This window comes from Trichosurus vulpecula, chromosome 5 (assembly GCF_011100635.1).
Source record: "Trichosurus vulpecula isolate mTriVul1 chromosome 5, mTriVul1.pri, whole genome shotgun sequence".
Classification (NCBI taxonomy): domain Eukaryota; kingdom Metazoa; phylum Chordata; class Mammalia; order Diprotodontia; family Phalangeridae; genus Trichosurus; species Trichosurus vulpecula.
The window spans coordinates 201,494,165-201,769,987 of record NC_050577.1 but is presented as its reverse complement, the minus strand read 5'-3'; the positions used below and the strand labels follow the sequence as shown (position 1 = coordinate 201,769,987).

Below are 275,823 nucleotides of genomic sequence, written 5' to 3'. Positions count from 1 at the left end.
CAAAGGCTTGATCAGTCATATATTGTATCTGTTTCACCCACACTTGTGTACTGATTTTTGCTACGTATGTATCTTTGCTCGTATGTATCTTTGCTCCTGCTCATTCAGTCCCAACCCACACAGAGACTTGGGACCTGGGACTGGAAGACAAAGTGAAGTGAAAGAAAGCTGGTGGTTGGTTGAGTCTGATGGGTGTAGGTTTTAGAAGGGTAAATAGTAGGGTAGTGATAGAGGCTCCTCTTTAGTCTAGGGATATCCCCCAGGAACATTCATTTATTTAAAAATTTTTATCTAATGTTTATCATGTACAGCACTAGAGGACATTCAAAGTTTAGATAACACTGCTCTCTCATGTAAAGGACTTGATGGAGCTTATGTTTTGGTAGGAGGCTGAGACCAACTTCTGCAATGCCCAGTATTACATGGTAATTTCCTTAGAGAGTTGCAAAATGCTTCTTGGACAAATATCAAATATCTTGCTCAAGGTCACAGTTCAATGACGTAGTTAAGGCTTGATCCCAGATCTTATATTTGTTCAGAAACTTTATAAGGTTGTCGTGAAAGTGCTTTGTAAACTGCAAAACACCACATGAATGATTTTTTTCTATAAGCAAGTGAGGTCTAAGGGGAAGGTTCCTACCTACCAGGGACTCAGGGAAAGTAAATGACAGGACACAAACCATGAAAGGTGTAGTGGAATCAGAATGTGGGAGGCTTTAAATGCCAGGCTAAGGAGTTGGTACTTTAGGCAGTGGGGAGCCACTGAAGTCCAGACAAGTCACCCTACCTTCTTCCCTGTTTCATTTTTCCTACCAGTTAAGAAATAGGTCAATTTATTTTTCACAAAGCTGTTTGTTTTTACAATGTTGTTATATTATCAACTGCTTTGGTTTTGCTCACTCTGCTCTGCATAATTTTATACAAATCTTAGCAGGTTTCTCTGAAACCAGCTCTTTATTTCTTATAGTACAATGGTGTTGAATTTATTTTATTTTAAGGGGCGTGGGAGGATAATTGATGGAATACCCTGAGGTATTTGGATGTCAAACTGTCCTCTTAGGAAATGAAAACCAGGTGAAAGTCCCTCCCTCGATTCCAACTCAAAGCCTCAAAAACTCCCAATTTAGAAACATCTGGGTGGGACAAAGTAGGTGGGGCATATTCCTATGACCATAGAGTACCAGGCAGTTCTGTAAGCTATCAAGACAATGCTATTCCTCTCTCCACCCCAGAAGGTACAATTTATTCCCATGGACCATAGATCAAAAAATTTTAATGTTTGGGTGCCTCATGGGATTATGGGATATAAAGCTGATGTGAAAGGGACCTTAGATCATCTATTTCAGGGTTTCTTAACTTTTCCTGTATCATAGACCCCTTTAGAAGCCTAGTAAATCCTATGGACTTCTCAGAATGTTTTAAATTCACTAATGTTTTTAAAATACATAGAATTTCAAAGGAAATCAATTATATTTCAATACAGTTATCACAGTATTAAGAAGAAAAATAAGTTCACAGGTTAAGAATCCCTGGAGAGTTTTAATGGGGACTATTTTACAAATAAAGACCTTCAGGTGTCACTGATCAAAATTTATTTGGAGAAAGGTCATTTTCTAGACTGTAAATTCTGTCTGTAAGAGCAAAGTCTACGTCTTATTTTTCTGTATCTTCTAATATCTGGCACTCAGCCCACACCTAATAGGCATTTGATAAATTAATTAGATCTGGTCTCTGCTTTCCCTCAGGGGTGCTGTGGTCATAAGTGGCCCTTTGCTGCCACCTTTTGGGCCTTTGAAATTTTCCTTTCTGTGCGGTGACTTAAATCCAACTCTCCCTGCCCCACTCCCCAGCAAAGCAGGAAATATCTCAAAGGATCATAGGATTTTAGAGTAAGGGACTTAGGGATCATCTGGTCCTTGTTTTACAGAGGAGAAAAACAGACTCCAGGGAGTTCCCATATCTTGCCCAAGGTTCAATGACCTTACTAAGGTGAGATCCCAGATCAGATATTTGTTCAAGTTGTTGTGAAAGTGTTTTATGAAGACTTTACAAAGAAAGTGCTTTGTATGTAGACTGCAAAGCACTGTATAAATGAGTTTTTTTTTTTCTACAAGCAAGGCACTGAGCTTGGTCCTGAGGACACAAAGGTGATATAGAACCTGTCCAGTTCAGTCCTGTGCATCATTCATATAGTCTTAATATTTTAAAAAATATTTTCATAACCATAATTTATTGAGGGAGTTAATGCAATCATTATTCTTGGTTTTGCAGATTAAAAACAGGTTTAAGTACAGGTCAAGTAACCCAAGTAGGTCACTCAGCTGGAGCTAGTAAGTGACAGCTTCAGGACTTGTCTTCTCATTCCATAACCACAAAGAACTTTTCCCACTATATTTATTGATATGCTGTCTCCAGGGATTACTAATAACCATAATCAAATCACATTATCAAGTCCAATGACTCCTCAGACTGCATTCTTCTTGACCTTTCTTCAGTCCTTGACACTATAGACTAATCACTTCCCGGATACTGTCTCCAATTTGGGTTTTCATGACGCTGCTCTCTATTGGTTGTCCTTTTACTGATCTAGCCTCTCCTTAGTTTTTCTTGCTTCATCACCATGCTTGTTCCACCCCTACTCTTCCAAATGTAGGTATACCCTATGGTTATGTCTTTGGTCTGCTTCTCTTTCTAGAATTTTTCAGTGGTCTTAACAACTCTCCCTGGTTCATCTACCTCTACTTCCAGTCTGAGATACAGACTTGTGTCACCAGCTGCCTATTGGACTTCTCATTTGCTATACCAAATGATCAACTATTCAAAACAATTTATTTTCCCCCAAGCTCTTCCCTCTCCCTAACTTTCCTATTTCTCTCACCATTTTTTATAGCCACCCAGTTTTCACTCTTCACCAACTCCAAATGCAATCATTTCCTGAGTCTTATTGGTTTTACTTGACTACGTCTCACAAGTCCATCCCCTTCTCTATGTTCATATGATCACCTCACTACTTCATACCCTAGTCACCTCCCTTCTGTACTACTGTAATAGACTCCTAGTTGGTTTCCTTGCATCTGGTCTCTTCCCTTTCCATTCCATTCTCCACATAGATGTCAAGTGATTTTCCTAAAGCACAATTTTAACTATATCACCACTCAAAAAGCTCCAATGGCTCCCTGACGCCTCTAGGGTAAAACACCATTTTGAGGATTTAAAACACTTCACAGTCTGACTCCAATCTACATATCAAATACCCTCTCTCTTCCACGAGGAAGGTGGGACTTGACCTGGGTTTTTAACGATTTAGATAGAGAGGAGAAGAGAAAGAAGACCAAGCTCCTGTGGGTACCAAATGCTCTACTAGGCTTCCTACAAGATGCAAGGCAATAGGATGTGACAATTTTGAGTGCCTGTATCATGAAAATTGTGAAACTGACAGCAGGGAGAGGTAAAAGTTATTTTTGCATGAACAGCATTTATGAATCACTATCTAAAGCAGCTAGGTATTTACCCATTTGTCTGCACTGGCTACTGTGCCAATAGAGGAGGAACACACATGGTATCTCCCCCTTGAGTTTCTAGTCTAAGGCCATATTTACTTAGATAGAGGTGCCTACATAAAGGACTTGTTAGATGTTTGCACTTATACTAAATATACAAGTAAAGGAAATCACATCTATGTGTTGAAGGTAAGCAAAGAATGTCATATTTTATGATTTATTTCATAGAGATCTGTAATGGACTTTATGCCTATATGATGAGGAAAGTGCTTTGTAAACTGTAAAGAATTATAAAATATAAGTTATTATCATCAAGTCCAACTAAACTTTACAGATAAAATGAAGCTCATAGAGGTTCTGAAGTAATTTGTCCGAGTCATACAGGAAGTTCCTAACAAAACACTTTGAGGGTGCTGGCAGGAGAAAGGGCTGCCCGTAGGCTAGAAAGGAAGGACAACCAGGAAGGTGAAGTAGAAGACCGATTAAAGAAATTGGTGGTGTTTATTTAGCCTGCTGTCCATTGGAGTATACTACATACCAAATGGCCAGAAAAGCTCAAGAGTCAGGTAAACATTATAAGCCTGGTACAGAGGCATTATGTAGTAGTAGTAGTGTTGGGAGGGGATTGTATGGTGCTTCAATTATCTAGCCATCTGTTGGAAGTTTCTGCCAAAATGAAAGAGACTAATAGAGCAGAACAACCAGTAAATTATTTGCTTGCTCTGATGACAAGTTCATCAAAACCTGTTTTTCTTGATCTGATTCTAACCAACAAGGAAGAATTGATTGCTGAAGGAGAAATGATAGGAACCTTGGAAGGGTAGGAGGTGGGTAGGAGTGGAATGACCAATCTATTTTAGAATTCTTTTTTTGGTTTTGTTTCTTTCTCATGGTTCCTTCCATTGGTTATAATTCTTCTTTACAACTTGACTATTGTGAAAATAAGTTTAATGTGAAGGTATATGTAGAACCTATATCAGATTATATTTTAGAATTCTTGATAAAAGAGAAATCTGTACCCTATATTTTTGGAGAGTGGATATTGAAGGTGTCAGAAAGGTTCGATAGGAAGCCATGGCCTAAAATTCTGCAGGAGAAGTTAATCAATAAAAGATTTATCAAATACCTACAAGGTAACAGGCACTCTGTTAGGTATTAAGGATACAGATACAAAGAATTAAACAATTTTTTTTCGTTTTAATTTTTATTTCCAAATTTTTTCTCTCCACTCCTCCCCCACTCATTGAGAAGGCAAAAAATACAATATCCATTTTATATGTGTGTGTATACACATGTACACATAAACATGCAAAACATTTTTATATTAGCTGACATGATAAAAAATAAAGTGAAAATTATGCTTCAGTATGCACCCATAATTCATCAGTTATCTCTGGAGGTAGATAGTATTTTTCATCATGAGTCCTTTAGAATTGTTATGGATCATTGTATTAATCAGAATAGCTAAGTTTTTCACAGCTGATTGTTGTTACAATATTGCTGTGTATGAAACCATCCCCTTCATCATTTCTTACAGCACTAAAGTATTTCATCAAACTCATATGCCTTTGTTCAACCATTCCCCAATTAATGGGCATCCCCTAGGTTTCTAATTCTTCATCACCATACACCAAAAGAAAAAAAAAACAAAAAGCAAAACAAAAAACAAAAACAAAAAACCCTGTTATAAATATTTTTGTACGTAAGGTGCCAGTTCTTTTTCTTTTCTTAAATAGGGTTTTTAAAATTGTTATTTTTAGTTTACAACATTTAGTTCCACAAGCTTTTAAGTTTCAAATTTTCTCCCCCTTCCTTCCCTCCCCCCTTCCCAAGATGGCATGCAATCTGATATAGGCTCTGCATATACATGCATGTTAGACATATTTTCACATTAGTCATGTTGCAAAGAAGAATTATAACCCATGGAATGAACCATGAGAAAGAAGAAACAAAACAAAAAAAAGAGAGAGAGCAAATAGTATGCTTCGATCTCCATTCAGACTCCATAATTCTCTGGATGTGGGCAGCATTTTCCATCATGAGCCTTTTGGAGTTGTCTTAGAACCTTGCATTGCTGAGAAGAGCCAAGTCTATCAAAGTCAGTCATCCCACAATGTTGCCGTTACCGTGTACAATGTTCTCCTGGTTCTGCTCCCCTCACTCAGCGTCAGTTCATACAAGTCTTTCCAGGTTTTTCTGAAGTCTACCTGCCCATCATTTCTTATAACACCATAGTATTCCATTACATTCATATACCACAACTTATTCAGCCATTCCCCAATTGATGGACATCCCCCTGATTTCCAATTCTTGGCCACCACAAAAAGAGCTGCTATAAATATTTTTGCACATATGGGTTCTTTTCCCATTTGTATGATCTCTTTGGGATACAGCCCTAGAAGTGGTATTGCACTTCTAGGTCAAAGGGTATGTGCATTTTTATAGCCCTCAATCCTTTTTCCTTTGATCTCTTTGGGGGCACAGAACTAGTAGCAGTATTACCAGGTCAAAGGATACCATTTTATAGCCATTTGGGCATAGTTGCAAATTGTTCTTCTGTATGGTTGAACCAGTTCACAGCTCCACCAACAAACAGTGCATTAATCTGCCTATTTTTCCATATCCCCTCCAGCATTTTCCATTTTTCTTTTCTGTCATATTCACCAATCTGATGGGTATGAGGTGGATCTCAGAGCTGCTTAATTTGCATTTCTCTGATTACTATTTATATAGAATATTTTTTCATATCTCTATTGATAGTTTTGATTTTTTCTGAAAACTGCCTATTCATATCCTTTGATGATTTATCAGTTGGGAATGGCTCATATTTTTATAAATTTGGCTCAGTTCCTTATATATCTGAGAAATGAGACCTTTATCAGAGAAACTGCTGTAATTCCCCACCCCACCCCCAGTTTGTTTGTACAAAACCTTTTTAATTTAATGTAATCAAAATTACCCATTGTACCTCCCATGATCCTATCTCTCTCTTATTTGGTCATGAACTCTTCTTTTCTCCATAAGTCTGACAGGTAATTTTTTTCATGTTTCCCTAATTTATGATATCATCCTTTATGTTTACATCATGTATGCATTTTGAACTTATCTTGGTATATGGTGTGAGATATTGGTCTATGCTGTCAGATGATGTCATGATAATATATGGTCTATTTCTGACAGACTTTTCCCATTTTCGTAACAGTTTTTATTGAATAATGAGTTCGTGCCCCAATAGATGGAATCTTTGGATTTACCAAACACTAGGTTACTCTGGTCATTGACATCTATATTATTCCGTACCTAATCTATTCCACTGATGATTACTACTTTGTAGTATGGTTTGAGATCTGGTACTGCTAGGCTACCTTCCTTTACTTTTTTCCCCATCAATTCCCTTGATATTCTTGACCTTTTGTTCCTCAAGATGAATTTTGCTAATATTTTTTTCTAGCTCTATGAAGTAGTTCTTTGATAGTTTGTTATGGCACTGAATTAAGTAAATTAATTTAGGCAATAGTGTTGTTTTATTATATTCGCTTAGCCTCCCATTGAATAATTACTATTTCTCCAATTGTTTAACAGACGTCTTTATTTGTGTGAAAAGTGTTTTGTAATTGTGTTCATATGGTTCTTGTGTGTGTCTTAGCAGATAGACTTCTAAGTATTTTATGCTTTTTGCAGTTACTTTAAATGGAATTTTTCTATCTCTTTTTGCCAGGAACAGTTCCTGCCCTCAAAGAGAGGGGAGGACAAAATTATTTGGGGAGACAAAATAAATGCAAAATTAATAAAAAGTAGCAAGTGAAGAACAGCCCTAGCATTTGGAGATGGCAAGAAAGCCTTCATGTAGAAGGTGGTGTTTGAGCAGTATCTTGAAGGAATAGAGGGATTTAACGAAGAAGGAGCACATTCCAAGTATGGAAAATGATCTATAGGAAAGCACAGAGGTGAGAAATGCAGTGCCCTGTATGTGGAACAGAGAGGATGCCATTTTGGCTTTACTGAAGAATGTGGGTGGCAACTAGGGTGAAGTGGATAGAGTGCCTGGAGTCAGAAACATCTGAATTCAATTCTGGCCTCAGACACACACTGGCTATGTGATCTTGGGCAAATCGCTTAACCTCTATTTGTCCTCATCCATTGGAGAAGGAAATGGCAAACCACTCCAGTATCTTTGCCAAGAAAACACCTGACAGGGTCATGAACTGTCTGACATGACTGAATGATGGAACAACAAGAATGTGGGATGGGGAGTAATGTAGAATGAGATTGGAAAGATAAATTAAGGACAGGTTGGGAAGGGTTTTAAAAGACAGAGGAGTTTATATTTTATCCTAGAGTGAAGTCACATCACGAAGGATAAGAAGCTTTCAAAAATGTAATTCCTTAGACGTAAAAACAAATTATTCCATTGAGGGAAGAAAGGGCAGACTTTGTGAAGAAAGTAATATATATATATATTATATATATACATATATATTATAATATATATATATATATCTCATAAACCAAATCAGATTTTTAAAAAGATATAGATAGATAGACACATATATGTTAGAAATGAGGGTAGGTAATTGAAAATAAATGCAAAATCATTAAACCATTCTCCAAAAATATCTGCAATCAAAAGCTTAGGATGAATTGAGGCTTGTAATAAATGTTAAAAACTGAAAGGTGTTTTTTTTTTAAGCTATATCAAGGCAAAGAGGATTAAAGAAGAGATAGGACCAGTCAGGTGAATGGGATGATAATAGATGATCAAGAAGGAAAAATCATTCAGTTTTTATTTTGCATCAGTGGTTCTGAAAGGACAATATAATGATAACATACAGAATTTGAACCCAATTGAGATAAGGAGCCAAGTAAAGTAGGAGCACCTTTCTGCTCTTGAAAAGCTCATTTCACCAGTCTCAAATGAACTGCACCACAGAGTACTTTAGGATGTGATTGACACATATAGAGGCTAGGTGGCATCATCATTCACAGAGCACCAGACCTGGAGTAATCAAGATCTGAGTTCAACTCTGTCCTCAGACAATTACTAGCTATGTGACCCTGGGCAAGTCACTTAACTTCTGTCTGCCTTGGTTTTCTCTACTGTAAAATGAGGATAATAATAATACCCCTTAGTGGGGTTGTTGTGAGCCTCAAATGAGATAATATTTTTTGTTCATCCCTTGTTTTTGAAGAGGACCAATGACATCATGGGGTGATACTTTGATTTATGAAGTGAACCGGCTTTAGGTGAGACAGAACTGCATAAATTCATGAGCTTCCTTCTCTCTTCCAGAGTCATTGGGGTCCAACTGCAAAACAAAAGTCAAGATGACTGGCCTGAAGGGTCAAATTTCATCAATTTAAAATATGTGGCAACTCTCATCACCTGCAGACTAATCCCTTGCCAGGGAACCTTTGTCTTGTGACTCACATGTCTTGACTTGTGGTTAAGGGAGTTTCAGAAGGGGAGGGCCAAAGATGTAATCTCAATTCTGGCTATGTGATTGATTCAGTGGAAGATATACATGTTGCTTGAGATTTTGCTCTGCTGTCTTGCTAATGGTTATAAAAGACCCTGTCAGCCTTCGCACAAGGTCTTTGGTCATCAAGAGAGGCCAATGACCTCATTTATTGATAATTGCTTGCCTTACTAATAAATGGATCATGCTTGGAACTTTATCTGAATTTCTCTTGGGACACTACTATTATACTTCCTTGGGAGATTGATAATTAAACCTCATCAGATTGCAGATCTGCTGGTTGGGCATTTTACATTTCACTTCAGTCCAGCACAACTTCCCATCCATGCTGTCTGCTAAAACGATATAGGTCTGGACCCATCTTTTTTTCCTGCTCTCCTTCACTGGACCACCAATCAGCACTAACCTAAACAACCCCTTCTCAGATTCAAAAAGTTGTTTCTAAGTCTCACCATATCCATTTCAGAATTAATACTCATTCCAGGCCATTTCTTGAGCCAACGATCTCCATAAACTATCATCCTGTATCTTTACTCCCCTTCATGGCTACACTCCTTGAGAAAGATTTCTGTTGTTGGTACTTCTATTCTTCTCCTCCAACTGCCTTCTAAACTCTGCAGTGTGGCTTCTAACCTCATCACTCAACTGAAGCTGTCTTTTCCAAAATAACTAGTGAGCTCTTAATTGCAGAGCCTAACAATTTTTCTCAATTCTGATCTTCTTTGATGTCTCTGCAGCATTTGACACTGAGGATCTTGTCCTTCTAGATATTTTCTCCTCTCTAGGTTTTTATGACATTACTTTTTCCTGGTTCTCCTTTTCTCTCTTACTGCTAGGACAGAGATACTGACCATCTGTCTTGGTTTCCTTTGCTAGTTCTTCATGTCATTCATTGACTGGGAATCTCCCAAGGCTCTGTCCAGGGGTCCTTTCTCTTTTTTGCTCTATACTATCTCACTTGTTGATCTCATTAGCTTCCATTAGTTCAATTATCCTCTCTAAGGAGATGATTCTCAGATTCCTATATCCAGTCCTGGTATCTCTGCTGAGCTCTCACCACACATCTCTAACTGCCTCTTGGGCATCTTGAGCTGAATGTCTTATAAGCATCTCAAAATTAACATATCCAAAATAGACCTTTTTATCTTTCCCTCCAAACCCTTTTACTGTAGAGGAAACCACCATCTTCTCATTCATTTATCATTCATCCCACATATCCATTACATTCTAAATCTTTTTTTACCTTCTCATTTCTCTTCTCTCTTCCATCTCTCTCTCTCTCTCTCTCTCTCTCTCTCTCTCTCTCTCTCTCTCTCTCTCTCTCTCTCTCTCTCTCCTCTCTCTGTCTCTCTGTCTCTCTCTCTCTCTCTCTTCTCTCTCTCTCTCTCTCTCTCTCTCTCTCTCTCTCTCTCTCTCTCTCTCTCTCTCTCTCTCTCTCTCTCTCTCTCTCTCTCTTTCTGTCTCTGTCTTTGTCTCTCCCCCACCCCGCCACACACACACACCATTTTCTCTATATCTTTTATCTGGACTCTGCAATAGACCTCCAACTAGTCTGATCTCCTCCTATTCCAATACATACACTACTCAACTGCCAAAGTGATTTTTCTAAAGTGTAGGTCTGACTCTATCACTACTACCACCCCCACCTTCCCTCACTGCCTGCTGCTTAAAGAACCTCAGAAGTTACCTATTACCATCAGAATCAAATATAAAGTACTCTGGCATTTAAAGCTCTTCATAACCTGGCCCCTTCCTGCCCTTCTAACCTTCTTATACTTTAATCCTTTCCACAGACTCTGTGATCCAGCTAGAGTGACCTATTTACAATTCCTTGAACATGACACTCGATCTTCCGGCTCCCTGCCTTTGCATTGGCTGTCCCCCATTCCTGGAATGCTCTGCCCCTTCGCCTTCCCTGCATTTATCTTATTTGCATGTTATCTCTCCCATCAGAATATATGCTCTTTGGGAGAACTGGGTACATTCTTGGATTCTTATGACAACTCAAACTTCCCTCAAATAAGAATTATGCATGAGAAATAAAGAGATTTCGGCTATCTCCACAGTCTAAGATACCAAGCACCCCAAAGAGGTAGCAACCAATGAACTGACAGCAGAGAAGGCTGATCCCTTCCCATCATTGACCACATGCTGGTAGGATTGCAAAAATCTACCCATGAGCTTACAACAGAACTCAACTCTGCTTCCACTCTCCCAACGCTGTAGTTAATATTGACAGTTCCAATGACAAACAGCAAATTCTGCCTGCAATCTGGAGAAAGGTCTTTAAACATAAAGAAAAGGAAATTTGAATAACACAAGACTATTCTGCAAACACCAGAAATCCCAAGAGGGAATAGAATATTCTGTACAGAATACTAAAGGAGCTCGGGATGAAACCTGCAAAGTGGCATACCCTGAAAACCTAAACCTTACTATTAATGAGGGAAAAAAATGAATCTAAAGATGTAGACATTACAATCTCGCTATCAATGCAAAAAAAATTTCATGACATAGAGATAAACAAGGAAATAACATTATGCTAAAAGGAACCTTAGGCAATATCAATATTAAACTTCTATGCTCCAAATGCCTTGGCATTAAAAAATAACTGAATTACAAGAAGACCTAAATAACAATATGTTAATGGCAGGAGATTTTAATATCCCTCACTCCTCTTGAGGAACAGAAATATAAACAATAGTCAAAATATAGAATCAAAGAAACTGGTAAATTCTTAAAGGGTTATCTGTGAATCTCTAGGGTGCCCAAGACCCTTTTAGAAAGTCTTCAAGGTCAAAACTTTCTATAATATTATAAGACATTATTTTCTAACTACATATCTCTGTGGGGCCAGATTTTTTTTATATAATTCAGCCAAAACAATATAACAAATTGAATGCAGAAGCAGATATGAGAATCCATTTGTCTTCTATTAAAGAGACTTATATAAATGCCACTCTTCTTATGAAATGATTTTTGTTTTGGAAAATATAGTTATGCTCATAAAATATTTATATTAACATTTTATGAGTTTGTTATTGTTATTTTTAAATTAATATTTTTAAAATGTGTCAATTTAAATTTCTAATACAGCAAATATCAGTTGATACAGTCCACTTAAATGAAAGCTCTTTAAGGTCCTCAATAATTTTTTTTCATATTCAGTGATGGTATTTTATTCTTTTCTAATGGTAAAATCCAGTGTTTAGAGAAAGGAGATTACATTGGAAATCACTACTTTCTAGAAGCCCCCCATATACAAGCTCTATCCAGTAATCTGGAATCACATTAGTTTTTCCTGTCTAACTTTACACATCACCTTTAGAAATATAGGTCATCTAAAATAAATCACTCTGCCCAAATGGTCTCTGCAAAATGCACAAAATTGCTTTAAGTGGCAATACTTCTTTTAGGTTAAGGCTTTTCTTGGTTTAGGGCACAGAGTCATAAAGTGTGAGAGTCTGGGTAGAGATGGGCTAAAAGGTAAACCTAAGTCACTGCTTACCTTGCAGTTTTTGCCTTCTCTTTCATTGCTCCTTTTATAGGATCCCAATCATTAAAGTCATTAGACATGAGATGATGCTACTGTAAGAACCTACGTAAAACTACCTAGACTATTATTCTAAGTCAAAGGGAAAAATCTAGAGTCTGGCTTCACAACTATAAAGAGCAAGCCTTCAATACCTTCAAGACAACAAAGCTGGCCCATTTGATTGACTGCTGAGCTTGAAAATTTTCCATCCAAAATTTTTCTGGTATCATAATTGCATTATGCATCCATTAGGCAAAAACAGGCTCACCTTTGAAATGAGGATTATAAACTCAGAAAGAGGTTTAGAAAGCAAATTATCTAACTGCTCTTAGTGAATTCCTAAATTTATCATCATGCTTTGGTTGCTATAGAGTTTTTAAAATAATAGAACTCTGAAGCATATTTTGGAGAGACCAGAGACCATTGTACTTAAAGGTGTTTTGGGTGACGAGTATGCCTCATTATACCAAATTGGGACAAATGAGACTGAATATTAAGAAATAATACAAGCCTAGAAGCTGCATAATTGGCCAGAGTTCTCAGTGTCTGCCGTTGCAAACTGGCATGAATCCCAATCTCAACAATCACTGATTATTTCATTTAATAGAATAGTGTTACAATGGCCTTTGTCTTTAGACACTAGAACCTGAGAGTTTAATTTCAAGAGATCACAGATCACTATGATGATAGGATAAGAAATGACAGAAGAACGTGCATATTAAATCTTTCCTCAGATAAGTTGAGCAATACAAAGAATGATTAATTCAAAAAAGGATAGGCCCAAATGCTTGTAATTTCAACCTCCATATATATATCTATTTCCAATTGGTGAGTGTGAGAAAGCATTCATCCCCAAATGCCCCCTTCTACCGAACAAAACATGGACTGGGGGTGAGCTGTACAAAATAGATGAGTCTTCTATGACATTTGTTTTCAGGGAAATAATGTGACAAATAACATGACAAATACTTCCCCAAGATGGTGATTTTGGAAACCCAATCTAAGAGAAAGTAGAGCCAACCTTCATGCGGAGCCAAGACATATCCTTCTGGTATAAGCATTTCCTCATTCTTAAAGTTGCATACTTCCTGTTTCCAAATTTCACTGTTATACACGGGATCATTTTGCACCAATAAAAAATGAAACAGGTTCTCAACTCTACAAAGTTAATGTTATTCACGTAGGTTTTTGGTGGGTTCTTTGGTATGTGAAACATATCTGAAAATCAAAATATCTCAGTCTAAAAATTTGCCAAGTCCATTTTCTTTATTCACATGAATTCATTTCACTCATTGCCACTCTGATTTGAAGACATATTCTCAGACTTCTTTAGTGAAGAATAATTCATAAGTTCATCTATTTCCTTCTTCATTTTCTCTTTCTCTGTCCTCTTCATATCTTGGATCTGGACTTTCTTCTCATTCCTTTCTTCTCAGTCTTGGTATTTCTTTTTTGCTGCTAGGTCTGCAAATTACTCCATTGTGATCATTTTTAAGTGGTTCAGAGTCTCATTTACTTTCTTCTCTACTGTTAAAATTTCACATCTTTTTGCCTGTGAAATCTTATCTGTTTCACATCTATGTCTGCTGTTTTCTTTAGGCCAGACCACAGTGCATATGCCACATTAACATTGTGCATCTTGCAACCTTGAATACCATTGGCCTTCACAGGGTGTGCACAGTTCATCAGCACTTTCTTTGGAATGTTTTCTACCCTCCCCCTTGTGTAGCCAAAGGTTCATGTGAATTGAAGAGAGTTTGTTCACATGATACCAAATATCTACTGGCCAGCCATACTTTATTAGATCTTCATTTTCATGTTTATCTTTTCCCATATAAATGGTATAAACAGATGAATCAGCATGATTGGTAAAGTAGAACATTGAGCTGGCAGTGGTTCTTAGGTCAAGCTTGGCTCTAAGACAGGGGCTCAGAGTGGTGCTCAGGAAGCAGAACCAAGTTTGTCCATCAGTCAATCTGTCGATACTGGTTTTCGATAATTTTTAAGAATGTAAAGGGGGTACTGAGACCAAAAAGTCTGAAAACTGCTATGTTAGAGAAAGTAGAGCTAAAAGACTTGTGGCATCTTCTCATTGGGACTATTAAAGAATTTGCATATTTCTCAACACCACATGGAACTTTTACTAAAAATTGATCATGTATTAGGGAACAGAGATATTGTAAAGAAATTGCAAATATATCCTTTGTAGACTACAACACAATAGAATTAGCAATCAGTTCAGGGTACATGAACAAAAGAGGCAAATATATATATGGAGACAACAATAAAATACTAAATAAGGAGAACATTATATAAACAATCAAAAATTATGTGAAAGAAAACAATAATGATGAAACAAAACATCAAAATTTCTAGGATGCAGCTAAAATAGTCCCCAGGGGAAAAATTATGTCCTTAAAAACATATATTAACAAAATAAAAAAGGAGAGGATTAATGAACTAAATATTTATTTTAAAAATTATAAAGTCAACTAGCAAACCTAACATAAACACAAAGGAGGAAATATTAAAAAGTAAATGAAAAATAGATATATTGCAAACAAAAAGCTTCATAAAATGATAATTAAAATTAAAAGAGAACTAGACAAACCAGAAAGAAAAAAATCACTATAGAAATGATTAACAAAACTAAAAGCTGGTTCTTTGAAAAAAGTAATAAAATTGATAAAATTTTATCCTGTCTCAAAAAGAAGAGGACAGAAAATCAAATCAACAAAGTAGCAAACAAATAAGGTAAAATGACAACAAAACAAGAAGAAAGAAAAACAATCATTGAGATCTACACTATTGTTACATGCTGGCCAAACTGAGAAGAAAAAAGAAGAATACTTTGAAAAATATAAAATACTTAAACTAATAGAAGACCAAAGAGAGATCTTAAGTAATCAAATGTCAGAAAAAAAAGAAATAGAACTAGCTGTATTGGAAACAACAACTCCTGGTTCTGATAAATTCCCTGAATTCCATCAAACTCTTTAAGAAAAATTAGTAGCAGTACTATGCAAATTATTCTCAAAAATTGAGAAAGAAAAGCATGCTTTTGTAAGACAAGCATGCTACTAATATTGAAACCATGGAAGGACAAAGCACAGAAGGAGAACTATAGACCAATATCATCAAGCATCAATTGCAATGGGGATATAAAGTTTTCCCAGTAAATATAGGAGTAAAGGAAGCATGACCACTCTCCTCAGTATTAATTTATAAAGTTCTGGAAGCAGTAGCAGTAGCAATAAGAAAGAAAGAAATTAAGAGTATAAAGATAAAGAGGAGATAAAACTAGTTCTATTTGCTGATGACATGATTATTTGCTTAGAAAATCCTAGAGAATCAACAAATGCTGATTGAGATAATTAATAGCTTCAGCAAAACTGCAGACTACAAAATAAGCCCACAAAAGTCAATAGCAATAGGATGCAGTGATAGACAGGTAATCCCATTCCAAATAACTACAAAATGCATAAATATACCAAGGCACACAAAATACTTGCATAGATTCAATCAACCAATCGATCAATAAACATTTATTAAGCTCCTCTGTTGTGCCAGGCATTGTTCTGAGCTCTGCAGATAAAAAACAAGTCAAAAGACAGTCTCTGCCCTCAACAAGCTTACAATCAAATGGGGGAGACAACACGCAAACAAATATATATAAAGCAAGCTATGTACAGGATAAATAGGAAATAATTAAGAGAGGGAAACACTAGAATTAAGAGGGGCTAGGGAAGGGTTCCTATAAAAGAAAGGATTTTAGTTGGGACTCGAAGCCAGGGAAGTCAGTAGATGGAGTTGAGGAGGAAAAACATTTCAGCCATGGGGCACAGCACAGAAAGTGCTGGGAGTCAAGAGATGGAGTGTCTTGTTTGTGGAACAGCCAGGAGGCCAGTGTCACTGATCTAAAGCATAGTTGTGAGCCTGAGGGATTAGGAGGATAGTGTTGACCCCTGTGGAAAGATTGTAGGTAAGGAGTGAGAATGGTTTAGGGGGAAAGATAATGAGATCTGTCTAAACATGCGCAATTTCAGATGTCTATTGGATATACAGTTTGAGACATCTGAAAGGATGTTGGAAATGTGAGATTAGAGGTCAGCAGAGAGGTTGGGGCAGCATAAATAGTAGGTTTGAGGCTCATCAGCATAGAGATGGTACTTGAATCCATGGGATCACCAAGTGAAGTAGTATAAAAGGAGAGGAGAAGAGGGCCAGGACAGAATCCTGAGGGCCCCCTATGTTAAGAAAGCATGATCTGGAGGAGGATCCAGCAAAGGAAACTAAAAAGGACATAGGAGGAGAACCAGAAGAGGGTGGTGTCCTGAAAACCTAGAGAGAAGAGAGTATCAAGGAAGAGAGGGTGATCAACAGCACCAAAGGCTGTAGAAGTGAAGGAGAATGAGGACTGAGAAAGGGCCATTGAGTTTGGCTACAAAGTGCTCCTTAAAGAAGTAAAGAACTAAATAGCTGGAAGAATATTTAGTGCTCACGGCTGGACCATGCCAATGTAAGGAAGGTGACGATACCGCCAAAGTTAATGTAAAGTTTTCATGGGATACTAATCAAATTATCAAAGGGATACTTTACATAGTTCAATAAAATAATTAGAAATTCATTTAGAAAAATAAAAGCTATAGGATATCAAGGGAAATAATGAAGTGAGGTAAGGAAGAAGGAGGATTAGCACTTGTAGACATCATAAACTTTTGCAGTGTATTGATGAGTTTTACTGATTTTTTTGTTTTGTTTTGTTTTTTGCAAGGCAATCAGGGTTAAGTGGCTCCAGGGTCACACAGCTAGTAAGTGTCAAGTGTCTGAATCCAGAGTTACACTCAAGTTCTCCTGACTCCAGGGCCAGTGTTCTATATTTGCTGATTTTTCCTCTTATTTTTATTTTTTTATCTTCAAGAATTTTATTATTATTATTATTTGAGGTGGTGAAAGAGGGAAAGATGATAGGGGAAATTTTGGTGATATGAAAAGAAAACAAAATATATAATTTTTTTTTTTAAAAAGCAACATATGCTGCTTCAGGATAGGGACCATGTTTTTGCCTTTCTTTTTATCCCCAGAACCTAGCACAGTGCCTGGGACATAGTAAGCATTTAAGGAATGTTTGTTGATTAACTGGCATTTAGGTTAGGGCAAGGCCCAGGCTCGCCTAGTCAAGATTTGTATTTTCTATGCCATGTGCTCAAGTCTACATGGCACTTGGGTTGGGGCATAAGGCAAACTGTCCCTTCCCATCCCTTAGGGGAAATGACTCAAAATAGTCCTGAATACTCTATACCAAGAAAAGTTCCAAATGGATACAAGACATAGATATTAAAGGCCATATCATAAACAAATTAGAGGAGCAATCTGTGGACTTATTGCTCAGTCATGTCCAACTCTCCATGACTCCATGGACAGTGGTGCACGAGGTTTTCTTGACAGAGGTACTGGAGAAGTTTGCCTTTTCCTTCTCCAGTGGATTAAGGCAAATGGAAGTTAAGTGACTTGCTCAGGATAACAAAACTAGTAAGTTTCTGAGACCAGATTTGAAATCAGGTCTTCTTGATTCCAGGCCCAATGCTCTATCCACTGAGCCATCTAAATGCCCTTTAATCTGTAGATATGAATATGTGACAAGAGATGGAAAGTTTCACAGAAGATAAAATAAAGAGTTTTAATTGCATAAAATTTTAAAAAATTTTTGCACAAATATAACTAACCAATGCAACCAAGATTAGAAGTAAATTTTAAAAGCGACTTTTTCAGGAGACCTTGACTATATTTCTTACAGAACTTTTTTTTTATTTTTCATTTTGGAGAGGTGGCAGGAAGAGAAAATCAATGCTTGTTAATTTTTTTTTAAAAGAAAGAATTTTTTTAAAGGAAAAGAAAACAATCCAGAAGCCAAAAAGGAAGATTACCCTAAGGGTGGGACACTCCCTTCTCAGGCTCAATTGCTTATAAATCATCTCTAAGCCAAGCCCTTTAGAGCTGAGTCATTCATGAGGGAAAGCAGGCCCTGAAGCTCCCTTATGCTTGAAGGGAAGCAGGAAGAGCAACTGTTCCATGGGATGGTGCTTGTGGACCAGTTCAACCCCCTCTACACTCTAATAATCCTTCTAAATGGTCTACCTTTCTACAGCAGTTTTCCTCTTCCCACAATCACCAAAATGATTTTCCTCAACTTTCCCTTGTGGGAAAAGCCTTCAGTGAGTCCCCATTTCCTTTAATAAAGTGCAAACTCTTTAGTCCGGCATTTAAAACACCTCACAATCTGGCTTCAATGTCTCATTCCTGCCATGTTTCATGTTACTCCTCTTTCCATATTCTGTGAGCCAGCAGCTAACCTGTAGTGCTAGTCCCTGGACTTGACATGTTGCCTCTTGCCACTCTGCATTCCCCACGAGTTGCCCCCCACACCTGGAATGTATTCCTGTACCTCACCCTTTCGGAATCTTAATCTTCCTTCCAGGTTCAGCTCAGGTATTTCCTCCTCTGTGTAGCATTCATATTCCTAGATCATTTTGTTTGGATCTATTTTGCCCTAGAGATTTTCTACCTTGTGTTATCCGGGTAAATGGTGAATTTATTCCTATTTTGCCAAATAGAATGTAAGCAACTTGAAGGCAACAGTTATTTAATTTTTTAAATCTTGGTATCCATTGGGCCTACTATTAGCCCCTACTGTTAGACAGGCACTGTGAAAATCTCTGGGATTTTCTCCCAGAAAATCTCCCATCTCATGGGCTAGAAACAAGTAAACAAATATGTACAAAAAACTATGTTCAGGATAAATAAGAAATAATTAAGAGAGGGATGACACTAGAATTAAGGAACATCTTCCAGTAAAAGGTGGGATTTCAGTTAGGGCTAGAAGGGAGCCAGGAGACAGATGGGGCCAGAGAACATTCCAGGCATGGGGGACAACCAAGAAAATGCCTGGAGCTGAGAGATGGAGTGTCTTGTTTGTGGAACAGCCAGGAGGCGGGTGTCACTGGATAGAAGTGCATATGTCAGGGAATAAGGTATAAAAAGACTGGAAAGGGGTGGAGTGTGCCAGGTTATCACAGTAGTTCACACGTGGTAGGTATTTTGCTTAATATATCAAACAAGTTAACATATAAAACAAAAGCTTTACAAATCTTTCTAGCTAGATAAAGCCTAGGTACTGTTACATACTTCTGTTGAATTAGGTTGATAATCATAGCTAGCCTTTTTATAGTGTTTTAATATTTGCAAAGCGCTTTACAAATATCATCTCATTTTACCCTCACAACAACTCTGGGAGGGAGGTGCTATTAATGTTTCCATTTTACACTTGAGGAAACTGTGGAAAACAGAGATTAAGTGACTTGCCCAGAGTCAACTGGTCAACTAGCAAATGTCCGAAGCAGAGTTAGAGACCTTTGAAATCACAGGAGTGAAATCTTCCTGATCTAGCAATCTGTCTACTGAGCCACCTAACTAATCATTCACTGCCCCTCTCATCTTAAAACTGTTGATTACTTGGAAGTATATGACTTTATATTTATCTCCAATGCATGTTTAAAATTTTATTTTATTAGCATTTTTACAATTAATAAGCATTTATTTTTTCTCTCCCCTCTTTCCTTCCCTCAAAGAACAATTTTAAGAAGGAAAATACCTTTATAACAAATATATGTAGTCAAACAAAACAAATTTCCCACATGGGTCATTTCCAAAAATGTGTATCTCATGCTGCATTTTGAGCCCATCACTTCTCTGCTGGAGTTGAAAGCAGCAACGAAACCCCTGCTATTGATAAGGATCAGGCTAGTGAAGCAGCTTTCTTGTCCCCTCATTGAAGGAGTCAAAGTATCCTCCCAAAAACGTGGTCACCCCTGACATCCACACAAGCAGCCCTTCCCCTCTTCAAAAATCTGGAAAGATCAGATTCCTTAATAAAGGAAGAGAAACACTTGGAGACTCCAAACCTCAAAATCCCAAATTCTAACTACAACTCTGCAGCAGGCTATAAATTCTTTGAAGTACCATGGCACACCAATCGACCCCCTCTGGGTCTTGGTCATCCGGTGTCAAGTACAAGTAGCATTTCCATATTACAGCTAAAAAAACCGTCCCCCATCTCATTCCAACCCAGTTCACTCATGACCTAGCTAAACTGATCCTAGGTCATTGATCCATGATCCACAATAACCTTTGGAACCCCCACTATACTCTCAACAGACTTCCCCCTACATGACTGAACTTTTAGACCTACATGCCTTCAGCATTCTTACTCTTACCAAATCCTAGGATCTGTACCTATTCAATTCAATCCAATTAAACTGAAATGAAAGTAAACTCTGAAATTATAAAGCCATTAACTTTCAGTGTGATTTTGAACAAGTCACTTTACCTCTAAGGATCAGTTTTTTCATCTGTAAAATTAAGGAGTTGAATGAAGATCCCTTCTAGCCCTATGTCCTATGTCCTGTACAATGGATTTGATTAACAGAGAAGCTGACTCTGTAATAAATGGTTAAAATACCATGTTTTGTTTTTTTTTTTTGTTTTTGGTAAGCCACATGTAGAAGACATATCAGCACTAGCATCCTAATTGGGAAAAAATGAATATGAGTCATGGTGGAAAGGGAACAGAGGATCTGTACCTTGAATACTTGAATTTGAATCTCAGATCTATATTCACTGACAGGGTAGCCTTGGTCAATAAATTTTCCCTTTCTGGGCCTCAATCTCTTCATTTATAAAACGAGGCGATAGAACAGGTAAAATATGGTCAGAGGTTCTTTCCATTTGTAAAATCGTATTATCTTTTTCAGGAATTTACTTTTTTTTCTGTGATACTTAAAAATATTCATTCAGGTGATTCACTGGAATGTCAAATGATGAGGCTGAAGCTTAAATACTTAGCTAAGTAATAAAAAGACAGGACTCATTGGAAAAGACCCTGATGTTGAGAAAGATTGAATGCAAAAGGAAAAGGGGGTGGCAGAGGATGAGTTGGATAGATAGTGTCGTGGAAACAGTGAACGTGAACTTGAACGGAAATATTGGAGGGTAAAAGGGCTTGGCGTGCTATGGTCCATGGGGTCACAAAGAGTCCGACACGACTGAATGGCTGAACGACAAAATGAAGCACACTCAGGCCTCAACCTCCTGCACTTTGTGCACTGGCCACTAGGTGGTACAATTCTGTAGGTGATTCAGCACCCCATGATGTTTCCAGAGTTCATCCCAGAGGGTGGTTGAAACTGCTGAGAACACTAAATTTTGCTCATCGCTTTGCTTGCCACGTTGGATTGTATTTAGTGATAGTGAAGGGAGAATTTGGCTGTTTTATTGCTAACTTGAACTGCTGGAGAATTAAACAACACTGACAGATTCACAGAAACCAAAACTGGGAGATTTCGGGACCTGTCTCCAGAAAGTACTATGTTCTATCCAGATAGATGGATATCTAAACCAGTCTTTAAAATGCCCTAGATGGAGATTATATAATACTTCCAATACTGCGAGCAGACGTACCTCATGCTATCAGTAATCTTAGTCTTGTGTCCAAAGTAAGTACCATTATCTTCAACGTAAGTAATTTCCACTGGGTTTATGGGGTGTTTAAGGAGGACTAACACCTCTGGTGTGTGCGCTTGCTGAGACCTTTTCAGGGCTGCTCACGTAACTTTGGTGTCCATCTACCACTCAGCTTTCACCTATGGCTCCAAGAAATTGTACCATGTCAGTGGCCATACTCTAGTAAAACCCTCTAAGCAGACGGCTAAACTAAACTGGGTTGAGGGTATTCAACAAGCCTCAAGTCTGTCAGTGATTTAGGGGGATGTCCACTCCAAGCATGTGAAGACTTCTCCCAGTGGAATGAGCAGATGAGAACAATTTGTTCAAACAGCTGAAGCAGGCACTGTGGTGTGCTTAGAATTTGGTTAGGCATTGAAGACGTCAAAGTCATCCACTGTACCCTGGGCCATTGTCAGTGGTCTTGATTTTTGTCTTGTCATTGGACTTCGATGACTCTGGAAGAGAGAGTGAGGCTAATGACTTTGTGCAACTCTGCCTCACTTAGATCTAATTCACACATAAGTCAAGACATCATCCCATATTGTCATCAGTCCTCTTTAAAAAAAGGACAATTTTAAAAACAAATGTTGAAAATTGCTTTTTATATGTAATTGGAGAAAAATAACATACTAGATATACACCCCCCCCCCGCCACACACAAACAAAAACCCCAACAAAGGATGAACAAAAAGTAGTTTATAAGAGCTTTAATGGAGGTAGTCAGAACCCTAAAATAGACAGTAAAACTATACTAGTGAGGGACTTCAACTTTCCCCTCTTAGAACTGGATAAATCTAACCAAAAAATAAACAAGAAAGAAGTTAAGGAGATGAATAATTAAAAAAAAATGTGAAGGAAGGTAGCCTAACAGTACCAGATATCAAACTGTACTACAAAGCAGCAGTCATCAGAACAATCTGACACTGGCTATGAAATAGAGTTGTTGTCCAGTAGAAGAGATTAGGTACACAATACACAGTAGTAAATGCCCATAGTAATCTAGTTTTTGATAAGTGGGACAAGTACTCACTCTTGAAAAAATTGCTGGGGAAACTGGAAAGCAGTTTGGCAGAACCTAAGTATAGACCAACATCTCACACTATATGCTAAGACAAAGTCAAATGGGTATATGATTTAGACATAAAGGTTGATATCACAAGCAAATTTGGGGAGCATGGAATATATTAACCTATCAGATCTGTGGATAAGGGAAGAATCTGTGACAAAATAAGAGATAGAGAGCATTATAGGAAGTAAAATGGATAATTTTAATTACATGAAATTAAAAAGTTTTTGCACAAACAAATCCAATGCAGCCAAAATTAGAAGGAAAGCAGAAAATTGGAGGAAATTATTACAGCAAGTTTCACTGGTAAAGGCCTCATTTCTTAAATATATATACAGTGAACTGAGTCAAGTCTATAAGAAAAGGGGTCATTCTCCAATTAACAAAAGGTCAAAGGATATGAATAGGCAGTTTTCAGAAGAAGAAATCAAAGCTATCTATAGTCATATGAAAAAATGCTCTAAATCACTATTTTCCCCTTTTTAGTTTAATATTTTATTTTCCCCCATTACATGTAAAAACAATTTTTAACATTTTTAAAAATTTTGAGTACCAAATTCTCTCCTTCCCTTTCTCCCTTGCCTCTCCCTGAGATGGTAAGCAATTTGATATAGGTTATACATGTGAATCATGCAAAACATCTCCATATTAGTCATGTTATAAAAGAAAACACTGATGAGAAAAAACCCAAAGGAAAATAAAGTTTAAAAAAGTATGCTTCAATCTACATTCAGACTCCCTCAGTTCTTCCTATAGAGGTGGATAGCACTTTTCATAAGCCCTTCAGAATTGTCTTAGATCATTGTATTGCTGAGAATATCTGAGTCATTCATAGTTGATCATTGTTGTTACTGTGTACAATGTTCTCCTAGTCCTACTCATTTCACTTTGCATCAGTTCATGTAAGTCTTTCCAGGTTTTTCTGAGAGAATCATTTCTTATAGTACAATAGTATTCTATCACTATCATACACCACAGCTTGTTCAGCCATTCCCTAATTGATGGACAATTTCCAATTCTTTTCCACCACAAAAAAAGCTGTGATTTTTTTTGTACATATATGTCCTTTTACTTTTTGTTTTTTCTCTCTTTGGGATACAGACTTAGTAGTGGTATTTCTGGTTCAAAGGGTATGCACAATTTTATAGCCCTTTGGGTATAGTGCTAAATTGCTCTCCACAATAGTTGAAGGATCAATTCACAACTTCACCAACATTATGTCTCAATTTTCCCACAACCCTAATAACATTTGTAATTTTTCTTTTCTGTCATATTAGCCAATCTGATAAGTGTGAGGTGGTACCTCAGAGTTGTCTCAATTTGCATTTATCTAATCAATAGTGATTTAGAGCATTTTTTCATATGACTATAGATAGCTTTGATTTTTTCTTCTGGAAATTGCCTGTTTATATTCTTTGACCATTTATCAATTGGGGAATGACTTCTTATAAATTTGACTCAATTCTCTATATATTTGAGAAATGAGGTCTTTATCAGAGATATTTGCTGTGAAAATTTTCCCCCGTTTTCCTGCTTTCCTTCTAATATTGGTTGCATTGGTTTTGTTTGTGCAAACGCTTTTTAATTTAATATAACCAAAGTCATCCATTTTACATTTTGTAATGCTCTTTGTCTTTTGTTTGGTTATACATTCTTCCCTTAGACCTGACAGGTAAACTATTCCATGCTCTTTGAATTTGCTTATGGCATCACCCTTTATGTCTAAATCAGGGCTGTCCAAAATGAGGCCTGCAGACTGCATGTGGCCTGCAGTGCGATTTATGTAGCTTGCCTACAAGCACAGAAATTTACATAAATGCTTTAGAAAACGAAGCTGAGCTACTGCAGAGCTCTCACTAAAATGGCAAATCGAAATATATTGTCTATCGTTTCAATAAAAACCTAAGGTTGGACAACCCTGGTCTAAATCATGTACCCATTTTGATCATATCTTGGAATACAGTGTGAGATGTTGGTTTATACCTAGTTTCTGCCAAACTTTTCCAGTTTTCCCAGAAGTTTTTGTCAAATTGTGAATTCTTGTCCCAAAAACTTTAATCTTTGCATTTATCAAACACTAGATCACTATGATCTTTTACCACTGTGCATTGTGTACCTAATCTATTCCACTGATCCACCACTATTTCTTAGCCAGTAGTAGATTGTTTTGATGACTACTGCTTTGTAATACAGTTTGAGATCTGGTACTGCTAAGCCACCTTTCTTCACATTAAAAAAATTCCTTTGATATTCTTTGCATCTTGTTCTTCCAGATAAATTTTATTATTATTTTGTCTAAAAAAACCAACTTTTGATAGTTTGATTGGTGTGACACTGATTATATATACAACTTATATCTATCCTATGTACAAATAAGGTATATACTAAACCTGTATCTATATTGTACAAACAAGACATAGTTGTTTGCATGTTGTCTTCTCCATTAGACTGTGAGCTGCTTGAGAGCAGGGACTGTTTTTTGCCTTTCTTAGTATTCCCAAAGCTTAGCACAGTGCCATGTACATCATAGGCATTTAAAAAATGCTTGCTGATCGATTGACTGAATTGAAGGGGGTACTAGAAAGGATGGCCTACTAGACATTGGAACTAGCATAAACAAAAGGTCAATGAAGTATAGTGGCAAGTTTTGAGGAGAGCAGATTGGCAAGTGTTAAACTGAATGAGAGGATTCTTTTCTATCATCCACACTCACTTCTCCCTGTCTACTGGCTGCTTCCCTACTGCTTACAAATATATGCCCATGTCTCCTCCACCCTCAAAAAACCCTCTCTTGATCCATCCATCCCTGCTACATCCCTAGTTATCATCTCATATCTCACTTGACTTTTGTAGTTAAACTACTTGAAAAAGTTGTCTATAATAGGTACCTCCTCTTCTTTTCTTTTTAACTCTCTACAATCTGGCTTCCAACCTGAAATCAGGCTGGAAAACTTCTCTCTCTAAATTTACTAACAATTTCTTAATTGCCAAATCTTTTTTTCTACCGGTTTTAAAATTTATTTTTAATTTTCAACATTGATTTCTACAAGATTTTTGAGTTTCAAATTTTCTTCCCATCTCTACCCTCCTCCCCCCCCCAAGATGGCATATATTCTGATCCCCCCTTTCCCCAGTCTGCCCTCCCTTCTATCACTCCACTCTCCCACCCTTATCCCCTTTCCCCTTACTTTCTTGTAGGGCAAGATAGATTTCTATACCCCATTGCCCGTACATCTTATTTCCTAGTTGCATGTAAAATTTTTTTTAACATTTGTTTTAAGAACTTTGAGTTTCAAATTCTCACCTTTCTTCCCTCCCCACCCACCCTCCTTGAGCAGGCAAGAAATTCAACATAGGTTATGCATGTATCGCTATGCAAAACACTTCCATAATAGTCATTTTGTGAAAGCCTAACTATGTTTCCCTCTATCCTATCCTGTCCCCCTTTATTCAGTTTTCTCCTTTGACCCTGTCCCTTTCAAAAAGTGTTTGCTTTTGACTACCCCCTCCCCAATCTGCCCTGCCTTCTATCATCCCTCCCCCTTCCCCCTTTTCCCTTTCCTGTAGGGTAAGATACCCAATTGAGTGTGTGTGTTATTCCCTCCTTCAGTCAAATCAGATGAGAGTAAGGTTCACTCATTCCCTTTCACCTACCTCCTCTTCCCTTATAACAGCTTTTTCTTGCCACTTTTAGATGCAATAATTTACTCCATTCTATCTCTCCCTTTCTCCTTCTCTCAATATATTCTTCTCTCACCCCTTAGTTTTATTTTTTTAGATATCATCCCTTCATAGTCAACTCACCCTGTGTCCTCTGTCTATATATATATATTCCTTTCAACTGCCCTAATACTGAGAAAGGTCTCATGAGTTACAAATATCATCTTTCCACGCAGGAATGTAAATAGTTCAACTTTAGTAAGTCCCTTATTATTTCTCTTTCCTGTTTACCTTTTCATGCTTCTCTTGATTCTTGTATTTGAAAGTTAAATTTTCTATTCAGCTCTGGTCTTTTCATCGAGAATGCTTAAAAGTCCTCTATTTCATTGAAAGCCTATATTTTGCCCTGAAGTATTATACTCAGTTTTGCTGGGTAGATGATTCTTGGTTTTAATCCTAGCTCCTTTGACCTTCAGAATATCATATTCCAAGCCCTTCTATCCCTTAATGTAGAAGCTGCTAGGTCTTGGGTTATCCTGATTGTGTTTCCACAATACTGGAATTGTTTCTCTCAGGCTGCTTGCAATATTTTCTCCTTGAACTGGGAACTATGGAATTTTGCTACAATATTCCTATGAATTTTCCTTTTGGGATCTTTTTCAAGAGGTGATCAGTAGATTCTTTCAATTTCTATTTTACCCTCTGGTTCTAGAATATCAGGGCAATTTTCCTTGATAATTTCTTGAAAGATGATGTCTAGACTCTTTTTTTGATCATGGGTTTCAGGTAGTCCAATAATTTTAAAATTATCTCTCTTGGGTCTATTTTCCAGGCCAGTGTTTTTTCCAATGAGATATTTCACATTGTCTTCTATTTTTTCATCCTTTTGCTTCTGTTTTATAATTTCTTGATTTCTCATAAAGTCATTAGTTTTCATTTGCTCCATTCTAATTTTTAAGTAATTACTTTCTTCAGTGAGCTTTTGGACCTCCTTTTCCATTTGGCTAATTCTGCCTTTCAAGGCATTCTTCTCCTCATTGGCTTTTTGGACCTCTTTTGCCATTTGGGTCAGTCTATTTTTTAAGGTGTTATTTTCTTCAGTATTTTTTGGATCTCCTTTAGCAAGCTGTTGATTCGTTTTTCATTATTTCCTTGCATCACTCTCATTTCTCTTTCCAATTTTTCCTCTACTTCTCTTATTTGATTTTCCAAATCCTTTTTGAGCTCTTCCATGGCCTGAGACCAATTCATATTTTTCTTGGAGGCTCTTGATGTAGGATCTTTGACTTTGTTGACTCCTTATGGCTATATGTTTTGATCTTCTTTGTCTGAGTCCTTTTATGTGGTCTGCTTATTTCCCCAGCCAATTACTTGACTTTTGAACTCTTTGTCAGGGTATACCAGCTAATGGCCTTTTCTCAATCCTCATTTTCTGTGTCTCTGCCTTCATGACATTGTCAATCACCCTCTTTTCCTTGATATTCTCTTCCAAGTTTTTGTGTTATCACTCCTAATTCTTCTTTGACATATCTGACTGTTCCTGAGTCTCCTTTGCTTGATCTTTATTCACATTATGCCCACCAACTGGAGGTGTCCCACCAGGATCTGTCCTGGGCCCTCTTCACTTTTCCCTTTATATTATTTTACCTGGTGATCTCATCAGCTCTCATGGATTCAATTATCATCACTCTGCTGCCGATACTCACTACTTATCCAGTTCTAGCCTCTCTGTTGACCTTTAGACTAGACTCTCCAAATTAGATATTTTGAACTGGATATCCTACAGACGTCTTAAGTTCAGCGTGTCCAAAATGGAACTCTATCTTTTCCCCTTTCCAAACTTTCTTATTATCATCCTTACATTCCCTAGACTTGTAACCTAGTATTATCTTATATTCCCCTCTCTTTCTCTTCCCCATATCCAATCTGTTGATTTAATCTTCATAACATCTTTCACATATGCCCCCTTCTCTTTTCTGACAGTTACAACTCTGGTGCAGCTCTCATTGGTCTATCTGCCAAAATTTTCCCCGCTGCCGTCCACCCTCCACTCAGCTGTCTAAGTGATTTTCCTAAAGCACACATCTGATCACATTACCCTGTCACTCAATAAACTCTAGTAGCTCCCTATCACTTCCAGGGTCAAATATAAAATCCTCTGTTTAGAGTTCAGAGCCCTTCACAAACTGATATACACCCCAGTCTTTCCAGTCTTCTGACACATTAGGCCTAATGTGGCCTCCCTTACTCTTTTCTTCCACTTAGTAGTATTTTATTTTTTTCCAATTACACGTAAAGATAGTTTTCAACATTTACTTTTATAAGATTTTGAATTCCAAATTTTTTTCTCCTTTCCTCTTTCCCCTCCTACCTCTCTAAGATGGCAAGAATCTGATATAGGCTATATATGTACAATCATATTGAACATATCTCCATATTAGTCATGTTGTGAAAGAAGAATAAGAACAAAAGGGAAAAACCTCAAAAAGAAAAAAAAAATAGTATGCTTCAATCTACATTCAGACTCCAAGTTCTTTTTCTGGATTTTGATAGCATTTTCTATCATGAGTCTTTTGGAATTGTCTTAGATTGTTGTATTGCTGAGAAGAGCTGAGTCTATCAAAGTTGATCGTTATACAATGTTGCTCTTACTGTGTACAATGTTCTCCTGGTTCTGCTCCTGTCACTCAGCATCAGTTCATATGCCTTTCCAGGTTTTTCTGAAGTCTGCCTGCTCATCATTTCTTATAGCACAATAGTATTCCATTACATTCATATACCATAACTTGTTCAACCATTCCCCAGTTGATGGGCATTGCCTCAATTTCCAATTCTTTGCCACCACAAAAAGAGCTGCTATAAATATTTTTTTACATGTAAGTCCTTTCCCCTTTTTTATGATCTCTTTGGGATTCAGTAATGATATTGCTCGATCAAAGGGTATGCACATTTTTATAGCACTTTGGGTATAGTTCCAAATTGCTCTCCAGAATGGTTGGATCAGTTCACAACTCCTCCAACAATGCATTAATGTTCCAATTTTCCCACATCTCCAACATTTATCATTTTCCTTTTTTGCCATATTAGCCAGTCTGATTGGTGTGAAGTGGCACCTTTGAGTTGCTGTAATTGGCATTTCTCTAATCAATAGTGATTTAGAGCATTTTTTCCACATGGCTATAGATAGCTTTAATTTCTTCATCTGAAAACTACTAGCCTTCTTACTCTTCCTCCAGAAGATCTTCTATCTCCTGATGCAAGATGTTCACTGGCTGCCCCCATGCATGGAATGTTCTCCATCCTCATATATGCCCCCTGGCTTTCTGGACTTCTTTCAAATCTCAGAAAAGTAAAAATCTCACCTTTTATTGGAAACTTTTCCTGATCGCTCAATTCTATGCTTTCTCTCTGTTAATTATTTCCTATTTTTTTTTCTGTATATAGCTTGTTTGTACATAGTTATTTACATTTGTCTCTACCATTAGATTGTGAGCTCCTTGAGGGAAGGTACTATCTTTTAATTTTCTTTGTATCCCCAGGGCTTAGCATAGTGCCTGGCTGGGAAAAGGTGCTTAATAAATGTTTATTGACTATTGACTTGATAATGGCGCAGAAATATGACCTTTGGGCTCTTTCTCCTAAAGATGTTCAAGTCTCTAGGTGTGAGCCTAGGTCTGGAGTGGGGAAAGTCCTAAAAGGATTTTGCCTGAGGCTTATAAATAACTTCTATAAATCTAATTGCTCTGGGGGCACTTAGCCCATTAGGAGACCTTCAGAGATAGCTTATGACAAATAAAGGCCCCAAAGGAAAACGAATTTGCCCCAAATCACAGAGGCAGTTAGGGGCTGGTTGGTTATTGTCCTTCATTCTCAAAGAGGACCAAAATGACAGCACTACGCTAGAGTCAAGTTACAGTGTGTCTGACTGTGGCTGATCAGACTGACATGAGCTTGAAATGTTCTACTACAGGTCTGGCACAAATAGTTCATGTGAACATTTGAGGTGGCCTCTCTAAATTTATAGTTAGTGGCAGAGCTGACAGGAATATTCAAAATTCCCATCTGGCAATCAACTGACTACTGCTCTCATGCCTAGGAGGTCATACAGGTAACGGAACCTTTTCTGTGTCATGGATCCCTTTTGCCCATCTGGAGAAGCCTTCTGGTGCCTTCTTAGAATGTTTGTTGCCTACATTAATAACTGAAGGAAATTCTAAATTTTAGTTGGAGATTACTGAAAATTAAAATAACATTTTTTTTCCCAATCCTAGTTCACAGACCCCAGGTTATAAGAACCCCTACACTACACCAAATCTGCCTCTTACATAGGACATCACAAGAGGGATGTTAAACTCTGAACTCTCAATGTAAAAACCTGGCGTTCTATCTATATGGAGGGCTGTCTATCATATGTGGCACAGGGGTATCATTAGGTTGCTTGAAGGGAGGTAGAATAGACATCTCTAGCCCCTTCTACCCTCTACCCTTCTTCAAAGGAGACTTTATTTCACACCTGGAGGGATATCAGGATATTGGGATCAGAAACTTGGCCACTCTGCTCCCCTTAGAGAGAGAGGCAGGGTTACTGGACTAGAATTATATCTATCTGCTTCCTTAAATATTATTAGTCTCAAGGATGTGGCTTTCAGGTTCAAACTAACTCTGATTACTGTTTCATTAATGGAGGAAAAGAAGGACCTTGAACTTGATAGTCAAGCCTTGACTCCCTTCTTATGAAATACCAGTTCCACAATGAACACACAAAACAAATGACAAAGAAGCCCATTTATTCAAATCATAGCAAAACATGGAAATCAGAAAAAGTATATATACAAAGAAAGTATATATACAATACAGAGCGAAGGAGTTCTCCCATTGGGGAAGCTCCTCAGAGTCTCTAGTATAGTAAGCTGGGGACAGGGGACGTGAGGAATTCAGCTGACTTCTTCCTAGAGTCTTTTCCTTCAGCAACCTGAAGCGGGATTGGTATCACCCATCTTTTCTCTAGAAGCCAGAAGCAACCTTCAGAAGACTGAAGAAACTAGAATTGAAGGAGGTCCAAAGGCTTGGAGACTCTCCGGCTCGAAGGGAGCAAACCTCTCCTCTCTCTGGCTCTCTGCAACTCTGCCCTACGCCTCACTCAGGCATAGGGCATTGATCCCACCAGAGTCCCATACTAAAGCGCTTTGGGTCTCAGGTTACATATCAACATATCAGGCTTTTATGTCTTCCGATTCAATAGCTGACGACATCACTAAATACACAAAATTGTTGCCAACATGACTTATCAACCGTCCTGAGATTTAAAGAAAAAGTCAATCGCACACCTACCAGACCAGGGAGGCATGGCTAGGAGCAGTTTGAAAAAGAGCTAGGGGTTTTACTGGCCTGTTAACTCAATATGAATCAACAGTACAATATGGCGGCCACAGAGAGTTAATCTGATGTTACCTGTAATGAAAGTGGTAGATTGTCCAGGGAATAGTCTATCTACATTGGTCAGACCATATCTGTGCTGTTCAGTTCTAAATATTGATAAGCTGGGGAGTGTCCAAGGAAGGGCACCTCAACACTGAAGGTCACTGAGATTATTTGAAGACCCTGGGAATGTTTAGTTTAGAAAAGACTTTGGGGAGGAACAGGAGTTATCTTCAGGTATTGGACTGTCACATGGACGAGGGATGCATTAGGCTTGTTCTGCTTAGAGGGTGGAACTAGGAACAATGCATACAGGCAAACAGGCTTAAGGAAGGGAAAACACTGTAACAATTAGATTTCTGCAAAAGTGTTATGGGCTGCCTTGGGATTTAAGCACCCTCCCCTTCACTGAATGACTGGACATGGTTATTTTAGAGAGAAGTGCCACCAATGATCATTTTGTTACCTGGGGAAAACTTCACACGATACTCCTCTTCCCTTTTTCCAAGCAGTGCAAGTCTGCCTTGAAGTCAACTTTTAAAAAAAACAAATTTGCTTGAGGAAATATGAGAGAGATACTTGGGATATAAGGTCTCCTTGGTAGGGAGACAGAGACTCTAGGACTCTGGACACTGTGAGGCTTTGCCAGGGAGGCAAAAGAGGTCAGCAGGGAGGAGCTTACCTGGGGAAGAAACCCCTGCTAGCTTTCTATTTTAACTAATTATTCTGTCTCGCAGGTAGGTGCTGAAACTCGTTGTTTCTAAGCGGATGAAGGAGTGTGTCAAATTTTGGTTCCATGGGACAAAACCTAGTTGATGTGCTCTAGTTCCACTTCAGGTGAGTATTCCTGGAAAAGCTGATGTTTGGGCATAAGCGAGGATAGGTGGGCAGCTGTGGCCACAGAAAAGACCAAGAGACTTAGAGCAGGGAAGCATTTGGGGTGGTCCTTGGGAGTTGAGTCCAGTTGCCCTAGTCCTCCAGCTTGTCACCACTGTACCTTGCTGCCGACATGTGTAATTAAAGGGAGGGGGTTAGGAGTCATAGCACGCTCTGGGCTTTGTTTGGTGAGTCTATCGAGGATTAAATTACCTATAGGCAGTGTTGTTTAGTGGGAGGCTCGCTGGGTTTGGTATCAGAAGACCTGGATTTGATCATGGTTCTGTTAGCACTCAATGTTCCCTTTCCGTGTCTCAAAAATAAAGTTGTTGAGAGGCTGGACTAGGAGATCTCTCTGTGAGTTCCCTTTCCTCTACCAATCATCCTAAGACTGAGTGTGAGGGATGAGAACGAAGTCGGACCGGGGCAGCACAGGGCAGGATGTCCCCGCGCCCCGAAGGTTGCGGTTCTCTGTAGCACCCCCCATTCCCTGTTCATCTCCCCTTCCTCCAGAGGACTAGTCAGTGATCTTCCCCCACTCTGGAAGACCTTCAGCTCCTCCCCCGAATCTGTTCTTTCCTTCTCCTAGAAAGCCCTTCCCCTTCATTTCTCCTCCCTAAGCTCGCCCTCCTCTTCCTTCGGTCTCCCCTCCTCTTTTCTCTCTTCCACTCCCCGCTCTCCAGGGCTCTCCATCCCCCTCCTCGGCGCGGGGTGCAATCTCAGCCCTAGTCCAGCCTTCCAGGGAAGCCACAGCCCCGCCCCCTCCCCCAAAGGAGCCCCCCGCCCCGCCCCCCGTTTCCACTGGCGGTGGCGGCGGCGGCTGGAGCGGGAGTCTGGGCGGCGGCTGGAAGCTTCATTCCAGCCCCCCCAACCCCCACTCCTCCGCCCGCCGGGAGGCCGGGGCCCCGGCTCGGCCAGGGCGGCGGCGGGGCTGGGGCGCTGGCCCCAGGGCCGGCCGAGCGGGCAAAGTTGCGGAGACTCCGGCAGCCCCTGAAGAAGGAGGGGCGGGGAGGGCCGGTGCGGGCCGGCCAGCCCGGACGGAGCCTTCACCCTGCCCGGCCAGCGGGGCCACGACAGGGAGAGGAGGGAGCGGTAGGAGGAGGGCGGGGTGTCCGGGCGTGGGGAGGGGGCGCAGGAGCGGAGAAAGGGGGCACGGGGGTCGGGGGGACTCATGGTGCCAAGAAGGGCTGGGAGAGGGCACCTGGAGGGGAAGCGGGAGGATATTAGGAAAGTTTCTTGGAGAGAATGAGAGGAATGGGATAGAGGAGAGTGTTGAGAAAGTCTGGGTAATGGGGAGGGCCATCCTGGGGGCAGGAGGCAAAATGGGGTGCTGGGACGTGGGAGGGGAGGAGGGGCGTATTGGAGAGCCTGGGGCAGGAAGAGGATGGGGTGGTGGGTTGTGGGGAAAGGGGGGGCATATTAGAGATCCTGGGGCAGGAGGCATGATGGTTTGTACTATGTAGGGTGAGGGAGGGTGGAAGGTGAAGGAGGATAGAGGGTGGATAGGAGAGCCTGGGACAGGAGGCAAGGTGGGGTGGTGGGATGTGGGTTGAAGGTCATTTTTGAAGAGCTTGGGGCAGGAGTAAGGACGGGGTCAAGGAGGGCATTTTTGGAGTGCTGGGGCAGGAGGCAGGACGGGGTGGTACTATGTAGGGTGAGGGAGGAGGGAAGGTGAGGGAAGAAAGAGGGAAGAGTCCTTTAGGAGAGCCTGGGGCAAGAGGCAAGATGGGGTGGTAGGACGTGGAGTGAGGGGATTTGGAGGGAGCCCATTTATCTGGTGGGGACTTCTGGCTGAGTAAGAGGAAAGGGGCAGGTTAGGTAGGGGATTACAGGGGAGCCCTGAGAGAATACTCACAATGACACCATTAATGGTAGTTAGGCTGTAAGGAGGGTGGTAGAAATTTTATTATTCACTTTATACAGATGAGGATACAGTTTCAGAGGGGTTAACTGGCCCCCAAGTTGCAGAGCTAAGTGTCAGATATGGCTTATGAACCTAGGTGTACTGACTGTTTCGATTCCTAGTATAGATCTTTTTTGCTCTGGGGAGGGGGCTCAGAAGGTTGCTGTTGTGTGGTGTCTGCCTTCATTCCCTTTTATACCCCATCAGCATTTAGTTTCAAAGTGGGATCCTAGGCACAGGGAGGACATCCTTCGCAAGAAGTTATTTTGGAGCAGTCCAGAGCCTGGGAGGTAGCCAATCAGCCTGCATGAGTTTGGAGGTTTAAAAAGTTTCCGCATTTTTAAAAAAATTAAAAGTAGGAAGGAGTTTTTTTTGAGAATTTTTTTTTCATAGAATTTGTCCACAGAATGTTAGGATTGGAAAGGACTTGAGAGCTCAAGTCCAACCTCATTTTATAGTTGAAGAAACTGAGACACAGGGAGGTTCTGTTTAATGACTTGCCTATGGTCAGTCAGTCAGTAAATTTCACAGCTGGAACATATTTCCTCTCCGATCTTGTGCTCTGCATTTGTGTATCTTGGAGCTGGAGCTTCTGTATCTCTTCCTTGTTTGAGAAAGATGTAGTTCCCTTCCCTGACCTCTCCCCAAGAATTCTTGCAGTTCTGTAACTGATTAGAGCCTTTAGGAAAATGGGAGAGGCCTCTGGCTGCCATCTTTGTAGGTGGGGAAGCAGGATTATGTCTCCAAATATGACTGAACTTTTAAGCCTTTTTCTTGCCTCTATCACTAATATTAGATAGAGACTTTGGGGGGCCTGCTCATACTTGGGGAGAGGGGAAGAGTCTAAAAGTACACCTTAAAGCCTTTGTTTTATAAGATTCTACTTCTTTCCTTCCTGCTCCCATCCTCCCGTTCTCTGCAGAGCTATGATGGCAGAGATCCCACTTCTTCCAAGAAGCTTTCCTTGACTAGCTCAGAGGAAGCATAGATTTGTGCTCAAATCCATCTTATGCAACAATATTTCTTTCCCTGATAAATACATCCATAGAAACATTCCTGTGTATCACATTATTGAGAAGTACAGTCAACTTTTCATTATCTACACAGGGTTATGAGAGTAGCATTACAGAGAGCTGAGTTATAGATAATAGAAAACAATTTAACCCCCTAGACCATTTATTTATATTTGGCTTAGGAATGCAGTCGGAGAGACAGATATTTATACCCACCCTCTCCCCTCTGGCCCAGCCCTGGTACTGCTGACTCAGCTGGGCCTCCATGAGGAAGGAGTGGGGTCTGGATGATTAAAACCCTCCTGGCTAGTTAAAGATAACTGTAACAGTCTGGGGTTTGTGTTTGCCTCATCTCAGTTAACTTTAAGCTCCTTGTGGCTGTATCTCCCTTCTCAATCAATAAACATATTTATTAAGAGGTATTACCTGTAATATGCCTGAGCCTGTGTTGGACACTGAGGATATAAAGAAATCTTGAGACCCAGTCCTTAATTAGGCTGAAACCTGTTTGGGAAGATACACACACACACACACACACACACATACACACACACACACACACACACGAACACGAACACACACACAGAGAACTGTGTTGAGAATTATGTGTTAAATGCCAAACGAGTAATCTTTATCACTCAGCAGCATTTATAGAATATCTGCAGTGTGCCTAGCACCAGGTTAGGTGGAGTGGGGGAATGCAGAGCCATACAATAAGGTCTTTGCCATTCAAGACCTTGCAGTCTAATTGCGAAACAAGATTTTCAAACATGAAATGAAAGAATGCAGTAATTTCTTCCACTACTACCAGCACCACTTTTGGCTACCCTAAGGCCCAGGCGGGGTATGCCTGCATGTCCTTGGTGAGCGTGTTGGCCTTAGCCTGGCTTTCCTTTGGCCCCAGACTACTTTTTTAGCCTTAGGTACTAGTATCTACCTGTATGAGTCTTCTCCAGGTTAATTGCTAATTTATTGTCTCCTGAAGATGCCTTGCTTAGTTCTACTTCCTTACCTTTGCTCATGCTATTTTCCCCAACTAGAATGCCCTTCCCTGACCTTCTCAGCAGCGCATATGTGAATACCACCTACTCTTCCAGGCTAGCCCTCTTTGATTTCCCTCTCCTAACTCTTGTGGCCCAGCACTCATTTGGCACTTCATCATTCATTATTATTTAACGGTTTCGTATATATATGTTGTCTCCCTAGGTAGACTGAAGGCTTCTTCAGGCAGGAACCATATCACATGCTATTTCTGTCTTGTAATACCTAGCACAGTGTTGGACATATTTAAGGTGCTCAGTGAATTTGTATCAAATTAATGGATTAATGATGAGTGACCCCTGGCTCCAAAGGAAGAGGATTAGTGCCAGCTTCTCTAGAATGCCTCTCATGGATGCCTCTTTTTCCACAGGAAGACACCCAGATTGCCTATTGTCTGTAAGCAGCCAAGAAGTTTGCAGGAGGACAAGAGAAGACAGGTCAGTAGGAATTTTGAGGAAGTCTAATGGCTTGCTTACTTCTTGATTGGGTGGTAGGGGATGGAATGACTGGGTTTTGGGGACTTACAGGGAGAAAGAATTACATACCCTCATTATTTCTAATTTGGAGCTAACACCATTGTTAACTTGTACAGTCATTTCAGCCTTTGCTGACTGTTCCAACATTATGGAAGGAGCTGAGGGAAGCAGGAGAGGCCTGTTAACTTCCTGCTTCCTGCCCTTGAAAACCCTGGGGGAGTAAGGGTGGAACAACTGAATGGAATGCCCAGGATGCCTGGCCACTGGGTAGAGTTTTCAGGGAGTCAGGCTATTCCTTCTCTTCTTCCTTCTCCCCCATCCCCTCCAATACTGGCTCCTTCATAGGCCACTGAGTAAACTTCATGCACACCTCACGATGTTCTTCCCCCCCTGCTGGGGAACCAACACATTTTTTGCTCCTTGGTGGCTCCTTGCCAGGAAATTTGCTTCCTTGAGAGTCCCAGCAGGGTGGCCTCAGAGGGGAGCAGGGAATAGCTTAGTCTTGTGTTGATCCTGAGTTGTAGTAGTTTTGCACATTGCCTGCAGGTCTGGTACCTACAATACTACCTTTGTTGTCCCTGTAGAAATGTTGGGCAGGTCTCCTCCTGGGCTGCTCCCTGGGACTGACCCAGGGGAGCTTTGGTTTCATATACTTGCATGCCACTCTGGAAAGGAGTAGGAATGTGTGAGTTCCCGTTTTAAGAAACTCTCCCTCCTCATCAGTGGTCCTGATGGCTATCAGTTTTCATCTATGCTGCTCTGGGATTTGGGGTGCTGCCTGTGTTTGGGTAGTCAAATGCAGCCGTGCAACCTGGCATAGATCTGAAAGAAATCAGGCCAAGCTGGAAATGAGGATGTGGATAGAGAAGAACTTGAATATGAAAGGAAAATTATACTCACGATGCTGGTACTAGCTTTCTTCAGATTTTTCAAGCTTCTTGCCCTTGGGGAAGAGCGGCAACATTCTTAATTTGTGGAAGAGTTTGGAGTGGGTGCAGAAACTTGAATCATCCGGTTTCTGATGGAACCGTCTTAGACAAAGCTCAGAGGAGAACTCGAGGGGTCTTTACCACCCTGCAAAAACAGACAGCACCTGAAACCATTATTTCTTTTCCTGCCCCTCTCCCTCCTCCCCTTCCCTTTAAAGAAGTATGGCCTTCCCTGAGTGTTTTGTTTTCCAGATCCTTGTGCCTGAAAAAAGCCTCTGGTCTTTTGTTTCTTGTCCTTTGCTGTTGAGTATGAGGGTTTGAAAGGCACAAGGTTAATAAGTAATCTCAAAAAAAAACTGCTTTCAGTTGAAAGCTGGGGGATGGGGGGAAAGAGGTTGTTTACAGAGATGGTATGGGTCGCCTGGCTAGTAATCAGGTCTTTGTGTTTCGATTGTAACCAGTGCTGGGCATGTTTTGATTATAAATCAGTACTTAAATTTTAACTGGATTCGGAGGTGTCCGCGTTTTCATCTTAGATGGACCCTGGCCTTTCAAGTGAGTAAATTTAGCATCATCTATGGTCATACGTTGATTATTTACTCCGGTTTTCCCTCTTCCCTAACCCCCAGGCATAAAAGTGTACCTGGGTACCTGTTTGTAGGGTAGAACTGGAAAAGAATTGGGGACCAGAAGTGTGAGTGCAAGTGTGAGTGTATGTGTATGTGAGTGTTGTGTTTGTGTATGTGGCTGCCTTCTGGCACATATATTGTTTTGAATGACTTGGAGCCAAGAAGACCTGAATTCAGATCCCACTTACGACACTTGATAGTTGTGTGCCACACACGGCTGTGGACAAGTCATGTAACCTCAACTTTTTAAATCTGTAAAATGGGGAAAATTACACCTGAAATAACTACCTCGGGAGGGTTGTGAGGTGCTAATGAACTATGTGTGTGAACTGTTTTTCAAACTCTAAAGCATTATGCTTTTATTAATCATCCACCTACCTCATTTAGTGGAACGAGGGCTAGATTTGGAGTCCAAGGACTTTGGTTAGAATCCTAGTTCTGCTACTTACTATACTGAGTGTTTCTGATTTCTCTGAGCCTCTGTTTCCTCACCTATAAAATGAAGGAGTTGAGTTAGATTATTTCCAGCATCTCTTTAGGGCTAAATTTCTGATCCTTTTACTCTGTTCCCTTTTTCTACCCCATTAGTATGGACATTCTATGATTTTTTTTTTAAATTTATTTTTTTCAATTAAAACATTTCTTCCCACCCCCTCTCCCCCCGCCATTGTCTTAACCTAATTAATCCACACAAAAAAAGACAAAATCAAATCCTTGTAACCAATATACATAGTTAAATAAAGCAAATTTCCTCATTGGCCACATCCAAAAATGTATATCTTAAATTTCATTTTGAGTCACTTTCAGAAAATTGGCATTTCCAAAATTCTACAAAGCCAAAGCTGTGTTGAGAGCTGTTTTCAGGGAACAGGAAAAGGAAAAATAGTAGAGGAGAAAGGGACAGGAAATACTTGGGTAGGGTGAAGGGAGGGAGGGGCAGGAGCTATATTAATTTCCAATGGTAATGTGACCATTTTAAGAGAAGGATACACAGATCCTTCCTTGCCAAATAGGGCCGCTGTGCACATTTCTCCCTTACTGTGAAATTTGTGCTAGAAGCTAGTGGCCTCTGCTACTAGGATAATAATCACCAGCATTTGCATAATGCTTTAAAGTTTGTAAAGTACTTCACAATTATCATCTCATTTGATCCTCACGACAACCCCAGGGAGGTGGGGGTGGGGGTGGATGGGTGCTATTATCACCCACATTTTACAGATGAGGAAAATGAGGCCAACAGAGGTGAAGTGATTATAGCTAAATATCTGAGGTTGGATTTGAACTCAAGCCTTCCTGACTTCAAGTTCAGTAGTCTATCCACTGTGATGTCTCAGAGATGATCTTATGTGCATACCTGTGACTATTGAATCACCAGGAGGAGGGAACTCACTACCTCTTAAAACAATTCCACTTTTGGGCAGCCCTGATTGTTAGAATATTTTTCTTATATTGGGCAGTTTTCATGCATTGCTTCTAGTTCTACCCTCTGGTGCCAAGCAGAATAAGGTTCACTCGCCTTCTACATGTAACTCTTCACATACGTGAAGACTCTTGATATTTTCCTCTTAAATGTTGTCATCTTAAGACTAAATAACCTTAGTTCCATTGACTGATCATTGTATAGCATGGTCTCCGTTTCTCTGCCCATCCTGGTCTACTTGGACAGGTTCTAGTTTGAACAAGCACTTATTAAGTACCTCCTGTGGGTGCGTTGGATCATACATTATACTAAGACAAAAATGAAACAGTCCCTGCCCTCAAGGAGTTTATATTCTTCTTAATGTGAACCTTAAAATACTATATATGTTAGCTTTATTATTATTTTACTGAGGGAAACAGCAAGTATGCAAATAAATAAATGCAAGGAGAATAATTTCAGGGCTGGTGGACATCATTAACCCATGGTGGTAGGGGATGGCTAAAGAAAGACTTTTTGTAAGAAGTCATACTTGAGCTGAGTGAGGGAATTAAAGAGGTGGAAGTGAGGCGGGGCAGGCACAAGGGACAAAAAGCCCATACAGATCATGGAAGTAGGAGATGCAATGTTCCCCCTTCCCCGAATCTTTATTTACTCTTAAAAGTTATTTATTTATATTTATAATTTTTTAAAAATAAATTTTGAGTTCCAAATTCTCTCCTTCCCCCACCCACTGAGGAGACAAACAATATGATCTCAATTATACATGTGAAATCATGCAAAACATATTCCCATATTAGCCATGTTGTGAAAGAAAAAGCAAGAAAATGAAAGAAAGTGAAAAAGTTACACTTCAGTTTGTACTCAGAAGTTCATCAGTTCTACCTCAGAAGGTGGATAGCATTTTTCATTATGAATTGTCTTCAGAATTGGCTAGGATCATTGTATTGATCAGTCACATCTTTTACAGTTGATCATCATTACTATAGTGCATTACAGTATGCAATGATCTCCTAGTTCTGCTCACTTCACTTTGGATCAGTTCATATAGGTCTTCCCATGTATTTTTTGAAACCATCCCTCATCACTTCTCCATCACAATTATATACCATAACCTGTTCAGCCATTGCTCAGTTAATAGGCATCTCCTCAATTTCTAATTCTTTGCTACCACAAAAAGGGTACTATAAATATTTTTGTACATAGAGATTCTTCTTTTTCTTCGATCTCTTTTGGATAGGCCTTAGTAGAGCTATTGCTGGGTCAGAGGGTATGCAGTGTTTTGTAGCCCTTTGGGCATAGTTTCAAACTATTTTCCAGAATGGTTGGACCAGTTCACAACTTCACCAACAGTGCATTAGTATACCTGTTTCCCAGCATTTGTCATTTCTAATAGGTATGAAGTGGTACCTCACTGTTGTTTTAATTTTTATTTCTCTAATGAAGAGCATTTTTCATATAACCATAGATAGCTTTGATTTCTTCTTCTGAAAACTGCCTGTTCATATACTTTGAACATTTATTAATTGGGGAATGGCTCTTAATTTTATAAATTTGGCTGAGTTGCTGCTATATTTCTCTTTGTCAGAGAAACTTGCTGTAAAAGTTTTTATATTATTTTATTGATTATGATACCTTTTAGCAAAATGTTTCCCTGATTATCTCTTTTAATTAGGTCTATTTTTGCTTTTGCATTGTCTGAGGTCATGATTGCTACCCTTGCCTTTTTTTTTAATTACAGCTGAAGCACGATAGATTCTCCTCTAGCTCCCTATTCTAACTCTGTGTGTGTCTTTGTGTTTTAAATATATTTCTTGTAAACAGCATATTGTTGGATTCTGGTTTCTAATCCATTCTGCTATCTGCTTCCATTTTTTGGGGTGAGTTCATCCCATTTACAGTTATGATTACTAACTATATATTTCCCTCTTTCCTATTTCTTCTGCTTTTCCTTCTCTGTTTACTCTGTTCATCCTCAAAAGTCTGTTTTGCCTCTGACCACTACCTCCCTTAATCTTCCTTCCCTTTTATCACCTCCTCCTCCAGCTTTCTTTTATTCCCTTCTCCTCCTACTTCCTTGTTGGATAAGATAGTTTTCTATAGATGAATATGGGAATGTTTTGCATGATTGAACATGTATAAGTGATAGCAAATTGCTTGCCCTCTCAGAGGCGGGTGGAGTGGGAAAGGGGGAGAATTTGGAACTCAGATTTTAAAAAATGAATGTTAAAAATTGTTTTACATGTAATTGGGAAAAAATTAAATTATTAAAAAAATCTGGGTTGCAGGGCTAAATCAGTGTAGGATATGGCATAGAAGGTGATGGATTAAATTTGTAATATATGATTTCTTACAAAAAGATAAATTTATATACCAAACTGAGTATGTACATTTGTTCTTCCTTCTTTGAACTAGTTCAATGAAAATGAGATTTAAATGTTGTCTGCCACCCCTCCCTCATTCTACCCTCCACTGTAAAATCTCTTCCTTACATACCTTTTTTTGCATGAGATAATTTTCCCCATTCTTCCTCGCCTTTTCCCCTTTTTCTAGTACATCTATCTTTCTTACCGCTTCATATTTTTTTGAGATCATCCCAACATAAATCAACTCATACCCATGCCCTCTGTCTACATAGACTTCTTCTGGTTGCCCCAATAATGATAAAGTTCTTTAGCAGTTACCTGTATCATCTTCTCATATAAGAATGTAAATAATTTAACCTTATTGAGTCCCTTATGATTTCTCTTTCTTGTTTGCCTTTTTATATTTCTCTTGAATCTTGTATTTGAATGTCAAAGACTTTGGCCTTTGCATCAGGAATGCTTGAAAGTCCTTTATTTCATTAAATAGCCATTTTTACTCTGAAGGATTGTACTCAGTTTTGCTGGGTAGGTTGTTCTTGGTTTTAATCCTAGGTCCTTTGCCTTCTGGAATATCATATTCCAAGCCCTCCACTGCTTTAACATGGAAGCTGCTAAGTCTTGTGTGATCCTGATTGGGGCTCCATGATATTTCAATTCATTTTTTCTGGCTGCTTGCAATATTTTCTCTTTGACCTAGAAGCACTAGGATTTGGCTGTAATATTTCCAGGAGTTTTCATATTTTAATTTCTTTCAGGAGGTGATTGGTGGATTCTTTCAATTTTGATTTTACCCTCTGAATCTAAGATATCAGGGCTGTTTTCCATTATAATTTCTTGAAATTTGATGCCTAGGAAATTTGATGCCTTTTTCTTTATTATTATCATGGCTTTCAGATAGTCCAGTATTATTAATTATCTCTCCTTGATCTATTTTCCTGATCAGTTGTTTTTCCAATGAGATATTTCACATTTTCTAATGTTTTTTCATTTTTTGACTTTTTAAATTGTTTTTTTGGTGAATCATGGAGTGAATGATGCAGCTTCCATTTGCCCAATTCTAATTTTTAAGGAATTATTTTCTTCAATGAGCTTTTGTACCTCCTTTTCCATTTGTCTAATTATACTTTCTAAGTTCTTCTCTTTAGTTGAGTTTTGTGCCTTTTACCATTTGGCCAGTTCTGTTTTTTAAGGTATTATTGTCTTTGGTATTTTTTGTGTGTGCCTCTTTTACTGAGCTGTTAATTCTCTTTTCATAATTTTCTTGCATCACTAATTTCTTTTCTCAATTTTTCCTCTACCACTCTTATCTCTTTCTTTAACTCTTCTAGGAATTCTTATTGAGTTTGTGTTCAATGAGCACTTTTTTTTGAGGCTTTGCTTGTAGATGTTTTTGACATCATTGTTGTCTTCTAAGTTTGTGTCTTGGTTTTCCGTGCCACTGTAGTAGCTTTTTATGATCAAGTTCTTGTGTGTGTGTGTGTGTGTGTATGTGTGTGTGTGTGTTTGCTCCTCATTTTCCCAGCCTGTTTCCTCACTTTGAACTTTATTTTAAAGTTGGGTTTGCTCTCCTTGGGGTGGGGAGGCACTCTCCCAAGTTTTAGGTTTTATCATGCTGCAATTTTCAGGGCTAGTTTTGGGGATCTGCGAGTTTTCAGTGTTTGCAAGGTGGTATGATTTGGGGAGAGGTGTGGTCATTGTTCTCTTGGCCTGTGCTCTGGTTTTTACCCAGGAAAAGCCCCTGCTCCCCTGCAGCCTCAAGTGCTAGTGCTCCTTTTGACCTTGGAACTGTGACTGGGTCACCTGCCCTCCTGCTACAGCAAGTGCTAGTGTTTCCTGCTGCCTTGGAACTCTGACCTGGGTCGTTACTCCATTGTGACCAACTGTGACCCAGAATTACATATGGGCAGTAGAGTTACCAAGCAGTGCCATGTTCTGCACCCAGTACCAGCAAAGGGTCCCTTGTAATCTCTTTCTGACCATTTGTCTGACCCCCTCCTCATATCTGGGCTGAGAGATCCTGGAGCTGTTGCTGCTGCTGTTGCAGCCACCTCCAAGGCCCACCCCTGGTGTTGCTGCCGTGTGCACTGCAAGCCAGCCCCCACCCCGGTGTCCCAGATCTCTCCTGATGACCTCTCAAGTTGCTTTAGCCTAGAAAAAAGTCTCACTCTGACATTTTGTTGGCTCTGCTGCTGCAGAATTTGATGTGAGGCTTTCTTTTAAAGTTGTTTGGAGGAGAATGTTGGGAGAGTTCGGCTGGGTTGCTGTCTCTACCCTGCCATCTTGGCTCTCTCTCTCTCTCCCCACCCTCTAATCGAAATGTTATTCTGCTGGGAATGGCAAGTAGGCAAGCTTGGCTGGACCATAGGAATGTGTGGGATAGTAATGTGAAATTAATTTGGAAAGATAGATTAGAGCCAGTTTGTGAAGGGCTTCAAATGTCAAATAAAAGTTTTTTTTTTTTCCCCTAGAAGCAGTAGGGAGGCATGGAAGCTTTTAGTATGAAGGATTGAACTGTGCTTCAGGAATATCCTTTGGCCTCTTGTGTGGAGGATGGAGCAGAGAAGGGAGAGCTAGTATGTAGAATGACCAATTAGGAGGCCAATGTAATAGTCTGAGCTTGAGGTATGAGGGCTTGAGCTTGGGTGACGTGGTGGGTTTGAGACTGTCTTGTAGGAGTCGATGGAGAGTGAGCTGAGAATGACTCAGGTTATGAACCTGGGTGACCAGATGAATGGTGGTACCCTTGGGAAAAAAATAGGGAAGTTAGGAGAAGAGGGGTAGATTTAGAGGAAAAGATTACTCAGTTTGATTTTGGACATTTTGAGTTCAAGATGGCTAGTAGGATAATCAGGTGGAGATACATAATAGGTAGCTGGTGATATGAGACTGCCACTCTGGAGAGAGATGCGGGTTGGAGATCTCTCTCTTCCTGTGTATGTGTGTGTGTGTATGTATGTATGTATGTATGTGTATGTACGTATGTACACATGTATGTATGTGTATATAGGCATATGTGTATATGTGTACATGTGTGTATATATCTATGTGTATATATGCATGTGTGTATATATGAATGTGTTTGTGTATGTATGTGTCGTTGTGTGTATATATATGCATATGATATATGAATGTGTATATTTATGTGTGTGTATATGTATGTATGTGTTTGTGTGTGTTTGAGGTAGTTGGGAGTCAGTGAGATCAATGAGATAGGTTAGAGCCAGAGAAGGTACAGAGAAAAGAAGAGGGCCCAGGACAGAGCCCTGGGTTATATTTAGGTAGCAGGACATAGATGATGTTTCTGCAAAGAAGAATGAGAAAGAGCTGTGAGGTCTATGAGGTAGTTAGGAAGAGAACTAGGAAAAGGAAAGGCCAAGAAAACCCAGAGAGGAGAGAGTATTTAGGAAGAGAGGGTAGTCAACAGTATCAAATGCTGTAAAGAGGTCAAGAAGGTTGAGGCCTGAGAAAGAGCTTTTGGATTTAATAAGAGATCATTGGTAACCTTGGTGAGAACAGTTTTTGTTAGTGTAGAGAAATGATTGGGAGGTGAGGAAGTGGAGAAAAGAATGGACATCTTTTCTATTAGTTTGAAAGGAGAGAGCATTATAGGAAAATAGCCTAAGGGGGTGGCAGGGTCAAGTGTAAGGGTTTTTTAAGGATAAGGAAGAAAGGACATGTTTGTAGGCAGCAGATATAGATACACACATATACTTAGCTAGAGGGGTTGATGGTGGAAGAGATAAACTCTGGAGGAGATTGGAAGATATGGGAGGGATATCAAAGTTGGTCAAGTCTAAGTTGAATTATATCCATTGTAAATCAACTATATTTTTCAACAAACATTTATTAAACTATTCTGAACAAGGTAGTGTGCTAGGTACCGTGGGAGATACAAAGATGGATAAGAAATTATCCCTATCCTCATGGAGTCTACAAGTTTTGTAGGGAAAAAAAAGGATTCTAACTCAAGTCTTCTTGACTCTAGGCCTGGCTTTCTCTATGAGACCACCTACACAGCTTTTGGGAATGGATATTGAAGGTGATGAGGTTTTTTTAAAAATCAGCAAGCCAGCAAGTAAATGTTGAACACCGATGGCAAGCATTGGTGGGTGTAAAACATGGCACCCATTCTCACTAGGGAGGCAGGATCTATATCTTTGTTGATATTGATAAATAGATAAATACACACACACACACACATATGTGTGTGTGTGTGTAAAACATGGTAACCATTCTTGTGAGGGAGGCAAGATAGATAAACAGATGGAGATACATAGATACACACATATACATGGAGTAATAAAAGGCAGTTTACACAAATGCTAAATTGAGTTGTATAGATGAAAAATACTGTTGGGGTTCAGAGGAGAAAGACATTAGAGTGGGCTCTAGTATTGAGGGAGGACTTTGTGGAGGAGATGAGCTATGAGCTAGGCCTTGAAGGCTAGAAGTAGAATTTGAATAGGTAGAAAAGAAGTGAGGCTGAGGATGGGAAGGTGGTGTTCTCAGGGGATAGAATGGCATGTGTGAAGGAATGGAATCAAGAACCTATTGGGACAGTGAGGAGATTGGACTGGAGTGGAGAGACTGAGAGCAGAGGGAGATTGAGGTAGGATGAATTGGGACCAAAGTGCTAGAGGTTCTTGAACGTCAAATAGAGGAATCTAGACTTTGTTGAGTAGGTAGTAGGATGTCGTAAATTGTCTTACCTGAAAGACGTAAAACAGGTTATCTAAAACACTGTATAGGCGGGAACCTCTGTTAGACATTTTTTCACTTACTACCCTCTCTCCCCAGCCATGACCTTATGTATGAGGGTTGTGTTTGTGGAATGTCTTGGACTGATATTAGAGTCTAGAGTTAGAAGATACTTTAGAGTTTATTGAGTCCAATTTCATCATTTTCATAGAATCACAGATCTCACAGTTGGAAAGGACCTCAGAGGCCGACTAGCTTAAACTGCACCCAAACAAGAGTTATATCTCAACAAGAGGTCATCCAGACTTTGCTCCAAGACCTACAGAGAAGAAGCAGAAGGTGGCGTGTGTGTGTGTGTGTGTGTGTGTGTGTGTGTGTATGTGTATGTGGAGAGAGTAGTGCATTCCTTCCCAAGGCTGTCCATTCCCTTTTGTTCGGAAATTTTTCTTTATCTCAGATTGAAATCTGTCTTGCACATTTTTAGACCTTTGTTGACATCTAGTCTTAGCAGACTAAAATTGGACTTTGGCTTTGACCTCTTATATGAGGTCACTATTTCTGTATTTTCTCTCTCTTTTTTTCTTTTGCTTCTTATTGACCCTTGCTCTTCTACACTAGAAAGCTATAGCTTGTTTAGGAAAGAATGCAATCAAACAGAATTAGGGGAAAGGGGTATGATGAGAAACTAGTGGGCTCATTAATGCTACCCTGGAGCTCAGTTTGGGGAACAATGCCATGAAGTTGCCAGTAGTGGGGATTCTCCCCAGTTCTGACCGTTTATTTCACTCACTTTTCCCTAGAGAGTTCAGACTTGACTTGACAAAATATACTTTTCCAATGATAATTCTCTTTAATCTGTTCCACAGATTATGCATTAATCTAACTTAAACAAAGACGGAGTAGGTTTATAGTCTCCTTACCTTCTCTTAAGACCCCTCTTGAGAGAAATGCTTTATAGTTGAAAACCATTAATTCTCCCCCCACCCAGTTCTTTGACTTCTCTCTCTCTATTTCCCTTCCTCCCTGCCCCCCCCATTTCCCCAGTGTCCACATTCTTCTATAATCTGTGGTATGGGAGAACTGATGCAACTCAGTGAAATAATTGGCAATGGAAGTGACACGGTAGGGACCTCAGCATGTTCAGGCAGTTAGAGTAACCCAGCTGAGCTCAGGAGGCCCTGTGTATCTGTGTGTCTTGCCTAACAAAGGGTTAATGCCATTTAACCAGCTTGTGGCATGATTTATTCATTTATTTTATATTTATAAGCACAGTGTACTAGATTCTAAGGAGAGATTACAAAGACAGATCATAAACCAACAAGAAGTCCACTTTTCTATGCAGTGTCAGGAATTGGAATGAAACTCTGAAAAAAAGACCTAGTCTTGACCAGCAGCCACGCTCCTCCCTCTTGGCCCCTGCCAAGACTTAGGATTGTTAGCAGGGCTGTAATTTTTTTTTAATTTAATTTTATTATTTATTTAATATTTTTAGTTTTCAGCAGTAATTTCCACAAGATTTTGAATTACAGATTTTCTCCTCATTTCTACCCTCCCCTCCACTTCCAGATGGCATATATTCTGATTGCCCTGTTCCCCAGTCAGCCCTCCCTTCTGTCACCCCACTCCCCCCCATCCCCTTTTCCCTTACTTTCTTGTAGGGCAAGATAAATTTCTATGGTATATCTTATCTCCCAGTTACATGCAAAAACAACTTTTTTTTTTGAACATCTACTTTTAAAACTTTGAGTTCCAAATTCTCTCCCCTCTTCCCTCCTCACCCACTCTCCCTAAGAAGGCAAACAGTTCAACACAGGCCACCCATGAATCATTATGCAAAACCCTTCCACAATACTCATGTTGTGAAAGACTATATTTTGCTCCCTCCTATCCTGTGCCTCTTTATTCAGTTTTCTCCCTTGACCCTGTTCCTTTTCGAAAGTGTTTGCTTTTGATTACCTCCTCCCCCTATCTGCCCTCCCTTCTATCATCCCCCCTTTTTTATCCCCTTCCTCCTTCTTTCTTGTGGGTTAAGATACCCAATTGAGTGTGTATGTTATTTCCTCCTCAAGTCAAATCCGATGAGAGCAAGATTCACTCATTCTCCCTCACTTGCCCTCTCTTCCCTTCCAACAAACTTCTTTTTCTTGCCACTTTTATGTGAGATAATTTACCCCATTCTGTCTCTCCCTTTCTTCCTCTCTCAATATGTTCCTCTCTTATCCTTTAATTTAATTTTTTTTTAGATATCATCTTTTCATATTCAACTCACCCTGTGCTCTCTGTCTATATATATGTATATTCCCTTTAGCTACCCTAATACTGAGGTCTCGTGAATTACACACATCATCTTTCCATGTAGGAATGTAAAATAAACAGTTCAACTTTAGTGAGTCCCTTGTGATTTCTCTTTCTTGTTTACCTTTTCATGCTTCTCTTGATTCTTGTGTTTGAAAGTCATATTTTCTATTCAGCTCTGGTCTCTTCACTAAGAAAGCTTGAAAGTCCTCTATTATATTTAAAATCCATATTTTCCCTTGGAGCATGATACTCAGTTTTGCTGGGTAGGTGATTCTTGGTTTTAATCCTATCTCCTTTGACCTCCAGAATATCCTACTCCAACCCCTTCGATTCCTTAATGTAGAAGCTGCTAGATCTTGGGTTATCCTGATTGTGTTTCCACACTTTTCAAATTGTTTCTTTCTGGCTGCTTGCAGTATTTTCTCCTTGATCTGGGAGCTCTGGAATTTGGCAACAATATTCCCAGGAGTTTTCTTTTTGGGATCTTTTTCAGGAGACTGTCCGTGGATTCTTTCATATTCTATTTTACCCTCTGGTTCTAGAATATCAGGGCAGTTCTCCTTGATAATTTTTTGAAAGATGATATGTAGGCTCTTTTTTTGATCATGGCTTTCAGGTAGTCCAATAATTTTTAAATTATCTCTCCTGGATCTGTTTTCCAGGTCAGTGGTTTTTCCAATGAGATATTTCACATTGTCTTCCATTTTTTCATTCCTTTGGTTCTGTTTTATAATCTCTTGATTTCTCATCAAGTCACTAGCTGCCACTTGCTCCAATCTAATTTTTAAAGTAGTATTTTCTTCAGTGGTCTTTTGGACCTCCTTTTCCATTTGGCTAATTCTGCCTTTCAAGGCATTCTTCTCCTCATTGGCTTTTTGGAGCTCTTTTGCCATTTCAGTTAGTCTATTTTTTAAGGTGTTGTTTTCTTCAGTATTTTCTTGGGTCTCCTTTAGCAAGTCATTGACTTGTTTTTCATGGCTTTCTTGCAGCATTTTCATTTCTCTTCCCAATTTTTCCTCTACTTCTCTAACTTGTTTTTCCAAATCCTTTTTGAGCTCTTTCATGGCCTGAGACCAGTTCATGTTTTTCTTGGAGGCTTTTGATGTAGGCTCTTTGACTTTGTTGACTTCTTCTGGCTGTATGTTTTGGTCTTCTTTGTCACCAAAGAAAGATTCCAAAGTCTGAGTCTGAATCTGAGTCTGTTTTTGCTGCCAGTTCATGTTCCCAGCCAACTACTTGACCCTTGAGTTTTTCGTTGGGGTATGACTGCTTGTAGAGTAGAGAGTACTTTGTCCCAAACTTGAGGGGCTGCGCTGCTGTTTTCAGAGCTACTTCTACACAGCCAGCTCTGCCACACCAGCACTCCTTCTCCCCCAAGAACTGCCAATCAGGATTGCGGCCCAGATCCAGGCAGGGCAAAGCAGGCTTTGCACTGCCACTCTAGTCCGCCACTTAATTCCTCCCACCAGGTGGGCCTGGGGCTGGAAGCAACTGCAGCTGTAGCTCTGGAAGCAGCCTCATTGCTGCACTACCTCCGCCGCCCTGGGGTGGTGGCTGACCCCGAACTCCTTTCACTCTGTCCCAGCAGTCTTTCCCACTAACCTTCTCTGTTGTCTTTGCATTTGTGGGTTGAGAAGTCTGGTAACTGCCACCTTTCAATGACTCAGGGCCCTATGGCCTATTCTGCCTGGCTCCCAGTCTGGTTGGTCCTGGCATGGCCCACGCTGGGCTCTGCTCTGCTCTGCTCTACTCGCAGCTCCATGTGATAGACCCTTCCCAGTGACCATGCAGGCTATACTGGGCTGGAGCCCTGCTTCCCTTTGCTATTTCATGGGTTCTACTGCTCTAGAATTTGTTTAGAGCCATTTCTATAGGTGTTTGGAGGGACCTGGGGGAGAGCTTAAGCAAGTCCCTGCTTTCCAGCTGCCATCTTCGCTCCGCCCCCCCAGGGCTTTAATTTCTATAGTGCCAGGGAATTATAACTTTGTTTAATCCATGAATATTTATTGAACATCCTAATTCCTTATGGGATGCAGAAGCTTCTATTACAAAACAGCAACAGGTCCCAAGTGTTTTATGCAGTCAACCAAAAGCAGAAATCTAACTATTCTCTCTGAGGAAGGCCCAGGATCCTTAGCTCCCTTCTTCAGTTTAGCAATTCAGTTCAACAGGCATTTATTAATCACCTACTAAGTGTAAGGGGTGGTTAGGTGGCACAGTGGATAGAATGCTGGGCCTGAAGTCAGGAAGATCTGAGTTCAAATTTGGCCTCAGATGCTAGGTGTGTGACCCTTGGGCAAGCCACTTAACCCTGTTTGCCTCAGTTTCCTCATCTATAAAATGAGCTGAAGAAGGACATGGCATCTTCCATGTATCTTTGCCAAGAAAACCCCAAATGGGGTCACGAAGAGTTGGACATGAATGAAATGATTGAACAACAACAACTAAGTGCAAGATACTTCTGTCAGGCATGTTAACATTTATCTTGATTTTTATCAAGGACCTTAAAGTTTTGATTTGTGTTAGGAACCACAGTATATGGTCCCAACATGAAAATGAATTCCAGAAGAGACCAGACTCATCAGTATCCCCAAGACCACACTTGAAGAATAATTGCTTTTTGAGGCCATTTAGGGATCCCCTGACTTTCTGGTAGGACTACCTTTGATCTGCCCTGACCTAATGGGAATGATAGATCATGATAGAATTTAGAACAGAAAGAGACCTCAAAGATTTGCTAAATGGCCTCATTAATATCACCAGAGCCTAAAAAACTTTAACAGCGATTGTTGGCATGACTGCTATAAGGGACATTCTTGTTGCTCTGTAATCAACCCCAAATAATCATATTCTTGTGGAGATAAGAGCCCCATGTGTGTTATTTTGGTTTGATGGGATGAACACTGATCTCTTTGGAATTTCTGTGTCTGCTTATAGCTGCTGGATTCTCAAAACTGATTTGGAAAGAAAAGAACAATTCTATATAAAAATCAAAGGACACTGGATTAGCTTTAGGATCATTCTCATTATTAACTCTATGGTTAGGTGCCACACAATCTGGGGTTGGCTGTTTTGGGAGCTTGGAAGTGGGTGGGTGAAGAGAATGGTAGCTGCACTATTTAGCTCCAGAATTTTTTTTTCGTATGTGTGTTAGATAAGGGAGAAGAAGAATTTAATACATTTATTAGAACAGAAAGAGACTTTAAAGATCATCTGGGCTTGTCCACCAATCTTGCACATGTAGGGAAACTGAGACTTGTTTGAAGTCACATAGCTATTAAATGTCATTGTTATGATAAAAACTTAAGTCTTCTGAATCTAGGTCCAGGACCCTTTCTACTTACTTATTTTTCTTTTAAAATATTTTCTTGTTGCTCTTTACTTTTTTTAAAAACATCATGGGTACTTCCTAATTACATTTAGATAATTTCTTTCTGTATTGTGACATCTTTCCAAAATTTTTTGAATTCTTTATCATTTCTTAGAAAACAATAATATTCCATTACACTTTGAAGACATTAAGGCTCTGAAGGGACACATTTCTTTCCTTTGTTAGAATCTTAGCAATATATCATCATATGGCACCTTTAAATTGGTCAAATAAATTTACCTTTCCAGGTTTCTCTGAACTCTTGTGTTTGTATTTCAAATTTCCTATTCAGTATTGGGAGAAGGAGAAAGAGAGAGATAGAATGGGGTAAATTATCTCACATAAAAGTGATAAGAAAAAGTTGTTGTAATGGAAGGAAAGAGGGGGTAGGTGAAAGGAAATGAGTGAAACTTGCTCTCTTCGGATTTGGCTTAAGGAGGGAATAACATACACACTCAATTGGGCATCTGACCCTACAGGAAAGTAGGGGGAAGGGCATAAGAAGGGAGGGATGATAGAAGGGAAAGCAGATTTGGGGAGGGAGTGGTCAAAAGCAAACACTTTTGAAAAGGGACAAGGTTAGGGGAAAAAAGTGAATAAAGGTGGACAAGATAGGACGGAGGGAAATATATAGCTAGTCTTTCACAACATGACTATTATGGAAGTGTTTTGCATAATGATACATGTGTGGCCTATGTTGAATTGCTTGCCTTCTCAAGGAGGGTGGGTGGGGAGGGAAGAAGGGAGAGAATTTGGAACTCAAAGTTCTGAAAACAAATGTTCAAAAAAGTTGTTTTTACATGCAACTAGGAAATAAGATATACAGGCAATGGGGTATAGAAATCTATCTTGACCTACAAGAAAGTAAAGGGAAAAGGGATGGGGGGGAGTGGGTAACAGAAGGGAGGGGAGACTGGGGAAAGAGGCAATCAGAATATATGCTATCTTTGGGTGGGGGGAGGGTAGAAATGGGGAGGAAATTTCTAACTCAATCTTGTGGAAATCAATGTTGAAAACTAAAAATATTAAATAATAAGAAATAAAACTAATTTCCTATTCAGCTCTGTTCCCCCTCCCCCCCCATCAAAAATACTTGAAATTTATCTATTCCAATGGGAGCTCTGGATTTTGGCTTTGACATTCCTAGAACTTTTCCTTTTGGGGTTCCTTTCAGCAGGTGATTGGTGAATTCTTTTTATCTTTGCCTTTTGGTTCTAATAGATTTGGGCATTTATTTTATGATTTCTTGAAATATAGCGCTGAGGCTATTTGTCCTTCTGGTTTTTATGGAATCTATTGATTCTTAAATTTTCTCTCCTTGACCTGTTTTTGCATCAGTTGTTTTTTGTATCAGGGATCTGACATTTTCTTCTATTTTTGCCAGTATTTTGATTTTATTCTACTATTTCTTTAAGTCTCATGGAATCATTGATTTTGGTTTGCTTAGTTTTCAAGGATTCCATTTTTTAGGTAAGGTTTAGCATTTTTTCCTCCAAGCTACTTATTTTCCTTCCATTTCTTTCCCTCAAGGCTCTTATTTTACTTTAAAATTTTCTTCATTTTTTCTAGATTTTCATGTGGAAAATCCATTTCATCTTTTGAGTCTATGCGCAGTTGTCAGGGAGTTAAATTTGCAGCAATTTGTGGTTCTGATCTCTAGCTTTAATTCCTGAACTGGGGCTCTGTTGCCAGGGCTGGGTTCCACTTCTTGCTGCACTTTTGGGTGGGATGGTCAACTCTGCTTAGTCTTGTCCTGCGCCTCTGGCTTTCTTGTGCTGATTCTACCCCCTGGCATGAGTCCCCTCCTGGAGGGTTTCTAGTATTGGATCTTCGAGGATCCTTTCTCGTATCTGAGGACAGAATCTTCGGGGCCTCTGAATTTCTGGGCCTGGCCTATCTCAGCCTTACCATGGCTGATTGGCTTCATGTTAGTCACTGACTGTCGTGGTCCCCACACTGGCACTTACTCAGAGGCATTTTAGATTCTTGTGACATCTGGACTCAGAACCTTAGGGGCCTCTTGTGTCTCAGCACTGGAGTTGGCAGAGGTACTCCCTTTGCTTGGAGGACCACCTTCCCTGATACTCTTGGGCTTCTGGTTGAAATTTTGAGTTGGAAGAAGTCATTTGCTTTTTTTCTTATTGGGTTTCTTTACTATTATTAAGTGTTTTTGTTGGAGTTGGTTTAGGGGATCTGGACACTCAGCCTCTTGTTCAGGGTAGCCATTCCCTATAAACTTCCACAGTGGTAAGGAGAAGGGACTCTATTCAGGTAGATGCTGATAGTATTGCTGTTCTGAGTAATATGGCATCAGAGGACCTGGGTTCAAATCCTGGCTCCATCATGTGGTATCTGTGTATCTTTGAGTGTGTCACTGAGCCTCCTTTGACCCCTTCCCTCATCTGTAAAATGATTTCTAAAATCCTTTACAGCCCTAAATCCTGTGAACCAGCAAACTGCCTCCCTTGCAGATTCAGTGTCCTGTTTTTAATCTGTCCACAAAGCCATGTTTACCTTGGCCTCCTGGTAGGATATTGCCAAACTGAATAGCCTTTTCATTTGGGCCTGTCCTGATCCAAGTAAGGATGTTACTCAACCTAAATGGGTCCTTGTCAGGGAACTTGTGAATCTTGGTTGTCTGAATGGAAAATTCCTGGTGCTTCGTGGGCCCCCCATTGCTAGCTGTGTTAGCCAGCTGGACCCAGGAGATGCAATCACAGCTGGACTGGCTCCAAGACCTGTTCTTTGTAGAAAGCAGGCTCTTTGGCCTTGTGCTTATGAGAGGCCGTCTGGCAGTTTACTTGGCTTGGGGTGAGTCATAAAGGTTTCTTTTCCTCCAGGCCCTGGGCTTAAGTCATTAAGGGTGGATTTGATTAAAACCATTTTTTGAGTTGTTTTTATTCTGAACTCACAACACCAAATAAGATGAGATTTACCATATACAAAGCAGAAAGAAAAAAAAAAACAGGATTGTAGCTGGGAAACTGCTTGCTCCTCTTTCCAAGTACACAACAAATTCAGTATATTGTTTTCAAAACTGTTCTCTGTTTCCTATGGATTTTCCTCCTATTCTCTTTTCTACATTTTGTAACTGCTTTAGTGACCCACTTTTCTTACTTTTTTCTTCTTTTTTCATTTTTGCAACCTTTTGGCTAGCTCCTATGGTTGGTTGTTCATTTCACTGATCACAGTTCTTAAGTCTTTCTTTATTTTTTTTTGTTTTTTTTTTTGTTTTTTGGAGGGGGGAAGGGAAGGCAATTGGGGTTGAGTGACTTGCCCAAGGTCACACAGCTAGTAAGTGTGTCAAGTGTCTGAGGCTGAAGTCTCTCTTTATAATGTTGCTTTTATTGTATAAATTGTTCTTCTGAGTTCTGCTTACTTTGTTGGCATCAGTTCATACCAGTCTTTCCAGGATTGTCTGGGACCCTCCCTTTTGTTATTTCTTACAGCATAGTGATAGTCCATCATGTCTATCTGTCTGTCTGTCTATTTATCTATCTGTCTATCCATCTATCACCTATCTGTCAATTTATCTATCTCTATATATATCTTGATAGATATCTATATATGGCTATATATTATTGATATGTTACTATATTAATATTAATATATTGCATATTATTAATATATTTTATTATATGTAGATTATATAATCTATTTATATATGTACACACATTATAATTCATTCTGTTCTTACTCATTTGATGGGTGCCCACTGTATTTCCATTTCCATATCACTACAAAAAAAACTGCTGTAAATATTTTTGTACGAGTCCTTTTCCTTTGTCTTTGATTTCTTTGGTGTATAAGCCTAGTAGTGGTATTGATGGATCAAAGGATATACACAGTTCACTGATTTTTTTTATATCCGGTATATATCTCATTTGCACGTAGTTACTTTCATGTTGTTTCTCCCTCCCCCTATTGATTGTGAGCTTCTTGAGGGCAGGGACTGTTTTGCCCTTCTTTTCATCCTTGTTTATGATAGTTCCTAGCACATAATAGGTTCTTAATAAATGCTTGTTGATTTGGGCATAGTTCCAAATTGCTTTCCAGAATGGCTAGAACAATTGCAGCTTCACCAACAATGTATGTATGTCTATCTTCACACTGCCTCTCAAACAATTGCCATTTTCCTTTTTTTTTAAATATCTGCCAATCTGATGGGTATTAGGTGGAACTTCAGAGTTGCTTTTAAATTACATTTCTCTAGGTTTTTTTTTGTGACTTGGGATATTTTTTCATGTGGTTATTGATAACTTGAATTACTTCCTTTTAAAACTTCCTATTTATATCCTTGAAGTTTGTCAAAATGGAAAATAGCTCTTGCTCTTATATATCTGAATCAGTTCCTTATATATTTTAGATATGAAAACTTTATCAGAGAAATCTTTTACAGAGATTTTCCCTCCTAGTTAACTGTTTTCCTTATAATTTTAACTGCATTGGTTTTACTTGTACAAAACCAACTAATTTTATTATCAGAATTATCCATTTTTATTACTGTGTCCTCTCTATCCCTTGTTTGCTCTGAAGTTTTTCCCTCTCCATAGATACAAAAGAAAATGTTTTCTTTGCTCCACTAATTTGTATATGATGTCACCTTTTATGTCTAAGGCATGATTCCATTTGGAACTAGTTTCTGTATATGGTGTGAGGTATTTGTCTAAAGCTAATTTCTGCCAGAATGGTTTCCAGATTTTGTCAAAGTGTGGGTCCTTACCTTAGCAGTTGGGATTTAAAAAAAATTATTTTATTTTTAGGTTTGAATTCTCTCCTTCCCACCCTTCTCTTCTCCTCAATGAGAAAAAAAAAGAAAAATAAAATCCATTTTAAGTGTGTATAGTTAAGCAAACAAATTCCTGCATTGGTTATTCTCTCCCCCTTTACCCCAAACAGCAACAAGAGCAAAAACACAAGCCTCTGTCAGGACTGAGTCCATCACCTCTTTATCTGGAAGTGGGTAGCATTTTTTATCATGAGTCCTCTGCAATTGTGGTTGGTTCCTAAGTTCCTAAGTCTTTCAAAGTTATTTGACTTTATAATATAGTAATTCTATAAATTGTTCTCTTGATTCTGCTCACTTTAACCACAATTCATATAAGTCTTTCCAGGTTCCTCTGAAACCATCCCTTTCATTTTTTATAGTGCAGTATTCCATAACATTAATGTACCATAGTTTGCTCAGTCAATGCCTAATTGATGGATATTTCCTCAGTTTCCAATTCTGTGCCCCCATGAAACTTGCTGCTGTAAAATTATTTTGAACACATGGGTCCTTTGATTTCTTTGGGGTATAGATGATATTGCTGGGTCAAAGGTTATACACAGTGTATGTAAGGAGGATTTTGTTATCCTTTTTAGAGTTCAGTTTTTCAGGATCCATGGCCATGGCTATGTTTAGTTTCCAGGTGTTAGATAATAACTCCCACAATAACCCCAAGGATCCTAGATAGTAATTCCCAGAATCATAGTGATAGGCAGTCCTACTGAGGCTGCGCCGTGAGATATAAGGGTGACTTAATTGATATTTACTACACTTGTGCAGAATGATGATATTGCTGAAGTTAACCTTTGAGCTTAATGTTGGCGAGATGCCTTTTTTGTCTGTTGCCCTGTAAAGCACATGGGCACTGGTCAGTGAGTGGGCAATCCACGGGGAACCCATTGGGGAATACATGGGGAAAAGCACGGGCAATCTTTGTATGCCTCGACTATTCCCCATCAAGGCTTGAGGGGATATAGGGGAGTGCACAAGCTGTGCCTGTCTCCATCGACCCCTATCTATGTAGGGGTAGTTGCCCCACTTTCTTGCTGGCCCCTGCGAGAAGGGTTGTTAGGGAATGCTGTAGGAGCTGGTTCTCCCATTATCAGCAACCTTCTGAGAAGACTGAACTAGAATAAAGCTGATTATTAACCCCTCCAAAGGTTTCTGCCTGTCTGACCAGATCAAGAGTGAACCTGTTAGAGGCTGGGGTCTGAAAACTACAGTGCCTCCTGTGTGTTATCTGTGAAACACACAGTTTAATAACTTTTGGGGCATTGTTCCAAATTGCTTTCTAAAATGGCCAGGCCATTTTGCAGTTCCACCAACAATGCATTTGTGTACCTTTTTCTCCACAGCCCCTCCAACATTTGTCAAGTTAGCATTTATTAAGCACCTGCTATGTGTCAGCCACTGTGCTAAGTGCTTTTTTTGGTCATCTTTCCTGGTCTGCTGGGTATGAGGTTGTATTCTGGAGTTGTTTTAATTTTCATTTGTCTAATTATTAGTGATTTAGAGCAAGTTTTCATATGACTATTGTTAGCTTGAATTTCTTTTTCTGAAAACCATCTATTCACATCCCTTGATCATTTATAATTTATAATTTATAATATAACCAGCTTATGTTCTTATAATTTGAATTACTTGCCTATATATCTTAGAAATGAGACCTTTATCTGAGAAATTTACTGCAGATTTTTTTTCATTTGAGATCTTTGGATTTATGGGAGTGAAACTGAAATGGGGAGAAATTTGAGGCAGGAAGACCAATTAGAAGGCTGTCTCAGTAATCATGGTGAGAGGTGAAGAATGCATGAAATAAAATGAATGGAGAGGTATCAGATGCAAGAGAAGTGGTAAACCTAGAATATGCAGAATTTTGCAGCTGATTGCATATGTGGGCTGAAGGAGAATGAAGAGTCAAGGATAATGCTGGTATTACTAGGGATAGTGGAAGATGGTGGTGCTTTCAGCAGAGAAAGAGAAGCTTGGAATAGGGCAGGGTTTAGGAGGAAAAGTAATGAGTTCAGTTTTACATATGTTGAGTTTAAGGTGTCAGTGGGACATACAGTTTGAAATGTCCTGTAGGCAATTATCTCCATTAATGTGTAATGCTGGTTCTTTGTTTACCATGTTAATGAAAGGTTTTTATTCCTATTTTGGTATTTTGTTGAAAGCTTTTTAAAAATCTATTGATATAGTAAGTAATTTTTGTTGTTTTTGTTATTAATGTGGTCTTTTATGTTTACAGTTTTCCTAATATTCAGCCAACCCCATGTTCTTGGTAAAAATCTAATGTAGTTATAGGGTATAATTTTTTTTTAAATTTGCAACAATTTTCATTAGGATTTATAGTTTTCTTTTGTTTTGGTTTAGGTATCAAGACTAGATTTGCATCATAGAAGGAAACTGGTAAGACTTTGGCTTTTCCTATTTTTTCCCACAAATAGTATATATATTAGAAGTATTTGTTCTTTGAATACTTGATAGAATTCAATGAAAATCCATCTGGTTCTAGTTTTTTTCCCCCTTGGGTATTCATTTATAGCTTCTTCAATTTCTGAGCATTTTATATTTTCATGAGTATTTATCTATTTCATTGAAGTGATGTGTTTTATTTGCATGTAATTGGGCAAAATAGTTTTTCTTAATAATTTCTTTGTTCATTTTTTTGTGAATTATTTTTATTTTGATATTGCCAATTTTCTTCTTTCTTTTTGTAGAAATTACACCAGATAATGGTTTATTTATTTAATATTTTTATTTCCAAAAAAATCTCTTAGTTTTATTGATAATTCAATTTCTTTTAGGCTTTAAGTTTTATTAATTTCTTCTTTGACTTTCAGAATTTCTATTTTTGTATTTACTTGGGTTTTTTGATTTGTTACTTTCATACCCAATTCTTTGCTCTGTTCTTTTTCTCTTTTGTTGGTAAAAGTGTTTATCATAGATTTAGAGGTTAAAGAGACCCTTAGAGGCCCTTACAAATGAGAAAACTGAAGTAGTTTGTGACATGCTCAGTGTCATATAGCTAGCAAGTGTCTCAGGCAGGATTTGAACTCAGTTCTTTCTGAAGCCAAGTTGAGTCCTGCATACATTATGCCAATTGCCTCCCTATAAATCTTCCCCTAAAGACTGCTTTGTTTGCATTCTAAAAATGTAGTTATATCGTCCCATTGTTTCCATTTTTGGGGCAACAAAGTTATTGGTGATTTTTACTATTCTTTGACTCATAGTTCTTTAGGATTAAATCAATTGCAAATTAATTTTAATGCTTCAGCTTCTTTATTGAATGTAATTGTTATTTCATTGTATTGAATAAAATATGCGTTTAATATTTCTTCTTTTTACATATGTTTATGAGACTTTTATTCCTTAGTGTTCAGTTTTTGTAAATGTTCCATTTGCTGCTTAGCAATAAGTGTATTTCTTTTATAACCATTTAGTAATCATCAGAGAGATCTAGCCAATTTTCCTAAATTCTATTCAGGAATTAATTCATTTATCCATTTTTCCTTCCTTCCTTTCTTTCTTTCTTCCTTCCTTCCTTCTCTACTTCTAAAAAGGGTATATAGAAATCCCTAGTCATTATAGTTTAATTGTTTATTTCTCCTTGTAAATTCTTTAACCTGTTCTTTAAGTATTTAGATGCATTTTAAACTTTAATAGCTATTTTTATTTTATTTTAGTTAATGGGTATTTTAAAGTTATTAAAGCTTAAAATGCGCTGACTTTTGTGATACCCTGTACATTTGGTACTGATTAATTCATTGTCTCTGGTGCCCTTAATTATAATGTAGTTTCTCTTTGCATATCTTATTATAGTTGTCTTATCTGAGATCATGATTCTTAACTATTTTTTGAGTTTCCTTGAGGTATGATAGATTTTCTCCATCTCTGTACCCTAACTTTGTGTGATTCTTTATGTTTCACATATATTTCTTGTATTCAACATATTGTTGGATTCTGATTTCTAATCTTTTGGTTATCTTCTTTTTTTGTTTTTTCTGTTTTTGTGAGAGGCTTTGCTGTGGAGTTTGTCTCTTCTTTTGGGGTTTTCTCCTAGGCATCCCTGCGGACATATTATTTCTTTATTGTAACTATTTTCTGTTGTTTACTCATTTTTTAAACCTTATTACCTAAATTGAAACTTTTTGTTAGTGCCAAGCTCTGCGTGGAAGGAATGTTGGGCCCTTAAGGTTGGCTCAGACCAGCAAGTCATAAACTTTCAGTGCCTTAAGCAGTGCAACCTAGTATGTGTTCTGATCTCAGTACTTCTGATTCAAGCTATGCAGGCTCAAGACCTGGGTTCAGGGTCTCAAAATACAGCTGTTGGTTCACCCCTTCTAATAGATAGCTACTGGACAGAACTGCAGGTCCAACATTGGTCTGTGCTGTCTGCCCACAGTACACAGTCACAGGCCCTAACCCTGTTGGAGATAAAAATTTCTTTCATAGTGACACAGTCACAGTCTTGCTTCTGTCTTTGTTCCAAGCCTAGGTAGGAACACAACAGAAATTGCCAGCATCAGCTCTGGCATTGGAAGGTTTCTTCATGGACCTTCCTAGTTGGGTCCCTTGACCAGTGTCCAAAAGTATCTGCCTTTCTTCTTTCCAGGAAAAGAGAAGATTTAGTGAAGTGATTACAGGATCACAGAATTAACACTGGAAGGACCTTAGAGTTCATATGGTCCAATCCTCTTATTTTATTTAAAATTTTAAAAATATTATATATATGTATATATAGATACATGTTTTTTTAATCATAAAATATGCCTTCTCATTCTTCCACCTCCCCCCAATTGAGAATTAAAGGAAAAACAAATCCTGTTATAAACATATATAGTCAATCAAGACATATTTCTACATTGGCCATGTCAAAAAAATTGTCTCATTTTGGCTTCTGAGTAAGCTTCATCATCATTCCTTTGGAATTGTGGTTGGTCATTCAGTATACTGATAAGAGTTCCTATTTCTTTCAAAGTTGTTTGCTTTACCATATTGCTGTCATTGTGTAAATTATTCTCTTGGTTTTGTTCACTTCACTCTGCATCAGATCATACAAGTCTTCTCAAGTTTCTCTGAAACTATTTCCATTATCATTTCTTATAACACAATAGATCTGATCACATTTCTAAACCATAACTTGTTCATCCATTCTCCCATTTATGGGCATCCCCTCAGATTTCTGTTCTTTGCCATCTCAAAAGACCTATGAGTGTTTTTGTATATTCTTAGAGTTTGTTTTGCTTATGCTTAATCCCTCCCTTAATCCACCCTTCTCTATCTGCCTAATCCCCCTCCTCCCTTTTCTTTCTATTTCCATGTTGAGTGAAATGTATTTTTGTACCCAATTCTCTCTGTGTGTGTATAAGTATGTATATATATATGTGTTTTTTCTTACTTTAACCTGTTTAGATGAGAGTGAGGTTGGCTGTTAACTCACTTCCATTCCCTCCTCCTTGTTTGAATAGAGGTCTACCTATTCATTCTAATTATATGAGATAATTTTTCCTAGCTTTGATTCCTTTCCCCCTCACCAAGTATATTCCTCTTCCTTTCTCTTTACATTCTTATCTTAAGATCATCAAGACAAACAGGACTAAACTAATCCCATGCCTTCTATCTAATTAGACTTCCTTTATGATCCCTGATGATGATTGGGCTCAGGGGGGTCACATGTATCATCTCCCCACATTTGTGTATAAGTAGTTTATACTTTTAAATTCCTTATCATTATTCATTCATGTTTACCTTTTTATGTTTTCCTTAACCCTTGTGTTTGTACTTCAAAGTTTCCCTGCAGCTGTTTCTTTTTATTTTGATTTTTTTGTATCAGGGATGTCTAGAAATTCTCTATTTTTTCATTAAAGGTCCATTTCTTCCCCCCTGTAACATTATACTGAGTTTTGCTTGGTAAATTATTCTTAGTTGTAAATCCATATTCTTTACTTTTTGAAATATTGTATTGTAAGTATTCTTCTCCTTTATATTGGCAGCTACTAGATTGTGAGTGATCCTAACTGTAGCTCCTTGGCACTTAAATTTTTTCCTTCTGGCTGCTTGCAATATTTTTTCCAGAAACTCTAGGTTTTAGCTGTGATGTTCTGGGAATTTCAGTTTTGAGGTTTATTTCATGAGGGGACCAATAGGTTCTTAATTTTTTTCTTTGCCCTGTGGTTTTTAGAGATCTAGGTAGTTGTTTTTTAAAGATTTCTTGAGATATGATGTCTAGGCCCTTTTCCGTCTTGGCATTCAGGTAGTCCAATAATCCTTAAAGGTTTTTTCTCCTCAAACTTTTCCTTAAAAGTCATTTTTGTGACGAGACACCTTACATTTTCTTCTCTCTCTTTTTTTCCAGCCTTTGGGTTATTATTTGTTGTTTTCTCATATGGAGTTATTGGCTTCTGTTTGGTGCTTTCTAATTTTCAAGGACTTTTGTTGCTTGGGCAAGATTTTGTACTTCTTGTGCCAAGCTTTTAATTCCCTTTCCAGTTCTTTCTTTCAAAGCTATCATTCTCTTCCAGTATTTTTCCTCAAGTGTTTTCATTTCATTTACAAAAACATTTTTTTAAACTTTTGCTTCATCTTTTCCAGGAATTCTAGTTGAGTTCATGTGCAGGCTATGTTTTTCTCTGAGGCTTTGCTTGTAGATGTTTTGGAATCATTCTCTTCTGCTTTTATGTTTGGAGTTTTCCTGCTACCATAATAACTCTTTGTGATAGGATTCTTTTTTTTGTTTGCCCATTCTTCCAGCCTACTTCTTCTTGACTTTGAATTTGATGTAAGGGCTAGGTTCTGCTCTACTTCTGGAAGGAAGACCTGGGCTGGTCTTGTTGCAGCTTTCTTATTGAGAATTGTGTTATTTTAGGATCTCAGGGACCTTTCAGATCGGGGACCAGTGCTTTCAGTGCTCTGATCCAGGAAAGAGTCTGATTGCTGCCTCTTTTGTCTAAACTGCAGGTTTTTGACCTGGGTTTTGGTTAGAATGACAATTTTGACTGCGGCTGGATTCAGTCACTGTTAGCTTGCTCCAAAGCTCTGCTGGTTCAGAGTGTAGAATTATAGACTCCTTTGGTCTAGGATTCTTGCCTTGGTTTTTCCTCTGCAGACTGTGCTAGATGCCGGAACTGAGGTCTTGCTTTGCTCTATCTAGGGTTATGAGTCAAATAGCTGTTGCTTGCTTCTGAACTTTGTCCTTTCTTAATATACTGCCTGTGGCCTCCTTACCCAGGAATGCCATCCTTGTGCTCAGATCTCCCTCTCAGTCTGCCCTGGATCTGTGACCCAGACTTATGTAGTAGGTGAAAAAGTTGCCAGTTGATGCCTGTCCCCATCTCAGTGTCCCTGTATGGATCTAGGGGTGAATATAAGTATGGGAACTCCTCTGGTCCTGGGCTCTAGAGTGCTCAAGGTGTGGTATGCTCTTGGCCGAACCCCAGTGTCCACAGACCTCCGTGTCTTTCTCCCTGTGCTGAGCTGGGCTAGAGAAATGACTCACTATGACCTTTTCTGGATTTCTCCATCAGGCTTCAGTCTGGTGCATTTTCTAGTACTGTCTGGGGGAGCTTTGTGAGCAGGAGCTCAGCTACATTGCTTTCTGCTGCTTTGCCATATTCCAGTCACCTCCTTTCACAATTAGCTGTCAAACTGATCTTCCTAAAGCACTAGTCCTACCCGCCTGGGGCCAGGGTTGGAATAAGAAAAAGGAGGTGCTGGTGCAGGGGCCACAGCCCATACTTCCCTGGGTACTCTGGTTGGGGTCAGCTGAGGCTTTGTTTTTTCACATGGTAATGGCAGGTGCAGGGCAGAGTAGGTTCTGCCCTCACATGTGGCAGCCTCCATGGCCCCCACAGGGCACTCCCAAAATATATGTGAGCCCTTCATGTCAGGAAGGATGGTCTGACACAAGGTTTGCACAAGAGAAAAAGCAGCAAAATACTGTCCCCTTATGCCTATTCAGGGCTGGCTTAGTCTAGAGTATTTTTCCCTTTGCCTGCCCTTGATTGGTTCAAGGTTGGCCAGAATTGAAGTTTTGAAGGAGTACCCTGTGCTGGAAAAGTTAGCCTTGGGGGAAAGGAAAGATTGCTCAGATACCAGGAGGTTATCAATAGTGGCAAAGCAAATGAGTCTCTGACTTGGTTTGTATTTCAGAAAGTTCCCTACTGCAAAGTATGAAAAATCTGTTTTCATGGGGATTTGAAAATCCAGTCAGATTTGTGCCTTTGTCCCTTTGCCAACCTTTTTTTATTTCCTCCAAAAGAGGTAGTAGAGGTTTTGGGTTTAGGAAGAGAGAGTTGGGAGGGTAGGGTAGGGTTGGTGGGGGTGGGAAAGAATGTAATCTCTACCTAAATTAGGGTGAAAGTCGTGTGGGGGCCTACCTGTCATCCATTTAGAGCTGTTTCTTTTGACTGGTAAGAACAATGAGTGAAGGTCACTGTGAATTTTAAGGAGGCCCAGGCAAGGCTATAGATAAAAAGGGATGAGAGACTCCAGGAAACTTGGGTTTTCTTCTTATCTAGGTCTCTGACCTGCCAGGTGCTGTGGGGAAAACCACCCACCATGTCTGAGCCTCTTTTTTCTTGTTGAAATAGGAATTGATTTCCATTGCTGCCCTGCCCCCCTAGAATCTTATAATCCTAGAGTGCCATTGGTGGAAGAGACCTTGGCAGTCATCTAGAGGTCACCAGTGGGAAAGAGTGTTGGACTTGAAGTCAGAAAGAAATCTGACTTTGAATCCTGTTTCTGGCACTTACTAGCTGTGTAACCAGGGTTATATGAGTCAACCCTTCTGAACCTCAAAGACTACTAAGTGATGGATAGAACACTGGACATGGAGTCAGGAAGGTTTGTGTTCAAATGTGGCTGCAAGCACTTACTCTTTGACCTCCGAGCAAGTCTTTCAACCTCAGTTTCCTTGTTTGTAAAATTGGGATAATAATAGCACCTACCACCTGGGGTTGTTGTGAGGACAAAATGAGATGATATTTGTAAAGTGCTTTGCAAACCTTAAAGTGCTGTTCAAATGCTAGATATTATTAATATTATTACGACTATCTTTTATTATCTAAGAATACCTACAGTACCTAACTCACATAATGAGGATCAAATGAGATAATGTGCATAAAGCACTTTATAAAATCTTTAAAGTAACATGCAGCTATCCCAAAGCTCTTAATTCAGTTTAATGTTTCTGTAGATTGAAATGGCACTAGGACTTTTGGGACACTCTCCATAAATGTCAGTGATTGTCTTGTCCAGCTTGGTTTCCAGTCTCACAGTGTTCATCCTGCTGGTTAACCTGTCTACAATGTAGAATTGATGGAATCCTAGTGTTGTTGGAAAGGGTGAATTAGAGGTCAGAGTTCAGTTAGTTTAACCCCTCTCCGAAGCCTAAATTCCTTCTCCGTCGGCCCTCCCTTCACTGAGTGGCCTTCACAGGAGGCTGTCTGGGAAGGGCTATGGTCTTCAAAAATGTATGGATCTTGAGGGATTTGGATTTTTTTTTCATAAGCATGTTTTTGTTTTTTAAAAGTATGTTTTATTGATGTCTTTGATATTTACTTCATGGTTGACTTGGAACACCCCTTTTTCCCTGCCCTCCATTGTAACAAAGAAATACAATTAAGAAAAAAATACTTGATACAGTGACAGAATATGATAGTGTATACACACACACACACACACACACACACACAAATACACATACACACACAAACACACACACCTCACTCAGCAGCTAGGTGACACAGTAGATAGAGTGCCAGGCCTAGAGTCAGGAAGACTCATCTTCCTGAGTTCAGATGTGGCCTCAGACACTTACTGGTTGTGTGATTCAAGGCAACTCACTTAATACTGTTTGCCTCAGTTTCCTTATCTGTAAAATGAGCTGGAGAAGGAAATGGCAAACCACTCCAGTATCTTTGCCAAGAAAATCTTTCCCACATGGGGTCATGAAGAGTTGCACATGACTGAAATACAACACACACACACACACACACACACACACACACACACAAACACACGTACCCACATACCCACACTTTAATTCTCATCTTTCTGCCCTCAATTCTGCATCAGTTAGTAGAGAAATCTGCCCATGAATATGTCTTCTGAATTTCTCATATTCATCATTTTGTACTGCCCAATAATATTTAATTACATTCATGGGATGTACATTTTCAAGCAGTCTGTAACAATGGGCACTCACCCTGTTTCCATTCTTGGCTACCCCAAAGAATGGTTCTATGGGTTTTGGGGGGTATGTTTTGGAAATTTTTTCTGCGTTTTTCTACCTTGAGGTAGAAAATGTCTGTCCAAAAATGAGATGCTGGGGCTAAAGGGTATGGACAGTTTATTCACAGATAATTTCAAAATAATATCCAGAATTGTTCGACCAATTTACAGTTCCACCAAAAGTATTTTAGCAGGCAGTTCTTCCCACCCTCCCTTCAACATTGATTATTCACATTTTTTGTCATCTTTGCCAATTTGCAAGGTGAGTGGTGAACTCTCAGAGTTCTTTTAATTTGTATTTCTCTTACATTAGTGATTTGGAGTATGTTTTTAAATGGCCATTTATAGTTTGTTATTCTTCATTCTTCTTTTGAAAATTGTTTATTCAAATCCTGTAATGACTTATTTATTGGTATTATATATTTGTGCCAATTCCTTATAAATCTTGGATATCAGACTTTTTTATGAGAGATTTTTGATGAAAATAAATTTTTTCATCTCTACAGTTTCTCTCTTTATTCTGTCTTCATTGATTTTATTCATGGTTTTTTTATGTCTTCTATCCCTTCTTGGGTTAATAATTCTCCTAGCTAAAGTGCAGTATTGTTTTCAGAGTAGTAAATCTTACACTGTCCCATTGTCAAAGGAGGGTCCAGTATCTCATAGAAGGGAAAAAATAAGTCAAAACAAACCAGCCTGTCAGCCGTCACTTTAATCAGAGCTTCTGAACTTATGAACTTGTTTTGAAAAATATTTGGATAATTTTATTTCCATATAATTGATTTATTTTGTAATTTAATGCATTTAAAAGCACTATTCTGAGAAGGGACCCATAGTCTCTACCACATTGCTAAAGGGGTCCATGACACAAAAAAAAGGTTTAGAATAATAATAATAATGACAACCACATCAGTAGCTAACATTTATAAAGTGCCTACTATGTGCCATACACTATGCTCTTTATAGTTATTACGTCATCTGAGCCTCAGGACAATCCTGGGAGATAAGTGCTGTATTTATCCCCGTTTTACAGATGAGGCAAACTGGGTTAAGTGACTTGCCCAGAGTCACATAGCTAGTAAATGTCTGAGGCTGGAGGTCTTCTGGCTTCAGGCCCTGGGTTTTATCCAGTGCTTCCTGCCCCCAGTTTAATCTTCCAGAGATAGGAGGAGCAATTTATCATAGTAGGCCAGATCAGATTATGACTAGAGATAAGAGGAATTTATTAACAAGTGAAAATTCTCTAAAGTCTGAGGGCTGCTGGAATTAAGATCATGTTGGCCAAAGCTGCATATTTATAGCTTCTGTGTACATAGTTATTTACATGTTGTCTCCTCAGTTAGACTATAAGCTCTTTGAAGGCAAGGACAATTTTTTTTCCTTTTTTTTTTTGCTTTCTTTGAATCCCCATCACTTAACACATTGCCTTGTATACGGTAAGTATTTAATAAATACTGTCACTTCTTGAAGGTAGGTTGTGGCTCAGAGAATTTGCATGTTGCCTCCAAACATACAGTAAATAACAGATAGTAAATAATATTCTATCCCAGGACTGTTGATTCCATGTCTAGTGTCAGACCATGAAGAAACCTACCTCCATACTCCTTTTCCTTATTGCTTCTTTAAGGTAATGGCTTTGAAAGAGTTCACTTTAAGTTAGCTTAATTAAATTTCTTGAATATATTGGAGGAAGGCAGGGGCAGAAATCAAAGGCTCTGACTTCTCTGAGAATTGGAGGGTGGAAAATTTTTGATTAAGGTCAAGTTCAGAGTTCTCAGGGACGTAGAGGCGTGCTCATTAAGTCAATCGGGAGGCATTTATTAAACACCTACTGGGTGCCAGCCACTGTGCTAAGCACTAGGAACACGACTCATATTTTGGAATCTTAATTGGTTATGCAAAAAAGGACAGAACAAGGTTTCTGCACAAGAGACTTTGGCTTAACTCTGGGTCGGAGAAGTTGCCTCAAGAGAGCACCTTTGCTCCTCTCCCTGTGACCTCCCTAAGCCTGTTCTCTATGGCAAAATTAAGGATGCATCTGCTGGCCAGAGTAGCAGAAGCCCAAGGGAAACCTCACAGGACTCGGAAGTTTGCCTGCATCTTTAATTCTTGCTTGCCCTTCATTGCTGTTAGTCTGTCTTTTCTTGAATGTGGCTGGTCTAACCCTCTCAATTATCTGACTTATCAAGACAGACAGAATCCCAGGCGAGCTGAACAATTAGCTTTAGATAGCCATGATCTCACTTGTATGGATATCCCTTCTACTGATGCAAATTATAGTCTCTCCATGCCTTGGTAGAGGTCTTGCCAGCCTTTGGATGATGAGTTTCTCCTTATTTCATTGGTCTGGTCTTTTGACATGCAGCCAATTGGCAGGCCTATATGTGCAACCTCTTCAGAGCTTGCAGCTCTCTGGCCCATCCTGCGAGAATCCAGGACAGCCTCTATGCTGTGACATGTAGTGTATTCAAATATAGTTCTTAAAAATTTAAGGATGGGACTTTTTTTTCCTTCCTCCAGGCACATAGGTTATACGAGTTGGGGATGTCAGATTCAGGTGAAGGGTGAATTTAATGTTGGTTATATGGTCCCTGAGGGACAGACTAGCAGAATGTTGGGGCCTTAGAGACAAGGGATGGAGCCAGTGCCTAGGATAGCCTTGGAGTGCTAAGAGGCTTCCTGAATTTTGGTGTTATCTGACTGGCTGTTTCCTTTTGATAGGGGTGGCTGGGCAATGGTGACTCAGCCCTGGTGACCCAAGAAATACAACAATAGCGGTTTTGTCCTAGGGCAGCAAGGAAGCGTCTGCCTATCAGTCGTGTCCTCCTGAATGCCTGTTGTTTTGATCTGGGAGGGGCTGCAGTGTGTGTGTTTGTGTGTGTGTGTGTGTGTGTGTGTAGGTGAAGATGCATGTATGTGTGTGTGTGGTACATGCATATGTATGGGGTGGAGTGAGGAAGTAAGGCATTTTCTCACAATTCAGCAAATTCTTATTAGGTGTGTACTATATGCAGGTTATTATTTTGGGAACTGATGAGCCACAACAAAACAGCTCCTGTCTTTTAGGAACTTACATTCTGTCAGAAGTAGGGTGGGATGGTGAGAGAGAGGCAACATGTACTTTTTTTTTAATTAAAGAAATTTTTTTGGTTACATTTTAAGTTCCAAACTGTCTCCTTCCTTTCTTCCCCACCCATACTGCCACCATTTCTCTCTCTGTCTCTGTCTGTCTGTCTCTCTCTCTTTCTCTCTCTCTGTCTCTCTGTCTCTCCCGCCCTCCCCTCCCCCTCACACAGACATACAGGCACACACACACACACACACACACCCCCCTAAAACCATACTATGCATACTCCTGTTTATCAGTTCTTTCTTTGTAGGTGGATCGCATCTTCCTTAATAGATCCCTTGTATTTGATTTGAGTATTTATAATATTCGGAATAACTTAATCATTCACAGTTATTCTTCAAACAATATTGATCTTACTGTATACTAGGTTGGTTCTGCTCATTTCACTCTTGATTAATTCATGCAAGTTTTTCTAAAATCAACCTGCTGCAACATGTACTTTCAGTCCTGTCTGACCATTCCTGACCCCAATGGGGATTTTCTTAGCAAAGACACTGGAGGTGTTTGTTATTTCCTTCTCCAGCTCATTTTATAGATGAGAAACGGAGGCAAACAAGATTAAGTGACTCGCTCAGAGTCACACAGCTAGTAAGTGTCTGAGGCCATATTTGAACTCAGGAAAGATGGATCTTCCCCGCTCTAGGCCTGGCACTCTATCCCCTGCGCCACCTAGCTGCCAACATGTACACAGACATATAAATAAAAGATAATTCAAGTGGCTGAAAAAAAGAGTTTTATGTAACTTCAGGCTCAAAGTTGCATTTTAGCCCCGAAGCTAATGTTAGTTATCCTGGGCTGATTATTAGAGTCAGAGTCCAGAATGAGGGAAGAAAAGAGGTAAATAGTTAACTAGAGAATTAACAAATCTTTATTGATCATTTAATGTGTAAGGCAGGACATTTCTTAGGTACCTAAAAAGTGTCCAATTCCAGACCCTAAACTAGTTCTCAAATCCTGGAGCAGCAGGAATGCCCTAAGCCCTGAAACCTAGCTTTCACCTGGCTGGGCAGAGATCGACCTCCTCTGGTCTTGAAAGAGTTACTTTCCTTCCATTGGACTTGCTTATCAGCAGGATCTGCTTGAACATTTGGTAGCATCTTAAAAAGGCCTCTGGGCTCCTCCTGAAGCTTCAACTTAGTGAGAACAGAAATGTCTTTGATTTTAAAATTTGACGAGATTTTTCCAGATATCTACTGGGTCACACTCACATGTCTTAACCGTCTGTCTTGGACATCAGAATTGTGAAGGGAGTGGAGGAAGAAATCTTTTGTTACTTCTGTCTTCTTTCCTCCTCTGGGGAATCAGGCAGGATTTTCAGATATCGAGTCCTTGGGAAGTCTGGCTTCAAGGCTGGCCTGAGTCAAAATTATTGAAGTAGGCAGTTTCTTTTCAGCATTCCCAGCTTGCCTTTTTTTTTTTTATCCAGAGGTGTTGGCAGGGTGGAAAGAATGCTGGAGTTGGAGTCAGATCTTAGTTCCTGTTTTGGCTCTGCTACTCTGTGACTTTGGGAAAGTCATTTCCAATCTCTGGGCCTTGGTTGTCTCATATGTAAAGTGTTGGGTCTGGATCAGGAGATTGCTAAGGTTCTTTTGATGGCCAGCAATTCTGCACGTATATGATCTAATCTTATCCCTTTCTGTGTTTCAGGATCCCAGTGCCCTCCAGTTTCTTCCCCTCTTTTCCCCATGACTTTAGACAAATTCCTTGATTTCTGGGTACCTCAAGGCCTTATAAATAAAATAGAGTTAATAGCTGCCTTGTAGTATTATTCATATACTGGAAATGGTTGGAAGACCCAGTTGGAGTCCTGGCTCTGACATTTTCCAAGTGTGTGACCCTGCTCGAGCCACCTCATTGAGCCTGTTTCTTTCTCTAGAAAATGAGGAGCCTGGATTAGATTATCTCTGAGGGCCCTTGCAACTCTAAATCCTATGAATCACGACCATATTTTTTTCATTACTGTAAGAAAATTTCCTGGAAGAGGTGGGAAGGATGTCAGGAGAGGGAAGAGAAAGGGCTCTTGGAACTGTCATCAATTTCCTAGGAAAACAAAACAAAACAAAACAAAACTGGCAGGCTTTTCTTCGGAGCCTCCTCCTTTGTCTTGACTCTTCCCCTTCTTTGTGTGGCCGTCCCTGGTTTCCTAACTCTTGTATTTCCAGAGTCCTTCCTCCCTTTTATGGGCCTCTCTCTGGTTCAGTGCCTGGCTTATTTTACTGCCACAAGATGGCAGTAGCAAACCTTCTTATGTCTCTCTTGCTGGTTGTTTTCCAAGGTCTAGGCTGCTGCTCCATGATGGAGGAAATCCAATCTCTTCATTTTATCAGCAGTATGGGATAGACAAAAGAGCACTGGATTTGGAGTCAAGAGACCAAATCTGACCTTGCTACCTGGCCTTGAGCGTCGCCTCTAGGCCTCAATTTCTTCTTCTGTAAAGTGAAGTGAGTGAGAGAGATGACCACCAAGATTCCTTTCATCTCTGAATCTCTGATTCTGTTAGATGATAGAGGAACAGATTAAGGCTTAGATAGTTAGAAAGACTTACCTAATGTCTAGCGTTAATAAGTCACAGAGCTAGAATGGGGACCCAGGTTCAGAGTGGGACAGACCCATGAGGGCTAGGCCCCCCCAAATTGCAGATTATTTCCTTAAACTTGAGACCAGGGCTTCCAGGGAGAGCACCAAGTACTAGTTTACTCCTGAGTACCATACCTAGCTCTGCCATGGGGAGTTTCAAAAGGTCATAGCCTTCAAGGGGGCTACTGTCCTCATAGCTCATTTGCATTGTTGAAATAGTCTGAGGTACTCTTGGTAGCCTGAGCTGTTTATTTTTTTTAAATTATTTATTTATTTTTAGTTTTCACCCTTTACTTCCATTAGATTTTGAGTTTTAAATTTTCTTCCCCTCCTTCTCCTTCCCCCTCCCCAAAATGACGTGCAGTCTGATTATAGGCCCTACTTACACAATCATATTAAACATATTTTCACGTTAGTCATGATGTAAAGAAGAATTAGAACTAATGGGAGGAACCACGAGAAAGAAGAAACAAAACAAGAAGACAAAAGAAAAAGAGAGCCAATAGGATGCTTCCATCTGCATTCACACTCCAAAGTTTTTTCTCTAGACTTAGAGAGCAGTTTCCATTGTGAGTCTTTTGGAGTTGTCTTAGATCCTTGCATTGCTGAGAAGAGTCAAGTCTGTCAAAATCAGTCCTCGCACAATATGGCTATTATTCTGTACAACATTCTCCTGGTTCTGCTCCCCTCACTCAGCAACAGTTCATATAAGTCTTTCCAGGTTTTTCTGAAGTTTGCCTGCTCATCGTTTCTTAGAGTACAATAGTATTCCACTTTGTTCACATAACTATAACTTGTTCAACCATTCCCCAGTTGGTGGGCATTGCCTCAATTTCCTATTCTTTGCCACCACAAAAAGAGCTGCTATAAATATTTTTGTACATGTGGGTCCTTTTTCTGTTTTTGTGATCTCTTTGGGGTACAGCCCTAGAAGTGGTATTGCTGGGTCAAAGGGTATGCACAGTTTTATAGCCCTTTGGGCATAGTTCCAAATTTGAACTGTTTCTTATTTTGGGGGATAATAGACTCAGGGGAGATGGGACAAGGTAGGTAGCAAACAACCTAGCTGAAATGAGAAAGTAGCTTAAGGCCAAAGACATTCTAGATCCCTCATAGGCCTCAACATGTCTTTAAACAATTTAAAAGGGAACTTCAGGTAACTTCTGAATGTAATTTTGTTGTCTGGTAACTGAGGAAGGCCAGAATAACCCATTCTCTAGAAAAGTCAAACACAGAATATGCTTTTCTAACTGAAATTAGCTGTAACTCTTTCCTCAGGGAGAGAAATTAATTAGAATAGGTCAAAATATTTTCTGAGCCTCTTATATGCCCAGCACTGTACTGGATAGAAAGTTTGAGTATGAGAGGGTTCCTGCCCTCAAAAGACTTACAATTAAATTGGGAAGATGATTTGTCATCACATTATCACGGTTTATATTTATACAGTATTTATATATGTGTAAATATTATATGTATATATACATAAACACACATACATACATACATATATATGTGTGTATATATATATGTGTATATATATATATATATATAAAATGCCTTCTAAGTGCTATGCATTATGTTAAGCATATAACAAATATTGTCTCATTTGGTCCTCACAGCAATCCTGGGAGGTAGGTGCTACTATTTATTATGTTATTTATTATTTTACAGTTGAGGAAACTGAGGCAAACAAGTGACTTGCCCAAGATTACACAGCTAGTAAGTATTTGGATATTCCCTCTAAGGGTGCAGATTGAAACCAATCAGTACCTTCCCTATCCTTTGTGACTCTTGTTCATCTTCTCCCCCGAGTTTGCCAGAGTGATGTTGTCTTCTTTATAGTTTATATAATGTGATGTTGGTCTTCTGTACCTTTTCTTGACATTGAGAGGATACCAGTAGAGCCCATGGATTGCCTGCCATTTGAACTCAGTTCTCTCTGCCTCCCAGCCCAGTATTCTTCGCAGTAGACTCACATCCCTCCTTGTAGTCAGAAGACTTGGCTTTGGGCCCTGGCTTGAGCGCTCATTATCTGTGTGACTTTGAGGGAATCATTTCACCATTCACAGCTTCGGTCTCCTCACCTGTAAAATGGAGATGATAAAATCTCACAGAGTTGTTCTGAGGAAGTTTTTGCACTTGCTTCATGCTCAGCCCATCCTTTTGGTGGGACGTTTCTTTGATCACACTTTTTATCTGGAGCTTCTTTGTAATTCTTTGTAATAGCCTGCTCAGATACTCCGTTCACCTCTGGGTAGCTCCAAACTTCTCCCTGAAACATAGGCTCATATTTTTAATACTAGTAGTCTACTGGAGTTAGTGAATGGAGTGCTGTATTTAGGCAATTAAGAACTGAAGATGAGAATGTGAGGCGTGACTTAAGATTGCTTCTTCTTCATTCACATATTTGTTAACTGCCTGTGGATGGAGCATTGTGTTAGGTGCCAGAAAGCCTACCAGGTTTAGACAAGACCTGGTCCCTTCTTCATGGATTGTACTGTCTAGTATACTGATTTTAACTTAGCTAGACTTGAACAAGTGATCTTTCTTCAAAGTACTAGAGTCACCTTGGGAAGTTACAAGCGTAATTCAATTTATATATATATATATATATATATGTATGTATGTATGTATATAAATAATACATTTTTTATTGGTGCCTTTTGTCTTTTCATCAGTCCTTTTGGTCCTCCCCCTGCCCCAAAAGACCCTGCTAAGATTAAACCCTCCGTCAGACAAAGAAAAACAGTTAAGCAAAAATATTTCAAGCAATGACCACATCTGACAAAGTGTAGGTTATTAAGTCCTTATAGACTGTTCTCCGGGATCTTTTTTAATTTTTATTTTTAACCAGACCATAGATTTCTTTAGTGAGAAAACACAACCCATGCAGAATTGCACCAGCTCTGCAAATTTTTGTTTCCTGGGTCACTGAGAATTAAGTGACTAGCCCAGGATCACAGCCAGTGTATGTCAGAGACAGGACTCAATCCGGGTCTTTCTGATTCTCATGCCTATTCTCTATTAATGGTGCCATGTTGCTTCTCACTCTTATTGGTTTTTCAGTTACTCAGCAATCTTTTGTTTACATTGTTTTCCTATATAGTTCACTCTGCTCTTAATTCCTATAATGTTTTTCCTGTTTCTCTGAATTCCTCGTAGTCTTCGTTAGTTACTTCATAGTAATAATATTCCATTACTTTTGAATACTGTTATTTTTTTAGCTATTCCCCAAATGATGGGCATCAACTTTATTTCCATTTTTTTTTGCTTCCTGAAATGCTTTATCTAATATTGTTCCCATTGCTCCAAACACGTTTGTGTTCCTCTTTTGAAACTGGCTTTAGGGCCCCATCATGAAAATGAGTCTCATTACACCCAGCGGGATCTTCCAGCATTTAACATTTTATGACTATTCATTAGTCTTGGCTGTTTTTTGGTTCTTTTCATCATTCAAATATACACTCAAAGGACAAAGAATTGCCCCAATTTTTGATTAACAGCAGTAACAACAGTGCCTTACATTTGTGTGCTGCTTTATCATTGACAGAGCTACCTTCATATACATTTTTTCCTTTGATCCTTACAACAGCCCTATTAGGTAGATAGGACAGGTGTTACCCTCAATTTACAGATGAGATAACAGAGACTTAGAGAGGGTAAGTGACTTGGCCAAAGTCTTATAGTTAGTAAGACAAATTCCAAGGCTAAGTAAGGAATTAGCTTAAATATAGATCTAATTCCAAGTTCAGTATCTTTTTTTTAGGCTTTACTTTCTATTCGAAGGAATGTGCCCCTGACACATTCCAAGAAAAAATTCCAGAAATATTTTGAACAGCTTCATTGGGACATGTGTAGTTACTTGGAAGGAGAGAACCCTAATTTTTGCTAAATTCTAAATTAAAATTCTAAATTACTAAATTCTAGTGTGTTTGCTTAAAGAAAAGGTCAGTCTCACCACTTTAACATAGTAGGCAAATAAAAAGGTAAAAATAATATCGGGCAGCACATCCTAAGTGCCATATGAGTGCTACAGTCATTAAGTGTTCTAAGAATTCAATAATGAAGTTGAATTCAATAAACCTTAAATGCCAGCTCTTTGAAAGACATTGTGCTGGCCTTGGAGATACCAAACTGAAATTGAAGGCTTGTACCCTCAAGGAATTTACATTCTAATGAGGGAAGATAGCTATGTATACAAGTAAGTAAATAAGAAAGAAAGAAGAAAGGTAATAAGTATTTATCAAATGCCTTCTGTGTGCCAGCCACAGATATTATACTATATTTTAATATAATTAGTATAATAAAATAATTTACATACATGTTATATATACATATATATATACATATACACATATACACATATATCTCTGTACCTATGCCTGCACACACACACAAACACACACAAAATAATTTCAAGAGGAAGAGACCACTATTGATTGGGGGAATTAGGCCAGACCTTGTGTCACTGGGGGTAGCATCTGATCTGTGCTTTGAGGAAGGCTAGGGATTCTAGGAGAAGAGAGGAGAGGGAGATCATAGTGTATACTGAGTTTTTAGGGAAATCTTCTCAGAGGAGGTGGTATTTGAGTTGAACTTGGGAAGATAGGAATGCTTTTTGTTGAGAATAATGATAAGATTGTACTCCGATTGGTAGTCACCATATAGAAGGGACCCTGGCTATGCCATTAGAGCACAAATGCTGACAGTTCATACCATTCTGGGTGGTGATATAGCACCAAACCAAGGTGATGGACTGTGTGTCCTCCCAGGAACAGCCTAGCCAAGAGTGGACAGGTTGTTTTACTGGATGATTAAATTTTTTGAGTCAAAGGACCATATTTTTTTTTAATTAAGATTTTTTATTTTTAGTTTACAACACTCAGTTCCACATAATTTTGAGTTCTAGATTTTCTTCCTCCCCCGCCCCCACACCAAGACAGCATGGAATCCAATATATCTTTTACATATAACTTCACATTAAACTTATTTACACAATAGTCAAGTTGTAAAGAAAAATTATGGTCAATGGAATGAATCATGAGAAAGAAGAAACAAAACCAAAAAAAAAAAGGAAAAACCAAGGTTAAAAAAAAGGCAAGCATACAGTGTGCCTCAGTCTGCATTCAGACTCCATAGTTCTTTCTCTGGATGTAAATAGCTCTCTCCCTCATTAGTCCTTTGGAGTTGTCTTCGCACCTTGTATTTCTGAGAAGAGTGTGAGGTCTATCAGGGTTAGTCATCACAGAATCCATATATCCGTGGTTGTGTATAATGTTCTCCTGGTTCTGCTCCACTCACTCGGCATTATATCGTGTAGGTTTTTCCAGGTTATTATGAAGTTCGTATCTTCCCCATTTCTTATAGCACAATAGTATTCCATCACCTTCATATACCACAACTTGTTCAGTCATTCTCCAGTTGATGGGGATCCCTTTGATTTCCAATTTTTTGCCACCACAAACAGAGCTGCTATAAATATTTTTGTACATATGGGTCCTTTTCCCACTTGTGTGATCTCTTTGGGATACAGCCCTAGAAGTGGTATTGCTGGGTCAAAGGGTATGCACATTTTTATAGCCCTTTGTGCATAGTTCCAGATTGCTCTCCAGAATGGCTAGATCAGTTCACAACTCCATCAGCAATGTAACAATATTCTAATTTTCCCACATCCTCTTCAGCATTTATCATTTTCCTGTTTTGTCATTTTAGCCAATCTGATAGGAGAGATGTGGTACCTAAGAGTTGTTTTGATTTGCATTTCTCTAATCAGTAGTGATTTAAAGCATTTTTTCTTATGCCTATAGATACCTTTAATTTCTTCCTCTGAAAACTGCCTGTTCATATCCTCTGACCATTTCTCAGTTGGGGAATAATTTATATTCCTATAAATTTGACTCAGTTCCCTGTATATTTTAGAGATGAGGCAAAGGCCATAATTTTAATATTAGTATTCTAGTGGTATTATCATATGGAACACCATACAACCTCTGAAGAACTGAAAATGAGTATTATGAGATGGTTGGTCCACTGGGTAACTGAATAATGACTCATGAAATCGTCTACCAAGCATGGATAAAATAATGGATCTTTTCAAGTACTGAAGTCTCCCACTGGATCTCTATTCCTCTATCTAAGTAATTTTCCTAAAGCAGGGTCTGACCACATGTATCTTTTCTACTCAGTAAATTCCATTGGCTAATTATTACCTCTAGGAGCAAATAAAATCTCTTAAGTTTTATATGTAATGCATTTTATAATGCATTTAGGTGGTGCAGTAGATAGAGTGCTAGGCCTACAGTCAGGAAGATTCCTCTTCCTGAGTTAAAATCTGGCCTCAGACACTTACTAGCCGTGTGGCCCTGGGCAAGTCGTTTTACCCTGCTTGCCTCAGTTTCCTCATCTATCTAGTGACCCGGAGAAGGAAATGGCAAACCACTCTAGTATTTTTGCCAAGAAAACCCCAAATGGGGTCACAGAGTGTCGGACACTACTGAAAACAACTGAACAAGAACAAAGCATTTTATAAGTAGGCCCCAAACATACCTTGCTATCCTTCTTACATATTATTCCCCTTTGTACAGTCATCAGTCCCTGTAAGCATAGTGTAATCATACTAGAGCAGGAGAAAGGGATGGTAGCAGAGGCAAGCAGATGGAAGTGAACCATTCTAAATGGCTAAGGGAATCAAGCCCAAGAGTTGGAGCCCATGAAAGAACTCAGAGCCAGGTGGTCTCAGCTGCCATAGTCTTTCAGCAGGATAATTTCGCTATTAGAGGTAGAAGGGGCTAAGTGTGGGAGGTCTCCTGGGAATAGAGTTGAGGCAGAAAATCTGTGGGCTATTGGAACCTGGAGAAGGGCTAGCTGAAGCATAGGTTGGAACCTGATTCTCACTAGAGCCAGAGCTGTTATCTGTTCTTTACTTGATTCATCTTCTTTTAAAAAAATGTTTTATTGATGTTCTTATCTTTTTCATCTCCATCGCTTCCCTTTGATTCTTTCCACTTCCCGTGCATAAGGCCAATAAAATCCTCCCTTTTAGCCAATAAGTATTGTCAAGGAAAACAAATGAATGAACTGGCCAAATTTGAATATGTATGCCTCATTCCACACCTCTAGTCTACCACCTCTCTGCTTAGAAGGCAGAGGTATGTTTGATTAACTACTGCATAAATCAGAATTCAGATGTCTTTGCAGTGTTGTTTTCCTTTATGTTATTGTGGTCATTATGTAGATTGTTCTGCTTATTTTATTCCGCATCAGTTCATACAAATTTTGATATTTGTAGGTTGTAATGGTGTAAATAATATTCTATTATATAGCTATGCCACAATTTGTCCAGCTGTTTCCCTACTGCTGGACACATTACTTATTTCTATTGTTCTTTGTTACCACAAAAAGTGAGGCTAAAAATTTATATCTATATGGTTTTATTTATATCTACATATTTATTATATATGTAGGACCTCTTCTTCTATCTTTGGCTTTCTTGGGAATACCTAATAGTGGTATTTTTGGATCAAAGGGTACATACATTTTAGCAGAATTTTCCTAATTAACTGCTTTTCTTCTAATTCTAGTTGCATTAATTTTTTTTCATTTAAAAGTTTTTCAATTTTATAATCAAAATTGTTTGTTTTATCTTCAATGATCAACTCTGTCCCTTGTTTAATTAAGAACTGCCCTGTCCACAGTTGTATAAGATCACCTTTTTCATTCTCCTCTAACTTAAAAAAAATATTATGACCTTTTATCTTTAGGTCATGCATCCATTTAGAGCTTATTGTGGTATATGCCATAAGTTACTGGTCTAAACCTAATTTCTGCCAGACTTTTTTTCCAGTTTTCCCAGTAGTTTTTGTTGATTTGTTGAACAGCAGGCAGCTGTGTTCAGATAATTCTGGGTCTTGATTACCAAGTCCACTATTTTTCCCTCCTGATCACTCTTCTCTTAAGAAATTCGCTAGTTCTATCAAATGTACCCCCATCCTTCTAGTCACCCAGGTTCAAAACCTCAATGTCATCCTTGACTCCATATTTTCATTTACTCTACATATCCATTCCACTGCCAAATCCTGTAGTTTCTACCTCCACAAACCCCTAACTTAGTGTCCATACCTTCTATATCTATCTCTTTTCCATAGCTACTTCCAAAGTTCTGACCCTCAGCACCTCTCACCTAAGACTGTTGCAATAACTTCCTAATTAATCCCCCTACCTCAAATTTCTCTTGATTCCAACCCATTTTTCACATATCTGCCAAAGTGATTTTGCTAAAATGGTGGTTTGATGATGTGGATCTTTCTCCCCCTATTCAGGGAACTCCAGTGGATCCCTTTTAGGTCCAGGATTAAATATAAACTCCTCTGTTTGACTTCTAAAGCCTTTCACAACCTGGCTCAAATATGCCTTTCCAACTTTTGTCCATGTAATTATGTACATGTAAATATGCACTCTGCAGTCCTGCTAAATCTGCCTTATTTTTTCTTTGCCTCTTGCTCTAAGAAACCCTAGCCTCCTTCAAGACTCAGCTCAAGTGCCTCTTTCTTCATGAAGTCCTTCATTCCCATAACTGCTAGTTTTTTCACCCAGTAATTGCCTTATATTTATGTCATTTATAAATAATGTAAACTCCTAGAGGACAGGGAGTGTTTAATTTTTGTTTTTGTATCTCTCCTGCATAGCATGGTGCTTGCCAGTTGTCAGTGCTTAATAAATTGTTAATCAGTGGATTATCTGTTTCAGTGATCAATTTTTCTCATTTGAAATTAGCTCCATTTTTTTTTGCAGTTACTGCTTTATAGTATAGATTATGGTCAGGTAATGCTCCCCCCAATTTTCTACTTTTATCTTTAGTTTCCTTGAGATTCTTGACTTTTTATTAATTTAGATTAGAGGTTTTTAATTTTGTATGTTTTGAATCCTTTGGGCATTCTGAATTTAATAAAACATAATTCAGAATAATTTTTAAAAATATATAATTGAAGGAAATGCTAAATTTCATTTAGAGGTTAATGAAAATAATGATATAATTTTTTTCCCATCCTAGTTCATAGACCCCATAAATTCTGACCACAGGTTCCTTAGAGTTCCATGAAACCCCATGTAAGAACTCTGTTCTATCTGAATTTTGTTATTATTTTGTCTAATTCTGTAAAGCAACCACTTGGTAGTTTGGTACGGCAGTGAACATAAATTATTTTAGGAAGTATTGCTATTTTATTATATTGTTTTGGTCCAACTATGGACAGTTAATGTCTTTCCATTTATTTAAATCTTCCCTTATCTCTGTAAATAGTATTTTTGAAATGGTATTCATGTAAGTTCTGGGTGTGTCTTCAGGGATTAATTCACAGATACTTTGAATGATTTTAGTTATTTTGAATGGAATTTATTTTTCTGTCTTTTGCTGTGCATTATTAATAACATACAAAAGGCCATTGATTTTTGTGGCCTTATTTTATATCTGCTATTTTATTGAAATTACTTAATTTTTCTGTTGAATATTAAGAATTCTTTCATTTTCAAACTGAAATAATTTTTGTTTCCTCTATACTTATTCTTTAAATTTCTTTTTTTTCATTCTTAATTTTATAGCTAGCATTTCTAGAACTATATCAAATGATAGCTGTTAGAGTGGATATCCTTGCTTTATCTCACTCTTATTGGAAAGGCTTCTAGTCTTTCTCCATTATAAAAAAGGCTATGTCTTAGTTTTAGATAGGTACAACAGTATCATATTAAAGAAACATCTGTTTATGGTCATACTTTTAAGAGTGTTTTATCATAAATGAACGCTGTATTTTGTCAAAGACTTACTCTACATCTAGTGATTGTACTTAATCTTCTAAACTTTGAGGATGAAAACTGGTATTAGGAGGGGCATCTAGAGGCCATCCATAAAGTAGCCATGGTACGTAGTAGAAAGAGCCTTGGATTTGGAGTCAATAATAGCTCACATTTATAAAATGTTAAGATTTATGAATACTTAGTTTGTACCATCTCTTTGAGGTATAAGTATTATAATCCTTATTTTATAGATTAGAAAATTGAGGCCCACTCTTGCCCTTGGTCTAAGTCTTGGAGCCAGGATTAGAATTTAGGTCTTCTGGTGTCAAGTCCAGTAGTCTTTCCACTATACTGTGAAGAATTAGATTCAAATCCTTATTTTGCTATTTACTTACTAGTGTGATTTTGAAAGGTAAATCATTCCTTGCACTGAGTTTTAGTTTCCCCAAGGCTGCTGTGAAGGTGTTGCTTTAGTTGGTCTCTAAGGTCTCTTTCTGATCTTAATTCTTAAGCTCCAGTGTTTCCTCTGCCTTCAGACTAGACTGTGCTTTAACCAGCTTTATTTGGAGGGGAGGCAGGGCTGGGCAGGATGTATCCATCTCACCCTTTGGTAAGTGACTTTAGGAGTTGTTCTGCTCAAAGGCATGCGACTAGTCTTGCCAAATTTCCAGATGCCTACCTCTTCCTACCAGGCCCAGAGCCATGACCACTTCCTCTTCTATCTCCTTCTTCCCTGGAAGACACAAACATCTGCTTTCAGTACTAACACTTAGTTGGCATTACCATCCTGATGTTCCATAGCACAAGATGGCCTCATCTTTTCTCTCACCCACTTTTGCTGGTACAACTCCAAATGCTAGAGGAACAAATCTAGTAAGCTTGAAGCCAAATGGTTTTGTCAATAGAAACATTCTTCTGTCTGTCCCCCTGATAACCCCCAGTATGGGAACCCCTTAACCAGGTAGCCCTTTGGAGCTGTTCCTTCTTAAGAGGCTAGTGCCAGTGCCCATTTCCTGGAGGAAAAAAAATTCACATGTATATGAAATTTTATTGGATATAAAATTCTTTCCTTCTGACAATTATGGATTTTTGAGTTGGGAGACCTGTGTGACCCTAGGCAAGTATTACTTTCACTGTTTCTGTCACAGGGCTTTTGAGAGGAAAGTGCTTTCTCAGATTTAAAGTACTATTGAAAGAAATTAATTTTCATTAGTAAAAGGTGTTGTTCCCATTTTATTGACAAAGAAATTAAAGATCAGAGAGGTTAAGTAATTTGCATATGGTTTCCTGTAGTGCTAGTAAATGGAGGAGCTGGCCATAGAGCCCATTTCTTTCTTTTTTGGGGGGGTGGGGTTGGAGTAAGTGGGGGTTAAGTGACTTGCCCAGGGTCACACAGCTAGTAAGTTTCTGAGGCCGAATTTGAACTCAAGTCCTCCTGAGTCCAAGGCTGGCGCTCTATCCACTGTGCCCCCTAGCTTCCCCCAAACCCATTTCTTTTGATATCCAAGTTCAGTGCTCTTTCTACTACATCAAATTGTATCTGGCATAGCTAGGGGTTCCCTTTAACTTCTTGCTTTTCTCCCTCCCTCCTTTTCTTTCCTTCCCTCTCTCCTTTCCTTTTCTTTCCTTCCCTCCCTCCTTTCCTTTTCTTTCTTTCCCTCCCTCCTTCCCTTCCTTCCTTCCTTCCTTCCTTCCTTCCTTCCTTCCTTCCTTCCTTCCTTCCTTCCTTCCCTCCCTCCCTCCTCTCTCATACCCCTCCATTGATGGCCCCTGTTTTGTGCTGCTGTCAGTATGTTTGGTTTGGGTCCCTCCTCCCCTTTTCCTTCTTTTCCAATAGGTTGTTGTGTTTATCCTTCATTTTTGAAGAGGAGCATGGCATCAGGGAAATGACGACATGACTTGCAGTTGTCTTTGATTTGAGTGAGGGAGGGCTATGCAAGGTCACCAGCCTCACTTTCTCCTCTAGAGCCATCTGGATCTAGTGACCAGATATTCTTCAGGATGACTGGAGAGGGCCCAGGATGCAATGGGAGACCTTTTAGGCTAAGGCCTTTTCTTGTACTCACTTAGAGTGAGGTAATGCCCATTCAGTGAATAGGCCTCTTTTACAGCTGAATCCCCTAGGTGAAAGGAGGAAGGAGTGTGACTTATTTTTATTAAAAAAAAGTTTTTAGGTGATTGTGATTTTTCCCATGTTTGTCAAATGTGATCTCTCTGCATTCAGCACTTTTGAGGGTTTGGTTTCCTTGAACACAGTTATGGTTTCTCTGCTTACTCCTCCCCCTTCCTGTCCCATTCATTCTGAACAGCTCAGTTCTACCAAACCCTGGCTGCTTCTTGGTCCATGATATGGGAGAGGCAGCTTTTAAAGGACTAGGCTGGGACATGAGAGACTTTGGTCTTAGGCATGTTTTCCACCAACTGGGTATGTGACCATGGCCAAATCACTTTATCTCCCTGGGCCTTAGTTTCTTCATTTGTAAAATGATTAGAATTGAAGCGATTAAACTCCTTTCAGCTTAAGATTCTTTAATATATGAGTAGTATGTGGGAATGGGGTTGCTGCCTCCAAGGTATCAAGGGAGGTGTGTGGTTAGGAAATTTCTTGGGTTGGGAGATGACATTTTGGTTCTTTCTGTGTCTTTTAAATTTTCTGTATTCGAGTCTCTGTGAAGGGCTAGAAGCACTTAGAGGGCAGAGGCCTTGTTTTTCAAACCTTGTCAGTCATTCACCAGGATGCTTATTATTGTTACTCAAGGAGAGACCCCTTTGATAGAGGGGGCCTTTGAAATGTAAGGGATTGCCGAGAATGGCAATTGTTTTCACTTTTTCCCCTTCCCTTATTTCTCTTTCTCCCTTCTTATGTGAATCAGAATTTTAGATCTGGAAAAGATCTTGAAAGGACCTCAATCAACTCCCTTCATTTTACAAATGATAAAACTGAGTTGTAGAGAAGTGAAATGTCTTGGCTGAAATCCCCCAAGCTAATTAGTAGCAGAGGTGGAACATAGACACATGTCTTCTGATGATGAATTCATGTCCTTTTGAACTCTCTACAGCCTGCCTCCTTTCCTCCTTTATCCCATTTCTCCTCTCCCCCCTTTTTTGCTTCCTTCCCTTCCTTTTCATGATCCCCCTGCCCCTCTTCCTGACCTTCCTTTCTGCTTCTGCTTGTTTTAGATTAGATTATAATCTCCTTGAGAGCCAGGTCTATAATGTCACTGTCTTTGGATTTCTTCTGGTTTAGCACAGTACCTTGCACATGGTAGGCACTTAAAAAATGTTTGTTGAGTAAATTAATAAAATTCAGTAGCAGGGAAGTGTGAAGAGGAGCCAGGAGTGGGTCTCAGGAAAGCCAGAGAGCTCCTCTCTGCTTCTTTTTGCTCATCTCCTTTTCTTGGCTGACACCAGGGCACCTAAATCTTACGGAGCACTTTTGTATTCCTCGGCCCCATCAGGTGGCTGAGCCTTCTGAGAAAAGCACATGAGGCACCTCCCCAGCTTTCCCAGGCCCCACTGGGTCAGCATCTGGTGTGAATGCTCAGCTTTCTCCAGCTGTAAATCGCCTCTCACTGCCCCCTGGTATCAGCTCAGGTTTCAGCTTCATGGTGCTTTTTGGGGGAGCCAGTGGAGAAACAGGGATTGTTGCTGTTCCCTTATGTCATCTGGCCAGAGCTCAGAGAAAGAATCCTCTGGCACCATTGTTTTATGACCCTTGTGCTCAAATTCTGAGTGAATATGGTTTTTAGCAGGTGGTCCTGGAGGAATTGGCTTTAATTAGGTTTCTCCTGTTCCCTTCCGTGCACCCTTCCTTTGCCTTCTCCTAACCAGACTCCATCATGTCCTGTACTTCTATTTAAAATCGTTTGGAGTAGATCCGCATTTCCAAAGGGTGGGAGTTGCTCCATTCCGTCTAGCTTTTACAGTGGGACAGCTTTAGGAGGGTATTATGAGACCCTTAAACTTTCCTTGATTATTACTTGTTCTTTTTGACATATGCATTTCAGAGCAACCTTCTTTCCTCCCCACTGTCCTGTGTTACTCAGTATTTCAGGCCCTTTTCCCTTTCAGACCCACAAATAGGTTTCTTTTCCATTGCACAGGGATGGGATAACTTTACAGAGTAGGCCAAGGAGCTAAGGGCTCAGACTTCCACTGCCTCTCTCTCCTCCACTGGAGAATCAAGGAAAGTTTCTGGTTGCCCCCAGTGGCACCTAAACAAATAGCAAATAGCCTGCTGGGGTAGAAAATACTTTAAAACTCTTTCTTAGTTATTCATGCCCATGAAAAGTCTTAACTGGTTGAACTATGCAACCATAACTCAAGGTGCCACCATAGACCTGGTTGCAGCTACTAGAATTTCAGACACTTACCTAGGAGAGAATAATCAGCCTTAAGGAAAGCATTCTATAAACATACCAAATATTCTGTGGTCATATTATTTCTAATCCCCCTTCTCCCTCAGATTTTCCAAGCCTTTGTTCTTTCTGCTCATAAGATTCTCTGCTTAAGTCCTTTGAGGGAACTGCCTCACTGAGACACTTCCTTATTTCTTCTCTTGACCCTCTAGCTGGTCCCAAGAACTCAGTGTGTACTGGAAAAGGACACCTCCAGGGCATTCCAAGGTCTTTACTTGGGATAACTTGGCTAAGAACTTGAGTTCTGTTATCCAGGGTATGGGTCGTGTGAGGAATCTGCTTTTCTTTTTCCTCCTTCCTGCACTCTGCTTTTGGGCCATTTCTTGCATTATTACTCTGTCCTCTCCTAGGTGCTTTGCCCTGGTGAGAAGGGAAACACAACTGTCCATTTCATTATTTTGAGAGCTTTTCACTCAGAAGCTAGATGTGTAGTAAAGTTTTGTATTTCTCATCCTATCAACTTGGGATTAAAAAAAATGAAGGAAGGTGTAGTAAGAGAAATAGACCTGCAGTCAAGAGCAATCTGGGTTTGTATCCCTGAGTTTACTCAGCTTTAAAATGAGGATGCTGTTGTGTTCATGTTGTTGTTTTAAGGAACCAATGAGATTATATAGATAGACTACATTTAAAGTACGTGTTTTTAGCTGCATGGAAAAGCTGATGCTTTTTTTCTCTTTTGGGCTCAAAGGCATCTTTTCTAACCTTCCCTGCTCCTGAGACCCAGAATCACAGTGTTGCATCCTTATTTGTTTATTTATATTTGTACCAAGCCAGAACTGTCTAGTAAAGTGCTTTCTGGGGCTTATTTCCTCTGGGATAGCACCTTGTACAATAGTAGGTATTTGGGATCACTTTGGTTGCTGCTTATGGCTTAGCATGGACCACCCCCCCCCCGACTTGGCAATTCTCTCCCTTCTCCATCTGTGGAACCCATGGTACCTCACCTTACTGTTCTTTCTTGATGCTTCAGTTTCTTCCTCCGTACTTGGAGACTGCAGTTTACCAGTCCCACCCCCTTTTACCCCTTCCTGATGAAACCTGTGCCTGGTAAAGCTGACCTGCCTCCCTTTGGTGTATACTTGGGCCCCTCCACCACTCCTTTACCACTAAATGAGAGCTGCTGTAGTTATTCCCAGATCCCATCCCAGATGCAGGAAAAGCACTGTGGGATGAAAGGTGATATATAAATGTAAGGCGATGATTATTTATTTGACAGGGACAGCTGCCTGTGGCAAAGAATGTAATCTAGTAATCCATTTGTGAAAATTGGATATGCAGCTGAACATTCTGCTTGAAACAGTGAAAAGCTATTTTCCCTCCTTCCTCTGGTCCCCTTCCTCTTGAGGAAACTGCACACATTATAACTACATTTTTGCATATATGTTCCTATACAAATAAGCATGCAGACATAAACATATGATCTTTCATTTGTTCTAAATCTGATGTTTTTTAGGGGGAAATATCATGATTGGTATAGAATGTTAGAGCTGGAAAGGACCTTAGAGAGATCAACAGATAAAAATTGATTTTACCAGTGAGGAAACTGAGACCCAGAGGGTTGAAGTGACTTCGCCAAAATCACCCAGCTAGTTTTGACAGAGCTGGGATTAGAACCCAGATCTCCTGTTTCCCAGCCTAGTGCTCTTTTCACTATAGCACCAGGAACTGTCTTTCTTTTTCGGGGTAATTCAGTTATATCTGTAGGTAGTAGTAGTAATAATAACTACAGAATAATTAATAATAATGGTGGTGGTAGTGGGCATAGTGCCTGCTATGGGCTGGGCACTGTTCTAAGCACTTTACAGATATTATTTCATTTCATCCTCATAACAACCCTGGGAGGTAGGTGCTATTTTTTCCCTATTTTGTAAATGAGGAAAGTCAAGCAAATGGAAGTGAAGTGGTTTGCTCAGGGTCACAGTCGTAAGTGTCTGAGGCCAGATTTGAACCTCAGGTCTTCCTAGGCCTGGCGCTCTATCTGCTACCCAAGCTGGCTGTTGGTGATGTCACCTTGATCTCCGATGTTTTGAGAAATTCCTTATGCTCAGCTTCTGTAATCTTAGATGATTTGACCTCTTGCTGTTGCTTTGTTTCCTGGTTTGAGAAAAGGAGAAGCGGATAATGTTAGTAATTTTGTTGGCCACATTATTTGAACAGTCATGCCCTCCAATGGAGCTTGTGTTTCATGAATTGAGACCAAAGGACCTCAATTATAAATAATTTAAACTAGGGTAGGCAGGGTGGTTTTAAAAGATGATAACAGTTGGACTCAGTAGTCTACAGTTCTTCCAAAGCTATGATTTCTCTCTAAAGGTTTCCCTGGAGAGATAACATGGTAAAGGCTAGATTACTAGACTTAGAATCAGAAGGCTTTTGTTCAGATTCTGCCACATACTTATTAACTGTATCGTAGGCCAGCAACAACGTCTTAAAGCTACTGTCTCTCCATGTGTAAAAAGGATAAAATATTATCTCAAAATTACTTATACTGTCTACCTCACAGGGTCATAATGTGAGGAAAGCACTTTTTTAGAGTGTTATACAATCATGAGTTATTATTGTTAATATTTCTTAGAAGTGCTGCTTCCCAGAATAAATTCCTTCCTTTGCAGAAAGTGTAGAAAGTAATTCAAGATTACTTTTATTCATAATTTGATGTTATCTTTCTAAAAAATTCTTCTTAAAATACATTTTTATTGATGCTTTTGAGGCTATCTCTGTTACTTCCCAATAAATGCCCTGTTCCCATAACCACTCCCCCACCTTGAAATATAAGTAAGCATAGTTAAATCAAGCAAACCAACAAATTGGCCGTGGCTGATAACATTCCCCCATTACATACCTCTGTCTGATGAGAAGAAGTGGGTACCAGTAGTCCTTTGGAATCAAGATTAGTCACTGCATTTGATCAATATTCTGATGCCTTTCATTTTTGTTTTCCTTTGTATTATTGTCTGCTTACTGAAGTGAAGTGCTTCCTCTGTTCATAAAAGTCCTCTTATATTTTTCTGATTTCTTCATATTATTGTTTCTTATGGTAATGTAATTCCATTATATTCATATTCCACAATTTATTCAACTATTCCTCAGCTGATGAACACTCATTTTTTTTTTCAGTTCTTTGCCTCCACAAAAATGCTGCTATAAATTTTTTTTTGGTATATTTGGGACCTTACCCTTTGTCTTTGATCTCTTTGGTTGGGTTGGGTGGAGTATGTATCCAGTAGTAGTGTCACGTGGTCAGACTACCTATTGCAGGGGTGGGGAACCTACATCTTTGAGGCCACATGTGGCCTTCTAGGTCCTCAAGTGCAGCCTTTTGACTGAATCCAAACTTCACAGAACAAATCCCCTTAATAAAAGGATTTGTTTTGTAAAACTTGGACTCAGGCAGAAGACTGCACCCAAGAACCTAGATTAGTTCCAAATGGTTTTCCAGAATGGTTGGACCAGTGCAAAACTCCATCAATGAAACATTAGTGCTTCTGTCTTACCACAGCCTTCCTAACATTGGTCATTTTCAAGATTACTTTGTCTAAGACATTGTCTTTGATTAGCCCTCCTCTTTGTCTTCTTTCTGATTCTCACCTCACCCATTCTTCTTCACCTTCTTGTAAAAACTGCATAGCCCCAAATATATTTTTGTTGTTTATGTATTTATGTTGTTCATCTTATATCTAGTAAACTGTAAACTCTGTCTGTTCATTATTCTCCATCCCCAGGTACCTTATACCATCCTCTCTGCCTGTACAGATCCCAGCCAACTTTCCGAGCCCTGATCAAGTTCCACCTTCTCCATGAAGGCTTCCTTCACTAGCCGAGCCTACCTAATTTCTTTATTCTTTAAACTTCTGAACCTCTTATCACCTCCTTTCACATCTGTTGCCACAGTTGGGGCTAGCTTTCTTACATATACATAGAGGGTACTAATCTTCCCCTTGGACCTCAGAAGTGCCTTTTATCCCTGTAAGCCATTCTCTAGTGTGTGTATCTTCTTCCTCTTCTACCTCAGTGTGGTGTGGAGATGACCCTGGATTTTTGAAGGTCGTGCTAATGGAGCACAAACTCTAAGATTGAACAGCTCTGAGTAAATGTGTCATTCTGGGACCAGGCTAACCAAGTTTGGAGAGGCTGTCAAAATGTTGCCTTGCAAGGCTGTAAATTTTCCTATCATAGCAACTCTTGCAGACTTGATAACAAAGCTAATAGAGGAGTTTCAGACTGCATGGGGTGGGGTGTCAATGTTGATGAAATCATGGATTTTCTGTGTTTATGACTTATCCCCTGCAATGTAACTGCCCATGAAGGGGCAGGGATTGTGGCTTACCTTAAACTGTACACCTCCCTTAGCATGTAACATGTCTGACACATGGTTGATAAGTTGTTGGCTTATTTTTTCTTGTAGCTGTACGTGTACCTTCTTGTAGGATACTTCTCATGTTTTTCTGTATGCCCTGTAGCACATGGTGTGATACATTGCACATGGTAGGTGCTCAGTGTCACAAACTGAATGCACCCTGCTATGTACCTGGGTGCTTATTTAGCTATCTGAGGTCTGAGCAGGGGTCCTAGTATAACGATAGGACAAATGAATTACATGCAAATTGGAAGCAGTCTCCCTCTTACCATCCTCCCCAACCTGAAGGTAACTTTGGCAATGAGGTTAGAAAAGGAGGGAACCTAGGCTTTCCATCTGCTTCCCTAAGACTCTTACTCCTACTGAGAGCATCCATCCCCATTCTTTCCTGCTGGTACCTCTGTACAGATGGCACAGGAGGGCCTAGCTGACTTCAGCCGTTCTGATGTATGGCCACATGGGGCTCAGAGCACAGAGAGCTCAGGCCGTCAGGCTGGGAAATCGGAAATTAAAGGGCCTAATGCTTGTGCTCCACCTTATGCATCGTGTCCAACTTACCTGTGGTGAGTTTTATGAAAATGGACATCAGAGAGGGATAGCTTTTTGGCAAGGCTAAAGAGAGACAGATGGGCCCAAGTCCCTCGGCCCAATCCCTTGGAGAAAGGTGGCACAGCACCAGGGCCACTCCGTGTGTGTTTGTGTGTGTGTGTTCTAGTGATCCAGACCCAGAATTAAATCATGCTGATGATTCTCCATTATGACTCTATGGGACTGGGGCTAAGTTTTTTTTTTATTTAACCTTAATGGGTTTCAGGGCCCTCATATGTCATATTGAGGGGATGGGATTGAATGATCTCTTAGGGCCTTTCCTCCTCTACAACTTAATCCCAATTTTAAATCTTTAACCCAGATTTTTGGTTCCCCATCCATTTAGGCCCTTTGGACCACTTCTCCTTTCAAAATGCTTGTATTTTCCCTCTATGATGCAGGTAGAGCTGGAGTCTTATCTGTGTGAATCAGGTGATAACAGTGGATAGAGCACTAGGCCTTGAGTTGGGAAGACCTGAATTAAAATCTGGCTTCAGATACTTACTGGCCGTGTGACCCTGGGCAAGTCACTTAACCCTGTTTGCCTCAGTTTCCTCATCTGTAAAATGAGCTGGAGCAGGGAATGGCAAACCACCCCTAGTATCTTTGCCAAGAAAACCCTAAATGGGGTTGCAGAGAGTTGGACATGAGTGAAATGACTAAAGAAGAAAGAAGACAATGTCTGTACTTCCTGCTATGCCTTTCTTTAGGCAGTGGGATGTTAAATAGAAAGTAGAAAGAATGTTGAATCTTAAGTCACAGGACCTGAGTTTGAATCATGCTCAGCAGCTTACTCTCTCTGTGACCCCTTAACCTCTTGGCACTTTAGCCTTAACTGTGAAATGAAGGGGTTGGACTAGATGTCTTCTGCGGTCCCTTCTGGCCCTTGGATCCTATGAGGTCATATTAAAAAAGCCCCTTTCCAGGGAGTGGTGAGGATATACCTGCTTGTTTTGTGCTCCTGGAGCCTTGGGGGAGGGTTATATGATGATGACCATTAGATAGGGAAATGCACTGTTTGCAAAGACCTCCAACGGAGAGGCTGCTTACCTTCCTGACACCTAGTTTTGTTCATTATGCCATGATTGAAAGTACACTTAGAGAATGTTAGAGCTGGAAGGGCTGAAGTCTCCTTATTAAAATAGGGGGAATCAGGTCCACAGATGGGAAGTGATTTGTCTAGTGTTACTCAGCTGGTTCGTGGCAAAACCAGGACTAGAAACCAGATGAGCGTCACATTTTGACAAGATGGCAAAAGGGCAACTGTGATGTATAGCGGACCGGAAAGAATACTAGATGAATATGAGCTGAAGGAAATGGGGATATTTAATTTGAAGTTCCTAATAGTCAAAGCTTAGTAGAATGGGCTGCCTCAGGAAGTTAACCTTTTCGGAGAAGACTTATTGTACATTCTTGTTCAGGTAGGTGTTAGATGAGATAGTCTTTTGAGGTCCCTTCCATCTCTGAAATGTCATGATTTTGTGTTTCTTAGCAAGAGTTCTTTCAGATTGGTGTTCTTTCCACTACAGCGTATTACCTCTCAGTTGGAATGGTAGGAGGGTGAGTGTAGAATTCTGGAGATGGACTTGAGTACTAAGAATGTTTAGTATCTGAGGAGGCCCTCTTTCTGGAGTGACAGGCGTTAGTGAGTCCGCAGAATGGGTCCTGACTGTCCATTGGGAAGTTCCCTGGTCAGAGAACAGGAATTTGGAGAGTCCTCTTAGGGGGACTCCAAGGTAAAAGGCAGTGATAAGATATAGCTAACAGAATAGGTATGGGTTTATTACAGGAAGTGGGTGTGAAGGAGGCCAGGAGGCAAAACAATGATAATTAATAACTGATCTATAGCCCTTTAAGGTTTGAGCATGCATTTTATGGCTCTAGAACCAACACTCTTCAGATCTGAGGTCGAGATGAAATGAGGCATTTGCAAGCTGCTGAATATTTTAACAAAGGAGGTTTACTTTGTACTAATACAGCAAGAAGGTGCAATAAGAATGCGGAAACTCTTAGATTCTCTGGATGTCTCCCTCTCCTCTCCATCTGGAAATGTGTCTGGTCAGTAAATTGTCATCGGGGCATGGTAATTGGTATGGTGTTGGGCACCCCACCAAGTCTGAGAGTCCCGAACCACATGTGGCTGGGACTTTTTATGCCCCTGGATGTCCTCCGGGGCAGATTTGTCTTCTTTCTGGTAAAGCCTCCCTGTGTTGTGGGTGGAAGGAAAGAAGTTGTATATTGGTAACTATTTAACAACCAGCTCTCCCCCCCCCAAAAATACATGTGACACATCTTTAAACTTAATATGCGTTATTAAAATTTTCTCCAGTGCTTTTCCCCCCCTAATGCTTTAAGTCCAGACAACCAACAAAACAGTATGTTAGGCCCTGATTTGTAGTGTCCCCAGTTTCTGAGGTGTAAATGCTCACACTGAAAATTTAACAGTTGGGCTCTCTCTGGCTCAAGCACGCCACTGCATGTAACTAACTCATATAAGCTCTGAGAATCCTTATCCCAACAGAAGAATGAGTTTAGTCAGCCAGCCCTAAGTCATTTCTAGAAAGGGGCAAGGTGGTATTGTAAGAGCATTTGATAATGAAACATCCCCTCCAAAAGTCTGTGTTGCTCTCTTACCAGTATATACAGAGTCTAGGAGAAAGTGGGCTCTGGCTTAGAGCTCAGAGGTGGCAAAGGGAAGCTGTGGCTCCTAGTTGCTGGAACTCCTAGTCTCTCATTTGTGCGATGCTTTGGAAGTTCTCCTTAAGCCTGGTGAATCTTTGCTTATCTGTCCTTGGCTCCTGATGCTGATAAGCAGCAAGACCTTCTGAGTTCCCAAGATTTTCTCCACCTAGAATTCAGGAAATTCGAATTCCGAGCTTTAGGTCTCCTTTATGACTTGGCAATACTGAGAGTGCTGCATCCTGCTCTCTCTATAGCCCACTCACCCTTCTGCCCAGGGAGGTCATCAGGGGTGGAACACTACGGCTAACAATGATAACTTGTTTCTTGATAACTCAGGTGCTTCAGAATACTTTCTTGATAACAACCATGTGGGGGGGTCTCTATGTTGCAGACTGGTAAAGCTGAGGGGCAGGGAAAGGAGATAACTTGTCCACTGGGGCTGAGTTTCAAACCTAGTCACCCAACTCCAAATCCAGCACCCTCCCCCTGCTCCTCTAGGGATTTCTCTGTGTATCTGATTGGAAGGAAGAAGTGATACTTTCTCATCTCACCCTTTCTTCACGTGGGACCCCTTGTTTTCAGCAGACTTGTGCAGGTGCTATGGGGGTAGTTGAGGGGCCCAGCAAGGGAAGCAGTGCTTCCTTTCCTGTGAATGAGGTGTAGACCTTGAGCCCCATGGCTTGTGGCCAGAAGAGGCACAGGATATGCTGGGGCTGGTGAGAATGCCAGGAACCTAACGCATCCCAAAAATGGAAGTGCAGCAACAGCTGCCTGCCTGTGTCTTGCTGGGTGGTGGGGCCAACAGAGTTGGGAGGAAGGCATGGAGACCCCCACCATGAAATATCCCCTGAGCTGGGAATATCTGTGGGAATCTCCCTTCTATGCTGGTGGCGTTGTGGCCAGAGTACCATGTCTTCTATGTCTATTGTTTCCCCTCCCCAGGTCCTCTTTCTTGGGCTCTATGTCACCCTCCGATTGAAATTTCAGCTGCTTTAGCTGTTTTCTCACAGGAGCCCTACCATGCCACCCCCTGAAGGCTTGATGGCTATCTGCCCTTCAACTGATTCAAAGTCACTGTTTCCCTCTGATGGCTTTTGTTGCCAAGTGACCTTCTCCATCAGAACTCTCCATTAGAACTAAAAGCACAGAAGCTTGTTCAGTACCCTTCTTATATAGATGAGGAAACTAGTTTCAGAGTGAGAAATGGATTTAACCAAGGTCAGTCATATACCAGTTAGTGACAGAGCCAGCCTTAGAACCCAGGATCTGGAGGTCACCACTCTTTCCACTTTCTCTCAGTTTGGGAGTCGCCGTAGGAGAGCATGGGCAGAGTCTTGAAGCTCAGCCTACTGACTGTTGCTTTGTGTAGGGTCTGAGGTGGACTCCTTTCTGGAGGGCAATCAGTCAATAGATATGGAATAAAGCACTAGAGAATTGTGAGCAGTGAAGGTTTACCAGGGGCTTTCCTCACAGCATCTCATTTTACAAATATGGAAGCTGTAGCTCAGTGGGTTGAAGTGATTTGTTCATTATTATATGAGTATTGAGTCAGTAGCATAGTTGGCTCTAGAATTCAGGTGTTCTTTCTTCCACCTTACAGCCTGGTTTGTCACATTGCTTTGTGTTATCCTTACCTTTCTTTGTCCACCAGGCAAGGCAAAGGGGGCCAGTAAGAGTCTGTCTCATTATTGAACTGGGGAGGGGGAAGAATGAGGGGAGAATGGGGACTGAGGCAGAGCGTGTAGGACCTAAGACTTAAGGGACTTTAGAGATCGTGTTGTTCCAACCTCTCATTTTGTAAATGAGGAAACGGAATACTAGAGAGGTGACTTGACTCATTCAAGGTCATTGAGGTAGCAAGTAGCAGAGTGTGGATTTGAACCCAGCCCTCTTGACTCCAAATCCACTCTTTTCATTATGTCAAGCTCTCTCCAATAATGTTGCTTTTATTAAATAGTGAGTTGAGCTTTGATGCTAGAAAACCTGAACTGGGAACAGATCTGCTGCAAGAACGTCCCCCTTCCCCTATTACTGATCACCCAGCGGAAGCTCTTTATAAACAAAGACTTTGAGCTTTGCTCGACTGAATGTCGGAGTCAGGAGCACAACTAAGTGGATTCTCTGTACTTTGTGGAAGTCATTTCTTGGCCTGCAATTGGTCTTTTCAGACACTTCCACTCACTGGATTACGGTTACTGCTAATGGCGCTATCTTGTAAGGACAGAAGTGTGTGTCTATAATGGCTAGTAGACTGTCTCAGCTAAACGCATGTCAGCAACACTGCACTCCTTCTTTCTGTCAGTCTTAAGACTGCCCCTGTTTAAATAAAACCCTGAATAAACTCTCATCATCCAGAAATCCTAGCCCAACTAACTCCCCTGTTCTGCCTCCCCTCAGTATTTTAAGTACCTAGTTTACACAATCCAAGTATACTCTGTTTTAAGCAAATGCAGCATAATGTGTGAAAATCTGGATTTATGTGGAAGCTAAATCAGGGGCAGCTGTTTGCTTTACAAAAAGAATCCACAAGAAGATTCCTTCATCCAGCAAGCTCCCTGTGTGCTGAAAATATTTACACACACACATTTCAGGAGCGCAAATATTTTTAAAATCAAAGAGTACCTGTGTTCTTATTTATTGAATAATCTTTTTGGTTTTCACCACAAGGGGTTCAATCCAATCTTAATGTGTACAAAGTATTCTGTTGTGCACTGGAGATGCAAAGACAAAAACATCTTTTCTGACCTTAAGAAGCTGAAATTCTAACTTTTGAAAAACATTTAAAAATGTTTGAAAATTTTCTCATTAGGTTACAAGGCTTATTTCCCCTTCCTCCTTCTGTAGCTCCCTATGGTGTCTCGTATAAGGCTCTTTGCACACCCTGCTTGCTTACTATTAACTGAGAATTCCAAGTGTCCTGAGCAGCTCATCTTGCCCCTCTGGGACTTGTCCCTCAAAGAGGCCATGAGCTAATCATAACCCCACAAAGAGTAATATGTAAATGGGGATGGATCATTTAAAAAAATTTTTGTTATACAACTTTTTAAGCATTTAAAAAAATTTTTGAGTTCCAAATTCTCTTCCTCCTTTCATCCTCCCACACCCCATTGAGAAGGCAACTGATATGATAGATGGGTCATTTCTTGACATTTGACTTTTGTGTGGGTTTTGATTTCTTTTTTTCATCTCTTCTCTGGTGAGGCAAGTGCTAGAAAAGAATCGGAGAAGGACTATTGGGTCTTCCCCAGTGAATAAGTTTACCCAGACCAACTTCTGAAAGTTTTAATACATTCCATAGACTTATAGACTCCTAGAACTGGAAGGAATTTTAGGTTATTGATTGTTACCTTGTTTTATACATAAAGGAATTCAGACTCAGAGAAGTTATAGAATTGTAGCACCATTGATTAGAGCCGGAGGAGACCTCAGGGATCATCTATACCAGCTCCCTTACTCTGCAGATAAAATAACTGGGCCTATACAGATGAGAGACTTTGCTCAACTCATTGGATATAGCGAAGTAGCAGAGTTGAGATTCACCCTGGCTTGTCTGATTCCTTTTCCTAGCACTCCTTACTTCACCACCCATCCTGCTTCCAGCTCAACTCCTGAAACCATCGTCCAGGAAAGCAGCTCCTGTGGAGAAAGGGCCAGCCGTCTCTACCAGCTGTCATCTTTGGAGCAGGTAAGCAGCCTTGTTGAGGTAGGGGTGGGGAGGGAAAAGGATGTATGTGCCAGGCAAATCAAGCCACCACTGCTACCACTTCTCCAAGAATCCTGATGAACATAACACTAAGTCTTTGAACCCAAGAGCTTTTAGAATTAGCAGTATCTCCTGACCACTGGCCATTCTTCCAGCCCAAGCCTTGATGTCATCATAGAGGGCAGCAATCACTGTGGAGAAGGAGCCTGCCTTCCTCACTATCAATACCGCCTGCCAACCAACTACCACCAGAGATCTCTGAGGTGGCAGCACCCTTAAGACAACTTATTTTACTTTCAACTCAGCCCCTTCAGGCATCATCCAGGGAAGCAATCCCTATGGAGATGTGACCTGGCAACTACTTCTGTGGGGGCTAGGGCTACAGCTATTGAAGACCCAGAAAAGAAAGTTTTCACCACCAAAATCCTTGTGTTCAGCATCAGAAACCGATATGATTTTATCAGTTTGTCATTTATGGAAATGACATCAAAGAAGAAGCATTGCAATCTGCTTTGCAGCTGTACCCTAAGGTGTCTTACAAGCTAAAACTTTTATATGTATGCTCTCTTCCCATTAGAATGCAAACTACTTCTCTACTTGTATCTCGAGCACTTAGCACAGCACTTTGCACACAGTAAAGGTGTGATACATGCTTTTTCATTCATTTATCCATTCATGTACCACAGTGGGCTCTCTCTTCCCCCAAAAGGGGAAGGCAAATATATTGAGTATTGTCTCCATCTTTACTGGAACAATTTAACTAATGTGGAACAGTTGCTATACCAAGGGGGTCAAAATAGCCCAGAAACCTTCTTAGCCAGTTAACACTTGATCCCTTTGCCAAGTGGAGAGAGATCAGAGTCAAGGGCAACACAGATATAGAATACAGATTTATTTATAAAACTGCAGGAGAACAGTGTTAGCAGTAGTGCCTTATAAAACAAACAAAAAGTCATAAGTGAGTAGTAATCCACACAAAACTTAACACGGGACCCCAGTGAACCAACAGCATCGTACCAATAATGTTTATAGATGAAACTGTCAGAAGAATTTCAAATTGGCATAAGGTAGAACATAGCTGTCGTTGTTTCTGTGACGCGTTTATCATCAGCGACAGAGGAAACTGCACGTTTTTACCCTTCCACCTCAGTCTCTGATGATATGAAGGTGCTTAGGAAGACAAAATTGGCAAGACTGGCTGGACCATATTAAGTATATACCAAAGAAATCTGTGTGAGAGGCAGCACAATCTTGAAAGTAGTAAGAGATTGCTTTATAATATGCCTCAGGAAAGAAAAAATACTAAAGAAGTAAGAAACAAATCATGATATACAATGACTATAAAGTTATAAAGGAACAGAGAATTGTGAAAGATTTAAGAACGATGATCAATGAAGAAACCAATCATGACTCCAGAAGACTGATTATGGTGATGGACTGAAATACAGAATTGAGACCTACATTTTTAGACGTGGCCAGTATGTAGATTTGTGTTGTTTGATTTTGCTTATTTGTTACAAAGGAGAGCTTTTATCTTCTATAAGATGAAGAAGGGAGTGAAATGTGACCTTATTCTTCATCTCACTTTTCCTGTCTACAGAATGGGAACAGTTGATTGTGCATAAGAAAGGCTCTTGAGATCTTTGGAAGAAAGACCCTGGCCTGTGGTCCTTATTTTATCTTTTCAGTTTCATCTGTCCCCTGCATATTACATAATTATATGTTAGTCCAGTGCTTTGTTGTCGTACAAATTGTTCTCCTGATACTGTTCTCTTCATGCAAGTCATGCAAGGCTTCCTAGGATTCTCTGAATCTATTTCTTTCATTATTTCTTGGGGCACATTGATATTCAGTGACATTCATATGTCAAAATTTTTTTAGCCATTCTCTAGTTGATGGGCTTCTACATTTTTTCCAGTTTTTGCTACAGTGAAAAATGTTGCTATAAAAATTTTTGTACATATTTTGTTCTCTCTTTCTTTGACCTCTTTGCAACTCATGCATGATAGTCCTATTGCCAGGTCAAACTATATACATACTTTAGTGACCTTTAGGGTATAGGTCCATATTTCTTTCTAAAGTGGCTTGACCTATTTAACAGCTCTACTAAAAATACGTCTGCATACCTATGCTTCTACAACCTCTACAATTGTTATTTCTTTTTTTGTTATCTTTGCCAATCTTACTGGTGTGAAGTGGAACCTTAAAGTTGTTTAAATTTGCATTTTTCTTATTGTTAGTGATTGGCAGCATTTTTAAAAAATCTTTTTGGAGTGGGGAGGGATTTGGAGTGGAGTGGGGTTAAGTGACTTGCCCAAGGTCACACAGCTAGTAAGTGTGTCAAGTGTCTGAGTCTGGATTTGAACTCAGGTCCTCCTGATTCCAGGGCCGGTGCTCTACTCACTATGCCACCTAGCTGCCTTGATTTGCAACATTTTAGATGGTTATTGAAGCTTGACCTGCTTCCCTTGAGAATTGCTTCTCAAATCCTTTGATCATTTACCCAATGGTAGATGGCTCTTATTCATATGTATTTGTATCAATTTCCTATATACCTTGGATGGCAGATCTTTATCAGGTAAATTTTGCTGCAAAGATTTCCCGCCCCCTGCCCCCCTTAATTGTTTCCCTTCTTCAGTTCTCAGTTTGGAGTTTGTTCCATCTCCTTCTGTGGCCCTAACAACTCCCAATTATAGGTTAGAGATCGTATTGGTCTAAGGGCTTTTGCAAGGCCCCTCAGTGCCTGCTCATGGTCATTGAGCTTGTTGTATTTTGTGCGGCAACCTATCAGGGGTTGGTTCTGGTCTCTGCCATTGTTCCTACTGGCCAGAGCCAAAAATCCTGCTGGCATTAGCCTCTTCTTACCCTTCTCACTCTCCTACCACCCAACACCCCAGTTCAGAGCACCCTCAGGCTCCATGCTTTGTTTACTAGAGGTTAGGCTAGCTTCCTAACAGGGCTCCACTCAGAACAGCTATAGGCTTCTGGCCATATTTACTGGAGTTTGGACTTGTTTCTGACCACCATGGCAAGTCCACCCAGAGCACCTCCAGGTTTATAGAGCTTACTGCTAGCTTCCACCTCCCCTGCCATGTTCTAGCTCTGCCTCCTGCCTTCTGGCCATCTTGTTTAATCCAGCACTGCATGTGGTAGAGCTTGCTGGTATGTCTCTTTGGATCTTTTGATTATTGTTCCATCTGGAACCCATTATACCTTTCCTGGGGGTGTTTGTTGGAGAGTTGGGTTCTGGTACAACTTTTCATGTCATCATCTTAGCCTGAGGTGCCTTTTTTGTTTCTCTTTTGCCCCCATTTTTAAAATTTAATTGCTGCCTGCCAATGAAATTTTCTTCTCCTAATCAACTCCTCCCCCTCTCCTTCTCACTAGCTATCTTTTGCCTGAGAAGCTGATGCTATACTTGGGTATATAATTGGATTGCATTTGAGGTATCACTTCCTCATGAACAGGTCCCCTAAGAACAATAAAAGCCTGGGAGTATTTCATTTCTGTACCCTGGTGTAGCTAGACCTCTCACACACAGGCTTATATATGTGCATGTGTGTGCACCTTTAAGGAAGCCTTGTGTATTGTATTACCTATATAGCTTGTTTCTGGCCACCGGTTCAGATTTCTTTAGTAGGATTTTCTGATTACAGACTTCATTGCTCTCCCTGCCCTTCCTCTCCCCTTCCCCCCAGCCCGGATGGTATGTAATTGGGCACTGAGCTGGCGTGGGGTGGATTTGGTTAATAGCTGGCCCACATTCCTCTCATTCTTTTCTCACAGGAAAAATGCCTGGAAATAACTCTGTGGTGGAGATGGCTTTCAGGGAGAGGGGCCGGCTGCCTGACACCATCTCTCACATTTGGTGCCTGCCTGGCTCCCCTCCAGCCTCTCATCATCCTTTGCTTCATCTCCCCATGGTGACAGATCCTTCCTGGCTGGACAGTCATATGTGAGACCTCTACTGGAGTTTGAGTAAAAAGTTAAAATACAAAATACAACAAATATTTACTACATAGTTTCCTAAGCAATAGGAGAAGTAGACATTGATATAAGCAAGTTCCTTATCCTCGGACAACTTAAAGGCTAGTAGGGGAAAAGACACCAATGGAGATAACTGCAACATAAAGACTCCGACAAATCTTGGATTGGTTTTCTTCTTTCCTGGCTATATTATATTCCCCTTTCCCAGGGACACTATATCTTCCAATAGTTTCCAAATTGGGACTTAAAGGCAGTCATAATAGTTTGTACATTTAATTTTTTTTCTTATTTCGTTTTGCGTAATCAACCTTTGGGCCAAAAAAAAAGCCTTTCCCAACTTCTGGATACCAGAAACATACTAATTTTCATAAACTGCAACACACATGTAGAGATGTAACTTTTGTTGTTGTATCATTTCAGTTGTGTCTGACTGACTCCGTTTGGGGTTTTCTTGGTCAACATACTAGAATGGTTTGCCATTTCCTTCTCTGGCTCAGGAAACTGAGACAAACAGAGTTAAGGGACTTGCCTAGGGTCACTAGTAAGCATGTGAGGTTGGATTTCAATTTAGGTCTTTCTGACTCCAGGATCAGGTTCGGTGCTCAATCCACTGTGCTACCTAGCTACCATATGTCCAGCCCCGAACTGGACTTTCTAGGGGGAAGGGACTTTTGGTTGTCTTATGCAGAGCTTTCTTCCTCTTGTCTTCCCATCCGTGTCTCTTTCAATATCTGGAACTCATCAGGGTCTATTAGTGGGGAATGTGGAGTCTAATTTGGTGGAAGCAAAACACTTTTTTTTTAAAAGGAAGGAAAAGTTCTTCCCCTTTTCTTTGTCTTTTCAAAGCTATAAACTCTTGGGTCTTCCATTAAACAAAAAAGGCATTAGCTGTCCCTTATCCATGTTTGGTAATGCTTATCTCCAGACCTGAGGGTGCTATGGGATCCCCATTTACCCATGTAAAATGAGGTGGGGTGGGATTCCTTCAAGTCCCTCCCAACCCCAGGCTGCTCTCGTGGCTCTAATTCCTGATCTGCCAGGGCTGGGGCCAGAGTGCAATAAATTGACTTTATCCTTTAATAAGCCTGCTAAGACTGTCCTCTCAGTGCTCGTTCTAGTACCATTTTTCTCCTCCCAAAACATTTTCTTTCTCTAAATCCATTTCTTAAACTCCTCATTACTGTCAAGGTAAAAGGTGAGTCGGAAAGAAAACTAATTTTGAGACTGATAGTACCACTAGCCCTTTTCACCAGTGGGGCACTCAGTGCCTTCTTGAGACGTCTTGCTTTGGTGGACAGAATCCAGCTGAGATCATCTCACAGGCTGATTAAGCCTGCTAAAGAGCTGGGTCCTTGCCAGACCTAACGTAGCACACAGAGGAAGAAGCTTTGGTTCTGAGGAGGATGCTGTCTTTGTGCTAACTCCTCAGTTTGGGAGCCCCTTCTGTCGAAATCTTACTCCTTCATTTTACAGAGGTCCAGAGAGGTGACGCAGGAAGGTGTTGGGATCTCCTGCCTGTATTTTCTCCCCTACGTGGGGTATAGAAGGTCTCAGGTGAAGATCTGAGCCCTGGCTGCCCTCTTCTTAGCTATCTGCTCTAGCCTGCTTCCAGAGGAGTGAGCTGGGCTTTTTCATTCCTTTATTGGGGGTGCTTGGCTGAAGTTGTGTGACTCAGAGTAGTGACAATACTTAGCCCTGCTCCTGATCTTGCCCTGTCTTCACACCTTCTTGCCTAGGAACCAGTTTAGGCAGTTGTTGTTCAGTTGTATCTGACTTTTCATGACCCCATTTGGGGTTTTCTTGGCCAAAATACTGGAGTGATTTGCCATTTCCTTCTCCAGACAGATGAGGAAACTGAGGCAAACAGGGTTAAGTGACTTGCCCAGAGTCACACAGTAGTAAATGTCTGAGGCCACATTTGAACTCAGGAAGATGAGTCTTCGTGACTCCAGGATCAGTGTTCTATCCACTGAGCCACCTAACTGCGCTCTGATTTAGCCCAGGGGTGGGGAACCTGTGGCCCCAAGAACACATGTGCCTTTCTAGGTCCTCAGTGCAGCCTTTTAACTGAGTCCAAGTTTTATAGAACAAATTCACATTTGTTTTGTGAATCGTGGGTTCAATCAAAGCACCGCACTTGAGGACCTAGAGGGCCACATGTGGCCTCAAGGCCGCAGGTTCCCCACCCCAGATTTAGGCAGTAGCTTTCTGTTTTTACAGACTATAAGTTCTAGCTTTAATGGGAGTATTAGATCTTGAATGGCAGTGGTTGAGAAGGGAGCCTAATGGTCTCTGTCTGGTACTGATGAAGAAACTGAAATCTAGAGAGAGGAAGGCTAAGGCACTGGTGTGTCCTGGGCAATGTGTAAAAATTGTGTTTTCCAAACATTTGAAAACTGTATCTTTTATTTATTACTGACTGTTGGAGGTTTTGAATAGGGGCATGCTGTTAAATATTTAACGACTGACTCTCTGAAAATGCAGGACACACTTTAAAATTTAATCTGTATAATTAACATTTTCTCCTTTTACTTTCTCCAGTCTAGAAGAGCAGCAAACAATAAATCAAACCCTGATTTGCGGCATTCGCTGATTTCATGAGGTATAAATATTCACACTGATAATTTAATAATCTAGGAGCAGGTGCAGGCTGGCTCCAGCACACTCCTGTTTTGAGTGAAATTACTTACCACAAAAAAAAAATAGTTATAGGATTTAGAGCTGGATAGGGCCCCTTCATTTTACAGATCAGGAAACTGAGGCAGGAAGAACAGAAACATTGCCACTGAATATATTCATTCTTGGAGGATAGTGGTAAGTGACTTTTCCTTGTTTGAGTAAGTAATGGAGATGGAGGAATTATCATCTCATTTCCCAGGTTGTTTGTGAGGTTTCTCAGGGTGGGGGCGGTTTGAATGGTGGAGGGAATGGAGTTAGAGTCAAAGATGGGGAAGACATGTAAGAAATAGGTTGTTTCAGAGAATTGAGTGAGGAGATCAATCAAGCTGGGTTTTGAGTACATTCACTCTTCTCCAGTTTTCCATCATCAAAATGGGGAAATTCTTTTTAACATCTAGTCAGCAGATCTCTATGGGGAGCAGAGTCAAAAGGTCCTCCCTTTCCCTTTCCTCCAAGACCTTTTGGGAATTCAGTTCAATTAAAAAACCCATTATTAGTCATCTATCTGCGTGCAAGAAACATGGTCCTGGGAATACAAAGATGAAAGATGACAGTTGTGACCTCAAGGAGTTTGTAGCCCATTTGGGGGGTGGAGAAAAGGGGATGCAATAAATACAAAAATAAGTATGATATAAGAGTGTGATAAATGAAAAGGAGAATCCTAGAAAAGTGTTATTTGCATAGGGAGTCATCACTAGTTCTTTATCTTCTTAGGAGACAGAAGCTGTAGAAAGAAGAGTTTTGAGGGCATTTGCACAGTACTGTTCAATACAGGTTTTCCCAGACGAGAGCTGCAGTGTACAGACTGATAGCCAGGAAATAGGTCTTAGCAAGGAAATAAGCACCCTTATGTTATTTATTATTTATTTACAAACAAGCTGAGAGGTATAGATCTCTAAACATGTCAGCTTTTATTTTCCTTCGCTAACAACTCAGCCTGTGTCTGAAACATCAAGTTGTTCTCTGGTGTGTGTCTGGCATGAGGTTTATTTGGACAAGAGGAAAAGAAATTAGATTCAAGAAGCAGTGTTGTGCCTGCATCCTTCTGTAATGAAACATGGAAGGGTGAGTGTGGTAGGTAGGGTCTCTTCCCAGTAGAGACAAATCAGCAGTCACTTTACAAACCCTCTAGCATCATACATGTAGAATGGGAAGGGACATTTGAAAGTATCATTTCACAGGTGAAGGAACTGAGTCCCAGAGAGGTGAATGGATCCAATGGCCCTTCTGGCACAGCACTGTTTTGAGCCTTTGGGGTGAAGAACTAGAACCCATGATCTTTAATCTTCCAAGTTAAAGAAGAGAAAGAAGAGGAATCAGGGGAAACAGTTACATTGCTTTTAAGGGGATGAGTAGAGGTGAGAAGTTAGGACAGGTTAGTTTAGGAAGGCTTTTTTAGGGAAGAAGTAATTCTAGAGCAGGGGTGGGGAACCTGCGGCCTCAAGGCTACATGTGACCCTCAAGGTCCTCAAGTGCACCCTTTGATTGAATCCAAACTTCACAGAACAAATCCTTTTATTAAGGGGATTTGTTCCCTCTATAATCCAGAGGGAAAATTCCAGCTGCCTTGGTGCCTCATTCCAAATAAGTTTATATATATATATATATATATATATATATATATAGCAGTGTGCTGCAATGGACAGAGAGCTGGCATCAGAACTAGGCAGACATGGGTCCAAGTTCCACCAGTGACACATCATAGCTCTGCAATCTCAGCAAGTCTCATGAGTTCTCCGTGATCTCTAGGCAACCAAGTATATAGATTGCAGCTGAGGTGCTAACTTGTATTATTAAGAGGGAGTTTGCTCACTTGGGAATTCTCATGCCAGTGGAATCACAGGTCCATTCCCTATCCCTTCTGCTTTTGCAAAGTGATTTCCTCACAACAACCCCGTGAGGTGGGAGAGCCAATATTATTGTCTCTATTTTATAGGCAAAGAAACCTAGGAACAGAGTGAAATGACTAAAAGCTAGTTAGCTGAAGATAGAGGATTAGAATCTAGGTCTTCTGAATCCTAAATCAATCCCCTCCCTTCCCTCCCTGCCCCCCAACCAACCACCACACTGCTTGTGTGTATTACATGACACTGGACTGGTTTTCCTATTCTCTGTAAACCTTAGCTTCATCCCCTTCCTTTTTCACAGACACAGACAAACAGACACACGGAGACACACAGACACACAGAGACACACAGACACACGGAGACACACAGACACATAGACGCGCACGTGCGCGCGCACACTCACACACACACACACACACACACACACACACACACACACACACACACACTCGCCCTGCTCCAGGTATGGCTGTGATGCTGGAGGCCAGAGTACACTTAGCAGCAAACAAATCTTTCTAGATAGATGTATTCAGGCAGCACTATGGCTGCTTGTGGCTTGGACTGTGAGCTCCTGAGAGTCTATCCATACATTAGATATGATTATAGGGTGCTGATGGCTCAGCGCAGCCTGATAAAAATGGATGAGTGAAAATGCATCAGACCTTTTGTTCGTGGTGCAATTCAATTGTCTCTCAGTTCCTCCTCCCTCCATCCCCCTCTTCTTTCCTGTGAAAATGAAGTAGGAAAGATGAAGGTTGATGGTGGCTTTGTAGCTCTTGCAGAGATTTCTCTCCTCCCCCAACTAATTGTAATGAAAATGATTTGAAGTGCTGAAGCAGTCCCCAGGAAACAGGAGGCATGAGGCTGTTATAAACCTATCTTTATAGAACTATAGAAAATTATAGCTGAATTGGACCTTAGAGATCATCTAATTTAACACTCTCATCCATATTCCTGTTACCATTACCTTGATTCAGGCCTTTATGCCACACCTGGACTGTTGGCAGATGCCCTTCTGGGTGGTATCATCACCTTCGACCCAGAGGGATTGATCTACCTGGACAGAACTTTGGTTGTGTCTTTCTCTTGGGCTTTTAGGGGCTTTCTCTTGGGCTCTCTTGGGGAGCTTTTCCCCATTGCTTACTGAATAATGTCCAAGCTTATTAGCCTGGCATTTAGTTTAGTTCAACAGACATTTATTAGGTACTTATTACGTGCAAAACACCGTGCTTGGGAACTAAAGCCGGAAATGAAATAGTCCCTCTCCTCAAGGAGCTTACATTTAACTGGTGGCACAACATATACAAAGTTAAGTAAATACCAAATTTTAGAAATTTCATAAGGAAATACTATCAACTGTGGGAACCAGGAAAGGCCTCTAGTAAGAGGCGGTACTTAAGCTATGGGATTGTAGGAGGTAGAAGTTAATAGAGTGTACGCTCTGGGCCTGGGGCGGTAAGAAATGAAATGTTATATATGGGGAAAGGCTCCGAGGAGAGGCAGTTGGTGGTCCAGTGGACAGAACCCTCTCTGGAATCAGGAAGACCCGAATCCAAATGCAGCCTCAGACACTAGCTGTGTGACGCTGGGCAAGTCACTTATCTTTGTTTGTCTTGGTAAACTTATCTCTGTCTTTGCACTGTAAAACAGGGATAATAATAATTATACGAAATACATCATTATATATCATATTATATAATAATTATAATATGTAATAATAATATAGCACTTACCTCCCAGGGTTGCTGTGAAGATCAAAGGATATAATATTTGTAAAAACACTTAGCACAGTGCCTGGCACATAGTAGGCACTTTATAAGTGCTTTATTCCCTTCCCTTTCCTACTAGGCCAATTTGACTGGAATTTGAAGGAGAATAATATGAAATAAAGCTGAAAACAAGTGAAGGAGCCACTTTATGAAAAAGCTTTCAATCTGAGGGAGATGATTTTGGATTTTATCCTAGAGGCAGTAAGCAGTCACTGAAAATTTTTGAATAGAGGAGTAAAACAATCAGAGTTGTGTGTTAGAGGGATTGTTTTATCAGGGATATGAAGGATGGATTGATTGAAGAGGGAGGAGGGGGGAGGTAGAATGACTGGTTAGGAAGCTATTGCTGCACTCTGCCAGGGTGGGGGAACCTGCAGCCTTGAGGTCACATGTGGCCTTCTAGATCTTTAAGTGCAGCCTTTTGACTGAATCCAAATTTGTTCTTGTAAAATTCAGTCAAAAGGCCACATTGAAGGATCTAGAAGGCCACATCTGGCCCCAAGGCCTCAGCTTCCCCACCCCTGGACTCTAGATGGACAGAAATGAAGGCCTGAACCAGGGTTAGGGTCTGATGGGAGGCAGGGGAATACAGTGGGAAGAAATGGGAACTACATTTAAAGGATTAAAATACCAGGTTTGCTATTTCCTACCTGTATGACCTTGGGCAAATTACTTACCGCTCTGGGCCTTAATTTCCTCATCTGTATGTACAATGTGGAGTTAGACTAGGTATCCACCAAGTTCTTTTTCAGCTCTAAAGCCTATGGAGCGGGAAGGAAGGGGACAGAATTTATTGATATTATGGAGGTAGAATCCATGGGATGTGGCAACTTATTAGATATACAGGGCGAAGGAGAAGGGAGAATTCAGAGGTGCCTCTAAAGTTGCAAAATTGGGTACCTGGGCGGATGGTGCCGTCATCGACAGGATAAAGATATTTTGAGAAGGGCTTATTTTGAGAGGAAGATGATGAGTTCAGTCTCAGACACAGGAAGTTTGAGGTGATGGATAGGTGGAGCTGTTCAGTAGGCAATTGGAAACATTCATCTGCATTCCCTTAATATTTCTGCCCAAATCATCATTTTCTGTTTTAGATTGTGAGTTTGTCAAGGAATAGGAGCAGTTGCCTGCAAATCTGCACACTGAGGTCCTCGCACTGGCTTTGCCACCAGTTAACTGAATGACCTTGAACAGTTACTCCGCCCTTGGGCTTCACCTTCATTGATAGCTGTAAAATGAGAGGGTTGGTCTAGATCAGTTTCCCAACCCAGACTTTTAGGTTAGTAATATATCTAAACTTTCTGCCTCAGACCATTCTGCCCCCTGGTCCTCTATAATTTAGCAGGTGGTGGGTGAGAACCAGAGAAAAGGAAGTGGTAGTTGAGGTGAGAGGAATATAATGAAGTAAAAAAAAAATAAGGAAACAGTAGTCCATCTTTTTAAGTTTATAGGTTTAATGAAGCAGTTACTTATGCTATTAGTATTACTGCTGCTGCTACTAATTATAGATCACATCTGCACAGTTTCTAAAGTACTTGTCTCCTAATCATATTATAAAATAGGCTGCATTCAAGTATTACTCTTCCCGTTTTGTGGATGGGAAGTTGAGGCCCAGAGAGACATCTAATCTGTATCCTTGTTCAAGGTTACAGAATGAATTAAATAAATGATCAAGACTTGAACTCAGGTCTTCTGACCTATCATTCTTTTTCTATAAAAGTTCTGTGGATTTGTAACCTTTGCCATGAACTGGTGGTTAAGAAACACTGGAATAGGTGATTTCTTTTGGTTTTAATGTTTTATAATTCTGTGTTTCTTTAACTTGCTCTGCATTCTTAGTCTTTGTGCTTTGATACTTTATTTTTTGAAGACGGTGATCAGAATAAGAAGCTGGGGCTTCCATCTCAATAAGGGGAGTTCATTAGACAAAAGGATTGCCTGATGACTGGTTTGTGAAATATGGTGCAGTTGGTAACAAGAGAAAGTTAATCCCTTTGGGACCCACATAGATGAGCGTATATGAAATGAGAGGTCTGGAGGCAAGGTAATGATCTAGGTGACCTTTGGAAGCTTCTCCTAACCAAGTCGCCCTGAAAATGCCGGGATATCAAAATCATGGAATAAGATGTGTTTAAGAAGATGGCACTTTGAACTCTGGTTCACTTACTCCAACCCTTCTGCCAGGTATGAGAAAAAATACTTTTGTTTCTTTTTAGCACTTTCTTAGCAGAATTAATTGGTCCCCTGTATAGATCCAAGGGCAATTCATGAGATCTGGTGAGGTAATGGCAATCTGTATATTTGGTGCCACCCCTTACTTTTCTTCCAAACCTATGGAAGGGCCCATTGTAGAATCATGGAATGTTAGAACCAGAAGAGGTTGTAGAGGGCATCTTAATCAAGCCCCCTCATTTTGTAGCTGAGAGCACTGAGGTCTGCTGAGATGGACACTTGTCCAAGATTGCACACCTAGCTCAGGATGCCTGACTCCCAATCCAGCGCTCTATTTATTAAACTTGCCTCATTACAGATATCTACTGGTATCTTCTCTTAAAGATCACTGTGATGAGTTTTATAGGTGTAGCTATCTCTATAGTAGCACATTTTGGAGTTTTGCCAGAATCTGACATCAGACTCATTGGTCTCTAGTTTGAAGGCTTTGGTCTCTTCTCTTTCCTTTTCTGAAAATCAGCATTTTTGCCCTTTTCCAGTCTTGTGATATCCCTCCCATTTTCTATGAGCTTTCAGAGATAGTCCTGACAGTGATTCAGCAATCACATTCCTAAGTTTTTTCACTACCCTGGGATATAATTTGCCTGGGCCTGGTGATTTGAATTCATCAAAAGCAGCTGGGTCTATGACTTCTCTGTTTATCTTGAGTTAAGTGAATGCCTTATTTGCTATTTTTGTTTTGTCCTTTCCAGGCCAGAGATCATTCTTCTTGTTAGAGAAATGAGAAGCAAAATAAAGAGTCGAGTAGCTCTGTCTTCTCTCTGATGTTTGTTATCATTGTCCCAACTGTACTGAACAACTGTCCTATCTATTTTGATCTTCCTTTTGCCCCTAATATAGCCCCAGATACTCCTTTTTTTGTCCTTGAATTTCCTCATCAGGTTTTTCTCATATTGAACTTAGGTACCTTTGACACTATTAGTTCAGGACCGTGCCACAATTATTTGATCAATGCCTTTGTAGGGCTCTTCCTTGTAGGATTTGTCTCTCTCCTCTTTTCATTTCCTCCCTGGTCTATTACATTATCTTATTCTTGTATTGGTCATCTTTTACCTCGTTTTACCAGTTACCTTCTTTAACTTCTTGGTCTTACCTTGTTTTACTCATTTCTTCTTATCTTGATGCCTTCTCATTTAGCTCAAGCCCTTTTCTTCTTGCCCTTACTCCTCCCCCTCATTAGGTCTTTTGCTTTGTGTTCTTCTCCTGGAATCCTCTTTCTTCTTGAATCCTCCTCCAGCTTGATTTCTCCTCCAGCTTTTTTTTTTGTTTGTTTGGTTTTTCTTGGCAGGGCAATTGGGGTTAAGTGACTTGCCCAAGGTCACACAGCTAGCAAGTGTGTCAAGTCTCTGAGGCTGGATTTGAACTCAGGTCATCCTGACTCCAGGGCCAGTGCTCTACTCACTTTGCCACCTAGCTGCCCCCCTCCTCCAGCTTTTCATGCCCTTTAAACCCAATTGAATCTCTAGCTTCCTTCATGATTCCAAAGCTTTCCAAATAACCTTCGTAATTACTTCTTTTCCAGCTCAAGTCTTCTCCTGTTCCTTCTCTCACAGAAGCCAGAAGTCAGATAACATTCTAGAGGCAGGTGGTTCAGTTTGGAGGAATGGATAGAAGTCCATTCCCTGCCTCATTAATGAGAGAAATGATGCCCAGGCCCTGGGAACAAAGATCGAAATCTAAGGAGACCCAGAGAGCAGAGCGACACATCCTACAATGAAGAGCCCAGAGGGGCATTGATTAAAAAATTGTGGCACAGTCCTGAACTCATAGTGTTAGGGGTACCCAAGATAGATAGATAGATAGATAGATAGATAGATAGATAGATAGATAGCATTTATTCAGTGCTTTAAAGTTCGCAAAGCATTTTATAAATATTATCTCATTTTGTGTTCATAGTAATGCTGAGAAGTAGTTGTCATTATTATTCCCACTGTACAGATGAACAAACTGAGGCTGAAAGATTAAATGGCTTGCCTAGGGTCACATAGCCAGTGTCCGTGGCCAGATTTGAACTCCAGGTCCAGTATTCTATCCACTGTGCCGCCCAGCTGACGCACCTCAGAAGGGACAGCTAAGGTCAAAAGAGGCTATTACAGGATATAGAGCTGGAGAGCACCTTTGGGATGTTTATACATGAGGAAACAGCCCTTGTTGGGGGAGGCGCTTTGGCTAAAATCACATGAACAGCAAGTAGCAGAGTCAGGCTTCAAACCCAGCCCTTCTGATGCCCGATTCACTGCTCTCTACCGTACTGCTGCCTCTCTCACACAGCATGGCCAAAATGGCCCAAAGTCCTTAGGTCAGGAGCCAGTGGGGCAGCAGCTAGAGTGCTGAGGGTGGAGTCAAGAAGACCTAAGTTCAAATCCAGCCTCAGATACTTTGGGACCCTTGATCCCTGCATCTCTGCCAGCTTCAGTTTTGTTAACTATAAAATCGAGATAATGATAGTACCTACCTCCCAGGGTTGTCATGAAGAGCAAATGCCTGGCGCAGAATAGGCACCTCATAAATGCTCACCTCCCTCCCTCCTTCCTTCCCCTTATTCAGAGTGCAAGGTGCAGTTACCTAGCTGAGCGAGTGGGGTATTGTCTTTCACTTGGGTGGCTCCAATGGAGATGCTCCTGAATTGTCTACTCAACCTCATTGCCACCGTGGGTGTTTGCGTAGCTCCCACAGGGTGTTCCCATCTCCTGAATAATCATAGATTTGGAGACTTGGAGGAACTCTCGGTAATTATCTAGTTCAACCCTTACAAAAAAGGAATCCCTACGAGAATATAATAAAAAAATGGCTGCCCAGCCTCTGCCTGAACACATCTAAGTAAAGGAAACCCACCACCTCTGGGGGCAGCTTATTCCGCTTTTGGACAACTCAGATTATTATTGGGAGGCTTTTCCCTTTACTCTTGGTTCTCCTGTCTGGGACCAGACAGAATAAGTCCAGTCACCCCTCTGCAAGACAGTTTTTTAAATACACAAAGATGGCTGTCCTGTCCCAGAAGTCTTTTCTTCTCTGAGCTAAACATTCTCAGTCCCTTCAGCCAGTCGTTGAATCCCTTTTGTTCTATAGATTAAAGAATCGGGACCAGCTTTGACAGAGTCCAGTCTAATGGAATCTCTGTCTCAAGATTTTCCAGGGTAACAGGCTAGACACTGTCTAATAGGGGAGGAACAGGGGATGGGGGAAGAATGAGGTAAGGCAAAACATGGCTGTGGGCAGGGGAGTGGAAAGAGTGCTAGATAGGAAGCCAGGAGCCCTGGGTTTGGATCCGCACACTTACTACCGTTGTTATCATTGAGTTGTTCCAGTTGTGTCTGACTCTTTGTGACCCCATTTGGGGTTTTCTTGGCAGAGATACTGGAGTGGTTTGCTATTTCTGTCTCCGGCTTATTTTATAGATGAAAAAACTCAGGCAAACAGGTTTAGTGACTTGCCTAGGTTCACACAGCTAGGAAGTGTCTGAGGCTGGATTTTGAGGCTTGACTACAGGCCTGGTACTCTGTCTATCCACTGTGGCACCCAGCTGCCCCTTGTTACTTGTGTAACCATGGACGAGAGATTTCCCTTTTCCTCACTCATAGTAAGAGGAGGTTGGATGAGATGACTTTTCAGGTCCCTTCCAGCCCTAAAACCATGATTCTGAGTTTCTTGCTGATTGCCAAGTTTAAAACAAGTGGTGTAATTCTAGCTATAATATTGATGGGGCATCACTATAAAGTGTAGCAGTTCCAGGAATTGTAAATTTTTTATTAACTTCATTTTCCTTCTTAGTAACTATATTTTAATTTCTAATATGAGGAATAGTTGAGAGCTGTAAGAATCGAGCATAGGGTCTTGCCCCACAGATAGGGCTTGATGAATGTCGAGAATTGAATGAATAAAACTACGTTTCTTTCTTTATTAAAAAACCTGTGATTTGAACTTTTCCCCTAAATTAGACGGTATTGCAGGATAGCGTAGTGGAGAGACTGGCTCTTCACACAGATCGAGAAATCTTGTTATTCCCAAGGTGGGGGCAAATTTGAGCCCTTTGAGTGCTCAGTCCCCCAATGTCCTTCCCTTCCACTTTCTGGCACGGCCCCTTGAGGACGTTTATTGTGTCATATGCGGAAAGAGCCTGGACTTGGAGGGAGAGAAATTGCCGAGGCTTGGCCACTTGGCAGAGCTGTGCCTGTGGGCCAGTCATTTTTATGTTTCTGAACTGCGATTTCCTCATCTGTAAAATGGGGATAAATAAGACTATTCTGTTTATTGTTGTTGAGTCACATCTGACTCTTTGTGACCCTGAGGACATAGCATGCCAATACCGTCCATGGCATCTTCTTGGCAGAGATACTGCATTTACTTCTTCAGTGAATTGAGGCAGACAGAGGTTAAGTGACTTGCCCAGGGTCACACAGCTAGTAAGTGTCTCAGGCCAGATTTGAACTCAGGTCTCCATGACTCCAGGTCCAGAGCTCTATCCCCTGAGCCACCTAGCTACATCATTTATTCTGTGTACTCTACCCCTTCGTGAAAATCAAATGAGATCATAGAAACATAGGAGTCATATCTGGTGGGAAACTCGGAGAGTCTCTTTATTCTAGATGCTTTCTTTTACAAATAGGTAAACTTATGGAAGGCCCATGGAAGTTAAGTGGTTTGCCTTAGGTCACACATACAACAAGTAGCAGAAACAGGATTTGAACCTTGACGCCAAACCCAGTTATCTTTCCATTTCATCATGCCACTGAAATCATTACATAAGTGCCAGTTATTGCTGCTATTTTTTTCCTAATTAATGAGGTTTTATCGGAAATGAATACTGTGCAGATCACATTCAAAACAACATGCAATAAAAGTTGATTTGTTTTGAATGAATTGTTTATGCATTTTGGATGAAAAGGCTACAGTAGTGAATAGGAAGTAGGAAAGAAAGCCCAGCTTTTCTCTATAGTTCTTGGTTTTGGACCATTTTTCATAGGCTTGGATTTGTTGAGAGTGTGCCCAGTGTAGTCAAAGGGGGATGAGACTATCCTCGAGATTTGAGGCTTTTGAAATATGGTCGAGCATTTATTCTGAGCCCTGGGAGGCAGGAGCAAAGTCCCAATGATAAATCAGGACCCCAGAATGTTCGAACTGAAAGGGGGAATGGGGATCATATAGTCGAATCTCTCATTTTATAGATGGGGAAACTGAGACCCAGAGGTAGGAAGAGATGGCATGAGACCTCAGGTCTTCTGATTTTTGAGTCTACTGTTTCTCTTGCCACTACATTCCAGAATTGGAGATGTGTGTGCGTGCAGTGACTATTAAGGACTGATGGAGAGGACGAGGGGACAAGGACTGAGTTATTCAGTGGGGCTCAGGAACAGAGAATTGCCAGCGGCTCTCTATTATCTCCAGGGTCAAATAGGAAATCTTCTGTTTGGCTTTTAAAGCCCTCAAACCCCAACTGCTTCCTAAATTCCCATGTATCTTACCATTCTCCCCTCCGTGTACTCTGTGATGCAGTGACACTGGCTTCTTGCTCTTCCTCAAATAGTAGGTGATTGAATGGCACAGTTTTGGGAAAATCGGGCCTTGTCTGGCCTTGTCTTGTGCCGGAGAAGTTAAAATTGCCTTGTCCTAGGTCCTAGGTTGTAGAATGAGATCTCAGGAATAATCTAATCCAAGACTGACAGATGCAGAACCTGAGGCGTAGAGGGAGCAAGATTTGTCCAAAGTCATTTAGCTAGTAATTTGGGGAGCTGGGATTTGACCTCATTACTGGCCTAGGGCCACATAATGAAGTAGTGGCTGACTGGGGACTAGAACTGAGATCTCCTGGGGCCCAGTATGCTTTTCATTACTGATCATTACTGACCACTGAGGCTGATCTCATTAGGCTGCTTGCCACCCCTATACCTCTGGTGAGTCTATTCCTCCCATGTAAGTAACAAGCACTTTCTCTTCCCTCCCCCTTACCCAAATCATACCCTTCCTTCAAGACATCACTTAAGTTCCATCACTCCTTCTTCCTTTCTGTTTCTCCAGATTTGCTAACCCACCTTGATTTTTCTCTTCATCGTCCTACTTTGCTCTCAGTACCACATAGCTTAGCTCTTAATTGTTTCCAGTGTGTACATTTTTTTTCCCAAATGGACCATGAGTTTCTTGAAGGTAGGGACAATATATTTCAGACAGTTTATTTATTTGTTTTTGGATCTCCATGGCATACAGGGTTAAGCACAGAGTAGGTGCTCAGTAAATATTTATTGGTTGACATAGGGCTGGGGAGGGAAGAATAGAGAGCATGATCGGGGATGGAGTCAGTTGCTTGCTTGGCCCAGCGGGTAGGGGGAGTGCATCAGGCCTCTGAAATGTGGCCCTGTGCCCAAGCAGCTGTTGCTCAAATGCTTTGAGTAAGACTCTCTGATGGGTTCCCCTCTGAGAGTTTGGGATTATAGGAGGCTGGTAGGTGCTTGGGACGGATGTGGCCGTCATTCTGGAATGCAGGGGCCAGAGCCTGCGTGTCTTCCTTCTATAGTCTTCCATCAGGGCCCTTTCCCCCCTCCTCCCTGTATCTCCCATCCCCCTAGTCAGTGTTACCCTGGGAGATGAGAAAATGTTAGGGCACTTTTAGACTCTTAACACTAACTGATCAGGAGATTAATTGATGAAATTGGGTCAGAAAGGTGTCCCAGGTACAAAGGGGCCATGTGCCCTAAAGGACAGTCACTAGTGCAGCTGGTGAAAGCTGCCTTTCAACTCCTTGTGGAGCAAGAGATATAACTGAATGGGGGGGGGAGGAGGGAGGAGTGATATCTTGTTCTGTTTCTTGAGTGTGGATTGAGACTCCTGGGGCTGTCAAGTCAGTAAAATCAGTTCCTGCCTTCCCTCAGTCATCCCAAGCAGAAAAGGAATTGTTCTTTTCTTAAGATCACCAGCCATTTTCCTTCCACCCCCCACCAGTCCCGACCAGCCGCCTCCCTTACTAGGGTGTCTCAGTGCTTCCTAGACTTTACTTCTGGGAAGTTGCTTACACCTTCCATGCTTCATTGCGTTGCTTTGAGATCTCTGGTGGGAAATACAGGAAAGAAGAAAAGAGGATGTGGAACCCTCTCTTGGTAATTTATACACCCCTCTCCAGAAGACTCATCTTCATGAGTTCAACTCTGACCTCAGACATGGCAAACCACTCTAGTATCTTTGCCAAGAAAACCTCAAATGGGGTCACAAAGAGTCAGACTGAAAGGACTGAACAACGACAAGAAACAACAACAGCTCATGGGGCTGGGTTGAGTCTTTTCTTAAAAGTACCTTCTTTATCTCTTCCCAGAGAAAATATGGTATTGATCTTCTTTCATGTCTTCCGTGGAAAGGTTTCATTTTCCTGGCTCAGTCTTCCTGATGAAGCTTTTACCTGTCTTGGGCTTTCTAAATGAGCTCCAGGGCACTTCAAACACTTGTTCTTTCCTTGTCTCTTTGCATCTCTCTGGTACAGGACCATAGAATTTTACTTGTCTATTTTGTTTATATTTCTTTTCATTTGAGGCTTTCCTTTGACCTTCTTAGGATCGTATATTTTTTTGTATTTTTATTAGTCTATTTATTTTAGTTTTCAACATTCACTTCTGTAAGTTTTACATTTTCTCTCCTTCCCTTCCCAAGACGGCCTGCAATCTGATGTAGGTACTACATTTACATTCCTATTAAACATATTTTCACATTAGTCTTGTTGTATAGAAGAATTATAACAAAGGGAGAAAGCAAAAGAAACAAAATAAAACAAAGCAAAACGAAAAAATAAAATAGCCTGCTTCGCTCTGCATTCAGACTCCATAGTTCTTTCTCTGGATGTGGATGGCATTTTCCATCGTGAGTCCTTTGGAATTGTTTTAGGTCCTTGCATTGCTGAGGAGGGCTAAGTCTATCAAAATTAGTCATTGCACAATGTGGCTGTGACTGTGTACAATGTTCTCCTGGTTCTGCTCCCCTCACTCAGCATTAGTTCATATAAATCTTTCCAGGTTTTTCTGAAGTCCTCCTGCTCATCATTTCTTATAGCACAACAGTATTCCATTACATTCATATACCACAACTTGTTCAGCCATTCCCCAATTGATGGGCATCCCCTCAATTTCGAGTTCTTGGCCACCACAAAGAGAGCTGCTCTAAATATTTTTGTACATGTGGGTCCTTTTCCCTTTTTTATGATCTCTTTGGGATATAGCCCTAGAAGTGGTATTGATGGGTCAAAGGGTATGCACAGTTTTATAGCCCTTTGGGCATAGTGTAGGATCATATATTTAGAGCTGGAATGAACTCTGGAGGCCATTTACCCCTTTAATTTTGCAAATGAAGAAACTGAGGCTGAGAGATGTTAAGCAACATTTTTAAGGTAATGTGTCAGAAGCAGGATTTAAACCTGGGTTCTCTGGTTCCAAGTACTTTAGGCCTATGTCTTCTTTTTCCCTCTTCCCCTCTTGACTCCCTTTTGCTTTTTTCTTCTTCTGTCTGTTTTCTTCTTTACCCCAAGAAATGTTATCAGCAATGTTTTTTACACTGACTCGCAGGCGAGTAGAGTTAGAGGTTATAGAACTTTGGAGTCTGGACGGAAGAGGGTATGGGAATTAGACCTTGGGATCTATTTCTAGTTTACTACTTGAGAAAACTTGACTCCCTCTCCAACTGTGTCTCAAACACTAACGATAAAATGTTGAGAATTGAGTCAGCCTTTCCTCCTGGCAGGGCTGTTGTAAGGATGAATGAGATCAGGTCTAGAAGCAGCTCACTTTAGAGCTGATGCCCCATCTGGACAATAAGGAAATGCAGGGTGGTGGCGGAATAGAATATTAAAAGGGGTTGGGAACAGAAAGCGGAAGGGACGGTGTGGTGGGTTTGGAGTTAGTAGACTTGAGGGGCATATTTATAGTTATAATATGGAGGGGAGATAGGTCCTAGAAGGCAGAAATAGCAGCAAATTATAGGGAATTCAGGCTCAATCTCAGGAAGAGCTTCCTAATAATTAGAGCTATCCCAGAGCAGAATGGGCTAGCTCAAGGGTCATAGATTCTGTCTCACTAGCAGAGACTGGATGGCCGCTTGTTGAGGATGTTAGAGGAGACTCTTGTGCAGGTGCTGCTTGGACTAGGGGAGCCTCAGAGCCTCTTCTCACTCTGAGATCGTGCAGTTCCTTGAGGTCTGGATGTTAGCCATTAGCCGTGTGATGACCTTGGGCAAATCAGATACTCCGTAATTGTGTGATGCTGGGCAAGTCACTTAACCCCTCTGTATCTCAATGGGCACAATGGGATATGAGGATGAGAATAGCACCTATCTAACAGGGTTATTGTCAGAATCCAACGAGTTAGCTTATGTAAAGTTCTTTGCCATTCCTTAAAGTACTATACAAATGCTGTTACCATTAGCATTTTACTGTTCTAGAGTCATCTGTGAAATGAAAGGTCCCTTGCAGTGCCAAGTCCTTTGATCCCACGGTATGTCTTGTTAGGGTGACTTCTCTTTGTTCAGCTTCCCTGACTGTGGCTTGCTTAGACATAGATCTTTAAGGTATCATGCAGTAAATAAGATGAATGATTGAATGCATGAATGGAGTGTGTGGTCAAGGAAGGAGGATGCTGGCTCATGTTTCACCTCTGCCATGAGGTCTTTCCTCAACATCCCATCCTATTTTTATCCCTCCACAACACTCAAGTAAATGGTTCTTGGTTGAATAAAACCTCTGAAGTACTTTTTTTTTAAGAGGGTGGGTAAGACTCTATCCTTGACATAATAGATCAGGTATCTGTAAACTATAGCTAGCTGCCTGTTTTTTGTACAGCCTGTGAGCTAAGAATGGTGTTTACATTTTAAAATAGAGTTTTATTATATTTAAAAAAGTAAAAACTATTCTTAGCTTGCTGGCCCTTTGGTCCTTGCCCACCTCTGCTATAGATAAGAGTGGACCAATCAGTTGGTCTGGTTTCCAGTCACAATTCAAATACTTAATGCATCTGGGCCATATCTAGTCATCCTGGTGAATATCAGGCCACTGGACCGAGATGGCTCTGGAGGAGAAAGTGAGGCCAGTGACCTTGTACAGCCCTCCCTCACTCTAATCAAAGTTAAGTGCAAGTCATGTCATCATTTCCCTGATGTCATGGTTTTCTTCGAGAACAAAGGACAAACACAACAACAACAACCACTTACTGGTTGAGTGGTCACGGGCACATTAGGTAACCTGTTAAAAGCCTTAGATTCCTCATCTTTTAAATGGAAATATTACTTCTACTATCCATGTCATGAGGTTCACAGGATCATCGAAACTCAGGGTTGGAAGGGATTGCCGAGGCCTTCTACTTTTACCCGAACAAGAATCCTCTCCACATCCTACTTGACAATTGATCATCTAGTCTTTGGTTTAAGACCCCCAGTGAGGAAAAAACCCATTATTACTCTATAGGCTGCCCATTTCACTTGGAGACAGCTATAATTGTTAGAAACTTTTTCCTTATGTTGAACCTAAATCTCCCTCTTTGTAACTTCCATCTATTGATGCTGGTTCTACCTTCTGGGGCCATAAGTAACACATTTAATCCCCTCTTGGCTTTACAGCCCTTCATGCACTGAAAGGTGGCTCTCCTTTTCTCCCTGTCTTCTCTTTTCTGGGCTTGACATTCTTAAAATGGACTGAACACAGTATTCCTTGTGTGCTCTAAGGTGAAGTACTGTGGATTACCTTGCTAGCCTCTCTTAATAGCAGTTAGCATTTACATAGTGTTTTGAGATTTGCAAAGTACTTTACAAATATTTCATTCTGTCCTTACCACAACACTGGGAATTGGGTGCATTATTCTTCCTAGTTTACACATGTAGACTGCGCCCAAAAATCTGTGGATGCTACGTTATATTAATGTCAGGAGAGATACTATAAAGCATAAAGGGGGCATTCTCATGTGCAGAACTTAAAAAGGCATAGAGACATTTTAAAAATTGCAAAAGGTTTTGAATAAGGGACTTGCTTCCTGTGGTCTTTTCTACAGAAATTCCAACTGAAATTCTGTGATTCTCAACAAGTTTGGGAGTCACCAAAATAGAGATGATAGCTAATGCCATAGAAGTAAATGATGTTACCATAGAGTCTTGTACGTAATAAGAGTTCAATAAATGTTGATTAAAACACCTTAAAGCTTCAGGGATCTGTGATTTCATCAATGTGGATTCATAGGATCATAGATTTAGAGCTGGGAGGTACCTTACAGGTAATCGAATCAACTCTATCATTGTGAACAGGTGAAGAAAATGAGGCCCAGAGCGGTTAAATAATTTGCCCAGGGCATGGGTGGGGCCTTGAGGCCACATGTGGCTTTCTAGGTCCTTGGGCGTGGCTTTTTGGCTGAGTCCAAGCTTTACAGAACAAATCCTTTTAGTGAGGGGATTTGTTCTGTGGAATTTGGATTCAGTCAAAGGGCTGCACTTGAGGATCTAGAGGGCCACATGCAGCCTCGAGGCTGCAGGTTCCCCACCTCTGGCCCAGAGTCACCCAGCTAGCAAGTGTCTCAGGTAGGCTGGAAGACCTGAGTTTTTATCCTTCCAATCCAGCACATTCTCCACTAACACTGTGCTGCCTCTTTTATCTTCCCTGATGGGATATAAGTTCCCGAAGGGTAGAGATTGCTTGATTTTTTGGGGATCCCTTTTTTGGGGTCCCCAATGCCTAACACAGTGCCTAACATTGCTTACTAAATGCTTTTTGATTTATTGATTGATTATTCCACTGACATAGATTGCAAAACTGCCACAGCTTAATAGAAGGTTTCCCTGGGGTGCTGTGACCGGGAAAACTTTATCACCTGGTGGCCATCCCCATGGTGGTTTGCATCTGAATTTATCAAGGCTAAACCTCAGATGACAGATGCACCAGCCATTACCAGGTCTGCACTCAAATCTTTTCCAGTTTGGTAGGGCCTTCCAGAGATCGTGTTTCTCTGCTTTAGCCTTACCTATGCACCATAATGAGTTTTCAGGATGGGACTTTACTTAGGGATTAAAACACAACCTGAAAATAGAAGATGCTTTGTGAGAAGTACTCCTTTTAGTCACAGCTACTAGTGTGAGAATATTGTAGTGGTTAGCTTGCAGTTTCTCTCCTTCATTGATTAGCAAGTGAATGATCAGGGTCGATTCAGGTTCCAGGGTGCATCCCAGGGATGCTGAGGGTGACTGATTCGGAGGAATGTTTTAGTTGAGTGATAATGTTGAGTAGGTCTCCAGGGAATAGGAAAGTATGTATTTCTTTAAAATTTCCAGGTATGGCAAAAGCCACTCATTTCAGGTTTTAAAATTCGCTTCACAATTCCCTGGTGTCAGGTGGGTAGTTTATGAATCCTGTCTTCATTGTGATAACTCAGGCTAAGCTGGATAATAAACAAAAGTAGGATAGAGCCGTAGGATAAATATTGCTACAGGGCATCTCAAGTAGCACAAATCACTGGAAAAATATCTTTTTGGGCTTTTCATTTTTCCTCTGCTTCTTCATCCCTCTGCCTGCAGCCAGTAGAGTGGCATCGATCCATCATCACCATCCCTGATCTTTTGCCCGAGCTTTTCTGTACTACATCTGGCTGCTGTGAGTGGAACATGTCCTACAGATCACTTCTGGAAAGTCAGTTTTACATGTGACATTTTCATCCCTGCCCTAGGGTTTGGTCCAGAATCTGTTGAGGTTTATGGATTGCTGAAGCGCAAGACATAAATATCCCATTTGTTCATATGCTGGAGATACCTGGCCACCGGGGTGAGAAGTGGTGTGCATAGGAGCCTAGGAATGATGGTGACCGATAAGATGCTATCTCCCTTGTTAGAGAAGCTTTCCCTGTTTTTTTACTTTATTCAGGCCATGACCTCCTACATGGAGAAGCAACAGGGTAACTGCATCTGGAGTCCAAGGACCTGGGTTCAAACACTTGTGCTACTCCTCAACTACTTTTGACTCTTCCTCTATGGAGTGGAGGTGGATGAGATGATTTTTACCTCCACTTACCTTGTATTTAACTGCATATATATACATTTATATAATATAGATTTTCTTTATTTATTCTCTTGTATTTGTTTTATGTGGACTTCCACATGTACTCACGGTATCCCCTATTTGGATGTAAGCTCCTTGCAGCAGGGATCATTTCATTCTTTTTATTTTTGTCCCCAGGGCCTAGCATGGTCCGGGGCACAAATGCGTATTGATGTTTGATCACTATCTGTAGCAGAGAGGAGAGTTGATCAGGGCATTACTGATCAATTGATATCTCCTCCCACCTCCTGCAGCCCAGTTGATTTAATCATAGAATATAATGGACAGGTAAGAGACACACATATAATAACCAGCTGTGGCAGATGCTGGATTTTGAGTCAAAAGATCAGATTCTGGCTTTGCTCTTTACCACTTGTGTAGCCTATGAGGTGGTTGGACATCTAAGGACCCTTTTAGCTCTTCATATCATCCATTTCATTCCAGTTCTTCTTTTACCTCATTTTTCTCCTTAGTGCCTAACACAGGGTAAAGTCTGAAGTAGACACTTATCTTTTTTATACCCTTACCTCCCATCGCCGACTTTTCTCTTTCTAAGGAAGTGGTAGAGGACATTTGAGTCTTTCTTGATATATTGTGTGACCTTGGATAAGTCACTGTGTGCCTCAGTTTCCTCATCTTTCAAATCATGGCTCCACCTCTCAGGGTGGGTGTTGGGAGCAGCACTGCAGTGCTGCAGTGAGAGTTGCTTTATAAATAGAAAGATACTTAACACCAGCCCTGAAATTAAGCACACAAGATGGCTCTAGGCAACAGTTTTAAAAATGAGCATTGATTTCTTGGAATCTGTACATTGCATATTAAGCAGATTGGATGTAATTCCTGGGACACTGCCCCCCCTTCTCCTCTCTTTAGCAGAGATTGGCAGTCTGGGCTCTTGCAGTGGTGAGAGAGTGGGAATGGATGTCCCCTTCCTGTATCTTCGATTCTGAGAAGGTCTGTGCTTGAAAAGCTACTAGCCAATCAGGTGGCATATGCAAATGAAGGCTCCCAGGGTAGCTAATTATGCCCCAGGAAGTAAAGTCAATAATTCTATTAAGCAATACCCTACCAGGTTGGTGCCTTTTTAAAAAAAATGCCACCTCAGTGCTTGCCTCTTCTTCAATGCCCTTTACAGTTAGTCTCTTGCAATTCATATCTATACTGCCATGTATCTCTAACATAGGGCAGCTAGGTGGCACAGTGGGTAGAATGTTGGTCCTGGAGTTTGGAAGGCTCATCTTCCAGAGTTCAAATCCCGCCTCAGACACTTACTAGCTGTGTGACCCTGGGCAAGTCACTGAACCCTGTTTGCCTCAGTTTGATCATCTGTCAAATAAGCTGGAGAAGGAAATGACAAATCAGTCCAGTATCCCTGTCCAGAAAATCCCAGATGGGGTCATGGAGAGTCAGTCAGTACTGAAACGACTTAAAACGACAATTATCTCTAACGGAGATTAGGTGATATGTTCCTAACCTGCCTTTGCTCCAGCTATCCCCCATTCCTGGAATGAACTCCTTCCTTCCACTCTGCTTCATGGAATCCTTCACTTTCTTCTAGTTTCAACTCAAACATCACCTTCCACATAAGCCTTTCCTGAGCCTCCCCTCTTTAAATCACCTTGCCGTCTTCTCTGATACAAAGCCCCGAGAGCAGGGGTGGTTTCATTTTTGTCTCCATATCCCCAGTGCCCTAGCACAATGCCCCGCACATAGTAGGTGCTTAATAAAGGCTTGTTGATTGATTAGAATTCTCTGCAGTAACTAAGCTGTACCAGTGTTCATCAAGTTAAAAGATAATTAAAAAAATTTAATCACAATATAGCACCAGCAGTGTTTATAACATATACCCCCACTAAGATTAGTTTCCAAACCCTCTTTGCCTATAGCCTATTTAAGATGAAACAACCTTGCAATGAATAAATATTTGTTGATTAATTTAAATTATTTTGGCCAATAATTAATTTTGAGTTGGCTAAGAACCAAAACTCCTGTATAAATAGTTGGTGGGCCTGATTCAGGCTGGATTAGGTTCCATATTAGAACAAATGAGCCACTGGTAGATTATTCAATAGTTAGAAAAAGGAGGTTTACTTAGTCATAGCATAGATATGGATACCGTAGCACTTAGCTTGAATAGGTGTGGTACCTGTTGCCTCAGTATAGAAAGCATCTGGTCAACAGGGTCAGAGTGTGGCAACTTACAGGGTTTAGAGACAGTCCACTGAAGGGCCTCTGACTCCCTGTAGGTAGCCATTTTATTGTCCTTAGGTGACCAGGAAGCCACATATGGCCAGAGGTCACCAGGAAGCTGCCCAGTTAGGTTCAGTTTGAACCAGAGTCCTCTGGGCCAATCAAGTCCCAGGAGCAGATTTGTCACCGTTCAAGAAAAAAAAAACTAGCCTAACCCAGGTAGAGAACGATCCTGTTACACACTGCTACCAATATTAAATTCATTTTTCTAGAATTTTAGTTCAAAGAGATCTTAGGATTCATTTAGGCCGACATCTACCAGCAGCATGAATCTTCTTTATGATAATCCTGACTCGTGGCCACCTGGCCTGTACTTGAAAACTTCTAGTGATGCTTTTGAATCATGGTACTGGAGAAGACTTTTGAGAGTCCACTGGACAGCAAGGAGATCAGATCAGTCAGAACTGAAAGGAACTAATTCAGATGTTTCACTGGAAGGTTGAATACTGAAGGTGAAGCTTAAATGCTTTGGCTACATAATGAGAAGAGGGGATTCGTTGGAAAAAACCCTGGTGTTAGGAAAGATGAAGGCAAAAGGAAAAGGTGATGGTAGAAGATGAGATGGATAGATAGTGTCATGGGAGCAATGAACATGACTTAGACTTGGGGAGGATAGAAGGGACTGGCGTAAAATGGTTCATTGGGTCACACATGGACACAGCTGAATGACTGAATAACAGCAAAAGTGATGCTGCCTTTTCTTTTAGGGGCACCTTTATTTATCAGGGAGCTAGTCCTTCTTCGTATTGAGCTGAAATCTTCCTTCCTATAATTTTCAACCGCTTGTCCTAGTTTTGTTCTATGGGGCCAAGCAAAGCAAATCTAATCTTTCTTTATAGCAGCCCTCCGGATACTTGAAGGTGACAATAAGGTCCCTTCTGAATCTTAACTCTTCAAAGGTAAACAGCCCTTGTTTCTTCAACTGATGCTCATATGATAAAGAACTTGGCAAGTGTATAGTTTGCCCTCTGTGTGTTCGATAGACCATGAGTGCCGTAGGTTAGGGAATATCTTTTTTACTCCCAAAGTGCCCTATGGTTCTGCAGTGCAGTGGGTGCCTAGTTCCCAGTTCTTACCAACACTCACCCAGCTTCCCTCATTTTACAGGCAAGCACAAAGTGAGGTGATTTATAAGGTAAAGAATGGTGAAAGAAATCCTCTGCATTGCCAGAAACTACAGAGTTAAAGAAGCTCTGTTCCACTTATGTTGGATTTAGCATTTCAGTTAGTTAATCTCCACATGGGTAATGGAGCTATTTCATCTAACCCTGTGACTTAATATATACTATGAGCCATGAGGAAGTGAAACCTGAGCCTGCCAAGAGAGCTCTGCTAGGAGGCTCTTGCTGGCTCCATGCGGATAATGGAGAGCTGACCTTGTCTCCCCAGCTGGCTTGGAGCTCTTTTAGAACCTATGTCTTAGGCTTTGATACCCACAAGCAGGCACTCAGTAGTTGCATATGACTTATATGGTCAGTCATTCCCCTCATCCAGCTCCCCCTCCGATACTTTCCTTTACGGCTTGAAGGTGACCCTGGGACTTTTGAAATCTGTGCTACAGGAGCACAAACCATGGCAGGTCCAATACTAGTTAAGCCTTCCATAGGGGAGGACATCTAGTATGGGTCCTATGACTGACTGTGTCTTTTGACCAAGCATTTGCTTAACTTATGGGGAGAGGCTTATCCCCTGAAGATGGACTGCCAGGTGATGAATTGTTTTTATTATAGCAGATCACAAGGACTTTCCACAAAGGTGTGGAGAGATTGTAATCTGCAGGAGTGGCATGTATAACAAATGAAAAAAAAAACCAGAAGCATGGAACAGGGACAGGACTAGACCCATGATTTCACTGGTGTAGGGAGCCCTCAGATGAAGAAACTCCCTTTACTAATGTAAGACAGCACCTTCTAGGAAAATTTTAGTCTTGAGAGGTATCTGGGGCACTAAGAGGTTAAGTGGCTTGCATCAGGGTCACTGAGACACTGTGTGTGCATACGTGTGTGTGTGTGTGTGTGTGTGTGTGTGTGTATAAAAGTATGTTTCGGACCCAAGGCTGGATCTCTAGCCACTATAGCATACTGCCTCTCTCATTGATCAATTAAAACATTTAGTAAGAACCTACTATAAACAAAGTACCCTTTTTTTCTTTAGGGTATTTCTTTTAGAGTCTTGAAGTAAATTTAGCCGTGCAGTTAGTAGTCGAGGGTGAAAGACCATTTTGGTTGAGCATGTTAAAGAAAATGCAGTTTCCTTCGTCTTGAGCATGAAAGCGTTTAATAAATATTTGCTGTGTGTTGTGTGATATTGGATTAATTATCTGTTTTTGGAAAATGGATGAGCAAGCAAAAGAAAAAGGATATTTATTTGCAGAACTTATTTGGCTTGAAAGTGACCTGTCCAAAGGCGTAGTCTTTGCTCCCTGGGAAACCTCTCTGGTCCTTTCAGCCACCTTGACACTGGTCCCCAAGGTCAGACTGAGCGTCAGGAGCTTAGATTAAACTAGAGGGAAAGGGCTTGATTTGCAGTAAGAGAATTTGGTCTAGTTAGTAGGAGAGTTTTCTTATTTTCACGGTAGTGAGATGGGGGTCTTTTTGTCAGAATGTTTTCCCTTAATTTAAAAAATAAACAGAAAACCTAAAAACAGTTGTCTGTTCTCTAGAGGAGATAATGTGAATTGACTGTTTCAAGTGTGAGTCTTATCTTTCTGATAACATTGTAAACTCTGTGAGGATCAAGACAATTTCTTATGCATATTTTGTATCAGTTCAAAAGTGCCAATTGTGTGCAGAGTGTTAGGAGGAAATACAAATTTTAGTTTAGTTGAGACTTGGCCCTTGCCCTCAGGGAGCTTCTAGTTTAACAGAGACATATGACACTCATGCAGATAATTTTAATTACAATAATTCACATTTATGTAGTGCTTTAAGGTTTACCATGTGCTTCCTTCATACATCCTGGGAAGTAGGTAGTGAAGGGATTATTCTCATTTTGTAAATTTGGTAATTGAAGCTCAGAGGGGTTAAGTGACTTACTTGGTCAAGATCATACAGTTTTTAAGTGTCAGAGTTGGGATATGAACCTAGATATACTAAATTTTTCCCCTGGCATTTTCCCCCTTTACTGTGGTGCTTCGATATGATATTAATTGGTGAGGTATGGGAGGAAGGTTCATAACAAAGTGACATGGGGCGCTCAAAGTCTGGCATGGATGGTCAATAAATACTTTGAATTAGATGGAACGGTTTGAACCAGGGTCAGGCAATCCCATGCTGCTGAGTAGCACCCACTTGACTCCTCCACAGCAGAAGTTCTTTTTTCTTTCCTCTTTATTCCCACTTCTCTCCTTCTTAATCATTTTTTTTTGGAGGGGGTCCATCCTCCATTGAACCTTATGCTAAGTAGGGTCTCAGTAAATATTTATTGTTTGAGTCACAGATGCTTAGGAGCTATATGTCCTTGGGCAAGTCATTTAATCTCTCTCAAGTTTTAATTTCCTCATTGGCAAATTGGGGATAATAATGCTTGTACTACTACTTACTATTGTAAGGAAAGGGCTTTGTAAACCTTGAAATACTCTAGAGATATGAGCTATTATAAGTGTTCCATATAATCAGTCTTAGAGCTAGAAAGGGATCTTCGATACAACCTTTTATTCATCTGTGAAAGGAGGGAGTTCAATTAGATAATCTCTAAGACTCCTTCCAACTTTTACATCCTGTAATCTTGTCCAATTCTTTGTTTTTACAGAGAGGGAAATTGACACCCAGAGAAGTGAAATAAATTTCCCTAAATATCACAATGGAGCAGAATCAGTACTAAAATTCAGTTTTCCTGCAATCTCTTAAGATCTCATCATCTTCCCAAACTAGCCTGGTAACCTTTCTGCTTATGTGATAGGGCTTCCAGTAAGTCCCTAGGCTCATTGAGAGCTCTCCACTGATATCTTGTTTAAATGTTATCTTGTCTAGGGAAAGCTAGTGGGATGTCTGTTGTGCCCGGGGAGATTCCAGGATGTTATTCTGAATTCTGAGTACTTAGGAAGTAATCTTTCAGAGCAAGGGCACCAGCTGAGCTCCGGTCACTCACATACATCCATGCTGTTATTCTATGTGATTCTCAGATTCAAACGCTGTAATTGAGAGGAAGCCCTGAGAATAGAGGCAGATAGGACTTCTGAACTGAAGTCCCTGAGGGGATTGGCTACAGTCGGGACTTTGTAGCCAGGGTTCTGACAGATGATGGTGGGAGATATCCGGTGCCCCACTCCAGCTGGGGTCTGATTGCTCTCCCTCTGATGTGGTTTCTCTCAGGAGGTTGTGGGAATGAAAGTTATTCAGTAACTTTTGAACAAAAGGAAGATGTGATTTGAGCAATGTTGGCCTTAGGATGCCCCAGATTCCTTGGGAGAGGTTAGCTCCTAGAATAGAATGTCAGAGCTGGAAGAGACTTTAGAGATCATCTCCTCCAATCCCCTCATTTTATTGAGGAGGGAACTGACCTGGAGAGGTGAAATGATTCTCACATGCTGGCATCAGTCAGGAACTGTGAGAAGCTGGAAATAGGCTCTTGAATTAGGAGGGGAGATTGTTTATAGCAACCCTAGTGTCAGCATTGAGTCTCATCCTGGAATCATAGATAACTCAGCCTGGAAGGCACCTCCTAAAGTCATCCAGTCCATTCCCCTGTCTTCAGGTAGGGAAATGGGATAGTCATGGGATTATCATCTTTCTTGCAGTTGCTTCAGTCAACTCATTCTCATATTTAATTGTTCTTTGCATGAGCAACTGATAGTTAGTCTTGAGCTAAAAGCTTCCTGCTATGATTTAACAGCAAATTTATTTTGCTCTATCTTGAGTTCAACCAGAGATGAACTGTCATCCTCTATAGAGATATTTGAGCGAATCTGTAATAATTGTGGTGTACTTGCTTTGGACCTTTGAGGCAGATAGGCAGGGAGCAGGACTTGAGTCAAATGAAGTAACAGTTTTAGTTTTTAGAATATTTTAGTATTTCAGTTTTGTCCTAGTTAAAAAAAAAGAGAGAAACATACAGGTTAAATTCTGAATTAAATTGGCTCATAAAATTCGCTCCCCCCACCACCCCCACCAGACCGTTTTTGGTTTGGTTTGCTGTTTGCTTAAAATAATTGCAGCATTTGGTTTCAGTTGGAAGGGACCTCAAAGGTCATTTATTTCAACTTGTACAGTTCATTCCAAATTTTGTTTGACTCTTGGTTTAGGGATGTATGGATTTCTTGGTTTGAGCAAGTTGCCTTATCCTTCTGAGATTCAGTTTTCTCATCTGTAAAATTGGAGTAATAATATTTGTACTACTTACCTCAGAGGTCTGTTTTGAGGATCAACTGAGAGGCCATGTTTTAAAAACTTTAAATGCTATGTAGATATAAGCTATTGCTATTACATTCTCCCCAGTTTGTGAAAAGAAACCTCTAGGCAGTATCAAAAGAACTGATGGGTCCAGGGTAATTCAGAGGCAGCATGCAGAGCTCAGAAATTGAAATCTAGAGTCCCGATACCTAGAATAGAGCTCAGTCTAATAGATGAATATGACTTCGCAGGACCAAATTGTGTGGCAAGATTTGTCTTGCTTCTCTCCCCATTAACTACATAACTTGCTTTGGTATCCCTTGAGCACATTTCCGTCTTTGAGAGCTAATCCAGCGATTATCCATGCAGCTGGATAAGTCTTGTTGGCCAGATGTGGACTTCTGCAGATGTCAGAGAAACCTTATAAATTACCATTGCTATAATTTCACACCTATAAAAAGTGTATATTACCTTGGGAAGTCATTCCATGTGTTTTAAAGCCCCTGTGAGCTATGTATGTTACGGTTTAATATCCAATGTGAAGTAAAGTATGAAGCAAAACCGATTAACAAATTCATTTGTTTGGATCCTCTTTATATTTCTACTCTTCATTCTAATTATTTGTTTCTATTTAAAAAAGACTTTTGCCATTCCCACAGTGTGGTGAGGTGGGAAGGTCATTAATTTGGAGATTGAGGACTTGGCATCCTGTCCTAGCTCTGTCACTCAACTACCTGCATGACCTCGTGCAGGTCGCCGAAACTTTCTTGGCCTCAGTTTCCTCATCTGTAAAACGAAGGGGTTGAACTAGATGGTCTTTAAAGTTCTGTCCTGTTTTTATGGTACAATAAAACATTTACATTTTCTCCAGTTTGCCTGAATTTCATACATTTCACAGCAGGGATGCAGGATCAGTCACTATTTTTCATTGTTAGCATGCTTAGTTATAGATTCTTTTTTTTCAAACTCAATTTTATTTTGTTTTTCATTATTAAGCATTTCCTTTCCCTCCTCCCAATCACCTCCCACTGTAAAAGGAAAAAGAAAAAAACTCAAAACTTGCAATATTTTCATAGTTAAGCAAAATAAATTCCCATATTGGCCATGTCCAAAAATTAATGTCTCATTCTGCTTCACCTCCAACTCCATTACCTTTCTGTCAGGAAGTGGGTAGCATTCCTCATTGCTCATCCTCTTGATTTTTGGTTGATCATGGTTCTTAAGTTAAAGCATAGATTCTTAAGTAAATAAATTACTGTTCTTCACAGTAAAACCATAAAGAGAATTCTGACTAATAAACTTGCTAATTCATTTGATAATCCATGCTTAATCAAATTTGGAGGTGGTCGCATAGTGCTGACAAGACAGCTACTCTGCTAGATGACAGAATCAGCATTCAAAAAGATCTTTACCAGATAGAAAAAATAAAACTATACAGGAGAGAATAAAATTAGAATAAAACCAATGAGGTGAAATCTAATAAGATGAATATTCTACACATTGGGGGAAAATCGATTGCCCACAGGGTTCCTAAAGCTGCGTGAGTACCCCTAGGACATCCAGACATCAAATACTCAGGGAATATTTTAATCATCCTTGCCCTGGTACACACAGTCTGTTTCTTTCCCCCAGAAACTGGAAGGTTAATGGACTATCAGAAAAAGTGGTTGTTTATCCCTCACTAGAGCAAAGGATGGTGACCATATTGGGGTATGTTGTACAGGGAATTCTTTTTCTGGTATGGACTAGACTAGATGCTTCTGAGATCCTTTCCCATTAAGTGTCTGTGACTCTTGTGCCAGAAAGGTGAAGCTGCTTCCCTAGTAGAATTAGGACTCCCTTAGGAAGACCAGATAGACTGCCCCCTCCCATCCCTTCAGAACTCTTAGCCATTCCATTAAAAGGCAAGACATTCTGTTGGCACAATATACTTGTCTGCAAGAGATCCTGACTGTTGCTTCTGATCTTGGCTTGATTCCTGTTCTACCATCCTGGATTTGCCAATTGCATCCTGGTCTTTTGACCAAACATCCATCTACTCCACCATCAGGTGGATATTCAGTATCTGTTCCTGCCTGCAAGCATTTTTCCTCCCTTGTCCTTTCTCAGTTTTGCTTGGTGAGCTTGGATTTCCTAGAATGAAGCCTCACCTATAGACTCTTGCCCAGCCAGACTGAGTAGCCAGACTCATTGTCTATAGTTCATTCTTTTTTGTTTTTTTTGTTTTTTTTTTTTTGGAGGGGGGAAGGCAGGGCAATTGGGGTTAAGTGACTTGCCCAAGGTCACACAGCTAGTAAGTGTGTCAAGTGTCTGAGGTCGGATTTGAACTCAGGTCCTCCTGACTCCAGGGCCAGTGCTCTACTCACTGTGCCACCTAGCTGCCCCAACTGCAGTTCATTCTTAATACCTTCTGGTTTCACTTGCTTGCACCCATATTAATTCCAGCCAAACTTGGCTCAGCACTATTGTCTTCTTCCCTTCCCTGCTGCTCAACCCTTATACATATATAGAAATACAGGATGGGTGAGACCTGGTTTCTTAATTCATGTGAAAAATAACTGGTGATGCTAGTGGGCTTAATATATGTCACCAGTGTGATATGGTGAACAAAAACCCAAATTCAGTCTTAGGGTATATTAATTGAATTTTAGTCTCTGGAAAAGAGAGATGATATCTCTCTATCCCAGTCAGAGCATGTCTAGAGTATTTTGTACAATTTTGACCACCATATTTGAGAAAGGATATATTATTTTTCCTTAAGTGCAGATCTAATGACTAGCTTACTTCCTTAGTCAAACCGTAGCACTCCCCTCTTGGTACTAGAGTCAAATATGAACTCCTCTGTTTATCTTTTAAATAATTTAGAGTTTTATCCTGTCTCTTATCTCTATTCACAGCCTGACCACAACTTATCTTTCCAAAATCATTGTACCCTATTCTCCTTTCCATACTTTGCAATTCAGCCAAATTTACTTTCTTTCTGTTTCTTGAACATGACACTCTATCTCCCATCTCCAGGTCCTTGCACTGGCTAGCTATTGTGTCTGGAATGCACTTCCTTCTTACCTCTGGCTAATGGGATCTCTGCCTTCCTTCCAGACCCAGCTCAAGTATTATCTTCCCCATGAAGCCCTTATTCCCCTCAATGGCTAGTGCTCCCCCTTTCAAATCACCTTGTATTTAACTACTCTGTATTACTTGTTATACACACACATCCATCCATCCATCCATCCATCCATCCATCATTCATCTATCTGTCTGTCTGTCTATCTTTCTAGAGTGCTCATTGCCAGTAGGGATTGAGGGATTGTCTCATTTTTTTGTGTTTGTATCTGTTCTTGGCACATAGTGGTCTCTTAATAAATACATAACAAGTATATGTTTGCCAATGGTGTTTTCTAGCATCTCAGAGAATATTCCTCAGGATCCAAATTGAAGAGAGGTTTTCCCAGATTTTCTCCTCTCTGCTAGTGACACTGCACTAATTTCAGTGCCTCCACAACATGATCCATGATCACTCAAAAGAGACTGGCCTAACAACTCACAAGAACAAAACAAATGGATGAAAAGTGTATATTGCTTAGATTATGACATGTGTTTAGATAGTTAGTCCAGTGGGATGGTCTATAAGTACGTAGATCTTGGAAAAACATTGCAAATTGGCAGTGGGCTAGGTCAAGGATTGACTAGTAGGAGGAGAGCCGGCTGGACTTGACAGGATTTGAGAAACTGCACAGCATTTTCATTGATTCCCAAACTGAGCCCTGCCACAAAAATCTACTTTTTTTTTACCATCAATTATTTTCTTAGTGAAACTATTTAGCATGAATCATGGAATATCATCCTCTCAACAGATTTAGGATTTCAGGATACCCTGAAATGATGGGTATAAGTAGGGCAGTATCCTGTTATCACAAAGCAATATAGAAGATATCATCATGAGGCTGGTCCTGTACTGAGAGTGAGCAATAGCAGTTAGATAACCCAAAGGCTTCATTGCTAAGCTTCTGTCTATTGGGTAGATTCTCTAAGGACTCTCTGGAGAAGGGCATATATAAGAATCATACAAGATGAGAAGGAATAGATAGTTCTCAATCTGGACTGGAGTACTCTTATCAATGAGATCCCAGATCTTAGGGTTTGCCATTAAAGCATATTTCTTAATCTTTTTTTTCAGTCACTCCTTTAACAGTCTGATGAAGCCTATGGACCTCTTCTCAGGTTTTAAAATATGTAAAGTACATAGGATTACAAAGGAAAACAATTAAACAGGATATTCCAAATGTTAGGACATCTTTACCAGCTTAAAACTCCACTAAGACTTTTGGAACACTCTATATTGAAATAATTACCAAAAAGTTATGAATAAAAGTTCATGATCCCAAGTTAAGAAGTCCTGCATTAAAGGATGAGGAAGAAATTTCTGATAATTATAGCCAAAGCTGGAATAGCCTGCCTTGCAACATCTAACCCCCCCTCCCCTCCCCCTCCCAAGGATTTAAACAGAGGCTATGATTATCTGTCAGGAGTATTGTGGAGCGTTCCTATACTGGGTGAGAGGTTGAACTAGGTGACTTGTAAGGTCCTTTTAAACTCTCAGATTCTGTAATTTTGTGTTTCTGACTATTGTTACCTACTGCAGGACATTGGCTCTTTCTTCTTTGTTAGCTATAATGGATTTGACAAGCTGCTTTTGATACCTCGTGGCCTCCTGAGCAGGAAGTCCAAACTGTAGCCAGAATCTAAGCTGATTGAAAGGTGATGCCATCTTCATGGAGCCTGTTATGAGCATTGTGGGTCATAAAAGGATTTTTTGAAGTCAGTGCAGGCCAGTGTATGTGATAAGCTGGAAATTATGCTTATTTGGGCCAAGGGTAGAAAGGATTAGAGAATGCCTGGGGAGCAGACTGTCCTTTCTCCTTCTTCCTTCCCATTTTCTCCTCTTCCCAGAGAAGAGATGAGTCACCAATTTTCCCCCTCCCCATGAAAGGTGGGGTGTAAGCTAGAAGATTAGGGAAACTAATTATCCAATTAATTCACACATCAGACAGACCTTCTCCTTGGGAGATGTGGGTACTGACTGGAAGAGGAAGCTGTTAATTTGCTAATACCAGCTACTGACAGAGGGTAGGGCAGCTGGGGGTGGGAGAAGATCAGAAAGCTGTTAGCACCCCCTCCTTTACTCATTCTTATTGTTCTGTCTTTCTTTCATGCTCTGTTTATTTCTCCTTTCGGGGGTGGAAGTGGGGGGTGGGGATACTGTCTCTCATCTCTGTTCTCTCTCAGTTTGCCTTTTTATTTCCTTATCTTCCTAGGATGGTGCGCTTGTCTTAGTCACACTGCATTATTTCCTCAACCCTTCAACTCTAGTAGGTTTGGTTTGGATTTCAGGTGTAATTCATCAATCAAACAGTCAGCCTACAAAGATTTATTGAGTATCTACCCATCATTGTACTGGGGACTGAGAGGAACGTTGTAAGAATGTAAGACATTGCCCCAGCTGTGACAAGTTCTGCCTCTCATGGAGTGAATGTTTCTGGGACCTTGGAATCATGAGGTTCATGCAGGAGTGTGGGGATAGATTCATTAATGTTCGCTCCAAGTTTCATCACCTCTACCCCTAACAAAATGGGATTTGCTTTCAATCCTCACAGCCCTATACACAGAGATAAGAGATAGTTGGATACAACCTCTCCTTCCCTCTACCCCTCCTTCCCTCACTTCTATATCAGAAGCCAGAGCTCTGGGAAATAGCAGTACACATACATTCCCAATATTAGGAAGAAAGACCACCAAATGCAAGTCCTTCCCTAGGGAGCTTGAGTATAGTGTCAGCATTGTTAAGTGTGGATGAGAAGGTGGCCAGTGCCAAAATAACCAGCAGGGCTGTGAGCTCTTTTCTTAGTGATAATCGTGTGGCTGGTGGATAGGCAGGGTTGCTATTCTACTGAACTGATAACTCTTTACTACACAGGCTATGAGTTATGTGGTCATAATAACCCCTGGGCTGCATTTCCCTTTGTTCTTATTGTTTCAGAAACACAAGTGACTGTTTGCTGTCACTTGTGCTCAAGGAGCTTATAATCTAATTGGGGAGAAAAAACTTGAAACATTTAAGAGGACAATTATGTGTTAAATTACGTGGTACTGATTAAAAGGTGCAATTAGAATTCAGAGAACAGTTGGTTAGTAGTTTGGAATGATTGGGAAGGTTTCATAGAGGAGATGAGATTTGAGTCAGGCACTGAAGAACAGGTAGAGTCTGGAAACTGAGGGAATAGAGCTGAATGTATCTAGAGATCAGACCAAATTCTTCTTCATTATCATCATCATTCTAAAAATTAAGTGCTTCTTAGGGTACAGAGCTATGTCAAGTGGTGGACACAGTGGGTTTTCTAATATTTATTATTATCTTCAGTTTTTTCATCATTCATGTTTGAATACCCTCCACCCTCTTCAGCAGGGTATTTCTTAATTAAAGAAATTAAAGAAAGAGAAAATTAAAATTAGAGAAAGAGAAAAAAAGATGTTGAATAAAATCAATCACGAAATCACATTGTCCTCCACCTCTGCAAAGATAGTGATATACATTTCTTTCAACTCTTTTCAGGGGCCATGATTCGTCATTACCATATTTTACTGCATAATCATCGTAGATTTTTGGATAAAAAAGTGGGGTGCGACCATTAAGTGAAGTTTTTAAAAGTTGTGCTGGTATTACTTAAAAATCATTTATTACTAAACTGTCTTTGGTGCAAGATTAGAATGTGTGGAATGCTCATGAATAGACATTAAAATTGGGAAGACAGAAGTCTTACTGTGTCACGTGACTTACTCATGGCAGCTTTGCCTGCCTGCCTGCTCCCCTTGTGCCCAGCGCTTTTCATTGGATTGAGTGACAATACCATTAGTACTACAGTGCTCTAAAAAAACACGCAAGTAGGCTTTTGGAAACATACTGACAGTGTGCATGCACTGAGAATTTTAGGCTCGAGGCTCGAAGTGCACAAGAGATTAATGCATATCTGTATGCCACTGGTGAATACGTTGCTGCTCTGTTTACCTTTTAAGTGGCATAATGGACAGAATTATACCATGCAACAATTACATGATGAAAGGTTATAAACCAAATTTTGGCCTGGGGAGAAAACCAAACAAACAAGGTGTCATGATTATGTGGTGGTGATGATTATGCAGTGAAATATGGTATATTGAACATGACATTCAATTTCTTTTTTGTTCTTTCTGTTGTAATTAATTGTGTTTATTGTTTTCATGATTCTTATTTCATTCTGCATCAGTTCATACAACTCTTCCTAAGCTTCTTTGAATTCTTCATATTCCTCCTTTCTTACAGTGCGTTACATTTATGTACCCTAATTTGTTTACTATTCCTCAGGGAACAGTGTTCCAAAAAATAACATCCTTATTTACTAGGAGCTTATAGCCAAGACAGAGCCCGCAGACAGGGACAGACATAAAAGATGGAGAGATAACCAAATATAATGTTTGATAAATTCCCAAGTGGGTTAGTGTGAGGGTTTACCAATGTAACTGTGATTTGATAAACAAGAGTATGGGTATAAATTCGCCTGATGTAGTGGAAAGAGGCCTGGATTTTGGAATCAGAAGATTCGGGTTCAAATCCTGCTTCTATTTTTATTTTACTCATAGCTACTTTACTTCTCTGGGCCTCAGTTTCCTCATCTGTAAAAAGGAGTTAGACTACATGACCTATGTACTGCTGAGTCTTAGTCTGTGACCTGGTTGACCTTAGGAAATCACTTACCTCACTTAACTTCAGTTTTCTTATTTGTCATCACTAAGGTTCCTTCTATCCCTAATTTCTGTTATGCAAATGCTATATATTCAGGCAGTCTTTAGCCTAGAAAAGATTCACAGAGAAGAAGGTGAGATTCAAGTAAGTGTTTGCATGATGGAATGGGAGAACTTCGTCTGGAGTTGAAATCAAATCAACAGTTGTTTATGGAGTTCTGAGAGTACTGCCTGGAGATGACGAGGGAGGGAAGATGTGAAGACTCTTGAAGGTTTCTTCCAGCCCCATTGTTCTGGGCTTATGCTCCAACAGGAAAATCTAATGATACTTTAATCCAGCCAGTCAATACACTTTTCAGTGTGGGCAGCTGGTACGTTTTGGAGTTGGACATTCATCAAGGAGAGAGATCCCAGAGCTTCCTAATTAGAGCACCTACTACTTCTTTTCCAGGTGCTGATGTTGCTTAAATGTAGCAATTAGGACTGCAGTTGCTGGGAGTCCTCGGGCATGCTTGAACTTTCCTTTAGTGGGGATTTTTGTCGGTTCCCAGATTTTGGAATGGAGAACATTCTCACCAGAATCATAGGTTTAGAGGGTAATAAACATCAGAGGCCATTCTAGTGCAACACCTTCATTTTACAAATGATCAAACAGACCCCAAAGAGAGGAAATAATTTGCCCAGGATCACATGAAGTAGTAAGTAGTAGAGCTGTAATTCAGATCTAGAGCATCTATATCCAATGCTCTATCCTTAGTGGGCCTTAAATAACATAGTACCATCCCCCTCCTCTTGGTTTATTGCTAAGAAAACTAGGGCAATGGGGACTCACATCCATTATGGATACTAAGCCCCAGAATCAGACTCCAAGTTGGAAGGAAACAGAGAATATCTAGTCCAACTTGAAGGCGAATTCTCTCCTAAATGTGCCTGGTTGAAAGACTTCTGGGGATGGTGATGGGGAACCTACTACTTCATTCTCCTTGGCAGAGAACATGGAGCAGAATAATAGTAGAACAATTCCCATCCACCCTAAGTAATGGTTCTTACCCCTTTTATGATCCTCCTCTTTTCATCAATATAGCTTTAAAAAACCCACCATTGTTTTATCTTTAGGTTTCCTTGCCATCCTTAGCTCATTCTGACTTTAAGCTCTTATAACCTTGTTTTTATAGGACTATGTCACACTTCATCCTCTGTTACTTGCCCTTGCTTTTATCTTCTCTTTTAAAAATCTAAGTTGGTTGATGAATTCTCTATGTAGCTCAGTCTGTTTAGGTAACTTCCCCCTTTTCTTCTATATTGATATTGTTTTTCTTTATATTGGTTAAAATTTCAGTATTGAAAGTCTTCAGTTCCTCTCTGGCTGACTTTCTTTCCTTTTTTTTTCCTTTTTGGTGGAATTTTAATTCATGAGATTTTACCTAGACTTTTTCTGAACTCTTTGAAACCTGCCCTCCCCAAATCTTGGAAACAAGTTCGGTTATGCCTGTTTTTCCTCTCCTTTGTCACAAATTCCAAGAGAAAGTAGTGCCCTCCTCCTCCTTTCTTCCTCCACCCATCACCATTTCCAAATCAGAAATAATTTTCTTCTTGGTGAGATCTAGTAGAATTTCTTCTTGTTGGTTCCTCGGCCTTTTCAAGGACGAAATTGTCATTAAGTCCATCCAAGAAATAATACTGTGCTCCTGGCAGAGAGAGAGAATGCTCAAGAAAATGGCTGGGATTTAATTAAAGTCTTCTGGCACTATTCCATCTGGAGATACAGCCTGGCATAGTGGATAGTGTGCTGGACATAGAGTTAGGAAGATCTGAGTTTGAATCCTGCCTTTGGACACTTAACAGCTTTGCAACCCTGGGCAATCTCCTTGAGCCTGTTTCCTCATTTGTAAAGTAGAAATAATAGTGGCACCTGTCTCATAAGGTTGTTGTATGGATCAAATGAGATTATGTATTTTTCAAATCTCAAGCCACTATAAATATACATATACATGTCTGTGTGTATAATAGCTATTTACACACATGCATATACACATACTGCATTCCTGACTGGGCAAGCTTTGTAATTCCATCTCAAGATGGCAGAGAATAAAGTATATCCAGAAGATACTGTGAATGTACAGCTATTACTATGTACCCAATCTGAGTTATTGGAAGCACAGAAGATGCAGTACTGTTGGCACCATGAGGCTGGAATCTCTTATCTGTTTAGTATCTCTCATAGATAGTTGTCCACTGTGATTGGGCCCTTTAATTCCTCTAGGTTCTTGAAGTTAGGAATCTCTAATGATTTTGTTTCTTTTAGCATGGGCCCTCTAGAGTCTCTGGTATCCTTAGGATCTCACAGTAAATGCAAAGAGCAGGAAGAATTTTTCAATGACCTGTATTGAGTTGTAGTGTTTGTGATTCTGCCATAGCTAAATGACTGTGGGCTATGCTCAGACTTCATACTGGTCTCCCACCTAGAAGAGAAGGTAGAGAAACTTAAGGAATGCCTTTCTATTCTACAGTTTATTGGGGAGAATCAAGTGTTCCTTAATGAAATAAAGAATGGCTTTGCTGTGATAAGCTGGTGAGTCTCCAGAGGAGGGAAATCTGGACAATGAAGGGCTTTGAGTCCATGGCATGATAATCAGTCATATTAGCTTTCTTGTTGTTCCTCACACACAACACTCCCATGCTCCCATGCATGGAATCACCTTCTTAACCTCTGCCTCTTTTTCAATTCCTATGATTATCTATTTAATTTATTTAATATATTTAGTTTTAAGCCTTGATTTTCACAAGAGTGTGAATTACAAATTTTCTCCCCATTTCTACCCTCCCGCCCACTCCAAGATGGCATATATTGTGGTTGCCCCATTCCCCAGTCAGCCCTCCCTTCTGTCACCCCACTCCCCTCCCATCCCCTTTCCCCTTACTTTCTTGTAGGGCAAGATAAATTTCTATGCCCCATTGCCTGTGTCTCTTATTTCCTAGTTGCATGCAAAACTTTTTTTTTGAACATCTGTTTTTAAAACTTTGAGTTCCAAATTCTCTCCCCTCTTCCCTCCCCACCTACCATCCCTAAGAAGGCAAGCAATTCAACATAGGCCACATGCGTATCATTATGTAAAACCTTCCACAACACTCATGTTGTGAAATACTAACTGTATTTTGCTCCCTCCTAACCTATCCCCCTTTATTGAATTTTCTCCCTTGACCCTGTCCCTTTTTGAAAGTGTTTGTTTTTGATTACCTCCTCCCCCATCTGCCCTCCCTTCTATCGTGCCCCCTTTTTTATCTTCTTCCTTCTTTCCTGTGGGGTAAGATATCCAATTGAGTGTGTATGGTATTCCCTCCTCAAGTCAAATCCAGTGAAAGCAAGATACACTCATTCCCCCTCATCTGCCCCCTCTTTCCTTCCTACAGAACTGCTTTTTCTTGCCACTTCTATGCAAGATAATTTACCCCATTCTGTCTCTCACTTTCTCCCTCTCTCAATATATTCTTCTCTCATCCCTTAATTTGATTTTTTTTAGATATCATCCCTTCATATTCAACTCACCCTGTGCCCTCTGTCTATACACACACACACACACACACACACACACACACACACACACACACACACACACATATATGCATATTCCCTTCAGCTACCCTAATATTGAGGTCTCACGAATCATACACATCATCTTTCCATGTAGGAATGTAAACAAAACAGTTCAACTTTAGTAAGTCCCTTGTGATTTCTCTTTCTTGTTTACCTTTTCATGCTTCTCTTGAGTCTTGTGTTTGAAAGTCAAATTTTCTATTCAGCTCTGGTCTTTTCACTGAGAAAGCTTGAAAGTCCTCTATTTTATTGAAAATCCATATTTTGCCTTGGAGCATGATACTCAGTTTTGCTGGGTAGGTGATTCTTGGTTTTAATCCTAGCTCCATTGACCTCCAGAATATTGTATTCCAAGCCCTTCAATCCCTTAATGTAGAAGCTGCTAGATCTTGTGTTATTCTGATTGTGTTTCCACAATACTCAAATTGTTTCTTTCTGGCTGCTTGCAGTATTTTCTCCTTGATCTGGGAGCTCTGGAATTTGGCAACAATGTTCCTAGGAGTTTTCTTTTTGGGATCTTTTTCAGGAGGTGATCTGTGAATTCTTTCCCTTTCTATTTTACCCTGTGGCTCTAGAATATCAGGGCAGTTCTCCTTGATAATTTTTTGAAAGATGATATCTAGGCTCTTTTTTTGATCATGCCTTTCAGGTAGTCCAATAATTTTTAAATTATCTCTCTTGGATCTATTTTCGAGGTCAGTGGTTTTTTCAATGAGATATTTCACATTGTCTTCCATTTTTTCATTCCTTTGGTTCTGTTTTATAATATCTTGATTTCTCATGAAGTCACTAGCTTCTACTTGCTCCAATATAATTTTTAAGGTAGTATTTTCTTCAGTGGTCTTTTGGACCTCCTTTTCCATTTGGTTAATTCTGCCTTTCAAGGCATTCTTCTCCTCATTGACTTTTTGGAGCTCTTTTGCCATTTCAGTTAGTCTATTTTTTAAGGTGTTGTTTTCCTCAGTATTTTTTTGGTCTCCTTTAGCAAGTCATTGACTTGTTTTTCATGGTTTTCTCGCATCCTTCTCATTTCTTTTCCCAATTTTTCCTCTACTTCTCTAAGTTGCTTTTCCAAATCCTTTTTGAGCTCTTCCATGGCCTGAGACCAGTTCATTTTTTTCTTGGAGGCTTTTTATGTAGGCTCTTTGACTTTGTTGACTTCTTCTGTCTGTATGTCTTGGTCTTCTTTGTCACCAAAGAAAGATTCCAAAGTCTGAGTCTGAATCTGAGTGCATTTTTGCTGCCTGGCCATGTTCCCAGCCAACTGCTTGACCCTTGAGTTTTTTGTTGGGGTATGACTGCTTGTAGAGTAGAGAGTACTTTGTTCCAAGCTTGAGGGGATGTACTGTTGTTTTCAGAGCTATTTCTACACAGCAAGCTCTGCCACACCAGCGCTCCTACTCCCCAAAGAACTGCCAACCCGGACAGACTCAGATCTTAAGCAGGCTCTGCACTCCCGCTCTGATCCGCCCCTTAATTTCTCCCACCAGTTGGGCCTGGGGCCAGAAGCAACTGCAGCTGTAGTTCTGTAGCTGCACCACTCCCGCTGCCCCCCGGGGTGGTGGCTGACCCTGAACTCCTTTCACTCTGACCCCTGCAGCTTTTCCTACTAACCTTCTCTGTTGTCTTTGGTGTTTGTAGGTTGAGAAGTCTGGTAACTGCCACAGCTCACTGATTCAGGATGCTAGGGCCTGTTCCGCTGGGTTGGTCCAGGAGTGGCTCATGCTGGGCTCTGCTCTACTCCGCTCCCAGTTCCGTGTGATAGACCTTACCCAGTGACTCTCCAGGCTGTCCTGGGCTGGAGCCCTGCTTCCCTCTGCTATTTTGTGGGTTCTACAGTTCTAGAATTTTTTCAGAGCCATTTTTCATAGGTTTTTGGAAGGACCTGGGCAGGGAGCTCACACAAGTTCCTGCTTTCTAGCCACCATCTTGGCTCTGCCCCACCTTACTCTGCCTCTTAAGAATCTCTTGTCTTCTTTAAGACTTACCTCAAGTTTTACCCCCAGATGAAATCTTTGCTGGTCCTCCAGATGCTAGTGCTTTATCTGAGAAGGTTGTGTCCACTTTATTGTGTGTTTTGTGCATGTCGTCTCCTTTGTTAGACTGTAAGTTCCTCGAGGGCAGGTGCAGTTTTGCTTTTATATTTGTATTCCCAGTGCCTACCACATAGTGTCTAATAAATTAGTTGACTGAAGTAATTGAGAATGTTTAGACCAAAGAAGAGAAGACTCAGAGGACATGAGAGCAGTGTTCAAGTATTTGAAGGGATGTCATGTGGTCGATAACTTAGACTACTTCTCCTTGGCTTTAGCTAGGCAGCTAGGTGGTACCTGGATAAGTTGCTGGCCGTGGAGTCAGGAAGACCTCGGTTCAAATGTGGCATTAGATCCTTAGCTATGTGACCCATGGCAAGTCACTTAATTTCTATCTGCCTCCATTTCCTCAACTGTAAAATGGGGATAATGATAACTTTCAGGGTTGTTGTGAAGATATTTGTAACGTAACATATAGTAGGCACTATATAAATGCTTGTTGCCTCCCCCTTCCTTTCAGAAGGCATAACTGGGAATAATAGGTAGAAGTTTCAAAGAGGTGAATTTATCCTTGCTGTCATGAAAAAAACCCCAACTTTTTAATAATTTGAACTGTCGCTAAGTGGATACATGCTTAGTCTTACCGTTGGTGGATTTGAATTTGGTCAGCAAGTGAAGGTAGTGTGGAGGCTCGGGATCTGATGGGTAATGTATTTATGGGTCAAAGAGAGGTGGTGGTTCATGTTACTCTATATAACCATAATATGTCTTAGAGCCTAAGACTCTTTAAGGTAGGGATAGTGCTAAGTTATAATACTAATACCCATCCTGCCCTTATGTGGAAGATCAAATGAGCTAATATGGATGAAATTGTGTGTCCTCAGTGTAATGCGAATGATAATTATATTATTTTATTATATAATTTATATATTAAAAACTATATTTATATTGCATATTACCATCATTACAACTCATGACATTTGGTGCCTATAATCATGCCATTGGTGCTAAGCAAGGACTTTTGATGATAAGTCTAAATATGTGGGTGGGGTGGAGGTTGGGAAGTGATTTGCTCATGGTTGCCCACGGAGCCAGATCCAGGAATAGAACCCAGAAGCTCTCCACCTAGTTCTCTACCGACTCTCCTCTAAGTCTGACTTCTTGGTTCCTCTGAGCACCTGGAGGAGATGTTGTGGGGAAGTTGGAAATATGTAGTCTGCCATGTCGATTTAAGTAGTGGGTTGTGAAGGAGGAATGTTTGAGTCTTCCATCTTTGCCCTCCCCTCCTCCATAATGAGATAGCTATATCACACTGTTCCCCGCCTCTGTCCCAGGCCAGCCTGTGGCTACGTGCTACAGCTAGGATCTCAGAGCTTAAAATAGAAGGCTGAGCTGGCAGATTTGTACGAGGGGAGCTTGCCCGGGGTATGATGGTGGCATCTTTCTCCAGAGAGATAGCAGGATGGAGTCGGGCTTGCTTTGCACTTAGCTGGGGGTAGATGGGCCTTATGGGGTCTTTGGGGGCATGAGCCAGTGTTCAGTCCATTTTGTAGGAGAGTATGTATATAACGAAATAGGGTAAGATGGAAGACTTTGGAGTAGGTGGGAAGGATGGAGATTGTTCTTGATGACATTGGCCTTGGTGAGGCCTCCTTTAGGTAGTAGTACCATGAACTTAACCTCAGGGTCTGTCATTCCAAAGAGTACAAAACTTTTAAGATTCCATGTCTGCTTTGGAGCTCTTTCTCACCCTTTGCTTCTTTACCTGGGATTAGAAGCCTGGGGCTCCAAGCGAGGCAGACTGAAGCTAGAGAACTGGGGTAGAGAAAGTAAGAGGTATGGGGTATGATAGATCATTAATGATAAGGCTCAGATGAAGTCAAAGATGTCTTGACTCCTGGTTGGGTATGTGCAGCCTCCTAGACCTTACCTACTAGGGCGAGCCAAGAGTGAAATTTAGGATTGGACCTTATAGGTGTGGATGAATTGTTCTTCTCTTCAGCAGCAGACTTCTGCCTTCTTCATTGCCTCTCTCTTCTCTTCTAGGCTATTTGTGTTTTGGAAGAGGGCAGAGGGTTCCATTAGTAAATACCACATCCTCTTTTTCATTATTTTTTGTCAGTGATATAGTGAATAGAGCACTGAATTAGAAATTGGGAGATCTGGCTTCAAGTCTTGGTTCTACCACTAGCTAGCTATGTCATTTCATCCTTCTAGGCGTCAGTTTGCTTGTCTATAAAATGAGTATTTTGGAGTAGATAATCTCTGAGCTTCCTTTCAACTCTAAATCAAATGAGGTTCTTGCAGCTCTAGCTATCTACTAATCTAGAACCCTATGGAGAAGAATAGTCTCTGTAGAGGCTTGAGGCGGGTGAGGGACTGGCCTCTGGCCCCTGTCCCCTGCATCCATACCAGCCATCTAATAATGGGGGGCTGTGGAACTGGCTGGGGAGAAAGGAGTAGGCAGTAAGCTAATTTTCCTCTCTTCATTGCCCAAGGCTGCAGATCAGATCCAACTCTTTAAAGCTGAGAGATCTAAACATTTCATTTGATTTTAACTGCTTTATAAAAATCATTTCTAATATACCAGACATCTTTTACTGTCAGCATTTATTAGGTGAAATGGCAGATGGATCCTTTAGTTTGGTCAGTGCTGGAGCGGTGGTGGATTGGAGTTGAGGGGGACTCAGGCAACTTTAGTATTTGTGCTCGAGGACCCCATAAAGCTTGGCATGGTTGTGTCTGAGTAGGTCTTTGTCCCTTCCTTGACCCTCCTTTCAAATGTCCAGCATTGTGGCTCCAGGGGCAGACTTCATGTTCAGGCCCTTTACTTCTTTGCTCTCAGTGTGTCCTCTATTAATGTACTGTGAAATCTAAAGGAGTCCATGCAGAGGATAGATTAATGAGATGATTCCCGAGAACCATCACCTGCTGTGCACTTATGTTTCTCCTGGTTGGTCCTTACCCTGACTGAGGCAAGCGCTGAGATAGCCTAAGCTACCTAGTGCTTCTGCAGAGACTGACCATTAATTATTATTTTGTGTGTGTGTGTGTGTGTGAGAGAGAGGTGGGGGGGTGGGGGCGAGAGGGAGAGAGAGAGAGCGTGAGAGAGAGAGAGAGAGAGAGAGAGAGAGAGAGAGAGAGAGAGAGAGAGAGAGAGAGATTGAGAATATAAATCAGATATGATCATGTCTGTCTTTAGAATGTTAAGGGCAAGGGACCAAATCTTTGTTCTATAGATGTCCTAACACAACACCAGACACAGGACATCTCACTTAAATACAATTCATGTACAAGAATGTTTCTGAGTATATCATCCTGCTGTAACTCACTGTAGCATATGGTCCCTGGTACTCTATTACCCTACTTAGCTTTTTCTAAGAGATTTCAAGTTATTTTGAGGGCAGAGACCTCAGATCTTAGACTACTTTGTATCCCCTATATCACCTAGTTATACAACTTGACTTGTAGTTGGTGTTTAGTAAATAAATGCTTGATAGACTAATTTTTAATATGGTGATGAGGTTGTGGGCAGGGTGGGGGAGTGGGCAGACAGAGAAAGATGCATGTCTTTTTGGGATTACTTTAAGATGTGATGTTGGAATGTCAAGGTATTTCATGTTAGAGCTAGAGGATGCCTTAAAGAACATTTAGTCCAATTCTTCATTTACAATGAGGATATTGATGCTCAGAGAGATACCTAGGCTTGCAAAGCTAATAAGTAGCAGATCTGGTCTTCGAAATCTTTTTTTTAAATAAATTTTTATTGATATCTTTTATTTTTACAATGCTAAAATTTCCCTTGTAACCCTTTCCCCCAGCCATCCCATATAACAATGAATTTTTTAGAAGAATAAAGAAAGTGGAAGAGAAAAAAGACAGCAAATCTATCATGATATGTAAAAGAACAAAATAAAACCAAAAAATCCTTTAACGATATATGCAGTATTCTAGACTGGTAGAACCCCCTGCAAAGAAAGGGGGGGGGGAGGTGTTTTTTAATCTCTCTTCTTTGGGGCCAAGCTTATTCTTTTTAATTTTGCAACATGCTTTTCAATTGTTTTGTGTTCATTATTTTTTCTATTTGTGACATTGTCATTGTATATATTATTTTCTTGGTTCTACTTGCTTCACCTTGCGTCAGTTCTTCTTTATATGCTTCTCTGTATTTGTTATTTTTATTGTTTCTTACAACATAGTAATAATCTATGACACCCAGGTACTGAAACCTGTGGCCTTGAGGCCACATGTGGCCCTCTAGGTCCTCAAATGTGGCCCTTTGACCGAACCCAAACCTCACATTTGTTTTGTGAAATTTGTATTCAAAGGGCCACACTTGAGGACCTAGAGGGCCACATGTGGCCTCGAGGCTGCAGGTTCCCCATGCCTGGATTAGCTATTCTTTTATTGATGGACATTTACTTTGTTTTCATTCTTTGCTACCACAATAAGTGCTACTATAATTTTGGTGTCTGTGAAGCTTTTCTTATTAGGCAGTAACCTTCTTGGGGTATATGCCTAGCAGTGCAATTTCTGGGTCAAAGGATATGGACTTTTTATCCACTTTATTTATGTTATTCTAAATTGCTTTCCAAAAGTAGTTGTACTAATTCACAGCTCCAAAAATAATGTATTAATGTGCCTCTTTTTCAACAGTCACTCTACCATTGACCATTCCCATATTTTATTATCTTTGCCAATTTGCTGGCTATAAGGTAAAGCCCAAGGTTGTTTTGAATTGCATTTCTCTTATTATTAGTGATTTTGAGCATTCTTTCATTGTTTGTTATTATGCAATTTTTTAATTCATTGAACTGCTTATTTTTTTTTCATTGTGTCTTGGTCTTTAAAGGATCTATTTACTATTTCAGCATTTTTACATTTGATTGCCTTATCTCTGTGCCTTTAAATACATGATCAGCTTTTGAAAATGTTCCATGTGTTGCAGAGAAACATGTATATTCTTTAGGAGTCCCATTCATGATACATAAATCTTCTAGGTCTAATTTCTACAACAATTTGTTCAATTCTCTTTTATTGATTTCTCTGTTGAAATTATCCAACAATGAGAGAGTGACATTAAAGTCTCCCACTACTATTGTATTACCATTTCTTTCTTCTTGCAGCTCCACTTATTTTTCCTTTATGAATTTAGATGCTTTGGTATTTGGAGCATTCAGGTTTAACTTTGATATTGGTTTGTCGTCTATGATTAATTTTCACATAATGTAATTTCCTTTTATATATTTGTGAGTGTTTGCTTTGTCTAATAGCTTAATTGTATCTCCTGCTTTTTTAGATTTACCTGATACAAAATTAATTCCAGCCTCTGTTTTTTATTTTTTTATGCCTTTATTTTCTATTGGTTCTTTGTTTCTTTGTATCCAGGAGTTCTGGACAGCTTTATTTTATTATTTCTTACCTTGTAGTCTTTGGGTTTTTTGATTTGCCACTTTGGGGGATCTTTATGATTCTTTTTTATTTTTTTATTTTCCCCCCAATCATTTATTTATTTATTTATTTGTTTTTAGTTTACCACACACGGTTCTACATAATTTTGAGTTCCAGATTTTCTCCCCTCCCTCCCCCTTCCCTCCCCAAGATGGCATGGAATCTCATATAACTACCATGTATAACTTCGCATTGAATTAATTTATACACTAGTCAAGTTGTGGAGAAGAATTATGAACAATGGAATGAATATGATTCTTTTTTAATTAATATTTTATTTTTTCCAATTGAATATAAAACAATTTTTAACATTCATTTGAAAAATTTTGAGTTCCAAATTCTCTCCCTTCCTCCTTTACCTCCCCCCTCATTGAGAAGGCAAGCAATTTGATATAGATCATATATCTGTAGTCATGTAAAACCTATTTCCATATCAGTCATGTTGTAAAACGCAGATGTTAAAAATAAACACAATAAAAACTAATCTTTCAAAAAACTGCATCTTTCAAACTGCATCCAGACTCTATTAGCTTTTTCTCTAGAGGTGGATAGCATTTTTCATCATAAGTCCTTTGGAATTATTTTGGATCATTATATTGCTGAGAATAGCTAAGTCATTCACAGTTGGTCATTGTACAATATTGCTGTTATTGTGTACAATCTTCTGGTTCTGCTCACTTCACTTTGCCTCAGTTCATGTAAGTCTTTCCAGATTTTTCTGAAATCATCCTGATCATCATTTCTTACAGCACAATAGTATTCATAACATATACCACAACTTGTTCAACCATTTCCCAATTGATGGGCATCTGGGGAGCCCAATGTTGTCTCTATGAACCCTGTTTTCCAGGTCAATATGTTTTACATGTACAGTGATCATGAATTTACTTAATATTCTTTCTTTTTTATTCTTTTCTTCCAGATCGTTCCTAATCAATTGTCTTCCCTTTTACTTTTTTGGAGATATTTATCACTATGAATTCAGATTTTTCTATTCTGCTCATTATTTTTGCTATTTGGCCTATAAATTCTGACATCTATTTTTGTTTATATTCTTTCAAAGTTCTCGTTTGTCTCTTGAACTATTCTGGAAAATATTGCTGTGGTTCCATGGTGTCTTGGGAATCCACGGGATTCTATATTTCATTAAGTTTTGGTTTTCCTTTTTCTTCCTATATTTATTTAGAGACATTTATAATCGAAGAGATTATGGTTTGAATTTTTGATCTGTGGCTCACCACTTCTTTGACCTTGACAAAGTCACCTTTCCTTTTTGGCCTCCCTATCCGTTTCTGAAAATGGAGGGGGATCCGAGGCTCTTTCCAGCTCTATATTCTAAGAGAGGCAGCTGTCCAAATAAGGGAAATGGGTGGTGGGTACATCAAGTGTATTTGCAGTCAAAGTAGATGCTAGGTCAGGGAGAAACATTTATTAGCATTAAATTATCCACTTTGGTAACTGCTGCAAATTTCTACTGGTGCATTGTGATAAACTTTGAGATTTATCATATTTCCTTGTGTTAGCTGGCCTTATCTCTTCCTCTCCACAAACCATCTGCCCTGGTGCATAAGGTTCAGGTTTGCTCTTCAGGCCTCTAGTGTGTGTACATGTGGGTGTTTGCATGTGAGTGTTTGGGCAGGTGTGTGCTTCTCCTTCCTGCACAGTGCCTTCTACTCCCAGGCCCTTCTAGGAGTTTGACAATACTGATAATTGACACAGTGTTGAGGAGTGTCAGTGCTGTAGCACCTTGCCCCAAAGTCAGGGAGGCTGGATTAATCCCTGACATAGCTATGCTAATAGGCCTCTGCCTATCCAGGGGTTGAGGCCATGACTGCTCCCTTCCCTCCACCTAAGTGCAAAAAAGGGTAAGCACTAACACAGCCCTAGAAGGACAGAGGTTTCCTTGCTCTCTGGGAGAGTCTCTCTTACGTTCTTCTATTTGATCTGTCTCTCCATCTATAGTCATACTTCGTTGCTTCCAGCATTGTGTCTAAGCTTCTTATCCTGGCATTTTAGACCTTCCCGAGTTGGGTTCCCCCTTTTTTCCCCACATCCTTCCTTTTCCTCTCTTGCCCCTTTTGGCCTGGATGGGCAATTTCAATTGTGTAGGGAATTTCCAAATGTGGAAAATCCCTCCATCGATGAAGATAAGCAACTTATATGTGATTTAGTCTTCAAGAGCTGCCTGGGATAATTTGTCCATGGCCACACAATTAGGGTATGTTAAGAAGCAGGACTAGAACTCAGGACTTCCCAATTGGACCACCACCCATCTATTAACTATGCCATACTGCCTTTTCTCATACAGCCTTATTGTACCTACCTCTCTGTATAAAGCCAGACAGGTTGTTCTACCTCTTCAAGCCCATCAGGAACATTCTTGTGTAAGGTCTAACTTTGCTAACACCATTCCTCCTTCCTCTCTCCATTTTGCACAAGTCCTGCCCATATTTCTGGGCTCAGTTCTTTTTCACTTCTCCTTGAAGCTTTCTCTGAATATTCCAACCAACGCTGATCTTTCTCTTCTCTGAAACTGGTGTTTTATAATTTGAAACACATAATTTAACTATTTATAATTATAGTCTATCTTGTAATGGGTTCTTTATGTACATAGTTGTTTCTTTAGCTAGATTGTAACCTTGAAGGCCGGGAACATATTTTATTCTTCTTCATTGTGTAAAGAGTACAGTCCAGCCCCAGATTTTAGAACTTAGCTTTCCAGCTTTCCTTGGCACTTCTTCACCTGCAGCCTATCTAGGGGACCTTAAATTCAGCTCCAGGGATTTCCTCTTTTACTATTTTTTGAGTCTGTACTGATTTCTCAATCTCTTACTTAACATTCACATTTCTGTACTTTCTTGGGATCCTGAACCACCTTGGCTACTTAGCTTAAGAGAGGTGCCACTTAGGAACCCAAATTATTTTTTCCGTCTCACCTGTTGTGCCATAATCTCTTGGTGGTAGTCCTAGCATCTTCTTCCTTATTTCCCTTCTACTGTGTATCTTCACCTATTCCAGCCTTAAGAATATGTTCTAGGGCTTGATCTGGTGCTCTATCTACTGTGCCACCTACATGCCCTTCTTGGCATATAGTAGGTGCTTAATAAATATTTATGACTGATAGTGTTCAAAATGTCTCTCCATTCCTTTTTCGCCATTTTTGTGGTTACTATGATAGTCATGATCTTATGGCAAACCACTCCAGTTTCTTTGTCCCCCCCCGCAAAAAAAAACCCGCAAACAAACCAGAAAACCTAAATAGGGTCATGAAGAGTCAGACACGACTGAAACAACCAAACAACAAATGTGCCAAACACTGTGCTAAGCTGGGGATAACCTTTCTTTATATCCCTCTTTAGGGGCTCAGACTAATGAGGGAGGCAACATGTAAACTGTGGACAAATAAGCTGCATACAGGATAAATTGGAGATCATCAAGAGAAGGGAGAACCGAGGGAGATGGGAAAAGGACTTGACAGAAGCCAAGGAATCTAGGAGGCAGACATGAATTTTCCTTATACCTTGAATGCCAGGATAAGAAGATTGAACTTGATCCTATAGACAGTGCAAACCACGGGAGGTTTGTGGTTGTATGTTTCTTCTAATGATTCATTCACTTATGCATTCATCACACAATTTTTTGAGTGCCTGCAATGTGCAAAGCACATTATATGAAGATGATACATAAGGTTTAGAGCTGGGAGAGAACTTAGAGATCACCTAATCTAACCTTCCTTATTTTACACTTGGGGTCCACAGAAGGAAAGTGATTTTCCCAAGGTCACACAGGCATAGTGGCCAACAGGCTTGAACTCATGTTCTCTGATTTTAACTTTGGTGCTTTCCATTTCTGACTTATCCTGTCTTTCGTTAGTGTTGATTAGTTTTCCTGAATGGTTCCTTTTATTGATGTAAGGAATTCCTGATGAGGAAACTCCCTATTCCAGTGCAACTGGGCAATTCATCTATAACTTTTAGAGAGTTGTTTGGAGAGAGAGAAAGATTAAGTGATTTGGCCCAGGGTCTCACAGATGGTAAGTATTAGAAGCAGGACTTGAACCCAGGTCTTCTGATCCCAAGGCTGGCTTTTTCTCTACTAAACCAATTGACCTAGTTGTGAAATTAAACTAATTACTACTGTCCTTAGCGTTGTGCTCAGTGAGCAGAACAATGAGCCACCAGACACTCTTTAGAGACACACATTACTCTGCTCCAAGGAAATTAGTTTAGCACTTGTGGCGGAGCTAGTGAGTACTAAGCATCTTACAGTGGACAGCTCTTGGTCCTCGTGCATTTGTGACACTACAGGCAGCTTTGATGGCATTAAAGACTTTGTTCTTGCTCACTGTGGAGGAGACGGAAAAATCAAAGGAACCATAGGCTGGACTTAGAGCTTCCCTCCTAGCCTTTAGGCAAGATAATTTATCAGCCTTCCCAGAAAAGTCATCCTCCCACCCCGGAAGAGGACAGCGAGGTCAGGGAGCTAGAATTCAGTCCGTCCTTTGGTTTTTGCCTCAGTGTGGTCGAGACCATAGTAATCACTTCAATACATATTTTCTGTTTCTACTCCCTAGGAATTGTGAAAGACCCCAACAAGCTTTCTGATCCTCTCCAATTATTTTAATTTGGGGGTCTAATTCCATAAATTGCTGTCCAAGAACCTGCCAATCCCTCAGTCATAGACCTATACTGGGACCTGTCTCTTCAATTCCCCCAGCACTTGTTCCGCTCTTGAAGTCCAACCTTTCTGTTGCTCGTGGGTTCTTTCCCTTTATTGTAGAATCACAAGGACTCACAATGGCTCCACTTTCCAAATTCCCAAGCTCTCAAATACCTTCATACACAAAGTAACTTTTTCTTCCCTCTTACTCATATACATATATATATATACACACACACATAATTATTATTATTATCTATACCACCTACTCCACTAGAACTATAATTCTCTTGCTCCAGGCATTGACTCACAGGAACCCTGTGGCTCATGTCTACCACTGTGCTTCTTCCAATACCAGGGTCAAGGATTAATCTGATTCCTGGGATAATTAGCCGTTTTGAGTAACTGCATCTATTCACTGTCTTCCTCACAGAGCTTTTTGTTATGTCTTTCACTGGTATTCTTAAACTCAGGCATCTTCTTTGTCACTTGGCAAACCTCTTGGACACCTTTTAGGTTACTCAGGGGTTACATATGATGGAGAAGTACTTTTCCCACCGAACTGGAGAATGTAATATGAAGTGGGACCCAGGGGCTCTTATGACTAGAAAAGGGCCATCTAGTTCATGTTCTGGAGGAGATATTCCAGCCTCCCTGAATAAGCCACTCTAGCATTCCCACCTGAGAAATTAAATTCTTTTTCTTTCTTTTAAAAATCGATACTCTTCTTTTTTTCTTTATATCATTGTTGTTTTCCAGTGACTCACTGTTTACCTCTAGTCAAATACTTATAACAGATAAGTATAATCAAGCAAAACAAATTACTACATTAGCCGTGTCTGAAAATGTCTCATTCCAAACCTTTAATCCACCACCTAACTGCCAAAAAGCAGCACTTTGGCGGTGAGACATGCTTCACCATCAGGACTTTGAAGTTACCATTGGTCACTGCTTTCACCAAAGTTCTGAAGTCTTTCAGCGTTATTTTTTTATATTATTTTGGCCATTGTACAATTTGCCTGAGAAATTAATTCTTTATTCAGTTTAACCTCAGTCATTTGTTCTTGCTGATTCTACCCTGTGCATTCCATAATAATGCATTTGCGTAGTACTTTGATGTTAATAAATCCCTTGCCCCACGTCAACCCTGTGGAATAGGTAGTTAAATTATTATTACTTCCATTTTACAGATGAGAACACTGAGTCTCTCAGAATACTGAGTCTCATCATCATAGTAATCATAAGAGCTGAAATTTGAACACTGGTCTCTTGACTACAAGTCTAGTGCTCTTTCTACTCCATCACTCTGTTTGCTCTGTCTCTAAACCTCCTTAAGCATTGGTCCAAACTTTTCTTTTCCCATGAGTAGTTGTATGCACAGAGAGTCTTTAGGGAGGCTTTATTTCCATAGCAAACAGGAGACCCCTCATCATCATGCCTTGATTAATGAATCTGTGTAAACAGTGAGGGAAGCTGGCAGTCTGAAAGGGATATCCATCATACCACCTCCTCTTTCAGCAGTGCAGAGAAAGCTCCTGCTGGTGAAAGACTTGCTTTGTGATTACTCTGCTGGTGGAGCAGCTTGCAGGACCCCAAAGGCCTCTATTATGAGAAATGGGGGCAGCGTTTGCATGGGAGAGTCTTTTTTCCCCCTATGATGGGGAAGTTCCCCCTCATGTATGTGTTTGTTCCCATGTCCCAAGCATTCAGTGTGGAAGTAGGATCACCATTGCCTCTAACCTAAATTCCTTCCACTGCAATGTTAAGTCTAACTTAGGCTAACTTCATTCTGTTTTTCCAGTATTTGACTCATCTTGGTATCAGTCAGATATTTGAATAGTCACTCTCTCTTGTGCAAAGATCTTGTTTGGTTTCTGTAGTGGGAAGGCATGGCTGAAGGAGGAGTTTGGGTCTTTGCATTCAGGGAATCTCATGGTCTAATTGGGAAGAAAGGTCTAGATGGGAGGCAAAGTGGATATAGTAACAGAATGTTTGCCTGGGTGCCAGAAGTTCTGAGTTCTGCCAAAGACCAACCAAAGATGACCTGTGTGGGACTAACTTTCTTGTTCCATTACACAAAGAGGTGGATCAAGATCAGGACAACTTAACCTGGCATCCATGTCCATTTCTAGATTTCTGGGCATCTCTGAACTTAGATTTAAAAAAAAGGTGCCATTATTTTCATTCACCTTTGGTTTCCTTTGTAATCCCATGTATTTTAGTTTATGTATTTAGGAACATTATTCTGAGGAAAGTCCATAGATTTCATCAGACTGCCCATGGAGGTCTGTGACACAAACAGGTTAAGGACTCCTGATCTAGAAAGCCTCTTTCAAGTATAAAATTATATGAATTTATGACTCATGCACAGGAGAAAGATCCTTAGATCTAATAAGAAATAAACAGCTGATTTGAAGGAGGCAGCTGGAGAGAAGAGAGTAGAGAAGTAGGTTAGTTTGGGAAAGCCTTTATTTTTTTTAATAGTATTTTATGTTTTCTAATTACATGTGAAGGCAATTTTTTAACATCCATCTTTTGGGTAAAATTTTGAGTTATAAATTTTCTTCCTCTCTCACTCCCTTCCCTCTTCCCTAAGATGGTAAGCAATTTGATATGCTATATATGTGCAATCATGTAAAACATATTTCCATATTAGTCATTTTATGAAAGAAGAAACAGAAAAGGAAAAAATCGCGATAAATATAAAGTGAAAATAGTATGCTTCAATCTGTATTCAGAGTCCACGAGTTATTTATCTAGATGTGGATAGCATTTTCTATCATGAGTCTTTTGGAATTTCCTTGGATCCCACTTGTATTGCTGAGAAGAGCAGAATCAGTCATAGTCAATCATCACACAATATTGCTGTTACTGTGTACAGTGTTCTCTTGGTTCTGCTCACTTGACTGCATCAGTTCATGTAAGTCTTTCCAGGTTTTCCTGAAAGCATCCTGCTCATCAGCAGGATAGCATATAGCACAATAGTATTCCATTACATTCATATTCTACAGCTCATTCAACCATTCCCCAGTTGATGGGCATCTTCTCAATTTCCAATTCTTTGCTACTACAAAAAGAGCTGCTGTAAATATTTTTGTACATGTAGGTCCTTTTCCCTTTTTTATGACCTCTTTGGGATACAGACCTAGTAGTGGTTGTTGTCGTTGTTCATCCTTCATTCTCAAAGAGGACCGTGACATCATGGAGGTGATGCCATGACATGCGAGTGAACTGAATTTAAGCAAGGGAGGGCTATGCAAAGTAACCAGGCTCACCTTCTCCTCCAGAGCTATCTGGGTCCAGTGGCCAGATACACATGAGGACGACTGGAGATGGCACCCCTAGTAGCGGTATTGCTGGTTCAAGGGGTAATATATTGTTTGATTGCCCTTTGGACAGCATTTCAAATTGCTCTCCAGAATGGTTGGATCAGTTCACAACTCCACCAACAATGCATTAGTGTGGGAAGGCTTTTAAAGGAGAAGTTTTAACCAAACTATAGCCAGGGAGAAATATGTGGACTAATAGAGAGTCACAGAAAACCAGAATCTCCAAGTTAGAAGAGAACATGTATATATTTTGTAGATACTTATGTATCCCTTGATAGAATGTGAACTCCTTGAGGGTAAAGAGACTACTTTATTTTTGTCTTTGTGCTCCTAGCACTTAGCACAATGCCTCATATAAATTTGACGTTTAATAAGTGTTTATTGATTGATCAATTGACTGACAACTCAAAGTTTTTCTTAGAATGCAGAGTGTTAATAAGAAGCAAGAGTAGGTACCAGGTCAGTGGGTCAGTTTGATAGAGGGCTTTTAAGTACACAGTGAGGATTTTGGAATTAAGGAAAGAGGCAAATGAGTACCCTACCTCAGTAGCTTCTTTGCTTTGCCTACCTACAGTACACAGTTGGTACCCATGTACCTTAATGGTGGTTGTGGCTGCAAAAATTCTTCATCTGTTGGCCTAGCCTTAGGGTAATGAGTGTCTCTAAATCTAGAAGATTGGTTCTTAAAATACAGACCCAGTCCATCAATTGATCTGTACTCTGAGCCTTTCCACTTCAAGAGGACTTTCTAAAGCCCACGCTTTCCTGCCTTTGTAAACCCAGGTTAACCCTGGCACATTGATGAGGCATTCTAGTAGGAATTTAGTGGAGAAACAAGACTGATAAAATAATTTATGTTTGTAGAGCACTGTAAGGGTTACAAAGCACTGTTTCCCCAAAGGTTCTGTAAAGTAGGTAGTATAATAATATCACCAGGATTTCACAGTTAAGGAAAATGAGACTCAGGGCGCTAAGTGACTTGCCCAGGGTCTCAGATCTAGTGCTTGGTGAAGCCCAGGTATTCCATTTCTATAGCCAGTGCTCCTTTATCTACTCCTTTGAATGCTACTTCTCTATGCTTGTTCCAAAGCTTACTTGGTCTTTGAGGCCCAGCTCAAAACCTGTCTCCTCTGTGAAGCTTTCCCTGACCACTCCAGTCCAGAGCGTGGCACCTACCATTTACTGTTTTGAATAGCCAGTTTTTTCATAATGTGTATCTTATTTTCCTAATCAAGTTCCTGGAGGGCAAGATCTGTGTCTCATAATTTTTAGCATCACTCAGAGTGCCTAGTATAACGCCTTGCACATAGCAGGTACTCAATAAATATATGTATAGGCACATGTTACCTCTATATGTGTATTCCCACAAAATCTCTGACATACACACATACACTTATATGTGTATGTGTATATATATATATATATATATATATATATATATATATATATATATATACACATATGTAAATACAGGCACACCAAATGCATATGGGAGAGATGCTGTGTGGTTAGGATGCATTGTGGTACAATGGAAAGGACACTGTCTCTGGAATCTGAGGACCCAGGTGTAATACCATTGTTACTAGCAGCTGCTGTGGAGGTGTAAGGCCAATAACACCAGCACATAAGAGGGCTGCTAGCACAGGTTCTTTGATCTGCTTTTCTAAGGAAAGCAACTTTAAGGGGTTTACAATCTCCCTTTAATTAAACATACATATATCATTCACTTAGTTCAGGGGAAAAAAATCAGCACCCTGAACTTCAGAGAAAACACAAACAGAAAGTACAAGCAGAAATTAAACAGATAAAATAACGCAAATCAGCAGACAGGGCTTCTGTCCATAGCAATACATACATAGTTACCAGATTGAGAAGCACCAATATCCAGGTTTTCAAAGCCAGGGGGCTCCTTAACAGCTACCCAGAGTCTCATCTGGCCATATCACACAAACAGTCTTCCAGTGAGTGATCCCCATAGCAAAATGCTAACCTCAGAGTATATATACACTTCTTCAGGGTCAGCCCACAGAGGGTGTCACAACCATGTGACTCAAACTCATGTGACTTAGGCTTTCTTATGATTTAAGCAGATCATCAAAGACTCTTGATTCAATCAAAGACTCTTGATTCAAACAAAGGCAAGACTCAATCAAAGGTACTTGATTGCCTTAGTGCTGAGAAGCACTCCAAAAGAAGAAACAGCAAAAAGTCTCACTCTGTTTGCCAGGTTCAAATCTTAATCAAGTTACTTCGTCTTCCTATGCCTTAGTTTCCTCATCTCAAAAATTAAGAGGTTAGACTAGATGGCTGCTGAAGTCTCCTCCAGCTCCTTTTCTATGTTGTTAGGATCTTTCAGCTCCAGTTACACGTCAGTGAATGCAATTGATGGTTTTGAAAATTCTCTGTTCTTGGGAAATACAGGGAGAAAGAGAGGAAGTTTGGCATTTACTCTAAAACACACATCTCCCCAGTTGCTAGCCAGGAGAGATGCTGCATGCTGATTTCAAGTATTTGCTTCTCTTCTTCCCCTCTGGGAATTCTCCACTCACTTCCCTTTTTTCTTTTAACAAGGAAAAAATGGAAAGATGTGTCTCATTCCCAACAAGGTTAGTGAGCCCTTGCGGAGGAGCCTGTTCCTTCCCTTGTCATTTTTCCAGGCACCGTGGGGAGTGGAGAAGGGATGATTTCTCAGGTCTAGGCATAGCTTTTTCTTTCATCATTTCTTCCCCACCCAGCCTCTGCAGAGCTGGGGCCGCCTAGCAGCCCCTGGAAAGTGTTTAGCTGTCAGCAAGTAGCAGGCGAAATCTTTCTGTTCCCCTTGCCACCACCGCTGTGTCCATGCTCTCTTCACTTCATACCTTGCAACAGTTTTCCCAGTCTTGCTCCTTTCCAATCAATCTTAGACAACCCTGTCAGATTTGTATTCCTTACATATCAATTTTATCATGTCAGTCCCCTTTCAAGAACTTCCAGTGGCTTCCCATTGCATAGGTGTTCAGTCAACGTTGATTTATTCATATGCTTAAGTATATACTTCTGTTGTGCTCACATAGGGTCCACCACATACTCCTGCAGATGCTCTCTATTCCTGGACAAGGCATAAATTCTACTGCTGGCCCTGCCAATTATCACAAATACTCATCAATCTTGGGAAAATCACTTTTCTGATATGAGTCTCAGTTTGCTTATCTATAAAATAAAGGTGTGGGACTAAATAGTCTCTAAGGTCCATTTCTTGCTCTCTAATATTCTATGATTCTGTAATTCTGATATGTGGTATCCAAAGGTCTCCACAATCTGGCCTCTCTTTATTCAACCTCATCTCTTACTACTCCCTTACAGGAATACATTGCTTGAGATTGTTTATCAAAAACATGCCTATGATTATTTTTGACTCCCAAGACTCTGCTAATACCCTTTCCCCTATTAGAATACTTTCATTCTTCTTCTTTTTTTAAAATTTGAATCTGGCCAGCCTTCAAACCTTAGGTCTAATATTACTTCTTATCACATTCATCTTTTTAAAAAGTCCCGTTATTCTTATCATACGTGCCATTTATTTTAGCCATTTATTTAGACTGAAAGCTCCATGAGGCTAGGGATTATAGCTTCTCCTGCCCCTTGTATAGTTCACAATACAACAAACACTTGATACATATTTATCGAATGAATAAATGAGTAGTGAATCATAGACTACTTTGAATTGTTATTTAACTTTTGTGTGTAAAAGTGTATCCTTTCTTCCCTAGCTTCTTGCCCCATGAAGGCAAGGATCATGTCTTATTCATTTTCCTTACATGTTTATTTTAATTTCCTTTTTATCTTGATTTACAGATTTTGATCAGATATTTGGTGCAAAGATTTTTCCCCCAGTTAACTGTGTTCTTTATTATAACTGCATTGATTTTTTTCTTGCAAAAGATGTCTAATTTTATGTAGTTGTTCTTTTTTCTTTTTTATGATCCTCTCTATCCTTTGTTTGGTCAAGAATTCCCCCTTTATACATGAATGCACCTTTGGAGAAACTGTTAAATGGTCCAGCCATTCTGAAAAGCAATCTGGAGGGGCAGCTAGGTGGCACAGTGGAGAGAGAGCACTAGCCTTGGAGTCAGGAAGTCCTGAGTTCAAATGTAGCTTTGGACACTGACTAGCTGTGTGACCTTGGACAAGTCATTTAACATGACTGCCTCCAAGAAAAAAAGAGAAGTAATCTTAAATTATGCTGAAAAAAAGGACTAAGATATCCATGCCTTGACCATATTGATTGTGTTACTACTGAGGGTACCACCATCCTCAGTTATTTCAGGCCACGACTTGGGTACCACCCTTGATGCCTCATTCTCACTCAACTGATATATTTAATCCATTGCTAAATCTTGTCATTTCTGTCATTTCAACATCTCTTGTATGTTCCTCCTTTCCACTTATTCAGCCACAACCCTTGTTCATGCCCTCACTGCCTTTTGCCTAGGCTACTGGAGTAGGCTTTTAATCAAGACCCCTGATTTAAGTCTGTCCCCCACTTCATTCCACCTACCACTCGGCTGCCAAGGAGATTTTTTCAGAAGTTGTGGCTCCTTATAACCTCTAGGCTCAGATACACAGTCCTCTGTGTGACATTTAAGGCTCTTTACTAGCTCCTTCCTGCCTTTCTAGTTTTCTTAAACCTTACTCTCCCCTCCATTCATGCTGTGATTCAGCTACAATGACCTACTTGCCATTCCTCAAACACAAAACTCCCATCTCCCGGTTTTGTGCCTTGATTTTTTCCTCTCCCTCACACTCCATATCTGATCAGTTGCCAGGCTCTGTTGATTTTATCTCCATGAGATGTTTTGCATATCTGCCACCTTTTCTCCACTCACATGGCCACCACCCTCATTCAGACCCCTTGCCTGCATGATTGTGATAGCTTCCTAATTGGTCTTCCTGCTTCTAAGGTCCCAAGAGTGGCAAGGAGCCAGTACTTCAAATTCCCAAAGGACATTCCTTCTAGCTGTCTCTTTGCCTTCCTGACATCTCTTTACAGCATCCCTTGGGAATTCAAAGTCTCTGTCCTCTTCTATGAGGACAAATTCCTGGGGCCTGATGCTTCATGGGAAACATAGCTCATAATGGGATGGGCATTTACTTGTGGCCACGGCCCAGTAGGGGGCAGCTAGATGGCACAGTGGATAGAGCACCAGGCCTGGAAGACTCATTTTCATGAGTTCAGATCTGGCCTCAGACACTTACTAGCTGTGTGACCCTGGGCAAGTCACTTCACCCTGTTTTCCTTGGTTTCCTCATCTGTAAAATGAGCTGGAGGAGGATATGGCAAACCACTCCAGTATCTTTGCCAAGAAAACCCCAAATGGGATCACAGAGAGTCAGACACAACTGAAAAATAACTTAACAATAACAGCAGTCCACTGGGAATTTCAGACTTCCTCTGACCATTGCTAACAGAACTAAATAATACTAATAGTTGATGGCTTTAAGATCATAACATTTCTATATTGCTTTCAGATTTATAGATAAAACATTAGCCTTACAATAGTCCTGTGGGGATAGGTTAGTGCGAGCATTGTCCTTATGCCAATTTGGAGTAGAGGAGAAGGAGCTGGCTGTAATAATTAGGAAGACTAGGGTTCATGCCATATTCCCACCACCTGCTCAGAAACACACACATACTGGCTGAGGGTCTCTGGGCAAGTAATTTCACTTTTCATACCCTCAGGCAATTTTATAAGACTAATGTACTGTATGTGTTAGGGATTAGGGAGAGATTTGGATTCAAAAGACCTAGATTTCAATCCTAGCTTTTATTACGTTTGTGATGTTGAATAATTCCCTTTATCATGATGGGCTTCAGTTTCCTTATCTGTAGTATGAGGTAGTTGATCTCCAAGGTCCCTCCTAAGGGCTAGTGCTTAGCACAGTGCCTGGTACATTTCGTTGTTGGCATTGAGTCGTTTTAGGCGTGTCTGACTCTCTGTGACCCTATTTGGGGTTTTCTTGGCAAAGATACTAGAGTGGTTTACCATTTCCTTCTCCAGCTCATTTTACAGGTGAAGCAAGCAGGGTTAAGTGACTTGCCCAGGGTCAAACAGCTAGTAAGTATCTGAGTCTGGATTTGAGCTCAGGAAAAGGAGTCTTTCTGACTCCAAACCAGGTGCTCCATTGACTTTCACCTCCTCTCTGCCCTACTGGGCACATAGAAGGCATTAATAAATGCTTGTTGGCATAAGTTTGTGATCCTGGAAATTGTAGTGAAGATGCTGAACTACATTGGTAGAGGGTTTTGGCACTAGGAATTTTCTATATTGATGAAATCACATGTCTCGTGCCATTTTTAAAAGAAGCAATTAACTAAATTGAGTCTTAGCAAAGTTAAATGACTTTCCCACAGTCGACACAGCTAGAAGTGTCGGAACCAGTACTCAAGCCCAAATTTCTAAGAAGGAGTTTGTCTGTTTCTTACACATTTTTTCAGGCTATCAAGCAGTGGGACTTCAGCTTTTGATTTTCCCAGAAGGGACTAGGGGATTCCTGTTATGAGGGAGCAAGATTGTTTGGTTTTTAATATCTATAACAGCTAGCTCAGTTGGTTATCTGGGCATGGAAGTGGACCCTTACTTATCAGTGAGGTTTGTAAAGCTGCTAATAGCCATCTTAGAAATCTACTTTCCCTTCCTGACCAAGCATGCCCAGGGGCTTGAATGGGTTGGTCCATGTGTCAAAGTGTATGTGTGCCGATGGGTTCTGAAGACTGGATTCCTCAGGCATCACCATTGTACCCAAACTTTGTGCTACCTTTGTAGGGTCATCTCGCAGACCCATGAATGTTGTGTGCAGGCATACACCAGACTTATAACTGTGAGGCCTTCTCCAAGCCTCACAGGTGCAGCAGAGCAATGGCAGAGGTTGGACACATCCTTAGGGTTCCCTCCTCCATACCCTTTCTGTCCGCTACTCTTCCCCTGAGCTGTTTGGAGCTCATCTTCACTCCTTCCAGGCTTTTCTGATGTTTGTAGAGACAGGGATCCTACATACGGTTCCAGTTCATCAACAGCTAAAGAGCCCTTGACATTTAAGAGAGATTTTTTCGGCTGTGCACTTGTATAGGCAAAGAGCAGAAGCTAATCCTATTAAAGGTATTGTGTCATTTGGGGGAGAGGCACCCCCCCCCCCCCCCCCTCGGGACAGGCCAATGCCGATTGGCCAGATGCAGAGCAGGGGGTGGGACCACAGGGACCCGGGATGGCGGTGATGGGGGTGGGGGGTGGTGGTGGTCGATTTATGACTTGATAGTTAGGTCAGGGATTTCTAAGGGAATACCCAGAGGTTGCAGCTGCTGCTGAGCTCACAGCTCCAGCAGCACCACGTTGGCCGGCGAGAGAGCGAGGCAGAGAGCTAGCAGCAGGGAGAGCCAGGGCCACAGGCTGAAGAGCTGTTACCGCAAAGTAACAGGAGAGGTGGGGGGAGGCGAGAAAGCCAGAAAAAGTGGTCGCGTTCCGTGGCGGGGCGGGGTGCCCAGAGAAGCCGAGGTCTCAGCGCCCCTCTGTCACGCGTGGACCCGCTGGCAGGAAGGGAGAGAGGAGAATTGACTGCTTTGGAAGACGAAATAAAATTGAAAGAAAGAAAAGAAAAAGAAGCTAAGTTATGCAGAACTGATTGATTCCCCGAGACTAGGGGAAGGCATGAGTCTGTCGGGGCTGCGGGACGCGTGTAGGCTGAAGCCGCAGCCCCCACGGGAGCCGGCCGGCCCGCGGTGAACTGGGCGTCCTGGTGGGAAGGTAGATCAGCAAGCCAGCGGCAATGCAGGGACGCCCGCTTTAGAGAAGCCTCCTGGAGAGGGAGTGTGCAGCCTCGAGAAAAGAGGGGGCTAAAGGAGGAGCCCCTAGCCTGAAGCCTGCCCCCCTTCCCCTCTCCCGCAGCCCCCCTCCCTTGCCCAAGCCCCCCAGCCCAGCAGAGTTCAGCACCCCTACCGCGTTCCACTCCGGGAGAGATGCCCTCAGCCCCTGCGGCCCCCCGGGGACAACGCGAGCATGGAGAAGTCGAGTAGCGAGGATTCTTCGATCCACCGGAGTCCATCTTTGGACAGCAAGGACTCGGACTTTGCCAAGCCCTCTTCCTCGGGCCGCCCCTTGGGCCGCGGCTTCACCGCAGGCGCCTTCTATGGTACCGCGGGCTCCCGAACCCGGGGCCAGAGCCACGCCGAGGCCGGAGTGAAAACAGACAAGTACAATGCCCCGAAGGGCAGCAAGTACGTGGTGTTTTACCTGGACCTCTCCTTTGTCTTCCTTCTAGAATTTAAGAAGTGCAACATGGCCAGAGGCTGCCTCTGCTGTTTGAAATACATGATGTTCCTGTTCAATTTGATATTTTGGGTGAGTACCTGCCCCTACTTCCCTCCTCTGCCATTCCCTCCTCTCTCAGTTCCCCACTCCTCTCCTGTGCTGCATTGCTCCTTTCTCTGAACAATGATGGTAAGTTTTTTTTTTTAATTATTTCTATCTCCCTTCGCTTTCTTCCCTCCTTCCTCCTAGTGGGTGCTTGAATGGAGACTTATTTTACCCAGGTTTGTCTCTACTTGGCTTCTAGGAGGGATGGGATCTTTTTTTTTTTTATTGGCTCTTGAAGTTTTCCGTCCTCTTTTAAAAAAGGGGGAAAAAGATATACTTATGCTTGTCCCCTGGTGGGTGGCCAGGGAAGATACTTATTGAGACTTGAGTGGGGCCTCTGAAGCGTAGAAGGCAAAAGGGAGATATATCATCTGCTCCCATTACTGGGATATTTTTATAAACTAGTGAACATAATCGAACATTGATGCCTGAAAAGATGAGCAAGTTGGTTTTTCCTGAGGGTATGAGGGGAGGATCATGCTTTCAAAGCTTATTTTTGATAGCATTTTGGGAGGCTAGGGAGGAGAGAGCTAGAAATGCAAATTTCAAACAAATCCAATGAAATATTTGTTGAATTGAAATGAAATGGTGCCACTAGATTGTTGGGTCAGTGGGTCTTTCTGGCCCTGATGTATGCCCGGTTTGAGTTTGTATTGCAGAGGAGGGAGAATAGTGGAAGGTGTGTGAGTGTGGGAGGGAGGGGGTGCTGTGATTGTGTGGTTCTGCTTTTGAGGGTTTGGAATGGATTCGGGTGGTGGAGCCAGCTGGCGGGAAGCTCCTCTCATTGAGTCTCAGGACCTGGCAGACTGAGAGAAAGAATCCCAGGGACTGCAGTGGTGTATGGGCAGCCTGAGCAGTGTCCATGGAAAGGAATAATTTTCAAGCAAGGGTGCCAGAGTGGGGTGGGAAGATCTGGAATCACTTTGTAATGCCCATGTGGTTCTGAGTAGAGATTTATTTAAAGAGAAAAAAAATCCCAGAGAGGCAAATTTGAAAACTTTCCTACATTCATGTCCTATTCATCTCTCACCTTGATCTCTACTGTTCCCTTTCATCAAAGTTCTCATCCCTTCTCCCCAACCCAGTGGAGGTCAGTGCAAATGTATGATATTGCTCCAAGGTGGGTGTGTCTCCTCCTGTCTGCTAGAGGATATCAGCTGCCCAGGGTCCAGGATGATCACTGGGGACATGGGAAAGTTACTGCTGAGTTCATGGTCACGGGGCAGAGCTAAGTTAGAAGGGGGTGGCTGTGCTTTGGCAGCCAGTATCTGTGTTGAACTGACCCACTTTAACTGAAATAACTTATGTGAGAAGGATGAGGAGGATGGAGGATTAAGAAGGCTGTGTGAGGGGTGGGGGGAAGCTTATACCCATGCCCTATAATGAGAAGAGCAGTGAACTGCTAGGCAGGAGACCTGGGTTCTCATCATAGTTCCATCATGAACTGAACTGTGTAAAGTTGCACAAGTCATTTGCCCAGCCTTCCTGGGCTTTAAGTTTCCTCATATAGAAAATGAAGGAGTTTGATTAAATAATCTCCAAAGTCCATTCCAACTCTTGTCACTTTATGCTGCTGTCTCCATTAACTGCAGGCTTCATGTAACAAAAGGGAATCTCTGTGAGAGCCTATGACTGGAGCCAGTGGGAACCGCTGAGTTTTTGTTTCAATGTGTAAGGGCACCTTTTATGCAAAGAACATTGGTTCGCTTTCCACTCTGTAGAAAGAAATTTGTTCAGTGTCATTTGTGTGGGTCTTCCCTAGAATATTTCTGGTGGCTTAGGTTGTTCCTGGCCCTGTGCCACTGAGTCACAGAATTTCAACATCAGAAAGGACCTCAGATACTATATAGTTCACCTGGTATTTGAGCAAGAATCCCCTCCATGAGATCTGCTTTGAGTGGTCACTGAGACTTTACTTGACCTTTCAGTAAGTATGAATTCCTTATGTCTTTAGACAACCCATTCTACTTTTTCCTTATATGGAGACAAACTCTGCTTCTCTGTTATTCCTACCTGTTACTCCCAATTCTGCCTTGTAGAGCCAAAACAGAACAAATTGAAACCCTTCTACATGACCAGCCTTTCAAAAGTTGAAAATAGCTACCATATTCCCCATCTTTTATTCTCCAGGCTAAACATCCCTGGTTCCTTCAGTGGATTTTCTTATGGCTTGGTCTTCAGCCACCCTCCTCAAATGCTTTCCAGTTCATCCATGTCTCTTATGAAACATAGCACCCTGGACTGACCACAGTACCCCAGATATGGTCTGGCCATGGTAAGGGTGTTTGTTGTTCTGGACATTGTTTCTTAATACAACCTAAAGGTTCAGATTTCATGGGAATTGGGACAGAGATTTTTCTTCTCCTTCCCTCCTTGGTTGACAAAATATTTTTTGAATATCATAAATTTCTAGAATTCATTGAACATAAGAGCTGGAAAGGAACTTAGAGATCATTTGGGTCTTTCTAGCGTTTTCTCAAGGAGGTAACTAGAGCAAAGTGGGGAACTTTGCAGCCCCCTTGTGGGCCAGTACCTCCAATCTCCTTTGACTCTTTTGCCAGGATCTCAGTGTGTTGCACATTGGTTGATACTTTTTTCATGTGTTCAGGGTTAAAAGAACATTGCCCTGTGTCTTTACTTTGCCAGTGTACCAGATCTCTCTACCCGTCTATTTTGGTTCAAAGGATTTTGTGCATATGAGCAAAGGAGCAGGCATTGTGATTGCTTCTGGCAGTCACTTTGAGAAAACCCTCTTGTGGATTCTCATCTGATCTCTCTTTATATCTGGCTTGTGTTGTTCACTGGGTAACTCCTCTCCCACCTGCTGGCTGTGTTTGGTATGGTCTTTTATGGTTTCCCATGTCCCCAGGACAATGATGATCATATCTGGACATTTATAGAGAGCTTTTAAGTTTATGAAATGCTTTACTTATTTCTCCTTATGATGATCTCATGAGGTTGGTATTTAAGATATTACTATCACCATTCTACACATGAGGACATGGTTGCTCAGAGAGATTTAAATAATTTGCTGGGGTTAACCAGGTAGTAATCAAGCAATCAAACAGTGAACATTTATTAAGCACCAACTAGATGTCAGTCACTGTGCTGGATGTTGGGAATAGAGACCAGAATAAAGTTCCTACCCCCAAGGAGCTTACATATTATTAAGAGATAGAACATATACATGTAGAAATATGTAAAAAATAAACATAAGGTAATTTTTGAGGTGGTGGTACTGGCAGCTGGGGGAAATCAAGAAAGATCTCAGAAGCAGAATTGGAGTCCTTAAATGAATAGCTCTCCTGACTCCAAACCCATCGTACCAGATGCTCCTTGGGAATCGGTTTGGATGTATAACTTCATTTAGAATATTAAGTACCTTAATGGGCAGGCCAGATGTAGTGATCTCCATCATGTTTATCACCTGTGTTCCCAAGTTCCTTTTGTCAGAAGGAGGAAAAGGCAGCTATTATTCTATGAACTACTTCTGTTAAAGTGGCAGAACAGATAAAGTGAATGGCACATTGGTATCTTCAGGATATTAAAAGAGCAAGAGGAAGGCCATCTGCATGTTGAGTGGAGTATCCATGAAGCATTTATGGAAGGACATAGTCAAGAATTATATGAGATAAGGAGGTGTTGAGGGGTTGCTATTTGTGCCAGCGGAGGGAGTTACTTGTGGTGATAAAACCAATCACGGGGCTGCCAAAGAACCACTCCACCTAGCACTTCTCATTAAGGAAGGCTAAGTTAGGCAAGATTTCTTCCTTCACAGTGTTTAAATACAAATTCCTTTTCCCTCCCCACCTTCCTCTACTTCTCTTTGGCCTGGTCTGACGTGAAGGAAAGGAAATAAACAAAAAAAATCATCACAGGTCCCTTCCTAGTCAGATTTCAGGTGTCTCTCTAATTCTCTGACTTGAATGGTTACTAAGTATTTATTTCCATATGTAATATAGTTCCTCTATAAAACATTTTTGAGACTAAGTCTTTATTCCTTGAGAGTATACAAAGCACCGTGTAGCCCTTAACACAAAGTATTAAAGATATACTCTTTTTGTGTATGTTTTGGGCCCCAAGTGCTACAGGGAGATACATCGTTGGGAGAAAGAAATAGGGTGCTGCTATTCATCGGAAAGTAGGTCACTTCTGATGAAATTAAGGATAACTTCCTCATGTGGGGGTGTGCTTGGAACAATAGGCACTGAGTGACTTGGTGGGGGTTCAGGAAAAGGGAGGGTACTGTGAGCAGAAAGAACTCATGGTTTGGGAAAAGAAAGAGCAGAGTAAGAAGGGAGGAGAGACAGAGGCATCTGAAGCAGAGGCTGGGTGCTGATGAGTTTGGTGCCATTGTGGCTCAGAGTGGGGAGTGCAAGCTCCATTTTATTGTATTCAGGGCTATGGAGTAAGCAAGTGTAAGAGAGAGTGGGTAGGGTAATAAGGAGGGTGGGAAGAACATCGTGTAGTGAAAAGACCATTGGGCCTGAGCTTGGGCTTGGCTGCTTTCTAACTGTAGCGTTGAGGAAGTTTTTTCTCTCCAAGCCTCTTTCCTTATCTGTACAGTTGAGGGGGTTGGTCTAAATCAGGGGTGATTCTGTGAAGTTTGGATTCAGTCAAAGGGCCACACTTGAGGACCTAGTGGGCCACATGTGGCCTCAAGGCAGGTACCCCACCCCAGGTCTAAATGTTTTCCCAGGAGTCTTCAGCTTTATCTGTGTTGCTGATTCTTCTGGGATTCCCAGCAAAGAGGGAATGTATTCCTCAGTGGGACCTTTCATTTGTAAGGATGTGGCTTCCATGTTTGGATTTATAGTTTTTGGTCTTTTGGAGGGTAGGGCATAATTAGGGGTGTATCCAGATGATCAGCTATCATTGCTTCCCTTTGTTCTCCTCTTCCTCTTCCTTCTGGAATGTGCAGGCTACTCCATTGTCTTAGTACCCTTCCCCCAGGACCAACTCCCTGAACAAATGGGAAAATACCGGCCAAGTTTAGGGACACAGCCGTTGTGCCCAATATAGATGGAGGGGAACTGAGTTTTTGAAGTTCAGTCAGTAGTTAGTATAGGTACTGCTCTTTATATTCTTCTTCCCAACCCTCACCCCCAGCCTCACATATTCACTTGGCCCTCTAGGTTGTCATAGTGTGGGTGAGGTACGGTCCTGGCTCCTGAAGCTCAGAGGTTATCAGACCCATCCAAAGGACTTCTCCCAGTAATGATAACTACTCTAGCTCTTTCCTTAGGGTCAAACTGGTCTCTGAATCTTTCCTGAGGGCCATCTGGCTCAGCTTCCCCCAGCTGAGAGTAATTGAGTCTGAGCCTGCAGTCTTAAGAGAAAGCTTAAGGTACTTAATTATTCCTCTGTTGGGGGTGGGGATTGAATCTAGAGGGGCCTTTGTTTGAACTCCTGGGACTTACTGTCAGGGTTTAAGGAGTGGCAAATTGAGATTTCAGCCCAACTGCTCCTACCCAAAATCCACTGCAGATCGATTAGTGAGTGGAGAGGGGTGGAGAGCAGTGTATGGATAGCATAATTGCCACTTGGAATAATATTGACTATGTATTCTAACCAGGAGCTATCTCATCACTTTAAATTATGGCTGGCAGCACAGTGACATTGTGGCCTTATTGGAAAGTCTATTCTTCCTGGAGCTTTTCCTTAATAAAGGCCAATTAGCCAAAGAAGCACAATCCAGGGTGCCTGTCCAGCCGGGTGAACTTTGATGTAGCGCTGATGACTGGGTGGTGGTGGCATTCATAGCTTGATTTTGTCATTCATTAGTTTTGGTTGTGTCCGACTCTTCATGACCCCATTTGGGGTTTTCTTGGCACAGGTACTAGAATGGTTTGCCATTTCCATCTCCAGCTCATTTTACAGATGAGGAAACTGAGGCAAACAGGGTTCTGGGTGCTACCTGTCTCTGTAGCTCGATTAACCTCACCTACCAGGAATCAGCCCTCTCTATCTTCTTGGCCCCTTCTTATTCCCTTTCCCCTGTTAATCATTTGCTCTTGCTTATGGACTGGTTTAGTAAATGTTTTCTGGCCAGTTGAGTATGTGTATCCATTGTTTTCCCAAAAGGACTACAAACTCATCAGGGACTGGTACTGGTACTTTTGTTTTTTCTGCCTACCCCTTCGGTGCCTGGTGCTAGGATGAGTATCTTTAGTGTTATTGAGTGTCTTGCTGTGGGGCTGTAAAAGATATGCTGAATATCCATCTCTTCTCCAAGAACTGAAAAGTGGAGAGAGAGACAAAATACAACCCTTTGTGACTGTTTTCAAATCACAAAAAGGTGGTTATGGGGAGAAGGTACCCTCTCTTTCTGCACATATTCTTTCTTCATTTTCACATATACAAGGACAGAAAAGGATACAGGCTAAAGTTGGCAGCAAGACAGATTTAGATGAGAGGTTGTACATGCTGATTATCCATATTTTGAGGCTCTGGAATGGTTAACTAATGGTTGTGGATTCTTCTTCCCTGGAAGCTTTTTAGGGCAGGGTCTTATCTGGAATGGATTATCCATGGCCCAATTTAGATGGGATGAAGACTGCTGCAAATTTTTTGAGATCCCCGGGATAAACTAACTGGAGGAATGATAGCACTGTGTTAGCTTCCCCTCCAAAGCATGAAAAATTAAACTTCCTTGTCTTAATATCTATTTTTAAATCATGTCAGAGCCAGCATTGATGTCAGTCAAGAAGGGTGGGGGATGGGGGAAAGGAAAGAAAAGGAAACTCTAACTGAAATGTGGTTAAGTGGGTATCTCTGTACTATATAGAGGATTCCTTGGGTTTCAACATAAGGTACTACCTAGGCTGCAGAAAGCTCCTCTGTTCTCAGCAGAGCAAACCCATCTCCCAAATTTCTCCCTGCTCTGTGGTTTAGTGTGACTGGTAAACAGTATTTTGTGCCTCAAGGCCTTTTGTAGCATATTGGATAATGGAGTCTTAATTGGATATGTTATTTTAGTTAAAAGATATTTAGAAGCATAGTTAGAGACTGGGAAGGGATTCACTAACAACAATAGCTAACATTTACGTTGTGAAATAAGTGTTACTATTGTCATCTCTGTTTTAGAAACAAGGAAACTGAATCTCAGAGAAGGTAAGTGACTTGGCTTAGTAGGGTGATAAAAGTATGGATTCAAACCCAGGCCTTCTGGACCTGAGGTCTAGTGCCGTATCCACTACACCACACTGTATTTAAGGTCATCTTAATAAGAGCTCCTCATTTTAAATGTCCCACTATAGCTCCTTAAGCTTCCCACATCGGATGTAGGTATACCTTCTTACTTTCTGAACTGACTGGTTCATTCTTAATGCCCTTACACTCTTAAGTTTCCATATTCTCTCAGGGTCTGAGGGATAATCCTTTTTGGGGGATTAGTTAATACTTTAGCTTTGGAGCCCCTACCTGTGTGCTTTCATTTACACTTAGAATAACAATACTTTTAGATCTTAGACATAACTATTTATTTAGCAGTAGGGTAAAACAACAAGAAAACAAAAATAAAAACCCAATAATATCATGGGCACTCACATATCAGAAAAAATAAATTAATAACAATCCATGCATAAGCCTGGGTTATACTTTCCCTGCAATGTGTTCATTATCTGGGGAACAGTGGACACAAACTTAGAGAAATCTAGCAGGGAAACATATCAGTGAAGAAAACCCATATGCTTGTGGTTTTTCATTTTTGTGAGTTTTACCCTGTTAAGCCCTGAAAGTTCCATACAGTGCCTTGCAGGTCCAGACATTCCAGTCTTTAAAGAGGCTCACCTTAAAAATCTGAGTCCTGGGACAGCTAGGTGGTGCAGTGAGTAGAGCACCAGCCCTGGAGTCAGGAGAACATGAGTTCAAATCCTGCTTCAGGTACTTGATACACTTAGCTGTGTGACCTTGGGCAAGTCACTTAACCCACTTCCTCCCTCCAAAAAAAAATCTGAGTCCCTAACAATTGCATTTCTTCATACTTGAATCTTAGTTTTCAATAAAGAAAAATTTTTTCTGCCCCTTTAGAACATTAAACTCTGTTCACATGCAAAAGAGGCATCACGCTATATCCATTACAACATGATTTGAACCTTTGTGTTTATGCTACAGTTTATTTTCTGACCCTTTTACAACCAAACTAATCACAACCTATCTGAAAACTGAGTTTCTTTACATGCAGTAAAGCTGTTATTATTACTTTAGCAGTTTTAAAAAATTAAATCAAAATTCTTTTTCTAGCCCTTTCAGGCTCCAAACTGTTCACCTGTGGGAGAGGTAAACATTGTATCCTTTTTTAGTTTATTTTTCTATAGACAATATATATATATACATATATAATTATTTTTCTATAGACAAAAGTACTCTCTCCAGCCCCCTTTCAGGGGCAACCAAACTGCTCTATATGAAGTGGGCAATACCTTACTTGTAGATGAGAAAACTCAGGCCCCATTAAGTGTCCCGCCTCCATAGTCATTGACTGCTTCTGGGGGAGGTAAGAGATTATTCTCCCTTCCATTGTTGATTTACTTTGGAAGAAGGAGCAAAGGAAAAGACAAAGAGTGAGTCCTTGAAAGTGAGAGCTAGTTAGTATATTTGCTCCTTTTTATAGACAATAGAAAGAGTAGGCTCCTCTGACGAGAGTTTGTCCTTCTGAACCTCAGTCAGGAGTTTGTGGTGTTTTCTTTGCAAGAGAATTTTGGGCATTGTCACACTTCATGGGGGCGGGGGGCATCCCTTTCAGATACCTACAAACAAATGCCTGTCTATACCCTTTGGTCTTTTCAAGTTGATTGGAGGAACTCATCAGATTAATCATAGACTCCCTGGTTCATCCTTCCTTATGCACTCCCTCCAGTTGAATATTTGCTCATCATATTAAGCTACAAATTTATGTTATCTAATTTTATCTGGACTCTCACTGAAGCAAGGTAATCCTACTCTTACTTAATCAATTCTCTATCCCACCCTGTTTAGCACAGCAGCTGTTCCAAACCTCTTTCGAAGCTTCCCATAGCACCCCTTCCACTTACACTCTCATCTCAAGAGTTCCCTGAAAAATCAAGGTCTTTCAAGGAAAGCACCTTCTCCTTTCATCTTACATCCCTCTGACAAAATCCCCTACTATCTCTTCCTTCACCTTTGACTGTGATGAAGAAGTGGCCCTTCTCTTTTGCCAAGACCAACCTGTTGTACTGTTGTACTGTTAAGTACTGTTAGACTTTTTACAGAAGGTGAGTGAATCAGTCTGAGACAAGGGCAACATGTGTAGGGAGTTGCCAGCCTGAACAGCACAAAACCCAAAATAAAAGGTCACTGGGTACAAGATTCAGACTTGAGACTTGTAAAACCTCAGTAACGTGTGCCCCATGACTTTTTGTCCTTCCAAATCCCAGGACGCCTGTTCCACGCCTGGGGTACTTACAAACTCACACTTCTCCTGGTGGCCAGGGAATGCCTTTTCCACCAGGACATTGGTGGAAGTATTGAGTGACATCTGTTGAGAGGTGAGATGGAGGTAAAGCTGGATTATGAGACGGATACTACCACTTTTCTGGTTAACACAAAGAAACCTAAGGACAGATCATGGGCCAGGCATTGGAATAGTAGGAAATTATGCTTCTTGTTGTTTAAATAAATTACTGGGATGGCTTCTTTTCATCTCTCATGAGGGCTATCTCACATGTAGGCCTGCTGCCTTTGTTTCTAATGGGAGAGTATGTTCCCTGATGTCTCAAATATAATTCCCTGAAGGATCTAGAGCTTCTTAATTTTTTTTATTATGAATTTGACCATTAATAAATATGAACATTTCAATATGATAAAGAACAGAAAAAGGAAGTTATATTAGACTGTGAGCTTCCATTACAGTTCTAAAAAGTATTTATTAAATTTAACATGATAGTAACAAATACTAATTAATAATTGAGTAATAGTTATTAATAATAGTAATTTCAAGTACTAATTAATATATTTTGGTGAATATTTTGAATAAAGATAATTCTATGGTTGGCAGGTTAAGTTACTTAAAGTTTTTATTAGACAACTTGCCAGTCAGGAGAGAGTCTTTGCAAGAACTTGCTTAGATTGAGAAGGGTAGAAAATTTAATTTTTTTCACAACATCCAACATGTAGGAAGGAAAAAGCACTTTATCCAAGGACATTGAGTGGTGGAATGTCTTTTGGGGTCCAGACTTTCCTGAGTACTAAAATTGGGGCATCTTGTGGTTGCTGAAGCAGGGATAAAAGAACAGATAGTTGCTGAGGCATGCAAGGCATTTAAGAATCTGTGGCAATTGAATAAAAATTTAAGCTTGCTTCTACAGGGATCTATTGACGGTAGAGTTGAAATGTTGACTGGATAAATAGTAATGCTGCTGAAATAAATATAATATATAATGTATTAAGTGCATTTTGTATATGTTACGTAGGGGTACCTGTAGACAGTTCTAGGTTGGCCAGGTGTATTTAGTGCCTCTTGGCTGATCAATTTAGGAAGGCTTCAAGAGGGAGTTTGGGGACTGTTGGAAGGATAAAAGATAGGCAGCTTGTTGAACTGAGAAATGGATGCCATTCCATGACTATTTATACAACTTGGACACATGCTGGCAGAAGCACTGGGGCTAGGGAAGATCACCAGAGTGGGACATAACTCAGTCCTTTGCAGTAGAAACTCTCCTAGGGAAAGGGGGTAGGTCCAAGTGAATTTAAACCAAAATACCAGGTTTGGTTAGTCCTCTGGTTTCTTTGGAATGCCAAAACCCAAGGGATTGAAACCAAATAAGGCAATTGGATGCAAGATTGGAAATTCAAAATGGGAAGTAAGTACCTGATTAAGAAGCAAGGAACAGACAAAGAAAGCTGATGAGCTGATTTAACTTGTCTTCCAAAAGCTTTGGCTTTTAATGGTGGCTGTGTGAATTTCCTGTTCTTAACCTATGTGATCATTTTGGCTAGATCCAGGGCTAACTCCAAATATCTTCCTCTGACAAAGCTGTGCCAATGGGCTTTAGGCTTAGATGTGTATTGCATGTTGGGGATGTTGAGGATCTCATACCAGGTCTCTGGTGAAATGGAAAAGGCTAAGTCAGTCAGCTAGCATTAATTAAGCAGATACTGTGCTAAATATCTGGATTCAAAGGAAGGCAAATCTAATCACTGCTTTCAAAGAGCTTTTAGTCTAACAGGGAAGGCAACATGCAAACAACTATGTATAAACAAGATATGGATATGAAAATTGGAGATAATCATCAGAGGAGAGGAGCATTAGCTTGGGAAAGGCTTCTTTCAGAAGATGAAACTTTAGCTGAGACTTGAAGGAGGTTAGGGAAGCCAGGAGGTAGAGATGGGGAGGGAGGGGGACAGGTAGTATAAATTCCTGAAGTCAGGAAATGAGGTATCTTGAGTGACGAACAACAAGGGGGGTAGTATCATTGGATTGAAGAATATGTGGTGGGCTGTAAGGTGTGGGAAAACTGGAAGGGTAGAATGGGGAAAAGTTATGGAGGGCTTTCTAACAGAAGATTTTATATTTGATGCTAGGGTCAATAGGGAGCCACTGGAGTAGAGAAAAAGAGAGAGAGAGAGAGAGAGAGAGAGAGAGAGAGAGAGAGAGAGAGAGAGAGAGAGAGAGAGAGACACACAGACAGACAGACAGACAGACAGACATAGACATGTTTTAGGAAGATCAGTTTGACAGTTGAGTGTAGGATGGACTGGAGTGGGGACATACATGAAGCATGGAGACTGACCAGCAAGTTCCAGGCAGGAGGTGCTGAGGACTTTGCCACGGTGATGGCCATGTCAGAGGAGAGGAGACTATGTATGTGAGAAATGCTACAAAAGTAAAATCAACAGGACTTGGTCAGAGAGAGTGGGGAGTTGAGGATAACGTTTATCTTATGAACATAGGCTAAGGATGATTGTATCTCAGTAGTAATAGGGAAATTAGGAAGAAGAAGGGAGGATTTGAAGGAGAAAGATGATGAATTTAGTTTTGGACATGTTGAGCTCAAAATGTTTATGACATCCATTCTGAGATATCTAATAGGCAATTTGAGATTTGAGCCCTGAAGTTAAGAGAGAGGTTAGGGCTGGACAAATAAATCTGGGAGTCATCTGCATAGATATGATAGTTGAATCTATGGGATCTGATGAGATCACTAAGTGAAATAGTATAGAGGGAGAAGGGAAGAGGGGCCAGGCCAGGACAGACCCCAGGGAGGCCCTTATGGCAACCAGACTGAGAATACAACTTGAATAGCAGTGGTGAGGATCAGATGTAGAGGAATCATGAACTGGCAGGTATGCTAAGATCTGGGCAGTCTGCAGATTGACAAAGATTCCAAGATTGGGAAACCTTTTTTGGGCTGGTAGATTCGGTGAGCCTATTTGCAAAATACTTTAAGGAAAATGAATTTGGTAGCGTTATCTACCTTAAGCCATTTTGTACCCCAGACAGTGAGTTCTAGGCTTGAGGATAAATTGCAAAGTAATGAATGATTCCCTTCTATGGAGACATTCTTCAGGAAACTTTCTTTTGCCTGTTAGGAATGATGTGTTGGCTCCAAATCAGAGTGACAGCATGTCAGACTGATGAGGTCTAACTATGGAGAAGGACTTTGTGATGCCTGTTAGGTTTAGGCTTACTATTGAGGCCATTTCCCTGAACAAGACTTCTTTCTAGATTCAAAAGAAGCAATAATATCTATATAGTTGGTAAGGCCTGAGATGATAAAGTATCATGTTTTCTTTTAATATTTAGTGTATAGAACTATAGAATGTAAAGGATTGGAAGGAACCTTAGAGATAATCTAGTTCAGCAGTTCTCAAAGTTTTTGGTCTCAGGACCCTTAAACAATTAAAAATTGTTGAGGAAGCTCCCACTCCCCCAAGAGAGCTTTTATTTACATAGGTTATATGTATCTCTATCATATTAAGTCCACACACTGTGGGTCTATGACCTTGGATTTAAAGGTTTCCTTACCTATTGACTTTTTTTCTTTTTTTTGGAGGCAATTGGAGTTAAGTGATCTGCCCAGGGTCTCTGAAGTCTGATTTGAACTCAGGTCCTCTTGACTCTGTAGACAGTACTCTATCCACTATACCACATACAAATTAAAACAGCTTAGTATAATTATGAAAATAGTTTTGATTTTGTGGACCTCTTGAAAGGGTCTCAGTCTTGGTTTTGTCACCAATTAGTGTAGTCCCTGGGAGACCACTGATTTTGAGAACTGCTGATCTAGCTAAACCCCCTCATTTTATAGCCGAGGAAATAAACTGAGGCACAGACAGAGGATTTGGCTTGTTAAGGATATAGAGCCAGCTAGTAGTAGATCTGAAATGAGAACCCGTGTCTCTTGGTTTTAATTCAGTGCTCTTTCAATGTCACAGCTGTAGTAGAGGTAGAAGGCTGCCTCTGCCCCCTGCCCAACCCTTCTCTTTAATTCTTCTTGCTGCCTCTGTCTTTTGTCTCTCTGAATCCCTGAACCCATTTGGAGAAGGAATAGAAAGAATGCTCTGCTTTTTGAAATACTGCTCTTTGCAGGGCTGCATTGCCAAATAAGAAACTGTGGGAAGAATGTTGACAATATTCTCAGGAAAGATGATTAGATTTTCTCTTTCCCCACCCCTTCCCTTAATATAATGATAGTCACATCTAGAAACAATTGGACAATCTCCACATAGCAGTTCATGCTAATCTTTGTAATACCAGAACACTAGGTGTAGTTTCCAGGGGCCAAAGGCTAATTGCTACTGTTTATTCCCCTACAATATCCTTCTGATACTCCCCAGAGTAAAAAATTGCAGATTAACTATCACAGCGAATTCCCAGCTTGTTCAAAGCTGCACCTGCAGCAGTGTGCCATAGTAATAAATGCCATTGAATGAGAAATCAAGCGCTGTGGGTTCTTAGGGTCATAGTGTTTAGAGAGGAGACGGACCTTAGAAGTTTATAGGTTCTATAGTTGGAAAGGACCTTTGAGGTCATTCTAGTCCAGCCCTACCATTTTATTTTATTTTTGTTTTATTTTTATTTTTGTCTTTTGTTTTTCTATCACCTTCATCTGTGAATATATCTTTTCCCTCCTCCTCTCCCCAAAGAGCTAGCCCTTATTACAAAGAATTAAAAAGAGGGAAACAGAATCATGTCAGCAAAATGAAACCCATCAACCATGTCTGAGGGTATATATGAGTTACTCCCCATCGTAGTCCCCCTTCTGTGCAAAGGACAACAACTCCTTCATTTTATAGATAGGAAACTGAGGCCAAGAGAGGAAGTGACTTAGCCCCAACATCACAGAGATAGCTGAGGTCTTGGTTTTGTCACCAGTTAGTTGTATTCTTGGGTGAATGCCTTCGTGCCTCAGTGTCCTCATCTATATAGTGAAGAAGTTGTTCTAAATCGTCTCTAAGACTCCCTGATAACTTTACATTTCTAGGATGGCCCTCGAACTTCACTGTTGAATTCTGTCAAAAGGCCGCACTTGAGGACCTAGAGAGGTACATGTGGCCTTGGGGCTACCCCTGGCCTAGACAGAAGGAAGTACTCAATGCAGAGTATTGAATAAATTTTACTTGTCATTATATCCAAGTAGCTTAATCTTCATGTCATATGCAAATCATTTTCCATGTCTAAAACACTCTTCCTTCCCAACTACTCCCCACCTTTGTCCCTCCAACCACCTCTAATCTTTATCGCTCCGTTGGCATCTCTGTTCCTTCAAGGCTCAACTCAGGTGCTGCCTTCCTTGATACCCCAGCTAGAAAGTGATTCCTTCCTTGATTCTCTCAAGGCATCTTTTTTGACACCCATGCACTTGATCGTTTTCCAGTTTATATACAGATAAATGCATCCACTTCAAGTTTCTCATTCCAAACTTCTTGAAGGCAGGGGCTACATCATTTTTAAATCTTTGTATCTCTAGTACATTGTGAGTAGTAAGTATTTAAGAAATGTATATTTAATTGACTTTCAATTTGTATATCGTTTGTATGTTATTCATTTAACGTGATTTGAATTAAATGGGAGGGTCAGATTTATAATGTAGTAGAGTAGTGTTTTTTGTATTGTGTGTACGCATTCACACTTTATAAAAGACATTGGGATCTCTCATATAACCAACACACTGACACTAACCAATACTAATGAATGCATCTAGAATTTTTATATAGGGAGCGATGTATTGGAGTGAAAAAAGCCCCCGTGAGTCAAAAAACACTTAGGTTTTAGTTTCAGTTCATCCACCTCTGTGACCTTGAACAAGTTGGTTTACTTTTCTGGGCCTCAGTTTCCTCATCCGTAAAATGACTGGACTGAATGATCTGTGAGGATTCCCTCAGCTCTGACATTCCATGCTTTTTGAAATGCTGCTACCAATACATTGCACTCTCTATCCATTAAACTGCACTGCTTTCCTATCCCTAAGTTAACTGCAGGTTAACGGTGCCAAGGTATGAAGCACAAACTGTTGCAATTGACAAGCATTTATTCATTCAACAATTATTCATTCATTCAGCTTATTTGTTAAGTGCCTACTAAGTGCAAGGCACTGACTCTGGGTAATTTTATTTATATTATATACATATATTATTTTTAATGAATGAGAATAATTTTAGCACAAAAATCCAAATCAGTCTTATTAATTACCCAATAAAAGTACTAGGCACCTCATCTACATAGAGCAAGGGACAACGATATAACATACATAGCTGCACAAGCATCACCATCTACCTGGAATGTAAGTTAAACTACACCCAGCCAGAAGGCAGGAAGTAGGAGCACAGTTGGACTCTGGGTTCTGGTCTAGGTTGGCCCCAGGTCTGACGTGTTGCCCTTCCCTGATCAGTGGGCCTCATCTTTCTCATTCAGTGGCACAAGGAAAATCATCCTTGTGGCCCCATTTCTCAGTGCTGCCAGTGGCAGAAATGCCAGGTCTTTGGGTTTTTAAAGCTTCCTAGGGAATGGGCTAGTGAAGAATGAAGATATACATTGGTAGTGGTGACAGCATTGGGCTTAGATTAGCACTGTCTTCCCTACCTCAGTACCTCTCTGAGGACCATCAAACCTGATCAGGAGGTAATGAGGGGGTGGGCTGCTTTATTAGGCACCCTCACTAAAACAGGAAAGATCGGCGCTGTGTTTGACATGCTGGCTGCTGCTCTGCACTATGGAGGCTCTGCTCTGAGAACAGGTTATTGTTAGAAGCCTTAATGACAATTGTTCTGATTCCTCCCTCTGGCGTTAATCATTAGGAATAGATACATTTTTTTTCTCCTGCCTTCCTCCTAGCTTCCAGAACAACTTCTTCTCAGTTCCCTTTCACCATTGGTCTTTTCATGAACTCTTTGTTTCCTTCCCCTAACACACACACTCTCTCTCGAGTACACACACACACACACACACACACACACACACCCTCCTCCCAACTTCTGTTACTTCTATTCAAATGAACCTCCTCTCCTCCATGGAGTGGCCCTACTTCTTTAGTCCTTCCTTCCACCTCCAACCTCATTCACTGGTCATTCCAGTTTCCATCCCCTGCTGCCACTATATTATCAACAATCGATAATCTTAGTGACTCAAAAACGATAGATATAAATTAGATTTTAGTTTGCATGTCATTTGTATATTATTCATTTAATATTATCAGTATAGGAGGGAGCTTTATTGTTGTCAGTGCTGGTTCCTTTCTACACATGCCTCCCCATTTGTCTCTTCTTTCACCCCCGTAGTTACCTTGGCCTGGAGAAAATGCCTGTTTGTCCCTCTCCTTGACCATAGTCCTGATCTGTCCTCCCAGGATTCCTCTTAGGCTTACTCCCAATCCAATTCAACAAACATTAAGAACCTCACATGTGCAAGACCCTAGGAATACAAAGACTAAAATGAAACAGCTTCTAATCTCGGTGAACTTTGGCTCTAATTCCAATCCCACTGGAACTGCTCCCCCCCCATGCCTTCTTCTCTTTCCCCTACCACCCCACATCACTTATTTCTATATGTATCTGTCTCTTTTTGCATCCTGCCTCTTTTTTTGGTCTGTCCTCATCTTTCACTCTCCTTTCCTTCCATGCCCTGACTAAATCATGTTTTTCCTACTCTCTCTCTCTGGCATCATGGTGTAGTACTTGGAGTGTTGGTCAAGAAGAACTGGTTTCAGAACCTGTATGACCTTGGGTAAGTTACTTCACCTGATTAAGCCTTCTTTTCTCATTTTTAAAATGAAGGTGTTGAACTAGACGGTCTCTGGGGTGTCTTCCCATCTGTGTGACCATGAGCCTCAGGCAACTCCTTGAGACACATCTTCTAAAACACATCCATGGTTTTTGTGTGTGCTGGTGAAGGAATTCCTATACCATGGAATCACAGATCTTTGATGTGCTGACATATTCTCAGCATCTGACACAGTGCTTTACACATGGTAGGCACTTAACACATGTCTATTGTTGAATCTAGTTTTGTCCCTTCCTTAGCTTTGTGGTTCTTGTCTCCAAGCCAGTAGAATTGGCATGAGTTTGAGTGATACTGCATGCCTGGGTTTATCTTCTCCATGGGGATGATCTTCTGGTTGATAAAACAATATCATTTCTCCCTGAGCCATCAAGACCTACAGATGGACTTGGACAACTGATATATGTCACCCATATGAAGACTACTCAATAGTTATTAACTCTTTGGAACTTATCGGGGAATGCTGTGAAGATGGTGGGGGAGAGAGGATGGAATCTTTTTTCCTTTCAAAGGGAACGAATTTTAGATGAGCATTCAGATTTATTATCTAATTGGATTTTCACAATGATCTTGTGAAATATGTGTTTCAATTACAATTGGATACTGAGGCTCAGAGACAAGTTAAGTGACTTGTCAAGGGTCACATGGCTGCTAAATGATAGGGTCAGAACTCAAACTCAGGTTTTTGGATTCCCTAATCCAGGGCTATTGCTAGTGACTCTTATTTGAACTGGCTGCCTTTATTGGATTCTGAGGATGATTCCCCTTTGTTGGATGTAGTTTCCCTGGGGTTCTTAGAGAAATCCTAAACTGGACTGTGGAACATACTATGTTTGAGGTCTAGTCAGGACTGGCTAACTACTACTGTGTCACTGACCCTGGAAGGCCGTTACCCCCTGGTGACTCTGGATTCTGAGAATAGATCTCTAAACAGTTGATCAACAGCTCAGGGAAATGCCAGGAAGGAGAGGTGAAGGGGATCAGAAGGTTAGGCAGAAATAGATGCCAAAGGATTCTTTCTGTTGCTATTTCTTTCTGAGAGGCAGTATGGTATATATGGAAAGGGCATTTAACTTGGAGTCAGGAGTTCTGGATTCAAATCTTGATTGTGACATTTAATAGGTCCCTTTTAGCTGACTCTTATGATCCTGAGTCAAGGAGGCAGGGAAATTATTTAAGCAAAGAATGAGGATGTCTAGATCTTATTCTCAGTTCCTTGTCTGCTTCCATTTCCTTTTTTCTATGCCTTAACTTTCCCCATAAGTCAGATGGGGGGAATCATTTCCAATCCCCCTTTGGTCCTTCTCTTTCCTCACTCCCAGGGTTATGGTTAGGATAGACAAAAACTTATCTGCTATGTACTTAGAGATCCTCAGAAAGGGGAGGAAGGAAATTGAATCACAGATTTTATTTGCTTTGGGGACACCATTTTTTAATATGGTTCTAAACTCTATCATTTATGACTTTAAGGTGGGGCTTGCCAAGATGTCATTTTTAAAGTTAGGGCCAGTAAGAAAGACTACCATGATCTTTGTTTGTGTCATTGGTATCTTTAATCTTGCCAAGTGTTACCAGCGTGGCCTAGGTTTGACTGTGGGCTTCTTTCTGTGTTTTGGCTTGGCCTTAGAGAAAAAGGAAAGGAAAAAGAAGAGTGTTTGTGAACAAGAAGAGGGAGTAATGATGAGTCATATTTTGTATACTACTCTAAACTTTCTCTTTCTAAATTCATTATTTGTGTTTTTGCTACTAACATTCACCCATCCTCCCATGTTTTTGCAACCCTGGGATTTATCTTGACTCTTTCTTCTCCTTCAACTCTTATGTCCAATCAGTTACCAAATCTTTTGCTTTCACCTCTGCTTGGACTACTGAAAGAGCTTCTTAACAGGTTCCTATCTCCACCTCCACCCAATCCTTCCTTCATATTTAAAAAACATTATATGGCTTCCTATTGTCTACCAAATAAGTTCTTATTCCTTTGTCTATTTATTATTCAAACCTCTCCATCTGCATCCCCCTACCCTTCTGGCTTTATCTTCCTTCCATGCGTTTCAGGACTCAGCCAAACTGGACTACTTGACATTATATGAATACACATGTTTCTCCACCTATGTCCTCATCAATCTACTTGTATTTTTCCCTGTACCTGAAATATTCTCCTTCCATCTCTACATCTGTTGAATTTTTACCTGTTTTTTAAAGCTCAACCCAAGTGCTACGTATTCCATGAAATTTCCCTGATCACTAATGACCTTTCCCTTCAAACTTCACATAGCACATTTTGTATCCTTTTGTATTTCTCCAATGTGCTCATTATATATTATTGCCCATTATAATCATCTTTCTTTGTCTTATCAGCATATTAGACTGTGAACTCCATGAGGGCAAAGACTATCTTTTCTAAGCATTGTATCAATCCCCAGTGTATGACATCATGCTCTGAACATAGCGTGTACTTAATAAATGAGTGAATTAGGTAGCTAGAACAAGTACGTGCTAATTATATTACATATTATATATGTTGTATTGTATTACACATAATAGGAAACTTAGGTTCAGAGAGTCTCCTAGGGGCACACAGTAAATATTGGAGTCAGAACTTGAGTCTAGGTCTTCTGAAAGAACTTGTGAAAATGTTTTGAAGACTTGAGAGCACTATGTAAATGTGAGTTAGAATTATTCTGACCAGAGCTTACCTCATGATACCATATAAATAAAAAGGAATTAAGGAAAGGAAGAGAACAGGAAGAGGTGCCTATGGTAGGGAGTAGTAAATGTCTTCAGGGATGGCCTTGGGTGCTACTAGTTTTTTGTGTCCCTAGTTTAGTGATTTAATTCCTTTCTCTCTGCACCTTTCCCTATGCAGTTATTAAGCCCTCACCAGCTGCCACCACTCCTAGCTTTGTTGGCTCTAACTGCCGATAACAAGCACATGTTGCTGGAATCTAGGTCAATTTTTTAACCATTTTCTTTCTTCCCTTCCCTGACCCTCAAGGCAACTCATTCTTCTGGATTATTGTAGCAGGAGTACCCAGAAAGAGGAGGGGTGATGGGAAAGACAGGGGCCACTTAGCTGTCAGGGCAGCTTAGCCAGGGAATGCTGAGGTGAATAGATAGCAGCCCTCATTCTTTGTTTCATTGTGTCTTAGATATTGTGGAGGGAAAGGCTTAAGTGGAAATTAAGTTGCAACCACATATTGAAGGAAGCATGTATTTTATGGGTGGTTTTGTTCTTCAGGATGAGAGGCCTCAGCGTTTTACCTTCATCTTCTTTTGTGTATCATCTCCTTAAGCAAGCCAAATTCACTGTTACAGCGTTGGTTACTTCCGCAGCATCAGTGACTGAGGTAGAGGTGAGGACAGTTTATCTCTGCCTCTCAAGAGATGACCATCCTCAGGAGATGACCAATGGGACATGGATGAAAATTTTTTTTTCAGCACGTATTGTATCCTGGTGCAGTTGAAAGGGGATAGTTTTGAAGTTAGAGAACCTGGGTCTACATCCTACTTTCGCCATTTATTTAATTGATTTGGGTAATAATAGTGATAAGTAACATTTAACACATTAAAGTTTGCAGAAGGCAAACATGAGCTTATTTGAAGCTCACAGCAATTTTGTGATTATTAACCCCATTTTGAAGCTGAAGAAACTGAGGCTGAGAGAGACTGACACTTAAAAGTAGTATATCTCATTAAGTATTAGAGATGGAATTTTTGGACCGAGTTCTTCCTGACTCTAAGGCTAGCGCTCTATCTGTTGGCGCACTGATATGTGTTAACCCTTCTAGACCTCATATCTTCTTGGGTAAAATGAGGGAATTGAACGAGATCAGGAGTCCTCAACATTTTTTGTGTCTTTGACTCTTTTAGCCGTCTAGTGAAGCCTCTGGACCTTGTCTCAGAATAATATTTTAAAATGCGTAAAATAAACTGGATAGGACTATAAATATTTACTATTTGTATTAAAATAAAGATGTATTTTTCACATCTAAGCCAATTATGTTAAAATTAAATAAAAATAAATATTACATAATACAAACAAAATAAAAATAAATTAAAATGATATATAATGAAATCTATCCATGATTTTTCTTCCTAGGTTAAGAACCCCTGAACTAGATAATCTTTTTATGACACTGCTCTCCCTGCTCTTCTTCCCGTTCCGACACTGTCATTCCCTTGATAAAACTGTGTATATTCTCCAAGGCTCTGTCCTGGATTCTCTTTTCTTTTCTCTTCTCCCCATGAACTTAATCAACTCCTGGGAGTTCAATGATGTCCCTTTGTAGATGATTCCCAGATATGCATATCCATCTCTAGTCTTTCTCCACAACTCCGTTTCCAACTTCATGTTCTGCCCTCTTTAGGTCTAAGATGTGAAACTCTTTGACTTTTCCATAGGAGGAGTGCCTGCTGTTAGAACTCTTCTTTACAAGTTGCGCACTGGTTTCTATGAACCTAGAACTGGAGAACACTAGAGACTTAGCATCAGACTGATTTTTTGCTAGTTTTCTAGCTGACTGAGGGTGTTGGAGGAAGGAAGTGGATCTATCCAGGATATAGAATTTTTTTTCCTAGCTTGCTTGTTTTTTCTGGCTTCAAAGGTGATTCCTTTGTCATCTCTCTTCCTGTCTCTGTGCCTCACTTTCCTCTACTGAAGTATAACTTCTTGGGATTAGAAGGCACTTCTAGGACTTGAGATCTGTCATTCTGGTCCTGGTACTGGTTTTACATTAATGTGGTGTAATATAAAGACTGTTGGACCTGTGTTTGAGTCCCACATGTGGCCTAGGACAAGTCACTTAATCTCCAGAAGACTTAATTTCTTCATCTGTGAAATGAAGATAATATTACTTGTAACTACTTTTCAGGGATGTTGTGAGGATCAGACAGCAACAAGGAGGGGAAGACATTTGGGTGAAGATAAATGGATGCAAAAACAGAAGCAATATTGCTATTGGACAGAAGGAAGAAATAGATGAGGAGGTTGGGAAACAAATCACAGGTCCGTTATAATAATATGATATAATAATGATGATGGACTTAGCCTATCCAGGTATCTACTAGAGTTCTGTCTCTGTCAAAAAAGCAAGGCAGCTAATAATTTTTTTACTTGTCTTAATGATAATTTCATTCTTCAGAATGTGGAGAAACCCACAAGGTTCTCTCACTTCTCACCAACCATGAGACACTAGCTCCTGGTGGGGAATGAGTGGAACCTGGTGGGGGAAAGACAGCTGTACCTTAGAATTTGTGATAGAGGAGAGGAAGGATAGGTAGGATTCCCTTGGCTGAAATTTATTCAGCAGCTAGGTGGTACAGTGGATAGAAGGCTGGACCTGAGATCAAATCTGGCCACAGATGCTTAGGGAAGAAATGGTGGTTCAGCTTGGAAGAGCTCTCTAGTGGAATCATACCCCAGAGATCTTTGCCTCATCTTGTGTTTTTTAACATTTCTATTACTAACTTGGATGAAGGAAGAGCTAGATTTTATTAAGCTAGAGCTTAATAGTACGAGCTAGAGCTATTATTAAATTAAATTAAACAAGTGACAGTTCCTTATCGCTAGGTAATGCTGTATGACAATCAGGATCTAAAAACTCATCATAACATACCTCTTTTCTATTTTTCCTGTTATTATTCTGTACTGCCTTCCTCACACTCTTCAATCTGGACATGTTGGCCTGTTTTTTCCCTACACACATGATGACTCCATCTTCCATTCCCCATGCTTGGAATGAACTCCCTTCTTATTTCTGGCTCTTTTTATCCCATGTTTCTTTCAAGGCTCAGCTCAACTACATGAGGTATTTCCTGTTCCTTCCAACTGCTAGTTCACTAAGCTGCACTGAATTAATTTTCTATATATTCTGTTTATACTTCTATGTGTACCTGTTGTCTCCTGTAATTGAATGTCAGCTCTTTGAAGTCAGAATCTGTTTTCTGACTTTGTACTTCCAGCACTTAGCACGTTGCTTGGTTTATAGTTGTACTTCATAAATATTTGTTGATTATTATTTTATGTTACATATATGATATGATATAATGTACATTGTTATATATTATTGTTATTATATATAGTAGCACCCAATTTAAACTTTATTCATTCTTCATTTCATTCATGAAATTAGAAGTGTTTAAAAGGGAGAGGCTTGGAGAGAGAATGAGCAGCTTGTCTGATGCATTTTGGGCTAGGAACAGATAAACTCAGATTTGTCTCTTCATGGAGCAGTTCTTCTAATAGTGAGGAGGCTGCCTATAGTCTGAAGAGGAAATGTGTGGACTCTTTTCCTCTCACCTTGAAATAGGCGTTGGCTACCTCTTTAGTAAGTACCTACGCTGGTGGCCTTTGGGTGGGGTGGTGGCAGTTAGGGACTAATTGTTTTAAAGTGAAAAAAGGAGTAACAGAAGTTCTAGAATCCACCCCATGGGGTCCACATCTTTGATGCGTGAAAGTTCTCTCCTTTGTGATTTCCAATAGGGCTTTTGCTACATACAAAGTAATTTCTGGGGGTTGAGGAGAGGGCAGTAGCAGCTGGGAGGGGGGTGGGATTCATGACAGGCCTCATATTTTCAAGGAATGTTTTCCCTTATGCTCTCTGTGGTTACATGTTTACTACAGTAAAAGAGAAGAATTTACAAAATGCTAGATCAGGAAAACTAGAGAAAATTTTCTAGCTCTCATTGCTGTGGCTTTAAGATTTCCTTAGAACAACCTGTAAGATACAAATTATATGTATTTCTAGCTTTATTTTTATAGATGAGGGAACAGTGAGAAAGGGTAAGGGACCTGCCTAGGTCCACACATTTTCAGTGCCTACATATAACCTGTGGCACCGAGCCTTAATGGACAGTTAATTGGATCTGATGATGATATTTGGCTCTTGTTGGCCTACTGTCGCCACCTGGAGTTACTCCAAGCAATCTCTACAATAAGCTCTGGTATTTCTCTTATCTAAGTTTTGCCAAATGAGGATAACAGGGTCCCCAGTGTCTATATAAGTATGCAAAGTAATAAATGCAAATTGGGCAAGAGAAAGCTTTTATTTCATCTTACGGAAAAAGAAGAAATCTCAGAGGACTCACAGGGGTCCATGAATAGATAACAGAAACACAAAAGGCTCTCACATATCCCATCAGCTTCCGGGCAAGAGGAATGTGATCAGGATAACTATTTGATGTTCTAGGAGGGGGTCCCTCTTTTCCACACAGCTATTACCCCAAGACTTGAAGTACCACCCTGTGGTTTGTTGTTTTTCAGTCATGTCCAACTTTTTGTGACCCCATTTGGGGTTTTGTTGGCAAATATGGGAGTGGTTTGTTATTTCCTTCTCCAGATCATTTTACAGATGAGGAAACTGAGGCAAAGAGTATTACGTGACTTGCCCAGTGTCGCACACCTACTGAGGCCAGATTGAACTCAGAAAGATGAGTCTTCATGACCCCAGGTCCACACTGTCCATTGTGCCAACTAGCTGCCCTGTGGTATAGTATCACATACTTTTCACTCCCAGGCAACTATACTAATTGGTCTTCTTCATATGTGGCATTCCATCTTAAGTCAAGTGAGCAAGCATTTATTAAGCTCTTACTGTGTTCCAGTTAGCACTAGGAATACAGATATAAGCAAGAAAAGCAATAGTTCTTGCTTCCAAGGATCTTTCTTCCATTATATTGGGAGAAGACAATTCATGAACGCTTAAATGAGGTCAGTTAAGTAGAAAATATCCAGTCTGGAGCATGTTGGAGAAAGAAGCCTGAAGAGTCAGGAGCAGAGTCTGGAGAGTGATGAAAAGGTGAATGTAATTGACCTGGGCCCTTCCTTAAAATGGAATTTCTGGGAGGACCTGACCAATCAGAAGAAGAAGGCTCCCGGGGACTTCAGTAAATATTCATGAGCAATGAAGACAATTTATAACTGCTTAAATCATGCCCTGTGTTGCAGGACCTCCTGACCCCCTCTACTCCTATGGGTTTTGACATATAAGGAAGGAGCCATGGAGAGCCCTTAATTATCTTTCTGACTCCTCTTTCCCCCTGTCCCTCATGACCCTGGAGGAACTATGGGAATGGGATGGGTGGTGCTATAGTGATTTGTCAGCCTCCACCACAGAGACTGAAGTGTTAGCAAACTGGGGAACTGAGAAAGAGAGCCCACACCCATTGTCTATTAACTCACCATTAGTATGCAACAGTGGCATTTGCCTCTAACAGTTTGATTTATGCCACGCAGTTTTGCTTACAAATTAGAAACTGCTATTGTGCTAAGCTGGCTTTAAAATCGATGCGGAATAATTGCAGTACACACGTAGTTGGAAGACATTAACATGAGAAACGTGCCCTAGCCATCATCCTTGGCACAAACTCCAGCTATCATGGCCACATACCATGCCCTTTACCTGGCTAATTTGAACATTTCTTACAGCAATTGAGTCTGCCCCTTTCAGAACTGGGCCTGGGGAGATTTGTTATAAATAAGGTTGTCATGAGCAGGGTTTGTGCTGTGTGTGAACCTGAGCAATGCTATTCAAATTCTCTGGTAATTTCCTAATCTGTAATAGGAGAGGGTTAGACCAGATTACCTCCAAGGTCCCTTTCACTTTTAAATCTATGATCCTTGGATCCTAAGCATCCAAGTAAAGCCTTGGACATGTTTCATGGTTTGCTCCGGTTAGAAAGAAAAGAAGGAAGGAAACATGTATTTAGTAAGCACTTATCTTGTGCCAAGCACTATGCTAAGTGCTGGGAGTACAAGTACAAGCAAAAAGACAATGCCAACTCTCCAGGAGCTTACATTCTAAAGTAGAGGAGGAGATGAAGTCTAGAAGGTCAGGAACAGGGACAGGGAATGAAGGCAGGCCAGCCTGAGCCCCTTCACAAGATGGTGGCTCCAGGAAGAACTCACTATTGGAGGATGGGTTATTACAGTTATTCCATGGTGACCAGGCTGCCAAGGTGTCAGGATGTTCTAGGTGAGGCCCTGGGCACTTCAGGATGAGTCAGAAGTAGAGGCATTATTTTGAAATCCAGGCTGTCAGAAACAGGACCAGAAGGGGAATGTGGTTTTATGTGACTCTTTTCTCCAACATCAACATGGGAAACAATTTGGTGCATTGAAACTACATCCTTTCTCATGCTTAACCTATACCTGGGGATGTGGAGAAAGGGAGGTTTGTGTATGAGAAAGAAGAAAGCTGAAGGGTGAAGGAGGGAGGATGGGGTGAACGACCATTGAAGTCTGCAAAGGTTAGTTATACCACCCTTCTATTACCAGAAGTAGAAATGATACAAGAGAGAGTGATCCTTAATCTTTTTGGGCATGGACACTTTTTTTTAAAACATCCAAAAATGTCTAAGACTCCCAACCTTCCATAGTAGTCGTAATAATATAATGATAGAAAACTATTATGAATTACATAAGACTTTGAAATGAATGTATATTTTATTAATTACAACAGCACCTTCATACATTTAGAAAAATAGTAATGCTTAAGTCTGTGAGACATGGAATACAATCTATAGAAGGTATGTTTTCTTATTTATGGATTTGTTCAAGGATTACCACACTTCTTGTAATAATACCTCAGCCCTCAAGGTGGGTTTTGGACCATTGGTGGACAACTCTTGATCCATTAGGATATAGAGTCTCTTCCATGGGGTGCCTTGTCTGGGTGAGGTAAACTATGACTCCTTGGTCCCTTAGCATCCCTGCTTCTTTCTTGACAGTTGGTCAGCCACTGACCTGAAGCATGTAAGTGGTATAGTAGTATGAAGGTCCTGGTAATGAAACCTTTCTCTCAACAGAGCCTGGCTTCCTGTATCTTGGAGGGGTAGTGTTATTGCCTCTTTCTCAGGCATTAATGCTGAGGAGAACAGAATTTCTTCTGCATCCAGACCAACTTTGCTCTTGGTTGACAGAGGCTTTGTTAATGGAAGATTCACCATATAGAAGAGTGTGATTAATGGTGTTCTCTTCATGTTGAGGATAGAACCAGAAGAAATAGGCTTGCCTCAGAAGGAGGAACTTTGGTTAGATCTGAACAACTACTTTCTAACTATAAGGGCTAGAAAACTCTGGAATAGATTACAGGGGAAACTGTAGATCTGGGTGTTTTTAGGTAAAGGATGAACCTAAGACAATTATAATGCCTAGTTTCATAGAATGATAGTATGTTAAAGACAGAAAAAGTCCTAGAGATCCATTCTAGTTTTCTTATTTTATAGGTGAGAAAATTAAGACCTATAGAAGGGAAATGGCAGAGCCAATCCTAGAGCCTAAATCTCTTGAATCTTCCACCAGTGTTCTCACTTCATACATCAGTCCAACCCAAGGGCAGAAGTCGTGCCCAGGGGATCTCTCACCAGAATCCAACTGCATCTCAGATTGAGAGGATGTTTTTAGCAAGATTGTTTACCTGTAATTGTGGAGGTTTTCTCCTAGGATGTTTACAGATGACTTGGTAAATGAAAGCCCTTTCTACATTTGAAATCAGGGCAGATCCCTGATAGATTCTGTCATAGATTTAGCCATGTCTACATTGACTTTTTCTCCTTGAAAAAAGCAGGTCTGTCTGTTAGACAAATCACCCCTATTCAGCGGGTGGAACAGTGATTATATCTACAGGAGCAAAGTTGAGGTACAGATAAAATGACTAGCCACTGAGCAATATTGATCCCCATCTGAGGAGGCAGGAAGTAGACTAGAGAGTGTTCTCAAGTTGCTCTTGGTAGCAGACCTTAGCCAAACACCCCAGTCTTCCAGTCCTTCTTTGCTATTCTCCTTGACTCATTTGAACCATTGACATGGTCCATATAGTTCAAGTGCTTTCTCAGTGGCTCACAGCAGAGATTCTCTCACAGACCTGTGAAAATATTGGCTGTTGGTCATTGAAGATACCTGTGATTCTTGCACTTTCCCCCTTAGTCGGAGGGAAGCAAACAGATGCCTCAACGCCTGCAAACTCTGGCCCCTTCAAACGTTTCTCATTTTCCATTCACTCAGAGGTTCCTGGATTTAGAACCAGAAGGGATATTAGAGGATGGTAATTCCTATTCCTCTCATTTTACAGAGGAAACAGACTCAGAAAAGAGAAAGCAGTATGTACAGGCAGTATGTAATCAAGCTAGGGTTTGAACTTAAGTCTTTTGACTCGAAGTCCTGTTCCACCTCCTACCACACTGCTTCCATGTAGAAAAAAGACCAGACACGCTTGCTCGACTTCACAGAGCGGAACTAGGAGCACCGAGTAGAAGTTGAAGAGGCAAATATTAGTTTGTCGTAAAGTTACAGTTATCCCCAAATGGAAATGAGATGCTTCTGAAAGTACTAGTTTTCCTGTCTCTGGAAATCTTCAGAGAATGGATTCTTGTCAGGTATATTGTAGAGGGGCTTACTGTTTAATCACAAAATGGACTAGCTGACCTCTGACATCCCTTTCGCTTCAGATGTTCTCTGATCTTGGGAATTTGCTGGTGATGCTTTAGAGGAATACATTTTAAAATGTAGTCTGTTCTCAATAGAGGAAGGCTACATGACTCTGGGTGCTTTAAAAGTAGTTTTATTAATTACTTATGTTAGGGTGCTGAATGACAACCCCTCTCTGTTGAATCTTAATGGTAAAACAAACCACGCATCCCTTGCAAATAAAGAGCCAGGATTAGAATCCAGGTCTTCAGATTTTCAAGTCCAAGGTCTTTCTCCTACTCTGCATTTCCTAGCCTAAACAAGATTGGGAGTTGGAAACCTCTCCCTTGGGAGTGTCAGGTCATCACTATTATCACAAAGTGTTTATTTAGCTCCCACCTGGATAAAGAAGCTCTGATACAATAGTCACATCATCTGTTCAAGCCATCTGGCCCTGCTTCCCAAGGACCATGACTCATTCTCACCTTCTTGTTGCTCCAAATTCTCATGGACTTGAAATTATACTTCCCTTATGCCTCCTTACTCTGTCCACTTAGTTCTGTTTACTTCTTTTTTTTTTTTGGAGGGGGGAAGGTGGGGCAATTGGAGTTAAGTGACTTGCCCAAGGTCACACAGCTAGTAAATGTGTCAAGTATCTGAGGACAGATTTGAACTCAGGTCCTCCTGATTCCAGGGCTGGTGCTCCACTCACTGTGTCACCTAGCTACCTCCTGTTTACTTCTTTACCATCACTTCTTCTTGCTTGGTTCCTCCCTCCTACCCCCACTCCCCAGTCTCTTATCAAGCAGCCAGAGTATCAGTAGGAGTATGGACATCTGTAGGGTTGGCCATGAACTCAGTGACAACCTACCCCCTCGCCTCTGCTTCCTCATTTTTCCCCGCTGAAAAATGGAAAGGATCTTCTAGATTCCTGTAGAAACTGAGGAGAGAGGAGAGTAGATTTTAGAAGACTGTTTCTAGTCCTATAGGCAGCTAGATGGAGTAGTAGTTAGAACCCTGGACCTGTAGTCAGGAAAATCTGAGTTCAAATTCAGCTTCATACACTTACTAGCAGTATATACTTGGGCAACTCACTCAACCTTTGTCTACCCCAGTTTCCATATATTTAAAATGTGAAAATAACAGTGTAAAATAACAGTACATCCCTCCCAGGGTTGTTGTGATGATCAAATGAGTTAATACTTAGTTCAGTGTCTGTCACATAATAGATGCTATATACATGTTAACTATTATTATTAATGTTATTATAATTAATCTTTGGGCCATAACATGGCTTTCTAAATCTTTAAATTCCAAATAACTTATTATCAATCAAAGGCTACTCTCCAGGGTTGTAAGTTGCAGAGCAGGTACTGATATTCATTGATAAGGAGAATTTCCTCACTGAAAGTTTCCTATATTAATTAAATCACAAGTCTGATACAAAAAAAAAACCAACAACAGTAACAACTCCACTGAAACACTTAAATTTTTTTTTAAAGTATTCATTATTAGTAATCATAATGTGATCATATCCCAATGCATTGCCCATTTTGGGCAGCAGGGGGCTGGAGACCATGTATGTTGGGACAGTTGTCACCTCATAGGCTTGAGAAATCTCTGTGACTTCAAGCCACCAGGCAGAATTTCCCGTGAGCAACAGTTCACTGTTGCTCTGTCTTCCTTTGATGCTTTACGGAATTCATGATCTCATTGGCGTGGTTATTTCCTCTACTGGAGCAGATTGAAACCCATCTGTGTTTTCTCATCCTGTGCAATTCTTGTGCATGTCCGTCCAAAATCATCCTGAGAGGATCCACCCGACATGTTGGAAGCCTTCCCCTGGATCTTTTGTATTTCCTGTATACCGGTTCGACACTTGGGCTGTCAGTTTCATGCATCATTCTCAATATGTGGACTGGCTCACATCCTTTTCTCTCTGCGATGATGACTTCTGTCTTCTACCCTGGAAAAATAAATTGTTCAATCATTCCTTGAACAATTAATCATTAAATAACCGTGCTTTGCCTAGAACCATATAGGCTACAACAGTATATAAGAAGTGGCCCCTATCTTTACATGTCTAATTGGGAGATGCAATCTAGCTAACAGAAGGCAGAAAACAAGAGCCAAGTGAGTGAGAAGGACAGTGCCTTGTGGGCTAATCGGACTTTTGTGTAAGAGTCTGAATCAACCCAACCGAAATATTTTCCTGGCTTTGCAAAAGCCTGCTAAAGGAATGAATCAGTAAGTGATTAGAAGGTCCCATAAGATGTGAATGAATGGGAAACAACCTCATAATAGGTCACTGTTTTGTAGTGCCTTAATGTTTACAAAGTTCTTTCTTTATCACAACCTTGTGAGACAGGTAGCACAACTGTTACCCCCAATTCCTAGAGGAAATGGAGACTCTGGGAGCTAAAAGTGATTTATAATTATATTATTTTATAATTTATAAATTTACTTATAATTCATGGTACAGCTGAAAATTGTGTCTTATGCCTAAATGTCCAGACCAAGAGTGATGGGTGGCAGTTGCAGAGGTAAGTTTTGGTTTAATATCAGGGAAGACTTTGTCACAATGAGAGCTGTCCAAAAGTGGAATGGGATGCCTTCGCAGGTTACGGGTTTACCCTCATGGAGATTTTCACACAGAGGCTAGGTGACCACATATTCTCCATTTGTGTATGGTTTAAACTAGAAGATTGATGAAGTCCCTGCTAACTCCCAAATTCTCATTCTCTGCTACTTCCCCCTACAGCAAGTGATCTCATTTAGTTCTCCAAAGTTTTAAGAGTGAGAAGGCAGATCTACCCCTTGATAAGAAAAGAGAAACTGAGTAAATGACTCAGGTTTGGGTGAAACAAAAGATACTTTGTTAATGAAGTTCCAGCAGTTTGAATGTCTATATGCAAGCAAGCCCCGTCAATGCTAGCCCACCAGTTTGAGGTTCCAGGGGCTTAGCTTACTGCTGCTGTTGCCTCTCTCGTTGGAAAAAGGAGTGTAGGTTCATTCTTCACTTCTCTTGGTTAGTAGAGGAATCAAAACCCTAAGAAGAAAGGAGGCATGGATACCTGTCTTCATGATTAGAGAGCCTAGAAGAACCTTGAGGATATATTCTGTCTAGATTTGTATAAGTGCTGCTTATGGACTGGCTTAGCTTAAATTAGTTCATCAGCCACCAGCTGACACATTTTTTGGGCCACAGTAACTCATAAAAAACCCTATATCTGGTTTCAGTCTTCATTGATGCAGAGTACCTACCACAGTGAAATCAGATATTTAAAGTAAATATTGAAGTAGTAGCAACTAAGGTGGAAAAAATGAATTGAAATTAAATACAGAGCCCAGATTTAAGTTTCTAGAGAACAGAACTTTTGCTCTGTAATATCCTGAATATAGCTATTGATAATCAGCATAGCTCCCAAGAGCCATTTCTCTTCTTCCACCCACCCGCCTGCTCCTTCCTTGTCCTGCCCCAGTCTTGACCCTGTCACGACCATTCTCCCCAACCTGTCATTAAGGTTGGCATTCCCCTTGGGCAAACTGCTGCTTTATTACCCCTTGCTTTAACTAGTGCCCAGGCCTGAGATGCTCAGACTTGCTGTCACTGATTTAGGATTTGGTTTCAACTGCAAGTCTAGTGTTGCTATTAGGGTAAGGGTCGGGATACTGCATAACTGACTGTAGCTTAAAAGAATAAGATTTAGGGCTGCAAGAGAATTTAGAAATCATATATTTCAACCCTTCCCTTTTTAAACTGAGACCCAAAGAAAGGAAATGCTTTATGCAAAATCACAGAAGGAGCAGAGCCAGGATTTCTCCTCAGGTCCTTGGTCCCTAAGTCCAGCTCTCCCTTTACTATCCCATGACTACTTCTTTTGCCGTTCATCCACCGCCAAAGCAGCAACTTTTGTCCATCCAATGTGAGCCAGACCCCAGTTACCCAGTATACCAGAGTTCAGATCCAGGGTACTTTTTTGCCCCCACCCTGTCTCTTCTTATTTTAAATCAACTAAGAAGAGAAACACTCCAGCAGAATGAATCTTGATGTCGTTTGGGGATGGTGGCAGGGGAGGGGAAAGTTGCTGCTCAGGAAAATAGCTGAGATAGGTGGTGAAGCAGTGAGGTGGGGGTGGGGGAGTAGATGGTCAGGAGAACACAGTTTCTATTCTAGGAGGTACACGTGGTCAGGACTGGAGCGAGAGGCTTCTTGAAAGACTAAAGAGTTTAATGTAGCTGCTCCTGACAGTACTGCTCCTGCAGCCTCCCAAGACCACAGACCCAACTGAAACAGCTAAGATTTTCAAGGATGAGAAAACGTGATTTATCTAAAGGTACCTGCTAGGGAAAGGGAAGGTTCAGTTCTAATGGTCAGAGCACCTTATTCATAGTCACCAATATTTACTCATTCATTCATTCAGGAAACATTTATTAAGTGCGCTTATTATGTACAAAGCACTATACTAGGTTCTGAGGAGATACTAAAGCTAGGCAAGACACAGTCCCTCACCTCAGGTGGTTTACAATTTAACAAGATACCAAATACAGATTACACTTAAGATATCCTACCATAGTGGGTAGAATATTGGTATTGGGGTCAGGAAGACTTGGACCCTAGTCTGGCCTTGGATATTTGTTTAGTAGCTATGTGAGTCTGGTCAAGTTCCTCTACTTCTGTCATCCTCAGTTTCCTGCTCTGTAAAATGGAGATGATAACAGCATCTATCTTACTGGGTTGTCCTGAAGATCAAATGCGATAATATTCTTTAAGCACTTTGCAAATCATAAAGCACCATATAAAAGTTAATTATTATTAATGTTAGGGAGGGGCAAAACAAAATCCAAAAAGGAAAGTCGTTAGTAAACGGGAGGGATTGGAGAAGGCTTCCCGAAAGGCATTGTAAATTGAGCTTTAAAATGTGGTTGGGGGCAGCCTGCATAAAAAAAAGGATCCATTTACGTTAGAGTGGCTTTAGGCAGAGTTTCTTTTAATAGATCACCTTGTAGGAATAAAAAATGTCTCTTCCAGCTGTCAGGACCCTTCAGAAGAATATCTTATCCATGCCTGTTTCTAAAAAGTAGAAGTCTGCCCTTTTTGATTTGATTTGATTTTTCTAGTGACTCTCGGGGAAAGAGATTATACATCCTCCACTGGTTATATGATAGACTCTTAGGTCTCTTTCCCTTGGGAAGTTCTTTCTTATACTTAGTGGAAAATCCTACGTGACAGTAGGGTCTCCCCTCATCCTTACAATATATATCATCAAATAAGATCTTTTTTTAAGCACTTCACATAATGCCTGGCATATAGTAGGCATTTAATAAATGCTTGGCCTCTCCACCCCCTTTCAAAAGCATGGAAAGTAAGGAGGGCCGTTAACTCATTTGTCATCTAAGGAAACTGAGGTCCAAGGGAGGGACCAATTTGCCACTATTCTTAATGAATATGTCATGTCAGAATGGCAAAGTCAGGAGGGGAAATCTGATTCCTAGCAGCCCCTTTCCTTTCCCAGTCTCTCAGATGCTGTTGTGCTGGCATTATTATGGTGTTATAGCTGATGTTTATATGTATTTATTATCCCCATCTTATGGATGAGGAAACTGAGTCTGAAAGATTTAGTAACTTGCCCGTGGCCACATAACTAGGAAGTGCCAGAGTAGAATGCAAGTTGAGGCTTCTAATGACTGTAGTAGGTCCAATGATTGTTCTACTATGCCATGCAAACAAACCGAGCATCACTTTGGGAAAATCCAAAATGACTGTTGAGCAGTGAAAAATTAAATGCAAAAGCTGACTAATTTCAACCTACTATTGGGAGACATTGGAAGCATTAAGGACCCCATTGCAAGAGTAGAAATTGTCTGCTTTGCACATGCCCCAGGTTTCTTTTGTTGTTCAATGTGTCCTTGTTTGTGTGTTTTCTTTCCTTCATGCTGCCAGCTCTCCCAGAACAGCAAGTGCAGGCGTATAAACTGGTGAGTTTGCTGTCAGCCACTGGTAAAATTTGCATCTGGTGTCGGGAAAGCAGAGAGTTAGCCCTGTAAACAATACCAAAGAGACATTAGCACCTGGCGTTATTGGAGGTGGGGGTAGAGAGAAGAGAGAAACCTAGCTGTGATACCCCGTGGAGTGGGTATGATTAATTATGATTAATATCATTAGGTGTATTCAAATGTTGGTGGCCAGAACCAAGAGGTTTCTCTGAAGGAAATCAGATGGAAGTCTACTTTCAGGGTAGATACAGATGTTGTTGGAACAAACAAATGAGATTCCACAGTGGTCCCTGTCCCAGGGACAGAGGGAGCCTTTGATCCATTGATTGTTAGAGTTCAAAGGAATCTTAGAGGTTATCTAGTCCAAAACAGAGGAGGAAACCAAGGTCCAAATTGTCCATGATCACATAACCAGTGAGGACAGACTGAGCTGTGTGGCATTAGACCCACGAGCCCTGAGAGTAGAATTGCAGAGATGTTTGGTAGTTAGTAGATGGACCCCAGACTCTCAAGATTTTAGGTCTAGAAGAGATCTTTGACCCAGAACCTGTTTCTGATTCTGTCTTTTCACTGACCTCCCATAAATCATCTTGCTCATTCTCTTATTTCCTTTCTAGTCCTTCCAGACATTTCTTTTATTCTTCATTATCTCCAAGTTAAAATATTTCTCATCCTCCCTTAATCAACTTATTATCAAACCCATTTCGGTCATTCTTACGTTACAAGGTTCTTTCTTGTGTCTAGACTAAATCTCTCCTGCTACACTTCTTCTCTGTGTAACAGGAGGGGATAACATCACCCATTCCTTGCCACTGAAGGAAATAACCAGACTCCTACTCTTACCATTAGACCGCATGGAGTAGTAAGGAGAACAGTGATGAAAATTACGTACACTTTGAAGAAATGACGGCTCTTTGTTCTTTCTCACTCTCTTCCTGTTTGGTTTTAGAGAATGAGAAGAGAGGGCAGGTGGAGGATGAAAGGTACAGCAGTCATGTCTCTCTCCTACTTGATGCACAGGATGGGCTGCTTGTAGATGAAATCTACTCACCTTGCACTGCTTTCTCCTTCCTTACCCTCTATGTGCCACTCACCCAGCAGGCTCCTGACAAGAGCCGGCAGGTACTGGGGGCTAGCGGCAATGTGCCAATCCATCACCAGTGTGGTGGAGATTGTGCTCAGCTTCTGTTTGTCTAAGGACTTTGCCTTCTACAGTTAAGGGGAGCATCAGGGCCTTGGTCTCAGGGACCAGAGCTCTGTGCCAGTCTTCTGCTCTCTCCTTCCCTTTTATCATTTGCCCCCTAAATTCCAACTGAGGGGCAGATTAACCTTAGAACCACCTTGCAGAAACACTGCTTCTTCCTTTCATAAGTTCAGATGGCCCCATAGGACAGTTGGTCAGGTGTATGCTCAGATGGACTATGAGAACTTGATGCACACTGCATTTTTCTAGGAGGGAAGGGAGCCAGAATGACTTATCTATGCCTAGCAGCTGTTTTCCAGAGTCCTAACATTGTGCTGGGCTGCTAGGTAGCGTAGTAGATAGAGTGCCAGGCTCAGAGTCAGGAAGACTCATCTTCCTGAGTTGGACTCCTGCTGTTTCCCCTGCTCCTTAGGCCAGTTTTTCTTTTCCTTTTGAAGTATTGGTACCGCATTTCTACTTTCCCTGTTAATTCCCCTAGGGCTGTATTTCTTTAAAGGGCAGTAAGATTCATAAATTCATAAGATCTAGAGGTGGAAGGCAGCTTAGAGATCATCGAATGTAAGTAATATTTATGGGTGATATGGTGGGGAATATGACTTGTCCAGGGACATAGGGTTAGTAAGTAGCAGAGTTAGGATTTGAATCCAGAACAAATAATTCCAAATCAGGTGCTTTTTCCTTAATACCCCGTAGTTTCCTGAGGATAGGCATGCAATAATTCCTCAACTAACTTCAGAAAAATCAACCTTTTTATTTGCTTTCCTGAGCAGAGGAGAAAGCGACAATGGCCCCAGATACTCTGACGGTAGATTGACATCTCAGCCTAGTGCCTGGAGCTCCTGAAACCTTGATTCCTTAATTCACTTCCCCTGCCTCTGCATCCCTGCTGCTTTCCCCTGTGCGTCCTCTCTTTGTTCCCTCTTCAGTTATCTTTTTCCATGAGCAGAGTTGGGTTTTGAAGCTGTGCCTGTGTCCCCTTGCCCTGCTGAACCTCAGAGGTGGTTTCTGCCCCACCCCCACATGCCACCAGCCTCCCAGACTGTTCTGGCAGCCCCGTGTCTAGCACCAGGTCCATCCTTGTTATCTTTGCTTCACAGTATGAGTCCTGGGGGAACAGTGCAGGAGGGTCCAGCACGGTGACCTACATAATCTGCCTATCTGCTTTCCTGTGATGTGAAGGATGCTTCTAACTGGAAATAATACATAGCTAAGAGTGTATCTATGATTGTGGTTCTTAAAAATAATCATTTAAATTTCTCAATAGAGAGTGTAATGCCAGCCTCCTTTCATTTTTCTCACCCCACCTACTACCCTCCATCTCTTTCTCCATCTTACAGATACTCAGCCTCTTTCTGCAAAGATAATCCCAATGGGCCGGTATAGCTGCATTAAAAGAGGCAGGAGGGGTCAGAGTGCATTGGGAGCAATGTCCGTTCTTCCCAGACAGCCCCTTTAGACACCAGACATATTCTTAGCGAGGGAAAAGGTACTGAACATTAACATCATGGACCTAGGGCAGGAGAGGGTAGAACTTTTCTGGGGCCAGGCTGGTGCTAGTGACTTCAACTGAGCATTTTTGCCCCTTGATCTGGCCTGTCAAGTGGGGCTGTGAGACACCATTCATGATTAAACTAGCTCACCCTATGCCCACCCCTTGCCCTGGGGCTGTGGGTGAAACCAAGCAGTTGAAGACAAAAGGTTGTTACCTGGAAGAGGCACAAAATCACTGACGCCCAGAAGGCAGAAGTGGAAAGCGAAATGGTGTGGTGCATAGAGCTCTGGATTTGAAATCGGAGACCTGGGTTGGAATTGTAGCTCTGCCACTCACTGCTTTTGGGATTGGTCAAGTCACTTAAATTCTCTGGGCCTCAGTTTCCTCAACTTTAAAATGAAGATGTTGGACTAGGTGACTCCTAAAAACCCTTCCTGGCCTAAGTCTGTAAATCTACGAGTAATGAGCATCGCTGTTGTAGTCAGACTTTCCAGTGCCTTCCTTGTGCTACTTGTTTGCCCTTCTCAGACCCATTAATATGATGTTAGTGCATCCCCTCTGAAATTACCTTACATGTATATTATATATATATATTTTTATATGTATTATATTGTATTATATATTTTTATTGTATATATGGTAGTATACATAGTATATATATATATGTATATGGACTATATATATTTATCAGTTTGCCACTGATAGAGTATAAGCTCCTTGAAGGCAGGAACATTTTTGTCTTTGTATCCCCCGTGCCTGGTGTGCACGATGCCTGGCACATGCGCCAGTTTCTTAATAAATGTTTATGGAGTGATCGAATGGGTGGAAGTTGCAGAGGCAGATTGCAGCTTGATATAAGGAATAGCTGCCATGGGGGATAGTTTTCTCTTGCTAGAGTTTCTTGGGTGGGTGCTGAATACTCTTTTTTTAGGGATGTCATAGAAGGGGAGTGGTTCCTGTTTCAGTATGGGAAGGACTACATGAGAGCAACTAGGTGGCACCATAGTGCAAAGAGCACCAGGCCTGGAGTCAGGAAGACTCATCTTCCTGAGTTCAAATTTGGCCTCAGACACTTACTGGCTGCGTGACCCTGGGCAAGTCACTTAGCCTTGTTTGCCTCAGTTTCCTCATCCATAAAGTGAGCTGGAGAAGAAATGGCAAACCACTCAGTATCTTTACCAAGAAAACCCCAAATGGGGTCATGAAGAGTCAGATGTGACTGAAAAAGGACAGAACAACAATAGAGACTTACATGATTTCCTACTCTCTCATCCAACTCTGAGCTTGGAAATGGACTAGTGTGTACATGAATTGATTCCTGCTCTGTCCAACCTAACTGGCTGATCTCTTTCTGATTGATTATTCTTTTTTTTTTGATGCCTTAGTTTCCTTGTCTGTACAGGGAGAAGGGCAACGGAGGGCTGGGTGTATAGTGTTCCAGTGCTAGTCACGCATGTCTTTGTCATCATCTGAAATCCTGAGCACCAGCTCTGCTTGGCTGGTGAGAACTGAAGCACAAGAGAAGCTTGAGGGAATTGGACACATCCCTGTGCTGTGGCTGGAGCCCCTGTTATGCCCTAATGAATTAACCCTAATTGGGGTGAAAGCCTTATGAAGCAAGACGGGGGTGGGTGGAAATCACGTTGAACTGGCCAGCACTGACGCCAGCCCAGCATGACAGATGTTCCCCCTGGGAGCTGGGGAGGCTGGACAGGAGTTTGCTCCAGGCGGCGCCTTCAGATGATCTCGCTGCTCATGTTACTTGTTGGCAGTTGGTGGGGCCTTTCGCTTCGGGGGCTGTACAGCCTCCAAATTCCTCCGCTGCTGTCTTTTTACCCACTGTCAGTGTGCCTGCTAAGCTAGCTGAGCCGGTTACTCATCCCCACACCATGGCAGGCAGCCGCCCCAGGAGTCACTCTACTGCACTTCCTCAAGACCAGGAGAGATCTTTCCCTCAGCCTGGGCCTTTGGGTAGTTCCTCTAAAGAAACATCCCAGCTAGGAAGGGAACTCATTTGCAGGTGAAATCTGGTCTTCTCTTGTCCAGGCTTCTCTCATTCTTTAGTAAGTCCCCATCCCAGAACTTTATGGTATGGGGGAAAAAAATCACTGATTCTGGAATCCTCAGGTCACATCTCTGCTCTGCCACTTGCTGGTTGACCTTGGCTAAGTCACTTATTGTCTCTGGGCCTCAAAGGGTATGCACAGTTTTATAGCTATAATTGTTCCAAATTGCTCTCCAGAATGGTTGGGTCATCTCCACATCCTTTCTAGCCTGGCTCAAGGGCTGTCTTCTCCGAGAAGCCTTCCTTGAGCCCACCCTGTTGGTACTCCATTTCAGATCTTTGTCTTATAACCCTAACATGCTTATCTTGTAATGTTTTATAGTAAGTAAGCTCTCCACTGTGGTGTCTTATCACCCCACTAGACTTTTAGCTCCTGAGGGCAGGACTCTTCTCTAGTGTTAATCAATAGGAATAGTGTTGTGGCCAAATCTAAATGAAGATGGATTATCCAGCAATACTTTCCAGATTAGCTTGCAAGTGCATCACAGGACTTTGTTGTTGTTTTTGCAACATACCTAATGATAGGCTGGGTTCAGATTCCTGAGAGACCATGGGTAAGTCATTTAACCTGTGGGCCTCAGTTTCCTAATCTGTAAAATTGAAAGGAGTTATATTAGAGGATTTCTAATTTCCCTATGATTCTCTCCCATGAAGACCTTCTTTGGGGTAAGATAGATTTAGTTTTTCTAATTGCCTTCTTCTCTCTCTTTTGGTAATATCATATATACCTACATATAAAAAACTAAATCTCTCTATAAAATCCCCTTGTCTATATGGCATACTGTGTTTTCAGAGCAACCTTTAAAACTGTGAATCTTCCTTTCCCAAGAGATTCACACCCTCCCTAGCCACCCTTTTATTATGTTTGTTCTTATGATGCCTTGAAATTTGTTGGGCGAAAAAAGCAGGAGGTGTGAGGCCAGTTTTTCCTTTCTCACCAAAAAACAAATAAAAAGAAAAGGACTGGTATATCAGCAGGCAGAATCTAGGTTAGCCTTGGGGGTTGAAATTCCTAGTCATTACCTCCACTTATAGGATATAGAACATTAAAGCTAGCTATGGAAACTGAGGCCCATAGTCATACCAGTAGTAAGTGGCAGAGCTGGGATTCAAAATCATTTCAGCTTCATACTTCAAATTCAGTTCTACCTTCACTTCTGTAATTGTGAGAACCTGGAAGAGAGAGGCAACACACCTTTGCACTTTCCTCTCTAACCTCTCCTTCCCTGAGCTTCAAGTTGTTCTTCTTCTGAAGATCTTTCAGAATAAAAGAATGTACCTTCTAGCTTGACTAACTAAAGCATGTTTTGTCTGGAGGCAGGGGACCTAAGGATTTTAAGAGAGCACCAGAGATGCTGTAGTGGGTTAGATCAGTGATCCATTGAACCCAGTACACTATGAATGAGCCTCTTGATGAATAAATAGGCTCTGTTTGCTCAATGGTCATTCAAGAAACTGAGTGGCCAGATGCCTGGATCCCTCTTAACTTTATCAAGTCCTGCCTAACAAGTTCACGATTTTCTGTGAATCCAAAGCAGTTTGCAGCAATTGTAGGGAGAAGACAACATGGTTATTAATACCAGAGTGGGATAGGATAGCCCGGTATGTATGTGTGTTCACCAAGACATTCCCACATATATAATTTACTGTTCCCATCTAGGAGACTTTTGCTAAATTCCTGTGACAAATGCAAAACATTTATCAAAGATTAGGGAGGCAGTGATCAAGGCCCTTTTTGTGTTAGCAAGGGAGTTGAATAATCTGGTTTGAGTGACTATCTCTTATGCTACTCCAAATCTAAATCCTACCTATTTTTTTAAATAAGTTTTTATTAATGTCTTTTAAAAAAATCATCACCGCAGTTTTCCCCAGTATCCCTTTCCCTTCCAGAGAATCATCCCATATAACAATATTTTTAAAGACAAAAAGGAAAGGACAAATCAGCATAACTCATCAGTACATGAAAAAAATATGAAAATATGTGCAGCATACCACATTTGTGAACCTACCACTTCTGCAAAAAAGGGGAGAGAGGGAGGTATCTTTTTCCTATCTCTTCTTTCTAACCATGTTTGTGCATTGTGATTTTGTAGCATTATGTTCTAATTTTTTTCTTTTGGTGGTTGTTCTTTCTACCCATTTTTCTAAGTCTACCTCCGCTTCTGCTGCTTCCATGAAATCCTCCTTAAACACCTCAGCCCAAGCGAATCTCTTCCTCTTTTGGCTTCACATGACTCCCATTGCTGATATTATTCATCTGGCGGTTACTGTAGATTACGCTGTAGTGCCAGTTATCACTTCATGAAACACTTGTGTGCCTTATTTTTTTTCTGGTTAGACTGTGAACACCTTGAGGACAGAGACTGTACTTAGCTCTGGAAGATTCTGCTCAGAGCTCTACCGTTAAAGGAAGCTTGAAAATGCTGCTCCAATGTCTCTCCCTACGGGAGACCTTTCCCAGTCCCCTCCAGATGCCATTGGCTCCTCTGAAATGACCTTGCGTTTTGTATGTTCTTTTATGCTGTGTTAGATGTCCGTGCTGTTTTCTCTAATGCAGTGTGAGCTTGAAGATAAGGATTATTTTATTTTTGCCTTTTTTTATCTCCAGTACCTAGTGCACTGACTGAACCATGTCTTAATACTTATAGTAGTAAGTCATGACCCTTCTTTGGGCCTCAGTTTCCTCCCCTTTAAAATGAGAGATTTAGATGTAAATGATCTCTAAAGTCTCATGGCACTGTATAAGTTTGCAATTCTAACTTGCCTTTTATTCCTCCGAGCACCCTGCTGGTCTAAGAATAGGTGCTCGGGCACAGTACTTGATTGATGGATCAAGCAGGCCAATCCTGATAACTGTGAGACAGGTGACATGTTCCTCCCACTCCCCTCTTTCCCTCCCTCCACCCCCCTCTACCATCCCTGACTCAAAGCTCTTTCCAAAGGGAATTAAAACAATTCTTAGGACCATTGATTGTGGAGGCTTCAGCTGAAAGGAGACTTGAAGGGGCCATGTTTTTCTCAGCAGGAATTCTGTTGCTGCAAATCACAGCCCCTCCTTACCTTAGTTGCCTCAGTAGTGTTTCCCTCTCCGCATCCTCAAATCATCAAATGGTCCCCAACCTTTTTGCACTTCCGAGCCTGACAGGATGGGTCTTTGGGTGACAGTCTGTCGTTGGTCTTGTATTTTTCTGCTTGGAGTTGGAAGTGAATGTTAGAAATGATGTATTCTAATCCTCTCATTTTACGGATAAGGAAAATGAGACCTACAGAGGTTAAGTGACTTAACCCAGACCATACACTTGACAGTGACTCCACACCCAGCCTCTTTTCCACCCAATATGGCAGAAAGATCACTGGACTTGGAATCAGTAGATCTCCCCCTGGTGTAGTCACTAAGTCTAGCAGTGGCTTGGTCCCTGAAACCTCTCTGAACCTTCCTTTTTTGTCTCCAGAATGGGGGTGATAGATAGTACTATGAGCACCGACTTCACAGGTTTGTGAGGAAAATGTGAAAAGACATTAGTTTAACTGTGCTTGTTTTGTAGTGTACTAGTGAATGCTAAGTGAGGTGGTATGTAATAGCCTCAGAACCCATGGAAGAACATGTAGTCTTACTTCCTCGAAGTGTACAGTTTTCTATCACTGTGGTTGTATGACCAGTGAGTGCTTGCAAATGGAAATGGAGGCTCTTTTCTGTTAGGTTGAAAGCATCCGTTTAGTCCCTTTGGGAAAGGTGCTCCAAAGGTGGAAGGCAATGTTTCTCTGTCAGCTAGAACAAATCTGCCCTATGGCCTCTTTGTAGAATTTAAAAAGGGGGTGACTGGGTAGAGAAGATTTAGCACTACCAGTCTACCATGCACAACAGTAAAGAATTATGCTTTTTTTAAAATTCAAATGCAACTTTGCCCACTAATTTCTTTTAGGGTTCACATGATTGCACTGAGGCCTTGGCAAGTTGGTTGAGTGTGTGGTTGAGTTCTATCTGGCCCATCTTGCTCGTTTTCTCCCCTTGAATAGAGTTTGTTCGAGTGCTGCCCTTCCAAATGTCTGTTTCAGGTCTGCAGATGGGAGAAGGAGGTTCTTTCTATGATGTAGAAGCTCCTCATTCATTTGTTTTGTAGAGGATGTTTCCAAGGTGATTGCTTTCCCAGTCATCTGGAAGGAATGTCAGATAATGTCCTTCTCTATCCTACCATGCCTGTCTTCTTATCTAAATGAGCAGAGCAGATGCCAATCTGATTAATTTTTTGTGGGGTAGCCCAGCTCATTACTACATATCCTAACTCAGGAGATTCAGCTAATTGTCTCAAATGGTGAACTGTGCTAAAGCAATCTTTTGTCTCCCAAGGGTACTATAGAAAAGCGGTTTCCAACCCTTACTATTATGAGGATTCCTTTCCATAATAGAAAAATTTTATATACCTCAATGTGTGATAGTATTTGTGTTGTTGGTATCTACTTACTGATAAAATACGCAATAACAGAAAACAATTATAAATTCAGGGATGTTTTAGATGGGTTTGTGTTTTATTATTAATAATGTCATCCACATATATTTGGAAACTAGGGATACACATGTGTGTAAAACATTCAGTCTACGGAAGATAGGTTTGCTTATTAATTATATTGAGGCATTTAATGAGGTAGGTGACTTAAATTCATTCTATAGACTACTGGAGAGTTTAAGGTAAGTATTTCCCATCTGGGGTTGCTGATAGGGCCCAGAGCAGAGTGGTGACTCTTATCTTGTCACATAGTCATTTCCTGGATGCTACAGTCTCTCCCTTTTACCAGGTAAGCTGCCCTGAACATAGGAACCATGCTTTTTCCTCTGTGTTTTCCTATGGTATCTAGTGAATAGCTCAGTCCATGGAGTTAACTGGTAGATCCCTGGGCCTAGAGACCTCAAGTGAGCCAGGCAGTGGCCTTTATAGATGAAATTGAATGGATGACAAACTGACGAAAAATGCAACAGGTCTGTTGTTATTTAGGTAACAAACACATTTTAAAAATCATCAGTGACAGCAGAACCTTCACGTTTGGACTTAACCTATAATGTTTGAGTAATTCAATGTTCTAATTTCAATAAGGTATTGGAAATGACATTAAGAAGAATACAGGAAGAATAGCTGAATTAGACCAAGAACATAGAAGAAAGAGGGGTTATGATTTTAAAAGCACAGAGGAATTCCTATTTCATGATATCTGAAAGAAAAGAAAACACTAAACTATTAGAAATTCATTTATTATATTGCTGTCCAAAAATGGAGATAGAGAGGAGGTTAACCACTGCAGTTCCATATGCCTACAATCTATACAGAGTATTTGTGATGAAAATAGGAGAAAGATTTCTGGAAGACTATTTGGAATTATCTGAAGTGACAAAAATGTATGTATCCTTTGATCTAGAGATTCCAGAGCTGGGCATATGCCTTAAGGAGGTCAGTAATAAAAAGAAGAGTTCCATATATGTCAAAATATTTTTAGCAACACTTTTTATTGTATCAAAGAACTAGAAACAAAGTTGATGCCAATTGGTTTGGGAATGACTAAACATGTTGTGGTACATGAATGTAATGGACCATAAAAATTGATAAATATGGGGCATAACAAAAAATGTAAGACTCATATGTGCTGATACTAAGTGGAAGCCAGGACCAGGAAAATAATATACCTGACTACAGCAAGGTAATTGTGAAGAACAAGACAAAACTGGATTATTTGAAATTTTAATGATCATGATTGGCCTCAAAGCTGAGGTATGAGATTCATAAGCCCCAGGTCTGTGTTCTCCAAACTTTATGTAGAATCTTCCTTTGAGAATAGGAGTTTGCAGTCTATTTAGGCTAAAGGCTGAAGATTGTTTTCCAAGCTGAGTGAGATTTTGAGTATAAAGAACATTAAAGTAAAATGGGCCATCTTGTTTGGCAGATAAGACATTCTTATGAAATGATTAGTATGATACAGAGTTTGATAAAGTCAAAGTTAGTGGCCTAAACAATATATGCTTTAGGAGTCTGAAGCAGGAGATCCCTAAGGTCTGTGGTGGTCTGGGAAGGAAACAAGATTTAAGCTGGGCTTTGAAGAGTGGTTAGGATTTGGACATGTGGTAAGAGGGAGAGAGGATTCAGATATTTTGCCAGGCTGCGAAACAGTCATACGATTACTCCTCATCCCTCCTGCAGGTGTATTTTGTCTTCATAATCAATCACTCTTTAAATATCCACCTGCATCAGCTGGTATATGAAACAAATTACATAGATGAGTCCGATCATTACCCTCTGGAAATTTACAATGTAATAGAAACAAAACTAATGCGGACTTAGAATGTGGTATACAGACCCCTTTTCTCTACTCCAGGATTTTACTTGGATGTTTAACCTGTAATTATACTGGACCAAGACTTCCTTTGTTTTAGGAAGGAATCTCTTAATCCCCCTCCCTGCCCCCCCGCCCATGAGACCAGTTATACTTTCTAGCCAACTACCTGTTTCCTTACCCTTAGATCCATTCTGACCCCACTGTTTCATGTTGTGGGATCATAGATCGCAGTGGATCATAGGTATAGAAATCCCCATTTTCTGGCTGAGGGCACTGAGGCCCAGAGATGTTAAGGGACCTTCCCAAGGTCCCACAGGTAGTAACTGGCAGAAGCAGGATCAGAGATTTCATGAGGTCTCACATGATTTGGGGCTGACTTTAGGCACTACATGGTTTGGCTTATGCCTTCTGGCTCTTTGGCAGCTTAAGAGTTGAATACATGACCTTGTCTGGAACAAATTGGGGCTTTTATTTCTAAGGTCTAAGCATTCTGGAAGTTTTCCACTCATCATGAAGAAGCCAGCATCAGAATGTTTCCCCACTCCTATCCAAAGCCCTCATTGCTGAAAGTGGGCATGCACTTGGCTCTCCCTCCAGCTGTCCCTGAGTTCAAACAGCCAGCTGTTGCTCTGTTGCCGAAGGCGTATTATTGCCGCCATCTGTAATTCATTCCGCTGGTATAAATTTTGCAAACAACCTTTTTAATCATGTTTATGATCACTATAGAGAAGCATTATGTCACAGCACGGTGGATAGAGACTAGCTTCTGAATCAAGAAGACCTAGTCAGTCAGTCAACAGGCAATTATTTGGTTCAAGTTTACTATGTCCGGCACATCCTGGCTTTGTGATCCTGAGCGCTCAGGTGGCTTTCTTATATTCTAAGCTGTAGAGTAGTTAAGAGTCTACACTGGGCACTAGGAGAGTAGCTGGTACTGGGAGCAATGGGTGGAAGTTACACAAAGAGTGAGAGTGAGGTTTGATGGCATGCACCACTTTGTAACAGAGCTGTCCAAAAGTGGATTGGGTTGCCTTGGGAGGTGGTGGTGTTTCCCCTCACTGGAGGTTTTCACACAGAGAATGGGTGGCTAATTATATTCCTTTTGAGTATAGGTTGGACTAGAGGGCTTCCACAGTCTCTTCCAACTCTCAAATTTTATTATTATGTAAAATTCTGTGATTCTGAATTCCCTACTCCAGTGGAATCTTATTTCCAAACTACTCTCTCCCTCCCTAAAAAACAAAACAAAACAAAAAATAACCTTGATGCAGGCTTGCTGCAGATTGAAGTTTCAAGTCTAATGAAAAAACCTAGATATCAAATTAGTAGGTTCAGTTTCAAACATTTGACCTTTTTGTGTGTTTTTTTTTAATGAGCTTCCTCCACATTCTTCTTCATTTCTTCCGTTTTTCCTTTCTCCTTCCCTATTTTCCCCTCCATCTTTCTTCTTTTTACTCTTTTTTCTCCTCTTTTCTTTACTTTTATCTCTCACTTCTCTTTTTCTCTCTTCCACACCCTGTCCCATTTCTCTTCTTCTCCCCCCACATCTGCCTCAGCATTTTCCTTTTTTTTCTCCTTTGGGCCCATCCCTCTTTATGCAAGGCTTCCTATAGTGATAAACCTTTAGCATTGCTGCTTAAATCTTAGATTGTTAATCAGTTTATCATGAATTTGTCCCTATACTTGGATTATAAGATCCTGGAGGACAGGAGGTATTTTTGTATTCCCTATAATGTCTAGCACAGTGTACACACGTAAGGTGAGTACAGAGCAAAGGTCTGTCTGTTTAATCTGTCTGTCATTTATTATAATAGAACATGGATTTTTTTAGACTGCATGGAATAGAGCTATGTTCTGGGCATTATGCTGAATTTAATAGAGATAAGCAAATAACAGAGTTGGAAAAGTTGATTTGTTTCATTGCACGCCCAGAGGCAACAAGAAACATTATTTCATGGGACACTTGGTCATCTGGTGTCGCAGTGCTGACAATGAGTGTAATCAAACAGACTGATATGAAGATAATTGCAGCTTATGTGCCAACATCTATTACAGTGAATTAAGACATGAAGAAGAAGAAAAGATCTTCTACAAAGAAGAAGAAAAGATCCTCCAAACCAAGTCACTAGATATACTGATCCTTAATGATTTAAATTTGAAGGTGGACACAGAGGAAGATAGCAAAAGTGTTGGAAAATATGAGTTGCAACTAAGAAATAAAATAGGCCAAAGGAATATAGACTACTTGAAAGTCTGCATATCATGACTATAGTTTTCCCGAAGATGCTGTGCACATTACAAAAGATGAAATTGATTTTATGTGGATAGGAAACACCTGGTTTAGATATGGGAGTAATTTCTGAATCTGTTAGTAATTCCATCAACTGGTTAGAGCAGCACCAAATTAGAAGAAAAGATAAAGATGACAGGATATTGTGGGCAAAATCTTTTTTTTTTAAACTTGCGATTTCACAATTCTAGGATAGTTTTGAACTCTCTACCAGTAAAGATTGGCACCTGCTTTTCCCACGCATAGTCTTAGAGAGTTACTTGAATATACCCTGAGAGGTATAATGATTTGTTCAGGTTCACATGTCACATTTGTTGTCGTTCAGTTGTGTTTCGGTTGTGTCTCTTTGTGACCCCATTTGGGGTTTTCTTGTCAAAGATACTGGAGGGGTTCGCCATTTCCTTCTTCAGCTCGTTTTACAGATGAGGAAATGGAGGCAAACAAGGTTAAGTGACTTGCCCAGGGTCATACAGCTAGGAAGTGTCTGAGGCCACATTTGAACTTAGGAAGATGAGTCTTTCTGACTGTAGGTTTGGCACGCTATCCACTGTGCCACCTACCTGCCCTCACATATCACATAGTATGTGTCGCACATGGGGCTGGAGCCAAGGCTTTCCTGACTCTGAGGCTTACCCTCTATCCTCTAGAACGTACTGCTTTTCTTATACTGTCTGTTGATACTAAAATATTAAAATAGATAAAGGATAAGATATTGATTCTTATTTAACATCATTACTTATATATTACTTCAACTGATATAAAGCAAACACTATGATGAAGAGATCTCAACGAGCACTAGAAACTGCCTCAGCCAACAAACACATGAATTGTTTACCATCCAAACAGATTTGGCATCCAAGGGCGGCACTGGTATATAATATATGCTCACTTGTATAATATTACAGAGTAGGTTAATGGAGATGATGATCAATATTGTCTCATAAAACAGCAAAGAGCAATTAGGAGGAAAAACATGTCTGAAGACCCAGCTAAGCCAGATCATCCTAGGGGCATTTGTAAATAAACCTGGAAGGAGGACAACAGAAAAACAGTCAAATGGAACATTTTTTCTTTCATGTATGTAACAAACTATTTTCATCATTAATGATGGTGGCACTTCCCACATTTGGACTCTTAACACCTCAGTCCCTGATATGCTATATAAGGAAATAAAAATGGTCTTAAAGAAGATGAAGACAGATGAGATGTATAGCTTGATTGGACCAAGTGCATATAGAAGAAATTTGTGACAAAGGCATCAAATTTTCAAAGCATTCAGGGACTGATTTTCAAGACATCTGAATGAAAGGAAATGTATTGAAAGATTAGGGAAGAAAATCCTGGGCTGTGGTATTAGAGGCTAGATTTGAAGTCTAGTCTTCCTGTCTCCAGGTTCTGAATTCTACCCTGTATCCCACCTAGAGCCTTTGAAAGACATCAGTAGTTAGACTCATATACTTGTTTTGTCTTCTCTGTAAAATATAAGCTCAAAATTGAATAGGAAGGTTACCTTTGGGGAATTTTGCATTATTTTGAATGATACTAAGCTGTTTTCTTACACATCATTTCCTGCTCCCAGATGCAGGAAGGGAAGCCAGCATTTGGCTCTTACCTATTCACTAATAAACTGCTGGTTACTTGGTTGATTTCTTTTTTTCTTCTGCTGACTAGTATCCTTAAACCCAGTGCATTGCTGTGTCTTGACCAAAGATCTAGTTGACAACAGATTATAGAACAACAAAATCTCAGAAGAGATAAGAGTTATGAGGGATATAAGCAGCAAAGTTGAAAGATGATGGGCATAAGGAGGTTGCATCATATTACCAGTGATGACTTGTGCTGAAGAAGTAGCCTAAAAATAGCATCCAGGAAATGTATGATTGGAAAAGGTGATGGGCTATTCATGTAATGAGAGCAAAGGATAGGATGGCCGGCCAAGGCACTGCACTTAAACCAACAAAATGCTAAAAGACTTACAGGAATATCTCCAGGTCATTGGGTAGATGCTTTATAGAGAGTTTATGGGAAGAGCTGGACAAGAATCAAACATGATAAAATGTATATGAACTTTGATTGTACGCTATTGGAAGGAGTATCCATTGATGAGCTCATCGATCTGTTGAAATATTGAATGAAGACAGGGAGTCTAACCACTGGGTGCTTATAATCTAAAGTTTAAGATTATCCAAGTTAGACAAACATCTAAGTTACTGATATATGAACAAAGACATTGCCTATTTTCCTAATTCATGAATCAGTCTGTGTAACTCTTAGACACTTATCTAATGATCTTCCCCGCCTATTTTTCTATAATTTCACTTGGGAGTAATTTTCCTTCCCTTGCTTTCTCTCTTGAAATACATTCTCATACACACCAGCATGTTGGCTTTATTTGGTGCTGTGGATGCAGGTTTACCAGCTGCCAGCCTCCAGCCTGTTTTGTGCTGAATCGTGGTTTATAGCTTTTGTTCCCCCTCCCCCTAGCCCTAAATGTCCTTTGTGAATGTCATAGAGATTGGGACTGGTGTATCTGTCTTTGATAATTCCCTCCCTCCTTCCACAGTCACTAGAAAACAAATCAAACTCCTCTGTGCCCAAGGGAGTCAGGAGGCCTGGATTTTGTCCTTGACCCTGTTTCTGTCTCATTCCTTGACTTTGGGCAGAGATCCTGCCCAAGCTCTTCCCATCTCTTCATCCACAAAATGAAAATGGTGCCCATATAGGGGCTTTTGGGGAATATAAGGAGAGATAGTTTAGTAGTAATACTGGCACCTGTTCATCTTCCAGCCCCTTTTTTCTGAAGAGTTCAAGAAGTCGGTGACAATAATTTCTTGTATTTTTATTTTGCCTTTAACTTCCAAACTTTTTCCTATCTTGGTTTGTCCTTTAAAAAAAAAGCCTTTAGTGGCAAACATATATTTGTTTTTAAAAGCTATAAATATAAATAAATAAATATAAATATAAACTATAAATATAAAAAACAAGAGTAAATTAAATCAGGTCGAGGGACTCTTACTCTGTGTTTTTAAAAGTGATCAACCAGGACTTCAACTCTACCCACTCCCAAGTCTAGTTCCCTCTACTCTACCCTAGTACTTCTTCAATTATAATATGAGGATGGCTGGAACACCTTGTAGATTGTGGGCTTTTTTTTTTCTTAATGACTGGGTCATCTCATGACTTGCCCAAACTGGATATGCAAGGGAAACTCATGAGTCTGATCTCACTCTGATCAGCAATGGATCCTTTGTTCCACTTCCAACCTGGGCTAGTTTGCCCCTCCTTTTACAGCCTGGTGCCCTGCCCTCTCATTGGATGCTAGGGGCATCCTGTAGTAATACCAGACTTCGTAATAACACCTGATTGGCTTAGCCCACTATAGCTCAAAATGCCTGAACTCAAGAGCCTTGAGCCTCTTCAGTAGCAGAGATGATGGGTATGTGCCACCACACTGACTAGGTTATATAGGCTTTTTAAGCCCAGGGATGCTGTAGTTGGACAGCCTAGAGGAGGGGAGGGATGAAGAAGACTGGAAAGGAAAATAAGGAGAGAATCTGGAGGTGGGGGAAGAATGGGAGGTCTGGAGATTAAGAACTGAGGATGAGTCCCAATATCAATTCAAATTCCTATAAGGAGGCTTGACCTGAGGAAATGAGGCAAGGATCTGTTCCTTTGTGGGGATCACATTCCTTGGAAGGGCATTGTGGTACAATGGATAGAGTGCTGAATTTGGAGTAGTAATAATAATAGCTCATATTTATATAATGCACATACTAAGCACTTTTGATCTTCACAACAATTGTGGAAGGTAGGTGCTGTTATTATCCCTGTTTTACAGATGAGGAAACTGAGGCAAACAGGTTAAATGACTTGCCCAAGGTCACAAAACTAATAAGTATCTGAGGCTGTATTTGAACTCAGGTCTTCCTGACTCTGTCTATTGCATGACCTATCTACCTGACACTTAGCATCTATGTGACTTTGGGCAAATCACTTACCCTCTGTGGACCTTAGGTTCCTCCTGTATATAATCAGGGGGTTACACTAAATGATCTCTGAGGACACTTCCAGCTCTAAGCCTGTATTCCTGTGATCCTTTAAAGGCTTCTATCCTTCTAGGCATTAAAGCGATATATTTTCAAAATTGGTGCTAGGGAGTTGTAGATGGTGGGAAGAGAAATGGAGTATAGCACTTAGGGGAGTTCAGGGAGTTCTCCCCAGAGGAATACTATTGAATGGGGGGCAATTATCTGAAAAGTGCATAGCACAGGAAGGAAAAGCGTTCCCCTCTCCCCGCCATTCTGTTAAGGGGGCTCATTTAGCATTTTTCAAAATATCTTGAATCCTTAGTCCTATTGCCAGGCACACTTTGCCAAACCCCAACCTTGGATTTGTACCACCATTCACCTCCTCTTCTATTTACAGGCTACTGATTGGGACTAGAATAAAGCATGAAACAGGGCTGACTAAATTCAATAGAAATTTATGTGGTCTAATCTCAACTGGGTCCTCGCTATAGCCAGGCAATCCTATTACTCTGCCCTAATTGATTCCCTGTCTCACTCACCATAGCAGCTTTTCCAAAGCTTTTTACTCTCCTCAAGCCTCCCAGGACACTTTCTTACCCTTCAGCACTTCCCCCAACTCTGGCTGAGATCCTCACCTCGTATGTGACCAATTACACATTTTGGGCTCTCATGTACTTGCTTTGTCTCTCAAATTTTTCTTTGTACCCATCTTATCGCCCCACCAGATGATAAGCCTTTTGAGGTTAGGGACTGTATGTTATTTAGCTTTGTATCTTCCCCTGCATCTTGCACTGAGTTCTGCTAAATAGGTAAGCATTTGTTAAATGAATTTCCAAGGTTCCAACTTACCATACTATACTATGATGTATTTTCTTCTCCTTTCTTCTCATAAGCTTGAAAACCCCAGCATTTTGCCCTCTTAGGATGGGGGATACTGCTTAAGATAGGCACAACTGTGAATACTCTAATTCATTTTCACTTCATGGATATGTTGTACGTATCCACTTGGTAGAATGTCAGAGTGTAAGGGCCCCTTAAACTAATCTAACACATTTTGCAGATGAAGAAACTTCCCCAGAATGAGAAATTGGCTCACTCAGCAAATTAGTAACAAGGGCAGGACTGGATGTGGTCTTGATGCTATACAATATTCCCTCCTGTTTTAATCCTGTAGAAGGCCTTGAGACTTTAGAAAGGGAAATGAGACCCTAAGAATTAAGCAGTGAGGTGGAGCTTTGGGAACAACAAATTCTTAGTTAGGTTACTCTAGGAGGGAGCATCCAGTTTGCATTTCTGGGCCTCATTCTTTTTCCTCTGTGGGATAGAGGTAACCCTAGGAGTGCTTCGCAAGGCAGCTGATAGCAAGTAATCCCCCAGTCATCTTGTATACATGTGTTTTAGAAACCCAGATAGTGAGGTTTCTTTCCCATGGTAGATGATTCACAATTGGTGGGACTGGTGATAGAGGCCTTGGGAATAATGGAGATTTTCATTGTATTATGTCTTGAATCTTTGGGGGTGCCCAGCAGCAGGCAGGAGACTTAGGAGACTTGGGCTGCCATCAGTATCCATTCTGCTCTCCACTTAGCACAGTAGATTGCTGCTTCCTTTTTCCAGTTATCACCTGCACTACCAGTTTTCCATCACAGTCAGTAGTTCAGGTGATAGTTTTGGTGTTTGTTGAGCTGAGGAGTGGCCCATGACCTTGGGTGGCATTCTGCCTCTTAGCTATTTGTCCGGCATGGTTGGGGTGATGCGGCCTGGAGCTGCCAAGACCTGGTGGTTCTGGGTATATGTCACTCAGCTCAGGATAGAATGGAATGCTCATAGCCCTGGGCTGTGTTCTGTCAGAAGATCACTTAAGGGTAAGCTCTGCTCCTCGCCAGTCCTTTCCTAGCCCTTCCTGTGAGGCAGCTGCTTTGATATAGGGACTCTAGCCGGACTGGAGTTGTGGGAGATCTGCCTGGCCCTGGATCAGAGAAGTTAGCCATTTCTCCACCCTCTCTAGGGTGGGGCAGTCTAATCCATAAAAAGCATCACTCTCATAGCTTTCCCACGCTGCTTTAATGTCCCTCAGCCCAGTTCTCTGTCCCTAGGTAGTGCTGTACCAGACCGTTAAGGTTTTCTCCTCAGTCCCATCCTCTCAGTGACAGTTCCAGCTAAGATGGTGGAATGAACGTGAGTATGGGATAGGGAGAGTGGGTGTTACGTAAGTCTCACTTTCATCGGTACTGGACAGAGCATTGAATGCACACATTTGCTATGGAAACATGTGAGACTAAACAGGTAAACAGGAAGGAGCAGGGTTAAGGAAAGAGGAGAGTCTAAGAGGGAAAGTAGAATTGGAGAGAGGTTAGCCATAAGCAAAAAACTCCTGTTTTGGAGGGTGGAGTGTGAAGAAGGAATTAAAATGAAAGAAAATAAGGATAAGAACCTTGAATATGGACTGAGTCCAGGGAAGAAAGGAAGGACAACAAAGTGGAAGCAGATTTCTTTTGTTATAAAACTCCAGTAATAAGCACATGCCCCCACTTTGACACCTTATTCTTCTTTGAAAAGAGGAGGCAAAGAAAAAAAAGAAGATAGGATGGAAGGAACTATACAATTAACAGCTAGATAGAAGAATGAATAGAGTTCTAGACCTTGAGTCAGAAAGACCTGAATTCAAATCCAGCCACAAACATTAGCTGTGTGACCCTGGGCAAGTCACTTAACCCGTGACCACCTCAGTTTCCTTTAATCAATAGCTGTAAGATGGAGATAATACTAGCATCTGTCTCCTACATCTTTTGTGAGGATCAAATGAGATAATATTTGTAAAGCAAAAAAAAATACCTAGCACATTGGTGCTTAATATAATATATACTTATTCCATTCCATTGTAATTGTGACCATGAAAATTAATGGGATGAATTAACTTATAAAATAGAAGGGGATAGCAGGATGGATTTGAAAGCAGAGTTCAGCAATATGTTGTTTAAAAGAAACATACTTGAAACAAAGATTTGCACTTAAAATGAAGGGCTGGAACAAAAACTATCATGCTTCAGGTAAGCTCAAAAAAAAAAAAGCAGGAGTAGCACCCATGATTTGAGACAAGACAATAGTAAAAAAATAGTCCTGATTAAAAGAGACATCAGGAAAATTGTATTCTACTTAAAATTAGTGAATATCAGCATTGAATATATATGAACCAAATGGCATAACATCTAAATATTTAAAGGAAAAGTTAATTGAATTACAGGGAGGAAGAGATGGTAAGACTGTAATAGGGGAACTTCATTTTACCCTTTTCAGACATAGACAAATATAACAAAAATGTAAACAAGAAAGAAGTTAAGGACCTAAATAGAATTTTAGAAAAGTTAAATATGATAGAACTCTGCCCATTATTGAATGTGAAGAGAGAGAAACCTATATATTTCTCTGCTGTCCATAGTAGCTTTACAAAAATTGACCATGTATTTGTGCATAAAACACATAGTGGTCTTCTCCTTACTTGCTCCTGATCCACAGGTTGTGGTTGTATCCAGCAATGGCATTTTATTCTTTCTCCCAGATGGTCTGCCTTTAGCCATTCACTTGAAGGGTGTCACCTGGTTGAGATTCTGGAGTCGTGGGTGATAAGAATTAGAGAGAAGGGGGTCCTAACAGAGCCTGCTAGTAAATATTGTCAGAAACAACTCATTGAGTTGGGGTGAGAGAACACAGACAGAAAGAGTCAGTCTGTGCTGTCTTGACATTGGAACATTCCTTGGGGACTGCCAACCTCCAATGGCATTTTTTGGCTGTTGTCCGCTCACTTTTCCTATTTGGAATAGATAAGACTTATTTCTGTTAAAGCTATATAATTTTAATTAATGAATCTTCATACTGAGATGGAGAGATCACAATTCTGATTTTAAATCTCCCACAAATTTACTGTGTGAATTTTGCACAATCTCTCCCTACTTTTGTAGGAGATCTACCTGGGATTGTGGTTGGAAGTTGCCAGGACAGCACTCCTTGGTTCCCTAGAACTAGGCATCTGTAAAATATGGAGAATCTAGTACATCAAATTGCTTATTTCTGTTGGGAAGTAATGATGAAAACAAATAAGCCTGGATCCCCAGATGCTACCCATGTATCTCAACAGCCCTAGGCAAGATTCTCTCCCTTCCTTCTTGTTGTCAGATTCTGGTTCTGGAGCTCAGAGCTCTAAGGATTGGACCTGCCTACCATAGGCAGGCAAAGTAAGTGGTGCAGTTGGCTGGAATGAGGCACGTTCTTTCCACCTGCCTGCCAGCCAGCGGGGGGATTCCTGGGAGATGCCAAGCTGGTTTCCAACTCTCTGGCTGCTGCTAAAAAGAGATGCCCAGGGGGTGTAGGAAAGACAAATGTATGTCTTGGAAACATTTGTGAAATTTTTTGCACAGAAATTGAAGAGAAAGAGCTGACTTTTGCCAAGAGAGATCTCTGTCTCTTCATTTGCTTTTCACAGTACCTCATTTATGTAGGAGGGAGAAGACAAATTAGAAGAATGAGCTATGTGAAGGACTGGGAACAGGAAAAGGGGAGTGTGGCAGGGGCAGGAGTTATCCTGTGAGACTTTGGGAAACTTACACTCTTTCCCTGGGTTTCAGTTATCCTACAAGTTGAATCAAGAAGCCAACAGACCTCAACCCACATTCCCATCAAATTGGGGCTTCCATGGGCATATAGGAGTAATCAGAACTGCAGAATGCTAGATGTAACTCCAAAGGGGGCAAGTCCAGGTTTGGGGTACTGAGGATCCTCATTTACAAGTCTCCTTCTGTCCTTGGTAATGGTCTTTTCCATTTGTACTGTCAAGTGTCATGTGATACAACAAGCCCTGGATTAGAAGTCGAAAGATGTTTTTTTGCTGTTGGTCTTTAGGTAAGTGTCTTTTCCCTTTTAGGTTCTCATTTGTAAAATGAGGAGCATGATTTCCAGAGTTTCTTCCACTTCTCATCTTATGATTCTAAAATTTAGGGGAAGGACCTGGGATGACTGAGGCTCTTGGAAATACATCCTTTTACTTTACCTGGCGAACCTGCCCATCCAGAGACATCTTCATCTCTTCCCTTCTTGCCATCACTAGTGTTGGCAGAAGGTTACATGAGGATTATATAGGCAGTCTGTTTACTCCTGGCATCTACTATAGTATAGTATTATAGTAATCCTATGTATTATATAATATAATATAAATATATATACATATACATATATAGATAAATAGTATATGTAATATGTAGTAACTATACATATTCTACTATAGAAGTAAATGAGTTGGCTTAAGTTCAGTATCCTTACCTCCCAAAGCCAGGGCTAAACTACCATATATGAGGAGCCTGAACAAATTTCCATACCAGGATAGGAGGAAGAGTTGCAGTAGGACCCAGCTGCTCCCTCCCCCAAGTACAAAAAGTATCAGTGACTCCAGAGTTCATTGGGCCAGATGACCCATTTTGCTCTATAGTAGACTTACTATCCCTAAAAACCTTTTAGCTTTCCCCTCTCCTTATACAAGCCCTTGCATTCCATAAGGAAACCTTACCCTCTTGCAGTTCCAAGCCAGGAGTCAAGCCTAATTAGTTTCCAGATCCAGGCATCTGTCGTTCATCCAGTTGATTCTGCTTTCTCTTCACCTCCAGCATTTGGGGCCATATTTTCTCCTTTTCCCTCTGGACTTGTGTTCTTCCCTCATGAGGCTGCCTAGCATGACAGGAGAGTTATTGCTGGTTATGACTTTGGTGATGGGAACTGAAACTTAACCTGGCAAAGACTCTCTCCTGAGATGCAGGGCGTTTGGAGAAGGAATACCTGACAAACTTTTATGCCTTCAGAGTTTGGAAGGTCCCGGACTCTGCCAACCCTTTCACTGCCAGGGGATAGCAGGTAGATTGTTCCAAACCCATGTTATCTGGGTCAGCACATCCACATACTTTTTGGCATTGTCCCGCTGCTTCCTGCAGCTATTTATAACCACTTTCAGGGTAGGTGATGAACAAAATGGGAGTCAGAGGCTGTTTATATAAATGTTGACATCTCCCCCTGGCTCTCTCCCTGCTGGGCACATTTTTACGTGGATAACTAAAGCCAAGGTTGGCTTGCAGAAGCCACTCCAGGGTGTATGACAGGTACTTTTCCCATGCTTCTGTCTGGTCAGCTACTCCTTGAAGGCCAGGGAGGAGCTCCACAGGCACAGACATGGGATGAAATGAATAGGCGTGTCTAGGTAAATTTTCTGCTGTGTTCTAATCAGTAAAAGGGTGTGATGGCTCTGGCAGTCATGGGATTGTAGGTGCCTGCAATGAGTTAAATCTTAGAAGGGAAGGGTGAGGACTGAACAAAGTGTGAAGGATGACTTCATTTATCTTCAAGTATACAAAAGTGGTATCATAAGAGGTAAATGGCGAGCGAGTCATTCTATTTCAAGCAAAGACATTCTATGGTGAGAAAAAGAGACCGAGATTATATTAAGAGAAATTTGCAGGGTCATAAGTTTAGTGCTGAAAGGGATCTGTCTTAAAGAGAAAATCCTATCTTCTCATTTGGCAAATGAAGAAACCGGGGCCCTGAGAAGTGGACTCCAAAATGGCTTATGTGGTTAAGGCTCACCTAAGCAGTAAGCAAGAAGTCAAAGGATGATGGATTAGAAGACATCATCTTAATCAAATGATGGACCTTCTTCCTTCCAATCTCCTGAACAGGTCTGCCGGACCTCTCTGTATTAGAGTAGGCATCAGTTCATTTCAATCAGCAGACTAATTGCTTTTGGCATAGCTTTTTTTGAGATGGTGGCTACCCCCTCCTCTCCTTCCCTTCTTCTGAGTATGTGTATTCCTCAGCCTTCAAGGCATAATGACTCTTGTAACAGCTAGGTGTTTTGGGACTAAGTATATAGGATTGATACGTGTGCCAGGAAGATCTTGTGTAAGATGTCCTTAGTCTTAGCACACTGTAGTGTTCTGATCACCAAGTCTAGCACTGGTCATTATGAGAGAATGACAGTGTAGCTATAAATTTGGTAGGTAGATGTAATACTACTGAGTCTCCTGGAGACATGTCACTCTAGCTGATCCTGCAGAGGTCCTCTAGGAAGGATCCACATGGCATTGATGATTTCTTTATCATGTTCCCCAATAGCACACGTCTCTCCACACGTCCTGTGTTAAATTATAAAGCCATTGTTGACTGCCTTCTGCACGGCCTTAGAACATTTTAAAGACATATTGCAATCCTTGATGTTGACTAGCCAAATAGAAACAATCACAGGATATCAACAGAGGACATCCTTCACAAGTGGTCGTCTAATGTTAGGGAACTCTCCACTGGTCAAAACGCCTCATTCCATTTTTTTGGATAGCTCTAAGAATTAGGTAGTTTTTCTTTACGTTGGTATAATAACTCATAATAACTGTTGTCCTGCTGGTCACTGTTTCCAGTTTTGTTTTCTGAGCCTAAGTAGAAAAAAAAATCTAATTGCTCTTTCATATGAGGCTCCTTATTTTATAACAAGCAAAACTGAGGCACAGAGAGAAGTCCCAAAGACACAGGGCCAAGTGAAAATGAGAACCCCTGCCTCCCCCGCCCCCCTTTAAACTAGTCATGCTGAGGTCAGCTTCTCAGAAGCCATTAATACTGAGTCATTCCAGGTTGGCTAGGTCACACAGAAGTCTTCATGACATGATAGTGCTTTCCAGGTCCTGTGACCAAAGGCCATAGGTATGCAGGGGCTTGGAGCCCTGACTCATAATCGACCTCGCGCTGCCAGGAAAGCAGCAAAAGCTATCATGAAAGAAGCCTGCTTCTGTGTAGGTTAAGCCGAGATATGGTGCTGGGGTTACCTGCATTGAAGAAAGCGTATTGGACTTGGAGTCAGTAAGACCTCAGATACCTTCTCTGGACAGTTCCTGGCCTTGTGACCTTGGGCAAGTCATTTAATCCCTTTGAGCTCCATCTGCAAAATGGGGAAGGTAATGCTAATAATACCAACCAGGATTGGTGTAGGGAAAATGTTTTCCAAATCTGTGGCATGGCTGCTGCAGAATAGCATGGGCACATAAGAGACTCAACTCTGCCCTCCTTCTGGAATAAACTCTTTTAAGTTTTGTCCTTTGATCTTTTGGGGTCCAAGCTTTTCTCTCTGTAAGACAACAGTTATTAAATGTTTCCTTAAGCACAGTGCTAGGCTGTTGGGTTCAGGTAGTTTAGGTAAAACATAGCCCCAAGATCTTTTCACAGGATCTCAGAGTTAAAAGGGGCCAACCTGGACAGGGACACCTATGCCCTACCAACTCCCCCCACCCCGAGAGTGGCCAGTCAGCCTCAGGAGCCCATTTGAAAATTTCCAGTGATAAGGAATTATCTTTTGAGTCAGCACATTCCACTTTCGGATAGCTCTATTTGAACATTTTCTTTTTTTTACTTATTCATATAGTTTATAACTTACGAGAATGGAAGAATCCTTTATTAGTATCCTTTAAGAATGCCCTCACAGTAACCATTCTGCCCCTCAAAGGAGGTCAGTAACCACATGGTCCTCGTAAGTAATAAGAAAAGTATATTCTTCATTGAGTTATTTTTCTATTTTCCTCCTCCATGGAGAGAGGGCAGGCAGGGCAAGCCATTTTAGACTTAGACTAGCCTACCTGGCACATGCCATTAGAATTCCTTTGGGAATCAGTCTGTGACCTGAAGCGTAAAAACAGGGTCAGAGAGACTAGTCTTCTAAAGTCAGCTGACCCTTGATGGTGATCCATGCCCCACAGGCAGCTAAGTCGCACAGAGGATAGAGCCCTGGGCCTGGAGTCAGGAAGACCTGTGTTCTGACAGATTTGAACACAGATGCTTACTAGCTGTGTGACCTTGGGCAAGTCACTTAATCATTGCCTGGAACGGAGATGACAATAATTCCTACCTCTCAGGGTTGTTGTGAGGATCAAACAAGATAATATTTGTAAAACACTTAGCACAGTGTCTGGCACATAGTAGGTGCTTAATAAATAATTGCTCCCTACCCTTTCCCCCCTACCCCACCCCCATCTCCGTGGATACAGAATTCTCCAGTCAGCCTCTGACTGGCAAATGAGAAATCAGAATAGACTCAAAAACTAAATAGTTTTTGATTAAGGTCCAAAGTCCAGAAACAGAACCATAGACCTAACACATTTTAAGAAAAACGTCCACAACCCAGAACATGTCCAGAGGAGAGTTAACAAGGCAGTGAGGAGACTTGGGTGGAGGGTAGCATCAGAGGGGACATGGTAGCTTTCTACAAGTATTTGAAGGACTATTCTGTAGAAAGAGGGATTAGATTATTTTGTTTGGTCCCAGAAGAGTCAAACTAGGTGCAATGGGTAGATGCCGTAGAGACAGATCTCACTTTGGTTAAAGAAAAAACTTCACAACAATCATGAGAGCTAGGTGAAAGTGTAATGGGCTCGCTGGGAGATATCTGTTCCCATCTCTGGAGTTCAGCAGAGGCTAGATAATGACTTGTTAGGGTTGTGGTAGAAGGGGATTCCTGTTTTGGTACAGGTTGAACCAGCTGACCTCTGAGGTCCTTTCACTGTTGAGATTCTGTGATCCTGTGAATTCTGGAAGGATGGAGCTGTGCATATAAGTAGTAAGTAAGGTAGTAGAGATACGTGAGGTTAGTTTGGAATCTGGAGGACATGAAACAATAGCAGAGTTTTGAAAGCAGTAGAGACATGCCGCTATGGGTACAGAGGAAAAGCCGTTCCAGCCTGCGAGAATAGCATTCAAGAAGGCTCAGAAATGGGTGCCTCTGGGTTGGGGGTGGGGGAGGAGGGAGGTGGTGATTAGATTTTCTTGGCTTCATACTTTGGGGACAGAGAGTGGAGTCCCTCCTCAAATGCCCTGGCTTTATATGGGTGAGTCTTGACTGGATCTAAGCCTTGGGAGTGGGGAAAAATTCCCCCTCACAACAGGGTGACCACTTGGTTCCTTGCCATGGCCTTTGTTCATTTGCCCAGATCCGTAATGCCATCTCAGTCAAAGTCAGCTGTTGGCTTCGGCACCCTTCCCTGGTCCAACATTCTGTAGTGCCGGGCCAGAAATAACGCTTCTGTTTGCCAACAGCATCAGGCATGGCATTGTCAAAATTCTGCATGGCCTATTTTCATTTACTTTTTTCCTTTATCTATCTATTCATTCATCCACCCATATACTTACTTACGCATCTATTTAGTTTTTGTCGCTATCCTTTGCTTTTCTATCACCTACGCACATAGCACTATCTCCTTCCCATATCCGACCACCAGAAAGCCATCTCATAATAAAAATACTTTTTTTAAATGGAAAAAATGTTTAGCAAAACTAATAAACATCAACCAAGTCTGACATTGTATGCAGTCTTCCGTCCCCATAGTCCTCTTCTGCAAAGAAGGGAGGGAGGAGGTACATCCTCATAAATCTTCTTTGGGTCATTATAATTTCACGCAGTCATTTTGATTGACTTGTTTTTATTGTTTTTAGTTATATTATTATAGTTGCGTATATTGTTTTCCCAGTTCTGCTTACTTCACTTTGTATCAATTTGTATGTTTTACCATGCTTCCCTTTATTCATCGTATTCACAGTTGCTTAGAGCACAGTAATATTCTGTTACATACACATAGCACAGTTCATTTAGCTGTTCCCAATTGATTCATTTAGATGGTCTCCAATCTATTTTTTTTAAACATCGACCTTCTTGGTGTATATGTCTAGCAGTGGGATCTTTGGGTCAAAGGGTATAGAACATTTTCGTCACTTTTGTATTGTATGGCTTGTTTTAAACTGGAGAGTAGGGGAGGGGGCCCTTTCTAACTGAGTGGAGGACCACAGGAGTCAGTGGATGGCCTAGTGTTGCATGCCAGTATGATATTCCTTCACCCTGAAGTCTGAAAAGATGGCTCCTCTTTGGACTCAGATTATTTTAAGGCAACTTTGCATAAAGATTTCAGAAATGTAATGAAGGGAGACCAGCATTCCAATCTCTATCACTAATTTTTTACATCACCGTATGCAATTCATTTCACTACCCCAAACCTTACTTTTCCTACTTTCAAAATGGAAATAAAAGTTGGCCTCTCAGAAGTGTTTTTATAAATGAAACCGACTGTTATCACTGATTTTGTATTTTCCTTCAGAGTTGTTCATTGGTCTTGTCCCCATTTACCTTTAAGTCACTTAAAGTCACTTTCTTCTTCTCCTACTCCTTATTTTCCTAGGCTTAGAGAACCCAGACATCTGCCTTTAAATCCAGAACCTAATCCCACCCAGAGAGTTTTCCAAGAAAACCAAATAAAAAAATTATAAGACTAAGATATAAAAATGATAATACGAAGTCAATTGAACATTGACAGTTGAAAGTTTCTTGTAATCCTGTGAGCTAGATAGGGCAAGCATTATCACCATCATTTTATAGATGAAGAAACATTTCTGGGGAGGGAATCACATAGCTGTGTGCCACTGCAGACTGGCTCATGTGCCATCTTTTGACACCCCTTAGATGCTTGTTTTCATTTGGCTGCCTGATTTTCTTTAGGGCAAATGCTTCTTTTCAAGGATACTTCAGTGGATTCATATGGTCCTTTCTCCTGCCCTCTCTTTACTACTACTCTATGGTCCCTTCTCCAGAGACACTTGACAGAAGCCATGGGCCTAAAAGCAAAGGTAGTTCTGCTCATTTTAGGGGCTTACAGGGACACTAAGTGATGAGAAAAGAATTTCAGAATTGAGGTGTGGTTCAGTATTTCTTAGTTTTTAAATTTGCAGTCTTTCAGCTGGGTCAGACAGCTTCCCAAGAAAACAGTCAGAAATGAACTTTTCCTCAGACCTTGCACAGCACTCATTGCTGCATTCATTATGTTCTGTTTGTTATAGCTATTTGTGAATTTTATTCTCTTAAAAGACTGTAGGACCCTTGAGTACAAAGACTGGGTTTTCTTTAGGTTTTTGCTTATCACCTCAGTTTGCAAAGTGCTTTATATATGTTCTCTCATTTGATCTTCACAACAACCCTGTCATTCCTGTTTTACAGATGAGGAAACTATGGCACAGAGAGGTTAAGTGACCTGCCCAGGATCCTACAGCTAGTAGGTGTCTGAGGCAACACTTGAACTCACATCTTCCTAGCTCCAAATCTGTTGCCCATTATAGCACCTACCTACTTCTATGTCAGTAGGTAAATTAATTGAATTAAATTGAAAACCACTCTAAACCAGCTTTGCAAATATGAGTTGCCGTGGTTCAGGGCATTATTTTTCAGACAAGCCAGCCAAAAGGTCAGTGAAACAAGTTTATCACTCCTCCTTGGGCCTCAGTTTCCTCATTGGGAGATTAGACTAATTAAACTCTTAAGATATTTTCTAGTTCCAAACTTTATGGTTTAATCAATGAAAGCTTCCAAGGACTTATGCCCCTTACATAGTGTATGATAGTCAATAAACGTTGGTTGAATATTGAATGAATTCCATTCACTGCTTTCCTAAAGGTCAGGTAGGAGAGTCTGGGAAGAGAGTAGCAGCTGATCTGTTATAATCAAGAATCACTCTCTGATGTTGAGAATGGATGGATCAGTAGGCCCTAAGCCTTCCCACCACCCTTTCCCCTGACTAACTTTCTGCTGCTGTCACTGCATTCTAGGGTCCCAAAGAGCCAGCAGCCTCTGGGCAAGAGGGATGGTGAGAAAAGAAGTCAGAAATATGTATGGTCAAGGTAGAGTATGATAGATATAGGAAGCAGCAACTTCACGATTTCCCTCATGCTTGATGTGTCTAAGTTCCTAGCTCTGGATGCTTTATAGAGAGGGCTGTATGGTCAGAGCCAGAGTGAATTAGTACATGGGACTCATGTAACATGTAGACTTTTGCTGGAGCAGCTTGAGGGAATGGAGTCCTCAGTCTGACCAGAGTTTGTGTCTTCCCGGCAGCTGATGAGTCCTTCCCACAGCAGCACAGAGTAATGAGAGCAGCTAGACTGGCGATCTCAGAAAGGAAAAAGCCAGTGCCCTGACTCTATTATTAAATCTTTCTCTAGTATTTTCTAATACCAGCCTTTTGGCTACCATAATCATGAGCTGGTCTGTCCACCCCTCTCTCTCTACCCACTTCCTAACCCCATTAGCTACTATTGTAATCTGAGATAGGAGATGCAAGATGGGAGGCAGAAGTTCTGCCTTTTCATGGGAGCTGGGATGTTGTCAAGGGGGGACACATCTTGCCAAATAGCTGAACAAATTGGGTGTATGAATGTCAGTCTGTTAATAAGTTTTATATTAAGAGTTTGCTGTGTGCCAGGCACCATGCTAATCACTGGGAATACACAGAAAGTCAAAAGACAGTCTCCACTCTCAAGGAGATCATGGTGTAATGGGAGAGACAACATGCAAACAACAGTGGGCAAACAAGATGTATAGAAGATAAATTGGAGATAACCAATAGCTTTAAGTGGGATCAGGAGAGACTTCTTGCAGAAGATGGGATTTTAGTTGGTACATAAAGGAAAAGAGAGAAGCCTGGAGTCAAAATTGAGGAGGGAGAGTATTCCAGGTATGAGGGACAGCCAGCAGAAATGCCCGGAGTCTTGAGAGGGAGTGTTTTGTGTGAGGAACAGCAAGGAGGCCGATGTCACAGAGTAAAACAAGAAGACTGGGAAGGTAGGAAGGAGCTAGGTTGCGAAGGGGTTGAATGCCAAACAGAATTTTATGTTTGATTCAGGAGATAATAAGAAACCATTGGAGTTGATTAAACAGGAGGGTGGTATGATTCGTTCTGCTTTTTAAGACTAATTTGACAGCTGAATGGAGAGTGGACTGGAGTAGGAAGAGACTTGAAGGAGGGAAACCAATAATTAGGGTATTGTAGTAATCTAGGAGTGAGGTGATAAAGGCCTGCACCAGAATGGCAGCCATGTCACAGAAGAGAAGTGGGGCATAGAGGAGAGAGATGTAAAGAAGGTAAAATTGTCAGACCTTATCAGCAGATTGGATGTGAGGGAAGGGGCAGTGGCAAGAGAGAGTGAGTAATCAAGGATGACACCTAGTTTGTGAGCCTGGGTGACTAAGACAATGGTAGTGTCTTAGAGGTGTCTCACTGGCCTGCAGGCAGCCCACAAAACTCTTAAATGCAATTGGAACCAGCTTGAAATGTAATTGGGAAATGTTTAACAAAATAAATAAAAATACAACACAGATAATGTCAATTTGTGGTTTTTTAAGTCAATATGTAGCTCCCAAGGATTTGTTTCCATTTTAGTTTGACCACTCTACAGTTAATAAGGGTACTTTGGAAGGGGAAAGGTTTTGGGGGAAAAGGTGATGAGTTCAGTTTTGGACATGTTGAGTTTTAAGATGTCTTCAGGACATCCAATTTGAGATGTCTAATAAGCAGCTGGGGATGCGAGTCTGAAGAGAGGTTAGGGTAACTAGAGAATAAGTAGGCCTGAGAATCATTAGCATAGAGATAACAGTTTAATCGTGGTAGCTGATGAGATCACCAGTGTAATACTATAATATATAGGGAAAAGACGGCCCTGGAAACCCACAGTTATGGTGACTGGAAGAAGATCCAGCACAGGAGACTAAGAAGCAATCATCAGCCAGTTAGGAGGAGAACCAGAAGTGATAGTGTCATGGATACCTAGACAGCAGAGGGTATTAAGGAAAGGAAGGAGCTCAGCACTGTCTAGGCTACAGAGAGGTCAAGAAGGATAAGAATTGAAAAAAGGAGGTTAGATCTGGCAATTAAGATCATTGGTAACTTGGGAGAGAACAGTTTTAGTTGAATGGTGACCTCAGAAGCCAAAATGTAGAGAGTTAAAAAGAGTGAGAGCAAAAAAAAAAATGGAGACGTTAATTATAGCTGACCTTCTCAAGGAATTTAGCTGAAAAGAGAGGAGAGAAGTGGCTGGGCCACTTAACTACTCACAGAACTTTGGACAAGTCAGTGCTCTCCATTGTGCTTTAGTTTCTTCATATATAAAATGAGGGATGAAGATCCCTCTATAAAACTTGAGGGGACCAATGATGATGCAAGTTACCTATCACTTGACAAAAAGGTAGAATGAAAGGTTGATCAAAGTATACATTCGTTTTTTAACCTGGCTGGTGTGTAGATTTGTTTTGTTTAATTATTCTTATGTAGTATGGTTTGGTACCCAATTCTTATCTCTTTTTCTCTGGGCTGTCTCACCTCAACCTGCACTCAAAATAGCGAGTCTTGGGGGAGGGAGTTTCCAGGGGAGGAGGGACTGGCTCTACCCTGCCACAGTTCATGTCTCTCACAGGGGCATCCCTGGCATGAGGAAAATACATGACTACACAGAGGACTATAGTTGCTGAGTCCCCACCAGCATGCTTCTCATTTACACATATCAGTTACAGTGACACCTTTATCTCTTAATCATGAAACATCTAACCGAAAAGGCAAAAAGCAAGAATAATACCATTTACTAAGAAGGCAGAACCAAGAATAGTCAAAATATGACAAAGAGCCCACCCATCATCCACTGGATCACATTCTTCCACCAATGCACATGATGTCTGGGGGCAGTAGGAATGTGGGCACAAACTTACAGAAACCTGTGAGTGAGGCGCATGAGTTGGGAAATCCATGTGCCAAGAGCAGTTCATGACTCTGGACTGCAGGCCTGGATATCTGTGGTTTCTTTAAGGAATCATCTGTACTAGGAATCCACTGTTTGGTACGGCCACTCCTTTTCTGACCCTTTCCATTCTCTTGCTGAACTAAGTTGTTTCTCTGCTATTCTAAGGTATTTTGATCTCTTTTCATTAATTGCTGCCTTCAGCCCGAGGTTGGCAGAGCTCAGGTATGCTCCCTTGGTTAGGCGCTGAGGCAGCATAACATTCTTTAACTGAAAAGCAGTTCACTTTGATCTTGGGAAGTATAAAGCTATTTGGGTTTTGCCATGTATAGGATTCAAGGGATCATTCATCTCTTGAGCCATAGAGGGCATCAAAGGTTAACCTAAGCAAGCCTTTGAGCTGTTTCCCACTGTCCAGCAGCAGATGGCGTCAGAGAGCAAGACAGGTTTCCTCCCTATCCACAGCAGAGGATTCTCCTTTCCTCCAATCAGATGAGCTCCTTGGGTCAATCTAAGAAAGCTCTCACCAGTCTTGAAGCTTCAGTGGCTTCTTGTTTCTCATTTCTTGGCTTCTCTGATCTCTCTCCAGCTTGCAGCTTCTTTGGGTCCTGATGCCTGGTCTTGCTTCTGATCTCTGGCTTCGGTGAAGTGATCCACATTTCTATCAGATATGATACATATAAATCCAGATGTTATAGTTTCACAGCCCTAAAACAGTTTTTGATGTGGCATTTCCCAGGAATAAGCGTCAAAGTTCTGAAATCATTTGTATTCAGATTAACTGGTGGGAAATACGGCTCTGAGGCCATCTCTGATATCCATCTCTACTTTTTCCTCTGAGCTGCTCTGTTTAATGAATTCTCAGAACTTTTATCTGAGGTGCTGCTTTTCCAGTTTGAACTGTTTCTTCACAAGCTGCCTTTCTCTGTGTTTCACACGAAATGAGATTTTCCAGCAAATACAATGTTCACATGAAAGGGGGCAATATCTTATAGTTATTTGCTTCAAGAAAGGATTGGTTTTAAGTTGGGAGGGATTCAAGGAGGAGAGGAGAGACTAGCAATAGCAATGCCAAAAAGAAAGAAAATAGGGTCATTGTAGTATTTTTAAAATGCACAAAAAACAACTGAAGGAGATTCAGTAGGAGACATGGACAAGTAGGCCAGCTCTGAAACGAACATGTAGTTTCATGGTTTCATGTAAGATCTTCTTTTTCTCTTCTGTTGTGTATATGGAAGTGCACAAGCTCTCCTGAGCCTCAGTTTCCCTCATTTGTAAGATGAGGGAGTTAGACCACATGGCCTCCGAAATCCCTTTCAGTTCTGGATCTATGATCCATTTTTGTCATGTACAGAAAACATGAAACAAAATAAATTTAAAAAGGAACCCATGAAACCTAGGACCCCAGGGAATATAATGTTCAGCAAATGAGAAGAGGCTAGACAGGGGGTACCTTAGAGGCATCTTTGCCTGCAGGAGTCCCTGGGAAGGGAGAAACCAGGCATAGTGGGGTCTTCGAGTCTGAGGCCTCTTGTAGTCCTGGAGGCTCAGTGGTGTGTGCTTATGACAGGGGATATCTGGTTCCTCCTCAAAGCTCAGGATAGTTTATAAATAGCCAATGACCAGCAGTAGCCAGGATCTGCTTCTCATGTAATGACTGAATTTGGGAGCACAGTTTGGGGGGAAGGAGGGATGCAGTGACAAGGAGAAATGTGGTGACAAGGTTAAATTCAGCTAGTTAGTTGATTGGCATTTCTTGAACTTGGTGATAATCCTATCAGGAGGTCAGATAAGCTCTCCAGTGGTGCCCCTGATCTTGACTTTTCAAGCTGTATTAACTCTTCTAGTCCATTCGGCCAGCTACTAGGCATTGGACTGATTTTTCTATTGTTGTAGTTTTCTTTAAAAATTTTTTTTTAAAACATACTTTTGCAATTATATATAAAACAATTTTTAACATTAATATTCTAAAGTTTTAAGTTCCATGTTCTCTCCCTTCCTCCCTCCCCTCCCCCTTCCATGAGAAGGCAATTTGATCAAGATTATACATGTACACACTGGACTGTCATGGTATTGAGTGGTAGAAGAGACCTGAGGCACAATCTAGCTCAACCCCCTCACCTTGCAAATGGGGGAACAGGAGTCTGGGGAGAGGAAACAACTTGGCTGCTATAATATCCCTTGCTATAGAACAAGTTCGCCATTGGACTCCAACCAAAGAGGTCTAGTTACTGAAATACTAAAACACTTATACGGCCATTCCACACCATGACGGTGCAGCTGTGGGGGTGGAGGATAGGATTACTGTAAGGTTCCCAGCTCATCCTCCAGGGGGCCTGAAAAAGTGAGTAATGGTGCCCTCCTCGAATGCCTTATAGACTGAGAAAATCTGGCCTGCTCAATGAGGATGAGTTGTTTTCTAGGGGCCGCTAGTTAGGCTTTTTTCCTCAAACTTCTCCAGTAGCCAGGGCTGAAGGTGGCGGGAGCCTTTTGCTACTGTGGGGAATTTTTGTGGAGCTCATGAAATGTCTCCACTATAGAAGTATATGTAGATGATTGGAGGTGTATTGTATTTTGTGGATTAGGAGAGGGGTGTTAAGTTGGATCGTTTGAAGGCAGGAGTCCTCATCGAGATGGTTGTCTTCCAAATTCCATTTTATTCCCAGGGTGACTTCTTCTTGCCCCACAACTTTATCCAATATACTTCAGTTTTGAAGTGATGAAATTCACAATAATGTGAAATTTCACAATAACTGGTTTGGCATTGAAGAGTTTTCCATGACTTCACTGATCTCTAACTTTGTACTGTAAGTATGCCATTTACCAGCCTACTGTATTTAGGGCTGGTTAGGATCTTTTTTTAAATGCCAGGGTATAAATTTGTATATTTAAAATGCAGTATCTCCCAACAACACTAGAAAGTAGATAGAGCAAGTATCATTATCTCTATTTTATAAATAAGTACACTGAGGCTTAGGAAGATGAAGTGACTTGTCAATAGTCATAGAGCTAGTATCGGGGCAGGGGGGGTAACTATTATAAAAGGCAGCAAAATATAATCATAAGAGCTCTGGACTTACTGCCAAGAGGTCTGGGTTCAAATCCCACCTATGTTAACTTGCTAGCCAGGTGACCTTGAGGACAGAGGTACCTTCTGCCTGTATGCTCTATATGCAAATAGGCACTTGAAAAATATTTGATTTTGTATTTAGTTCTGAAAAATATTTTGAAAAGCCACCAAGGAGAGGGTGGCAACAGAAGGGTTTAGCTTTAAACAGGAGTGCTTGTTGGGGATAATTTATTCCCTATGAATCTCAGAGGGTTTCAGCTAGTTGAGTTTATAATGGAATGAGCAGTCACTGTTGTTCTTAGATGTTTCTAGTCTGTGACGGGGGAGTACTGTGGTAAGACAGCAGCTGCAAAGGGTTGAAGATGCCTGGATTGCAGGAAAGAGAGGCTCCTGGGACTAGTTTTTATAGTCCTGAAAAGAGAAAGTGCAGAGGGCCTAGAACATGGTCTATAAATCTCAGTGGGGGGAACAGAGAGTGATTCCTCTTCCTCAGGAAATGGAACAGGCTTTTTGACAGTGGGACAAAGTTAGGTTGAGGTCTAGTCTGTGTTCCGAAGCAAAACAAAACAAAACAAAACAAAAACAGGTAACTGTATTAGACAGCCAAGAGTTGTAGGGTAAAAGACTTTGGAGCTAGAAGGGCTCTTACAGATGACCGAGCCGAGAGGTGTCAAACACATGGCCCCAGTTAGAATGCGGCCTACGATGCTGCCAAGTGCAGCTGGGACCAGATTGAAATATTATTGGGAAATATATAAGAAGATATTTTAAAATGTGATAAAACATACATAATGTTAAGATGTGGTTTTTTAAGTCAATATGAAGCCTGCAGAGATCCTTATGTGTGACTTAGTGGCCCCCATTTCTATATGAGTTTGATACTACTGATCTAGCCCAACCCCCTCACTTGACAGGTGAAGAAACTGAGGCCTAGAGAAAGAGTAACTTGTTCATTTGTTTTAATTTCCTATTGTTTCAAGCCAGTCTTCTTGCTGACCCTCATGAATGTGCCACATTCATTCTATTTCATGCTCACCAGGTGGGAATCTAGAGATGAGACATAATGCTTTGTGAGCATGGGCAAATAAATTCACTTTTTTTTGGCCTCACTTTCCTCATCTGTAAACTGAAGAGGGTTAAACAAGATTATCTCTTAATTCCAAAATGCTATGGCTTTGTCCATGTCATCCTTCCCGTCTTCAGCATCATTCCTACTCCCCCTCAAGGTCCATTTCAGGTCTCAGAATCACAAAATCTTAGCATTGAAAGAGACTGATATACCTGAGGAGGAATCTTTTTAAAACACTTCTAAAGAGAGCTCCTCTTTAGAACTTCTCAGGGCAGTCCATTGAAAATAGACAAACAAACAGACAAGCAAAAAAACCCAGTCCGAACTCTATTCTGTCCACCAGCATTTCAAATCCTAGATGACCTCCTTATTTATTATTGTGCAACCCTGGGCAAATCACTCAAGTACTTCAGTTCTCCATTTCATCTTTGGAAAAGTGAGGATAAGTAATATTTTCACTGTATCTCACAGTTGTAAGGATCGGATTAGATAATGTATATAAAGTTCTTTGTAATTGGAAAAATGTTCCATAAATATGAATAGTCTCATAGGAGAAGAGATCACTACCTTTTTTTCTTTGGACCTGCTCCATCACTCCATATGCAGCCCAGTAGGCTGATTTGTTCCCGGAATGTAATCTCCAGGTTTCTCTGTTAGCCTTTCACAAGTCCTATGTCTGCAGTCCTTATCCCAGCCCCCATCAAAGGTTCATCACCCTGTCTTGATTATTTTAATCCCTGCTGCCTCATGTGTCTTCCACAGAGCCCCAGCAAGACATTCTGGCTCCTGGGAGTGGGATGTCACTTAAGTGACCTCCTGTCTTAATTCACATAACAGCTTTTGGAACAGTAAGCTTCTCTGTTCCTTAGCTACTTGGTGCATCCAGGCTGGTGTCAAAAGCAATGTTTAATGGCATTTAATAAATGAGTAGATTTGGAAAACAAAAGGGAAAATCAAACCCACTCTTAATTTTGTTTCCTGACATGCAGACTAGAAATGAACCTGTACTGGTCCTTGGAGAAGTAAATTTGCCAATAAATTCATCCCAGGGAGAAGAAGCACTGTAAAAAGCTGGGAACAGTAGTCTGTGTTTTAGTTACTGCCTTTCTTCATGGAGCTTGGAGAGTTCTGTGAAGGAGCAATTCGGGAATTCATTTTTATGCCTCTGGGAAGAGGGGAGAAGGGAATCTGGGTTATTGTAGGTTATTAGAAAGAATGATGGCCTTTAAGTCCTGGGGTTCAAGTTATGTCTCTAATATTATGTAGCTGTATGACCTTTGGCATGCAGATTAACCCCTCTGAACCATAGTTTCCTTAACTTGTGATAGGGATACCTACCTGCTTCCCTGGACAGTTGTGAATGAAGTACTTTTTATAGTGTAAAATTCTTAGTGAAGCATGAGTTCTTTGATCAGTTAATTCTCTAACCTAGGGGTGGGGAAGCTGCATCCTCAAGGCCACATGTGGCTCTCTCAGTTCTCAAGTGTGGCCCTCTGACCCAATCCAAACAGTGAGAGGGCTGTACTTGAGGACCTAGAGGGCCACATGTGACCTTAAGGCCACAGGTTCCCCACCCCTGCAACCCATTTCCCAAGTAGAGTTTAAGGTATCCAAGGAATTAAGGATTACTAATTGAAAAAATCTCGGGGTCAGAAAGGATCATTGGATTGTGTGGCAGGAACCAAGACTGGAGAAAGAGGAAGGTAAGGAGTCAGGTCTGGAGGAAAAGGGCATTAAGCTGGGAATCAATAGATCTGAGTTCTAGTCCTGGCACTTCCACTTATTAGATGTGTGACCTTAGAGAAGTCACATTGGTTCTCTAGGCCTCCGTCTTCTCATCTGTAAAACAAGGAGATTGAACCAGATGATCTCCAAGGCCTCTTCTAGCTCTAACATTCTAGGATTCTGTGGGTGATTCCAAGCAAACTAGATCCCAGGAAGTGTTTTTTCATAATTTAAACCATTATGAATAGTAAAACGGTCTCTGTTACTGTGTCTAAAACATAAATTGTATAGTAGAAAGAGCACTAAACTGAGGTGGGTTCCAGTCCCAACTCCAACAATTACTCATTTTGTCATTGTGGACAAATGACTTCACTTCTCCCTGACTCAGTTTCCTCATCTGTAAATTGGGACCAATAACTAATACTATTTTAGCTCAGAGGACTTTGTAAGGAAAGTTCTTCGTAAACCTTAAAGCGCTATAAAAAGTGAGCTATTATTTTTAGTGGTTTAGATGCCTTTTGACAAAGATTCATGTCAAAGTACCTTAGGCAGAAGATAATCTTTGTTCATTCCTTCCAGGAAAACTGGTAGCTAGGAAGGTTCCCTTACTCACCTTAGGCAGCCAACCTCCCCTCTACCCCATAGAGTTCCACAGGTTTCTCTTTCATTGATCATATCTTAGGATAATAGCCTTTGTCTTCATTTCTCCTAATGTGCTTCTTTCCCCTAACATTTATTTCCTTTCCAGTATAACAACCTTAGTCAGCATTTTAAAGTGCACCAATGTCTTTATGGTGTCAGGGACTTTGAGAGTACATCCTGTAGATGAATTAGATAAGTTAGAGTTACATAGTTGTGTTAAGGCTTTTAACTTGACCTGAGTTCACATGTAGATCAGGCTTTCAGAGTCATTTCCAGTTTTACCTGAATGCACACTAACCTTTCTCATCTCTGATGGTCGCTGGGGAAGTAGGATCTTTACTGCCTGTATTCCAGGTTTCTTGTTATTTTCAAGCAGAAGTTTTTCACTTGGCCACCTAAACTTCAGATCCATAGGATCAGAGGAATTACAGCCAGAAGAGAATTTGGGGATTATCTGACCTAACCCCTTCGTTTTACAGTTTAGCTCTAGAATGATTTTTTAAAAAAAGTGGTGAAGTTCTACAGGTGTTAAGAAAGTGGTAAAGTGAGTTCTAGACTGGTTTTAAAAAGTGGCAAAGTGAGTTCTACAGGTGTTAAGAAAGTGGTAAAGTGAGTTCTGGAGTGGTTTTAAAAAGTGGCAAAGTAAGTTCTAGAGTGGTTAGGTGATTGCTCTACAACACACATTCAGATAGTAAGTGTCAGAGCCGTTGGGATCGGGAGCGGGGGAGTAGTGGTTTCTTTTCCATCCGTGCTCCAGGTTGGTAATATGATAGAGTTTTGATGTGTTTAAAGTCACCAGTCCTAAATACAACATGAGCTCCCATCTCCACTTCACCAAGAGGACTCACTGAGGGCGAGAACTCCCAGGATGCCTCCACCACCATACCATCACAAAGGTTAGAACAAACTACAGTGACTGGATTAAGGAGAGATCCCTATCCAAGTGTCAGCCCCGAAAGACTGCCCTGCCCCCTTCCATTTGGTGTAGTTAGTCGCCTTGGTGCTGGCCCTTGGCTCCTAATCTCTGTACTATTGCCAATAGCCTACTGGTTGGTCTACTTGCCCCAAGTTTCTACTCATTCCAGTCCATCCCCCATTCAGCCACCAAAATGATTTTTCTAAAGCACAGGTCTCACTGTGTCATCTCCCTACTCAATAAATTCCAGTAAACAGGCTCCCTGTTACCTTCAGGATTATAGATAAAATCCTGTTCTTAGTGTTGGCTTTCATAACCCAACCCCTCAGCTTTTTCAGACTTACATCCCCTGCTTCTCCACCCCCCACCCCCGACCCTTCCCACCTCCCTACTGTACTCTGGGATCCAGTGACACTGGCCTCATTGCTTTTCCTTCAACAAGATACTCCATCTTTCAGCTTCAGGTATTTTATCTGGCTGTCCCACAGGCCTGGAATATTCTCCTTCCTCATCGCTACCTTCTAGCTTCTCCGGGCTTCTTTCAAGTCCCCCCTAAAATCCCACCTTCTAAAGGAAGCTTTTCGCAGTCCCTCTTAATTCTAGTGACTTCCTTCTGTTAATTATTTCCTCTTTATCCTGTATGTGGTTTGTACATATTTGTTTGCATGTTGTCTCTTCCATTAGATTGTGAGCTCCTTGAGGGCAAGGATTGTCTTTTGCCTTTCTTTGTATCCCCAGTGTTTAGTATGGTGCTTTCCACATAGTAGGGCTTAGTAAATGTCTATTAACTGACTACCCAGTTACTAGGAGTCCCTCAGCCCCTCAGAGGAGGTACTCTTAGCCTGCATACAAAAGACTTGATATACTCTGGGAAAACTTATAACTGCCTTTGTTGAGGCACTACCCCTTTCTATTTTAGGGTTTTTTGGGTCAGGCAGTAGGTATGGAAAGCATCTGCCCAGCCCTATGGTTCATATCCAACCAAGGTATCCACATGACTACAATTATGGCACTACCCTTGGGAGAAGAAAGTTCTGGGTCTGCTCCTGAGTTTCAGATGCCAGGGCAACCACGAAAGAGGCAATAGCTCCCATCACAGGCACCATGGTATAACGGAAAGATTCCTGGGCTTTGAATCAGAAGACCTAGGTTCAAGCCTGGGCTCTGATACTTCCTTCCTACCTGTGTGACCTTGGGTAGGTGACTTAAACTTTCTAATCCTCAATTTCCTAATCTGTGAAACTGTGATAATACTACTTTCATAGGAACATTTAGAGTATCAAATGATATAATGTATATAAAGCATTTTCGAACCAAAAAGTGCTGTAGGAATAAATTATGATTAACTTGTTCTCATCTTTTTGACAGGATTCAGGTAAATACAGTCCTACAATAGATGACTATCATGCTGTTCTTTTATATTTGATAGATTATTGCCCAAGTAGATAAAATAACTACTCTTTGGAGTTGAATATAAATGTTAGAATGTAATCTTTGAAGGTAGTATGGTATGGTGGATAGAAAGCCAGCCTCAGAGCCAGAAAGATTGACTTGGGTTCAAGATCCTCTTGTAACACAAACCAGCTATGAGATCCTGGCCAAGGCATGTAGTCTCTCAGTATTCTAAACAATACTCTTAAGACTATAAATTGCAGAAAAGGTACCTCCCTACATTAGTGGGGAGAGTGTCTTCATCTGGCAGTTCCCTGTACCAATGAAATCAGAAGTCCAGTCTCTCTCTTCATCTTTAGGTTATAAGTTCCTCTTCCTTAGGGTCCTGAAAGCATCCTCAGCACAGCTTTGTTGTTACGTTCAAATGGTATAATGGGGATGACATAGAGCTCATCCTGTTCCCCCATGATTTTGATTTCTTCTGCTAGGTTTCTGTTTTGAAAGACTTGTAGCTTAGAAAGTGCTTGATATGGTGACATCTGTTAAAGACACTATTCTTACATTTTTGTGAGTCAGTATTGTATTTAGGCTATTGTGGACAACAGTTTGTTCTGTAACAATGGTTCCCTTCTAGTATGGTTTATTGGTTGAGTCCTCAAGGATAATTTGAGGTCTGTATTTCGTGGTACAGAGATTTTGTTCTCTGTCAATCCGTGAAAAATGGCAAGCTTCTGATGTACAGGGTGTTCCTAAAATCTGGACACATAGGCAGTTGACGGCAATGTGGAGTTACTGCATTGAGTTCACGTGAATCTTGCAAAGCGCATCAACCTTTGCATCACAAATGAATTGAAGATCTTATTTGTTAATATTCCAGTTAAATAAAATGTTGTTGAAAATTTCATTCATTTCATTTCTTGAAAATATGCATTTTTGCCTATGTGTCCAGACTTTAGGAACACCCTGTATAGCTCTAATTTCTATGTCACTAGTATGGTGACAGTGACAGTAATGATAACGATGATGACTACTCCTATACTTATGATTTAATTAATATATTTCCTTCACCATGACAGATTTCAGCCCTTCTCTGCCTCAGTAAATGGTCTTTGATTGCTGCTATAGTTGAAATATTTACCATTCTATGTAGCCAGCCTGATGAAGGGCTTTTCCAAACTTAGCTGGGCTTGGCCTCAGCCAACAGACACACAGTCCCTTGCTAGGTCCAGAATCAAAACCTTTCCAGCTTTGGGAGGATCTGAGAGAGCATATAATGCATATAATGCTCTCATAGCCTTCCAGAGCCCAGAGGTACCTCTCTCTGATGATGAGCCATAGAGGGTTTGGTAAGGTTGAAGTTTATTGGTTTATTTACTAAAGTTTGTTATTTATATATTAAAGTTTATTGGTTTAAGGTTTAGTAGAAATTTATTAGGATTAGGAAGAACACAACCAGGAGGCTCAGGAAAGCTGGAAAAAAATAGAAGAACTGGAAAGAAGCTCTTAGAAAATGACAAGAAGTCATTGATCCTGTGTTTGTGTTCATTTGGTTCAGCACCGAAGAATCCCTTGTAGGTTGAGTGTTGCCATGAAATGGTATCCCCATGCCTGTTTCTGCTTCCGGGGGAAAAATTCTCCAATTTACATAGCTCACAATCATCCATCTCTTCCCCAAGCCAGCCAGTCAGTGAATAAGCATTTAACGAGCACTGTGTGCTCGGTGCTGTGCTGAGCCTTGGGGACACAAAGAAAGGCAAAAACATAATCTTTTTCCTTAAGGAGAGAGTGTTCAAATGGGTCATATGCTTCTAACTATGTACATACAAGATACATACATTGTGAATGGAAGGGAGTCTCAGAGGGAAGGAATGAGCAGCAGCAGTAGGGACTGAGGAAGGCTTCTTTCCGAAGGTGGGAGCTAAGCCTCGTCTTGGAGAAAGCCAGGGAAGTTAGGAGAAGCAGATGTCACTTCCAGAGTGAGTGAGGATGAGGGGAGGGAGGAGGGCACCAACGTCATTCCAGATTATAGTCAGGCATCTCAGAGATATACCTGGGAGAAAAGGGGAAAGTGAGTTTTGTGACATACGCTATGAAGAAGGGAAGGAAATATGAGGGGCAGAGGATAGCTCAGACAAAAACATGATTGAGAAACCACAGAATACTAAAATGTCAGCACCTGGAGGGACATAAGAGGTCATTTAGTCTAACCCCATCATTTTACAGAGAAGGAAACAGAGGCCTCTAATAAAATGACTTAGCCAAGGTTACATGGCTCAGAAGTGGCATCCAATTCCCAGAGTGCTCTTTTGACTACATCCTGCTGGCTCCTGTGACCCAAGATCTCAATGCAAAAGGACATAGACCTGCAACAAAATGACTTATGCAAGCATTGTAAACATATACAGCATTTTCTGGCCCACAAAGAATGGGTTTACCAAATTGTTTCCATTTTCCTACCACCCCCTTCCATTGACATTGGATTATACTGGAAATAAGATGAATGAAGCCTTTCTATTGACTTTGTACAAACTACTGCTTATCTGAAGCACCAGACTAGATGGCTATTTCTAAGACTGGCTATGTAAACATGTATAAATGAAATCACAGGGGAGAGGACTCTTGCAATCATATAATCTCAAAGTCAGAGTTAACTTCAGACAACATCTGGTTCAACTTTTTCCTGGTCAGGAATACCTTAAGCAAAATCCCCAATAAGCAAGGAATCATTTATTCTCTGAGGACCTTCAATTACAGGCAGGTCATTACCCACTGAGGCAGCTCATTCCACTTTTAGAAAACTCTTAATTGTTAGAAAGATTTTCCTTATTTCGAGTCAAACTCTGCCTACGTGTAATTTTCACCCGTTGGTCCTAGTGCAGCCTTCTGGGACCAAGCAGCATGAGTTTATTCCCTTTTTTGATATGACAGCTCTTCACATTGTTTAAGACTATCATCATGTTCCCCTTAAGTCCTCTCTTTTCCAGGTTAGGCATCACCAGTTTCTTTAAACAGTTCTCACATGATATAATTTCTAGTCATCTTACCATCCTGGTCAACCTCCAGCTTGTCAATGGCCCTCCTAAAATATGGTGCTTGGAAGTCAATGAAGCCCCCTAGATAGAGTTTCACCAGGGCAGAATACTGTGGGGATATCACTTCTCTCACTTGGGATATACTAATCCTAATATGTCAGATTAACATTGTGCTTCAATTCAGAGTGCTTTCCTCACACCAATCCTACAAGGTAGGTAGTAAAAATATTATTAAACTCATTTTAACAGATGAGGAAACTAGAGCTCAGAATAGTTACATGGCTTGCCTGTGGTCACTTAGTAAGCAGGAAGCAACCTAGTGGTTCAGGCCTCTATAGATCTGGAAATCTCTGATTGTGGTGGTACACAACCCTTTCCATACTGAAAGGAAGTTACCGTGCTAAACGAACTTTTCATGGATATGGGGTAGATAATTCTTTTCCCAGGGACCAGCAGCAAGGGACTAGCCCCAGAGTGCCATGGGAGAATGGGGAAAGAATTTAATAGCCTTTCAAGGCCAAAAGAAATTGGGAGAAAAGGAAGCTAAGTCTCAGAATAGTTTTTAGAAGACGTCTGTAGAATGAAATTTTCAGTCCCTATCATTTTGTCCTCATGACATTTGATTTATTTTCTACAACCAAGGAGAAAAGGCATTTCTGACCTCTTAGAACAGAAAGAACATCATGCATTGGTTGTAACAACTGAGGCAGAAGAAGAGATGAAATCCTTGGGTTTATGGAAACTTTGGGATTTCGAGTAAAATGAGATCCTCTCAGATATAGGAGGAGACCATTGAAGAAGCAACATACTAGAAGGAGTAGGTTTTAGTACTGGAAGTGCAGAGGAACATTGCTTTATTTTGCAACCTTGGCCAATTACTTTTCCGTGTCTGTTTATTCACTTAGAGAATAAGGGGCAAATGACCTGCTCCACTATTTGGCCATGTGTAAAGATGAATGGGGCTTACTCTGCAAAATATTTCTTGAAATAGAAATAAAAATGCTGCACAAGGGTACTATGCTATTAGCCAGACTCCTTGGAAAACACAGTGGTAGCAGCAACAAGGATATCTTGAATTCTTATCTCATCTTTCTTCCAAAAAATCTCAAATTACTTCAGAAACCCTAATTCATCCATCCTTGTTGTCACCTTGTCAGACAGTGAATGTGCAAGGCTCCTTCTCCCTAACTTAGCTCATGGGGAAATTGAGGCCCAGAATGATTAAGTGATTTATTTGTTCAAGGTCACATAGTGATGATGTGAAGTGTGGTTGAGATTAGAAAGACCCCTGGGCCTGTGATCATCCATTCTAAACCTGTTCCACTCAGTGGTGCTGCCTTTTCCCTCATTCCCTCCCAGCACTTGGTGGAAGGTTCTTTAATAACATGCCAGTGGTGGAGAAGGTGGGGAGTGGGGAGGGTAAACTTCTATATAGATGGAGCTCAGTAGCTGGAAATCTATAATTATGCATATAGATGTCAAGAAAGAGTGTCTCTGACTCCAGTATGTCCATCTCTGACCTCTGAGACCTCGAGCTATCCACCCACACACAGACACTTTCACACTGCCAACACATAGTTTTTCTTCTCTCTAGGGATTCTGTGCCCACAGCCTGATTATTTATAATGCCAGCTGGGAGCCTCTTCTGCCCATGCCAGGATTTTGGCATTTCTCGCATGCTTAGGGGGGATATGGACAAGCTAAGATCAGTTCACTTTGCCAGGAATAGTCACCAACCACACTGCCTTACAACTTAGGAACCCTACCCTCTGCCAGGCAATATCTTGTTATTCTCCTTACAGAACTGTATGCATGTCCTATGCCTTGATTCTACTAAGGGGTGAGATTAAGACTTGTAGTATGTTTAATAACTGGAAGAGACCTCAGAGATAATCTAGCCCGCTCCCCTCATTTTTCAGATGAGGAAACTTCCCATCTATCTAGATGGTAAGTGACTTGCCCATGGTCCCATAGTACATGGTTAAACCTGGACTAGACCCCACTTTCACTAAAGGGAAAAGAAGACAAAATTTAACTCATATACCAAGGCAAAAATCTAGTACAGTTCCTTTAGACAGAGTATTAGGCAGTGAATAAATGCCCACCTGAATAGTTATTGAGTCATTGGGTATAAACACGTAAGGGTCATCGGATTATAGAAGAGAAGAACAGTAGATGGGTTGATCAGGGAAGTCTGCGTTTACTCCTGGATTCCTGAGATAGGGCAAAGTGGAAATGAACGGTCCAAAATGGGTCAGGGCCAGGGAGAGATAGGAAGGCGGTATTATAGTCCAAGCTGCCTCTCCTCCCCTTGGCCAGCACCAGCAGCAGTGAATGCTTTGGGTAATGGTTTCTTACTGCTCCCTCCGGGTCTCCTGACAATTCAAGATGAGGCAGGACATACAGTCACAGACATGCTTTACGCACTGTGCTCTTTCAACTCCCCAGCCTCCCATTTGAGGGAGGTGACTCTTCTCCATTCAACAGCGTGCAGTCTTTTGGCAGGGACCTACTAGTGTCTGGGCTTTTGGACCATAAAACAAATTTTCATCGATAAATTAAGATCCGCAGAAAGTTAAGCAGATTGTGTGGAGGGAGGGGGTCACTGTCTCGATAGGAGCCAGTGACAAAAATGTCCAGGTCACAGAAGGCCGGCGTTGATCAGCTCATCTCTCTCATTCCCAAATGCCTATTTAGATCACAGCTTTCTCACAAAGGGGGACAGTCATTAAGCAGATTTTCTTCCTTTATAGCAGTTCTGTATCCTTGGGGCCACTTTTAACTATGCTTCCAGAGACAAGTAATACCAAACTCTAAACGCTGCAGGGAAGTGACCAAAGAATGAGAAACAGCGATAGTTGAAATTATTCATTATTACAATCGTGTTTGACAAGGCAAATAATGCAAGTTAGAAATGCTACATCAGAAAAATCTGAAACTGTATTTGGGGCACCTAGTGGATAGAGTGTAGGCTCTTGGAGTCCAGAGGATCCAGCTGGGTTTGAATCCTGCCTCACATACTTAGTAACTGTATGATCTTGGTAAGTCACTTCTGTGTCTCCGTTTCTTCTCTGTAAAATGAGGTTGATAATAGCGCCTGCCTCCCAGGGTTTTTGTGAGGATCAAATAAGATAGTAATGTAAAACACTTAACATATAAGCGGAATGTTAGCTCATTGTATCTCTAGGCCTTCTCCCCTGGGAACTTAGTGTCCAACTCTGTCCTGAATCACTACAATTAAAATGCTTAAAATCACTTCCATTAAAATGCATACCCTGGATTGGTAAGGGTTCCACCAATGCTAAAGCTGTTGCCCCAGCGTTTGCTTCTCTGGTCCAGAGAGAGAGGAGCTGTAACTCCAGATGACAGAATTTAGAAGCCTGAGGTGAGGAGGAAGTACATCCCAGGTGCGAGAGATAGGAACTGCAAATGGAGTAATTGGCTGACATAGACAGTGTGTGTGAAGGAAATTGGCCTGAAAAGGTAGACTGGAGCTGGTTTGTAAAGGGCTTTATATGCCTCGCTGGGAAATGTGTATTTCATTCTAGAAACAAAAAGGAACTGAAAATTTGAGCAAATGAATGATTATGAAAAAAGCATTTATTAAGTATTTACCTTGTGTAGAGTACTGGGGATATACAAATAGAAAAGTAAGACAGTCCCTGCTCTCCAGGGGCTCACATTAAAATGGGGAGGGGGGGGAGGAAGAAAACATGTGGAAGGTTTCAGCTGCAATTAAGAGGAAAAGGTCCTTCAGTACTTAGGATATAGTAACAACTTCTTTAATGTCACTTCTACTGATAATCATATCAATTTCTGACATTGACTATTTGACAGTGCCAAGGGCTTTGGTTGAAATAACTTTATTTTTTGGGGGGTCTTCAGTGGCTATAGCTGCTGAGAAGATAAGGGTTCCAGCACCCACAAAAGAGGTTACCAGGTTGCATCTTCGCAGGGGTTGCTTCCTAGGACGGCAGATATAGTGGTTGAGAAGGAAGCAGGACCAGTAATTGGGAGGGTGCTGCCACTTCCAGAGTTTTAAGGCTCGAAGTAGGGCTGATAGTCCTGGGGATGCTGATATTCCCAAGGCTCTTGGGTTCAAGACCTTATCTATTTCTTTTGGAGGGAAGAGGAGATGATGGCATATGGTGGGGATGTCTGGTCCCTTCTCCACATGAGTTGTTTCTCTGCTTGATAGCAGCAAGGGGCCACTCTTAGGGCTCTTGGGCTTACCCGTCATTGGTAAGGAGTTGATTTAGATACTGGCAAGGAAAATGGACTTCATTTCCCCTCAGTAATGCGGCAGAACCCAGGCTAGAAGCTGAGCCATGAGCTGGAGAGTGCTTCTCATGTAGAAGGGCCAAGCCATACCTGGGATGATGGCTCCAGAGGAACAGTATGTTCAGAACTATGCCTAAGAAAGACTATTTTTGCAACTGTAGAGTTACAGAGGGGAGAGACTGGAAACAAGGAAACCAGTGTGGAGGCCTTTGCAATAAAATGGAGATTGCTTATCCAAATGAGGGTAATGGCCATAGGAGTGGAAAGCAAGGCGAGGAGGTGGAAACTACAGGGTTTGACAAATGATTTGGATGTGGAGGTGAAGGAGAGAGGAAAAAATATTAGTTCCCAGCTTGAGTGACTAGAAAAATAATGGTGCCCTCCACAGAAATAGCCAAATGTGGAGAAGGGCCAGGTGTAAGTGAGGAGATAATTCAATTTTGTACATGCTGAATTTGAAATGTCAGTAGGTCTCTAGCTAGAGATGTCCAGTAAGCAGTTACTGATGTGAAGTTTCCACAGGAGACACATTAGGTTTGCTTATATTTCTGGGATTTATATGCATAGAAATGATAATGAACTCATGTGAGCTGATGAGACCACCAAGGGAGGGAGTGTGGAGAGAGGAGAGGGCTTAAGCCAGAATCTTAGAGAACATGTACTGTATACTAAGGAGGCAGGAGAGAAGTGAACTACCAAAGGAGGCTGAGAAGCAGTCAGACAGGTAGGAAGAGAACCAGGAGCAAGCAGTATGAATTTGATATCAAGATCGAATGTGAGAATGTCTAAGGAGAGATAGCCAGGCAGAGTGTTCTCAGAACATTTGAAAGGGGGAGAGGTCACTTTTAAGTTGAGGAAGAATGGGGATAATCTTGGAAGGCTTCATGGAGGAGGTGGTGCCTGAACTAGACGACGATAGAAGAGATGGCTTTTAACAATATGAGCCTTGGAGGATATGTGTTCCAGGTAGAGCCTGTGCAAATTTGCAGACAGGAGAGGACAAAGAACAGAGTTGGAGAGAGCTGCCTTTAGGTTGTGCTGATATATTAAGTCAACAGTACTGATCACTTAGAAAATAGCACATGCATCTGAACCAATTATTTTCGAGTCAGTAGCTCAGACATTTTCTAAAACTGAATGGTAGCAGGGTCTCTGAACAGTTTCTTGAAACATGAGGCTAATGGGGGACCTTTGAATCTGGCTTTGGGAGAGAGGTGGGGAGAGAGAGAGAGAGAGAGAGAGAGAGAGAGAGAGAGAGAGCGAGAGAGAGAGAGGAAAGGAGAGGAGGAAGGGAGGAAGAAAGAGAGAATATAATAGTGGGAAAAGCACTGAATTTGGAAGTCAGACGAGCTGAAGCCCCAGCTGTGACACGCACTAGCTGTGTGACCTTGGCCAACTCTTTAACTCCTGTAAAGTCTTGATTTCATAATCCAAAAAATGGATATTATAACACTTAGACTTCCTCCTCACCCAACCTAACAGAATGGTAAGGAAAAAGAACTTTACAAACCTCAAGTATAGATGAGCATAGATACAGATCAGATGCCCACTCACATAGTGCTCCAACCTACTACCCTGTAGGCCAAAGGCATCAGCCAATACGATCCTCAGAAATACAGAGAATACAAGGCTGCTTATGAAAAGGGCAAATGGAAAATAATTCCAAAGTGCTGAACTATCTTGCAGGGAAGGCAAAAACAGAGTCCAGTGAATGGAACGGAAACATATTGACAATAGCAAAAAAAGAAACAATTATGACACATTTTCATATGAGATCCTGTGAATACATTGGCTCCCCCTTTTGCTTACTCAACAGAAAAAAGAAGGGAAGAGAGAAAGATGAGGTCAACACACCAGAATGCAAGTGCTTGCACTTTGCTTCTCACTATTTCCTTTAAACTCTTAAAGAATTTGAGGGTTTTTTTAGTGTAGTTTTAAAATTTTTGTTCTGGAGTTGCTTTTCGTTTGTTTTTAAAGGAAACATGCTGCTAAAAAAGCCGAGAGAAATATAAAACTTTGAAGGCCTGGGGTTCAGTTCCAAAGGAATTGATGTCCTAAGATCAGGAGGCATGAGCTTTCCCTGAAACACACACCTACTTGGTGGTCTTTTCCTTGTCATAAAGTGAAAGGTTCTCAAAGAAAAAGAAGAAAGATTTTTTTTTTCTGGTGGGGAGTCCATGCAATACTTAGAAAGTACCCTACCATTCCTTCAAGTTATTATACCATATCTCTCCTCCTTTTCTCAGCTGTATTCCTAGAAAAAGCTGTAATCTGCCTGTCACCATTTCCTCTCCTTTCATTCTGATCTCATCACTCAATTTCAGCTGCTTTCTCCAAAATAATAGTATCTGTGATCTCCTATTTTCAGAATCTGATGGTCTTTTCTCAATCCTACCTGACCTCTGTCCTGTATCTGATATTGGGATACTCTCCTCCTGGATACTCTTTCTTCTCTGGGATTTTGTGAAGGCATTCTCTCTTTGTTGTCCTTCTACCTGTCTGTCTGTTCCTCAATCTCCTTGGCTGTCTAAGCATCCATAGTCCACTCTCTAATTAGGAGTGTTCCTTCAGCCTCTTGGGCCCTCTATGTTCTCCTGGTGATCTCATCACCTCCTGTGGGTTCAATTATCATCTCTATGTAGATGACTCTCAGATCTATATATCCAGCCCTATTCTCTCCCCTGAACTTCTGTTCTGCACTACCATCTACTCATTGGACATTTCAAACTGGATTTCTCAGCAACATCTCAAATTTAGAATGTCCAAAAACCATTTCTCACTAAACTCACCTCTCTTCCAGATCTCCTTTTTTCTTGACAAAAACACCAGCATTCCTCCAATCTTAAGCTTATAAACTATGATACCTTTGCCTTCTCATACCCTCTACCCATGTCTTTACTTAGTTGCCAAGTGTTGCCATTTTTACCTCCACTACATCCCTTGAATCTGACTCCTTGCTGGCCCTCATCATCCCTCACATAGGCTATTACAGAGGCTTCCTAACTGATCTCTCTGCCTCTAATCTGTCCCCACTCTAGTCTATCCTCCAAACTCGTGTCTATTGTTTCTAGGGTAAAATATAAATTTCTCTGTTTAGCTTTTAAAGCCTTTCCCAACCTGGCTGCAGCTTTTCTTGTCAATCTCATGATATGCTGCTTCCCCTGCTGTACTGTGCTAAACAGACTTTCTTTCTGTTCCCCAGCCATGGTAATTTAAATCTGTGCCTTTACATCGTCTGTCTCCCAGGCCTGGAATATACTCTTTCTTCACCTCCGACGCATACAGTCCCTTTCTTCTTTCAGGACACAGCTCAAATACCACATTGTACATGCAGCCTTTTCTGACCCCTTCGATTAGTGCTTTTCCTCTGTATTTTATATATATATATATATATATATATATATATATATATATATATATATATATATATATATTTTGTTCTCTTTAAATTTTGTTTACATGCGTTTATACATGTCTTTGTTTCCCCACTAGAATAAAAGCTTCTTTCTTTGTATTTATTTATTCTTTATATATATATATATATATATATATATATATATATATATATATATATATATATATATATATATATATATATAGCCCCAGTGCCTAGTACTAGTGGCTGGCACATGGTAGTTGCTTAATAAACATCTGTTATTATTGTTGTGATGCCTATAGGGCTCAGGCTGGTCTGTGCATGCCCAGTTTGGGTAACATGGACACTCCCTCTAGGAGCCTCTGGAGCCTGTCCAGATTGCCAGTCAAAGGAGGCTACTGATAGGGAACATAAGTGCATCAGAGAAGTACAAAGTGATTTGTAAAGATGTGGGTTCTACCTTAGAGAAGGGGGAACTGGTTTGGAGGAGTTATTTGAGAAGGGTATTAAAAGGTGGCTAGGAATAGGTCAAGAGGAAGAAAGAAGACATTCCAGGCATAGGGAAAAGCATGGAGGTAGGAAAACAGGACCAGTGGAGCTTATCTGATCTCACCCCTTCATTTTCCTTATTAGTAAACTGAGGTGCAGAGAGAGATAAGGGACTTACAGATGGTCATACAGCTAATGAATGGCAGTCAATACTCAAGCCCATGTCTTCTGACTCCAAATTCAGTTCAGCTCTTCCTACTCTGTGTGTTGGAGGGATGGAGGGTAGGGTAGTTTGATTGCAGCAAAACTACATGACAAGGAATAGTATGAAGGAAGCCTGATAGGTATTTAGGAAAATTATAGAGGACCTTGAATGCCAGGCACAATAATTTGAACTTTACTCAGTAGGGAATAGGGAGCCATTGCAGATTTTTTGAGCAGAGGTATGGCATGATGAGATTTATGCATAAGGAGGAGGGTGCTGGTACCAGTATGAAGGATAAATTAGGTTCATATGGAGGCAAAAGGTATAGATTTTGGACAGGAGATGGAGGTCTAATGTAGGGAGGTAGAAAGGGAAGAGGGGAAATGGAGAACTTGTACTTTTCCAGCAGGAATGGTGATTTGAGTTCTGGGAAGCTCTGCCTAGTAGTCCACGTGTAAGGAAGCCAAGAGACCAGCTGGGGAGTTCTTTCCAGCCTGTCCGCTGGGAGAGGAATATGAGACAGTTAGCCCACAATCCTGAAGCAGCTCTCATTTCACTCTCTCTTTGTGCATTTCAGAGCCTGAATCTCAGAGCTATAAATCTTTAGCCTGAGAAACATAGATTTTCTGTAGTATGATTAATGAAAAAAATCGAGATGGCAGGGTAAGAACTGACCATGTTGTAGAAGGCAGTGATTGGGGGAGAGAATTGAAAACACATCACCAGCCAAACGTCTGCTGCTTTATGAACCAGCCTGGGGTGCCACCTGGTGGCTGCTGAAAGAATAGCACCTGCTCAGCCTGAATGTCCACTGTGATTAAATAAAATAAGAGAGGGTCTCTCAACTCATGTAGCCAGGTCTAGTCAATTCTACCTCCACCCTCTTCTCTCCATTTCTATAGACATAACCCTACTGTAGACCCTTATCACTTCTTACTTGAACCATAGCAGTCACCTCTTGATTGATCTCATTGGCTCCAGTCACTCTTCTTATCCACCTGGGTTTCACAGAGCTACCAAAGATATATTCCTGAAGCACAGGTCTTGGAATTATTCTCCTGCTCAATAAACTCCAGTGGCTCCCTGTTACTTCTATACAGACTCTTCTGTTTGGCATTTAAAGCTAAACAGTTTCAGCCCACCTTATCAGACCTATTATACGTAATACCCTTTCATATACAAACTCCGTCATATGGTGAAACTGGCTGTTTCCCCATTCATATACAGCATTTCATTTCCATTGCAGTGTCTGAAATCTGCCCCCTCTTTGCCTCCACTTGAACCTTTCTGGGATAGCAGAGTGTTGGGAAAAGCTACTACAACCACGTAGTACCTCCATTTCTTTCCTTTCCCACCTTCCCCAGCCTAGGCTGTCCCAGAATCCTTCTGAGATGGCCAGACAGAAAGAATACCACCACCGGGTGCTCTGCCCCCTTCCTTTCCTACTTGCCTCTGGGCTCCTTGCCTGCTCACAGGGTTTAAATGAGATATTGTCAACAATTCCATTCCTTCTGATGAGATAGAAGGCCAGTAGGCCTTGCCATCTGCTCTGTAGTGCCTTGGCACTGTTATCTTAATTATTTAAATAACCTGAGGACTTCTGGGCTTTTCCATTTGACCTAAACTCTTTTAGGTGTCATCTCCCCCAATTAGACTGTAAGCTCCTTGAGAGCACAAGGACTGTCTAGCTTTGTCAGTTTATATCTCCAGTTCTAAGTAGAATCCTTGGCACATAGTAAGTACACACTTTTTTGGTCATTCATTCATTCATTTTTTTCATTCATTCCATTTCTTAGAGTCCCTAGCTTCTTTCAGAGCTGCTCAAGCACTAACTTCTTCCATGAAGTTTTTCTTGATTTCTCCCTCTGTTAATGCCTCCCCCCAAAATTACCTTTGTATATGTTCTATAGCCACAGGCATATATGTTGTACATGGTGTTATCCCTCAGAGAATATAAGTTCCTTACGTAGAGACCTTTGCTTTTTGTCCTTGTACGCCCCCCATTCATACCATAGGGCCTCGTACAGGCTTGCTTGATTGATACGGAAATGTCAGTTATTATTGATGGCCTGAAGGACCTTAAGGATTTTCCTGAGAGAGAGGCTGAAGGCAGCATGTGTCAAATGAGTCCAGCTACTTTCACCACCAGACCTTGAGCCCTGTTTGTATCCTGGCCAAGGTCTACGGAAGCAACCCTTGGGGTGACCTGGAAACTCACCTTAGTAGCCACAACTAACGAAGACCTAGAAAAGAAAGTTCTTGGCACATGAATCCTTTGCATTGTTAAATGGTTCAAAGTTGGAAAACTATATGATTTTCATTAGCAGAGACTTGGCCTTAGGAGGATTAGGTCAGGTCCTGCCCAACATTTAACACAGTGCTTTGTACACAGTAAGCATGTAACAAATGCTTCTTTATTAATTGATTGATCCATGTAGTTCAAGCTCCTTATTTTGCAGAGGAGGAAAGAGAACAGCAGAAATTGTAGTGCCATGTACCAGATTACCCAGGTAATACATATCAAAACACGATGAAAACCAGATCTTCCAATTTAAAATTAGTGCTCATTCCACCAAGCTGCCCTCCCTGCTATGACCTTTAATAAGTCAGCCTAATTCCTCTGCTTCTCAGTTCCTGACCTTTAAAAGGGAGATGATAATACTCTGGCTACCTATCTTACAGGACTGTGAGATGAGTGTTTTATAAACCTCAAAGCACTAAATAGATTTGAGGTACTGTTTTTCCCCTAGACTCCTGATTTCATTGATGTAGGGAGCACCCCAGTAATGAAACTCACTTTATGAATGCAGATTGGTCTTCAGTAGTTACTTGGGAGCATTGAGGACTTGCACGTAGGTCATCCCGACTCCTAGATTTTCTCTCTATCCATAATGCTATGCAGCTTATTGAGTTATTATTAATTATCATTATGTAGCAGAGATAAGATAAAAATAACTGTTATAAGACAGAATGTGATGAGTGCAAAAGAGAGAACCACAGAAAGCACCCAAAGGACAGAGATTACTTTCATCTGGTAGAGATCTAGGAATGCTTTATGGAGAAGAGAGTTTGCTTCTGGATTGGTCCTTGAAGGTAGGAAGAGATTTTATTGAAGGTAGGAGTGAGGAAAGAAATCCATTTCAGTTATGGGGTACATGAGCAAAGGCATTAAGAGAATTAGATGAGACCAGAGGACAGAGAGTAGACCAGTATGGCTGGAAAGAGAATAATTTGAGGTAGCATGGCACTGTGGAAACTTGCAACTGATTGACCTAAGGTTCTGATCTCACCTGTGCCACAAGTCACTTTACCTCTCCAAACCTCACTTTATCTATTTGTAAAGGGGGAAAGGTTCTTTAAGGTTTACAAGACACTAAAGAAATGTGCCCAGTTCTTCTTGTTCTTCTTGTTCTTCTTGTTCTTGTTCTTGTTCTTGTTCTTGTTCTTGTTCTTGTTCTTGTTCTTGTTCTTCTTCTTCTTCTTCTTCTTCTTCTTCTTCTTCTTCTTCTTCTTTTGCTTCTGCTTCTTCTTCTTCTTTTGCTTCTGCTTCTGCTTCTTCTTCTTCTTTTGCTTCTGCTTCTTCCTCTTCATCATCATCATCATCATCATCATCATCATCATCATCATCATCATCATCTTGTTCTCTTTTTTAGTGGAATTCCAATAGAAACAGTACTGGGACAAGTTATTATCCTGCATTTGTATTCTTTTATATTTGCACTCTCAAATACTCAAATGCATTTCTGTTCTCATCAATTCAGGAATCTTTTCAGTGGTATAGATTGAAACCCATTGATACCTGCCTATCCTCTGTGCCCCCAGAAGTTTACCACATGAGGTCAACCTAGTGTGCTGGAGACCTTCCTTAGTCACCCCACCCCCACCGCCATATTTCAAGAATATTGGTGGAGTACTCTGGCTCTCCACCGGCCCATCATCTTTCACTCTTGCCACATGAGTAGCCCAGCTCCTCTTCCTGTTATATTTGTTTTTGTTGATGTTGTCCCTTTATTCCTAGAATACTGAACATATGGATAAAATAACTTTTTTATAGGTGAATAGGTTGTATATTTGTCCTCTCTAGGCTCTCTGAAAGCATTCTTGGTACAACTCCAACAGCAGAGAAGACAATGGGAATGGCATTGCCCCTCATGCTATTGATCTCCTTTGCTATCTCCTTTGCTGTATTTTGAGAGCTTTTGATTCCATGAACCTTGGAGATTATGAGTATTTGGTGTGGTGACATCTATTAAAAAATCTTGTTCTTAAGTTTTTATGGATCATTGTTATATGCAAGGGATTGTGAGCAACAGTTTGGTCTGTTGTTTTTTGTTCTAGAAGAGTACCAATGACATCATGACAGTGATATTTTTACTTGTGAGTGAATTGGATTTAAGTGAGGCAAAGTTGTCAGCCTCCTTCCTTTCTCCAGAGTCATTGGAGTCCAGTGGCAAGACAAAAGTCAAGACAACTGGCGATGGCCCAGGATCAACAGTTTGGTCTATGATAATGCTCTCGGTCCAATATAGTTTATCGGTTACATTCTCTAAGATATTTTGAGCTCTATATTTATAGTGTGAGCATTTGTTGTCTGTCAGTCCATCAAAGATAGCAAGCTTCTGATGTACAATTCTAGCCACAATTCTAGGTCATATCTTGCTAGGTAACTGCTACATTTTTACAATCCTCAGTGATGTGGTGTACAGTTTCTACCAATTTCTTGCCAAATTTACAGGTCACTAAGTCTGGTTTCTTAAGGATGACCCTTGTAGTTTCTGCATGAATCCAGATGATTCAGCCATTTGTTCTATTGTTGTTATATCCTTTTCTTTTTTTAAATTATTGTTTGACAGGAGATGAAGGTATCACTTAATAGGCCTTTTGTTTGCTGCATTCCTGAATTGCCCCAGCATGGGAGATAAAGAAGTGAACCAATTCCAAAGTCTTCCTTATCCAGGCAGTGGCCCAGTTTTTTCTCAGATCAGTCCTTGCAGTAAGCTCTACATGTGGGTAAACTTGGTCTGTTCCCTCTCCTTCAACTGCATCTTACCTCTTCCCACCTCCACATTTTTGATCACACTGTTCCTAATAACTGAGATCTCTCTTTTCTTCTGTTAAAATCTTACCTGCCTTTGAGGTACTACAGTCTTAGGTTCCCTGACTCTGGGAGACAATTCTTTGTCCATGGTAGTCTCTCCCTCTTCTAAATTCCTTCAGCTCTTAATAACTGTCCTAATCATTTGGCAGTTTTTATATCTCATTGTAGTATTAGCTGTCTTTCTATGTATATATATGAAAAGAAACTATCAAAATACCTAAAGGAAGGCCTTCATTTCATTTACTAGATCCTCTATGGAGGATCTCGAATTCTACAGGATGCATTGGTAAGTACTACAGTTTGTCCTAGTGGAAAGATCATAGATCTGCTGATGTGTTGGAACTACCATTTATCCCTCCATTTAAATTATAAGTTCCCTGGGAATGAAGGATTCTGTTTATAAATATCCTTACAATACCTGATGTCTAAGGAAGGGGCTCAGGAAATACTTGTTGGTGAATTGATGACTCAGGGTTGGTTACCTAATGGGCCTTTAAGCTGGTCCTTAAGCCTGACCCTCTAGAGCAGGGGTTATTAACCTGGAGTCCACAGGTCCCCGAGGGGCCTGTGAACTTGGATGCTAAAAAATTATATTTGATTTTCATTAACTTCCAACTGAGATTTAGCACTTCCTTTAGTTAAGAGTTTTAAAAAAATACTATTCTGGGAAGGGGTCCGTAGACTTTACTAGATTGCTAAAGGTGTCCATGTCACAGAAAAGGTTAAGAATCCCTTGTATAGTGGGTGAATCAAGAGGGATACAGGAGAACGTGTTGGGCTTAACATGGAGTAAAGCCAGACTGTAGATCAACATCACCTTCATGAGTCTGAGATTCTGATTAGTTTGAGAGCTCTCTTTGTCTTGTCCCTCACTTGCTTCTTGGCAAAACTAGACATGTACAGAGGTAGTGAGATAAGTGAAGCCTGAACTCCCTACTGGCCATGTAGCATGCAACTTTCCTTTCCTTTCACAAGTGGCTGTTAAGTAGGATCTTAAAAAAATAAAATAACTCCTTCCCAGGAGGTGTTAAGAGAAGCATCTGTTGTACCCCGCTGTGCTGACCCTGTGCTGTGCCTGACTATAGCCGCAGTCTTGCAATCAAATCCAGGCCCCTCATTTTAAGAGGAAGTTTTTGGTCAGCCCTAGAGGAAACTGATCTAATCTGGACCTAATATTAAGAGGCACACTAACAAACTAGAATGCATCCTGGTGAGAGCTGTATTCCCTGAGGAAAGATCCGAGGAAGTGAAAAGCTGTTTTGCTTGTAGACATCATGGAGAACAAGATTGCCATCTTCAGATAGCAGAAGGTTAACTACGGAAAAGTGGTAGATTTATTCTATGTGGCTTAAGAAGAGAAAGGAAAAGAATAGAGACCCAAACTGTGATTTCATTGGCACTGGAAGCTACCGGAGGAGGAATCGCCCTCTACCAAAGCAAGTTAGTACTTCTTTTGCAACTTTTAGTTTTAGAGAATTACTGGGAGTGATTAAGTGATTTATTCAGTTGGTATGTGTCAGAAGCGACTAGCACCTATCAAGTGAGCTCTCTCACCCTAGAGGTCTCAATGTAGAAAACAGATGATTACTTATCAGGTATGTTGTAGAGGGAGTTTTTGTTTGGATGTGGGTTGGACTAGATGACCTCATTCCAACTCTGAGATTCTGTGATTTTGTGAAATGGAGACCTAGTAGATCCTTTTAGGGTGAAGTTAGTAGCAATGGCAGCCTCAGATGAACATTTCAGGAGAATCAGTTTGCAGGCTGTCCTAGTTTAGTTAGATTAATTGTCACTGCATTGATTGAATATCCTGCCCAGAGCATCAGCTAGACACCCCAGGAATAAATCTTTGCCTCCCAGCTCTGTACCTTACTTTAGCTCTTCTCTGTCTAGTCCTTTAAGTTTATTTTTAATATTTTTATGTATTATCATAATATCGTATTTATTGTACAATTGTACTATTATAATGCCATTATCCCGTTTTATAGACTTGGAAAATTAGGCAAAAGTTAGGTGCAAAAGAAAGATGACTTATCAGCTATTTAACCATGGATGAATTGGATTTGGGGCATTTTGACTGGAATCCAAGGGTCTTGAATATTTAGTGAGTGGTATGGTAGTAGGAAACACACTGGACTTGGAGCCAGAGGGTGTGAGTTCAAATCCTAGCTCTAGCACTCGCCAGTTGTGCAGCTTTGTATATATGATTTCACCTTTCTAAGTTTCCTCATCTACAAAATGGAGCTGATAACACTTAGACTAACCTGCCTCATAGGGTGGTTATGAAAAAGTGCTTTGTAAGCTTTAAAATGCCATCAAAAGGCAAATTGTTATTTCTGTTAACTCTATAAATATCTCCTTGTCCTTCCCTATTTCCTGGGGCTGTAGTAAAGATGAACTAGTCAAAAGCTGTCTCTGGATTTTTGCCTCAGGTTCCAGAGACCAGGAACCACAGAAGTAGTGCCTTGTGGTGGAGGGGAAGGTGGCGGTCTTTATTTTTTATGCGCCTAACAGCGTCTCCCTTTTTCTTTTTCTCTTCCCAGCTGTGTGGCTGCGGGCTGTTAGGGGTGGGCATCTGGCTCTCCGTTTCCCAGGGAAACTTCGCCACCTTTTCCCCCAGCTTCCCCTCACTGTCAGCAGCCAATTTGGTCATCGCTGTTGGCACTGTTGTCATGGTGACCGGCTTCCTGGGCTGTCTGGGAGCCATCAAGGAAAACAAATGTCTCCTTCTCAGTGTAAGTATGTTTCCCTTCTTCTCCTGCCAATGCTTTCCTTCCTAGTTTGGGGTGTGTGTGTGTGTGTGTGTGTGTGCGCGCACGCGCGCGTGCGTGTGCACGTATGTACATATATATTTTATATGTATGTATGTATCTATCTGTCTATCATTTATATCTGATTCCAAGGACAGTACTTCTGAAATATTGTATCCTGTTCACTCCCTGATCCCTTCCTGGATCGGTTAGCTCTTCCCATTTATATCAACATTTCCTCCTTCATCTGGCCCCTGTCTGTTGTCCGTGTCTCCAGTTCCGCCATATTGTTGGGGTCTTTCCCAGGATTAGGGAGTACCATTCTCCTCACAGGAATCCTGCCCTCATAACTCCTTTACATCGTGACCCCCATTTTTTGTTTTTGTACCCAGAGGTCATGTGGCAATTTTTCTTCTTTTTCTAGTTTTTCATCGTCCTGTTGGTCATCCTCCTGGCAGAGCTGATCTTACTCATTCTGTTTTTTGTCTACATGGACAAGGTGAGCTGTTGGAACAGGAGTGTGGTAGTTTGGGTCTTAGTTTTCCTTCCCAAAGGGCCTTTAAAAAACCCAAATAACTAGGGTCCTTTAAAACCATAGAGTATAAGAGCTAGAAGGGCTTCTAGAAGTGTAGTCTAAATCCTTCATTTTTAGAGGAGGAAACTGAGGCCCCCAAAATATGTATAGGGGCAGCCTTGCCTTGTGGAAAGGGTGCTGGATTTAGAATCAAAGTCTGTGGGTTCGAATCCTGGTTCTTCCACCTTGCTACCTGTGTGAATCTGGGCAAGTTGCTTTACCCTTTGAGGCCTCAGGATACTTATCTGTCAAATGAGGAGGTTGGGCTAGATGATATCTAAGGTATTTTTCCTCTCCAGACTCTGTAAGTCATCTACCTAAGATCACATAGAAAAGTTGTGACTAGGCCCAGACCCAGCATCATGCCTCCCTGCTATTTAATGTTCTCTGTTTGATGCCATAACCCAAAGTTTTGAATGTGACTGTGTGATGTTCTTGTAACATTCACCTGTGGTCCCTTCCCTGCCTGTCACAGGTGAATGATAATGCCAAGAAGGATCTGAAAGAAGGGCTGCTCCTGTATAACACGGAGAATAATGTTGGACTGAAGAATGCCTGGAATATCATTCAAGCTGAGGTGATGCCAGAGACCTGGGCAGTGAACCTGTAAGGTCTGGGAGGGGTGGGGGATTACCCTGGGGATACACGGCATTTATATTGTGATTTGGGAAGCAAATAGCACTTTCTGCATTTTCACAAGAGAAACAGCATTGTCCCTGGGCATGCTGTCCAAGGGCCTGCTTTGTGGAGGCTTGTCCCTGCCTGGATTAGGATGTCTACAGGTATGACCAGAATTGAGAAACCAGAAAACAGGGTTTGCTGGGATCAGAGCTGGACTATGCTATAGGCCAACTGTATCAGGTGGGCCTGATGGATAATCTTTGCCGATAAGATGGTCATGATGGTGTCAGGTCCCAGATAGTCCAAATGGGAAGCTGGACCTTTATATTTAGAGTTTTTGAAAGGTTGCAATGTAAAAAAGCTTGATTTGAGATATTGGTCCAGGAACAGTGGAGGAAAGTTATCGAGACAAATTTTGGTTTAATTGGAGGATAAACTTCCTAAAAGGAGGGGTGTGTATAAGTAGAGGGGGTTAGGGTTATGGCCTCACTAGAGGACTTCAGAGAGGGGGTGGGAAGGGCTGTTTCAGAGAAGGGGCCTAGTAGATATGGGTTGGAAGACATGTCCCTGAAGCTCCTTCCAATGCAGAGATTCTGTGATTCTTCTCTGAGTGATTTTTGTGGTTTTAGAATATATGTATGACAGGATTTATACTTGCAGTAGATTTACCTTCCTTATTATATTGGGCTCAGACTAAAATGAAGAACTGTCTTTGGCACTGCCTGCGCATGCTTAGTTTCAGATAGCCTTGGAAGCATGGGGAAGGCTGGCAAGGGGAAGCCATCCAAGAATTACAAATTTGCCATATTTAACCCACAAAGCACATTATGTGCACACAGATAATCAAGAAGAGATTATGCCAAAAGAGACAGAACCTCACCACCTCTTCTCTATGTCAGGCTTTGAGGGTATTAGTGCTCTGATTGTGGACCTGAAGAATTTTATTCTTCTCTTGTCTGTAAGAAGGAGATCGGTGAGATTACTCTGCATTTCTCAGATGGAGCAAACTGTAATCTGGAAAGGGGAAGCGACACCAACTTGTGTCCAGGGACTGAACATCTGTGCTCATCTATTAGTGGTAGCCTAAGAGATAACACCCCTAAGAGGTGGGAAAAAAGGAAGAGACAGTATCTTCTAACTTCTCTGTACTTCCCTCACCTCTCGGTAGATGCGATGCTGTGGTGTCACAGACTTCACAGACTGGTTCCCTGTGCTGGGAGAGAATACGGTTCCTGACCGCTGTTGCATGGAGAATTCCCAGGACTGTGGGCGCAATTCCACCACCCTTGTGTGGAAAACAGTAAGGACTAGAAATCAAACCTTCCTTAAATCCCACCTTCCTTCTAGGGACCAATGGGTGAACCTAGGTCAGGTCTGAATAGCGAGGGAAGACTGGGGCATTAAGGTGAGAAGCAAACAAGTGACCAGTCCCATTTGGCCTCATGTTCCCCCTTACAGCCCATATGAGGCTGGGACCTGGTTCAGGTAAGTAGAAGGCAGACCATATGGGTATAGCCCAAGGTTAGAAGAGTAAGGCTAGACACCAAAGGAACTAAAGTTGTACAAGAAAGTATGAGACAATTAAGTCAGGGTTGGGCATGGAGACAAGTAGAATATAGTAAGGTCCTAATTGTGAAGCATTGTAGAGCAAAGAGTACTCATCTGATTTTTATTCCTAACTCTTCCACTTACTAAACTGTGTGACCTGTAGAAAGCCACCCCACCTCTCTGGTCTCACTTTCTTAATGTATAAACTAGATAATTTATGAGGTCCCTTCCAGCAATAACATTCTGGGATTTTGTTCTTGGAGCAGGGTGGGAGGAGAAGTAGGTACTGAGGGAGATTCCAAAAGAAGCAAAGTGAAGAGACAGGGGGAAAGAATATGGGGCAGAGAGTTGAGTAATGGACTTATGCTCAGCTGTCAGCTGATGTAACCTGACCCCACCTGGTCCTCTCTCCTCAGGGCTGTTACGAGAAGGTAAAGACATGGTTTGATGACAACAAGCACGTTTTGGGCACGGTGGGGATGTGCATTCTCATCATGCAGGTATGGTATAGGTTACCTTTTCCTCCCACAGCCCCTGTTCCATCCTAGGGTTAAGGAACACAGTAGACTTAAGGGGCATTGGTTATATTTTCTTTCCATTTATTTTAGAATATTAATTTCCAAACTTTAATATCTAAAAACTAAAAACCATGACTATTTGAAATACACTTTAACAGATAGCAGTAGTGCTTATGTGATGCTAGCAGTGAGCTGTAGGTCTGAATGATTATTATGACTGAGGAGGCAGAGGATGATGATGGTGATGGTGATGATGACAATGACGATGGTATTATATTTACCCAAAACTTCACAGTAGGGCATGAAATTACAAAAATAAAATTTTTATCAGCTTTCTCTTTGATGTAAACCTGATCCCATCATTCTTAACAAAAGCTGTTACCAAAAGATGAGAACACCAGTGACCCCTCCAATTACATGTTTATGTACTTTATACAAAGCTTTCACAGCTTGTATCTCTCAGAAAATCTATAAACACTTTCAGAAAATCAATATTTTGATTCAGGAGCAAAAAAGTTGTGCCAAAAAGTCTCAGGGGTATAAAGAGAAACTCATTATCAATTCAGTGATTATTGAACAAGGCATTTGAGAGTGCCATAAAATTTTTACCTCTTTTATTGATTATCTCAAAGCCTTTGACTCAGTTCTACACTCATGACACTTAGTCATATATTGCAAATAAATGAAATTGACAATAGTGAAAATGCTAGACTTCTCTGTTTAAGTCATGCCACCAAAACACTATCAAGGACAATTGACGTAAAGGTGGCATCTTCTGGAGAGTCAATTAGTAATAAATCCATTATCATCACTGCTGAACAGAACAGAGTTTGACTTTTGAGTAAAATAGAGTTGTACCAAAACATAAAATATTAATCACTTGCCTATACATGGCTCCATTGAAAAGCCCATTGAATGGATACTTCATCTGTGGAAACTTTACCAAGTGATATCAAAATGTCATTTGGACGTAACATGTAAAATTCTTAAGGTACGTTAAGGAAGAATAGAGACTTCGAGTTTGAATTCAGAGGTAAAATTGAGCCAACGGAAGAAAAGGCGATACTTTCAGGTTCCTTGGTCTTCTCCAGATGAGAATCATTGAGTATGACTCTCAAGAAGAAAGAGGCTGAGGGACTTAAGAGACTGTCTGGAACCATAGAGAGGTGAAGTCAAAACTTAATAGGAAGTACACATGTAGAACATTAACACTTACACATTATCAGTCTTAACATATACTTTTGGCCTGGTAAAATGGATGACAGTGGATCTAGAAGGTGTCCATAGGTAACCTCTGTGATGTTAATGAAACACCAGGCTGAAGGCAGCAGTGGGAAGATTAATACTTCCTTGCTCAAAAGGAGGAAAAGGGTTGATATTTTCAGAGTATACGATAAATAGATTTAAAAATAGTTATAGAAATACTTTTGGAGCAAATAGACCTAACTTCATAAAGCAATAGTAAAAGCTGATAATAGATATATGCCATTGGATTTATCCAATGGTACTGAATGTGGTTTATCCTTATGGAGCCTATGAAGTGGTTAATATTCAAGAATAAAATCAAAAGTCACTTAATGAGCAACATCTTCATAAACTCAACGAGCATTATGTCACCAAAGACATATTAGACACATGTCTGCATCATGTCACTTTGACTGTAGAAAGAGACAGACTTCCGAGAGTGATTCAGGATTAGGCCATTGACTTGAGAAATTATAGAAAGCCTCTTTAAGTTGATCATCATTCAATATTGCTGTTAATTGTGTACCATGTTCTGCTGGTTCTGCTTACATTCATGTAAGTCTTCCCAGGTTTTTCTGAAACCATACCTCATGTCATTTTTTACAGCACAATAATATTCTAATCATATACTACAACTTGTTCAGTCATTCCCCAATTTCCAGTTCTTTACCACCACAAAAAGAGCAGCCATAAAGATTTTTGTACATATGTGTCCTTTTATTTTTTCTTTGATTTATTTGGGATTGAGACCTAATAATGGTATTGCTAGCTCAAAGTGTAAGCACAACTTTTATCACCCTTTCCAAATTGTTCCAAATTGTTCTCCAGAATGGTTGGACCAGTTCACAACTCCACCAACAGTGCATTACTGTACCTATTTTTTCACATCCTTTCCAGCATTTGTTATTTTCCTTTTCTGTCATGTTAGCCAATCTGAGAGGTGTGAGGTGTTTTAATTTGCATTTCTCTAGTGAATAGTGATTTAGAGGATTTTTTCATATGACTATTTTTTCATATGACTATTGATAGCTTTGATTTTTTTCTTCTGCAAACTGCCTGTTCATATCCTTTGAACATTTATCAATTGGGGAATGACTTATTTTTATTAATTTGGCTGAATTCCCTATATATATAAATTCCCTATATAAAAAAATATGAAAAAAGAGAAGTGAGACCTTTATCAGAGAAACTTGCTGTAAAAATATTTCCCCCCAGTTTCTTGCTTTCCTTCTAATTTTGGCTGCATTGGTTTTATTTGTGCAAAAGCTTTTTAATCTCATGTAATCAAAATTAGCCATTTTACTTCCCGTGATCCTCTCTGTCTCTTGTTTGGTCATAAGCTCTTCCCTTATCCGTAGATCTGACAGGTAGATTTTTCTATATCTCCCTAATTTGCTTATGATATCAACCTTCATGTCTAAATCATATACTCATTTTGACCTTATATTGGTATACAGTGTGAGTTTTCATGACTTTTAATGGGTGCTTCTAATCTCAGGTCGTCCTCCTGTTTTTGTCTTTTAGATTCTAGGCATGGCCTTCTCCATGACACTCTTCCAGCATATCCACCGGACTGGTAAAAAATATGATGCCTAAGCCAACTGGCTGGGAGTGCCATCCATACTCTCTCTACACCAGGGAAGAATTGTGCTTTTGTAGCCTCCTGAACACCAGACTGCCATCCCTTCCTTGTATAACTCAACCCTGTTCTGTCCAGCAGATCAACGCCCCCACCCTTCCTGAATCATCCATACACTTCTTTGTTGGGTGGGTAGGGTGGGTAGGGAGAATGGGAAGGGAACCTCAGGAGGTGGGAAGTTGTGTGTGTGTGTTGGGGGTGGGGGGGTGGGACTTTTCTGCATCCACATCTGTTTCTTTGCCAAAGAAGATGGAGGGATGGGGAGAGGACGAGGTAGAGTGATGGGAGATGCTAAAAGAGCAAACTCCAATATGACACTCATCCCTCCTGAGCTCTCCTTTACCTCCTGCCCTTCTTCTACGCACTGACACTTTGCCTGACCCATAGGGGAAGAGGATAGGGAAGAGGAGGCAGACTCCAATCCTTGTTGGGGGCTTTTTCCTCTTCACTTCCCTGCCCCCTTTCAAGGGACACAGCCTCTTCTATTTCTGCTTGTAGCCACACCTCACCCCCCACCTCTGGTCTGGAGACCTGGAAGACTTAACAGGAGGGAGGGACAGGGAGGCCCAACCATTTTAAGTAAGGGGCCCCAGGCAATGTTCTTTCTGAGGCATTTTGTACCCTATGATGTATCTTTTTTATCATTTTATTTTATCCTGATTTTGATCATTTGGGATCAGTATTCCCCAAATAGCTTTAGGGTTAGCTTTCTGATCTATAACTTTTTACTATATTGGTTTCTTTGACTTCTTGTTTTTTTTGGTGGGGGATAGCAATGGGTGGGAGGGCATCCATCTGGTTTTAATCTGGAAAAAACACTGTGCAACACTTGGGAGGACCTTGCTAAAGATATACTAGATTTTTTTCTTTCTTTTTTTTTTCTTTCTTCGAAGTATAGAGAGGATGAGATTAGCTGGCTGTGCTGAGAAAGCTAGGACTTGGCTCAGTTTCTTCACCTCTGTGAGGGGCTAGACTAGGAAGGTCCATGGTCCTCTCAGGGACTTTCCTCTGGGGCTTGGAGTCTTTTGCTCCCAGTATTTTGGCTTTTGTGAAGTGAAGCAAGTTCAGGGGTCAAGCAAGAGGCAAAGAGGACCCAGTACCAGTGCCAATGGAAGACAACCAATAGGGATGTGAGTTGGGTGAGGAGGGTAGGGAGGTAATAAGGGAGTTTGCAATATCTCTTGCTAATCTGTTTACCAGGAACTATGGCCTGAGCTAGGATATATCTGCTGCTGTTTTTTGTTTTTGTCTTTGTCTTTGACTTTTTGTCTTTGTCTTTTTTTAATCCTTCCCTCCCAACCATCTTTGGCATGGGAGACTCTCCCTTCACTCCATTCGGTCATTCCCACATCAAATTCCCAGACCTCCCTTTTTTTACCCCCCCAAACATTCCTGTTAGAACTCTTGATCATATACCTCGGTAGTTCAAATGCTGCATTTCTCACATCTTGCTGCTTTTCACATAGGAAAGGACAGATGGAGGTGTTAGAAGTGGTCTCAGAGATTGTCTAGGACAATTCCCTCACTTGACAAATGAACATGAGGCCCAGACAGATTCAAAATCTGCTCCCCCAGGTAAACAGGGCCCTAAATATACCTTTGGATTTCCAGATAGATGGCTGGGCAAGTTAATTCCCCCAAGGCCTGGGGTATTATCCTATTGGGAGATCTCCAGTGCTTGATATTATCAGAAATCTGGTCTCCCTCCAGTGGTTTTGTAGAATGGAGTGATAATGCTCCAACATAATTCTAGGACACACTTCTCTCCATTTCCTATCTCTAACCAAGGAGGAATTAATACAAAATAAAACATGAAAGTAACCAATGTGCATCCATTAAAATAATTCAGAAGAGTAAAACCCAATTCCTAGTGTTTGCAGTGCTATGCAAATATTCAGGAGCTAGTGGAAAATTTGTCCTCAACAAAACAACCCCCTACCCCTAACCTCTCTTTGTTGGTTCTAGTAACCAACCCTGGGAAAAGTCTGAGAATCCTACAAAAGAGAGCTCCTATAGTCTGGTTTCCTCATAGGCTCCCACACTAGGTCCAGGTCAGTGATCCAGTTTCCATCTATCTTTCCTTTTTATTACCTGAGAAATGCCAGCACAACCAACAAATCCCTGACCATTGGTTTACTTTAAACGTCATACAAATTGGGACCAGGAGTGCAAATGTTCTGGTTTGGCCAAAGCTTCCTTCCTTCCCCCTCTTCTTCCCCCACCCCCCAATTTGCTTGCCAGGGTTAGTGGTGATGGGGTCTCTCAAAGGTGGAGTGTAGGAGTCGTATCCTCTTTAGGACAAAATACCATGGCAATGATAAAAGATGCTGCTATTAGAGAGATAACTTCCTCACCATCAAACCAAGAATGGCAAGGTCTAATTCCTTCGTGTTTGTCTTTTGAAATTTTTAATTTTCTCCCCTTATTCCCTCGCCTCTCCACCTGTTCCTTCCTCTCTCTACCTGTCCCCTCCCCTCTCCACCTGCCCCCTCCCCCTCTACCTGTGTCCTTCCCTCTCCTGTTGTTCCTTCCCCTTTCCCTCTGTTCCCTCCCCTCTTCCCCTATTCCTTACCACCACCACCCCCCATCCTTACTCTCCTTCATGCCTCCATTACTAGCTTTTTTGGCCTCTTTTTTTCCTGGTAAAGAGATTCAGCTACATGCTTGAACAATTCATCCAACCTGGTGAAAGATGACACAGAAGAGAGACTTTGGTGAACTGTTTTTTGATGCACAGGGTTGGGTCTGGTATATCTTAAGTTTTTGACATAGGATGGGTTTAGTGATGCCTATTGATGCCATTTTTAATTTGTATTAACTTCAGCAGCAAGGATGCCTAGAGCAATGGTGGCATTGTGCCTCCCTGTAAGACTTACTTGTTTTTTCCGGGAGGCTCCATGGGCCTTTTTCTAGCTTGTCAGCAGCCATAGTCTCCCCTTTCCTGTCTGCATTCTCCTTTGGATGTGTTCACCCCATTGAAGTCTCCCTAAGCATGGCTATTCAACCATTTTCTCAATCTACATTAGAGCAAGTTCCCTTTGGATAGGTGTTCTCATTGCTTCTTCAAGCAGGTGGGTTGCTCCATGCTGACTTCCCCATAGAACCCGTGATACCACCAGAGGTCAATGATGCTCAGTTGAGCATCATTCTATGGGGTGGTTTGGAATGAACACCAGATTTCCTTTGCCAAAGATGTGAGTTTACTCAGTCAACTCTGATGGTGGTATTTACAAATACAGCACTGCCCCCGACATGGATCTCCCTGCCACCCCCGATAAATAAGTAAATTAATCAACAGTATTTGAGTTGTTTAGACAACTCAGAGGAATAAGTAATTTCAGGAGGTCCCAGAGTGAGTTTTAGGCCTAGACCGAAAGTTTCACCAGAACATTTCAGCTTTCAGTTGTATCTCTCATACAGAGGAGGGCCAGGAAGGGGAGGATGAGACATAGGTGGGGGAAAGATTTGAAACGTAGAGATAGGGCCTCTTGAGAGCAGGAGTTCAGCAGTCTATGGCATGCACATCACTGCTGCTTTTCCTCTGCTAGGAGAGTCAGTACTCGGAACCCCCTCCCCATGGCACTACCCTCCGTTCCCCAGCGGGGTTCCACTTCACTCTAGGGCTTGACCTCCAGTTCTACAGCTTCTCTTTGCATAGTCTTGGATCTCTGAAGCACCAGGGCTGTAAAGAACTGATGTGTTTTCCCCTCTCTGGTCCCCTGACCACCCTTGGGTGGAGGTGCTAACACATAGGGACACAGTAACAAGAGGGGAGGTGGTGTGTCCCTCAGCCTCCCCAAGTCCATCCTCTCTTTGCCTCTCATTGAGTCTCCTCCCCATTCCTTTTCCCCTTCCATCAGCAACAAAGCAATATTCCTCAAGGTGAGGATCCCCAGCCTCTTTACCACCTCACTTCAACTAGCAGGACTTTTCTAAAGAGGCGTTGGGTGATAGATGACTCCCACCTCCCACTCTCTCCAAATCCCCCTAACCTTCCCATGGGGGCAGTAAGGGAAAATAGGCTTGTTGGTTTCTAATGCACTTTTCTGCTTGCAACGGTCTGTCTGTGCTTTTCCTCCTTCCTGCCCGGCTTTTGTTATTTAATACCACATTTTTAGCATGTTTTTAAATAAAAATGGATAATTTGAGTCAAAAGTACAGCACAGTATGTTCCCCACATGGCTTGATATTTCTTTACCTCTCTCTGAGTGCTAAGATCTCTCCCATAGGTGGTGGTCCCTGTTCTCTGGGAAATTTCCTTCTTTGGGGTACCTGTGTTTTCATTGAACTTAACCCAGAATATATATTATTGTGGAGTTTCATCTTCATAAGAGAAGGTAAATCTAGCTGTACTGGTGGGCCTGTGGAGTTCAAGCCAAGTAGGTTGAACCCCAGAGTAGAACAGGAAAGCCTAGGTCACTGTTACAGAGTATGGTGAGCACATTGGGATACACCTGGAACAGGCCAGCCATCCACACTATGGACTTGGCACTCTGCATGAAGAGCCTGGTCTTATGGGGAGGTTTCAGAGGGAGGAAGAGATACCGTTGGGACCTTCTTTAGTAAAGGAGGAGTTGTCAGGCTACTATTGTCATAACTCTGGTGGTCATCTCTTCTGTGCAAACTTCTCAACATCCTTGGGAAGGTGGAACGTGGTGTCATGACTACAGAGCAGTTTGGAGTAGGACTATAAGTGCCCTCTGGGAAACTTTTTTAAGGGCCTGTGTTTTCAAGGCATAAGCATACCTTCCAGCCATGCAAACCTAAACACCTCCCTGCTTTACCAAGCAGTTTCACAGACTGCTGTGGCCAAAAAATGTATCACTTCTTGGTCAGCTTTCCAATGCTGAGCCTTACTCCCCATTTAAGTAGGCTGTCTCTGGACAACTGATAAATAGTCCATTACTAGGCCCATGCTTGGGGCCTTTCCACTTGGCTAGGACCTGCCTGTGCTTCTGCTTTGCTAGCATAGCCTTTGAGAGCCTCGGGTCACCTTCTATCATGATGAGGAATCTAAAGATGTCACTGGAGGAGTAACAGGTAGTGAGTGATAAAAGCACCTACCAAAAAGCCTCAGTTGTGTCCTGCTTAGAGGATTCTGAAAGAGAAAAAGGGGTACTAGGTGGATAAGAATTCAGAGAGCCCCCTTAAGTTCTGTGTGTTTTTGAAGGAACAGCCTTTTAAACCCAGATTCAGATTAGACCATGGGGCAGGGACTCCTGCTGCCCTACAGCCAGAAGGGCAAGTCCCTGCAGTCTGATTTCTTCCAGGCTCCTTTGTACTCTTCATTCTGCTCCTGCTTCTACCCCGGGGCTCCTATATGACCCTTGGTGCTCAGCTCTTTCTATGCAATACCTACCTGAGCCTTTGTACTGGGGATTTTGTATCGGCTTGACTTACAGAAATAAATAATCTTAAACTAAAGAGATGTGTCTGTGCTCCCATTGTCTTTTCTAATCCCTCTCATCTTTTTGGATAAAACAGGCATTCCATGCTCCATGACAGGGAGCAAGAGTTGGGTGGGTACATGCTCCTCACCTCGTGGTGACACAAACTATATTCACATATTTACTTATGTATAACACACCCCTGCTTGCACCATAGCATGTGCCAACTTGGTATTTCAGAAGAAACCAGGTGGGGCCAGATGATGCCAAGCAAGAATTCAAATTAAATGGCCCAAGGTACTCTGCAGTGGATGTGTGATTTCATGGGTGTGGGTACTCCCTCCACAGGTACAAATCCCAGCACATCCATACCTTCTCATCCTGTGCAGATCTCCATGTTCCCTGGGTCTTATGACATTTCATAGGAAACAGGGCAGCACCTGGGTTATCCAGCTGTCGTTACTAGAGGTAGCATGGTGTTACTTGGTTGAAATCACTGTGAACTCTCTGAAGACAAGGAATTTCATTTTTTTTCTGTGTCCCTAGTGCCTTACACATAGTAAGAGCTTAATAAATGCCACAGTTGAATAAGATGGGGAGCTTTTTGTGTGATTAGGAGAGAAACTTGGGATCACTGAAAGTACTGCATAATATCATTAATAAACATTGACTCAAAATTTTAAAACAAAATCCTATCAAACAGATTTCAGGGATTTATCCAAGAAATCATTCATTTTGATGAAGTAGGATTTATAC

The 275,823-nt window shown here is 40.9% G+C and overlaps 1 protein-coding gene and 1 pseudogene across 6 annotated transcripts; one reads left to right on the top strand and one right to left on the bottom strand.

Moving 5' to 3' along the window:
* Window positions 1-13,782: 13,782 nt before the first annotated feature.
* Window positions 13,783-14,394, bottom strand: LOC118849503 (annotated as a pseudogene).
* An 18,552-nt stretch (window positions 14,395-32,946) lies between these two features.
* Window positions 32,947-269,843, top strand: TSPAN9 (tetraspanin 9). 6 transcript variants are annotated; one of them, XM_036758640.1, is made up of 12 exons: window positions 32,947-33,054; window positions 37,421-37,487; window positions 60,375-60,410; window positions 75,613-75,660; window positions 99,343-99,460; window positions 167,741-167,820; window positions 263,329-263,520; window positions 263,960-264,034; window positions 264,585-264,686; window positions 265,899-266,030; window positions 266,695-266,778; window positions 269,566-269,837. In XM_036758640.1, the coding sequence occupies exons 6-12, from the start codon at window positions 167,758-167,760 to the stop codon at window positions 269,635-269,637; spliced, it is 720 nt and encodes a 239-aa protein (XP_036614535.1). In that variant the 5' UTR covers window positions 32,947-33,054; window positions 37,421-37,487; window positions 60,375-60,410; window positions 75,613-75,660; window positions 99,343-99,460; window positions 167,741-167,757; the 3' UTR covers window positions 269,638-269,837. The 6 variants fall into 6 exon arrangements, with proteins under 6 accessions (XP_036614535.1, XP_036614532.1, XP_036614536.1 ...); XM_036758637.1 differs by lacking the exon at window positions 32,947-33,054 and adding an exon at window positions 33,912-34,185; XM_036758641.1 differs by lacking the exons at window positions 32,947-33,054; window positions 75,613-75,660 and adding exons at window positions 33,912-34,185; window positions 47,777-47,904.
* The last annotated feature ends 5,980 nt before the right edge of the window (window positions 269,844-275,823 follow it).

Excerpts from the sequence above, each read along its gene's own strand:
- TSPAN9 (XM_036758636.1), top strand. The coding sequence starts at position 167,479 with ATGGAGAAGTCGAGTAGCGAGGATTCTTCGATCCACCGGAGTCCATCT. Across the intron at positions 263,521-263,959 it reads ACAAATGTCTCCTTCTCAGT|TTTTTCATCGTCCTGTTGGT; the intron begins GTAAGTATGTTT and ends TTCTTTTTCTAG. Across the intron at positions 266,779-269,565 it reads TGTGCATTCTCATCATGCAG|ATTCTAGGCATGGCCTTCTC; the intron begins GTATGGTATAGG and ends TTTGTCTTTTAG.